The sequence below is a fragment of the Bubalus bubalis genome, chromosome 1 (genome assembly GCF_019923935.1).
Source record: "Bubalus bubalis isolate 160015118507 breed Murrah chromosome 1, NDDB_SH_1, whole genome shotgun sequence".
NCBI lineage: Eukaryota > Metazoa > Chordata > Mammalia > Artiodactyla > Bovidae > Bubalus > Bubalus bubalis.
Window position 1 is genome coordinate 28,623,766 of NC_059157.1, and position 288,358 is coordinate 28,912,123.

General features: G+C 39.6%; 3 long non-coding RNA genes across 5 annotated transcripts; 1 reads left to right on the forward strand and 2 right to left on the reverse strand.

Annotated features, from left to right (window-relative positions):
• Positions 1-16,956: 16,956 nt before the first annotated feature.
• LOC102390065 lies at positions 16,957-34,910 on the reverse strand. Of its 2 annotated transcripts, XR_006549080.2 has the most exons (4): positions 33,904-34,910; positions 32,075-32,225; positions 17,828-18,000; positions 16,957-17,463 (listed from the first exon to the last, which is right to left on the reverse strand). It is a non-coding gene; the product is annotated as an uncharacterized LOC102390065 (long non-coding RNA). The 2 variants fall into 2 exon arrangements; XR_006549081.2 differs by lacking the exons at positions 16,957-17,463; positions 17,828-18,000 and adding an exon at positions 26,626-26,987.
• Positions 34,911-36,373: 1,463 nt separating this feature from the next.
• Positions 36,374-167,410, reverse strand: LOC102390278. Of its 2 annotated transcripts, XR_326983.4 has the most exons (4): positions 167,280-167,407; positions 106,905-107,124; positions 61,423-61,555; positions 36,374-37,211 (listed from the first exon to the last, which is right to left on the reverse strand). It is a non-coding gene; the product is annotated as an uncharacterized LOC102390278 (long non-coding RNA). The 2 variants fall into 2 exon arrangements; XR_006549086.2 differs by lacking the exons at positions 36,374-37,211; positions 61,423-61,555; positions 106,905-107,124 and adding an exon at positions 135,057-135,464 and having other exon boundaries at positions 167,280-167,410.
• On the forward strand, positions 107,076-112,789 carry LOC123465480. Its single transcript, XR_006640706.1, has 3 exons — positions 107,076-107,207; positions 108,172-108,266; positions 111,998-112,789. It is a non-coding gene; the product is annotated as an uncharacterized LOC123465480 (long non-coding RNA).
• Positions 167,411-288,358: the final 120,948 nt, after the last annotated feature.

The following is a 288,358-nucleotide window of genomic DNA, read 5'->3' on the forward strand; positions in this document are numbered from 1 at the left end:
CAAACTACCATAGGAAAAGGCTAATGCTCATTGTTATACAAAGAAAGATAAACAGAATTTATGAAAGTAATAAGGAAGAGGAGAGGGACTAACTAGGTATCAATTATTAATACCTTTTAAAATTGTTTCCACTTTCTTTTCACTGTCTTCTGATTTCTTTGACATCTTCAGCTATATTGCCTGGGAGATTCCCTGGGAGATAAAAGAAAGAAAAAAAAAAAAGATGAGCAAGATAATTAAAAATAAAGTATGTTTAGGGGAGATATAAGTTGGTTACAGGGTGAATTTAAATCGATCGTATGTATGGGCTTCCCTGCTGGCTCAGTGGTAAAGAATTCGCCTACAACGCAGGAGACATGGGTTTGATCCCTGGGTCAGGAAGGTCTCCTGGAGAAGGAAATGGCTATACACTTCAGTATTCTTGTCTGGAGAATCCCATGGACAGAGGAGCCTGATAGGCTACAGTCTATGGGGTCGCAAAGAGTCAGACATGATTGAGCGAATGAACACACACACACCCCTTATGTGTACTGATATTTTATTGTATCTCCAGCATCATGCTATGCCCTAAAAAAAAAAAAAAAAGGCACTGATTTCAGCACATTAAATCCAATTATAGTGCAGTTTTATATGGTTTACCCTAAATAAGTTCTTGAATCAACTAGGGCATTACTTAATCCGACTCTATGAATAATTATATCATAAAAAGTATGTTACATTCAGTGCCACATCATCTTGCATTGAGCTTCCCTCATAGCTCAGTGGGTAAAGAATCCGCATGCAAAGACGACGACCCTGGTTTGATTCCTGGATCTGGAAGATCCACTGAAGAAGGCATAGGCTACCTACTGCAGTATTTTTGGACTTCCCAGGTGGCTCAGCTGGTAAAGAATCCGCCTGCAATGTGGGAGACCTGGGTTCAATCCCTGAGTTGGGAAGATTCCCTGGAGGAGGGAAAGGTTACCCACTCCAGTATTCTGGCCTGGAGAATTCCTGTATAGTCCATGGTGTTGCAAAGAGTCGGACAGGACTGAACGACTTTCACTTTCACTTTTCATCTTGTACAGATGTGGCACTAAATGTAATATAGACACATGTGTCCTGTATAGACACACGTCTTTATCATGTAATAATACTTCAATTAAAATTCAAAAAAGGGAGAAAGCTGCAATTAGCTGGATTCACCTTGACAAAGGAAACTAGATTTCATGTGGCCTTGATGGACTGTTCACATACACAGAAGAGAGTGGGGAGGATGGTCTTTGAGGTCTACAAAGAAACAGTCAAAAGTGAGCATCTCAGCTCAGAAGACAATTCGGTTTCTATTGGAGACGTGGGACTTCGCACATGCGCTGTATGGCTGTGGAAACCAGGTTACAAATATGAGACAGAGGTCCATATCAAGGAGCCAAATATGCCTTCCAAAGCGGGCAAAGCTTATTAAGATAAATGGCAGATTAGGCATTTGCATTTGCCCTCTGTTACACTAGGGCCTCAATGATATAAAAGTCCAGAAAAACAATAAGGAATAAACCTAAACTATGAAAAACAACAATGCAATTGGGCATCAGACATAAGAAGTGATCACAACAGACCTGAGAAAATTGTTGAGGGACAGGATGTGCACAGCCTACTCTGCTGCTGTGTGCTGAGAGGCTGAGACCAGGGGAAGAGTTGTCCACCCATGAGGCTCTGAAAGGTCCCAGGCTCGGGTCTGCAGGGACTACTGAGGGCTTAGGTCATGGGGTGCAGCCAAAGAGAGAGAAAGAGACGAATGGAATCAGCACTTACCTCCCTCCATCTTTATCCAATATGGGAAGCAGCTGAGAGCTGCTATTACCCAGTGTCAAACCCTAGCTCTTCTCTGGACAAATAGAAAGTGTCTGGGGAAAGCTACTGCTCCCAGCATGGATGCTGACATTCCAGAATAAATCTTTCTTTGTTCTCTTCCTGGGGGATTTGGAGTTTGACAGCTAGCTCCTTATCTATTCACTGCAAAGAGGGTTTACTAATCAGCATGACATCACCTCTGTTCATAGGTCCCCGGTCACGTTTTTCAGTCGGGTGGGAGACCAGGCTAGAAAAGAGCAGCAAGTGAAGTTCCCACCAGATTCCCACCTGCCGATTAGAATGCAAATTCAACAGCAGTTGTGTGAGCTGCTTGTGAGCATCTCAGAAGCGTGTCTGCTTCCCTTTATGCACAGGCAGGAAGCCTGGAAAGTGCATTTCCTAGACTGAGTCAGAGGCAGCACCTGCACAAGCTCTGGAAGGCAGAGGAGAAGACGACAGGCATGGCTTCTGCAGACGGCGGAAGTGAGCATCTGCCAACCTGGCTCACGGGTCCTCTTGCGAGTCACTCGGTGCTCTGGTCCCTAAACTTGCTGATTTTCTAAAGACCAGGACCAACTTCCTGGACCTAAAACACACCTCCAGTGCTTCCTATGGTTTTGTAAACTTCTAATTTCCTCTGTTCACTTACCTCCTGTCTCACTTTTCTCAATGAAATTTGTCCCATTCACAGAGATATATGAAGAGACTCATAGATTACTCTTACTTTTATACACAAAGGTAAAATAAATTAAAAAAAAACAACATGAAAAAGAATAGCTCACATTGGAGTAAAGAGACTTAATTTAGACAAGATGACACCAGAAAAAAATAAAAGTTGGATTCCTGTTCTTAGACAAATTTTAAAATATAATACATCCTTGAAACAAGATACTATAAAAATGGAGAATAAGAGATGTTTAAATACAATAGCTGAAGAGGACTCAACAGGATTTAAAAAACAAATGGAAGAAATTTAAACTAAAAAGCTTAAAGACAGCAAGATTCAGGGATACAAAGAAAACAGAAAAAAATTAAAGCAGTGAATTTATCAAAGAAATTATAAAACGAAAAGTCCGAAATCTAAAGAAGTACACTAGGAGATCTGGTGGGGGCGGGGGGTGGGTTTATGCTTGATCTTGATCACCTAAAGGTTATTTTTATTCTTTAAACAAGTAATCGCCTTCCCCCATTGTCAACACCCAGTGGTGGCTCAGACAATAAAGACTGCCGGCCATGCACCCTGGAGAAAGGAATTGCTACCCACTCCACTATTCTTGCCTGGAAAACCCCATGGACAGAGGAGATGGTGGGCTACAGTCCATGCGGTCGCAAACAGTTGGATACAACTGAATGACTAACATTTTCACTATTCCTAGTACATTTCTTTTTCAATTTTATTAAAAATTTAGCCTCTCAGCACCTCTGCTGTTTTATCCAGTCTCAATTCCCTATAATCAAATGACAGTAAACTTTTGCTTTTTAGTAATATTTTTACCTTTCTTGTTTCTCTTTCCTTTATACCATTCATTGGGACCAAACCACAGTCTTGGACCAACCCAAAAACCTTCCTTCTATTCCCACATCATGCTGGGGATGGAAGGCCATGCAAACAGATGCAGTGTAGTAATAGCACGAGGCAGATCATTCTTCTCCTGAACACTAGCGATTAAATTCCCAAAGAAAGGCAATGCCAAAGAATGTTCAAACAACCACACAACTGCACTCATCTCATAAGCTAGTAAAGTAATGCTCAAAATTGTCCAAGCCAGGCTTCAGCAATACGTGAACTGTGAACGTCCAGATATACAAGCTGGATTTAGAAAAGACAGAGGAATGAGAGATCAAATTGCCAACATCCACTGGATCATCGAAAAAGCAAGAGAGTTCCAGAATGACATCTATTTCTGCTTTATTGACTATGCCAAAGCCTTTGACTGTGTGGATCACAATAAACTGTGGAACATTCTGAAAGAAATGGGAATACCAGACTACCTGACCTGCCTCTTGAGAAATCTGTATGCAGATTAGGAAGCAACAGTTAAAACTGGACATGGAACAACTGGTTCCAAATAGGAAAAGGAGTACATCAAGGCTGTATATTGTCACCCTGCTTATTTAACTTACATGCAGAGTACAACATGAGGAACACTGGGCTGGATGAAGCACAAGCTGGAATCAAGATTGCTGGGAGAAATAACAATAACCTCAGATATGCAGATGACACCACCCTTATGGCGGAAAGTGAAGAAGAACTAAAGAGACTCTTGATGAAAGTGAAAGAGGAGAGTGAAAAAGTTGGCTTAAAGCTCAACATTCAGAAAACTAAGATCATGGCATCTGGTCCCATCACTTCGTGGAAGATAGATGAGGAAACAGTGGCTAACTTTATTTTTGGGGGCTCCAAAATCACTGCCTATGGTGACTGCAGCCATGAAATTAAAAGACACTTGCTCCTTGGAAGAAAAGCTATGACCAACCTAGACAGCATATTGAAAAGCAGAGACATTACTTTGTCAACAAAGGTCCATCTAGTCAAAGCTATGGTTTTTCCAGGAGTCATGTATGGAAGTTAGAATTGGACTATAAAGAAATCTGAGCGCCGAAGAATTGATGCTTTTGAACTGTGGTGTTGGAGAAGACTCTTGAGAGTCCCTTGGACTGCAAGGAGATCCAAGCAGTTCATCCTAGAGGAAATCAGTCCTGAGTGTTCATTGGAAGGACTGATGCTGAAGCTGAAACTCCAATACTTTGGCCACCTGATGTGAAGAACTGGCTCATTTGAAAAGACCTTGATGCTGGGAAAGATTGAGGGCAGGAGGAGAAGGGGACGACAGAGGATGAGATGGTTGGATGGCATCACTGACTCAATGGACATGAGTTTGGGTAGGCTCCAGGAGTTGGTGATGGACAGGGAAGCCTGGTGTGCTTCACTCCAAGGGGTTGCAAAGAGTCAGACACGACTGAGCGACTGAACCGAACTAAGGCAATATTCAGAAATTTTGCAAGTGAACTGTTAAACCATTGACATCACCCATGTCGGGATATTGACAAATACCACAAATCAAGACATTCATTTCTCCCCAAAGAGCCAATGTACCAGCATACCACTGCCACTTTTTTGCTCTCCATACCCACCTGGGCTCTCTTCTCCACTAGATAATCCTTTTTAGTTTCATCATCAACCTTCCACTCCATTCTCCATGAATTATTTTCCAAAATATCCATTCTCCTCAAACTTCTTACTCTAGTCCTTCCTTCACTCTGGTCACATTTCATAAAGAAAATAATTACATCATCTGCCAATTCTCTCACCACCCTGCCATATGTACCCTGTAATTTCCCCACATCCTTCCATTCTAATTTTTCCCTCTTCCTTCCTGGTACAAAATTTTCCCCTTTCACCTGGATCTCACCTTCTTCTGCCTCCTGAGAAACTTCTGTTCAATTATCTCTTTTTTTTTCCTGTGTTGATACTAGCTTCTCATTAGTTTGTAAATATTCTCAAATTTCTCCAATTAGAAAAAAGTATGTCTTAGCCCCTTGCATCCCTCCTACTATGATAGTCTTTCTGGAGCTTAGGACCATGCCAGGCTTTCTGAAGGGAACCTCCCACCGACAATAGAAGCTGCAATAGTAGCAGTAATAATAGTAGTGTCTGCAATAGTAGGTCTGGAGCCAGAGAGTTGGGGTTGAGGTTCGGGGTCTGTCTCTCACTATGTCTGCTACCTTAGACAAGTGACCCAACCCCTCTGTGTCTCTGCTTCCTCATCTGAAAGCTGGGGAATACAGTCCTACTTATCTTAATAAAGGGGTTGACACAGCTAAAGCACTTAGATAAGTGCCAGACATAGCAAACAGCAATTATCAGTTATGCACGATGAACTATTATTACTATTCACTTCACTGCCCTCCACTGCTCAGGTCATCAGCAGTCCTCAAGTTGCTAAATCTAATGTGCATATTTCAGGCTTGACATTTTCAAACTTTTCTGCAGCATTTGACTCTGCATCCTGGTAATTCCCCCTCCGCTTGAGTTCCCTGCCACACCATCCTCTTTTCTTTGTAACCTCACATACTGTGTTTCCTATTCTAAAAAGCCAGTGTATATACATACTATATACACTACCATGTGTAAAATAGCTAGCTAGTGGGAAGCCTCTGTGTAACACAGGCTGTATTCTGTGATGACCTAGAGAGCTGAGATGGAGGGTGCAGGGAGCAAGGTCCAAGAGAGCGGGGATATATGTATCCAGATAGCTGATGGATGTTGTTGTACAGCAGAAACTAATGTAACATTGTAGAGCAATTAAATTCCAATAAAAAACCAAAATAAACAAATAAAAACAAAACAAATAAACAAATGTCATTATCATGACATTATGATAATGATAATGTCATGTTCTTCCTTGACTCCAGGCTCCTTGAAAATGTCCTAAGTCAGCTGGCTCACAAAAAATATTCTGGGGTTCTTACTATTAATAACAATTATTGTCAATAGATAGAGTTAGGTGAGTGACAAATAACAGGTTCAAAACTATCCTTACTATGTGTTGTATAAGCTAATTCCCAGCTTCCTGTCCTGCTTGGTGTCACTATTCATGAAATGCTGTCAGGAAAGTGACTACTTAAAGGTCACTCTATGTTAGAGGTAAGAGCCAGTTCATATTAAAGTTCATATCCTATTAAATAATAGTCCAACACAGAACCATCAATGAGTCAGGCCACAAGCATTATCCCTAAAGGAACAGGTAAACAGGACTGAATCACAGCTACACTGTGTTCTTACAAGGGTGGGAATGTCTCCAGCACACTTCTGCTCACTCATTCCTTGAATACCAGTAATGTTACCCATGTAAGTTTCTAACACCCACTATGTTATCCTGCACATCTCAAATTTTACCAATGAAAACTCATTTCTAAGGTTAATTATACTCAATAATAGTGATTAACCATGAAATGAAAAGATGCTTGCTCCTTGGAAGAAAAGCTATGCCAAACCTAGACAGTGTATTGAAAAGCAGAGACATCACTTTGCCCACAAATGTCCATATAGTCTAAGCTGTGGTTTCCCTAGTAGTCATGTACAGATGTGAGAGTTGAACCATAAAGAAGGCTGAGTGCTGAAGAATTGATGCTTTCAAACTGTGGTGCTGGAGAAGACTCTTGAGAGTCCCATCCATGGACTGCAAGGAGATCAGCCCTGAATATTCACTGGAAGGGTGGATGCTGAAGTTCCAATACGTTGGCCACTTGATACGAAGAGCTGACTCACTGGAAAAGACCCTGATGCTGGGAAATATGGAGGGCAGGAGAAGGGGGCAGTAGAGAGTGAGATGGTTGGATGGCATCACCATCACTCAATGGACATCAATTTGAGCAAACTTCAAGAGACAGTGCATTACCGACTCAATGGACATGAGTTTGAGTAAACTCCAGGAATTGGTGATGAACAGGAAAGCCTGGCATGCTGCAGTCCATGGGGTTGCAAAGAGTCAGATGTGACCAAGGGACTGAACTGAACTCAGAAGGTAGTGGAGAACAGAGGAGCTTGGTGTGCTGAAGTTCTTGAGGTGGCAACAAGTCAGACATGACTTAGCGACTGAACAGCAACAACAAGCCCCTTAGCTGTTGATGGGAAATAACCAAGCTGAAACACTTGTAGGAGCTGCTTCTGAAGAATGATCTTCCCCATCAACTGGATACACCCTGAAGTGTGAGCTCCTCATTAAAGCAACTGGCCATTCCCATCTAACATGGATAGTACTTCACCAGCTCCAGAGAGGTTTTGTAAAGTTCATAAGCATCATAAAGGGTCTTGTCATATCCTTTTTCAAAGTGAACCATCCTTCTTCCTGCACCTCCTCCAGCCCCTCTGCTCCTGGAGAAATCCCATAAATATCCCAGATCAAGATTCAGATGTGGCTTCCTCAGGGCCGCCTCCTCAGCTCCAGGGAAGCCTAGTAAGCTCCAGGGAGCCTGTACTGTGAGCTCTGCTCCGCTCTGCAGCGGCACAGTTACATTTAATTGAAATTGTTTATATACTTATCTTTTTTTTTTTCTCTTTAAGACTGTATGTTCCTTAAGATCAGAGGCTGGGTCATTGATCATCTATTTATTCCCAGGGGACCTCCATACACCTGGTATCACGTAGGTGCCAAGTGAGTGATCTTGGAATCGACGAAAGGAAAGAAACCCAATAGCAGTTTACATTGGAAACTGCTCGTTTGTTCACAATGATCAAACCTTTGGAATGTCTATGATGCAAAAGGAAGTGAACTACGATCTGGAAATATAAAGAGGAATAAGTCAGGGGCCCTGATCTAATGAATTCACATTCAGTTAGATAGATAGACACACAAAATGGGCAATGGTCATAGAACACAGATCAAGATACACACCCCTACTTCCAGGGGAACTGACTGATGGGGTCAATCAGGGTAATACCATCACCTTGTTCTTAAAACTGATTCTGTTATCCAGGCTTAAGTCAAAAAGTTCTGACATTACCCTGATCAGACCTTGCTTTAGAAAAGGGCACAGGATATATTATAGGGCCAACAAGACACACGGGGAGTTTGGCTGGGATTTCTGAGACAGAAATCTTACTCTTTTAGAGCTTTCAAGAGAAATATTTCCTCTTCCAGTCTGTCTGTGATGTACAAAAAAAGCCTGGGACTTCAGCATTTTGCTGTCATGGAGGCAGCCAGTCTTACACAAGTCTAACATAATAGAAGGCAAAGAGGAGAGGTAGAAATAACCAGTTCCTTCATACACAGCAATGTGCTGCTGAATCAATATAGCTGTGTCTCATATAGGCTTTCTATTATAATTGAATTTTCCCTTATCCCAGTTTTCTCCCTACTTTTCACTATTTATATTTGAAAACCATTCATTATAAATGTGAAAATAGGGCACATAATCCAGATTTCAAGATTTATATCTCATATATTCCTCTGTATGCACTGGCTAATAAAGCTGCTGTTTTGACTGATATGGCTAGTCATTGAAATTAATTATAATAAGAACACTCAGACACTAGAGTGGTCTGGTGGAATTAACCAAACCACCCGTAGTTTTGGCATCAGGTAAACACTCAACCTGCTTTGAACTGCCAGGCATTCGCTTGAAAGATAATTAGTTGCATTAATAGAAGAAAAAAGAATCAGGGTGGGGAGAGAAAAATGGTGGCAAATGGAATAACCAACCCTCAATGGCAGAATGCTGCCTTCTGTAAAAAAGGAGTTTCTGTACAATTCATAGAGCAGAACAGAAAAAAAAAAATCAAGAATAACTATAAAATCACTGCAAGATGATTAGGAGCCAAACCTTTTTGAGGCAGGATTCAAACATATCTACTACAGAGTGACCTATCCGCCAGCGCACAAGGGTTAGCAGCATTCCTTATATGACTGGAAGTCAAATAAAATATATTTTTCAAGTGCTTTGAGAAGCTCTCCTCATGCTTGTTTGGAAAATTTAGCACAGCAAGAGCATTCAGAAGTAAATCCCCACCCTACAGCCTACATAGAAAGAAGGTGTAAACTGAATCTTATTATTTCTGCTGCTTCTGTTTCCTACCCAATCCAAGGTAACTGAAAAGAATTAATTTAACTCTTACAGAACATCTGTTTATTTCAATCAATTTCAGCAACATTTTGTATGTGATTATTTTAGAATACTCATGTTTAACAATTACTCCATCCATAAAAAAAAGCCTGAATCTACAGCCTCAGTTCAAAGTGCATTAGTCTTATGCACTAAATCTCACTGCCAACCACACCTGGCCTGTTACCCTAGCAAGGCTTGTAGGTGCAATGTGAAATAAGGCCAGTGCATGCCATAAAGAGCTGGTGAGCTATGGCAAAGAAAAAATGATGGGCCCACATTAAAAAGGAAGACTGAAAATAGTCTTAGAGCAGGGCTCCTCAAACTCTACACTATTAACACTTTGGGTCATGATTAACATCTTTCGCTGTGAGCCACTGTCCTATGCATTGTGGGATATTTAATAGCATCCTGGCCTTCACTCACTTGATACCAAATCCCCCAGTTATGACCATCAGAAACATCTCCAGGCACAGCCAAAAGGCCCCTGTCCTGGTTGAGAATCACTGGTTTAAGTAAAATAATTTCCAAATGAAATGATGACAAGTTGGTGTTTTATGAGCACTATCTAACTCTTACAGGGCCTTCAAAAGTAGATACTATTAGTTCATCTTAAAGGGAAATGCAGTTAGTGTGAGATGGAACAAACAATCGTCTAAGGCCCAACGACAGTCCTGGATTCAAAGGCTAAATGGTACTGTTCTAGGCCCTGGACATTGAACACGGACTGAGATAATAATTCTGTCCTCAAGAACTTCCTAGTACTTTGACTCCCAGCTAAGGGGGTGGAAAGAAGACAGAGAGCCTATGGAAGGGCACGGGAGACTCTGCATGCTGCCTTGGAGTTGGGAGGAGATGTGGTCAGAGGAGGGGTAAACTGGAGTTAAGCAGATTAATGGAGGGCAAGACGGGTTTTGGAGGCCAGAGCAGAGAGGAAGTGATTTCGATGAAGAGCAAAAAGGATTTACAAATACCAAGAATGAAAAGAGAAGGTGGCACAGATCAGCAGGACTGGAGAAGAGGATGGGGAAGAATTGACTGGCTTCTCAGTGTGTCTTTGAGCAAAGTGATGAGCTGGAAACAAGTGCAGTTATCTTCTAGGACCCTCGTTATCTGCTGGAAAAAGCTTACCTGTTCTTCCAAGGAAATCCATATCTACACATATGGAACAGCCATGGTGTCTGTTTGATAACAGAATCAGTGCTGTGTTCTTGACTACATTAAAAAACAAAAGCACTGGGATGGGACCATCTCAGCCTGTTAAGCATTAATATTATTTAATTTCATTTGTGTTCTTACCTCCATATAGCTTGGCACTTTTCTCTCCAGAATATTCTTACACACTCATCTAGTAAAAATATACATAATTTCATCAAACTGCTGCTGCTAAGTCGCTTCAGTTGTGTCTGACTCTATGTGACCCCATAGACGGCAGCCCACCAGGCTCCCCCGTCCCTGGGATTCTCCAGGCAAGAACACTGGAGTGGGTTGCCATTTCCTTTTCCCATCAAACTGCAGATGCTGTCTAAACTGTGCTGCTCATATTACTGAGCAAGATGCATGGTGGGGCACAGAGGTCTATTCAGAGCCAGAGGGTATCAGAATTCCAGAAGCTCTGACATCCAGAACTGGTTTGTTGTTGTTCAGTCACTCAGTCGTGTCCGACTTTGCAACCCCATGGACTGTAGCACGGCAGGCTTCCCTGTCCTTCACCACCTCCAGGAGTTTGCTTAAACTCATATCCAGCTAGTTGGTGATGCCATCCAACCATTTCATCCTCCATCATCCCCTTTTCCTCTTGCCTTCAATCTTTCCCAGCATCAGAGTTTTTTCCCGTGAGTTGACTCTTCACATCAGGTGGCCAAAGTATTGGACTTTCAGCTTCAGCATCAATCCTTCCAATGAATATTCAGTGCTGATTTCCTTTAGGTTGACTGGTTTCACCTCCTTGCTGTCTAGTGAACTCCATGAACAGAGCTGGTTTAGGGGAACTGTACTGAGAAGGCAGACCAGTGAAAAAAGGTTTAAGAGCAGACAGGTATTTACAGTGTTCTTCCATTCACGTAAAAGACATTGCAAGTGGACTTTATAAGCATACTTTGTATATTATATTTAATTTCCTTTCCATGACTGTAAAGAAAACATCTGACCGGGCCTCAAGATGTAAGAGAGCCAAACCTTGCCCTTGGTGTATTTTCACTGTCTTCAACCCTTTTTTAAAGCTATGAACTCCATCATTACACCTAGTGGATTTAGGAGACTGGGAGATGTAGCGTGATATTAAAAATGCACTGGCACCATACTCAAGAGATCTGGGTCTCTTGATATTTTCTACATAGCATGATGGCAGAAATCGAAGAAGAGCTAAAGACCCTCTTGATGAAAGTAAAAGAGGAGAGTGAAAACGTTTGTTTAAAACTCAACATTTAGAAAACTAAGATCATGGCATCCAGTCCCATCACTTCATGGCAAATAGATGGGGAAACAATGAAAACAGTGGCAGACTTTATTTTGGGGGGCTCCAAAATCACTGCAGATGGTGACTGCAGCCATGAAATTAAAAGACGCTTGCTCCTTAGAAGGAAAGCTATGACCAACCTAGACAGCATATTAAAAAGTAGAGACATTACTTCACCAGCAAAGGTTCATCTAGTCAAAGCTATGGTTTTTCCAGTAGTCATGTATGGATGTGAGAGTTGGACTATAAAGAAAGCTGAGCGCCGAAGAATTGATGCTTTTGAACTGTGGTGTTGGAGAAGGCTTTTGAGAGTCCCTTGGACTGCAAGGAGATCCAACCAGTCCATCCTAAAGGAAATCAGTCCTGAATATTCACTGGAAGGACTGCTGCTGAAACTGAAACTCCAATACTTTGGCCACCTGATGCAAAGAACTGACTCATTTGAAAAGACCCTGATGCTGGGAAAGATTGAGGGCAGGAGGAGAAGGGGACAACAGAAGATGAGATGGTTGGATGGCATCACTGACTCAATGGACATGAGTTTGGGTAAGCTCCGGGGATTGGTGATGGACAGGGAAGCCTGGTGTGTTGCAGTCCATGGGGTCACAAAGAGTCAGACACAACAGAGCAACTGAACTGAACTGAATTAGCATGACTGACACTGTGTTTCCATAGATAAAGCACGGGAATTGATTGACGTATGTTCTGACAACCTCACCAGCTTGTCATGGGGATAAAAATAATGAAACCATATAAAAGTGCTTTAAAAACTTAGACCTTCTAGAACTTCAAGACCTTCTAGAACTAACACCCCCAAAAGATGTCCTTTTAATTATAGGGGACTGGAATGCAAAAATAGGAAGTCAAGACATACCTGGTTCAGCTCAGTTCAGTTGCTCAGTCATGTCCGAATCTTTGTGACCCCATGTACTTCAGCACGCCAGGCTTCCCTGTCCATCACCAACTCCCAAAGCCTACTCAAACTCATGTCCATCAAGTCATCCAACCATCCATCCAACCATCTCATCCTCTGTCATCCCCTTCTCCTCCTGCTTTCAATCTTTCCCAGCACCAGGGTCTTTTCCAATGAGTCGGCTCTTCGCATCAGGTGGCCAAAGTACTGGAGCTTCACCTTCAGCATCAGTCCTTCCAATGAATATTCAGAACTGATTTCCTTTAGGATTGACAGGTTTGATATCCTTGCAATCCAAGGGACTCTCAAGAGTCTTCTCTAACACCACAGTTCAAAAGCATCAATTCTTCAGCACTCAATTTTTTTTATGGTCCAATTCTCAAATCCATACATGACTACTGGAAAAACCATAGCTTTGACTAGGCAGACCTTTGTTGGTAAGGTTTTTAATATGCTGTCAAGGTTGGTCATAGCTTTTCTTCCAAGGAGAAGTGTCTTTTAATTTCATGGCTGCAGTCACCATCTGCAGTGATTTTGGAGTTCCCCAAAATAAAATATCTCACTGTGTCCATTTTTACCCCATCTATTTGCCATGAAATGATGGGACCAGATACCATGATCTTCATTTTTTAAATGTTGAGTTTTAAGCCAGATTTTTCACTCTCCTCTTTCACCTTCAGCAAGAGGCTCTTCAGTTCCTCTTCACTTCTGCCATAAGGGTGATGTCATTTGCATATAGGAGGTCTTTTATATTTCTGCTGGAAGTCTTGATTCCAGCTTGTGCTTCATCCAGCCCAGCATTTTGCATTATGTACTCTTCATATAAGTTAAATAAGCAGGGTGACAATATACGGCCTTGACGTACTCCTTACCCAATCTGGAACCAGTCCATTGCTCCATGTCAGGTTCTAACTGTTGCTTTTTAACCCTCATACAGATTTATCAGGAGGCCGGTCAGGTGGTCTAGTATTCCCATCTCTTTAAGAATTTTCCACAGTCTGTTGTGATCCACACAGTCAAAAACTTTGGCATAGTCAATAAAACAGAAGTAGATGTTTTTCTGGAACTCTCTTGCTTTCTCTATGATCCAACAGATGTTGGCAATTTGATCTCTGGTTCCTCTGCCTTTTCTAAAACCAGTTTGAACATCTGGAAGTTCACGGTTCACGTACTGTTGAAGCCTGGCTTGGAGAATTTTGAGCATTACTTTACTAGTGTGTGAGATGAGTGCAATTGTGCAGCAGTTTGAGCATTCTTTGGCATTGCTTTTCTTTGGGATTGGAATGAAAACTTATCTTTTCTAGTCCTGTGGCCACTGCTGAGTTTTCCAAATTTGCTGGCATATTGAGTACAGCACTTTCACAGCATCATCTTTTAGGATTTGAAATAGCTCGACTGGAATTCTATCACCTCCACTAGCTTTGTTTGTAGTGATGCTTACTAAGACCCACTTGACATCGCATTCCAGGACCTCTGGCTCTAGGGGAGTGATCACACCACTGTTGTTATCTGGGTCATGAAGATCTTTTTTGTACAGTTCTTCTGTATATTCTTGCCACCTCTTCTTAATGTCTTCTGCTTCTGTTAGGTCCATACTGTTTCTGTCCTTTATTGTGCCCATTTTTGCATGAAATGTTCCCTTGGTATCTCTAATTTTCTTAAAGAGATCTCTAGTCTTTCGCATTCTATCATTTCCCTCTATTTCTTTGCACTGATCACTGAGGAAGGCTTTCTTATCTCTCCTTGCTATTCTTTGGAACTCTGCATTCAGATGGGTATATCTTTCCTTTTCTCCATTGCCTTTTGCTTCTCTTCCTTTCTCAGCTATTTGTAAGGCCTCCTCAGACAATCATTTTGCCTTTTCGCATTTCTTTTTCTTGGGGATGGTCTTGATCACTGCCTCCTATACAGTGTCACAAACCTCCATCCATAGTTCATTAGGCACTTTATCAGATCTAATCCCTTGAATCTTCCACAGTTGAATTTGTCACTTCCACTGTATAATTATAAGGGATTTGATATAGGTCATACCTGAATGGTCTAGTAATTTTCCCTACTGTCTTCAGTTTAAGTCTGAATTTTGCAATAAGGAGTTCATGATTTGAGCCAGGGTCATCTCCCAGTCTTGTTTTTGCTGACTGTGTAGAGCTTCTGCATCTTTGGCTGCAAAGAAAATAATCAATCTGATTTTGGTGTTGACCATCTGGTGATGTCCATGTGTAGAGTCTTTTCTTGTGTTGTTGGAAGAGGGTGTTTGCTATGACTGGTGTGTTCTCTTTGCAAAACTCTTTTAGCCTTTGCCCTGTTTCATTCTGCACTCCAAGGCCAAAGTTGCCTGTTACTCCAGGTATCTCTTGACTTCCTAGTTTTGCATTCCAGTCCCCTATGATGAAAAGGACATCTTTTTTTTGTTGTTTTGTGTGTGTGTGTGTGTTCATTCATCAGTGTATATCTCTCAGTCACCCACTGATGAACTGTGCTCCCCACTCTATTCCGAAACTAGTGGGTGAAGAAACCATATTTGTTATACTCATTCTTAAATTCCCCATGTCTAGCAGAGTTCTTGCCACATAGTAGGCATTCCATAAAAATGGATTAACTGAAATAATTAAGGGACTGAGTGTAGAAATGAATGGATGGTAAAATTTCCACAGATTGTAGGACAGCAACATCAATCCTAAAGGAAATCAACCCTGATATTCATTGGAAGGACTGATACTGAAGCTGAAGCTCCAATGCTTTGGCTACCTGATGCAAAGAGCCTACTCACTGGAAGAGACCCTGATGCTGGGAAAGACTGAGGACAGGAGGAGAAGAGGGTGATAGACAATACGATGGCTGGATGGCATCACCAACTCCATGGACGTGAATCTGAGCAAAATCCAGGGGATAGCAAAGGACGGGGATTTCTGACATGGCGCAGTCACAAAGAGCTGGACACAACCTAGTAACTGAACAACAGCAGCCAGTGTTTTCTCTATTTCTCTGATTATAAAAACAATGCTGCTGCTGCTGCTGCTGCTAAATCACTTCAGTCGTGTCCGACTCTGTGCGACCCCATAGACGGCAGCCCACCAGGTTCCCCCGTCCCTGGGATTCTCCAGGCAAGAACACTGGAGTGGGTTGCCATTTCCTTCTCCAATGCATGAAAGCGAAAAGTGAAAGTGAAGTCTTTCAGTCATGTCCGACTCTTAGAGACCCCATGGACTGCAGCCTACCAGGCTCCTCCGTCCATGGGATTTTCCAGGCAAGAGTACTGGAGTGGGATGCCATAATCCCTCAACTTATTCAGGTCTCTATATATTACCTTTGGAGAAGGTCTTCATTGACTGCCTATGCTAAAATGTAGCCTTTCCCATTATCTGCTCTCCCCTTTGGCCCTGCTTTATTTTTTGTAAAACTTACCTCTATCTGACTTAATTGTGTGTAACTTAATTGTGTGTTTATTTCTTTCTCCCCAGACTAATAAAATGGGTAAGAGGGAAGTGGTGGTGGCAGCAGTATGCTCCAGGAAGAAAGAGTCACTGAAATTGTTCAGAATTGAGTGATATTAAAAATGATTGACTTTCGGTGGTTTGTTTGTTTGTTTTTTAATTCTCTACAGACAGTGCACCCTTTATTACCTGCATTCAGGATGAACGATCCCTCTGCTTCACCCTTAGTGCATCAATGCAAACCCCACTAGAACAGAGATAGCTTTTGGTTTTTTTCATGGCTTTCCCCTACATTAGGTAAATTTAAGGGCAGTATAAGCATTGGAAAATAAATATTGACATTTAAAAATAGCCATTCATAATCCCTTCACCCAAAAGTTAAATGGTTTTTTAAAAACATTTTAACATGTTTTTTTCCACCCTTTTCTGTGTATTTTTTTTTAACACAAATAAGAGCATGAAATGTAACTCCTATGCCTGCAGTTTGTTTTTCCTTAATAGTTTCTAAGTAGTTAAATGAATACAATCTGAAAGCAGACAGCCACAGTTCCAATCCCTGATCTGCCACTTACTGAAATGTGAGCTCTTAAGTCACATACTTAACATCTTTGAGCCTCAGCTTCCTGATTTTAAAAATAGGCTAATCACATAACTGCCTCGTTGGGCTGTTAAAAAGATTAAGCGAGATAATCTATGTGCTTGGCTGATGGTATGTGAATGTTAGTTTGGGGCGTGGACAGCCTCTAAAATGGTCTGCAGTGATCCTAGCCTCTGGGTATTTGCATCCTGTGTAATCTCCTACCTTTGAGTGTGGACCATGACTCACTGCCAGAGAAAAGAATATAGCAAAAAGTAATCAGGATGCTACTTCCGAGAACTGGTTACAAAGAGACTGTGGCTTCTGTGTGGGACCACTCTCTTGCTCTCTCCTTAAACTTTGAGCCAAGCCAGCTGCCTGCCACATGTGAGCTGTTAGGTGAGGTTCCTTGTGGCAAGGAGCTGAGGGAGACCTCTTGCCAACAGCCAACAAGATACTGAATTCTGATGACAACATGAATGAGCTTGAAAATGAATTCTCACCTGTTGAACCATCACATAAGACCGCAGATGCAGTTCAAATGGATTGCAACCTTTTGAGAGACTTTGTCGCATTGGCATTCAGATTAACTGTGCCTGGATTCCTCATCCACAGGGATTCTCTGGTAGCTCAGATGGTAGTTTGCCTGCAATGCAGGAGATCTTGGTTCAATCCCTGGGTTGGGAAGATCCCCTGGAGAAGGAAATGGCAACCCACTCCAGTATTCTTGCCTGGAAAATCCCATGGCCAGCGGAACCTGCTGGGCTACAGTCACGAAGAGTTGGACATGACTGAGCTACTTCACTTTCACTTTAAATTTCCTCATCCACAGAAACCATGACATTAAAAAGTGTTTGTGATTTAAAATAATTTCTACATTTTGATGGAAGTCGTTATGAAATTTCAATATAGGAGAGTGTAGAGAGTCCCCTGGAAGGTAACATTTTTCTTCCCCACAAAGTTTTTGAAAAAGATAGGAAACAGGACTGGGAGATAGGAAATCAACGTACCTTTTTATTAATAAAAGCTGAGCTTTGGTATGTGGCTTGGTATGATAGCCGCATAATCTTTCGACTGAGTCACAGAGGTAGGCAGACTGAGAATCCTGTCTTGGACAGTACTGGATAAAACAGGCTTTTTCATGTGGCTGGAAAGAACAGGACTCTGGAGAAAGATTCTGTTACTGGGAAGAAACAAGAAAACAGAAGTCTTCCAGCAGCCAGATACCCGAAGGGAAAAAGGATTGAGTAGATCATGCTCAGTTTTATGACTCAAAGTTACTAGTTAACTAGGAGCAGCATGGATAATGAACAGGGCAAGTAAACCCAGGAGCCAACAACCATGGAGTCCCCTGCACCTAGAGGGAACTTAATCAGTATTGATTATGTAGCACTCCTAGTCTAATTCCAGCCTTTACAAACTACTTATGAAAATCATCACAATCACTGTACCATATCCATCATGTGGTTGTACTCCAACTTATTAAACTAATCACATCTTGTTAGAAATTTAGATTATTTCAAGTTTTTAGTGTTGTAAGTATTGCTGGTGTGAATATCTTTCTTATTTCCTTAGCATAAGTCCCCAAAAAGAGCACTGTTAATTCACAGGTTAAAGTGAAGTTGATCAGTCGTGTCTGACTCTTTGCGACCCCGTAGACTGTAGCCTACCAGGCTTCTCTGTCCATGGAATTTTTCAGGCAAGAGTGCTGGAGTGGGTTGCCATTTCCTTCTCCAGGGGATCTTCCCGACCCAGGGATTGAACCCAGGTCTCCCACATTGCAAGCAGACACTTTACCCTCTGAGCCACCAGAGAAGTCATTCACAAGTTATGAGCATTTAAATGTTTCCTCTATTCCTAGGGTTAGTTGCTCAGTCCTGTCCAACTCCATGCAACCCCATGGGCTGTAGCCAGCCAGGCTCCTCTGTCCCTGGAATCAGGCAAGAATACTGGAGTGGGTCATCATTCCTTTCTCCAGGGAATCTTCCCAACACAGGGATCGAACCCAGGTCTCCTTCATTGCAGGTGGATTCTTTACCATATGAGCCACCAGAAAGCCTATTTAGCAGTATATTGCTAAATAGGTCTCAAAGGGCTGATTAACTTTTTCTCTCATCAATGGAGTATAAAAATATGCTTCTGACCCTTGAAACCTTGGATTTTAGATGTTATTTGATAATCTTTGCTAATTTGATAAGTGGATCATATCTTGTCCTTATTTTAATTTGCAGTTCCTTGGTTATTGTTAAGGTTGAAGACTTTTCATTGTTAATTGGCCATTTGTATTTCCTTTCCCCTAAGTTATCTGCACGTTTCTGGTGTTCATGGATCCATTGGCATTATCCATCCTCATCCTTAGGGCAAACACTCAATTGCCCTCTCTTCTGGAGCTGTGTGATCCCACAGAGAAGAGGGACTGAGAAAATGCCACAGAATGTTTTCAAGTATTCATAATATTTCTGGAATAACCTTTTTTTGGATTTAATTTTTCAAGAGTGTTTCATACTCTATTGTTGTTGTTTAGTCACTAAGTTGTGTCTGACTCTTTTGCAGCCCCATGGATTGTAGCCCACCTGGATCCTCTGTCCATGGGATTTCCCAAGCAAGAGTACTAGAATAGGTTGCCATTCTCTTCTCCAGTGGGTCTTCCTGACCAGGAATTGAACTTGTGTTTCTTGCATTGCATTGAAGAAGGAAATGGCAACCCACTCCAGTATTCTTGCCTTGAAAATCCCATGGATGGAAGAGCCTGGTAGCTACAGTCCATGGGATCACAAAGAGTCGGACATGACTGAGCGACTTTCTTTCTTTCTTTCTTTTCTTGAATTGTAGGTGGATTCTTTACCACTGCACCACCAAGAAGCCTCATACTCTATTATGGCTCATCAGTTCAGTTCAGTCGCTTAGTCATGTCCGACTCTTTGCGAACCCATGAACTGCAGCACGCCAGGCTTCCCTGTCCATCACCAACTCCCGGAGTTCACCCAAACCCATGTCCATCGAGTCAGTGATGCCATCCAACCATCTCATCCTCTGTCATCCCCTTCTCCTCCTGCCCTCAATCTTTCCCAGCATCAGGGTCTTAATGACATTGAATATAGCATGATACAATGTCAGGTTTTGTTCTATGGGCTTTGCATAGATTAATGCACTGAATCCTCACACCGACTCTACCACGTAGCTACTATTTTTATAACCATTTACAGAAGAGGAAGCTAAGGAGAAAAAGCACTGAGTATCTGTTTTGCCCCAGGTAAAACAGATAACAGGTGGCAGAGCTTGAGAGTTTCCATGCCAGGGTGTGAGAGTTTATCCACTGATCTACCCAGTACAACACTGTGGTTAACCCTAGAGGATAATGGACTTAATTTTCCCTAACAAGTCATCCTCAATGAATAATGTGTCTCCACATTAAAAGGATAAGTGTTCTACATCACTCTGATAAGTTTTAATAAAATGATTGTTTTCAAAACTGAAGAAGTTTTTTTCTGATTATAAACGGTCTGTTTATTTTTATGTTTAAAATGTTCAGAGAGTTCATAAAAAGCAAAAAAATGATGCAAGTTCATCCTCCAGAAGTAGAAAAAGAGCAGTATAAAAAAATTCGAGCAATCTGAAATTCTACTTTCATATTATGGCAACAAAATCTGATGGGATGAGGGAGGGGATTAAAAGCATAAATCTTACTTGCTCTAAAAGACTTTCACACCACCCATTGACTCTATATATATATATATATATATAAAACACTAACATTTAGATGTTACTAAAGGAACATACAAACTGGGGGAAACTTAATTATTTAGGTACAAGATTTTTAAATTCAATTATAGAAACGAGATTTCACTTAAACAGAAGAAAAAAAGCATTTAAAAACAGCCCAGATAACCTTGGATATTTGGGTTGCTTCCTCTAATTCTATTTCCCCTTCTACTTAGAACACTAATTTGTTGCCTTTACTTTAACAAAAAAAATGTACCACACACTTAAGTTAATCAAACTTACATAGTAAATCATGGGTGAATACAATTTAGATGTACACTGCAGACCTGGAACCATGCTACTGAAAACTGATGACTTCCATTTTATGAAGTCATGAAATGACTGGCTGCTCTAAAAACTATGCCAAATATTTAAAATCAACTGAGATTGATTTTTGGTTATTGGGGCTATTCAAAAATCATATAATCCTAAAACTACAAGCATACACACACTGTTCACATTTAATTTTAAAAATTTAAACAATAATTTTTAAAGCCTAAAATAGTCTTTACTCGAAAATCCTTTAAAACTAAACATTGATTATTCTTCTAAAATCATTAATTATCTCATGCCTTAATTGTCAGTGTTACCAAGTGAGAATTGATCCCAAATATATATTTTCTGGTGTTAATACCTATTTCACCTGTTTCAAAATACTGTGAAAAATTATACTTCACAATGTAGGGACATGATATGCTCAAGTAAAGGCAAGCACCATATGTTCATCCTCTTGTTAACAATATACCTGGTTCATAGTAGACATGAAGCCAATAATTGTTGCCCATATTTTCTATCTAAAGGTAAATATATTAGATCTTGAATGTTTTCTATTTTCATGCCAGTATATCACTAAACTTCTCTTTCACTGGGTGTTTAAAATGCACAGGCTTAAGAAGAATAAAAAAATAGGATCAGTTACTTTGGCAGCAATCCAGTGAATGTCTGTTCTTGACCTCTTTTGAATCTCTTTGATTAAAAATCAAATATTTGATTGGATTTAAACTGTAGGGTTTTTCCCCCCTTTCTCTGTTTTTACTTTATCTTCCACCCAATGTGGTAAGTACTGGCCTATACGGAGTTGCACAATACAGAAAAAAGGGCAGAACCAAGGTATATCCTAACTTTGCTTCTTACTGATTTGTAACTCTGAGCAAATTTCCCATTTGCAAAATAATAGGATCTAATATTGTTCCCTCCTAACATCACCTAACAAAATCATAATACTACCCATCATCATAATATTTAACAAGTGCCACAATCCTTGCCTATTCTTAGGTACACTGTAATTTCTTTTCAATGTTATTTTTATTTCTAATTATCCAAGGTAATCAAAGATGTGCTTTTTTCAAAAATAGACATCCACCAAAAAATATAAAAATTCTAAAAATGTGGATGGGAAAAACCCAAAAAAGATAAACATTTGGAAAATCTGACAAAGAGTTGAAATGTTCTAAAATAGATGACACAATGATGACATACTATGTGACAGTGAGTAAGTCCTGTCTTTTCTATTTCTGGTTTTGTTCAGAGCCAGCCAGGGGACAGGAGGGAGTCGACAGCTCACGTGATTATACATTCCCTAGCTCTGTTGCTGGGCCTGAAGGTGCTTGGTGTGTCTCTCATTTCTAAGAGAAATGAGATGCGCCTTAGTCAGTGTGAGGCTAGCCTATAAGATGGTATGGGCTCATCCTGGCACTGGGGTGCTCTGGATTGTCCCATCAGTCCAGCAGCCATGAGGACTTGTCCGTCACTAGATGGGGGAGCAACCCTAAGTACCGTATTTCCATGCAATAGTGCACAAAGGTACCCAGCAGGTGACACCATAGAAGAGTCTCCTCGCCCCCTTCTATCTTTGCAGGGAGGCCCTAGAAGTCTTCCTGTTTTATCTCATTGTCCAGTGGAGGTTATGCCTACTTCTTGAACATACCTCTGTGCCCTAAGATCAAAGTAACCTGAACCAAATCAGGGTTCTGGTGGGAAAGAAGGGGGTCAGAGGTAGGATATTTTAGATAGGCAATATAGTGTACCTAATTTAGATGAACATATTTAATACAACAAGGTAGGGGAAGATTTTAACTTTTTTAACGACAGCAACAAAAACCCTGAGGTTCAAATACAATAAGTAACTTGTCATAGACCACAAGACTACATAGGAATGGAGCAGGATTGAAATTCAAGTTTCTCTCGCTAGAAATAGTTTTATTCTTAATATCAAGTTCATGTATTAACTCCCTTTTGACTGTTAAATAATTTAACTGAAATGAGTATGTTTGTTTTAGCTTTGTATGTGTACAAATTTATGGGATAAATAAAAATAATTCCCTCAATTCTATTTGGTAAGATATTAATTTCCATAAAGATATTGAAAGGCTTAAGTAGAATTTACAAAAGAAAGAGGCTAGAACATCAGGAAATAGTAGAGTTGAACACCGAGTAGATAGAGAGCCATGGGGCTTACTTTGTTTTAAAAGACAAAACCAGCTACTAGTTATAAGGCAAGAAAATTATTACCATTAATAATGAATGACAGTAATACACCAGCAGTAACTGAGATTCCTACAGTCTTTTATGTTAGTTTAATGATGTAGGAAACAAGATACTATTTATTCTAGTTTTGCTATTGACTTCTACATTTTACTGGTGATATATTTTAACAGATTTCAGTATCACTTGTGATCATCTAAATGGTGATAAGAGACACCACCATCTACTGGAGACAGTGGGTGACCTACAGACCTTTCACAGTAGAATGTTTTTGAGGCAGACTTGTTTTACTTATGCTAATGATAAAGCGAGTTTCCTTTTTTAAAGCACATTTCAGCTGGTCTAAATACAGCAGAGTCCCTGAAGGAAGCCATATTTAAATTAACTCTCCTTTGTATGGCTTTAAATTCTCACACTGACTGTTTGATTTTGCAATTTTTCTTACTGCCTGGCAAGGGCAAGTAATTCTGTATGCTAAAATACTATGTTCAAAATTGGCACAGTTATTAGTAACTGCAAGGATTTACCCAACAATTATTTGTGCAATTATTTATATTTCAAAAAATACCTTTCTGTTGAATGAGTACTTACAATATAGATTTCCATCATTAGAATTAATTAGGCATAAAAAATATCAGTGTGCATTCACAAAGATGCAGTGTCGGATTGCCTTCCATAAAGTCTCATGTTCAAAGCAAGGATTTATGTAGAATTTCATGTAGAAATGTATCTATAATCACTGTGTTTCTACCTTCAAACTGAGCATAAGGCTTAGGGCGGCAATATCTTACACCTACACACTGCAGCTGCGTTAGTTCTCTCATCTTTTTTATTCTCTTCTTACCTTTAATTAAAATGCATTAAAGAAAGAAAAAAGACACAGATGGTTGTAGAAAGCAGCATTTAAATGGAAACGATTGCTCTAAATGCTGCTGTTTAGGAAATATATGGCATGGTGTGCAGCTTTGCAAGGTGTCAACAAGTACACACGAGATAACGTTAAGGATTATCGATTATGATGCTGGTTGGAGTAAAAGGACTATTCCTGGGATCTGACTTCCAGATGGAACTTTTCAGTCTATAAGCCAAGGCAACTCCTGAATCTTTCACTTTTTGAAATCATGTGTGTTTTCATAAAATTTACAAATGCATATAGCATTGAGTTACTTTTCCATTGCTGCTATAGAAAGTTACCACAAGCTTGGTGGTTCACAGCATACAACTATTGTATTAAGAGTTCTGGAGGTCAGAAGTCTGAAATGGTTTTTCTGGGCTAGAGACAAAGTGTTGGAAGGATTTCGCTCCTCTCTGGAGGGTCTGGAGGAGAATCCGTCTCCTTGCCTTTTCCAGCTTCTGCAAGCTGTCCTTATGGCTTGGCTCCCCTCCATCTACAAAGCAAGCAATGGCCAGTCCACTCATAACCTATTCCTCTGACACTGACTCTTCTGCCTTCCTCTATATTATGGACCTTGGTGATTACACTGACCCCAAATGGACAATCCAGGATAATCTATCTCAAAACCAGCAGATTAGCAAATATGACTTCATCTGCTACCTTAATTCCCATTTCAGTTCAGTTCAGTCGCTCAGTCATGACTGACTCTTTGCGACCCCATGAACCGCAGCACGCCAGGCCTCCCTGTCCATCACCAACTTGCAGAGTCCACCCAAACCCATGTCCATCAAGTCAGTGATGCCATCTAGCCATCTCATTCTCTGTCGTCCCCTTATCCTCCTGCCCTCAATCTTTCCCAGCATCAGGGTCTTTTCCAATGAGTCAACTCTTTGCATCAGGTGGCTGAAGTATTGGAGTTTCAGCTTCAACATCAGTCCTTCCAATGAACACCCAGGACTGATCTCCTTTAGGATGGACTGGTTGGATCTCCTTGCAGTCCAAGGGACTCTCAAGAGTCTTCTCCAACACCACAGTTCAAAACCATCAATTCTTCGGCACTCAGCTTTCTTTACAGTCCAACTCTCACATCCGTACATGACCACTGGAAAAACCACAGCCTTGACTAGATGGACCTTTGATGACAAAGTAATGTGTCTGCTTTTTAATATGCTGTCTAGGTTGGTCATAACTTTCCTTAAGGAGTAAGATGCTTAAGGAGTAAGCATCTTCTAATTTCATGGCTGCAATCACCATCTGCAGTGATTCTGGAGCCCAAAAAAATAAAGTCAGTCACTGTTTCCCCACCTATTTGCCATGGAGTGATGGGACCAGATGCCATGATCCTAGTTTTCCAAATGTTGAGCTTTAAGCCAACTTTTTCACTCTCCTCTTTCACCAAGTAATTTAACATATGCAAAGGTTGCAAGTATTAAGTCAGGGCATTTTTCTAAGAGGCCATTGTTCTGCCAACCACAGACAGACACAGATATACCCCACTCTAATACAATTAGAAGTATAAATATTTAGTATTCCAGTATTTTCACTCAAAGATTTGACATATTTAAATATGTATAAACCACGCATATTTGAGCACTATATAACCTATGTATGCAAGTAATTACCACTTTGTATAATAAATGTACAGGCAAATTCATAAACACTCCTAAACAAAACAAGTCATGTGTTAAATGCACAAAATTAAGTCTAAGCTCTTCTGCTTCACTTCCCTGGTTTTTACCTTGGCTGCTGTGTCATACTTTATCCACCTACTTGTTCTAATAAGGTGTTCACCACACACCTCTGTTTCAAAAAACAAAGGCATATAATCACATATGTACACATACAAACCCACTTATGAGCACACATCCATACACCTAATCAGGTTTCTGAATCAGTCTCTCTAAGGGAAGGAAAGCTTTTTCATCCTGATTTCCAAGGATTCACCTTGCAGTTGCTGTTGCAAAATCCACTCCCATGATGTTTCCAGGACTGAAGCCACTCTAATCCCATGATTTCTAATTCTAAGAAGGCTCTGGTTACACCTGCATTCAAAGTCTGAGTCCCCCATCTCCTTGCAATGTAGGCATACACCATACATCCTGGTTTACCTCTAAGTGTAGACTCACATTCTGAGGAATTGTATTTTGATTTCTAGGAGGATCCTAGAATCCTGACTGCATGTTGACGGCATTAGGTTTAGATTGTAAGATCTTGCACACTCAAATTAATTTCTGGCATGGCTACCAGGAGGAAAATCATATTTATTACACAATGAGTTTTGTTCTATTGAAAATGGAAGAGGAGTTACACTGGCAGAATTCACTCTGTCTTAAGTAACATGCTCAACCTAAAACAGCTTATTAGGCAACTAAATTCCCTAAAAATTTTATTCTTCTAAGACATTAAATCATTGCAATAAATATTTACTAAACACCTATTAAGAGCCAGGCTCAGCTCTAGGTACATGGGATACACGAGCATACAAAAGAGAAAAATGACCCACGTCTAACATGTGTCATGTCACAGAGCAGAGCAGTACACTCAGGCCACCTCAGATAAGGGGCTTCCCTGGTGGCTCAGACAGTAAAGAATCCACCTGCAACGTGGGAGACCTGGGTTCGATCCCTGGGTTGAGAAATACAGGACTTTGTCATAAGAAGCCACAACTCAGGAAGGAAACAATGGCAGACTGCCTTTCTCATGGTCTTGTTCTTCCCTAGACCTGCTTCTCCTTCCATTCCTATTGTACCTCGTAATTTACCTTTTGGTGTATTCTTTTACATACTCACTCATCACTAGAACGTAAGCTTCAAGACAGCAGTCAGGGGATCTCCTTGATGTTGATCATAGCAGAATCTTCATGGCTCAGAACAGTGTCTGGCAGATAGTAGATTCTCAAGAATTTATTTGTTGAATGAATGAATAAATAAATAAGTGAACTTTGCCTCTTGGTCCATTCCTGATTACTCTCTTCCTTGGCTCCCATGTCATATTTTATCCAGTCTATGATCTGTCTTTATTGGCATATACTGAAAAAAGAAAAGTACTAGCATTTTGTAACTGTAGCTCTCATAGTTTTCATTTCTTCATCTGTAAATTGAGAGTAATAAAGGTTTTACTGGCTATCTACTGCTGTATAATAAATGGCCCCCCAATTTAGTGGCATATAACCATAAAAAACAATAAAAGTGTATTATTTCATATAATTTTTAGGTGCCAGGAATCTGGAATTAGCTTCACTGGGTTCGTAGCACCAGGGTCTACTAGCCAAAGGCTCTCATGAGGTTGCACTTAGGAAACTGGCTAGAGCTGCATTCATCGGAGGCTTAACTAGGGCTGAAGCTTTATTTCTGGGCTTATTTCTGCATTGTGGGCAAATAATGCAGGTTGTTGATCGGAAGCCTCAGTTCCTCAGTTTGTGGTCCTTTTCACAGAACTGCCTGGAGTGTCCTAATGACATGGAGCTGGCTTCCTTCAGAGCGACCCAAGAGTGGGCAAGGCAGAAGCCACGTGGTTTGTGTCACCTAGCCTCGAAAGCCACACACCATCCTTTCTGCAGTATCCTACCAGTTACACAGGTCAGCCCTGTTCACTGTAAGACAAGACTGCACAGAGACACCAATACCGGGAGGTGAGGATCACGGGGGAATCATCTTCAAGTCTGGCCACCAGAAGATATTTACCAGGATGGTGGCTGGTGTTTAAATAAATCAGACATGTCAAGTACCTGGCATGGTGCCAAGTACATAGTTATTAGGAAATATCAGCTCTGTTTGGTTGCTCAGGTTTCGCTGAGCTTTTTTTTTTTTTTTAATATGTATTTAGTGATAGAAGATTCTCTCAGTGCTTTCTGTAGACATCTGCCTTTATCTGCGGAATTCACTGTCTTTCTTATCCATTCATTCAACAAGTCTGCCTTCCTCAAATCCTGTAGAATGTGTCAACCTTATGCACCTAAAATAAACATTCTTGACACCAACCACAAGGTGAAGTAATGACCCTCGATGGTATGAGAATGCACTATTTCTTGGCATCTGTGCAATGATATTATCTCCTGGATTTCCAGGGTACACCTGAGGTCTGGTGGCCGTAAGTAAGTTGGCCACCTTCTCTAGCTCACCCTGATCACTTTGACCCTTTCAACATTACGTTCTCTGCTTCCAGCCTCTCTGCACACAGAGAGAAGTCTATCATGGCCTCAGTCTGGATGTCATGAAAGCAGATCTCTGTGGCCTCAGTAATACAGAGCTGTGCAAAAATGAAAGGGATAAGGAAGTGGATGAGTACAAGACTTTGACAGAGGACTGAAGACCAAGCTGGGAGCAAAGGAAAAAAAAAAATATCCTTCTAAAACAAACTTTTCATCAAATCTGAGATCAAATCATAGGAAAAGGAGAAATTTTGAAAACCTCATTCTCCTTGATTTTGTTTTGAATGATAAGCTGTTGATGAGTGCTCTCCTATATGCATTATTTTTGCACATTTGAAGAAACTAATCATAAGCCTGCCCTGAAGCTGGCACCTGTTTAATTCTGTACTTCCAGCAATGGTGCCACAGGAGCAGAGGCCTCACTTCGGGTAGTTAGCCCAAGATTAAACTTCAGCTGGAACACTGGGAGAAGCTGGTATGCTGAGTCAATACCAAGTACCAGGTTTAATTTGATGTTTTCCATGCACGATCAAAACTGTGGTTTTTTCTAACTGTGGAGCCATTGCCTCCTCTGCTTTCTTTTATGGGTTCCCCGTCGAGTGTGTGTTATGTTCTGATATTTGATATTGATCGTGCAGGTTCTATTTCAAGGGTGATAATAAACCTGGTACCAAAGCTGTGTTAGTGAAGGTGACTATTAACCTTTCTTCTAATATGGTCAATTGATTTTGCCTTGTGGCACAAACTGATTTCCACTATGATCTGCTGATGACTTCAATTTAAATATCACATACAGATGAAGAATTAGAAATGGAAGAGAAATCCTTGTCTGGATTTTTGCACAGAGCGCTGAAAAGAGTTATCCCTCCTTACATCCAGACTATTATTATAAATGTTGCCATTAAGGAATTCATAGACAAATTAAAGCCTTTTATTATCTGCTATGTGGGGATGAACATGTACAGAATATCAGATTTTTCCATTTACTTAGGAAGGTAAAGATCAACATGCCAAAAATCTTGAAGCAATTTTAAGATCAAAATGATCCTTGCCATTGTGTGGTGAAACAAAGTTAAGTTTTAGAATTAGATAAAACAGACTTACTGTCCTCAGTTTCTTTATCTGCCAAGAAAACAAAGAATTCCTGCTCGTTAGTTCTGTGAAGGTTAAATTATTTAACATCTGCAACACCTAGAAGAATACTAGGTGAATGTTGAGTAAAATGTGAGTTCTCTTCTTTCTTGGAATGGTTTTTACAATACATGTACAATTGTTGTTATTGTTTCTTCATTTCTGGGTCTAAAGAATCTCAGGTATTATTCTCATTTGCTACAACAGATTTCCTTCATATCCCATATTGGCTGGGTTACAGATGAGTTACCCAGTGACTGATTGAGAAATAGATCTCTGAACATTTTATTGTCATCTTAAAACGTGAATATAGGTTGGATCAGAACTGGTTTGGCATTAATCAAAATATATGCAACACTTACAGTTGTTCTTTATATGGCAGTTTTCACTGGTGCCTTGTGACCTGTTCACTATCGTGGGTGAAAGTCCAGTAAATTTCATTTTTGTAGTTTAAAAAGCTTTATTTCTAAATGATTAGTTGGCTAGAAAAATGATAAACATCCTAACTCAAGACTTGGGTGAGAAAGAGATCTGATAACTACTTGTAAATTCTCCACTGCAAACAAAATCAGCATTTATATGACGTAAGAAACAGGTCGACCCATTATCAGCCCTTGGCTTCCCTGGTGGCTCAGATGGTAAAGCGTCTGCCTGCAATGCGGAAGACCCGGGTTTGATCCCTGGGTCAGGAAGATCCCCTGGAGAAGGAAATAGCAACCCACTCCAGTATTCTTGCTTGAAAAATTCCATGGACTGAGAAGCCTGGTAGGCTACAATCCATGGGGTTGCAAAGAGTCAGACACGACTGGGAACGTCACTTCACTTCACACGTGATTTTAAGTTTCCAAAACTAGAATTAAAAAGATATCCAACAAGGACCAAATGGGAACATGATACATGTGTTTCTAGAGTTACTTAGAAATTACTTTGTAAAACGAACTTTGATATTCATGGATTGAGAAATAAAGATGCCTCTAGATAGCTTAAAGCAGCATTATGAAGGTGGACACATGCTGTATTAGCATAGCATTTACTCCTGTTCGAGTAGAAGCCAAACTTCTATTTCTTTATATTATGCCTTCTGGAGACCAGGAGGAGAAAACCAATTTACTTAAGAATTAAAACAATAACTTTGAAAACAAAGCCCCAGGAAGCTCAGGACATGGTAATAATTGTACCTCCAGAATGAGGCAGCAAAATCTGTATCTTTTATTGAAAAAGACTGGGGTGGACAACAGCTGTAAAAATAATTTGGAGATTTTAGTGACTTAAAAATGGGAAGACAAATGCTATGAGGTTTTTACTGAAAACCTTGTGCTAAAGAAATTAATACATATCCAAAGCTATGGCATATGCATATTGTGTTTGGAAATATCCTGATGTGTTTAATGCAAATTCTTAAACACATGAGGATAAGTTTGGTCACTAGGTCATGTCCAGCTCTTTTACAACCCCCATGGACTGTAGCCCACCAGGCTCCTCTGTCCATGGGATATCCGAAGCAAGAATAATGGAAGGGGTTGCCATTTCCTTCTCCAAGGAATCTTCCTGATCCAGGGATCAAACCAGGTCTCCTGCTTGGCAGGCAGATTCTTTACCATTCTTTACCACCATATATTACCTCAAGTAATACATTCAAGGCACTGTATGCATCTCATCCATGGTTTAAATTTGGATTAAGAGGCAAAACAGAGTTTGTTTATTATATGAAAGATAATTTAATAATCAGTGAGTTAAAACTGCTAATTGACTCAACTCAATAAAATGTCTTTTTACACTAACTCTCAGTAGTCAGTTTCCCTGAATTTGTTATGCCTGTGACTGCTGGAAAACCATGGCCTTCCTTGGTATGATAGCTGACATGGGTTTGACTTCTCGCTGTATTTGCTTGCTCAGTTGATTTGGTAATATTCATTTCTCCTTAGATTTTCTGTATTCCTGTTCTGAAACACTTTTTCTCTCTACATATGGAATTTTATTACCAAAAGGTAAGTGGGCTTCCCTGGTAGCTCAGACAGTAAGGAATCTGCCTGCAATGCAAGAGACCTGGGTTCGATCCCTGGTTTGGGAAGATTCCCTGAGAAGAAAATGGCCAACCACTCCAGTATTCTTGCCTGGAGAATTCCATGGACTAACGAGCCTGGTAGGCTACAGTTCATGGGGTTGCAAAGAGTCTGACACAACTGAGCAACCAACACAAGAACGACGTTAAAGTACAAAGACAGTATGTTTGTTGAAGGAATTATCTGAGGGGCTGCAGATAGCAAAATGCTTGTGTAAACTAAAAAATGCTTTCTTATAAGAAACTCGTTCAGCAACTTAAATCTGTGTGTCTGTAGGCAGATTTTATAAACTCAGGGCTGGGACTACTTGAGAGACCAATTTTGTTGCTTTGGCCTTAGTTCTAGAAAGAATTACTTAGATTTTTTTTTTTTTTAATTGCTTGAAACTTTCACAGTCCTCTAGGAGTTAAGAACATAGGCTCATTGACTTTATATGAGCCACACCTGACTCTCTTGATCTGGCCACATTTTTTATTTTTTAGCCATACCACACAGCATGTGAGATCTTAGATCTCTGACCAGAGATGGAACCCAGGTCTGGGTTCCATCTGCAGTGGAAGTGTGGAGTCTTAACCACTGAACCACCAGGGGAGTCCCTCTGTCACTTCTGGAGTGACCTCTGCCTCCTTCCCTCTTTAAGCCCCAGTTTCCTCATCTGGAGAAATCACGCCTAGTAGTACCTAGTCTTCATGTTGTAAGGATCAGATTGGGTTTCCTTGTAACAGTACAAAGCACAAGTGATTGGTGCATTTAAGTTTGCAAAACTTTTTACCTTTATTCTCTGTAGATGTTGGTTGGATTCATTCTTTCCTGAAGAGTTCTGAGCAGTCTTCTTGCCTTCTCATCAACGTCTTCACTCTGTGGAAACTGCTCTTCCAGGTAAACACAGCAAAGGAGATCTTTGACTCTCCAGAGCTCCTTCTCTAGTGGGGGTAAATATGCACAGAAGCAGCTCAGAACAACAGTGTGGATGATAACTGTTAGAGCAGAAACATAGCGTTGTTAAATTAACTTCAGGAGTTCAGGAAGAAGGCTGGTTGTTTAACTTTCAAGTCCAGAGCAGAATGAGAACGCAGAGGCCCTAGTTCAAATTTCAAGAGCAGAGTATGAAGCTGGCACTGGTCACTTCTGAGCTTGGGGCCATGTGTGACTGTGCGTGTCCCACACCTAAGAGGTGGATCCAGACTGGATGGGCACATTCATTTCAGGCAAGAAAATTACAGATCTATTTGTTGAGAGAGCTAGCAGATCAACTAGACCTTGGAGGATGGAAAGAACTTTGAAGAATGGATAGAACGGTCTGGACAAAAGAAAAAAATTGTGTTGCACCTCCCCTGCCCCACTCCATGGAATTAAAAATAGGTTTTTTTTTTTTAATGAGACTTACTAGGGAAAAGACATTTTGACAATAGAAAGGGAAGGGAGATGAGATAACAGAACTAAATTTGAATTTTCTAATAAGAAAAAAGCAACCCAAAGGATTTTGAGAATTGATGCAGGATCAGATCAATTTAGGAAGATGTCTCTGGTGGCAGCAAAACAGAACTGACTTGATGAAGGAGGCACAGGCAGCCGGAACTCTGCAGGTGCGAGTGACGTGTTCCTTAACTGGGGAGTGGCAAAGTTCTCCGTTTCTATTCTCCGCAATGTGATGTGTGCTTTTTCCTTCCCCCACACAAAGCAACGATCTGTTTCTGTTCTGAAGACATCTCCAATTATAGAGTGCCGGCCAGAGAAAAACATAATGGAATTTTAACCAGATTTCTTTATCTCTGTAGACAGCTTTTCAGGAACATCTCCATTTGGGTTATAGAAGGAGAGCCTGAGAACACCCAAATGTGCCTTGAAAACCTATCATCTTTTCTTGGCCTTTCAGATAGAATTGCATTCCAGAAACACCAGGTCACTCTGTATTCCAGGTCATGCCTTGAAGACAGCACGGGTAAGCCCTCACCCTCTCCGTCGTCAAAGAGAAGAGCAAGTCGCTACATGTTGCTGTGTCTGCCTCTCATCCTGACAAACTGTCTTTCTTCAACACTGGGAAATGCAAACCTTCTTCTTTCCTTTTCTGTTTTTCTTATAATAACTCAGCTTTGAGTCAGAGGTACAGGTTCAGCCTCCCCCAAGTGCTGCTGTCAAATAGAAGGAGTTCCTTTTGTCCCCTAATTTACCATGTCTTGCTGCTGCTAAGTCGTTTAGTCGTGTCCAGCTCTGTGTGACCCCATAGACGGCAGCCCACCAGGCTCCACCATCCCTGGGATGCTCCAGGCAAGAACACTGGAGTGGTAAGGAAAGCTAAAAAGCTCAGGACTACAAGGATAGGATCAGCTATCCCTGAGAACGGAGAATGCACACAGGGAGCTGTATTTCAGCACCTAGGAGATACAGGGAATGGAATCTTCTCCTGTGTCACATATCAAAGAACCGGAAGAAAAAGACAAATATAAGTTAATGTCAATGGAGTATTAAAACTAATAAATGATGTTAAGGAAGAACTCTCCTTAAGGTAATTTCAGAGCTTTTTTTCTTTTCTTTTGCTCCTCCATTAAACTTTTACTATTGCTGTTAAACTTAAGTCTTTTCAAGCCTCAGATTCCTTACCTGGGAAAGGAACAGATACTTGCTAAGATCCCTTCAGCATAAGAACATGGCCTTGACATTCTCTGGCTTGATGAATCTCTGTCTCGGGTGCCTGTGTAGGGGGTGAGAGAAAAGGGTTCACATTCCTGCCTAAATACTTGCCTGCAAAACGCCCATTCCCTTGACTGCAGCACTCACCTCCATAAATGTATTTCTTAAACACGGGTAGTTACCTTGTTATTTTCTCCAGGATAATGTGTAGATTACAGGCAATAATTAACATTCCTCCCACCACGTGCAGCCAGTTGAGGACTGAGTCAGCAGCTGCCTGTCCAGCTCAGAGTGTGGGGTGCAGGTAGGGGGCAGAGCAGATGTATTCAGAGGAATCAGAAAACACGTGCATTTCCAGGGCTCTAAGAATCGAGGCTCAGCAGCCCCTTGAAATAGAATTTCCTCTGCAGGTCTCTTTCATAATTCCAACCAGACTTTAATAACTTGTTTTCATTTTAGTTGCTCTTTTAAAAACTCTGACCATTCACTTTTTGCATTTCTAAGATGCTATACACACATAGAAAGATGTCTGATATTTGCACAGAGATAATTTTGCTATTTGGAATATGCACAGCAATAAGAGCTAAGAGAAATGGCCCTTGGGAAATCTCTATTTTCTGGAATCTGGATTGTAGAAAAAAGCTACATCAGAATGCCATAGTATGCCAAAGAGTGAAGTGAATAATGGGGCAGGGATCTACCATGGTCCAGGAAGCAAAGTCTTCCCAAGGGACCACAAAGGTAGTAAGTGTGGTTGGGAGATTGTGAGTATGAGAAAGCTGTAGGCATTTACTGCTCCCCTAGAAAAGGCTTATGGGGTGAGGATGGGCAGTTTCTTAGAGCATTTTTCACTCACTGGCTCAGTTGTGTCTGACTCTTTGTGATCCCATGGACTACAGCACACCAAGCTTCCCTATCCTTCACTATCTCTTGAAGTTTGCTCAAACTCATGTCCATTGAATCAGTGATGCCATCCAACCATCTCATCATCTGTCATCCCCTTCTCCTCCCGCTTTCAATCTTTCCCAGCATCAGGGTCTTTTCAAACGAGTAAGCTCTTCACATCAGGTGGCCAAAGTATTGGAGTTTCAGCTTCAACATCACTCCCTCCAATGAACACCCAGGACTGATCTTTAGGATGGACTGGTTGGATCTCCTTGCAGTCCAAGGGACTCTCAAGAGTCTTCTCCAAAACCACAGTTCAAAAGCATCAATTCTTCAGTGCTGAGCCTTTATGGTCCAGCTCTCATATCTGTACATAACTCCTGGAAAAACCATAGCTTTGACTAGATGGACCTTTGTCAGCAATGTGATATCTCTGCTTTTTAATACTCAGAAATACTTCCAAGAAGGTGCCAGGAATAATTCTGAACTTCTGTCATTGAGCTGCAGAAATAGAGCAAGAAATTGCGATGTTAGGGGGCAAGAATACTATAGCTAGTTGTCTAAAAATACTAACAACCATGATGCCAGTGCTTCAATGTCTTTAGATTTTTTAGTCACTGGGATATGGAGTGCAGATATCTATTGATGGACAATAATATTAGAACCACACACCAGTAACCTGCCTCCCAGTCTGTGTACTCGCACGTGTAATATTTCCCGCCTTTTTAATTTATATTGAAAACAAGGTTCAAAGAAGTTTATTTGTATACATAGAGCTGATTCACTTTGCCAGGCAGTTGAAACTAACACAACATTGTAAGACAACTATACTGCAGTAAAAACTAATTTTAAAAAGATTTTAGTGACTTTGCCCCCACGTCACTTGGAAAAGGGCAGAGTTTATAGATCCCAAGGTGTAGACAGTTTTTTATTTTTATAACTGGAAATGCAAATCAAACCTACAATGAGGTATTATGTCACACTGGTCAGAATGGTTATCGTCAAAAAACCTACAGACAATAAATGCTGGAGAGGGTGTGGAGAAAACACCACCCTCCTACCCTGTTGGTGGGAATGTAAGTTGGTGTAGCGGCCATATACTGAGTGAAAACTATAATTCAAAAACACACTGCACCCAAATATTCACTGCAGCAGTATTTACAATGCATGGGAAATCTTGTTGATTGCCTGCATTATAACAGCTTTACTTCTCAAGTGAGGATGGTTTTACTTGAGCACAAGTCTTTTCATTTTCTTTAAACCACTCACCACGTTGTTTCCGTCTCATTCTTCTTTAAAATAGTTTGTCAGTTTTAATTTGTTTCAATTAGAATATTATGCACAGATATGACGAAGAAGGCAATGGCACCCCACTCCAGCACTCTTGCCTGGAAAATCCCATGGACGGAGGAGTCTGGTAGGCTGCAGTCCATGAGGTCGCTAAGAGTCAGACACGACTGAGCGACTTCACTTTGACTTTTCACTTTCATGCATTGGAGGAGAAAATGGCAACCCACTCCAGTGTTCTTGCCTGGAGAATCCCAGGGACGGGGGAGCCTGGTGGGCTGCCGTCTATGGGGTCGCACAGAGTCGGACACGACTGAAGCAACTTAGCAGCAGCAGCAGCACAGATATGAACACAATGAGGAGGAATTTCTCTTTTGCTTCTACGTTTTGAAATTCCGTTTGATGACGATATTAGTACCTTTGAATTTGTGATTATTTTTGTTTTCTTTCATTTTTGCCTCTATTTCTGGTATGCCTACATAGAATCAAAATGCAAGAATTTGCAGCAGAAGGGACAGAATGGTTCAATCCAAACAGTCACTGATATTTGGTGAACTTGGCAAAATGCACAAAACATAAGTCATGAGTTTTAATTTCTGCTCCATTACCAATTCAGTTATATTTTTTTTTACTAGAGTCAGTGGGTGAATTTGAATTAAATACCAAAGTTTACGTTGGATTTGAAAGAAAGTTTGCATTCCTTTGAAAGCCATGAGCTGCCTAGAGTACTTCTCTCCTTTTACCTTTACCATCTTGCTGTAGAAGGTCATGCATCTCACAGTATGTATCTCTCTGTTACAATTTGCTTCCAGCTGAGCAGAAAGGCTGAACCAAGTTCAATGTGTCTAACACACCTCTCATGGGCACAGGAGGCTGCAGATGCTGGCAGAGTCAGAGAAGCACTGGATCCCTCTTTATTGGCATGTTGCAGCCAATTGATGCTCCGTGGATTCCTTGCTCCATGTCCGATACAGCCCTTTATAATCCTTCCAATTTCGTTGAGCTGCTGAAGCTCACTGTCTCTGCTGGACCTCAGAGACACACAGGTCAGTGGTCAAGGAGAAAGTCTTAAAGAGCTCTGAGTCAATTTGCTTCTTTCCTGGTCACTGTGGCAATGTTACAATGAAAAGAAAGAAAGGACAGTTGTATTCATCAACAAATTCTAAACATGGACTAAGTAAAATATGTCAAAGCCAAAGAGCATGTGATTTCACTATATGTGGAAATGTAAACAAAACAAATGAACAAATGTAACAAAATGGAAACAGTGTCAGAGAACAAACAAGTGTTGCCAGAGGGGGACAGGGGGTTGGAGAGAAGGTAAAGAAGTGGGCGGAGGTAGGGATGGGGAGATGGAGGAAGGCCATCAAAAGGTACCAACTTCCAGTTATAAGACAAATAAGCTCTAGGGATGTAATGTACAACATGATGAATATACTTTATCTTTAATAAAGATAAATATAAATCATTTCAAATCTTTAAATGTATTATTTAACAACACTGCTGTATGTTATGTTATTGTCCAGTTGCTAAGTTGTGTCCAACTCTGCGATCCCATGAACTGCAGCTCACCAGGCTTCCCTATCCTTCACTATCTCCTGGAATTTGCTCAAACTCATGTCCATTGAGTAACTTTCATATATTACATATATGCTGTAGGTTATATATAAAAGTTAAAGGAGTAAACCCTAAGAGTTCTCATCATGAGGGATTTTTTTTTTTCTTTTTCCTCTCTTTTGTATCTATATGAGATGAGAGATGTTCACCAAACTCACTGTGGTCATCGTTCAAGATGTAGATAAGTCATATCATTATGCTGTATTCCTTAAACTTATACAGTGATGTATGGCTATTAAATCTCAATAAAACTGTAAGGAAAAAATGTTTGTAATAAAATAAAAAATAAATTCCAAACATACAAAAGAGTTTCAGAGATATGAAGAGAACTACCTCAGCCCTGGGCCTACTCTTTACTAAGACTATTAACCAGGACCAAAGGCTAAAACCTCTGTGAGACGTAACTTTCTCTTATATAAAATGGAAACTGACAAGAATTCCCCAGCAAGACAATATATAATAATTACATAAATGGAGGGACATATTAAAGTATTGGAATTTTACTGAAGCATCAGAATATCCTTGGGCTTTTTAAAAAGTGGTCACATTAGGGAATTCAAAACTTTTATTTAAATATGACAGCTTTAACATAACCTGAACAGTTTCAAAATAATGTTATAAGAAGCCACATGTGCCACAAATATAAAGTTAAGGGTAGGTTGTATATATATAGCATTTCTTTCCTTCTTGGACTATTTCTTTTCTCTGTTGCTTTTTTACTTTCTTGATAATTTATTTATTCTTTTGATGACATACATGGAACCAAGTTTATTTTTCTTTGTTTAGCTTAAAACATACAAAACCAATGTGCCACACGTATGCATTTTTCTATCAGTCAGGTGTATATTTTTTAAAAAGTCTTAATTTTTTGATTCCCGCCCTTACCAGAAAACTCAGTAACAGAATTATAGCCCCAGGGGTAGATATTCATGTTGATATATTTGTAGAGCTCCGATTAGTGATCTGAAGTATATAAACTATGTATTAAAAGGTTTTCCTATCCTCCACTCACCCCTTCATGACCTTTGCTCAACCAGGGTGCACCAGCTGACTGCCTGAGGGCTCGGCAGTCACGCTACTAAAGGCAGCATTTTTTGAAAAGGGTAAAGCAAGGTGTTGAACTCAGCCTCTTGGTAACCTGCAACCTTCCTCCAAGACCGCAGGACTCGAGAGGCACATAAAGTGCATTCCTCTTCCTCGCCTCTTAACTCCGCAGGCACCGGTGATAAGAACCTAACAAGAACTGCCTTTTCACCACTAGAAAATGCTAGAGTGGATCCAGAGAAATTGGAAGTTAGAGAGTCAAGCTGCACACGGGAATGTTTCCTTTCATTACAGGAATTATTCTGTATGTTTTGACCCAGAGTTGGCTGTGTTTCAGTTTTCGTGTTGATGGCATCTGAGGGAAGGCAAACGGGGCAGTCAGATGAAGCAAACCAAAGGTTCATTTTATTGTGGTGGCCTGTTACTGATTGGTGCAAAAGAACGTTTGAAACTATCATCCTGATGTGCAAGGGAAAAAAAAAAAAAAAACCTCAATCAGAAAGCCCAGCAAATAGGCTGAACTCTATAAAGCCATTTTCTACACACACACACACACACACCTGAACAGAATTAATTAGCACTCTTCATTTTCACATGTTTTAAAGGCTCAGCCTTAGCTCTGTCTAACCCTTAGAAGTTCCATTTATTTCCCAAGCATAACATTAGAAAATGTGAATTCTTTATACAGACATGAGAGCTTGCTTTCTACTCCTGTGAACATTAAAATAAACAGAAGATAAAGGGGAAAAGAGAAGAGGAGGGAGGAAGGGAAGAAAGGAGCCAGGGAAGAAGGAAAGGGAGGAAGGAAAAAAAGAGGAAAGGTATTCTTGGAACAAAATGAAAACCTTAATGTCAATTTCCTCTCCTTTGGGTATGTTTCACGTTGACGGAAGATGGGAATTAGAAAGAAACAAAGGAAAAAGCCAAGCTACAAGGATGTTAGACCGTAACTTTTCAATCAAAATATAATATTTGAAAGTAAAAATATGTTATCATATGACATCACAGTCAAAATCTTTGTAGAACTCTCCATATATCTCCATCTAAAAACTCATGAAACTTTACTATGCAGAGAAAAATAGGGTAGAAAAAGGAAGATGATTCCTCAAAACTGTCTTTCTTATTAAAACCTCACTTTTGGAGAGATCGACATGACCGCAAATAAGCACCTGGAATTTGTCAATTGAATATTTCTTATTTCAATCCAAATACACGGCATTTGTACAGTTACCTAAAAGTATATTTTGAGAAAAACTCTGCAGCACAAAAACCATGCTTCCTCTTCAGAAAATATGTTATCTCATAGTTTACTTTTAGAGACCCAGGCTACAGAACTGGTTTAACATCATTACGTGGTCATAAGAGACAGTCTTGCTACTACTGTAAATATACAGAGCACAAAGTCGAGACTATACCCAAGACTACTAAGATTCTCCCAGCATTGCAGAACTAGAAAGTGGAGAGACCCTATCACTGAGTATATTCAGAAGCATGGCCATGACAGCTCTTCCGGTTGGGTAGTTACATCCAAGATGTCTGGTGAAGCCCCAGAGAGCAGCAAAGCAGAGTAAAACACCCCCACCCAGGGCATGGGGTTCTTTCAGGGGTTCTAAACGCTATATGCATCTTCCTAAGTGTCTCATCTACTACTGAAGAATGATTTGACTTCTGGAAGTAATTTAGTTAGTAAATAAGAGATGATGATCAGGATAAAGATGGTCTGTAATTTGGGGTTAGACGCCATGACCCAACATAGCAATTTCCCCGTAGTTTATAATTTTTGCTTCCAATCTTGAACTGGATAGAGTACAAGTGTAAGAAAACAAATGACTGTTTTTCCTTCCAACATTCTAAATACTTGATTTGGATTTGGGTACATGTTTGAATCTTTAGTGTGTTAGAAAAGATATTATCTGAAATCATTTTTCTCTCTGTGCCTACTCATCAGATGGGCACCAAAAATCTTCATATTTTTAATATTGTTTTGTAAGTTTATCATATGTATACATACAAATGCATACACATGAATTACTTATATTTATTTATCAGTCATATCAGTTGTAATACAACATTTGAAGCTTAAAAACTTTATATTTGGGCAAATATTACATTAAGTAAAAGTATACTTTAAATGAATAGTGTTTTAGTTTTTGCAAAAGAAAATTGGAGAAAGTCAAGTGAATCTTTGATAGGCACTATAGTGTTTTACTTATGAACACCAAAGGACCTCATAAAATCAGCAGAGGTTCAGAGAGCAACTTGTTGTGTTAACGCTATTTATATTCTTATCTAACTTACTGAAAATGTTTTATCATATTATGTACCCAAATAGTTGTTAAGCAGCAACTCTTCAGAAAATGCTAAGTTGCCCAATAATAATAACCCAAGAAATTATGTATCAATTGAGGTTTGGGACTGAAATAAAGTACACAATTTGTAATAACCACCTGCAAATTTGCAAAGCCACCACACAATCCTACCATGTGATCAACTATCTGAAAAAAAAGGGATTTCAAAGATGAAAGGAAAATTAAGGTAGGTATATTCTTTTCCAAGAAAACAAAGATAAAACAGAAGTGTGTGTTTTGTATATTTTTATTACAGAAACAAACTGACCTCTTATTTTTGAAACAGTAAAAATTATTTGTAGAAGTTAGTGACTGTCATCCTTTTGTGCCTTCTTCTCCCCCTTCCCTCAAACACACACACACACACAGTTTTTTCTTCGGAAATGTATGGGGCTATGAGGATTTTTCTTAATTGAGGTAAAGAGGCTAAAACATCTAGACACCATAGTCTCTTTCCATTTATGTACAAACCTTTACATTTTGTGAAGCTAGCAGTTTAGTTGATCGAGTAATGAGTATAATGAAACAGTTGGTTTATTGAGCATTTCGGGTAATGGTGTCATCATTAACTCTACTAGGAACGGAATACATAGGTTACAAGCTCCCATCACTGTATGTATTGGAGAAAAACAGGTTTTTTAAGTTATAGTTTTTATGGTAAATGTAGTAATCAAATATAATCATAGAAGAATTAACGTGGCATAGTATTTTGAAAGGCAACACACAGCATTACATATAAGTAATGCTGTTTATTTCAGAAAGAACTCTGTCTAATCGAGATAATTCCTACACGTCTTTAATGAAGGAAGCTTAGCATTTCCCCTGGTAATTATTCCTACAGTCTGATAATAGCTCTATTCAAGAGCTTTTGTTATATATAATAAAATAGTTGCTCCAATTTTACCAGTTCCTCCCTGAAGAGAAATAATTGATTCCCATTCTTTGAAAGCCTTAAAAGGCTTTCAGATGAATGTTTCTATCTTCTGACAAGCAAGGAGATCTCTGGGACCATGGCCTGGTCTCCATGCAGTTCAAATGCATCGTGTCTATAAGTCTGCTGCAGTAGAAAAAGGGGAAGAATCTATATAAATTGCAAATTATGATCAAATCAGTCACAAGTAACATGAAACAATTTGAAAAATGAAAAGTAGAATGTGTCTAGTTGTTCTGATTATGCAATTATATCATTGTGCGTAGATCTATAACCGAGAATCATTTTCTTATTTCCTATTGATTGAGGAGCATATATGGCTATAGAGATTCTTTTAAGGGCAATAAGATACGATTTTGTCCAGAGTTTCAAAGGACACTTGAGTCTTGTCATGACCCAGCCATCCCTTCTCCAATGGGGTATCTAAGTGGCAGATATAAAAAGGAAGTCAAAAGGTTATTTAGTTATTAACTAGGCTAAACTAGAAAACCCAGTTATTATTTGGTAAAGTGAACTGAGCAGATGGTTCAAACTAGACCCAAGTGGAATCTATTTGCCTCCCAAGAATGACTCTTACCACCAGATGGCCACAAAAAACTAAAGCAACCAGTGTTTACATACAAAGAAAAGAAGAGACAGACTTCCCTGATGATCCAGTGGTTAAGACTCTGTGCTCCTCGTGCGGGGGCCTGGGGTTCCATCCCTGATCGGGGGCTGGATCCCATATGCCCCAAGTGGGAGTTCACATGCCACAACTAAAGGTCCCATGTGCTGCAAGAAAGATTGAAGACCTTGTGTGCCACAACTAAGAGCTGGCACAGTCAAATAAATAAATAATAATAAAACATTAAAAAAAGAGAAAAGATATTAATATCTGCTGGCTTTCTTATCCAGCCAACTCTAAGAAATAGGAAGCTAATAAATCAGCCTTCCCTAGTGGCTCAGACAGTAAAGAATCTGCCTGCAGTGCAGGAGACCTGAGTTTGATCCCTGGGTTGGGAAGATCCCTTGCAGTAGAAAATGGCAACCCACTCCAATATTCTTGCCTGGAGAATTAACCAGGGACAGAGAAGCCTGTTCAGCTTCTGTTCAGTCCACGGGGTCACAAAGATAGCACACAACTGAATGACTAACACTTCCACTTTTCAAAGCAAATAATAAATAAATGTGGCCAATCAGATTTGTATTTAATCCACTTGACAAAAAACAACAAAGGGTGATGGGTAGAGGGGCAAGAACCTTAACTCCTCTCTTGCAGGACTTAGAGTGTTGAATTCAGGCCTATTCTCTTCCCTGTAAGTAGGATACAATCCTCTCTCAATATCTGCAAGGAATTGGTTCCAGGACTCCAGGGAATACCAAAATCTGAGCTACTCAAGTCCCTTATATAAAATGGCATATATTTGCATATAACCTATACACGTTCTTTGAATCATCTGTAGATTACTTATAATACCTAATACAATGCAAATGGTATGTAAAGAGTTGCTGTTATTGTTGCTTAGTCCCTAAGTCCTGTCTGACTCTTTTGGGACCCCACGGGCTGTAGCCCACCAGGCTCCTCTGTCCATGGGATTTGCCAGGCAAGAATACTGGAGTGGGTTGCCATTTCCTCCTCCAGGGGATCTTTCTTACCCAAGGACTGAACCCATGTCTCTTGCAGTGCATGCAGATTTTTTACAACTGAGCCACCTGGGAAGCCACAAATAGTTGCTAGCATGTAGCAAATTCAAGTTTCCCTCTTTGGAATTTTCTGGAATTTTTTTCAAACATTTTTGATCTGCAGTTAACTGAATGTAGAACCCTCAGATATGGAGAGCTGACCGTACTCTGCAAAACCACATAGAAATATCAACTCCCCTCCAGGATATCCTGCCATAGCCCAAGTTTCACAGGCCTTCTCCACAACAACTAAACCGGGAATCAGGAAACTCCAGGCAGAACTCCCAATCAACTGGGTAAGCTGCCCCAAAAAAGAAATTTCAGGCCAATGATCTAAGGTTGGAATCCTTTACTTGGTAGGCAAACGTTCTACTAAGCAGAACAACTTCAACCTTCTTCCCTAGTGCTGTCTACCGGACTGCATGTTCTTTTCAATTATACAATACCAAGTTATCAGCTACAGTCACCATGTGTCCATGAACAGATAAACAGACAAAACATGTGGTATATACATACAGCAGGCTATTACTCAGCCATGAGAATGGAAGGAAATCCTGATATTTGTGACAACATGGATGGGCCTTGAGGCCATTATCCTAAGTGAAATTAGCCAGATAAAGACAAATACCGCATGGGATCACTCATATGTAGAATCTAAGGAAAAATGTCAAACGTAAAACACGACAATAGAAAACTGGTTGTCCTGGGAAGCGGGTGTAGGGAAAATAGGAGAAGGTTGGAAAAGGGTAGAAACTTTCATCTATAAGATGAATAAGGCCTGAGGATTTAATGCCTAACAAGGAAGGTCTGTTCTTCCTGATATGTGTATGCCTGGCTAAAAATGTTTGATGAATGAATGGAGTAATGAGATATATAATTAATTTGGAGGCAAAGAGTCATTTGAAGAAAGATATGCAACCAAATACATTAAATGTAACAATTATTCATTCTTGTTTGTAGGCTGAAAGATAATGATATAAACTATTTGCATATTTTATTAAGTACACATACATGGCTGTTATTATTCAGCTCCAAGTCATGAAGTAATATGAGAAGATACAAAAGAGCATCATCAAGACTTCCAAGGGGACATGAATATTACTAAGACTGTCTTAAAGTTTCAAGCTATAGAATATGTCTAAATAATTAGAGGAATAATTTTAAGAGGAGATAGGAGGCTTCTATCCTTAACATGGATGCTGCGGATATTCATCCAGCCATTCAACAAAATGTCAGGAGCACTATGTCCCAGGGATTCCATTAGACATCAAGGGATCAGAGATAAAGAAGGAATAACTCTCCGTCTCATGGAAATTCCATTTTACCCAGGTATGCAGCATGAGAAAGCATAGTCTACAGATATTTGAGAATGTGGGAAATGAAGTATCAATTGAGCAATTTGGGGGATATTTTTATGAGATTTGAAGCTTGATTGGGATATTTCTTCATGTGAACTTTGGGTGGGAAAAAATGGGTAATAGACAAAGCTAGGGTAAGTAGAGCTTCCTTCATGGCTCAGATGATAAAGAATCCACCTGCAGTGCTGGAAACCTGGGTTCAATCCCTGGGTTGGGAAGATCCCCTGGAGGAGGGCAGGCAACTCACTGCAGTATTCTTGCCTGGAGAATCCCCATGGACAGAGGAGCCTGGAGAGTTACAGTCCATGGGGTCGCAAAGAGTCAGACATGACTGAGCAACTAAGCACAGCACACAGGACAAGTAGAAATAGGGGTGGGGGCAGTTAGTAGAAACAAGGAGAAGAATACAGCATAATGAAGGCATGATATTTTCTGGAGTCTGAGTTCTCTGGTGGTTAAAGCAGATTGTGAAGATAAGGAAAGGGGTGAAATTTTTCAGAAGACAGAGTGGTGAAAAGTGATACTGGAAGGTAGACCCGGGACAGCTTGTAAAGGTTCTTGGATCCACGTTGAGGAGTTTGGATGGCTATCCCCTTGATGCTGCTCTCTGATTAACTTCTACCTCCAGATCAGACTCCTCTGCCGTTCCACCTAGAGACGTTCATCTCAGTTCTTTACCTCTTCCCTGGGATCATGCTTAATGAACTGACTCCTTCGGCATCAATCTCTCCTTTTTCTTGTATTTTCTCTTTAGTGTTTGAACAGCCTCATGTATTTTGCATAACTAAAAAAATAAAACATCTGAATGATCTTCACCAGCCACCAAGCTCTCTTTCCTACTCTTTACTTCTGAAGATTGATCCGTATAATTGCTTTACTCCCAATAGCACTGTAACTGGGATTCTGCTCCACCAGTGAACACCTCCTGTGTCAAGACAAACATCATTGCTGACCCTGTTGTTGTCAACTCTAGGGGACATTTTAAAATTACCTCAGTGAGGTCTTCTGCTGCATTTGTTAATCTCATACATGTACTCTATGCTTTTTAGTATCTTGGCATCACCTGAGTTCTTTTTTTTTAACCATTCATTCTCTATCGTAGGATATTTCTCTGTCTACCATTTAATGTTGATATTCTTCAGGATTCAGCCTTTATTCTATTTTCTTCTCATTCTTCACACTGTTCATGAGTAATTTCACATTCACGCATGGTTTGAAATGATAAATATCCATCCGATAAGGACTCTGAAATTGGTCTCTCTGGCTTGGTCTTCCTTTGTTTTAGATTTCTTTATTTAGCCAACTTTCACTTGGCCATCCTACAGTATATCAGACTCTAAAAATCCAATAAATAATGGAAGGATCGCCTCCAAACCTTCCCTATTGTTTGTGTTCTCCAGTATCAGCTCATAATCACCATATCATGCTAGACTACTTCATCTCTACTATTATACCCTCCCTTACAATATTCTGGGGATTTTATTCCTACGTATATCTTAAAGTTTTTCTTTCCTGTATACAAATACCAGCCTCATCATCTGTGGCTTTCATGACTACAATATCCTTCCAGTCAAGATCTTTTCCCTCCATCATTTTTCACATTTATTCCACTCTTTATCCAACACTAAAATGACTCAGCTTTAACAGGACTATAAGTTTTCCTAATTAGAACCTACTATCAGTTACCCATTACTCAAGAAATGCAGCCAAACTCCAACTCATGCTATATTCTTGCTTGTTTTAGACCATCTAAAGGTTTCCCATTAAACTTAAAATAAAAATCATATAATTCACCAAGACACAGAGGGCTTTGCCAAGGAGGTCCCTCCCTATCTCGTCAATCTCATTTTTAGCCACCGGGCCACCCTTGCTTGCTATAACCATGGTGGTCTTCTTTTAAGTTCTTCAAAGAAGCCAAGCTCTTTCCTACTTCAGGTCCTTTGCAATGAGACTCTTTCCTCCAACTTTGTAAGCGTCAGTTCCTTTTCATATTTAAGTGGGACCTGATCAGAAAGTCTGAATATGTCTGCTCTCTCACTTTTTTCTATCAGCCATTTGTGTTTCCCTTCAGAGCACCCATCAGAACGTACACTTGCTTTTGTATTTTTTTTTTTTTGACTCCTAATGTGTACAATGTGAGCTCCAAGAGAGCTGAGACAGCTTTTCTCAGATTTACTCTGTATCCACAGAGTGCCTGGTGGTCAGAAAGGCACTCAATCAATGTTCTTGAATGGTTATAAGTTGTATACTCATGACACCTCTTTCTTATCTTCTTTTCCACCCTTCTGAACCTCTATTTCCTACCTCGCAGTTATTGAGAAGTGCCATGTCACACCCTATTAGAGGGTATGTAGAAGCAGAAAAGGGCAACAGAGAATGAGATGGTTGGATGGCATCACCAATGCAGTGGACATGAACTTGGATAAACTCCAGGAGATGGCGAGGGATAGGAAGCCTGGCATGCTACAGTCCATGGGGTTGTGAAGAATCAGACACAACTTGGTGATTGAACAACAAAAACCCTTCGATACATTTTCTCCTGCTCCTATATCTGTCTGGATAATCACCTATGCTTCCCTTCCCTCTAAGCCTGCATGATCTATTAAGCCTCAACTCAGGGATAATCCCACCAGGAAACTTCCCTGAAAACTTAGGCTATGTTAAGTCTTCCTCCCTTGAGCCCCATGACACTCTGGGTTCCCTCTATAACACGTTCCATGTTATATTGAAATGATCTGCTTTTGGCTGACTTTCTACCTCCCCAATCATATATCCATATTCATATTCCTTTAGGGGAAGGCTCCCATCTTATTCTACTTTGTATTCCATCTCCAAGTAGGGTGCCTAACAGATACTTTCGAGCAACCTTATTTTTAAACTTTATGTTTTAAATAATAGGAATTCAGGACACTTAATAGGAATTAACTGTGACATAGTCAGTTCTGTGCTTTTAAATAATCTCTCTGCTATATGGAGGCTGGATTGTAACAGACAGAGCCTATTAAGCCTAATAAGAGGATGAGACAGTGATGGAGCAAGAGATACTGAACAAGAGCAGTGACCAGTTAAGAACCACTAGAGGATGAGGGAAATACAGACCTGTTGGTTAAAGGCTACAAACTTTCATTTATAAGATGAAAAAGATCTAAGAGTCAGACACGACTGAGCCACTGAACTGAACTGAAGGACCTAATATATAAAATATGAGGATTTCAGCTGGTAACACTCTATTTCATAATTGAAATTTGCTAAAAGGGTGGAGATGAAATGTTCTCAGCAAAAATGGGGAAAGAGGGTAAGCAAACAAATGAGGTGATGACTGTGTTAATGGGGGGAATCCTTTCACAATGTATAAGTATATAAAACCATCACATAGTACACTTAAATACCTTAAATATTGTCAGTTATATCTCAATAAAGCTGAAAAAAGCAATGTATTAGACAAAAGTAAGTTGAAATGGTAATGACGGGGAAAGTGAACTGAAAAGAGGAAAGAATCTAAGATGAGTAAATTTTCTGATTTAATTAATGGAATAGTGTAACCATCTATAAAAAAGCAAAATGATATATGAGGAGGCTGCTAATGTGCAATTCAGCATTCATAACCTTTGGATTCAGTCAATCTTTCCTATAAGTCAAAGAATAGTTGAGTTTGTTCATTCTCATTTCTGCATTTGCGAATGTGAAGTTTGACTATGCATTCTGAAATACCAACAGTGTGAAATGAGAACATATCTTTCTTTTTTTCTACCCATTAGTCCATTAGCCTTTCATGTCCATTCTGTGTAATTCAAAATGCAACCAATATAGGAGAGGATAATTTTTTTATATTTTACTTTCATAAAAGATGGTTCACTCTCTTGGTAATCAGTTTTACACCTTTACTTTAATTGTATCAATTTCCGAGTGTTATGAACCTTTCCCTTGACATCTATATAATTCTACATAATTTTCAATTGCTTTCAATTTCATCACTTAGCTGAGCTTCATTCCAGTTACTAAAAAATAAGTTTTTAGAAAACCAGAACAAAAATAAAATTCAAAGCATTATGCTAATGTAATGTGTTTTTTCCCCTATGTGGAAACTTGGATATACACCAAAGAAAGAAAATGCCGAAATATTTTATTTACAGGAGAAAAAAAATCATCAAAACAATTGTAATGTTAGTCCATATCAGATCTATTCTATTTGCCATTAGAGTAAAATTTTGAAAGGAGTATTTCATGAAGATGAAACTTCATGGAATAATCCATGAAGATTTCCTGAGGGTGCTGATCTACTGATAAGTAAGAGCACAGGACCTGAAGTGAGAGAGGCTTCCTCAAAGTTTTTCTTTCTGGCAAATTTCTTAATTTCTCTCTGAGCTATATCACATTGTAAAATGAGAAAAATAATTGACTTAGTTAAGATTTCATAGGATGCAAGCTTTAGAAATGCAATTCAAGTTAGTTTCAGTGCAGAAAGGAATTTATTATGGCAGGTTACCCAGAGTGTTAAGATGCTAAGTGCTAACTTACTTGAGCCGTGTCCATTAGCTCAAATAATGGTTCTTTCTCTCTCTCTCCACTGCTAGTGACTGTTTTCTTCATGTTGGCTTCATTCCCAGCCAGGAGCTAGTGCCTATATACATGGTGGGAAAGTTGCTGGCTCATTCTTTCTGTTTTGTCTTTTTTTTGTACCATGAGTTGAGAGGACTTATGTAATTCTGGAACTGACAGAGAAACAAAAAAATAGCAACTTTCCCAGAGCAGTGCAATTAGTCATGCTTGGGTCATGTGACCAGCCCTGAACCAATTGTGGTTTCAAGAAGAAAAGTAATTATGATCGTCCAGGCCATGGGTTCAGCCAGCATTTGGTCCTGGGGAGCAGATCAATTCCACCCAATCACAAGATTTCTGCGGAGTAACTGCAGAATAAGGAAAGGCTGCTCCCATGAGGAGGAGATGACAGAAAGGAAAACAACATTATAAAAAACATTATTATAATACACATTCCAAGGTGGCTGGCAGGTTAAATTGGATGATACACCAAAGCACATCAGAAAACTCAAAATGGGTTTATTATTAATTACTGGCATACAATATTAATATAATCATAGGCTATTCTTATCTTCTGCCTATAGAGGACATATCAGTCTTTCCCTGACCAATTCCTGGGACTTCATTGTTCAGGCTAACAGCATAATAAGAAACACAGGGTTGAAGAATTGAAGAGATAAGGCATCATATATTGAATAAATATTTACTGAGTCTCTACATTGTGCTGAGAGTTCTAGGTGCTAGGATACAGTGCTGAAACTAAACAGGTGCCCCCTCTTGTGTACTTGTGTAAACAAAATAATTTCAAGTATGATCAAAGATTTCTAGGAAAACAAGACAAGGTAATAATGCTTTAAAAAGTGCCCAGGAATGAATTACTTTAGACTGCGTGTCATGAAGAGGCCTTGGCAAGAATGTGATCAGACAATGGTATAAGACAGTCAGTACCTGTTGGCTAGAATGCAGTGAATGAGAAGGAGCAAAACAGAGATGAAGATGGGGAGAAAACAGGTGCCTTGCAGGTTATGGTGAAGGATTTTAATTTGATTCATTTGAACCTGCTGGTAATAGAAGTCACTGAAAGATTTTTGATCAGGAATAAAATGTGATTTGCTGGTTACTGAAAAATCATGCTGTCTTACTTGTTAAAAATTATTAATTGGGGCAAAAGTAGAAACCAGAACACCAATTAGAAGGTCTTTGCATTCCATACTGTAATGATGGTGATGAGAAACACAAAGATCTCAGTAAAGGTGAAAAGTGGATCAATACCAGATAATTGTGGAGATAAAATTTACAAAACTCTGTGCTGGATTGAGTGTGGAAACTGAGGGCAAAAGAAATACCAAGAATAATTTATAGGCTTCAGTCTTGAGCAACTGTGTGGATGAAAAGATAGGAGAAGAAATAAACTTGGGGATAAAAGAATCAGTGAGTTTGCCCATGCTAGATTTGAGCTCGCTCTTAGACATCGAGATGGCAATGTCAAATAGCAGGTGGTCACGTGAACCTGGAGTGCAGTCCAAATCTGTTAGCCCAGCCAACCCTCTCCACGCTCACTGCCCCCAACTCTCCTTCCAGCTCGTGGGGTCCGCTTTATCCACAGCTACTGGGGTCTGCTTTCTGTCCCTCCAATGCAACAAGTGCCTTTCTGCCCTCTGCCACAGGCCACAGAACACTCTGCCCTAAATCTTCAAGTGGCTGGCTCGTCTCACCATCCAAGCTTCAATCTCCATGTTTCCCAAAGATCAGCTCTGTGGCACTGCACATCACAACACAGAGCACTTAGGACTATCATACTTGTTTGTTTCTCTACTTTCTGCTTCTCTCCACGAGAATGTACGTCCTCTCGGGATGGGACCTATATTTAATTTTTTGTTCCCTACTTGTAATCCTCAATACATCTTCCCTTGTGGCTCAGCTGGTAAAGAATCTGCCTGCAATGCAGGAGACCTGCGTTCAATCCCTGGGTTGGGAATATCCCCGGAGAAGGGAACGGCTACCCACTCCAGTATTCTGGCCTGGAGAATTCCATGGACTGTACAGTCCATGGGGTCGCAAAGAGTCGGACATGACTGAGCATCTTTCACTTCACTGTAAGCCTAAGAGTCTAGAGCCTGGCACAGAGGAGGTGGTTGTGAATACTGGTTAAATAAATGAAAGCAAAAGACATATTTTTGCAATACTGCTCTGAGGTGCACCCTCTACGCAGTCTCATGTGGTGACCACCCTTAGCGCCTTCTATTTAGTGCACAGATTCCAGAACCACACTGCCCCTTGCCAGATGTGTGATCTTTGATAAACTACTTAACCTCTATTTCAGTCTCTCCATTTAGAAAATCTGGAAAAGATAGCCATCCCAAAGTGTTATGGGGATTGAAAAAAATTATGCATTTTAAGGGCCTCAAAGAGTGTATGGCTTGTGGCAAGCCATGAACAAGTGATGGCTATTTTTAACATCACCATCATCACCATCATCATCATCCCTAGACCAACTGACTACCATCAGGGGAGCATTGTCACATAAGAACACAAAAGCTTCTGCCACATTAAACTCCAGATATTAGGCTGGAGAGGAAAATGTTCAGAGAAGACAGATAGTGTGTGATCATCATTTTCAGTCTTATATGAGTGCGAAAAAGAATGAATTAGCAGAAAGTTAACAACCTTACTTAGAGTATATTTCAACTATGTGGGGATTTGGGTGTGCCATTTTACTTGTTTCGATCTTAATTCTCTCATGTGTAAAACAGATTATTCCTAAGATCTTTCCAGCTCTAAAAGTTTATGACTGTTTCATAACCACAAATCCACATGTAATACAAAGGGGGGAAACTTAAAATTAATTTCCTACTTAGTTTTCAACAAAGTCTAACTTTGTAAGGTATAAGACATGCACCAGTTTTTATTTTCATCCTGATTTCTAATATTTCTGGATCTCACAAAATTCTATGCCGTAAATAAAGCATTATTGTTGTTTAGTCACTCAGAAGTGTCTGACACTTTTGAGACGCCCATGGGATTTTCTGGGCAAGATTACTGGAGTGGTTTGCCATTTCCTCCTACAGGGGATCTTCCAGACCCAGGGATCAAACCCAGGTCTCTTGCATCTCCTGCATAAGCAGGAGGATTTTTTATCACTGTGCCACCTGGGAAGCCATGATTGCAGTCTATTTCATGAGTAGGTGAAAGCACGCTAAATGACTTTTTCCAAGGTCTTTCTAAAAATATTTTAGAAGACCTGAGATTAAAATAAAATTATTTATTCCAAGTTTCTTATCACTTGGCTGAATTAGCTCTCATTTTCTTTCTGGCACAGTTAACTTGGTAACATTCTCCTGTTAAGAGGGTAATCTTGGATGAAATAACCATACATCACTCCAAAGAGATTTCAAAGTATTAAGAATGCTTTCTGGATTATAAATTCCTGGGCAACTTTACTTCATGTAGACCATAAAATACATTCAAATTAGCCAGTGATGAGTCAAAAATTACTTTGCTCTAGGAATTAGACAGGTGTCAAAGGGAAATTATAAAATGTAACCACTGCAGAAACCTCCTACTTCACATTCAGTGGCTTCTGCTCCTTTCTGTCCAATTCCTCACATAGATAATGATTTCAGTGGCTGTAAATACTTGTCTTAACATCGCTATTCTCAATTTTGGGGGGTTTATTTTCTCATTTAGATCTCATTGAAACAACGGACATTTAAAAACAGCCATTAAAGATGATATTCATGCAAAAAATCATGTATATGAATGTAGTATTTGTCAAATATATTTATGCTGCATTAAAAACTGCATTTAAGTAAACAAAACAAAAATCCTATTTGTTGACCTTTTTCCAATCATTAACAAAAGGATTAACAGGGTTTCTGTGGTGGTTCAGTGGTGAAGAATCTGCCTGCCAGTGCAGGAGACACGGGGTCAATCCCTGTTAAGGGACCCATACTACAGGGCAACTAAGCCTGTGTGCCATGACCACTGAGCCTGTGCCCTACAACCTGGGAGCTGCAACTGCTGAGTCCACGTGCCGCAACTACAGAAGCCCACGCACCCCAAAGCCTGTGCTCCACACCAAGAGAAGCGACCGTAACGAGCAGCCTACATACCACATCTAGGGAGTATCCCACACTTGCAACTAGAGAAAGCCTACGCAAAGCACAAAGACCAAGCACAGCCAGAAATAAATAAATAAACAAATAAAATTTAATTTAAAACACCACTCATCCTACATAAAAACACAAAAGGACTAAGACTAACAGAGAGAAATATATCTATGATTATACAAAGATAGATAAATCGGCCTCACAAAATAGCTAAGTGAAGATGATGAAGATGTAAGGAACATCAATATGTGGATTATTTTCATGAGCTTTATTCATCTTTAAGAAAAACAAGAATCTTAAGACAGTGAAGTTTATTATCACCACTTCCTGGTAATTTTTGTCCTTCTGAAGCTTGGAGCAAACGAAAGAGTAAACCCTCCTTGGAATCTACATATCACTGAAGTGTCAGACATGCCAATAATATTAAGGGCCTGATGATTTACAGGAACATCCACACTTCGCCTGACAACTTTCTATCCCCACAAGAATCTATGGATCATTTCTCTTTAGGGAAACCAAATCAAAACAAAAACAAGACAAGCCACACTTTCCAATTTTGCAGCCAGAACATATCAAAGCGGTGTTTTCTTGGAAGGAAAAAAAAAAACCAGGAGGCATGTATTCTGCAGTATGTGAATCACAAAACCCTGAATTTCGGTTTTCTATCATCACTCAATGTCCTGCAGGTGATACTTGTCGTCGTCACAATTATTAGACTCTTCAAATAGAGACATGTTCCAGAATCCTCCAGGAGATGGATTTCAATAGCACTTTGGGCAATTTACACAACCGGCTTCCCCACTCAGCTGGAAAAAAGCCATCATCTCTTTGAGGGTTGCTAAAGAGAAGGGGGATCTTTAGGTAACCTAATTGGCTGGCATCTGGTCCCATCACTTCATGGCCAATAGAAGGCGAGAAGGTGGAAACAGTGACAGACTTTATTTTCTTGGGCTCCAAAATCACTGAAGATGGTGACTGCAGCCGTGAAGTTAAAAGACATTAGCTCATTGGAAGAAAAGTTATGACAAACTGAGACAGCATATTAAAAAGCAGAGGCATCTGCTTTGCTGACAAAGGTCCGTATAGTCAAAGCTATGGCTTTCCCAGTAGTCATGTACAGACATAAGAGCTCATTATAAAGACGGCTGAGAACCAAAGAATCAATGCTTTTGAATTGTGGTGCTGGAGAAGACTCCAGAGTCCTTTGGACTGCAAGGAGATCAAACCAGTCCATCCTAAAGGAAATCAATCCTGAATATTCATTGGAAGGACTGATGCTGAAGCTCCAATACTTTGGCCACCTGATGGGAAGAGCTGACTCATCAGAAAAGACTCTGATGCTGGGAAAAATTGAAGGTAAAAAGAGAAGGGGACGGCAGAGGATGAGATGGTTGGATGGCAGCACCGACTCAATGGACATGAGTTTGAGCAAACTCTGGGAGATGGTGAAGGACAGTGAAGCCTGGCGTGCTGCAGTCCATGAGGGTGCATCGAGTTGGACACGATTAAGAGATAGAATAGTGACAAAAAGTGGCTTCACTCGGAGAAGGCGATGGCACCCCACTCCAGTTCTCTTGCCTGGAAAATCCCATGGGTGGAGGAGTCTGGTAGGCTGCAGTCCATGGGGTTGCAAAAAGTCGGACATGAGAGAGACTTCAGTTTCACTTTTCTCTTTCATGCATTGGAGAAGGAAATGGCAACCCACTCCAGTGTTCTTGCCTGGAGAATCCCAGGGATGGGGGAGCCTGGTGGGCTGCCATCTATGGCGTCACACAGAGTCGGACACGACTGAAGCGACTTAGCAGCAGCAGCAGCAGCTGCCCCACCCCAGATTAGATAACATCCTCACAAATGGCCTGATCTGTTTTCATTCCACTCTCTTCTGTCCCTTTCCTTTCCATTTTTGAGTTTCCTTGTTTCCTACATGTATCTCTCTGTCTATATCCTCGTAGCAAAAAATAAGAGGATGTGATTTAGAAGTGGCGAATATGAATTGACAAAGAAATACTATTCAAATGCCTTTCTTTCTTCCAGTTTGTGACTGTACCATCTCTTTGTGAAGGGCAAAATACACAGCCAACAAGGGTTGTATGGGTGAAACAGGGTATTAATAGGAATGTTCTTCTCCAATAACATTTACATCATGGTTTAGAGAATGTATAAAATAAGAGACTTATCTACTGTTTGTAACTTTGCTAGAAAAACGTTTGGGTGACCTAACAGGGTAAGAGTAGGACAAAACATACCAAATTATAGCTGACTAACTTTATATGAACTGATTTATGGGGGTGAAAGTTTGGATTAGGCTCCATGATGCAATGTAGAATTCCAGGATTTTTACAGTTTTTACAACCCATTACAAGGGCAGAAGGAATATATTTTATCTTACAACTCGTACTTTCTACTTTTGTGCATGCATTATGAAAAGTAAAAGTGTTAGTTGCTCAGTCATGTCCAACTCTTTGTGACTCCATGGACTGGAGCCCACCAGGTTCTTCTGTCCATGGAATTCTCCAGCAAGAATCCTGGAGTACGTTGTCATTCTCTTCTCCAAGGGATCTTCCCAACCCAGGGATCAGACCCAAGTCTTCTGTATTGCAGGCAGATTCTTTACTGTCTGAACCACCAGGGAAACTAATATGTATTATGTAAATGTATAATGTGTAAATATATATATATACATAGGCATTAGGCAATTGAAGTTTTAGAAGACCTCTAGATAACAGTATCTTCTGTACCTAAAATACTATTTTTTCAGTTCAGTTCAGTTCAGTTCGTCACTCATGTCTGACTCTTTGTGACCCCATGGACTGCAGCACGCCAGGCCTCCCTGTCCATCACCAACTCCCAGAGTTTACCCAAACTTATCTCCATTGAGTTAGTGATACCTTCCAACCATCTCATCCTCTGTCGTCCCCTTCTCCTCCCACCTTCAATCTTTCCCATTTTTACCCATGTCAAATAAGACCTCTTATAATGTTCTCTTTTCAAGATTTTTGAATGGTAATTTTCAGTTTGGCTTAAGTTTTGGCTATTTACAGACTTGTCATAGTTAATACATGGGCTTAATCAAGGTCTTTTTTGAAAGCTATAGATAGATCCCCATATCTGATTATTGATCATAGTGATGTTAATAATGTAACCACGCAGCAGATGGCATTTTCATTTGTTTTAATCTGAATTCATCATTCTCAGAGTCAGTTATGCATGTGCGTAGCACCACAATGTGCTAATAAGTGGGATTTGTGGAAGACACAGCCCTACCTGTAAAGCATTTTCTGAACAATACTTGTCTTGGCATCCACAGGTAACTCTCTCAAGGTACACAGTGGGAACCAACAGGGAAAGGCAGATTATAATGCATAAGGCTCTGTTCTCGCCTCATGTGAAAAGCAGGAGTGAGATCTTTAATTTCTCAATGAGATGTTTGGTGAAGAATTGTGTATTTTCAAAATCCTCTTTGTATAAGTAATTACTACTGATTTCAAAATCATTTCAGCAGTCACCACGATAACTCTTGGTAAAACAAAACTCAAATGCGATAAACGTAATACCAAGGGCAGGTTTTTAGAAGAAAACTAATAGGGAAATATATAATGTTAACCGGGGGTGGGCAAGTTTTAAAATATTAGTTTAACACAGCTGCTTACTAGCTGTAAGACTTTGGGTGAATCTCTTAACCACGACATAGCATATTGCCTCTCATTTGAAAAACTTGGATAATCATAACCTACTTAGCAATGTTTCTGTGTGGATGAAAGCCTAGACTATATTTCACAATCAGTAAAGCATTATTGCAGTTACTGTTGGTATTATTAATATCACATTGGCAATGGAGAAATTGACCAAAATGACAAGTCTTTATCTAGCTTGGTGGTATATTTTGGATTGTAGACACATGCTGTGCCTAGTCGTTCAATAGTGTCTGACTCTTTGCAACCCCATGGATTACAGCCTGCCAGGCTCCTCTATCCATGGGATTCTCCAGGCAAGAATACTGGAATGGGTTGCCATTCCCTCTTCCAGGGGATCTTCCCAACTCAGGCACTGAATCCAGGTTTCCCACACTGCAGGCATATTTTTACCATCCAAGCCACCAGGGAAGCACAGCAGGGTTAATTGTAGCTCAAATTTCCGATGTTTGTACTTGGGTTGAAAATGCCCATTGATATTAACATAAGAATTTTGTTTACCACAGAATTAGCTTACATAATATTCACAAAGTTTAGGGAAAATAGAGGCACATACACTTGAACATCTCTGATCTTCCATGACAAAGTAAAGGTTGGAAAAATTCTAAGTGTCACTTGCCGAGTAGTAAAACGGAAGAGAAATGCTGATGAGATGGCCAAATCTAAGCCAATGCAGGGTAAATGAAAGAACATGCTGCTTTGTCACAACTGTGGGCTTTACAACCAGACCTAAGTTTGATCTCAGTTTACCCACCTACACATAGGATGCTCCAACGAGTCTATTTCCTCCTTAAAAAGCACACTCCCTTATAGCTATTTCTGAAGTGCTTCCCGGAGGATCAAATGAGACAATATCATTGAAGATGCCCATTTCCTTCTCCAGGGGATCTGCCTGACCCAGGGATCGAACCCGAGTCTCCCACATTGCAGGCAGACTCTTTACCCTCTGAGCATCAGGGAAGCCCGGAAGATGCCCAGGAGAAGGCTCAAAACTCTCAGATGCTATTTAATATTGTGAAGCTTTTTTTTTCTGTTTTTCCATAGAAATGCTTGTGGACTATTGTGCCAGTTTATAAATAACACATCTCAAAAGAGTAAGGTGAAAAGATAGAGTGCAAGTAACCAAGGTGCCTGAGGGGTATGCCCATTAAGCAAAAGAGTCCTTGATAATTAGGGAGGGCATTAAAATTCCATATTTAGCTAACAAATATTAAAGATAGATAAAGGCAGTGCTGAGCAGCCCTCAGAATGTGTTGTCTTTTCCTAACTTCCTACTCAGCTGATTACTAAGGACAACAGAGCCGTTTCGTTAATTCATAGCAATGATGAGAAGCCCCACAGCAAATAATTGAATATCACAGAGTCATCACTAAATAAATAAGTCCCACTTTAAAAAAGAAATGTAACAGTGCTGAGATATAGGAGGTAATATGTTCATTCTATAATTGCAGCTGAATTTTAATTATTTTGGATAATAATCTATTCCACATATATGGATGCTCTAATGCATTTGAGGTATTATCAGATGGCTCCACCATTTCCATATCTGAATAATTATCTAAGTACTGAATGAGTTCATTAAGAAATTTGGATGGCTGATTTACATTAACATATGCCACATTCCTATTTTAAAATGGTTTTCATTATCATCTCAGTTTCCAAGTTTTAATCACGCCTCAAACTTGGGCAAGCCACAATTACCAATGAGTAAAGTCATGTGAGTTCAACCAAGAAGCAGGCATAACAGGATTAACTGCTTCTTGTAGTCTATCTTCACAATCAATAATGATCACAATCACTGAGCCAATATGTGATCATCTGCTGTGTCTGTTAAAATGGCAGTAATAAGTGATTCAGCTGTCCTCTGATCATTCAGTTTTACATAAAAAGTATACTGACTCTCCAGCAGACCAAGGGTGTTCAAAGGAGATAGAAACAAAAGCCATGTTTACACATGAAAGAAAGCAAGCCATTATTCCAGAACCCCGAAGCACTCTAACCCACCTTACAAGGTTATTTATCATAGAAAACCTTACCCATATCCGATCCACTAACATCAACTTATTTGATAGTAAATAGTGTATTCTTGAAGAGAGGGCCCCAAATTCAATTTATACCTCACGGTCGAAGTAAATAAGAAAAGACTGACAAATCTCCCTGCATACATCCCCACAATTTCATGTTCCTTTTGATCAAATCGGGGGAAAGACAGAGCAGAAAATGAGATTTTTGCTCGGTTAGAAGGCTGCATAAGTGGAAAGTGTGTTTTTAAAGGTCTCCAGGAGAACAATTATATCAAGGATATAAATATGACAGAAATAATATTTGTAGAAAATTAAAGGGGATTAAAAGGAAAAAGAATCAAGTCAATAAAACTTAATCAAAAAAATTATGACCTAGTCATTAATAACACGTGGAATACAGGATCCTGTTTGTTTGAAACGGCATAGATTGTCCTTCTGAGAGAATACATGCTACCAGTGAGCAAAGGAAAACAGATGCTCTTCATTTCTGGACACCTTGTAGAGTTATTTCCTAGCTCAGGATAAAGTGAGCAGGTGCACAGAGAGGAACTTAGTACACTGAGACTCTGAGGACCAGAAGGCTCTGGTCACCATCCATGGGCTGTTTCACAGACAAGCTTATGCCTTGTAACTGGTCGTTGACTTTGGCCTGAACAGCTGCTGGAGGAGGAGACGACTTGTCTTACCCTCACTTTTAACAACTTCTTTCTAATGTAGCTTGACTACATTTTACTACAAAAGTTTTAACCATTGTACTTAATTTTATTAAAAGGACCTTGATTCTACCCTCTACCCTATTGATTTTTAAAAATTTTTTGGATCTTTTAAAATTGCAACACGACATGGATGGATCTAGTGATGATCATACTAAGCAAAGTAAGTCAGAAAGAGAAAGATAAATACCATGTGATGTCACTTATATGTGGAATCTGAAATATGACACAAAAGAACTTATCTAAGAAACAGTAACAGAATCACAGGCATAGAGACTTGTGGTTGCTGGTGGCAGACAGGTGAGGGCAGGAGGGATTGGGAGTTTGGAGTTATCGGATACAAATTATTATACACTGGACAGATAAACAACAAGGTCCTACTGTAGAGCACAGGGAACTATACTCAATATCCTGTAATAAATCATAATGAAAAAAAAAGAAAAAAATATATATATGAAGCTGAATCACTTTGCCGTACACCAGAAACTAACACAACACTGTCAATCAACCATACTTCAATAAAATAAATTTTTAAAAAACCATTAAAATTGCAAGACAAAATATCTTTACTTTTGGTTCTTGCTTTGATTACAACCTTAAAGCTTACACTCTCCAATTCTTAGTAAGAAAAGAGCTAGAATTCATACATATATCTGCATATTCTAAATTTTCTAAGATCAACCCTGACCATCAAAATAATATGTATTTTACACTATTTTTGTTGCCTCTTAGAAAAATACTCACAAACAAAGCTTCAGCACTCTGCCATTGACATACACTTAGAGATGTTATCTACTGAGAGTAAATCTATGGATCACTATTTATTCATTGTAGTGATGATATTAAAGATATCACCAGGGATCACCTAAAAAGGACTAATGGGAAATATTTCTTCTGACTTCAACATGTAGGAGAGCAATGATTCTTATAAACAATTGAGTCATATTTATTGTCTGGATATTATTTCTTGTAAATAGTGGTATCCCTCTCTGCTTTGGCTCTCCATTAACTTACACAATACAATATACGTACTGATGTCTTAATTTTATTTCTGAATGTATTAGTTTCTTATTGCTGCATAATTAATTATCTAATTAAGCCCTATCATTAGGGCTTAGAAAGCAATAAACATTTATTACCTGGTAGTTTCTGTGGGTGCAGCTTAGCTGAGTGTCTCTGTTCCAAGGTCTCATACATGTCTGTGATCAAATTTTGGCCAGGGCTGTCTTCTCCACTAAGGGCTTAAGGAAAGGAGCATCTGCTTTCTTGGAATCACTTACCTGGTTGCTGATAGGATGTGACTTTTCACAGGATGTTGGACTGAAGTCCTTAGTTTCTCATCGTTGGTCAGAGGACTCACTCAGTTCCTTGCTGAAGTGCCTTGATCACAGGTCAGCTCACATTCATGGCAGACTGAGAAAGCAACAGAGAAGATGTAAATTACTGTCTTTTTGGAACCTAATCTCAGAAGTGATCACTTCTGGTACATTCTATTCAATTAAAAGGAAGCCACCAGGTCCAGCTTACATTCGAAGGGACGGAATTGCACAAAAGCGTGGAGACAAAGAGGTGAGGTCCTTGGGGGCCAATGCAGAGGCTATTTTTTTTTATACAGATTTCCCCTTTGCCTTAGTCCTCATTATTTTTATTCTTTGTACTATGCATACTCGATAACCTTTCTTAAAAGGCAAACACATATCATATGAAAATGTGGTATGTCTTCAATAAATGTCTATTGTGTTAGATTGAACAGCCTCAGTCATTCACTTTAACAACTGCAATAATTATTAACCCATCCATTAGATGTAGATCTGTTTTGAGAACTAGGCACACCATCATATTTAAAAAGGAAGAAAAAAGTCCTGCCTTCCAGAGTGGGTGTGGGGAGTCAGTATGGAAAGTAAAAATTCTAGTTATCATCCATTCAGTCCTTTAAAAGTCATCAGCCAGTGCCCACTATTTTTCAGGTACCCTTCCGGCCATAAGGCATTTTGATTCTCTAAGATAGAGTATCACTCAGGGAGAAGTTGGAGCTTAGGTTCTAGTTGAGAATCAGAGATTGGAGGAGCCTGTATGTTTCACACAAAATTTGATAATGCTTTGTAGTGAAAAGTTTAGTGGTTTTCTATTTTTCATCATGACATCTGCATAAATATCATGTACTCCATGCAAAAAATGCAATGTCTGAATAATCCTCAAATGAACATGCCCATGTCGGGGCAAGCATGATGGAATGACCACATCAAAATGCCACATGCTCAGAAGGGAGGGCCTTGTGGTTCCTCATGGGCTTTTGATTATGGAAGTTAGAGGCTTCAATTCTTGAAACTTTTTTTTATTAGACAATGGGTACCACACAATTTATCAAAAGTGATAGAAGAAATTTTAGTTGGTGAGTTTTATTAAAGTATCACAAATACAAAATGTGCATGAATTGTTCAGAGTTAAAAATATATATTTTTCTAATCTAGAGAGCTCAAAACTCTAGGGAGGTGAAATAAATGATAAAGATTATAATTTTGTATTTTAGAAAGATGGGATGCAAACAAGTCAAAGAGTCCTTAGCTCATTTAGTAATGAAAGGGTCACAGTTTCCTTCCTCATGCCTCTTGCCCCAAGTCACTTCTAATGCATCACACCATGATGTTCTAAAAGAAAAATTACATATATAGAATCTATCTGGAGAGACTCAAACATTTTTTATATATTTACAGCTTAAATATTCCGTAACAAATGCTTAAGTAATTCTTCATGTCCTGAATATTCATTGGAAGGACTGATGCTGAAGCTGAAGTTCCAATACTTTGGCCACCTGATGCAAAGAGCTGACTCATTGGAAAAGACCCTAATTAATGCTGGGAAAGATTGAGGGCAAGAGGAGAAGGGGACGGCAGAGGATGAGATGATTGGAGAGCATCACTGACTCAAAATGGACATGAGTTTAAGCAAACACAGGGAGATAGTGAAGGACAGTGAAGCGTGGCATGCTGCAGTTCATAGGGTCGCTAAGAGTCAGACACGACTTAGGGAACGAACAAGGAGAACGATAATTAAGTGTTCAAGGAAAATCTGAAAAAAATCCTAGTTGAACAAATTTAAATAGGTTTTTCTATGAAAAGATTTCTCTGAGCCTCTAATATGTTAAAGCTCAATGTTAATTTTATTTACCATCTAAATGTTTATTAATGGGAATTATATTTTTTTAATATAAATCCTCTTTGCTGGCTGTAAATAAACCCAGTCTCGTCTGGGTACATTTTCTTTTTTAATACACATTGGATTTGATTTTCTAGTGTTTGAATATAAATTATTTTTAGAATTTTTACACCTATATTATAAAGTAAAATTGATCTGCACATTTTCCTTTTACATGGCTTTTTTGGTTTTTGATATAAAATGAGTTGGATATTCCCTCTTTTTCTGATGATTAAGAAGAGTTTGTTAAATTAAAAATTAAATTAAGGATACTCTACATTTTGAACATTTGGTAGAAATCACCTATATAATCACCTGATTCTGCAGCTTTAATTGAAGATTTTTATTACTTTTCTGTTTTTTGAAGACTAATTTAATTATTTTAATACTTACAGAATTCTTCAAGCTTTTAATTCTCTTTAGATCTCTTCTACACATTTTCTCAGGAATTTGGCCATTTCAACTCAGATTTCAGAATCATAAGAATATAGTTGTTGATAGTGTTGCTATTATCTTTTTAATTTCTCTTTAGAGGAGGGACCTCTTTTCACTCATAGTGTTATTTATGTGTCTCTTCCTTCTCCTGATCTCCTTTGCGGGATTTTTATTTTCATGTATTCCAATTCTGGATTCTTGGATCCCTCATCTGACTTTCATGTTTCTACAATATATTCCACAATTCTAGTCTCTCCTCTGGATTATGAACACCAGTATCCTGCATGGTCCTCCATCTCTCTTTCTCCTTGGGCTGGGATTTCCCTGATTCATTTTAGAACAGACACTTCCCACTACTGCAGGAATATCCTCTAAGCCAATCCCATCTCAGTCAGAAAACACACTCAGGATGGAACCAAGCAAGTCTCTGAGTCTCGGGAGCTACTTTCCATCTTCTCCCGACTTGTCTGCCCCTCACGCGGTAGCCTGGCCTCTGGAGCTTTGAATTCTCCACGATGCTATCACCTGTGCCTGGCCAAGCTCAGACCCTCCCGTGCTTCCTTCTGGACTTCATTTACTTAGCTATCATCCAGGTTTGGCCACCCCTGACACCCTCAACCTTGAAAATAGCCCACTCCATTCTCTTCCTCTATTTTGCCCCCCAACTTTTTGTGTTTGTAAGGGGATGTGAGCCACTGAGACAGAGACAAGATGAGTCCAGAGGGAAAAAGGGAAATGGACAGGCACTGGGAATGGGTGCTTGAAAAGTGTTCTCCTGACACTGAAAATAAAAGCCTGAGCCTGAGACTTGGGATCGACTGTCCTCTCATGTCAGTCTTCTCATGGAACATTAGCAGCTATCATGTCTCCACTGGGCCTCCCAGGTGGCTCAGTGGTAAAGAACCCTGCCGATGCCAGAGACATGGGTTCCATTCCTGGGTCAGGAAGATCCCCTGGAGAAGGATCCATGGGGCTGCAAAAAAGTCAGACACGACTGAGCATCTGAGCATGGTATGTCTCTACTTAAAAGTAGGTTGAATCATTTTAATACAAAAATGAAAATTTTGAATGAAACAATCTTTTGAAATTTTCTGACATATTTTAAGCGGATTTTTCATTCTGCATCATGTACTTTCTACCTAATCTCTGACATGCCACTCACTCACATCTAAGAAATATGAGATACTGTACTGCCTGGTGACTGGATAAGCCTCTCTGGCTGTCTGTGTGCCCAAAGTTCCCTTACGATTTTCTAATGCCTGCACTTCATCTTGATATGGCTTAGTACCCACGTGACAACAAAAGTTAGGCTGTTTATTTCCTTGCCCTTGACATCATTTTGTCAAATGCTGATAGCAGATGTAAAGATGAAAACGCCCAAACTAAAGTGACTGTGATAGTTATTCTGTAATTTTTCCCCATTTTTCTCTGTTCATAAGTTGGCAAAGGATCTCATCAGTCAAAGCCTCAGAAAGAAAATTCTCCAATTCTTTTAAACTGTTTAACACAGGCTATGTCATTTTTAATCTCCTATGCGGGGATCAATGCTAAACGGAATAAACAGATACTCTCACTGAAGAAAATTGATGTTAAATGCACCTAAAAATTCATCCCTGGTTTGGTATCAATCATTTGCTTAATTATCACCATCTTCAGGGCTTTCTGAATTAGAGACAAGACCATAGTGCGACAGAGAATATAGAAGGCGCCCTCTGTTCCCTGAGTTAAGGGCTGTTCCGCAGTCTCTCTCCCTCTTATTTGTTATATCTAACAATCGGGAGGTGAACGTGCTTAATAGGCGTTGTCTGTGAAAAGCTTCATTTCTTTTTTCTGAAGGAAGCTATAGCTTTGGACTTGTCCCCTCATGCACTCCACCTTTTGAGAGCACTGAGCCTTCATTTAAGAAAGAAGTTTAATTAATGCCCTTGGATATACTGTTAACCTTTGAAATGGTTTCCTGATGCATGGAGGGCCTTTCTCTCCTGCCAGGAATTGATTTTAGAAATGGCCCTGCCTCCTTATGCTATGAGATTCAGAGCAAGGAAGAGACCATGCGAAGTGTAGCAAGGCTGGTATAAGAGCCCCATGAAGTACAGAGATGAAGTGTTTGCATCCGTATCTGGAAAATACAGATCACTGAAAATGTGGGAAATCTGCTACAAAGAGAGATGATGGTCTTATGAAGAGGTTATAATATCTTCCCACTGAAACAGAACCACAGCACAGAAAATACAAGGCAAGTTTCAAAGAAACTAAAGAAAGGCCCTCAAATTTCTAGTAAGATAATAAAGTTTTTTGGGTTTTTTTTTTAATGGCATAGACAATGGAGACACAGAGTAGGGAAGGAAGGACACAACTATTAGGCTAGGAAATTTTATTGTATTTTCCTGGCATGGCTCCCAGAGTCCTTCGCAAAGAAAAGGATGCCAAAGAGTTATTCTTCAGAGGCTTTTTTCTGTTAATGTAGTTTTTATTCAATCTACAGTTGTTTAATGGGACAGATGTTATTTAATTAACTGCTATTGTAGAAAAGTGATTTTTTTCCCCAAAGCGGAAACAGTGTTTGGGGGCAAAGGGTGTGGTGAGAAGTACTGCAGAAGGTTCTTCGTGTCTGTGCTTGCTTACTCCAATAGTAACTCTTGGTATAATTAAACTACTCTGGCCCTCAATTTGATCCGTGCATCAGGAAGATTCCCTGGAGGAGGAAATGGCAAACCACTCCAGTATGCTTGCCTGGGAAATCCCATGGACAGAGAAGCCTGGTGGGCTATAGCCCATGGGGTCACAAAGAGTCAGACGTGACTTAGTGACTAAACACCCACCCACCCACCCACACACACACACACACACACACACACACATGTTTCCATGGTAGCACAGTCAATGGAGACACCACAATTTTGTCATCTCAATTACCACCTTCAGAAGAAGACCATATTGGTTTGTTTGCATGGAAGTTACCAAAAACACAATCTGCCGTTGATAAAAAATAAATGAAACTCTGTTCTCAGTTATATTATTATCACTTCAGTTTTTTTGAACTTCACTTATGGAACCTATTTGTCTTCTATATTAATGATACAGGTTGCTTATTGAATTAATAAGGACCAAGCAATAAAGATCTGAGGAGAATTTGGAGCCCACTGGACTACAAAACAATCCCATTTTCTCAATCAAATTGCTAAGTGTTATACTATTACCTAATGAGAAATACCACTACACCGTGTTTCCCTTCTAAAACCAAATTAGGAAACAGGGGTATGCTTGAGGCTATGTTATGTACCCTCACAGGTTTAGCTGACATGGCACATTGTGAGGAAAATGTTGAAAACCAGCAAGCAGTGGCTAGGCCAGTGCCTCCAGCCCCATCACTCCTCACTAACTGGGAGCCACAGTGGAGCCCTTCTGGTAACCAGGTCTCTCCTCTGCTGGTGAGGACCACTCAGCCAAGTGCTGCTCTGGCGTGCGTTCGCTTGGCAAGGTCTGTTCAGAGGAGTGCAGCCCAAGAGATGTGGCCTGGCCAAAGGCTGTTCACATGTGGTTCTAAGAACATGTGAAAGCCAAGTGAGTTACACCCAATATCTTATTTCTCTGGTTATGGGTACGGAACAATAGTGTCCTGGAACATAAAACTTTTGGCTCTCAGTAAAAACAAGATTTTATTCTTCCCCAAGTGTTCCCAGATTTTATTCTAGTAGGTACTAGAGGGGACTGCCCAGGCGGCATTAGTGGTAAAGAATCCACCTGCCAACGCAAGAGACGCTAAAGACACAGGTTTGACCCCTGGGTTGGGAAGATTCCCTGGAGTAGGAAACGGCACCCCATGCTAGTATTCTTGCCTGGAAAATTCCATGGGCAGAGGAGCCTTCCAGGCGACAGTCCATGGGGCGGCAAAGAGTCGGATGTGACTGAGAACACACGCACAAGTACTAGAGAGTAGGCGTTTAACACAGGTAGACTGAAACTTCAGGCTTTGTCCTTTCCGCTGAGTCAGCAAATACTTTGGGCTCATCCATCTGCGAAGGTATGTGACGCTGAACAGGAAATGGAGCTGTCCCGGGGGCTCTCGCGAAGGAAGGGAGTTTTTCATTGTGGCCTATCATTTGTTCATAGTACAGGCTCGCTTCAATATGAACAAAGTGTTCATTAGGCAAATTGAAAAATGAGTGACTTACAAGACACTGTGGATATAAATATTATGCCCTTTTTAACTGACAAGTGAAATGAAGGCAGGAAAGATGAAGTACAGTCCCACAGGCCACACGGTCAGTGACAGAAGCATACTTCAAAAGTTTTGCTTTTGAGTCCCCGTCAGCATTCACCTTCTACATCAGGGGCAGCATTTCCTTCTCTTGGCTTCAACGTTGACTAATTGGGGTCCTGTGAGAAGGAATTTCTTTAAAGATAGGAGAATTGGAGAGTCCTCAGGAAACATTCTCTTTTATAAATCTTGATTTAAAATTAAGAGAAGCTGCTATGAAAGCCAGAAAGAAAATGAAATGTGGTTAATTAAGCATGTAAACTAACCACAGAGACGTGTAGCCATGTTAATAGTATATTAGCCATCATGGCCGATTTGTGAAACTTTAAAATTTATATGACAGAGTTACAAATGAGGCAACAAGAATTACCTCTTTTGCAGTGATGATGGTGTATGAAAGGCAGGTACACTCCAAAGACACTGGAATGTAATTTAGATTTCTAGCTAACATCCTTCATACTCAGAAAATCTACAAAAATGCTTTCAAATGAATGATTTAAACAGACAGGGAGAGTGAACACTTTCTCTAAAAATACGTCTCTATGTTCTAAGCATATTTCCACAGCCTTAGTATTGGAATGCTATTCAGATGACAAGTTTATGTATGCACATATAACAAAAGATTCATTGTTGAAATGCACCAAAATTAGAGACGGAACTGAATCTCAACAAAAATTAGCCACTTTTCTATATAAAACTGGCATTTCGAGGGATAGGTTCACATTTGTGATATATCTGATACCATCTAACAAAATTCTGACTCATTGGAAAAGACTCTGATGCTGGGAGGGATTGGGGGCAGGAGGAGAAGGGGACGACAGAGGATGAGATGGCTGGATGGCATCACTGACTCAATGGACATGAGTCTGGGTGAACTCCGGGAGTTGGTGATGGACAGGGAGGCCTGGTGTGCTGCGATTCACGGGGTCACAAAGAGTCGGACACGACTGAGTAACTGAACTGAACTGAACAAAATTCTAAGAGGAAATGGCAACCTACTCCAGTATTCTTGCCTAGGAAATCCCATGAACAGAGGAGCCTGGTGGGCTACAATCCATGGGGTCTCAAAGACTCAGACACGACTTAGTGACTAAATAACAACAACAAAATTCTACCTATCGGATTAGCCCTTCACACCCAAACTCCCAACCCACCAAGATACTACAGCAATGGTCTTTATCTCTACAACTAATTCTACATTTCTTTTTACAGTCCTTTGCTTAAATATTGTATAGAATAAGAAACTACTGACAAAAATAAACAAAAATCAAGTATTTTAGGGTCAGGTGAGGAAGAGTGGAATTGAATTTTTATGATCTACTTTACCTAAAAACCATTTAGGAGCCACTTAATAATGTTTGTTCAGCTTTCAATTCATAAGCTGTGTTAGAAATATCTCATAGAAAGAGGAGGCTTGAAGGTCTGGATAACAGGGGTCAAGTGAAGTCATATTTTCCTCCATTGCTGGGGAAATGACAACAGTGACTGTAAGATCCAGGTTGTCAACAAACCAGTGCTTTTAGACACCTGCATAAGAAAGACAGTTCAGTTCAGTCGCTCAGTCGTGGCCGACTCTTTGCGACCCCATGAATCGCAGCACGCCAGGCCTCCCTGTCCATCACCAACTCCCGGAGTTCACTCAGACTCACGTCCATCGAGTCAGTGATGCCATCCAGCCATCTCATCCTCTGTCGTCCCCTTCTCCTCCTGCCCCCAATCCCTCCCAGCATCAGAGTCTTTTCCAATGAGTCAACGCTTCGCATGAGGTGGCCAAAGTACTGGAGTTTCAGCTTTAGTATCATTCCTTCCAAAGAAATCCCAGGGCTGATCTCCTTTAGGATGGACTGGTTGAATCTCCTTTCAATCCAAGGGTCTTCTCAACACCGCAGTTCACAGGTACACAAAAGCCATACATAGACCATCCCTCGGAAGAGTTGCCCTCTTGGTCCAGAGGACCCAAGTTTGGTCAGACCTGAGAAATACCACAAGAGCTCCTAAAAACAGAACTTCAGAATGTCCCTGAAACATGTCTATAAAGACTATGATTCGAACTTCCCTGGTGGTCCAGTGGTTAAGAATTCGCCTGCCAGTGCAGGGGACACAGGGTCAATACCTGGTCTGGGAAGACTCCAGATACTGCGGAGCACCTAAGCCCACAAGCCGCAGCTACTTAAACCTGTGCACAGCCTAGAGAACATGCTAGCAACGGGAGAAGCCACCACAATGAAAAGCCCGCACATCGCAACTAGAGAGAAGCCACTGCTTGCCGCGACTAGAGAAAGCCCATGCGCAGCAATGAAGACCGAGCACAGCCAAAAATAAATTTAAAAATTTAAAAAGAGTATGATTCCACTTTCCTATAGTTTACACTAGGATCCTACTTGCTCTAATGTCCATTCTTATGCTTCACTTCCTTCTCTGTGTTCCTCATGCCAACCTGAGATATACAATTATCTTTGAGAGTCCCCGGTTCTAGAGTATTTCCTTGGGGGAATGAAAGGAATGAAAAATGGAAAGTGACAAAGGACAAAGATATGTCAATATGCAGCAGACATATTGTACTATGCACCACCCAGTGTTATTGACACTGAAACACAGCCGCACAGCATCTCATCCACAGCAACTGCAAACCCCCTGTTGCATATGCTCTGTGAGTACAGTCATCTTGGTCTTCAAAAATCTGTGTGTGCTGTTTAGTTCCTGTGGGCTCGTTCTATCTAAAATCTCTTAATTTTACACATGAAACTGATAACATGCATTACTGTATTCTATAAAATGCTTGTTGTTTAGTAGAAGCCAAGTTCTGTGAATATCTTATGTTCTTAATTCTCCTTCTTGTTGTTCGGTCACTAGCTCAGGTCTCACTCTTTGTGACCCCATAAACTGCAGCATGCCAGGCTTCCCTATCCTTTACTATCCCCCAGAGTTTGCTCAAACTCATGTTCATTGAGTCAGTGATACTATGCAACCATTTCATCCTCTGCCGCCCCCTTCTTCTTTTGCCCTCAATCTTTCCCAGCATCAGGGTTTTTTTTTCCCAATGAGTTGGCTCTTTGCATCAGATGGCCAAAGCACTGGAGCTTCTGCTTCAGCATCAGTCCTTTCAATAAATATTCAGGGTTGATTCCTTTAGGATTGACTGGTTTGATTTCCTTGCTGTCCAGGGGGACTCTCAAGAGTCTTCTCCAGCACCACAATTCAAAGGCATCAGTTCTTTGGCACTCAGCCTTCTTTATGGTCCAACTCTCATGTCTGTACATGACTACTGGAAAAACCATAGCTTTGATTGTAGGGACCTTTGTCAGCAAAGTGATGTCTGTGCTTTTTAATACACTGTCTGGGTTGGTCATAGCTTTTCTTCCAAGGAGCAAGCATCTTTTAATTTCATGGCTACATCACCATCTGCAGTGATTTTGGAGCCCAAGAAAATAAAATTGGTCAGTTTCTACTATTTCCTCTTCTATTTACCATGAAGTGATGGGACTGGATGCCATGATATTAATTTTGTGAATGTTGAGTTCCAAGCCAGCTTTTTCACTTTCTTTCAGCCTCACCAAGAAGCTCTTTAGTTCCTCTTTGCTTTCTGCCATTGGAGTGGTATCATCTGCATATCTGAGGTTATTAATATTTCCCCCAGCAATCTTGATTCCAGCTTGAGATTTATCCAGCCCAGCATTTCACATGATGTACTCTACATAGCAGTTAAATAAACAAGAGTGATAATGTACAACCTTGCTGTACTCCTGTCTCAGTTTTGAACCAGTCAGTTGTTCCATGTAAGGTTCTAACTGTTGCTTCTTGATCTGCATACAGGTTTCTCAGGAGACAAGTAAGGTGGTCTTGTATTTCCATCTCTTTAAGAATTTTCCAGTTTGTTGTGATCCACACCATGAAAGGCTTTAGCATACTCAGTGAAGCAGAAGTAGTCATTTTCTGAAATTTCCTTGCTTTCTTTATGGTCCAATGGATGTTGGCAATTTGATCTCTGTTTCCTGTGCTTTTTCTGAATTCAGCTTGTACATCTGGAAATTCTAGGTTCATGTCCTGCTGAGGCCTAATTCTTCTTGCCCCATAACAAATAAGTGTCTATTTCCTTGAATGCTCTAGCTTTGAGCACTTGAATTCTATTTATCTTCTACCATAGAGGGCTGACCTACTCTCCTTTCCTGAATTAGGTTTTAATATGTATATATTATGCTCATAATTCCAACTCTAAGTGCTAAGCAAAGGAAATTCTGTATGAATGTACACTTTGAAACCAAGCCTCGTAGTATTACAATGTCTCCAGGGATTTATTTGTGTATAACAGCTAACTACAAAGTAGGGTTAGAAAGGTAAGATAGATTATTGGAAGAAGAAAGATTTATTATTTTATCACTTTAGCTATATATTTTTAAGCATCCAAATGACATTAGTCTCATGATTTTAAAAATCAGCAAGTGGTAAATAATATATTAGGAGCATTTGAGAAATTAAAAAGATTCTAGTAGATAATAACTCTTTAAAAGCGCAATAAAATGCCTCCAGAGCACTTACTGTTGGATTAATCAGACAATTTTAATCAGTATATTCAATATACATTATTAACACATATTTCTTCAGGATTAACGTCCATATTTTGCAATTAACACACACAACAACAGCATTTACAATCTGTCTGGTACCCCACTGTTAATATTATGTGTAACCTTTACTGAAAAGCTCTTGTCTCAGGCTTCCCCTGCGGTTCAGTGGTAAAGAATCCACCTGCCAGTGCAGGAGTCATGGGTTCGATCCCTGATCCGGGAAGATCCCACGTGCCGTGGAGCAACTCAGCCCATGTGCGGCCACTATTAAGCCTGTGCTCTAGACCCGGGAGTTGCAACCACTGAGCCCATGTGCCCACAACTACTGAAGCGCTCATGCCCTGGAGTTCATTTTCCACAAGAGACGCCACCACAGTGAGAAGCCAGTGCACTGCAACGAGAGAGTAGCCCCCGCTCGCCACAGGTAGGGTAAGGCCCACACGTCAGTGAAGATCCAACATGCTGCTGCTGCTGCTGCTAAGTCGCTTCAGTCGATTCCGACTCTGTGTGACCCCATAGATGGGAGCCCACCAGGTTCCCCGTCCCTGGGATTCTCCAGGCAAGAGGACTGGAGTGGGGTGCCATTGCCTTCTCCAGAAGATCTAACATAGACAAAAATAAACAAATAAAAAAAGTTGTCTCATGTCAAATGCTCTGTTTTTATTAGAAAGTATGCAGGAATTAGAAATTAAAAAGAAAGAGGTAATAATGTGTATCTTTACCAGAGCTCTTGACGTATTTCACTGAAATTATAAATTCATATCCTAGGCATTATAAAAGTTTAAATCACAAATTTCCATGTCTCTTTTTTCACAGCTCTTTAGATGATATGATAAGCTCCTCAAAGACAGCGAGTCTATTTTATCTGATATAGAAACTGGGACTACGTCTGGCGCAGAGTATGAAAGCAATAATGTTCTTGCTAAACTAACTTAAACCAGTGGGTAAGAGGTTAATTATCATAAGTAGAAGTGGTAAAATATATCACTATAAAGAAGGCTGAGTGCCAAAGAATTGATGCTTTTGAACTGTGATGCTGGAGAAGACTCATGAGAGTCCCTTGGACTGCAAGGAGATCAAACCAGTCAATCCTAAAGGAAATTAACCCTGAATATTTATTAGAAGGACTGATGCTGAAGCTCCAATACTTTGCCCACATGGTGTGAAGAGCTGACTCACTGGAAAAGACCCTGATGCTGGGATTGAGGGCAAGAGGAAAAGGGGTCGATAATGGATGAGATGGTTGGATGGCATCACTGAGTCGATGGAAATGAGTTTAAGCAAACTCCAGGAGATGGTGAAGGACAGGGAAACCTGACGTGCTGCAGTCCATGGGGTCGCAAAGAGTCAGACACAATTTAGCGACTGAACAACAATATATCAGTACATTCTGGATGAATGGATGGATGAGTGAATGAAAGAATAAACTCCAGAAGAAATTTTACTTTTGTTTCCAACTGTCCCATTAAACCTAGCTGGTACTTACAGTCCACCCTCTGCCCTTGGCAGAACAACAAGGACATTTGTACAACTCGTATGGTGATGTAGAGAATAGAAAGGCCTGTGAAAACTTTAAGTAATGAGTACAATCTCAAGGAATGTAAATTTCCTTTCCTAGGTAATATTGAAAAATTCTGAGCTGATTCAAGTTAAATTTCAGTGCCTCCCTCAACTGCAGCCTATAGCTAGCAGTGGAAGTGAAATTCCTTTCCTGTTTTTACCAGACAGGTTGGAGAAGGTTGGATATAAAAGTGACAGGAATACTCATGCTCTTTACATGACCACTGCTGTCTCAGGCCTGCCTCATGCTTTTCAGCCCTTGCGCATATTTTAAGGCTGACTTCCTTGTGCAAGTGCTTGTGTGTGTTCGCTGATGATTCCTCTGCTGGGCCCCTTCACTTGCCACTCCCGTGACATGGGCAGCGTCTTTCCTCGAGTCTTCAGCTTTGAAAATCACACATCAGCTTCTGTCCGTGGGGTACACCTTTCAGCCACTTGGGTCCCTGGTACGAAAAGCCCTCGGGCAAGATTTGTTTTGAAATGGCATCATCATGACATCCTCTGGCCAAGTAGCCACATCTCTGTTGACTTGCACTGATGGGGATTCATTTTCTTCCCAGATACAGTTCTTTTCCACACAAACCTCTTTGACTTTCTCGAGCATGATTGTGGTGCTATGGCCTTTTAACCACAAACTCGTCAAGTTGTCCCTGAAAATATCCCTTAATAACCTTGAACGAAGGGAATGTGACTCCTTAAGCGGACTGTGGTTCCTGATGCCTTCTCAACACAGAAATTTTCCCAATCATTACTTGACAAAATCCTGTCCCAATCTTATTCAACCTTTCAATATTTTATCTTGGCGAAGAGTCGCTGGAAAGAGACTCAAAATCATGTAACTGGTTAGCAAATAAAAAGTTTGAACTTTATTTAATCATTTTCATCTTCCAATTTAATAGTCTGCCTGGTCATTAACATAGAGCCAGGGATGGCAAATCAATTTCAACTCCCCTGCCGGCTCTGATCCAGTAATGGAGCACTGAATAGAGGAGATCTAGGCTCTAGGATGTGGAGGAGGAAATGGCAACCCACTCCAGTGTTCTTGCCTGGAGAATCCCAGGGACGGGGGAGCGTGGTGGGCTGCTGGCTATGGGGTCGCACAGAGTCAGACACAACTGAAGCGATTTAGCAGCAGCAGCAGCAGCAGCAGACTCTAGGATAAGAATGTCTTTATTGATTAGTGATGCCTGCAAAGGGAGCAGGAGTAGACGATAGGGACATACCTGTGCCAGGCAGCATCTATGAGGGCAGATACCCTCATGCTTGTCCTGTTCAGGCTATATTTCCTGTCCTAACAACATGCCTGGAATCAAGTAAGTTCCTGTTAAATGTGTTGAATACATGAATAAGAGTGTGTATATGTAAATGAGTGGCTATATACAGATATAGTTAGATCAATTAAATATATAATATTTATGTTATACATATATGATGAATATTTAATAAGATAAATATTGTTTAATATACCATAGTACAAGTTCAATTACTTTTTCTTTTTTGGCTGTGCTGCTCAGTATGTGAGATCTTAGTTCCCCAACCAGGCATTGAACCTGTGCCCCTGCATTGGGAACACGGAGTCTTCAACACTGAACCACCAGGGAAATCCCATCAATTACTTTCAACTAACTGTTTCTTATCTTTATAAGAGTAAATTATAAAACCGTAAGGCAATAAAAGTCCCTGAGGCATAATTAAAAATATAAACTTAACTTCAACTCAAATGATAATTATGACAATTTCAATATCTCTTTCAAAGAAAATTGAAAGGCCAATTACTGTCTATGTTATCATATAAAATATGATTTTAAATAAAGTTAATTTGGGTTTTCAGAGTATGTTAGTACACTATCATCTAAAAAGAAAATGATAGAGATAAAAGTTAGTAAATTTTCATGACTTGAGGTATATATTGTTTGATAATGATTGGTAATTATTGCCAGGTGGGGCCTTAGTTAAAGCTAGACAAACACTCCTGTAATAAACCATAATGAAAAAGGATATGAAAAAGAACGTGTGTGTGTGTGTGTGTGTGTACACATGACTAAAACACTTTGCTGTGCACCTGAAACTTACACAAGTTTGTAAATCAACTATACTTCAATTTTTAAAATATAGATTTAAGACCAAAAAAACCTGGAACACCCTAAAGCTTGGGTGATAGCATTCCCCTCGCAGCCTCCTTACCCCTGTCTAGTGACTTCCTACTTCCCCATCCTAGACAACAGATCGGGGACCTCTGGACTAGAAACCCAATGCTGCCTATCATCAGAGTCACCACTGTTCCTCAGAAACTGTTAAATATTACACCAGCCTTCCCCGTGTACCACACGGGGTACCCACAAGGGGTACCCACTAGCCTGATTCTATTTTATTTTTCCTCTCCATCTCTGTGAAGGTCCCTGCATGTCTCACAACTGAAAAGAAACAATACAACGAAACAGAATGTAGAGCAAACATTTTATGATACTTGATCAAGTAAATGCAATTGAAGACTAATTCATACAGTTCAGTTGCTCAGTCGTGTCCGACTCTTTGTGACCCCATGAACCACAGCATGCCAGGCCTCCCTGTCCATCACCAACTCCCTGAGTCCACCAAAACCCATGTCCATTGAGTCGGTGATGCCATCCAGCCATCTCATCCTCTGTTGTCCCCTTCTCCTACTACCTTCAATCTTTCCCAGAATCAGGGTCTTTTCCAATGAGTCAGCTCTTCACATAAGGTGGCCAAAGTATTGGAGTTTTAGCTTCAACATCAGTCCTTTCAATGAACACGTAGGACTGATCTCCTTTAGGATGGACTGGTTGGATCTCCTTGCAGTCCAAAGGACTCTCAAGAGTCTTCTCCAACACCACAGTTCAAAAGCATCAATTCTTTGGCGCTCAGCTTTCTTCACAGTCCAACTCTCACATCCATACATGACCACAGGAAAAACCATAGCCTTGACTAGACGGACCTTTGTTGGCAAAGTAATGTCTCTGCTTTTCAATATGCTATCTAGGTTGGTCATAACTTTCTTTCCAAGGAGTAAGCATCTTTTAATTTCATGGCTGCAATTGCCATCTGCAGTGATTTTGGAGCCCAGAAAAATAAAGTCTGACACTGTTTCCACTGTTTCCCCATCTATCTGCCATGAAGTGATGGGACCAGATGCCATGATCTTCGTTTCCTGAACGTTGAAATTTAAGCCAACCTTTTCACTCTCCTCTTTCACTTTCATCAAGAGGCTTTTTAGTTCTTCTTCACTTTCTACTATAAGGGTGGTGTCATCTGCATATCTGAGGTTATTGATATTTCTCCCAGCAATATTGATTCCAGCTTGTGCTTCTTCCAGCCCAGCGTTTCTCATGATGTACACTGCATATAAGTTAAATAAACAGGGTGACAATATACAGCCTTGATTACTCTTTTTCCTATTTGGAACCAGTCTGCTGTTCCATGTCCAGTTCTAACTGTTGCTTCCTGACCTGCATACAGGTTTCTCAAGAGGCAGATCAGGTGGTCTGGTATGCCCATCTCTTTCAGAATTTTCCACAGTTTATTATTATTATTCATACAGTACAGCCCTCAAATGTCAAAGGAGAACATCAAATGGAACATATTTAATTTCATCAGTATTTACAATTGCCAGGACATGAAAACATCCTGCTGTCTATTAATGGATGAGTGGATAATGGATTATTATTCCATCATAAAAGGAGGAAATCTTGCTATTTGTGACAACATGGAGGGACCTGCAGAGTATTATGCTAAGTGAAGTAAGTTAGACAGAGAAAGGCAAATACTGTATGATTACATTTGCATGTGGAATTTAAAAAAAAACAAAACAGATTCATAGACAAAGAGATCAGATTGGTGGTTACCACAGGCAAGAAATAGTAAGTGGTAGAAATGGGTAGAGGTGGTCAAAAGGTGCACACTTCTAGGTATAAAATAAATAAGTATTGAGATGTGCAGCATGATGGCCATAGTAACGCTGTTTTATGGTGTACTTGAAAGTTGTTAAGACAGCAAATCCTAAAAGTTCTCATCACAAGGGGAAAAAAAAGCATTTTTGTGTATTTATACAAAATGACAGATGTCTACTAAACTTATTGCAGTAATCATTTCAGACGATACATAAGTCATTATGCTGAATGCAATCTTCTACAGTGCTGTATGTCAATTATATCACAACAAAACTGAAAAAAGTAAAAGTATAAAGAGAGGAAAAGTAAAAAAAAAAAAAAAAAAAGAGGTATAAATTGTACACAAAACATAAAAATGTTCTTAATGTAGGGAATCTGTTATTCCAAGAGAATTTACAGAAATACTATTAAAAATAATATCAGATACCAGGAAAAGGAACATATTACATGTAAGTAATTGCATAACTTCTCTATCTACACTAGCCACTGTGGACCATTCCCGATTGCAATGATGCACAATGACTCCTCATCCATGGCATGTGTAAAATGATGTTACTTCTGAGATGGAACTTCTTTGGATTCCCATTTAAATAATTAAATTACCATTTAAATAATTTAGATTCTGGAAAATATTCACACTATAATTCCTCTCAAAGTACAAAAATACCTTCCACTAGACTTGATGATGAACATACTAAAGCTTTTAAAAACACCTAAAAGTAACATTATTCAAAACTCAGATTGAGGTTATTTACGGGAAGCACTTCAGAATGGCTCTTTTAAGTTTGCAGCTGCCACTTGGTTGAAATGTGAATGAACTCACAGACGTGTGGCTATTATTCAACTGAAGAGTTTCCCAGAAAGCTAGATTAACAAAGCACATCCCATTAGGTTTTGCTTCGAAGGTTGAATCTTCACAGTGAAAAGAAACAAACTTCAGAGGTATAAAATGTAAGACTACTTTACCCCAAATTGCAGAATCCAAAGATTACCATTACTTTCAGTAAAAAGACTAGCCTCTTTCCCCCTATGCTGTCTCTGTTTTCTTCTACTGTTTTAGAGAATTCACTGGAGAAGGAAATGGCAACCCCCTCCAGTACTCTTGCCTAGAAAATTCCATGGATGGAGGAGCCTGGTGGGCTACAGTCCATGGGGTCACAAGAAGTCGGACACGACTGAGTGACTTCACAACAACTTAGAGAATTATTCTAAAGGCGTTACTATTCATAACTGTCTTTCCAAAATATCTTTGTCTAAGCAGGTCACTGTACCTTTTTTTTTTTTGAAATTTAAACCTTTTCATGATTGTGGTCCTGAATATCTTCTGAAATACTTCTATTCCCCTAAATTCAAAATGTCTCATCTACTCTCAAGTTGATCTAGTGTTTTTCTTCTGACACATTATTCCCCTAAGAGCATCTTGGATGAGAACTTGAGAAAATTTGCTCAATAACACTTTCATCATATTTTAAGCTCAGTCCTACTAATCAAGAATTGGATGGTAAGTGCTTCCCTTTAGATACATGTATTAAAACATTTAATATTTTTAAAGACCCAAGTTGCAGCATAGTGGAGTTGATTACTCTGAAAGTCTTCAAAATCAATGTCTGGACAAACCATTTATAATCACATAGAATCGTTAAGACAGGACAAATCACATTAATTAGGGCTGTGGAAGTAATCAAATCAGCAAAGCTTCAATTTGACTAATTCACTAATACTCATGCAACTGTAATTTGGGCTCTTTGGGAAATTTTCATTCCAAACTAAAGATAAAAGTGCAGAGAGAAAAATAAATAAATACAAACAGTCTAACATCCACACTGAGTTCAATGCTGTTATCGGAAGCAGTATAGAGGAGAGGTAAGGCAGGGAAAGTGCTGGGCAAATGGGCGACTTTGATTCCTAGACTCGACTCGCTACTGTGTGACCTTAAGCAAGTTATTTAAACTGTGCCTCTTCTGTGCTATGAGCAGGGAGAGAGTGATGACCTTGCTCAGTGCAGGCCATCTCTTACCTGTGGAGGTATGTGCCTAGGGCTACTCTTCAGAATCACGGGACACTTTTCACCCGTGTATCTCATCTTTGGGGTCTCAGACACAAAATGAGATAATTCAACATCCTGTTTCAATGGACTCGCTGTTGTAATTATTTTGAATGTACTTATCTTGCATTCCTGTAGCACTGTATCACACATTATTTATTCTATTTTAATCTGAAAAAATTCAAACTTTAAGTTGTAAAAGCCATAAAGAAATAACCCATATACCACTTTCACCAACTGTAAACATTTTGCTACATTCTCTCTCTTTCACACATATATATGTATATATACATGGTATGTGTATGTATATGTGTGTGTGTTTGCTGAATCATTTGAGATTAAGTTGTGCATTTCATGACCCAAAATACTTTAACATATCTCCTAAGAATAAGAATATTCTTAAAAACCACAATACAGTTACCACATTCTATAAGTTTGATACTCATTCAATACATTTTCCCAACCATGCTCATTACAACAACTTTTTTCCTGATTCACTATCCAATCCAGGATCTGGCTTTACATTTGGTGATATTTTATTTATTGTAACATTGCTTTACTAATTTTATCACTACTCTCCCAGTATTAAGCTAGATTATAAACTCTTGATGACATACTGTATTTTAATATTTATTTTCATCTTTGTACTTTCGGCATAAGCACAGTTCTCCCACACAAAGAGACTTGGTAACTATTTTATGAAAAACTTGTTGGAAGCTACTTGTCAGTTTTTCCCATATTAAGTACTAAGCCAAAAATTTGATAGTGATATTTTTTGTTTAGAAAGTGGGACTCAGAAGTTATTTCATCCAAGCCCTTATTTCTTTGATGAGATCGCAAAGAGTCACTTACTAACATTACGCGACTGGGAGGGCCAGAGCAGAACTAGAGCTGAGTTTCGAACTCTCTAGAGCATCATGCACTCTGTCATGCCATGCTAGCTTTCTCAGGCACTCGCAGAATCAAGCATGGATATGTAAAATGTTGTTTCCTTGCTCAGCATCTATTAATCTTGGGCAACTTCACCAATGAGAAGAATAAGCATAGTTTAATATCTTGAACTACCCTTCTCTAATCTGAGCCATTCTCATTTAGAAAAGCAATCAGGGTACAGAAACCACCTTTCACGACTGTGATAGATGTGGACCAGCTATCACTGTGCATCAAACAACAGCTATTTTCCATCATCATGTGGGACATTGTTCACTGTTCGACTGGAGTGTCGGAACATGAATATCACAATCAATTTAGCAATTAGCATTTTCCAAGACAATAGACACATTATTGGTTGGAACAGTAGTACACACTTTAAACAGAGAGCCATTGAAGCACTACTTAATGCCTGCTTCAGTCTCTTTTATGTAGGCTTAATGAACAAGGATGAACATTAGGGGAAAATTTATTTGGAAATTCATTAAAAACATATTTTATTCAAACCATATCACTTTCCACATCTCTTCCAAAACTACACATAAAGAAAATAATATGGATTTTTAAGGATGAACTCTCTTACTGATTTTCACTGGCATACATATAAAATTCTCCAACATTATAGTATAATATCATAATATAACAATAGTATACAAATTAATATGTGCTATCATTTTACCTGCTCAAAACATGGTTTAGCTCCTTAAGAAAAACCTCATTCATGCTGTATTTCACAGTTTCACCCTAATAAAGTTATCCATTCTATACATAAATTGTTAAATTGCAGTTTTCTCTGTGATAGGAAAGGGAAAGTCAAGTTTCTCTGAGATTTAAAAATCAAAGCGATAACTTCCATTTTATCCCTGGAGTCATTAGGTGGATAAAGTCTCTGGAATACTGCTCACTTGACCAAGGTATTTCCTTTCTCTGATAAAATTTGCAGCCATCAATGAAAGAAAGGGCACATGTCACCTCGCCTATAGAGAAATCAGATAAAGGGGAAGCAGTGTCTCGGGGGAGGGGAGAGAGGAAGGAATCCCTCAAGACATCAAGATCAAGAGGCTAATTCAGCTCTGACCATCAGAATCCGGAGAAACACAAAGAAGTTTCAGCAGAGGGCTGTGTGTGTGTGTTGTCTGAGTTTCTTGTCTACTAGACTGTAAACAACCTGAGAACAGAAACGATCTTTTTTTGCCTGTTCTCCGCAGTGTCTCACTCAGCGCCTTGAATGTGAGAAATGCTTAATAAATGTTTGCTAGAGAAAGAAACGGAGAAGGCAATGGCACCCCACTCCAGTACTCTTGCCTGGAAAATCCCATGGACGGAGGAGCCTGGTAGGTTGCAGTCCATGGGGTCGCTAAGAGTCGGACATGACTGAGTGACTTCACTTTCACTTTTCACTTTCATGCATTGGAGAAGGAAATGGCAACCCACACCAGTGTTCTTGCCTGGAGAATCCCAGGGACGGGGGTGGGGGGGGGGGGGCCTGGTGGGCTGCCATCTATGGGGTCGCACAGAGTTGGACACGACTGAAGCGACTTAGCAGCAGCAGTAGCAGCAGAGAAAGAAAGCAAAGAAGGAAGAGGGGGGAGGAAGAAAGAGAGGGAGGGAAGAGAAAGAGAAAGGAATCAAGAAACCTCCCAATGAAAAATAAAAGCTTGTCTCTACCAGTTGTGCAACTTCCTTCAAATCCTGTTTGCAGGCTTCTCCTTTCTCCGACGTCCTCACCCTCTGCCTGGCCTCACAGAGACGCTCACCTCTCACCAAACACAGCCAGTGTTTCTTCTTCTAGACCTTCTGACCCCTTATCCCATTCTCATCTAACCCCTAACTGCAGTGCTCTTGAACTAGAGAAACTTAAGCATTGGATCTATAGGGAATTTAAGATAAGCGAGTCCAACTCCTTCATTTAAGAGATAAAGAAATGGAAACATAAGGGGATGAAGTGCTTTGTTCTCCTGCAAAGACTCAGGTCACTGCACAGCCTGCTCCAGAAAACAGATAGTTTCAGATTCCTGATGTTTTTTTCCTTTTTTTTTTCCCTTTCTAAATGGTTTCAAATTTCAACAGTTTTGCTGCCTTGATGCCCTGTTACCCTCAATTACTGTAGAGTGTGTTTCCTACAAGTAATATCTTTTCCTACAAGTAGTATCTTTTCCTACAAATCTCTGATACAGTAATTAAAATAGATAATTTAGTGTTAATATATTTCAGCCATCTATGTGCTATGCCTAGTCGCTCAGTCGTGTCTGACTCTGCGACCCCATGGACTGTAGCCCGCCAGGCTCCTCTGTCCATGGGGATTCTCCAGGCAAGAATACTGGAGTGGGTTGCCATGCCCTCCTCTGGGGGATTTTCCCAACCCAGGGATTGAACCCAGGTCTCCCACATTGCAGGCAGATTCTTTCCCAGCTGAGCTACTGGGGAAGCCCTCAACCATCTCATCCATGTTCAAATTTCTCCAGTTGGCCAGAATTTGTGTTTCAGCAAAAGGTTCCAATCTAAAACTCTATTTGATGACCATGTCTTTTAATGTCCTTCAATCTCAAACAGTTACTCAAGGTTTCCCTGGCTATCATGACATTGAGACATTGGAAGATTATAGACCAGTTATTTAGAAGATGTTCTTCACTCTGGCTGTTCGATGCTTCCTCAGGATTATTTATCAGACCCTTTGCAACCCCATGGACTGTAGCCCACCAGGCTCCTCTGTCCATGGAATTCTCCAGGCAAGAATAATGGAGTGGGTTGCCATGCCCTCCTCCAGGGGATCTTCCTGACCCAGGGATTGAACCCACGTCTCCTACATTATAGGCAGATTCTTTACCATTTGAGCCACCAAGAAAGCCCTATATATTTTGGTGGGAATTTCAAATGAGATGCTGTGTTCTCAGTGCAGCCTATCAGTGCTTTATCATTTTGCTTTGTCTTATTCAGTAATGTTCACCTTAACCCCTTGACTAAGTTGTAGTCCGCCAGGCTTCTTCACTATAAAATCTCTCTTTGTCCCTCTGTGAAGGTACTTTAAGACAATAATCCATTCCTCATCAAAGTTTCTACCACTAATGAGTAGCCACGGGTGTTTCTGGCCTGTGTTGTTACTATGATGGCTGCCAAATGACGCTCTTCTTTTTTAAACAGTCATCAGTCAATAGTCTACTGTTAGGAGAAGGTCAACTATCATTTTTTTATTCTGATGCTAAAATTGTCCCTTATTTGGCTGCCTGGCTTCTATGTCCTTTTGAAATGTCCTGATTGTTCTTTCAGTATTTTCTTATTTTCCAGTATAATGAGATGCCTTACATTTATTTTAAAACTTCCCTAATCCCACCCTACATCAGCCATTTCTCTGAGGAATCCTGGTTCTTTGACTGGAGCATGGACTTTACATGGCAACATCAGGACGGCACTGGTGTGTTACTGTTCTCAAGTCCTCTCATTGGACAGAGCTAGTTAATATATGCATGTATGTGCATGCACATACTATACATTATATTATTTGTTGTTGTTCAGTCACCCAGTCGTGTCCCACTTTGTGACCCCGTGGACTGCAGCACGCCAGGCCTCCCTGTCCCTCACCATCTCCTAGAGTTCGCCCAAGTTCATGTTCATTACATTGGTGATGCCGTCCAGCCATCTCATCCCCTGATCCCCTCTTCTCCTTCTGCTCTCAATCTTTCCCAGCATCAGGGACTTTTCCAATGAGTCATCTGTTCACATCAGAGGACCAAAATACTGGAGCGTCAGCTTCATACACACATGCATATCTATCTAATATCTATACATTGAAAACCATGAGTTCAAACCCATACCTCAATTCCAAACTAACAACGCAAGCTTATTCCGGTGTTCTCTTTTTCCTTATTTCCTACAACGAGAAACCTGTTTTTATCTTTACTATACTTATTTATTCACTCAGTCCCCCAGAAGGTAACCCAGTTCCTCATCAAACCATCCCTATCACCAATCTTCCTGCCAATGTCCTATTCCCCACCCCGTCCCTGGCCGCAGTACCTGCACAGGTGCCCCACACACACAGCTTGGGCTCCAACACTTATGCATGGATGTTGCTGTCATTACCTCTATCTCCCACCAGGATGCTCTCATCACCTTGATCTCAGCCTTCATGACCCATGGTGGGTTTCATCGCCAACACCCACACAGAGGCAATCTCCTCCTCTCTTTTGGGCTCTGATGCTTCTTGTCAGACTATCCACACGCCCTTTGGACCCTCTGAAGCACCACCTCTCCCCCAAAAGTAGGAGGACTTTCACATCTCAATTTTAAAGCTTACGATAAAGCCACAGTAATCAAAGCAGTGTGACAAGCATAAAGATTGACATATAGATCAATGGAACAGAATAGAAAGTTCAGAAATAAACCTTTATATTGATATGTATATAGTCAATTTACTTTTGAAAAAGAGCCAAAGAAATTTAGTGAGGAGAGGATAATTCTTTTCAACAAATGGTGCTGGAAAAAACGGATATCCATGCAAAAACTCACGATAGTAGTCATCATCTTAGCTCTTTATAACACACAAAAAAACAACTCAAGATGGATCATGACCTGAATGTAAGATAGAAAACTATAAATATTCTAATGTAAACATGAGAGAAAATATTTTTGAAACTGGGTTAGGCAAAAGACTTTTTTTTAGATGGAACACTAAAGCTGTGATCTATAACAGAAAAATGGATAAAAAGGACTTTGGCTCCCCCACACTCCTCACATGGACTTTCTCCTTTTCCTCCAGTCGGCCTTTTACACCCATCACTGCCAAAACCTCTGCGTCCTTTCAAGGAGACCTTCTTCACTTGCTCTAACTCCAGCACCCCTCACTGGGTTTTCCACAAGCTCCCACCTACCGCTTCCTGTGCAGAAACCCACTCAGCCAACTGGGTTTTAAAATGTCACCTCCAAGGGCACAGATACCATCTGCAACTTGCTCAAGCAATAACCTCTTTACTGCATCACAGCCCCTCCCCCCTTACAGGCGCACGCCTTGATCAGCGCTGTCTAAAAGCTTCTGGACAGAGAAGGAAAGAAAAAAGGAAGAACAGACTTTGAACTGAAACAGACAGTGTTCTCCTTGATTACTGTTTGTATCATTAAGTGTCTGTCCGGAACACACATCAGCGTATCTTCATTAAAAATCTAAGACAAGTATCCTATCTATTCACCAGATCATATTTATTCCTGGAAAAAGATACCAAATGCACAGCACAGAATAATGCATCTTATGGGGTTCTCAACAAATATTCATTGGCTAAAAATACATATATTTCCTTTGCCAAACACATAATAGTTCAATTGAAATCGAATTTCACATCATAGATTGTGAGAGCTATAAATTATATATTGTGAATGACAATTAATGAATTAAATACATAGAAGGAATTAGGTTAATAAATTTAACTGGAGACTATCCCAGAAATTGTTCACTGCATCATTTTGTTTTCTAGCCATGAGCACCAAAAACAATTCTTTTCTCTTTATAGAAATTTTTAATAAAAAATCTATACTGAGTATGTTGTTTTATTTTGAACTAAATCATTTCACTAGGCAGGGTGACACAAGTGTGGCTAAAATCTATGACATTGACTTGACAATAAAATGTCTATTTTTTAAAAAATGATTTGATTTGAAATAGCCGTAACCTTCTGTTCTAATACTGGCCCCTTAAAATGATTTTCTTATGTCTCAGCATTTGCCAAACTGAAGGAAAATCTATTCTTATAATAAGCCCATACTGAAAATAAAAATTTAAAATAGTCGATGCCAGGTATTAGAAGACCAAGTCAATATAAACTATACCATTTTTTATTTAATTTATAATTAAATACCTTCTAAAAACTTCAGTTATGATTTGTTTTAATAGTGAACCTTTGTTATGGTTTCTGCTGGTTTATGGTTATCTAAATATTAAGAAAGCCTCATAAACAATGCACCATATATACATATAGAAAATACTGGAGACAGATGGCCTAGTATAGCATTCAGTTTTTGAGGTGATTGGAATCTTTACAAACCAGAAAATGGGGAAGAGGGAGGGCTGGAAACTGGTGGAAAGAAAATGCACAGTTTCCATCTATCTACATCCATAAACTAAAGTTAGTTCTACACAAAGTGAGACCAAGAAACAGAACACTGGACAGGACGCGCATGATAATATAATGGTATGATTTGTACTGCACTGAATTGAACAAAACTGCATTTTTCCCAAACCACAATATACTTGGATACCTTTTTCTAAATGTCTCAAATGGACACTGCCTTCATTGTGTAGGTTTGGATAAAGCAAAGCACAGGCAGCTCATAACCCTTCTACTCTACAGACTGCATAAATTTGAAATTTTGAGAGGCTCGGCCTCTACTGGCTAAAATCTTGCTCAGCTAGTGAAAGCGCTGAACTTAACACTTAGCTCCTTTTATTGCAGTTGGTCCTGTATTTTACAGCCCTCCTTCTAGAAAGAAGGCTTTTTATCAATTCAACAATATCTCATGATTTTCAGGCTGTTTTTCAGGCATATTCCTTCAAACATTCTGGCAATCCAACAGCAGCTGCGGGTTTAGTTATCATTTGCAACTACCCTCTTCTTTCAGGGGTGCTCCTCGGTGGCTCAGCAGTAAAGAATCTGCCTGCAATACAGGAGACACTGGTTTGATACATGGGTCGGTAAGATCCCCTGGGGAAGGGCATGGCAACCCACTCTAGTATTCTTGCCCAGAGAATCCCATGGACAGAGGAACATGGCAGGCTACAGTCCACAGAGTTGCAAAGAGTCGGACTTAACTGAAGCAACTGAACACACACACACACTCTACTTTCAAACAGATCCCTGCATCTTTCCAGTCTTAGTCTGGTGATTCTCTATTATCAAGTATCCTATAACAATATTGTGATGCTAATCAGATTAGCATGCTTTAATCACTATATTTCTGTGGCTTATTTTCTACTAATTAGAGCTAGTAAAATGTGCTGTTAATTTAATTAATGAAGGAACTCATCTTTGACAGAGATCATCTTTCTTGCTTCATCCACAATTTAAACAGAGCCTGAAGTCCGTAGGTGATTTAATCGATCACCACTGTAGACAGCAGGAACAATGCTTATCTCTGACCAAGGGCACACCTCCATTTCTTCATCAGCTCGGTTCAGTTCAGTCGCTCAATCGTGTCCGACTCTTTGTGACCCCATGAACTGCAGTACGCCAGGACTCCCTGTCCATCACCATCTCCCGGAGCCTACACAAACTCATGTCCATTGAGTCAGTGATGCCATCCGACCATCTCATCCTCTGTCGTTCCCTTCTCCTCCTACCTTCAATCTTTCCCAGATTCAGGGTCTTTTCAAATGAGTTAGCTCTTCGCATCAGGTGGCCGAAGTATTGGAATTTCAGCTCCAAATCAGTCCTTCCAATGAACACCCAGGACTGAGCTCCTTTAGGATGGACTAGTTGGATCTCCTTTCAGTCCAAGGGACTCTCAAGAGTCTTCTCCAACACCACAGTTCAAAAGCATTGATTTTTCAGCACTCAGCTTTCTTTATAGTCCAACTTTCACATCCATACATGACAACTGGAAAAACCATTTAATATGCTATCTAGGTTGGTCATAACTTTCCTTCCAAGGACTAAGCGTCTTTTCATTTCATGGCTGCAGTCACCATCTGCAGTGATTTTGGAGCCAAAAAAATAAATAAATAAATAAAGTCAGCCACTGTTTGACCATCTATTTGCCATGAAGTGATGGGACCAGATCCCATGAACTTCTTTTTCTGAATGTTGAGCTTTAAGCCAACTTTTTCACTCTCCTCTTTCACTTTCATCAAGAGGCTCTTTAGTTCTTCTTCACTTTCTGCCATAAGGGTGGTGTCATCTGCATATCTGAGGTTATTGATATTTCTCCCAGCAATCTTGATTCCAGCTTGTGCTTCATCCAGCCCAACATTTCTCATGATGTACTCTGCATAGAAGTTAAATAAGCACGGTGACAATATACAGCCTTGATGTACTCCTTTTCCTATTTGGAACCAGTCTGTTGTTAAATGTCCAGTTGTAGCTATTGCTTCCTGACCTGTATACAGGTTTCTCAAGAGGCAGGTCAGGTGGTCTGGTATTCCCATCTCTTAATTTTCCACAGTTTATTGTGATCCATACAAAGGCTTTGGCATAGTCAAGAAAGCAGAAATAGATGTTTTTCTGGAACTCTCTTGCTTTTTCGACGATCCAGTGGATGTTGGCAATTTGATCTCTGGTTCCTCTGCCTTTTCTAAAACCAGCTTGAACATCTGGAAGTTCACAGTTCATGTATTGCTGAAGCCTGGCTTGGAGAATTTTGAGCATTACTTTGCTAGTGAGTGAGATGAGTTCAATTGTGCAGTAGTTTGAGTATTCTTTGGCATTGCCTTTCTTTGGGATTGGAATGAAAACTGACTTTTTCCAGTCCTGTGGCCACTGCTGAGTTTTCCAAATTTGCTGGCATATTGAGTGCAGCACTTCCACAGCATCATCTTTTAGGATTTTAAATAGCTCAACTGGGACTTCATCACCTCCAATAGCTTTGTTCATAAGGCCCACTTGACTTCACATTCCAGGTTGTCTGGCTGTAGGTGAGTGATCACACCTTCGTGATTATCTGGGTCATGAAGATCTTTTTTGTACAGTTCTTCTGTATATTCTTGCCACCTCTTCTTAATATTGTCTGTTTCTGTCAGGTCCATACCATTTCTGTTCTTTATTGAGCCCATCTTTGCATAAAATGTTCCTTTGGTATCTCTAATTTTCTTGAAGAGATATCTAGTCTTTTCCACTCTATTGTTTTCCTCTATTTCTTTGCATTGACCCCTAAGGAAGGCTTTTTTATCTCTCTTGCTATTCTTTGGAACTCTGCATTCAAATGGATATATCTTTCCTTTTCTCCTTTGCTTTTCACTTTTCTTCTTTTCACAGCTGTTTGTAAGACCTCCTCAGACAGCCATTTGCTTTTTTGCATTTCTTTATCTTGGGGATGGTCTTGATCCCTGTCTCCTGTACAATGTCTATAGTTCATCAGGCACTCTATCAGATCTAGTCCCTTAAATCTGTCACTTCCACTATATAATCATAAGGGATTTGATTTAGGTCATACCTGAATGGTCTAATGGTTTTCCCCACTTTCTTCAATTTATGTCTGAATTTGGCAATAAGGAGTTCATGATCTGAGCCACAGTCAGCTCCTGGTCTTGTTTTTGCTGACTGTATAGTGCTTCTCCATCTTTGGCGGCAAAGAATATAATCAATTTGATTTCAGTGTTGGCCATCCGGTGATGTCCATGTGTAGAGTCTTCTCTTGTGTTGTTGGAAGAGGGTGTTTGCTATGACCAGTGCATTTTCTTGGCAAAACTCTGTTAACATTGCACCAAGGCCAAATTTGCCTGTTACTCCAGGTGTTTCTTGACTTCCTACTTTTGCAGTCCAGTCACCTATTATAAAAAGGACATCTTTTTTAGGTGTTAGTTCTAAAAGGTCTTGTGGGTCTTCATAGAACTGTTCAACTTCAGCATCTTCAGTGTTACTGGCCGGGGCGTAGACTTGGATTACCATGATATTGAATGGTTTGCCTTGGAAATGAACAGAGATCATTCTGTCGTTTTTGAGATTGCATCCAAGTACTGCATTTCGGACTCTTCTGTTGACCATGATGGCTACTCCATTTCTTCTAAGGGATTCCTGCCCACAGTAGTAGGTCTAATGGTCATCTGAATTAAATTCACCCATTCCAGTCCATTTTAGTTCGCTGATTCCTAGAATGTCGACATTCACTCTTGCCATCTCCTGTTTGACCACTTCCAATTTGCCTTGATTCATGGACCTAACATTCCAGGTTCCTATGCAATATTGCTCTTTACAGCATTGGACCTTCCTTCCATCAGCAGTACCAGTCACAACTGGGTGTTATTTTTGCTTTGGCCCCATCCCTTCATTCTTTCTGGAGTTATTTCTCCACTGATCTCCAGTAGCATATTGGGCACCTACGGACCTGGGGAGTTCATCTTTCAGTGTCCTATCTTTTTGCCTTTTCATACTGTTCATGGGGTTCTCAAGGCAAGAATACTGAAGTGGTTTGCCATTCCCTTCTCCAGTGGACCACATGTCTTCATAAAGTCCTTTAAATAATGATAGCCATGACCATCAACACTAAGAAACTAGTCTCTAAGCACCTCGAGTGATGTAACCTTATAATAGCTTAAACATTTTGGTCCAATTCCATATTCAAAATCCCAACATAATACACTTAAGTAATCATTTTAATCAACAAACTTGTCAGATAAAAATGAAATCAAGGAGCTGTGTTTGAATTGCCCATGTAAAATTGAAATAATTGGTTAGATTAGCTAAAAAGTCTATCCAACTTCTCATATAAATCCAGCTGTTATCTATATATTCTGAAATAAACATACCTCAGGCTGACCTTAATTTACAAATGGATCAGTTTTGTAAAACAATTTGCTCAATTATTTTTTTCCAATATAAACGCCATTGCTAGTTGGTTTTCCTGGTTGGCTCAAAGAGTGTATTTCATCCATAACTACTGTTCCTAACATAATAAAACTACTCACTGAAGCCACACAGCTCTACTTGATGGGCTACGTCCAGACTACTCAGTTTCCTTCCTCTCATCTGCTTTCAAACCTCCCCTTTGCTAAAACATTTCAAGTCTTTTCATAAAAGCAGTGTCAGCAGAAATACCAAAGCCAATGGTCGATCCACACAGCATATAAAGAAAAAACAATACTGAATTAATTTAGACTAATGTGAATTTGGAAATAAAGCTCTGTCTTCCCACCAAAATACTGGTAGCTGCTTGTAATTGTTTCCCAGAAAAGTACAGGTAAATATTGTATGACTTGGTTATTTATGCAAAAGTAGTGGATCCTAATGTCAGGATGTCTATCTTGTTGATGGAGCTGTAAGGTACAACCTTCGAATTTGGGTTTATATGACCACTAGGCCCCCGATGCAAAGAGCGGACTCATTGGAAAAAACCCTGATGCTGGGAAAGATTGAAGGCAGGAGAAGGGGACGACAGAGGATGGGATGGTTGGATGGCATCACCCACTCAATGGACATGAATCTAAGCAAACTGCAGGAGGTAGCTAAGGACAGCGGAGCTTGGCGTGCTGCAGTCCATGGGGTCTCAAAGAGTCAGATGTGACTTAGCAGCTGAACAACAATGACCATTGTGCTGTGCCTAGTCACTCAGTCATGTTTGACTCTTTGCGGCCCTGTGGACTGTAGCATGCCAGGCTCCTCTGTCCATGGAATTCGCCAGGCAAGAATACTGGAGTAAGTTGCCACATCCTCCTTCAGGGGATCTTCCCAACCCAGGGATCAAATCCAGGTCTCCCACATTGCAGCAGATTCTTTACTGTCAGAGCCACAAGGGAAGCATCAGCAATGACCACTAGGATCTCTTGACGGAGAAGGCAATGGCAGCCCACTCCAGTACTCTCGCCTGGAAAATCCCATGGAGGAAGGAGCCTGGTAGGCTGCAGTCCATGGGGTCGCAAAGAGTCGGACAGGACTGAGCGACTTCACTTTCACTTTTCACTTTCATGCATTGGAGAAGGAAATGGCAACCCACTCCAGTGTTCTTGCCTGGAGAATCCCACGCACGGGGGAGCCTGGTGGGCTGCCTTCTATGAGGTCACACAGAGTCAGACACAACTGAAGCAACTTAGCAGCAGCAGCAGCAGCAGCAGCAGGATCTCTTGAAACTACATAGCTCTAAAAGTAAATCATACAAAGTTAAGAAAGAATGGAATTGGAAATCCCTAATTGTTCTTATTCAGGAAATATTTTTGTTTCTTTGGGTTTCCTCAAAGCTTTGTGATCTGAAGGAAAATTATAAGGAATCATTTTATTTTTCTGTATTCTTCTCTAGGATTAGTTACCAGATGATACGTGGGTCTCAATGGATTAGGAATCGGTGTTAGAGTCAGTTCCAATGACAAAAAATGGTTGCTTTGAAATAACTGGTTTGGCATATCCAGAAACATGATTCTCTTCACATTCAAAGCATTTTTTTCCTCCAGGTTGCTAAAAACTGTGGCTGGACCCCAGTAATGCCTTCAACTAGTTCCTATATAATCTTCTATTCTCCTTTGGTAGATCCCTCACAGAGGATGCTGGTCTTGGCTTTGTCACTTGCTTAACTAATGAGACATTAGCAAAAGTGATGTGAACAGAGATTTCAGAAGTCTTTCCTCTCGCTGTTGTGGGTACCCTGCTGCCATGGGAACAAGCTCAGTCTAGGCAGAAGTATGATGAGAAACACATGGCCCAGTTAACCACACTGCCCCAGCTGCCACCCAGTTAGCCTCCAGAAGCAGAACAGTCACGGTGACTGGCAGCTGACCACAGACACATGACCGAGACCAGGGGGAAAACTGTTCTGTTAAGCACATCTCAGATTGCTGACTCAAAATTGTAAGCCAAACAAACGGTTGTTTTTTAAGCCACTAGTTTTGAGATGGCTTGTTATGCTGCAAAGACCAATTTACATGAAAGTACTTTTTCATGATTTTTTATAATTCTTTTAGGACTAGAAATGAAACTATTTCCTGTGGTGGAAGGAGTATTACTAAGATAAGATTTGGATCCACTTAGAAAAAAAGAGCAAAGTAGGAGGACTTTATTCAATCTCAAAACTTCCTATAAAGCTACAATAATCAAGGCAGTGTGATTAGCGTAAGGACTGACACATAGATCAATGGAACAGAATAGAAAGTTAAGAAATAAATCCTTATGTTTATGGTCAACTGATTTTTGACAAAGAGCCAAAGAAATTTAAGGGGAAAGGATACTTTTTTTTCAACAAATGGTGCTGAAATTATTGGATAACCATATGTAAAAAAATAGCAATAGTAATCATTATCTTAGCTCTTTACGAGATGCCAACAAAAATCAACTTAAAATGGATCATAGACCTAGATGTAAAAGAAAAATTTTTAAGAATTCTAATTAAAACATGAGAGAAAAGCATATTTGAAATAGGTTAGGCAAAGATTTATTAGCTATGACACTAAAATTATTATATATAAAAGGAAAATTGATGAATTGGACTTCATCAAAATTTCAAAACTTTTGTTTTCTAAATTTTAAAATTAAATACAAGTCACAGATTGACAGAAAATATTGCAAATCATATATCTCAGAAAGGACTTGTTACCCGAATCTATAAAGAGTTTCTGCTGCTGCTGCTGCTAAGTCGCTTCAGTCGTGTCCAACTCTGTGTGACCCCATAGACGGCAGCCCAGCAGGCTCCCCCGTCCCTGGGATTCTCCAGGCAAGAACACTGGAGTGGGTTGCCATTTCCTTCTCCAATGCATGAAAGTGAAAAGTGAAAGTGAAGTCGCTCAGTCATGTTGGACTCTTAGCGACCCCATGGACTGCAGTCTTCCAGGCTCCTCCATCCATGGGATTGTCCAGGTGAGAGTGCTGGAGTGGGGTGCCATTGCCTTCTCCAATAAAGAGCTTCTACAGCTCAATAATAAAAACCTCCAGTTAAAAAATAAGGAAAAGATCTAAATAGACATTTGTCCAAAAAATAAATCTAAATGACCAACAAGCATTTGAAAAGATGCTCAACATCATAAATCACTAGATAAATGCAAATGAAAATCACAGATACCACTTCACACACCCTAGGATGGCCATAATCAAAATTCAGACAATAAAAAGTACTGCTGATGAAAATCTGGATCCCCCTGCCCATTGCTGAAGCAAATGAAAAATAATGCTTCACTTTGGAAAACTATTTTTCTATCTTAAAAAAAGTTAAACCCAAACTTATGACACAAAAATTCCTGTACTGTTTATCCATCTGATGAATATTGGCCATTCGTCCAAATGAAAACTGACATTATACAAAGATTTGTATCTGTAATGCTCACAGCAGCACATTCACAATAGTCCCAAATTGTGAACAATCTGAATGTCTATCAACTGGTAAACTGATTGAAAAAAAAAATGTAGTATACCCATACACTGGAATAGTATTCACCAATAATAATAATTAAAAAACACAAGCTACTGGTACAACACTACAGGTAAACCTCAAAAATAATATGCAAAGTAGAAGAAGCATTTCAAAAATCGTATTGTATTCTCTTCAGTTCAGTCACTCAGTCGTGTCCGACTCTTTGCGACTCCATGAATCGTAGCACACCAGGCCTCCCTGTCCATCACCAACTCCCAGAGTTCACCCAAACTCATGTCCACCGAGTTGGTGATACCATCCAGCCATCTCATCCTCTGTTGTCCCCTTCTCCTCCTGCCCCCATTCCCTCCCAGCATCAGAGTCTTTTCCAATGAGTCAGCCCTTTGCATGAGGTGGCCAAAGTATTGGAGCTTCAGCTTCAACATCAGTCCTTCCAAAGAAATCCCAGGGCTGATCTCCTTCAGAATGGACTGGTTGGGTCTCCTTGCAGTCCAAGGGACTCTCAAGAGTCTTCTCCAACACCACAGTTCAAAAGCATCGATTCTTCAGTGCTTAGTTTTCTTCACAGTCCAACTCTCACTTCCATACATGATCACTGGAAAAACCATATCCTTGACTAGATGGACCTTTGTTGGCAAAATAATGTCTCTGCTTTTGAATATGCTATCTAGGTTGGTCATAACTTTCCTTCCAAGGAGTAAGCGTCTTTTAATTTCATGACTGCAATCACCATCTGCAGTGATTTTGGAGCCCAAAAAAATAGTCTGACACTGTTTCCACTGTTTCTCCATCTATTTCCCATAAAGTGATGGGATCAGATGCCATGATCTTAGTTATCTTACGATATCTATAAATTTCTTTTTTGTTGTTTTTCAGTCACTCAGTCATGTCTGACTCTTTGCAGCCCCATGGATTGCAGCATGCCAGGCTTTCCTGTCCTTCACCATCTCCCAGAGCTGGCTCAAACTCATGTCCATTGAGTCAGTGATGCCACCCAACCACCTCAACCTCTGCCACCCCTTTCTTCTTTTCCCTTCAATCTTTCCCATCATCAGGATCTTTTTCAGTTAGTCAACTCTTCACATCAGATGGCCAAAGTATTGGAGCTTCATCATCAGTCCTTCCAATGAATATTCAGGGTTGATATCCTTTAGGACTGACTGGTTTGATCTCTTGCAGTCTAAGGGACTCTTCAAGGAATTTCTCTAGCAACACAATTCAAAAGCATCTTTTCTTTTGTACTTAGCCTTCTCTATGATCCAATTCTCACATCCGTACATGACTACTGGAAAAACCATAGCTTTGACTGTACGGACCGATACCACCCACAAAGTGATGACTCTGTGTTTTAATACAGCCTAGGATGTCACAGCCTTTCTTCCAACGAGCAAGTGTCTTTTTAATTTTCAGCAGTGATTTTGGAGCCCAAGAAAATTAAATCTGTCACTGTTTCCACTTTTTCCCCTTCTATTTGCCATGAAGTGAGGGGACAAGATGCCAGGATCTTAGTTTTTTTAATGCTGAGTTTTAAGCCAGCTTTTTCACTCTCCTCTTTCACCCTTATCAAGAGGAAAAGTGAGGTTACTGAAGAAAGCAAAAGGGAAATCAAAGAATTTCTAGAAACAAATGACAATGAAAACACAATTCAAAACCTATGGGATGCAGCAAAAGCAGTTCTAAGGGGGAAGTTTATAGCAATACAATCCTACCTCAAGAAACAAGAAAAACATCAAATAGACAAGCTAACTTTACTCCTAAAACAACTAGATAAAGAAGAACAAACAAACAAAAAAACCCAAAATTAGTAGAAGGGAAGAAATCATAAAGATCTGAGCAGAAATAAATGAAAAAGAAATGAAAGAAACAATAGCAAAGATTAATAAAACTAAAAGCTGGTTCTTTGAGAATATAAACAGAATTGACAAACCTTTAGCCAGACTCATCAAGAAAAAAAGAGAGAGAATACTCAAATTAATAAAATAAGAAATGAAAAAGGAGAGGTTACAACAGAAAATGCACAAATACAAAGGATTATGAGACTATTATGAACAACTCTATGGCAATAAAATAGATAACCTGGAAGGAATGGACAGATTCTTAGAAAAGTTCAATCTTCCAAGACTGAAACAGGAATAGAAATTATAAACAATCCAATCACAAGCACTGAAATTGAGGCTGTAATCAAAAAAAAAACAAAAGCCCAGGACCAGATGGCTTCACAAGAGAATTTTATCAAACATTAGAGAAGAGCTAATGCCTGTCCTTCTAAAACTCTTTCAAAAAATTGCAGAGGAAGGAATACTTCCAAACTCATTCTATGAGGCCACCATCACCCTGATATCAAAACCAGATAAAGACAACACAAAAAAAAAACTACAGGCCAATATCACCAATGAACAGAGATGCAAAAATCCTCAACAAAATTTTAGCAAACAGAATTCAACAACACATCAAAATGTTCATACACCATGATCAAGTTGGGTTTATTCCAGGGATGCAAGGATTCTTCAATATATGCAAATCAATCAATGTGATACACCATATTAACAAATTGAAAGATAAAAACCACATGATCATCTCAATAGATGCAGAAAAAGCCTTTGACAAAACTCAGCACTCAATTATGATTAAAACTCGTCAAAAAATGGGTATAGAAGGAACCTACCTCAACATAGTAAAGGCCATATATGATAAGCCTATGGCAAACATTATTCTCAATGGTGAAAATCTTAAAGCATTCCCCCTAAGATCAAGAACAAGACAAAGGTGTCCACTTTCACCACTATCAATATAGTTCTGGAAGTCCTAGCTACAGCAATCAGAAGAGAAAAAGAAATAAAAGGAATCCAGATTGGAAAAGAAGAAGTAAAACTCTCACTGTTTGCAGATGACATGATACCATACATAGAAAACCTTAAAGATAGTATCATAAAATTACTAGAGCTAATCAGTGGATTTAGAAAAGTTGCAGGATACAAAATGAATACACAGAAATCACTTGCATTTCTATATACCAACAATGAAAAATCAGAAAGAGAAATGAATCAGCTTCACCATTGCAACAGAAAGAATTAAATATCTAGGAATAAACTTACCTAAGGAGACAAAAGAACTGTACACAGAAAATTTTAAGACACTAATGAAAGAAATCAAAGACAACATAAACAGAGAGATATTCCCCGTTCCTGAGTAGGAAAAATCAATATTGTGAAAATGACTATATTACCAAACACAATCTACAGATTCAATGTGATCCCTATCAAATTGCCAATGACATTTTTCACAGAACTAGAACGAAAATTTTCACAATTCATATGGAAACACAAAAGACCCCGAATAGCCAAAGCAGTCTTGAGAAAGAAGAATGGAGCTGGAGGAATCAATCTTCCTGACTTCAGATTATACTACAAAGCTACTATCATTGAAACAGTACAGTACTGGCACAAAAACAGAAATATAGACCAATGGGACAAGATACAAAGCCCAGAAATAAACCCATGCACCTATGGGTACTTGATTTTTGACAAAGGAGGCAAGAATATACAATGGGGCAAGGACAGCCTCTTCAATAAATGGTGCTGGGAAAACTGGACAGCCACATGTAAACAAATGAAATTAGAACACTTCCTAACACCACACACAAAGATAAACTCAAAATGGATTAAAGGCCTCCATATAAGACCAGAAACCATAAAACTCTTAAAGGAAATCACCACACACAAAGATAAACTCAAAATGGATTAAAGGCCTCCATATAAGACCAGAAACCATAAAACTCTTAAAGGAAATCATAGGCAGAACACTCGATGACATAAATCAAAGCAAGATTCTCTATGACCCACCTCCTAGAGTAACGGAAATAAAAATGAAAGTAAACAAGTGGGACCTGATTAAACTTAAAAGCTTTTGCCAGCAAAGGATACTATAAGCAAGGTGAAAAGACAACCCTCAGAATGGGAGAAAATAATAGCAAATGAAACAACTGACAAAGGATTAATTTCCAAAATATATAAGCAGCTCATACAACTCAATACCAGAAAAACAAACAACCAAATACCAGAAAAACTCAACTCAATACCAGAAAAACAAACAAAAAGTGGGGCAAAGACCTAAGACATTTCTCCAAAGAAGACATACAGATGGCTAACAAACACAAGAAAAGATGCTCAACATCGCTTATTACTAGAGAAATGCAAATCAAAACTACAATGAGATATCACTTCACATCAGTCAGAATCAGTTCAGTCGCTCAGTTGTGTCTGACTCTTTGCAACCCCATGGACTGCAACATGCCAGGCCTCCCGGTCAGAATGGCCATCATCAAAAAGTCTACAAACAATAAATGCTGGGAGAAAAGGGAATGCTGCTGCACTGTTGGTGGGAATACAAATTGATACAGCCGCTATGGAAGACAGTATGGAGATTCCTTAAAAAACTAGGAATAAAACCACCACATGACCCAGCAATCCCACTCCTAGGCATATACCTTGAAAAAACCAAAATTGAAAAAGACACATGTATCCCATTGTTCACTGAAGCACTATTTACAGTAACTAGAATATGGAAGCAACCTAGATATTCATCAACAGATGAATGGATAAAGAAGTTGTGGTGCATATACACAATGGAATATTACTCAGCCATAAAAAGGAACACATTTGAGTAAGTTCTAATGAGGTGGATGAACGTAGAACCTATTATACAGAGTGAAGTCAGTCAGAAAGAGAAAGACAAATATCTTATTCTAATGCATATATACGGAATCTAGAAAAATGGTACTGAAGAATTTATTTACAGGGCAGCAGTGGAGAAAAAGACACAGAGAACAGACTTATGGATATGGAGAGAGGGGAGGAGAGGGTGAGATGCATGGAGAGAGTAACATGGAAACTTACTTTACCATATATAAAATAGATAGCCAACGGGAATTTGCTGCATGGCTCAGGAAACTCAAACAGCGGCTCTGTATCAACCTAGAGGGATGGGGTGGGAAGGGAGAAGGGAGGAGGTTCAAAAGGGAGGGGATATATGTATACATATGGCTGATTCATGTTGAGGTTTGACAGAAAACAACAAAATTTTGTAAAGCAATTATCCTTCAATAAAAAATAAGTTTAAAAAAAAGAGGGAAAGTGAATCTATGAGGCAGAAAGTAATCAGTGCTTGCCTTGGGCTAGAGGTGGGAGATAAGATTGACAGCAAATGGGCACAGGGAACTTACTGGAGTGATGGAAACATTTTTAAACTGGGATGTAGTGATAATTACACTGTTCTATAAATCCACTAAAAAAAAAAAAATCAATTTGCACGCATGCCTGCATTTTCACATAATGTAACTAATACCTTAAAAAAGCTTGGCTGTTAAAAAAAACAGACTAACTTTGGACTTCCTCTTGAAAGAGAGGAAAAAAGGGAACTGGTAAATATGAGAATAAATGTGATTTGGAATTTGCCCGTAGACAAAATATAGTTTTTAAAAATTGACCAACTGTCATCTTCTGTGTATGCGTGTGTATGTGAGTTAATGATCAACATACTGAAATGATAATATTATTCTTTTCTTTTGGAGTTATGCTAAAGTGAAAAAATTCATAGCATAATCATTCCCAGCAGGGGAGATTGGACAGCAGGGAACTTGTGGCTGCCCGCAACGTGTCTAGGAGGCCAGCAGGAGGACAGATGACGTAAGCATAACAGGTTGTAACCGTATCTGTGAAATCGCTTTCTCTGGCCCTCACCCAGTACCCACCCTGTCAGCGCCCATCAGCACACCTGAGCACGGTCAGGCCCCTCTGTCTGTCCAGACACCCAGCGTCAGATTCAAGTGAGGAACATGAAGGTGGTCTTGATGGAGCATATGGTTCCATTTTGCTGATTTGGTCCAGTTGTTTGAAAACACATTGTCATAAGTAGCATGCTATTTATCATATTTCACTATCTTTCAGGAGAGGTTTGAAGAGGAAAAAAAAAATCATACTTTTCCCTGATGTAATATTACTTTCCCAAATTTGAGAAATAAGCTGTTTCATTACTTTACAATGGAAAAGAAGATTGCACCCCATTTTTGTTTTACAGCATTTATAAGCACATGTGTTGTTGTGATAAATTAAACCTGGCAAGGATTAAGGGAAAATTCTCCACCTAAGTGATCATGCAGCTCCAGGCAACATCCATAGGTCAGCTCAACTATCCCGCTGCCAAAGACACACTGTGCTTAAAAAAACCACACCCAGACAAATGAAAGTTTATTCTATTTTTAAAGATTTCCTGGGGAGAGGATCATAGGAATTTTTGCCCCTTAAGGCATTTAGTCTGTCTGAGAAATTCATTTTACATAGAAACATGACAGAAACAAAAAGAATATGATTGTCTGGCTGCAAAATGCAAGGACCTTTATTATTATCATCATCATTCTGAAATACAGAGGACAAAGTGGAAGACAAAATTCATGCACTATGTCTGCTGTTCTTCTGATTAATGAAACAGACCCTTCTATTTTGTTAAGGTTAAGTAAGCGAGCCGAGCCAAGCAGCTTAGTTTTGCATTTTAATTTTGGGGACTCTCGACAATAATAAGGCTGCTGAACATAAGAACGTAAGCCAAGAAATCTTTTCTCTAGATTTCTACTATGTTTTTCCCCAGCTATTATACTGAAGAAATTGTGGTTTAGCTAGTAAGAGATAGGTTCATAAATTTAAAGTATTTATGGGTCATTCTCAATTATTATTCTGAGATATCGAACATCCTCCAGCATAAATGGAAAAGTCAGCTCACAAGTGGTTTAAAATGAGAAAAAGTGAATAACCAAAAAGTCATTTGAATATATACAAAATACAAATAAGCTTCTGGGCACATTTTAATTTAAAAGAAATCAATGTTTTGCTAAAATAATTTTCATTGCCTGTTGTCATTATGAGCTTCATTCTTTTCCTAATTAAGGGTGATCATTTGCTCAAATTGTCCTCCTCTCGGTGGGTAATGGGTAAAAACTGACCTTGTGAAAAGAACTCACTTCCAAAAAAAAAGGAATCTGTCTCTACATTTCAGTTCGTGCTTAAAAAAGACAACCAACCAAATGGGGGAAGGGCAGAGGGGTGGTGTGGAGGTTGAACCAGCTTGCTAAACGCCCAGGGCACCAGAGAAAAAGCTTACTCTGTGCATACCTAATGGAAGGGCAAGAGCAGAGAACCAGCCAGGATACAGCCTGTCTGAATGAAGACCTAGGCTGCTGCCCAGCTCTGCCCAGCTCTACCCAGCTCTGGGTCACGGGCACCTGCAGGAGCCAGACCTGCAGGAGTTCCTGCTTCGCTCTCTTCATCACCACTCCCTCACTTACTTTCCCTCACCTCCGCCTGCCCATTATACATCAGAGTATGAAAACTCCAAAGTCGAGTGCTGTCTAGGGTAAATATTTAACCCTTATCTCACTCATATTTGCCATCACACTCAAAAGCTATTCCCATACATATTAATCATTTTACTTCCTGGTAAGTCATGTATATGGTGTTTTTAAGAGGAGGAGGAGTATGCTGGGAATGGCAGACATCAGTGGGTCTGTGGAGCTAAGCTGGTTGGCAAGGGCCTGCCCAGAGCTTTGAGACGAAGCCGATGGCTTCTGCTTTGTAACACTTAAATCAGGAAGAAACCCAGATGAACCCACCTCTAAGAGGGAATGAGGAAACCAGAGGATGGGGTCCTGACAGGAAAAGGTGGCCCCAGTGAGGAGGCAGTGACCACACCACTTACTGCCCAAGAGCGAAGAGAGAGCAGGTGCCATCTGCTGGCTTGGAATGCCAGGGGCTGAGGATCTGCCCAGGACTGGGTGGAGGTTCGCATGAAATGAGAAGCATGTGCCATCGAGGATCTGGGTGCTCATATGCCCTTTCAGTTCAGTTCAGTGGCTCAGTAATGTCCGACTCTTTGTGACCCCATGGACTACAGCACACCAGGCCTCTCTGTCCATCACCAACTCCCGGAGCTTGCTCAGACTCATGCCCATGGAGTCGGTGATACCATCCAACCATATGCCCTCTGCGTGGCACAAAAACTATGTACTCAGGCCAGTCTAAAGATGCCACACAGGAAATTTTAGAGTTCTAAACCACTGTGGGTATAAACTTGCTTGGAAACCTTTGATTACCTTAGAAGTAGCACAACATTCAAAGCTGAGGAAAGCCTGAGATAAACATTAGTTTTCATGGGTTTCATGATAAGGCTCCCCCCACCACCCCCCTGCCCACTACTTTACAGAGAACCTATTGAACAGAGATGAAAATATTCTCTTTGAAGTTTGGTTAACTCACTGAGGATCTGAATAAATTTTCATAACTTTAGGTTAAGGAAAATATGCAACAAGCTAGAACATTGATATAAAACATGGATAGCCATAAGCAGAAGGGGAGAGAAACTGCTGCAGAAGATTCTGGGTCTGTTGTAAAGAAGAGGTTTCTACAACAAAAGTTGCGAAACTTTATCTTAAGATGATGACTATTAAGCCCATCCTACAAAGTCCTTTTAAAAATATTTAGTTAATTAATTAATTTGGCTGTGTCAGTTCTTAGTTGTGGCACACAGGATCTCAGGTGAAGCATGTTGGATCTAGTTCCCTGACCAGGGATTGAACCAGGCTCCCTGCGTTGGGAGCACAGAGTCTCAGCCATTGGACCACCAGGGAAGTCCTCCCACAAAGTCTTTACACAGAGAATAAATAGTACATTCAGGCAGAGAATAAACAGTACAGTCGACATGACTGAGCAACTGAACTGACTGAAATGGTACATTCAAGCCTAGAATTAGAAAATCTTAATTAAAAATCCCATGTGCCTTCAATATGTCAGGAACTGTATACTTTGCATGAGCTTCCTGTTTTAAACATCACAAGAATTATTTCAAATGGTCTTTAGTAGTAGTAGTAGTATGCTCAGCCATGTCCAACTCTTTGCCACCCCATGGACTGTAACCTGCCAGACTTCTCTGTCCATGGGATTCTTCAGGCAAGCATACTGGAGTGGAGTGCTATTTCCTCCTCCAGGGAATCTTCCTGAACCAGGGATCAAACCTACATTTCTTAACATCTGCATTCGCAGGCAGATTCTTTACCATTAGTACCACCTGGGAAGCCCATTATTATTATGATCATCAGCACCACCATCTAACAAATACCCTGAAACTTAGAATGGTGAAATAAATAACCTAGAATTATTGACCTCAGGATTACAAGAGTAAAGATTTGAGCTCAAGTTTACTTGATGTTAAGAATTTTGCTTTTTTATTTCCCTATTGTGATTTCCAAAGATGGATTTTTATGAATGCCTGAAGACTCTCAGCTCAGGACATTCCCTGTAGTAATGATTACAGTCTCTCAGCCCGTGAAAGGCTGGGACTTGGATCATAGCTGATGTCAGAGCTTTCCCACTGGAGCCTGGGAGAATTCAAGGACCCAGATGAACATGAGCCTACAGAACTAATTGTCATGTGTCTATAAGGTACTGACTTCATTCCCTTTCTCCCACGTTTATTCCCTACATCCACCGTGAAGTCTCAATAGGTATGTAGGTTTGAGTTTCTACCTGTCTTAGGTGAGGTTCTCTGGGAAACCTATCTGAGATGGAGATTTGCACTCAGAGAGTTTATGGGACCAATACCCCAGGGAGAATTGAAGGAAGTAGGATTGAGTGGGTGAAAGAGTTCAACTGTGATGCAGTTCTAACAACTGCTTGCAAACCCTTCAGTTGCCAACACTCCCAGAAGTTGGTAGAATAAATGCTTCTGTTCGTGGGTAGTGTAGTGAAGTGAAGTCACTCAGTTGCGTCCGACTCTTTGCGACCCCATGGACTGTAGCCCACCAGACTCCTTGGTCCATGGAATTTTCCAAGCATGAATACTGGAGTGGGTTGCCATTTCCTTCTCCAGGGGATCTTCCCAACCCAGGGATCGAACCCAGGTCTCCCACGTTGTAGGCAGATGCTTTACCATCTGAGCCACCAGGGAAGCCCAAGAAAGTGAAAGTCGCTCAGTCATGTCTAACTCTTTGCCACCCCATGAACTAGACAGCCCGTGGAGTTCTCCAGACCAGAATATTGGAGTGGATAGCCTTTCCCTTCTCCAGCAGATCTTCCCAACCCAGGAATTGAATTGGGGTCTCCTGCATTGCAGGCAGATTCTTTACCAACTGAGATATCAGGGAAGTCTCGTGGGTACGCAGCACTCAACTGCCACATACGCAGGCCTTCAGTGCATCGGCTGACACCAGCTTGACTCAGCAGACATGGCTAATCCAGCAAGTAGTAGACTCCCTCTGGGAGGTCAGCCTACTGGCAGTGGCAGGAGCAATCCTAACTCACCTGGACTCACTAGCTCCAAGAAGCAGAGCTGCACATGAAGTGCTGTATTTATTAAAGAGCCAGACATGCAAACAGAGAAAATCACCAGCAAGGATTTAATGGTATAGGTTGGTGGACCTGATGAAGGTTATGGTCTCTGCTCAAAATATAGATTCTCTGTGGAAGTGGAACACTGTGCCCAGCCCTCCTTTTGGCCCTGAACATCTGAGAAGGGGAGAAATGGAGGGAAATGGTTTGATATCACACCCAGAGTGAGCCAATACAGCACATCCAGACACAACCTGCTGGGATAGCTCTTCATGGATTAGGAAGCTAATTTCGGGGTTAAATACATTCTTACATGTCACGCTAAATTTATTCTATTAAAGAGTGTTGCTGGAACACTTTCACTAAGTGTTTTCCAAAGATCAAATGTTAAATCCAATTACACCCTAAGGTTCTCTGTCTACAAGTGAAGAGCATGGCCTAGAGAGCTTTCATTCAATCAATAAAAAATTTAATACACACCTACTATGTACCAAGTTGGGTTTCCCAGGTGGCGCTAAAGGTAAAGAACTCATCTACCAAAGCAGGAGATGTAAGGGTTCCATCCCTTGGTCAGGAAGATCCTAGAGGGCATGGCAACCCACTCCAGCATTCTTGCCTGGAGAATCCCATGGACAGAGGAGCCTGGTGGGCTTCAGTCCATAGAGTCACAAACAGTCAGACATGACTGATGTGACTTAGTATACATGCATGTACCAAGCATTAGTCCAGTCCCTGGAAACAAAAAATTTTGCTGAAATAGTGCTGTCTGATAAAAAAAAAAAAAAATCATGTGTACAGAAGACACATAGCTGTCTGATAAAAAAAAATCATGTGTACGGAAGACACATAAACAGCTAGTTAAATAGTGATTTGATAGTATTACATACAATAGTGTTACACACAAATTGCTATGAGAGTCCAAAGGAAGAAGTAATCAGAGAGACATGACAATAACACCCTTGGAAATAATGGCAGGTGTTGAACTGAATGTCGGAAGCATAGTTTGCACTCCCAGGACCCCGTAGTCTAGCAGCCCTTAAGCTAACACCATTGCTGTTTTTAATGTCATCCTTGCAGGGGTGGCAGGAGTAACAGTAACAGAAAAAGCAGAGGGAGAGAAATACTTCAAGTAAGCTAGGTTTTCTGAAAGTTTTCTCTACAAAATCTAAACAGAACTTGACATTTGCCTTCAAAGAATGCAGTTATAGAAAAGAACGTAAGCACAATTAAACCACTCAATCCTCTACACATTTTTTTTTTCTTTTGTAGTAATCTCAGCCTTTCTGGTTTACACATACTTTATCATCAAAGAAAACTGACCTTGGTTTCAAAACCACAATTTAATGACTCACTCAGACGTACCCCCACTCCACTCCCCCCACCCCAAAAAATGGCTTCCTTTTAAAAAAAAAAACTATTTCTTGCTTTAAGGTTTCATGCATGTATCAACAGCTTAATTTTTGTTTCGAGTTTTCTAGATGGCAGTTAGGAAGCAGGAAAGGACTCACCTCTCTGAAAAGCAACGTAACGTCTGGCTAGGTGTTCATTCCTCTGCCTGCTAAAATGATTTCAGATGGTTTGTCATGGATCGCCCAGACTTCCTCAGCTCCCTCCCGCTCTGGTGAAAATTCCTTTCCTGGGGTGGTAAGTTGAGAGGAGAGCTGTGTAACTTTAGACGACAAGCACCTGTCCTCCAGAGCTTCCAGTGGATTCTTCATCACGAGCAGCCTAGAAGCGAGAGTTTAGAGTCACATTTTCTTTCCGTGCAGGATGTGGTAAAATTTGGAAATTTTTAAATGAAAAAAAAAAAGGTATGTAAATATTTTAATCTCAGATAAAACTTGACAGGGAGGGGAAAGGAATCAGGAGAGACAGAGAAACATTTCTCCTAGTTCAGGACTTTGTGTGAGGCTTGGAGAGTCATGCACTCTAAATAGCTGGGGACAACCTTCCGATAGAGTTCTAAATGCACTGTTAATGTTGGAAAGAATTAAATAAGTAATATTTTTATAAGAAAACCTTTTTTGCATTCTATGCTCTTCTATTATTTGATTCTTATGAGACAAACTTTTCAAAAGAATGAGCATTTGCCAAAAGAATGATAAATAGAAATACATGAAAATGTTCTCACAGAGAACACCCACTCTGTAAAGTCTCATCTAGCTGGGGGGGTGCATCCCTCCCATGATACTTATGCCCTGTGTTTCCAGCAAGCACCGGTCTCCTTTTGGCCTACTGAGATTAGGATGACCTTGGCTACAGGGCAAAGGCAGAAAAGAGATCAAGGCATGCACAGAAACGATAATCGGGGGAGACAAACTTGAATTCCACAGCAGTTTGGCAGGGACAGCAGGATGGCTCGGTGCACTGTCTGCCTCGGCACGCACTTCAACTGTCTGCTCTGATAGAAGCCTCCCCACAGCAGCCTCTGAACTACAGACACACGCTGCTGTTGCTCAGCCACACCCCAGAGCAAACACTCTTCCATGTGAGCTGATAAACCTATGAGAAAATTACTGTTGGCAAATGAGTTTATTAGAGTCCTTTGAGAATCATAATCATGCTAATATGAATACTTCCATTTGCTGGGATTCTAGGACATGTCAAGCATTGGAATGGGCGCTTGAAAAACATTACCTCTAATTACAATTCTGTAAAATAAGTTACCCATTCCTTTGAAAATTAAATGCCTCAAGGTTAAATGACTAAACTGCGTTCATGTAATTACCAGGTTGCAGAGGTTACATCCGCACCTAATATTTCTGATTCCCTTAGGTTTTCACATCATCGCTGTGGACCCCGTAAATAATAATGGTGTCAGGTGTCATTTATTGAGCACCTATTGTGTACCTGGTGTTCCACAATGAACTGTATGTATTTCATTGTATTTAATCCCCAACATAATCTTTGATATCAAGGAATGTTATTTCCATTTATAAAAATCTCTTATCAAGGTAAAATGTTTGTCTAAGTAAGGTTTGGGGATAGTTATTACCGGTATTACTGCAGGCATAATGGATCTTTGTTTCCTACTTTTGTTCAGGAAATAGATTGAATGTCATGTTGTCTACATGTAGATAATTCTATAAGGCTCTCTCAAAATATCAGCTAACATGGTGCTGCATGTACATCTTTTACTCACAGAGAAGAATGGCTGCATGAATCTAATGACAATGATTGAGAGAACAAGCTTTGGAATCATTCCAAACTGGTTTAGAATCCAGGCTGGGTCATTTCTGAGCTCCATGATGATCATGTAGCTACTATTTAATCTTTCGAAGTTTCCATTTTCTTAGTTGTAAATTATAGATAATAATACCCAACTCATAAGTATTTGTATTGGACAAATAAATCAGGCAATGTCCATAAAACCTTTAGCACAATGTTTGGCATCTACTAAGTGCAAAATAATTGCTAGCTGTAGCTATTTTAAATCAACAATAATCACATTTTATTGACTGCATCAGTTAGAATTTGATATAGCTGCTTTAAGAGGAAAACGATTAGCAGTGCCTAACAAAGATAGATAAAACTTCTGTCGCATGTAAAAAAGCACAGAACAGAGACCAGGACATGTATGGTGACTCCATGGTGTCATTAAGGAGACCCAGGATGTGATCTTTGTTCCATTAGCTAGACAACGGCTTCCATTCTCAAGATTACCTAGTGGTCTAAGATGATTTCTGAAGTTTAAGCCAGCTCATCTGAGTCTTGTGTCTAAAGGAGAAGACCAAAAAAAAAAGAGACCCCTTGAAGCCAGGTTAACTCCCTTAAATCTACCTTCCCATGGTCTCATGCAACTCATCTGATTCTACTGCACTTACTATTATAGTCCTTAGTTGCATAGCCACATGGCACCACCGGGAAACGCAGACATATAGCTTTTTATTCTAGGAAAAATTATGCCAGCTAAATGATTAGGATTTGTTTCTGAGGTGGAAGAGGAAGACAGATGGTGGGAAAGGTAACTGATGGTCTCTGCCACACTGGACAAGAATGATATTACCCTGATTGGAGCAGGTCAGGGCTGATGGAATATTATCAATATCTTAGATCCATCTTTTTACTTAAAAGATGGTAAATGCTTATCCAGGGAGATAATAGGATGTATGAAGGATTGCCTGATGAATCAGAGGCAGCCCCCAGACAGAACTCATATCTCCTCACTGCTGGTCCAATACACTGTCCATCAACTTTGCTATCTTTCTAATAAATGACATTTTTGTTCTTAAAAAAAAATCTTCTAGAGGGATATGACTTAGACCTTTAAGGCTTCTAGTTCTTGTTTCATCCTTCACATTGGTGAACAGTGGTCAATATTCAATTTGCCATTGTAAACTCTGTTTATAATCACAAACAGCCATTTTACCAAGGCAATAAATGCAATTCTGTTATTTGCTCTACAGATATTATTGTCTAAGCCTTTAATTATTCTGTTATTCTCCTCTGAACTCATTTTATTATTCTTACAGTCTAACATTTATCCTATGAAGATGCATTTTGCCCTTCCTGAGGTTATAGCAAGGGAAATATTATAGAGTCTGTAATTTTCAAGCTTGTGTTTTTATTAAAGGAAATTTGGTTTGCAAGTTTCTATCTCATTTAAACTAAAATGTGAAATACTAATGTGCTGTTTGATATCTATGCAATCCTGAGGGCCTTTTAAATAGGCTTTGGAAAAAAACTTTTATTTTTAGGAGAGGAAGATATGTAATGCTAAAATCACCCTAGTAAATGGACACAAGCAGTGAAAGATTAGAATTAAGTGCAGGCCAGTAAATTTTAAATGAATCCTAAATTAGAGTGATTTCTCTAGTTCCTAATTAAAGAGGTTTTAATCACAGACTGAGAATAAAAGCATAAAAGAACATGCGGCAAGAAAGAAATCATAATTATTTAGTTGGAAGAAAGACATGTTAGAAAAAAAATCTGTGCCATCATCTTGTCATACCTTCCAGGCATGCTTTCAAAGGAAAACAAGAATTTCTTTCTGCTCTCTAGAAACTTGGATTTACCTCAGTCACAGATTCTTTTGCAAATGAATTAATAGGGAATTCCAAATTTTAACAAGATGTCTTCTCATAGAAAGACGTTAATCCTAAATTGGTAAATCAAAGGAAAAAAGACAAAAAGCTATATATAGAACCTGGAAAAAATCTCTTTTAAAAAATAATATATATAAGCACGGATATTTTAAAAGTTATAGAAGGATACACACCCAGAGATTAATAGTGGCAGAATAGTGAAGAATCTCCCCCTTTTCAGTCTATGCTTTTTTTATAAAGAGAAAAATTTTGTTTGTGTTTTAATTATAAATGACACAATTACCTGATGACAAACCACTGAATTTGAAAGTTAATAGGTGAACTCTCAAATGCACATTTTAATGAAAGAACAAAACACATCTGTTAGGTAGTTAGAATAGGAAAAAGAAAAATATTCAGATCCTACAGGATCTCAAAGAATGAGCTGGAGAGTTCTCTGGGTGGCTACAATCTCTCTTCCGGGGATCCTTCTCCTGGCAAAGGGGAATTTGGAGTTGGCTACTGTTGCTGCTGGCTCGCTTCAGTTGTGTCCGACCCTGTGTGACCCCATAGACGGCAGCCCACCAGGCTCCACCATCCCTGGGATTCTCCAGGCAAGAACACTGGAGTGGGTTGCCATTTCCTTCTCCAATGCATGAAAATGAAAAGTGAAAGTGAAGTCGCTCAGTCATGTCCAACTCTTAGTGACCCCATGGACTGCAGCCCACCAGGCTTCTCTGTCCATGGGATTTTCCAGGCAAGAGTACTGGAGTGGGGTGCCATTGCCTTCTCCGTTGGAGTTGGCTAATGCCCCTACTAATCCCTGTCATCACCATATTGATGCTGCTTACAAAGATCATGGCATCCGGTCCCATCACTTCATGGGAAGCAGATGGGGAAACAGTGGAAACGGTGTCAGACTTTATTTTTGGGGGCTCCAAAATCACTACAGATGGTGACTGCAGCCATGAAATTAAAAGACGCTTACTCCTTGGAAGGAAAGTTATGACCAACCTGGACAGCATATTCAAAAGCAGAGACATTACTTTGCCAACAAAGGTTCGTCTAGTCAAGGCTATGGTTTTTCCAATGGTCATGTATGGATGTGAGAGTTGGACTGTGAAGAAGGCTGAGCGCTGAAGAATTGATGCTTTTGAACTGTGGTGTTGGAGAAGACTCTTGAGAGTCCCTTGGACTGCAAGGAGATCCAACCAGTCCATTCTTTAGGAGATCAGTCCTGGGATTTCTTTGGAAGGACTGATGCTAAGGCTGAAACTCCAGTACTTTGGCCACCTCATGCGAAGAGTTGACTCATTGGAAAAGACTCTGATGCTGGGAGGGATTGGGGGCAGGAGGAGAAGGGGACAACAGAGGATGAGATGGCTGGATGGCATCACTGACTCGATGGACGTGAGTCTGAGTGAATTCCGGGAATTGGTGATGCAGGGAGGCCTGGCGTGCTGCGATTCATGGGGTTGCAAAGAGTTGGACATGACTGAGCGACTCAACTGAGCTGAACTGAACTGATAATTGTTCCATGTATTATCAATTGTCTAACCCGTTTTGTCTCTTCCCAGGTCAACAAGCTACAACATGCAGTGCCAGTTCAACAAGGACATATAAAACTACACCCAACCACAGGAAATATCACTCACCCTTAGATGGACACTGCTATAAGGACTCTGAGGCTTGAGACTAGCAAGAGGGGGAGGCCTAATGCCCCTCAACACCCCAGCTCAGCAGGAAGTAGCCAGAGAGACCTCAACGACCCTACTCCCAAAGAACTGGGCCTCCCATCTCTTAAGGGGGGAATGTTAGGTAGTTAGAATAGGAAAAAGGAGTCCAAAATGGCGGTACCTAAAAGACAAAGAAAGGGAAAGCCCAGGAAAACAGAACAAAAGAAAACCCACAGACCAGAGTGAGAATTTCGGGTGAAACAAACACACCCCCTTCTTGGCTAGCCCAATTTGCATAGGGCAGGCTCAGTAGGGAGGAGACAAATGAACGAAAGAAGGAAGCCAAGATGGATTGAGGCCCCACCTTTGGGGTTGCCAGCCCTCACGCCTCGAGGGTGTACTAACCTTTGCTTGCCAAATAAAACTCTGAGCTGTAACCAAACTGTAACACTGGTCCATCATTTCAAATCTTTGCTGTGGCAAGACAGAACTGAGGAAATTACACACTCCCCAAACATCTCCAATGACAAGTTGATATTGTGTGGACAGAATATCTACTGTATTGGGGGAAGTTATGGCTCTGTTTATCCAAGAAAACACTTGGTCCTTTGAAGGCATCAGAATTTGTCTACTCATGGCTGCAGTCACCATCTGCAGTGATTTTGGATCCCCCAAAAATAAAGTCTGACACTGTTTCCACTGTTTCCCCATCTATTTGCCATGAAGTGATGGAACCAGATGCCATGATCTTTGTTTTCTGAATATTGAGGTTTAAGCCAACTTTTTCAGTCTCCTCTTTTACTTTCATCAAGAGGCTCTTTAGTTCTTCTTCACTTTCTGCCATAAGGGTGGTGTCATCTGCATATCTGAGGTTATTGATATTTCTCCCAGCAATCTTGATTCCAGCTTGTGCTTCATTCACCCCAGCGTTTCTCATGATGTACTCTGCATAGAAGTTAAATAAGCATGGTGACAATATACAGCCTTGATGTACTCCTTTTCCTATTTGGAACCAGTCTATTGTTCCATGTCCAGTTCTAACTGTTGCTTCCTGACCTGCATACAGGTTTCTCAAGAGGCAGGTGAGGTGGTCTGGTATTCCCATCTCTTTCAGAATTTTCCACAGTTTATTGTGATCCACACAGTCAAAGGCTTTGCAATAGTCATGTATTCATGTATGGATGTGAGAGTTGGACTCTAAAGAAAGCTGAGCACTGAAGAATTGATGCTTTTGAACTGTGGTGTTGGAGAAGACTCTTGAGAATCCCTTGGCCTGCAAGGAGATCCAACCAGTCCATCCTAAAGGAAATCAGTTCTGAATGTTTATTGGAAGGACTGATGTTGAAGCTGAAACTCCAATATTTTGGCCACCTAATGTGAAGAGCTGACTCATTTGAAAAGCCACTGATGCTGGGAAAGATTGAAGGCAGGAGAAGAAGGGGATGACAGAGGATGAGATGGTTGGATGGCATCACCAACTCAATGCACATGAGTTTGAGTAAACTCTGGGAGTTGGTGATGTACAGGGAGGCCTGGCATGCTGCAGTCCATGGGATCACAAAGAGTCAGACACGACTGAGCAACTGAACTGAACTGATTTTTATAAAATTTGGAGAAAAAAAGAAATCTTTGTTTTCCAGATGTCCACGTAATGGTACTTTTATTTTACTATGGTAAACTGGGGAATAAATGAAGAATAAAAAAGTAATAGTTCATGTAAACGTACTAGCATTTAAAAGTTAATTTATATTCTGTTATATTTGAAACGTAGCACCTGTAAATGGCAAACATTATTTATTCAGTCTATGAACAATGGCAATATTCATGGCACGTATCAATTGATAACCACTGGCAATAATTCCAAATGTCTCAGGGAGCTGAGGATGGGAATGTCTGGTGAACCACTTGGGTTGCTGCCCTCACCACTGAGTGCACAATCTGAGTTATCTACACATTAGTTGGTAACAGGAAATTCTCCCAGAGGTCAGCCTTATCCGCACATTCTCATTCCCCTTCTTCCTGTGCTTTCTCTCACCTGCCTGTCCCCTCCGATACCAAGGAGCAAGAGACAGTGACAGGAGACAGAGATGCAGAAAGAGTCAAAATCAGGGCATTGAGTAAAAAGCCAGTACAGATCAAATAGAGGTGTTGACCTTCTCCTTCAAAGCTCTCCTCCCAGGTGTTCCACAGGACCTCATGCTCTCCAGCTGCCCTGTCACAGGTGAAACCCAGTGCTCACTGCAGACACTGCAGCCTCAGATCCTTTCTATGACCTACTCTTCTTCCACATGTCATCAGAATCTAGCCCAAGCACAGACTATGTCCCCTCCATGTCTATTTCTGATCAAACCTGATAAAGTAATAGCAGAGCCCAATAGAAGTCTATAGCCATTCAGCTGATAATCTTCTGGGGAAATAAATCAATTATGCAGGATTCAAATACTCTATCTCAACCATAGAAGATGCCCAGAACTGCCTTTCTGACGCTTATTTCAATCTCCTTCTAAGGAGACTTCCAAGAAAGAACTTATTCTACAACTTATAAGCTGACTGACCACAATTCTTAGGAGATTCAAAATGAGTAATCATTGACTATTGTAATCGTTAGGTTTGCTCCTAGTCTGTGTTCAAAGGAAAACAGAGACCTGTGAGTCCAAGGTAAAAACTCTGTATCCTGAAATCTCTGCAAGTCAGAGCAACACAGAAAAGTCACTACAAGAGGCTATGTCAGGCTTCCCTGGTGGCTTAGTGATAAAGAATCTGGCTGCCAATGCAGGAGACATGGGTTTGATCCCTGATCCAGGAAGATCCTACATGCCATAGAGCAACTAAGCCCGTATGCCACAACTACCGAGCCCATGAGTCACAACTGCTGAAGCCTGCACACCCTAGAGCCTGTGCTCTGCAACAAGAGAAGCCACCACAATGAGAAGCCCATGCTCCACAATGGGAGAGTAGCCCCTACTCACTGCAACTAAAGAAAAGCCCACGCAGCAACCAAGACCCAGCACAGCCAAAAATAATAAATACATAAATGAAAAAAAAATTTTTTAAGAGGCTATGTCATCTCAAGTAGATTGTGACTCAAAGAAGGGCAAGGCAGAGCAGATGAGTCAAGCAAAGGACAGGGCTCCCAGAGGTAAACAGATTATTATCCAGAAGTATAGACTCTGTGCTTTGCAATTTAGATTTTTTAGCTGATCAAGCAACTAACAAGTCTTAAGCCAGCAAAAAAGAAGAGAGAGTTGGTATTTCCTCGCTGACATGTCTGCCTCATTGTGGCCAGCCCACCTGCCAGCAGGGATGTGGTCAGCATTCTCTTGTCAGTTCTGACTTGAGAAAAGCCTAGGGATGCCGCCCAGGGGGAATAAAGCATACATTCCCAAGCTTTAGGTGTTAGACTTTTTTTTTTTACCTCTAGTCTGTTAAAAATGAACCAAAGAACTTACTCTTAAATTACGCTAAATTTGTTCCCTGGACAATTTCTGGATTTCATCATTTTAGATGTCTCTCTTTTGATCATATGATTCTAGAAATTTACTGCACTTTGTAGGGATATTTCACAGAGAATACGGCTTGCTCTCGTGGTTTGTCCATCATCAGCTTGTGTATACAGATGTGTGAGTGGGCAGGGGACCAAGTGCCAAGATTCAGGCTGTCTCATTCCCTCCTAAGGACTGACCACTGACCACTGTGTACTGAGAGGAACATTGTGTTAAGTGTGCACAGGCAAACTTGTCTGGAGCCCAACCAGACCCATAGATCCTTAACTGCCTTTCCCTGGAACCATTCCAGAAGCTTTGAGTAAGACTTTCATCAAGCCCCGGGACTCACACCTGGCCCTATCCACATGACTTTCTGTAAAGAATGACCTCTCAAAATTATGGGGATGGGATGTCCAGAAGCAAATGCATCTTGTGAAATGCCTGAGAGACACAGAGTAGAGGAAGTTTATCAGGAGAAAAGAAAACTAAGTCCAGAATAGTTTTCATCACTTATTATTTCCTATTACTATTGTAATAGGAATTACTTTCCTATTATTTCCTATTTTCCTACAATTTTTTTCCCTATTACTATTGTAACAAATTGACACAAACTCAATAGCTTCAAACAAAACAAGTTTATTCTCTTACAGTTCTGGAAGTCAAAAGTCCAAAATCAGTCTCACTGGACTGAAGGCAGGCTGAAGGCAGGGCTGGTTCCTTCTAGAGACTCAAGGGGGAAATCCATTTCCTTGCCTTTCGCCTCTTCTAGAGGCCAGCTACATTCCTTGGCAGGCGGGCCTTCCTCCATCATCAAAACCAGCGCCTGTGTCTGGCTTCTGTCATCACACTAGCATCTTCTCCTGTAATCAAATCTCCCTCCCTCTCTCTCCTATATAGAACCTTGTGATTACATTTAGGGACTACCAGGATAATCTCCCCATATGGAGACACTTAAATTTATCATTCTGGCAAAGTCTCCTTCCTGATAAGGTCACTGACAGGCTTCTAGGATTAAAATGTGAATATTGGTGGAAGGATCATCATTCCATCCAGCACAACTAGAAAATAAGGATGTTAATGGTTATACGAGACAGGGTTCTCTAAGAAACATAGCCAACAGAATATAGATATAGATATAATTTTATACATAATACCATTTAAAATACATTAATGCTGCTGCTAAGTCACTCCAGTCGTGTCCAACTCTGTGCGACCCCATAGACGGCAGCCCACCAGGCTCCCCCGTCCGTGGGATTCTCCAGGCAAAATACATTAATACCTTATATTAAAGCTCTTTCTAGATATATATTACATATGTATTAGATATCATAATCATATGATATACAAATATACTAATATAAAATTTTATAAATTATACATCTATTTTTATAAATATGTAATATTTATATTATATACTTAATATATGTATTGATATTTTGAATACATTATAAACATACACCTAGAAAGAGGATCTTTTTTTTTTCAAATTGGAGTATCTGCTCCAGTATTCCGGCCTGTATAATCCCATGGACAGAGGAGCCTGGCAGGATACAGTCCATGGGGTCTCAAGGAGTCGGACCGGACTGAGCGACTCTCACTACAGATGCTTCACAGAGCTGTGTTAGTGTCTGCGGCACAACAAAGTATATCAACGATTTGTATACCTAGCTCCACTTCTGTGGATTTCTCTCCTATTTAGGTCCCCCACAGAGCAATGAGGAGAGTTCCCTGTGTTGGTGTTAGTCTCTCAGTCGTGTCTGACTCTTTGCTCCTCTGTCCATAGAATTCTCTAGGCAAGAATGCTGGAGTGGGTAGCCATTCCCTCCTCCAGAGGATCTTCCCACTCCAGGGACTGAACCTGGGTCTTCTGCACTACAGGCAGATTTTTATCACCTGAGCTGCCAGGGAAGCCTCTCTTTTTTGGATTTCATTCCTGTTTAGGTCACCACCGAACAAGGAGGAGAGTTCTCCTTGCTATACAGTAGGTTTTCATTAGTCATCTATTTTATACTTAGCAGCGTGTATTTGGCTGTGATTATGCTGCTTACATAGGCTCCCCTGGTGGCACAGAGGTTAAAGCGTCTGCCTACAATGCGGGAGACCAGAGTTCGATCCCTGGGTCGGGAAGATCCTCTGGAGAAGGCAATGGCACCCCACTCCGGTACTCTTGCCTGGAAAATCCCATGGACGGAGGAGCCTGGTAGGCTGCAGTCCATGGGGTCGTAAAGAGTCAGACATGACTGAGCAACTTCTCTTTCACTTTCATGCTACTTATAGGCTGTGTACTTATGACAAAGTTTGATTTCTCTGAACCTCAGTTTCCTTATATATAAATTGTGAATTATTTTGCCATAACTATATGAAATATTGTATGCCAAGTGATTTGTGAATTGCTACAGAAAATAAAGATGTTATTTTGAAGGGCCCACACCATGCACTCTTGCCTACTTACAAATAAATGCATTGTTAAATTTTATATATTTTGGTACTTTAAAGTAGTTTAGGTGTCTATAAAGTTAAAGGTTAAAATAGCAAAACTCTTTTGGAGCCCCAGAGGAATTCTCTACACTTTCCATGTTGGTAAAGTCACTATTAGTACTTCATACAAAGAAATTCCAACTTCTAGAAATAAAATTAGCTTCAGAACAAGGAAGATGATTATAATGCCAAAGTGGCTAAGATAAAGGATACCAAAGTTGGCTATTTTGTTATGTATAAAAGGGATCTGAAGAGTACTAACAGTATTAAAGATATTTATATTTAATACATACATAGTGCTTTAATATGTATTTTGTGAGCAGACTATCCAATGGCATTTTCTAAAATAAGAAAAATTAACAACAACGAGAATTTGAACATTGACCCTGAAAAATAGGGCTGTTATTTCTCTAGGCAAGATGTAGGTATTTCTCAAGGATGCAGAGATTTCTCAAGGATGTAACCCACTGAGCATCCTCAGGCCTCTGCCCTGCAATCCCCAAGCTCTGTTGTTTTTCAGTCACTCAGTCATATCTGACACTTTGTGACCCCCTGGACTGTAGCCCTGCCAGGCTCCTCTGTCCATGGGATTTCCTAGGCAAGAATACTAGAGTGGATTGCCATTTCCTTCTCCAGGGGATCTTCCCAGGGGTCGAACTCGTGTCTTCTGCATTGGCAGGTGGATTCCTTTATCACTGAGCCACCAGGGAAGCCCAATCCCCTAGTTGACTAACAATCTCGTCCCTTCTGATTTGTCCACACCTGTGCTGTCCCACGTGTGTCATAAAACACCACTTCTGCTAACAGGAGGACCACCTCCTGTCCCCAGTCTATATCCAGAGGTCTGCCTTCCCGACCATGGGCCAAACCTGATACCTAAATATACACACCTTTTCCAATTTTCGGTGAATCTGGCATTTCTCTTCATTATTATTCTAGTGAGGCATTATACATAGTAGCCATTCAGTAAATATTTGATGTTAAATTATTCCAGTATGAGATGAGAAAGAAAAGTAGGAACTATCACAGTTTCCTATAAATTATACATACAAATACTACTTTGGGAAAGTAAAAGGCTTATTAAAATGTTTTAGACATTATAATATCATGAGCAAATATTTTTCTCTCATAGAAACATATGGCTTATAAACTGATAAAATATTATAGAAATTGATAACATTAATTAAGGAGGAGGAAACAGATTCTCCTAAATTGATAATGTGAAGAAAGAGTTGTACGAAATTTTGTGGACAGCAATTTGACACTGCAAGGCAAGAGTAGTTAACAGCCCTCCCCCCCGTTTATCCAAATGTCTGCTGCTAGGAATTTTGCATGAGAGACAATGTTATGCTTAAATTTTGTATAATTACAAAAAGACCAGGATTTAAGAACACAAATGTTCAAAGAATCACTCATAATAGCAACAAAGAGAAATTACACAAGTGCCCAATTATAGAAAGAGAAATAAATTATATTGCTTACATATAATTAATACTTCACACATTATATATTTCCATTTAATGCATTGTATAAAAATATTAAATTATGCAACAATATGTACTGTTTAATTTTATAATGATACAAAATTTTAAATAAGATTAAATTTAAAAATTATAAAAAATGAAAAAATATAAAAATAAATATGTATTTATACATTTCATTGTAAAAGATTGAGACCGAAATAGAAATAGTGGTCATTTTTCTGAATCAAGATAATTTTTTAAATTATTCCCCATTTCTTTTGCATTTTTCTAACTTTCTACAGTGAACATGTATTAATTTCTTAAGCAAAACAAAAAACTATAAAATTGAAATAACACACCAAGGGAAATAAATATCCAATGTAGAAAAATGAATCCCATTTTACTCTAATAAACTGTTAGTCAATGCTTCATTGTGTACTAGGCTCTGCGAATTGGACAAGGTCGTTACCTACGTGACATTCATCAAAATGAATGTTTAAAGTATCTTTCAATTTAATACTGTCTCAAAAGGATTTGGCAAAATGCCTGCTTGAATGCATTATTAAATATGTCCAGGAGGACGCTGGTTTGATTTTATAAGTCAGCTTCAGAAGACTATGAACACAGGCACCACAACATTCTCAAGTGAATTATAACCAATTTGCTTCTAGTCAATGGTACCTTGATGGCCCTTAAACAAACTGTGTCAATACAATCCCTTTGGTAGATCTCCATTATCTGAATTTGACTCATGGGAAGAATACTGAATAAATATTTTCAATTCTTATGACCATTTTGTTTGTTTAGATGAAGATTTTCAACACCTGTGAGAAGAGCTCTTGCCATCCTTGGTGCTCAGTGACCACCAACACCTTTATCACCAAGGTCTTAATTAATTAGAAAAAGTTTGTGTGCTAGCTTCAGTTAAATTAGCTCCACAATATAACCTTTCTCAGAGAAGATACCTTGAGAAAAAATACACTTAGTAACTAAGTGTTGGGAGGTACAGAGTTCCAGGAATTTACTAGGCACAGTCTCTGCTGGAGATGAACTCACACATAAATGTTTATGTCAGATCTAGTGGGAACGGCAATACAACAGAGGCTCTTAGGAAGGGCAAAGAATTGGAAATCACTGGGGAGTCGTGAAGATCCAAGGCTGGTTTAACATGATACAAGAGAAACAAGGCAATCAGTAGGAAGTACATTTGAACATTCTGATTTGAGTTTTCAGAAACTTAAATGTTACTGCATTTATCCAAAAAAACATTAAGTTAAATTTCTTATCTTTGAGCCCCTCCTCCTCAGCCATTCAAGATACTCATTCAGGCTTCAACTAATTTTATCAGTGCTCTAAGAATCCCACTACTTTAGAAATTGCTTTATCTACCTAATTTCATTTTATTGCAAAATATTCCCATCTGAGAAAGAATTTCTGTGGAATTCTTTACTAAAATGTGAATTCTTTTTTAGATGTTTCAGTCATTTCATGGATGGAGTATAAAATGCACCTGGGATCGTTATAAATCAAGGAAGAGAATTACCACCGGATACACCAGTGCAATGGTTAAACGGAATAGAAACGAGATGCTCAAATAAACTGTCTCTGCAAGGAATAGTACCTTATTTGATTGTATGTCTTCTTTTTATAGAAGAATATTGAAAACTTCTGAATTGGGTATAAAATGACAAATTGTTATATGATTGCTTTTATCTATAAGACAAGAGAGTTGAAAAAAAATTATTTCTAAGTTCCCTTCCATTTTTAAAATACTATGATTCTACCTTTTTCACTCACAACATGACAGTAATGGCTACCCAATGCTAGAGCATCAACCTAAGAATGTTTTTTAATGACCGTTGACTGCCAACTATCATTTTCCATGTCAATGGCCCAGAAAAAGACTTGAGATCCATTTGGACCTCATAGAAAGTAAGGCACTAGATGTACAGATTAAAATGAAGTTATCCTTTGTGAAGTTGCTCCAGAGATGGGTTTTTAGTTGAATAATTGAGAAAATATTTCTTAATGGAGGCTCAATATTTTGGCCAAACCACACAAATCTTCATCATCCTTACAAGAAGTGATTAATTAGAGTAATGATGATCCATCATTCGTGCCAGTTCTCAGAGAGTAAAATGTATCTCAAAATCTTCTTAAAATGTTATCTTGGCTGGATGAAGATGAACATAAATGTTTTTCAAAAGTGACATGAACAGCACTCTGGAAGTTTCCTTTTGCCTTATATTATTAATATTTTCTGGAAAAGGAAGAGACTTTGGCAGGCTAGGGGAGAGTATAGAGAAGAAGTAGAAAAATGGATGATGCCTGAGTACTGAAGCTCAAGGATTCAGTAGCAGTGTATGAATATGTTCTGGGGCTCTGCAGTTCTGCACTGGACACCTGTGCTGTGCTCAGTCACTCAGCTGTGTCCGACTCTTCGCAACCCCATGGACTGTAGCCCACCAAGCTACTCCGTCCATGGAATTCTCCAGGCAAGAATACAGGAGTGGGCGGCCATACCCTCCTCCAGGGGATCTTCCCAACCCAGGTCTCCCACATTGCAGGCTTTACTGTCTGAGCCACATTCTTTACTGTCTGAGCCTTCAGGGAAGACCATGAATACTGGAGTGGGCAGCCTATCCCTTCTCCAGGGTTCAATTCCTGGGATCTTCCTGACCCAGGTATCAAACCAGGGTCTCCTGCATTGCAGGCAGATTCTTTACCAGTGCACTGGACACCAAGTAGCCACAAATCATCTCCCTGATTCTGCACCAAGCACAACAGCAGCATCTTAAAGCAGAGGCTTAGGACCTAGGGAGAGCAGACCATCAAGAATCTGAATCTGGAAGAAAATTTTAAGAGCTGTACTACTGAGTGAGTCATGTTCCCTCAGAAATCCTGAGATCACTTGGAAAGGGACTAGCCCTGAGGTCCTGCTTGGGCAGATCAGGATTTGGAGCTAACTAGATTGGGGTGTAGATGTTAAACTGATCGCATTTTTACTTGCAATATAATGAAGTTCAGAATATTTATACTGAGTAGCAAATGACTTTCAAAAGCAATGCAGATTACTCTACATAATAATGCAGATATCCTCTGTACTGGTAAATAAAAAGATGAAATTTCGGGCCAGACCAAAATCCTTTTTTTCTCCCAGTGAGTTACATTGAAATTTTAAAGTAGAGGCATCAAAAGATCATTATTTATATGCAAATATTATTTTACTTTAAGGAAGTGTTATTCTGACCATTAACTATGGAAACTGAATAACTCAGTTCAACTCTCTGGCCTCAGTTTTTTATTACAAAAATAGAGGGATAAACAACATAACAGTTAAATCTTCTATTAATTCTAATATTTCAAATATTCCATGATTCTGTCAACCACTTCTAAGATTATATATATTCAAAGATACATATGCATTCAGATATATATGATTCTATATACAAATATATATGATTACATATATATATATAATCAAAGACAGGATTTGTAATTTGGGAGTAAATCCTTTGATGGCTTAGTTACTTTTACTTTTGATGTTTTATATCAACAGTACATTTAGTGATATCCCTGGAGAACTAGTGAACTCCTATTACAGCTTGACTTCTTGATCTGAAAAGGAGATGAATCAACATCCCTAGCTACCGACATTATAAAAATCAATACATTCACATCTTGATCTTAGTCTTTAATTTTAAACATCACCCCCATATAGACCCATAGAAGAATGAGAAGTTTCCTGCTTTTTTAATCTCTTTTAACTTCTCAGTCACGTCTTCTGTAGCACAGTCACAAATTAAGACTGAAAAATGCCTTCTCCTTCTCTATACAGCCTGTCAACCAGAAAAGACAAAAGGATCCTAATCACCTGGCTCCTGCAAGAGGAATACACCCTCGAGTGGACTCAGGATATTCCGTCTAGTCACTCATTCAACACAAATCATTTCAATAGACCTATTGTCTCTAGCCTACGCTAATTTACTCATATAGCATTCAAGCATACGGAGTCTCCCTGAAAATGAAATCTTAATTTGCTTCTCTAATGGAACTCATTTTACTTCTTTTAAGCTCTGCCTTTGATTATTACTTTGTGACACTGAAAAACCAGCGATAAAGCATTTTAATGACGACACCTCATGATATTTGTTACACCTGCTATAAAGTAATTAGTTATTTAACTATAATAATTGCTTATTAAAATGAAATGCAATAAATGCTAGAAAATCTGTAAGCCAATTTAGCCACTTAGAAAAAGCTATGGTCTGTTAAGCTACCAAGAACAAGGACTTATTTGTGTATATGTGCGATCTGCACTGTATTCCCATGCTTTTTTTTGCTTTTTAATACCCTGTGTTTTGATACCCTCAGTGTAGTTATTAGCAAACAGGTGTCCTTATTTGAATAAGCTTCCCTGGAGGCTCAGATGGTAAAGAATCCACTTGCTAATGCAGATGAGGGTTCGGTCCCTGGGTAGGGAAGATGCCCTGGAGAAGGAAACCCACTCCGATATTCTTGCCTGAGAAATCCCATGGACAGAGGAGCCTGGGGGGGCTAGAGTCCATGGGGGTCACAAAACAGTTGGACATGGGGTCACAAAAGAGTCAGACACGACTTAGCGACTAAACAACAAGTCCTTATACATAAGGTGTTATTATATATATTATATATGGTGTCCTTATTATATATATAATATATGTAATAACCATAAAGTACTCCCTTGGTAGCTGAGAAACCAGAGATTCAATTCTCAAGAAGTGCTTTCTTGTGGAGATTATCCTTCAGTTCCAGGCTGAGTAGGCTAGGTCTGCTCTGCTGTATGTAAAGCCTACCAGGGGAAAAGATGCTATTTGGAGACTTTTATAAGCATTGAAGGTACATTTTGTCTACCAAGAAGAGTGCTAATTTTCACATAAGAAGCATTCTCTGGCTGCCTGTACTGATCTTAATTTGCTGGCTGAAGGCAAGGACTACAATAAACACCGAAGATAATCCTGGACCTAGCTACAAGAAGAGGGAAAACAATGGATTTTAACAAACAAACTACATAACAAACATTTCATCTCTGTGTTTCAAAGGAAATTGACCTCTAAAGAGGGAAAGCCTACTTTTAAACTTCTCTTTGACAGTCTAGAAGGGGATCACAATCACATCAAAAGAAAGCACAAAGGATTGGAGAAAACAGATTTGCTTTCCTTTCTTCATTTTCTGAAGTCACATGACCTGCCCAGCTCACTTATTCTCTGGATCTCATACTTTCTAGTTTCCTTATATTTTAAATTTTAAGCTACTAATTGCCTCACAAGTATTAATTGCCTCACAAGTGATAAATTCTACTAAGAGAACTTGATTACCTTGGAAAAGAGATTTCACACACATATACACACTTCACAGCTTTAATCTTCATAGCTTAGGTGTCATTTATACTTTAACAAAATCTATACATACAGGCCATTTAAACATGTAGTAGGCGCATTATGTATTAACTTAGACATTCAATTGCAGCCCATCTGTTACTCTGTAAACATTCTGAGGTTAATTTTTAAAATTTGTCTTTGCAGAATATACTAGGTAGACTAACTTACATAGACCAGCCTCCTATATTTCTACTCTGAAATTTTTTATGAAAAGACTCAGTGTGAGAGAATTGCTGGGTCAGATGAATGTGAGCCCACTTATAACCCAGATATAAGCCCTTTTGTTTTATTTCCTTCACTAAAAAAGCCTCTTCGGCACACATTACAGAAGATGAATTTATGAGGAGCCTTATTTAATTTACTTTGGTCAGAGGATAGACATCTAACTTACTCCTCAGCTTAAAAATAAGAGGTACCAAGACCTAAAGTAAATAACTGAGATTATAAATGTACCCTTTTAAAATAAACTTGACTTTCTAGAAATGATAAGCATAAATTCATGACTTTTTACCTCATACTAATACTGTAAGAAAGTTGAGGTTTTCATACCTGTAATATTTTTTAACAATTAACTTGATGTTCTTTAGAGCAGATGTCCTTAACCATCCCTTTATGCTACTTCCCCATCCTAACCACCACCATGCTTGCTCCTTGGAAGAAAAGCTATGACAAACCTAGACAGCATATTAAAAAGCAGAGACATTACTTTGCTGGCAAAGTTCCATGTAGTCAAAGCTATGGTTTTTCCAGTAGTCATGTACAGATGTGAGAGTTGGACCATAAAGAAAGCTGAACGCTGAAGAATTGATGCTTTCGAATTATGGTGCTGGAGAAGACTCTTGAGAGTACCTTGGACTCCAAGGAGATCAAACCAGTCAATCCTAAAGGAGATCAGTCCTGAATATTCATTGGAAGGACTGATGCTGAAGTTCCAATGCTTTGGCCACCTGATGCAAAGAGGCAACCCTTTGGAAAAGACCCTGATGCTAGGAAAGACTGAGGGCCAGAGGAGAAGGGGTTGACAGAAGATGAGATGGTTGAATGGCATCACTGACTCAATGGACATGAGTTTGAGCAAACTCTGGGAGATAGTGAAGGACTTGGAAGTCTGGCGTGCTGCAGTCCATGGTCACAAAGAGTCAGACATGACTTAGCGACTGCACAACAACCCGCAGCACCAACCACCAATTCCCCCAAAATACCAAGCCACTAGATTGAGAGGCAGAGACTCTAATGTTGGGAGGGACTGGGGGCAGGAGGAGAAGGGGACGACAGAGGATGAGATGGCTGGATGGCATCACTGACTCGATGGACCTGAGTCTGAGTGAACTCCAGGAGATGGTGATGGACAGGGTGATTCATGGGGTCGCAAAGAGTCGGACACGACTGAGCAACTGAACTGATCTGTGGATGGACTTAGGGACTCATTATAATAAAATACTGAAACTATTTTCTTACTCTTACGTGTATTAGGGCTCTTGTTTACAAACAACAGAAACCCATTCTGGTGACGTTAAACAGAAAGTGAATTTACTAGAAGGATATTGGCTAGTTTGACAAATTTACTGGAAAGATACTGTAGAACTTAGAAATCAGTTATGAAACCAAAGGAAGCTAGGCAATAATAGTGAAAATCACACAAGAGACTGGTTAGGACCCCACTGCTAGCAGACATAGTACTTCACTGCTGGAAACACAGCTCTTGCTGGTCTGAGCATTGAACCCACTTGTGCCTCCAGAATACATACATAGGGATCACTGTTTCTTTGTAGCATTAGATCTAGACTCAAAGTCCCAGGAGTAGACAGGATGATTCAGTTGGCAAGAGCTCAGGCCATGTGCCAGCCTTCTATCTGCCATCTCAGAGACTGCAATGGGCTTCTGCAGATTCTGGGGTCCATACTACTGGGGGGGCTTGGTTGTTATGAAAACCTGCATAATGGCTGCGTACCTAACAGCGAACTCTGGGCAATTTAAGAAAAAAGAAAACTATATACATATACACACACATATACATAAACACATACATATATGTATATACATGTATTTCATGAAAAAAGTGTTAGCTGCTCAGTCGTATCTGACCGTTTGCAACCCCATGGACTGTAGCCCACCGGGCTCCTCTGTCCATGGGACTCTCCAGGCAAGAATACTGGAGTGGGTTGCCATGCCCTTCTCCAGGGGAGCTTCCCAACCCAGGGATCAAATCTGGGTCTCCTGCATTGCAGGCAGATTCTTTACCATCTGAGCCACCAAGGAAGCCATATAAATATAATTATGTACATATACAGTTAACCCTTGAGCAATGCAGGAGTTAGGGGCATGGGGCAGCAACCCCCATGCAGTCCAACATTCATCTATAAATTTACTGTTGTCTCTCTGTTTTTGAAGTCCTTCCGTATCTAAGTGCAAATTGTGTAGTACTGCAATGCCTGTTTAATGGAAAAAGTCTATGTCTAAAGGGACCCATGCAGTTCAAACCCATAGTGTTCTAGGGTCAACTGTACGTATCTTTCAGGAATCTGTACTTTTTACTGGGGAGACAATTTATAGCGTCTATCAGAGTTTTACAAATATTGATCACCCAACCAAACTGAGAATCATTTTTGCATAGAATCACAGAATTTTATCTCCAGAAGGAACCAGAGACCCCAAAGATGAAGGGATCACACTTGACATCCATTAGTTAAATCAACACAAGGGCTAGAATAGAGGAACCCAAAAAAGGGAAGCTGTTTTCACTCAAACAAACCTAATCACATTTAAAGCCCTTTAATTGGAAGTTTATATCTTCCCATAACTTTTCAGTTTATGAAAACTGTCAAGTTTCTTCATTGGTCACCAGATTAAAAAAGAAAAAACCGGTTGGCAGACACACAAAAGATCTTCATCCCAGGGGAAGAAAACAAGGGTTTAAAAACTGGAGGCTGTTACTTGGCTGCAAATTACTCTTTCGTTCAAGACCACATTTAAAAAGACATAATACTGTATCCACTTGCTTCCAAAATTAAGGATGCAATTAGATTTATGACTCAGATATGGTTCCATTACAAAATATTCCATCTTTAAATCAAAGTTTGAATTAAATGAATTGCGTAAAAACTTGCTAGGAAATTTTCTGTCATTTACTTTATAACATTTCATGTTTTCTTTCCTTCCTTTTCTTGTTTTCTTTATTTTTTCTTTATTCCCTCTTTTTTTCTTCATTTAAGAAGTGCACATAAATACCTGTGTGGGAGGGAATTACACAGCATGTCTTGCTTTGTTTTATCCATCTACACAACAACAGCCACTGGTCACAGTTTGAACTTTAAGAACTGTTTTAAAGGCTAAGAAAAAGTAAACTTTTCAAAAATAGCTTGCTATCAATAACAGTAATATACAGAAAAATAGAACTGACTGCCAAGCATAAAGATATATAACTTTATTAATCTTAATTCAAGAAGCTTTTCATAATGTTTTAATTAACCTATAAAATCTCATAAAGACCTATGAAGAGAAAATATAATGTTCCTCATTTTGTCAGAAAACCAAGGCCAAGAAAATACTTTCTTAGGTATGAATTGTTAAGCAATAATCAGGGTCTACAGAGTAATTAACATCATCATCATAATACAAGTCAGGCCAGTAGACCATGAACAAGGCAAATGTTAGGTAGTATGGTTGTTTCATTTAGGTATTAAATGGAGTTAATAGATTAATACCCAGAAAATCAAGGTGAGATGGGGCTTGAAGAACAAGTTGGAATAAAAAGGCAAAGAGAAGGGTAGCGGTGGTGGGACTGAGGAGTTAACACAGTGCCCTGTTGTCTTCAGGAGATAACAGGGCTGGTGAGAGCTGAGAATTTTTAGGAAAAGTGAAGATCAGAAAACATATATTTGAACAAGTATAAGGTGGTTCTAAAGCATCACACCAAAGAGTTTTACTTTGGGCAAATAGTTACTAAGTATTTTACAGAGATGTCTGATATTTCTGTGAGTAGATGAGCTAGGGCACTCATAGGAAGAATAAAAAGTAATAAAAATGCATTGTAAAAGTATTAAGGCACCACATGTAATACTGGTAATGCTATTCACACTTCAAGGACTTACATAAATTTGAAAGAAGCTGCCTGCCCAAACTTAAGTGTTGTAGCTTCAAATTATGGACTCCTTCTACCTCTGTATTGTGTTATAAACACACCATGGTAAAAGGGAAGATAAACTTGAATTCACACTTGAGTCTGAGTGTAAACTGAGAGCAGAACATCAGCAGAGTATCATTTATTTAGTAACAGGGATAAAACTCAGAAAAAACTAAAACCTACAGATATAGATTTCAGGACAAGTTAGGAAAACAGAGTTTCCAGAGATCTTATTAGTCTCTACAGTGAAGTATGGTAACACATTACTTATTTAGAGAGGGAGACAGAGCTACTGGGCCCAATCAGTTCACATAGTTCTGGAAAGTTCTCAAGCCTTTCAAGCCTGGTATAACAACAAAGAGGATTGATGGGGAGGGGAAGTGGGATATTACTTAATTGACTCAGTAAACTAGGGCTCACCAGTGGGGAGAGGGAAGCCGGGAGAGGCCTTGGAGGGGTAGGGGGAAGAAGAAAGTTATTTTGCAAAGAAAAGGGTTATTATGGGATTATATGGAATCATGTACTTTTGAAAACTGGAAAGACCAAAGAATTTAAAGAGTCTTTCATTCAATAAAAAAAAGTTTTTAATGTAAATGCTACAACTGCTGGTTGATGTTAAATTATATCTATCAAATAAAGCAATTACTAGTGAGCCCCCCAAAAAAAACAATTGACGAAAAGTTAAGAGAAAAAAGCAGTCTATGGTGTTGGTGAGAACTACTCTGATTAAAGAATCAAAGCCTGGGAGAGAAGCTCTAAGGAGCCCAGTGGGTTGAGGTAAATGGAAAGAGGGAAGCGTGGTTGTAGAACAGTTAGAGTGCAAAGAGCAGGCAGGTCATGACACCCAGACACATTAACACCCCACCAAGTAGCAATCCTAAAGGAAATCAACCCTTTATATTCATTGGAAGGACTGATGCTGAAGATGAAGTTCTAATACTTTGGCTACCTGATCCAAAGAGCCGACTCACTGGAAGATACTAATGCTGGGAAAGACAGAGAGCAGGAGGAGAAGGGGGCAACAGAGGACGGGATGGCTGAATGGCCTCACCGACTCAATGGACATGAGTTTGAGCAGACTCCAGGAGATGGTGAAGGACAGGGAAGCCTGGCGTGCTGCAGTCCATGGGGTCTCAAAGAGTTGGACATGACTGAGCGACTGAACAACAAGCTACTGTGAACACAGGGAGGCTGGGCTAAATGGTGAGGTCTCTGATGAATGGCTTAGCCAAATGCTCAAGGGGCCTAAATGGGCTTCATGCTACTAGAACTGTATCTATAGCATCACTTGACCCTGAAAGAGGAATTCTCTGGCAGCATCACTGAGTTTCAGGGAACACTGTCATATTCCCAGCCATCTAGTGCTACCGCCTTTGTGCTCTCTGGCGCCAACAGATGGTCCCTGACATAACTCTGAAAGATGTGCTTCCTGGCTCTGAGTAGCCTAAAGCCTTAGGTGGATCTCTACCCAGAAAAAATTCTGAGAGTCCAAAGCTTCAAATAATTTTAAATCAAAAGTTTAGCCTCAGGGGGCAAAAGGTTAACTGAAAGTCAAGTTTACAAAGTCCATAAAACAGAATGAATAAAATACAGAAGCGTGAATATAGCAGTCACTGGAAAGAGAATTGATGCTCTCTAATATACACAATCTAGACACTTAGAGAGGAAAAACAATGAAAGACCTGACCCCAAAAAAATGTTTGTGAAGAAAGATTTTTAAGAGATTATTTTAAGTGCATACTACTCTTTTATCTATAAAGGGTATTATCAGATGTGCCATGAAAAATGGCTATTAATTTGGCCAGGATTACCCTCTTCTCTTTTATTGGTGACTGATATACTCGTAAAAGACACTAAGAAAAATATAAGTCTGTTTTGAAGCAAGTACATAAAACAAGACTTGGAATTTAGTAGCCATAGTCCTTGGTTCTGGTTTCAAGTGTTGCAACCTTGAAGAAAAGCAAACATTTTTTTCAGTGAAGGAAAAAGTATGTGAAAACACAAAATAGCATTTATAATGTGATTGTTAAAGCCCCGCGGAGGTGATGAACTTTAAAAAGGAAAGAAAGGAAAGAACGAACTCACATTCGCCAAGAATATATTTGGGAGTTCTCTCAGCAACAGTCATTTGAAATATGAGCTGAGAGAGTTAAAGCAATGCATGGAAGTTACTACTGAGACTTTACACTGTGCCTGTCCAATTAACTTAATATTTCCTTTCATTATGCCCACACCATTAAAAGGCATTGGTTTTATGGACTGTAGGATGATAAAAAGGATTATTATTTTGCTCATATCTGTAATGTTGATGGGAGAACCGTGCCGCTTAAGTTTCTCACACACACAGTTCATAAATTCAAGAACAAACTCTCTCCTCCACTCCCCAATCTTTCAACCCTGAGGCCTTCATCAAGGAAATATTTCAACTGGACAGAAAGGCAGGTCTCCTGCTGGAAGGGCAGCAGGAATCCAGGGATGCTGTCTCTTCTCTGCAGAGCAGAGAGAATGTGCTGGAAGGCACCTGGACAACCTTACTCACCTTTTCACTTCTATGAAACAGATGTAAATTAAGCCACTGTCAGGGTTGTGCAGTGAACTCGGTCTGATCAAGGAAGAAGGCTTTTCCTTTCTGATAAACTACATGTGTACACACACACACACACACACACACACCAAGCTTTCCTTTTTTCCAATACAAAAGAAGAAATACATATAAAGAAAAATGGGCCTGTCTTCAGGGACACAAGCTTGAATGAAAGAGCAAGTCAGCAAATGGCTAAAAACTGGCGGGGGAGGACAGTGGATAAGTTGATGGCTGTTATAGAACGAAGCAAACTATATAGTAAAGGTTTGGTGTTTATTTGTTATTTCCTAATTTCATTAACCAATACTTACTGATCTTAATGGACATACAGTCGTCTGGGGATATAATCACAAACAAGACAGTTTCTCTCCTTTAGCTTATATCTGAGAACTATGCTCAAGTTAAATTGCTGGTTCTCACAAACCCAGTAAAAGTTATTTTATTCTATTTTCTCTGCAAATAAATGAGTAGTAGGATAGTATTGACTAGGTTCAGCCTGATTGCCTGCTAATGAGTTTCTTAAGATCTGCTAATCATCAAAGACAAGATTCGGTCGCCAAAATGAATTGGCAGTGTGGTCTGGAAATAACATATAATATGCAGGGTGATACATGTCCACAGAAATAGGTGGCCCATACGGAGGCAAAGCAGCAAAAGACAAATTCTGTCAGCAGGGGCATCAGGTTAGGTCTGCCTCCGGCTTCCCTGGTGGCTCAGTCAGTAAAGAATTTGCTGGCAATGCGGGAGACCTGGGTTTGATCCCCAAGTTGGGAAGATCCCTTGGAGGAGGGAATAGCAACCCACTCCAGTATTCTTGTATTCTTCCCTGGAGAATCCCCAGAGACAGAGAGGCCTGGGGGCTGCAATCCATGGGGTTGCAAAGAGTTGGACATGACTCAGCAGCTAAGCACAGCACAGGACAGACTGAGATACTGGAGCTGGTCGTGTGATGGCATGAGAGAATGAGCGAGTCCAGGCAAGGGAAGAATGTTTGCACAGGGCAGTTCTGTAGTGGGTTCAAATGTAGTCCTTTCGAAAGCTGTTTTCATCTAGAGAGTAGATGTTGGAAATAAAAGATACATGTATCTTTTATTTCCATACCACTGATAAAAGAAACTTCAGAATGTGTAAAGTTACATACCCTAGAGCAAATCATTACCACTTATTTTAGTTCTAGACAATATCAGTCCTCATTGTGATATATGGTAAAAGAAAAAGATTTGCTTCCATTCCAGTTCCATTTTCAAAAGAAAATGCAGCTGAATTTCCTCCATAAAGGAAGACATGAGAAGTTAAATTTTCATTTGCTGACTGAAAAGCAACAGTGCTATGAACACACAGAGACAGCTGTGTCAATTTTTTTCCTGTGACAAAAATATAGTGAAAACTAGACTAAGACCATGTTCCCATTCATTAGGTTCCAAAGAAGAAACACATTATGTATGTCATACTCATATATTTTTAAAATCTATAGTTCAGTGTTATGTAATTTAATCAGCATTCAGTAAAAATTCAAGACTGTCAGTTGAGCAGTGTCCGAAAGTTTGTCTTATTTCAAACATAACAAAACTAATTACTTTGTATGGAACATCACGTCAAACCAACTCACTGTATAATATTTTCTAGGTTTTTAGCAAACTCCAGAATTGTAGAAATATATCTGGTGTGCTTAAGTATAGCCCTATTTCTCATCATCTTTTCCAGACCAATGTAAAAGTGAAGAATGGTAATCACTTTATGTAGAATTACTTTGACTATAAGTTTAATATCTCCATATGACAATTATAGATGTATGGAAAAAGTTTATAGTTTCAGAGAGATATTAATTTCCCTTTCCCCAGAACCACCTATCTGCTTCTTTGATTCAGGTTGTTCTGTCATATAAATATTTGCTTTTCCTGAACTCAACTGAACCATGAAATATAGCTATGTTCAAGATGCTTTTAGAATTGGAAACAAATAGTAAGACCATAAGCCTATGTTTGTGTCCAAAACATTGAATTTTTTAAAACCATGCCCAAATTACACTCTTTTGAACAACTGTTTTCCTTCCTCTATCTCACAGGAGGGATAAGTTTTTTGATTATCTTGCAAATGAGTAGTGCCTCAAAGTCAATGGATGTCCAACAAATGTTATCAACTCATCGGCCAAACAGTATGTGTTTTGTGATTGAAGCCTGTATCAGGTAGTTAGTGGGGAGGCAAGACATTTGTCACAAGTATAATAAAAGGATTATTTATAAAGGGAGGCCAGGATTATTGAAAACTGTGAGGGTAAGAGCAGTATTCTGGAGATAGGAATGATGGAGAAGGAGGTGAGCTTTGTAGAGAAAACACAACCAGCTTAGCCTATTCCTTCCAGTCTGCCTATAGAGAGGACCCAACACAAACCCTGAGGACAAGAGTTTCACTATGTAAAGCCTGTGGGTCAACTCTAAAGCTGGGAGTATACAACCTACTCTGGTCAGCGGTGGTGTTGACCCTACCCTCAGTTTGAAGCTCAGTCTTTAGTCAGTCTCTTTCTGGGCTTTCCTGGTAACTCGGTGTTAACGAATATGACTGCCAGTGCAGGAGACATGGGTTTGATCCCTGGATCAGGAAGATCCCCTGGAGAAGGAAATGGCAACCCACTCTAGTATTCTTGCCTGGGAAATCCTATGGAAGAAGAGCCTGGCGGGCTATAGTTCATGGGGTCATGAAGAGTCACACATGACTTAGCGACTAAACAACAAAGCCCAGAGTAGGGTGGAGAAGGGTGGAGAGTGCATCTAGAGGGCAAAGGCAGATAAGCCACACCACCACAGACCTACACTTTAGGGCCTGACATTTCACCTCTTGCATCTGAGTATGACCACAATGGATTTTGAACTCAAACTTTCCAAGCTTTGATCTGATCACAAGCTAATCCTTTCAAAAACACATTTTTTTTTCTTCTTAGTGCTGGAAAGCATTGCTCTAGTAGAGTGGAAAATGGTAACCAGACTGAACAAGATGCAAATATCCAAGCACCTCAATTACATCTGAAGAGTAATTTTGGCAATAAGAAGAAAATATGGTTCTTGAGTAACATACATCCATGTGCTCCTCTTTTGAAGTATCGGATCTGTCAGTCACTGGCCAATCAAGTGTTTGTATATATACCATAAAGAGAGAGAAGATTTATTGATTCATACAATCTACAGTCAAACCTTTACTGAGAATGTATCAGGCTCGTTATCATTCTCCCTTAGACTGACTGAATGCAAAAAGCATTATATTAAGCAGGATTGATGCTTTGAGAATTAGCTATGTATTTCATTCTATATTTATCATATTTCTTCTAAAACCACCTTTTAGATATTTGCAAAAGGTTGTGTATGCCTTTTCTCTATATAGCAAAAAAAAAAAAAATCTTTATACACAGAAAGTTTGGTGAATAATCAAGTTTATTTAGGTACAGTCTATGTATGAGAGAAGTTGAGATGTTTCTAATTTATTCTTCATTATAGTCCAGTCTTTTAGGGACTTCCCTGGTGGTCCCAGTGGTTAGGACTCTGCACCTCCACTGCAGGGAGCACAGGTTTTACCCTTGGTCAGGGCATAAAGATCCCACAGCTGCAAAAACTAGCCAAAAATAAGCTTTTCAAACTTGATTTGTAAAATATTTTTTTCTACTGGATTGGGTTCTATTGTTAAGATATCCTCATTTACTACTTTGACAGTTACATATATATTTCCCACCCAAACAGTGAATTTCAGCTGCTTTTCCTTTCCTTGTCTGCCCAGCAGGAACATCTCAAAGTCAGGGGCTCTTCTTGGCTCTGAGGCAATGGAAGCTGGAAGCAATGGGAGTGGATGCTGTGTGTCAGTACGTCTCAAAACACAGTGTCTCTCACAAAGCACCAAATCCCCCATTACTTGTCTTTAGAATGAGTTTCTCTAGTCAGATCCTACACAGCATTAGTAAATTGTGCCCGTCACAGCAAGCACGTATCCCTCAGGACAAGCTACTTAAAAGGGGAAATCCAGCTGGAATCAACTATTTTTATCCAAAAAAAAAAAAAGTCTTTCATCCAGTCTTGCTTACCTGCCACAGGACTTGAGATCATGAACAACTCTGTAGTGGAGTGAAATAAAACCCATTATCCTAAGGACTCACATGTTTCCTGTCACTGTTAGGAGTTAACAAAGTTCTAAGTTTTTATTCCCAGGGCCCGGCGTGCATTTACAAACATAGCTTTTAAAGTTCACAAGGATAGTTAATGTGGTCGATTTTCAGAATCAAATCATGTCCCAAGGTACTGCAGCTCTCAGAACGTTGGCTGGATCTTGGTAGATATCTCGGTAAATTCCTTACCATGTCTATGGCCCCTCATTTGCACGTATCATAAGCTTAATTTGTTATATCATTAGCAACCTATATTAACTTCTAGGTTATCTGATTGTACAAGCAGGTGCATTTTTATATAAACGCGAAAGTCTAGCACACTGCTTTGTATCTAATAAGACCTCATTAAACCTCTCTCAACTGAATCAGCATCTTTAGTGTTAATAATTTGGCCACAGGCTCTGATTCTATGAAGTGCTTATAATCTTCAAAAACTCTTTCTATAAAACAGTATTTTTTCCATTAAAAAAGTCAAGTCTTTCCTCTGAGATGAAAATATAAAATTAATAATGTTTAAAATTTTCAGACACATCAGTTCAGGTTCAGTTCAGATCAGTTCATCACATCCTGGATGATCTATTCCCAATGCTTCTGTATCAGTTTCAAAACTGTGGCATGAACAATACTATCATCTCTAAGAAACCTTTTTTTGAACACATCTTTCTCTGAAATCTTGTCCCATTTAGAGTTAGAATGCTGGGATAATATTTTATAAAGATAGCCTATTTCATATGATACGGTGTCTTAATATTTAGTAACATATTCATGTATGTAACTATTTTCTTGACAGCAAAACCATAAATTCCCACAGGGTAGGTAATATGCCAGATTCTTCTAGGAGGTACATCCATATCAATGAAAATTGAGAGCAAAAAGAAGTGACTATTTCTTTTCCAATTAAACTATTTTATATCTTGAGCTGGGTCATGGGATAATGCCAGCAAAAAAAGTTCTGGTCCACTGTTTGCAAGACAGCCTACCTCTCACTTTAGCATATGGTTGTACTGCTGCTGCTGCTAAGTCACTTCAGTCATATCCGACTCTGTGTGACCCCATAGACAGCAGCCCATCGGGCTCCGCCGTCCCTGGGATTCTCCAGGCAAGAACACTGGAGTGCGTTGCCATTTCCTTCTCCAATGCATGAAAGGGAAAAGTGAAAGTGAAGGCGCTCAGTCGTGTCCGAGTCTTAGCGACCCCATGGACTGAAGCCTACCAGGCTCCTCCTTCCATGGGATTTTCCAGGCGAGAGTACTGGCATGGGTTGCCATTGGTTGTACTAGACATTCATAATTTTCTTTGAAGTTTCTCCTGTATCTCTTACATGAGGGATTTGTTTTGCTTTCTTTCAGTAGGCTTCACTTTTGCTTTTTCTGTGTTCTTATTGAAATATATTTGACATATAACACAAATTTAAGGTGTACATGTTAATTCGATACATTATATATTGTAATATGATTACCACTGTAGCGATCACATCTTTCACATTACATAATGATCCTTTCTTTCTAGTGGTGGGAAACATTAAATTTTAGTCTCTTAGCAAGTTTGATAATTATAATACAATATCATTGTCTATTGCACATTAAATCTCTAGGATGTGTTTACTGCTTGTTGCAAATTTGTCCCTTCAAACACGTTTCCTATCTCCCTATCCCCCATTCTGCAGTAGCCACCATTTGGCTTTCTGTTTTTATGAGTTTGGCTTTTTTAGATTTCACATATAAGTGCTATCACAAAGTACTTGTCTTTTTCTGTCTGACTTATCTCAGCATAATGTGTTCCAGGTCTACTGAGTGAGTCAAGGTGACTATTTAACACAATCTTGAAACACACAAAAAAACAATTTTTCTCAACTCCAAAGGTTGAAAGACTTTAAAAGATAAAATGTACATAATTGTCTAAAGTCGCCTTTTGGCTTTTTGAGTAGCTTTTTCCCTCTTTACTATCATGAGCCAGATACATCAGGAAACCTTGGAGTGGTTAGAAGGGCAATAGAATGGAACAATTCCATTCTATTGGAATTCTCATTTCAGAATTATAATAAGTTCAATGTTATGGAACATCCCAGCTCAGATTCAATTAGGACAATGGCCAAGAAAATGCTTTGTTGAACCACAGAGAAAGTGGCAGAATTAAGTATTTACTCTACCCTCCCTTCCAAATTATGAAGTACATTTAAAATTTAACTAGGCGTTATATGCATGTATAATTGATATTTTAAAATCTTCAATATTTCAATTCTCATAACCTCGCAACTGAAAAAAGATGTGTCATTTTAACCACAGCTGCTCTATTGGAGGCAGTAGGGATTGAAACTTAAAAATACCTAAGCAAATTTGTTTGATATAATACTATCAATATAGTGAAACTAACCACTTATACTTTTGTCTGAAGATGTCAAAGAATGTTGAAAACATCAGTTCAGTAACCTTCACAAAAACTCTGCAAGTTAGATTAAGATAAATCTATTCCAAAGTAAACCTCCTTTCCATGTTGCACATTTTCCCTCATAATAGAAAAGAGTCTGACATGTGCCCCCAGGTTGCACATAACAGCCTAGACCTTTCAGTTGTTTACAGGATAATATATATGTTGTTGTTGTTCAGTAGCTAAGTCATGTCTGACTCTTGAGAGCCCATGGACTGTAGCCCACCAGGCTCCTCTGCCCACGGAAGAGTTGGACATGACTAAGCAACTGAACATGCATGTGTTAACTCTATCTCAGTAAAGCTGGGGGAAAAAACAAAACCAAAAAAAAAACTGAGATAAAATCAGCGGAACCACTATTATTATCCAATGAATAATTTACTGAGAGTTGACTCTTATGACTCCACGGGCTGCAACTCCCAGGCTCCTCTGTCCACGGAATTCTCCAGGCAAGAATACTAGAGTAGGTTGCCATTTCCTCCTCCAGGGAATCTTCCCAACCCAGGGATCGAATCTGGGTCTTCTGCATTACAGGCAGATTCTTTACCATCTGAGACACCAGGGAAGCATATATGATATACATATGCACAAATATATTCACATATTACAAATTATGAAGAATCTGAAACAATTAGCATTTAAAGTCTTAATTTCTTTTTTTAATGTTTTTTTAAAAGCTTCCTTCTAAACCCTTGGATAGGAGCAGGCTGGAAAATGATTTTGCTCAGGTTTACATTCATTTCATTTTTTGTTCTATTTAATTTGGCAGCATTTGTTGCCCTTCCGTGTATTTCATCCTGCTCTCACCCTAGGGTAATTGAATGACTGACAGCTTTGTGTACCAGCCAATCCCTTCCTTACACTGGGCTTTGAAGCATTGCTGCAGTGAATACTCAAAGCATGTATACTTTTTCTAAATATTCAGACTCCATAACCAATGATTTGCCAATAGCTCAAGACTCTTTTTCTTTCTAATAGCAATGCCAAGATCCCTTCAACTGCTGGAAGCACAGGGGATAGTTTTCTCTGATACTGTCCACAAAACATCTTCCCTACCTGTAGGATATTTCAATATCTTAGACTTTGGAAGAAAGAGAAGACCCTCAGATGGAGGGTTAAGTGAAAGAATTTCCCCTGCTACTTAAAAAGTTTTACATCTGCAGTAGTGCTTAATAAATCCTCTTCAACCACCAACCAAAGTTAACTAGATCTACCTTCAGCATCCCTGATAAATGTCTATTTCATATCACTTCTGTGGAACATATATCTGTCACGCGATTTACCTTCCTATGCTTTGCCTTCCATTGGAACAGTCACTTTGCAAAACAAATTTAAGTGTGCACATCAATTTATTTAAAAATTCATGGTTAAGATGTACTATTTATTTCATATACATAAATACTGGCCATTGTTTATGTATGTTGATGTAACATTGAATTTTGTATTTATGCTCTATCAAAAAATTTTGAGTGTCTTCTCTAGTGCCAGCTTTGTTCAATGCAAAACAAAGAAAACAATATAGGAAAAAAACAATTATTTTATCTTACTGATGTGGAATTAACATTTTACATCTGCATATCTTTCTATTTGTTGTGTTTCTAAATTTTATTTTTACTGAAAGTTGCCACTTTTTTAACAATAGAAAAAAATCAACAAATTGATCTTAAATAATATAAAACTTTTTATGTGAGAGGTTCATATACTCCAGGCAAGGAATTAGAAGAGACTTTTTCTGAGGAGTCTTAGAAAAGAGATCTAAGAATAAGATGTTAGGGGTTTCCAGAGAAGGAGTCTAGCCAGATTACCTCAGTGTTTTGCTCACCTGGATGGAAAAAAGTGTAGAATCCATGCAACAAGAAAATATGCTAAGAAAAGGAATAGTGGGAGATTGTGGGAATAAATAAATCAGGGGAAAAAAGCAGACAATCACTAGTTTCAGTGGCTTAAAAAATGTGCAGGAATTTTTTTTTTAATTTTGTATATTACACAGCTCAAATGTTAAGTGTGTTTATATGATCCTAATCCTGTTAGTCTGAGTATTGATATTGATCTAACCAAAATCATCTAATATTATTTTCCATTGGGTTGAAAGGGCAGGAATTAGGAGAGAAAGATGGGGAAGAGATTACAAAGAGCTAAATTCTCAGCTCCCATTTTGAGAAATCAGTAGTTAATACCTAAAACAAACAGACAAAAAGTGCCCAAGAAGTAGCAAAAACACTGTTGAATATCAAGATTTAGCAATATACAGCTATTCATTAGAGACACGTCAGTAAATAACAAAAAAAAGTGTCAGTTAAGAGTTGAAAAGTAGTTGTTTCTAGGGAAAGAAAAATGAAAACGAGGGTGATCAGGGACTGATGACTTTTCTAACAAGTTTTAAAGAGTTAAGAGTGTGTTCATAGATAAATTATACAAAGTAAAACCAAGTTAGGACCTGTTAAGTGTATAATGATAGGCCCAAGAATTGTTCCTCACAAGGCAGAGAGCACAGATAGGAAGCCAGCTCTCTAGTGTTTTTTCTTATAAAGATACTAATCCTATTCAGGAGTGCCCACCCTCATTATCTTATTAACTCTCCAAAGCTTTACTTCCTAGTACCATATCAAAGGGGGTTGAGATTTCAACAAACAAATTTGGGGAAGACACACATTCAGTTCTTCAAATGCACCCACTGCCATTTTGCTGAGGGAATGGCTTTCCCATGGACTCTTGCCACTCTGATCTGGCTCTTTCACTTTGATCTTCCACAGCACAATAGATGAGGGGCTGTTATTTATAAAGAGGCCTGCAGAAGTTTCCACAATCATGGGGCAAGTAACCCACAGGAGAGCTCACGAAGACTGCACAGAGCCATAGCACCATTTCCCTTTCTCTCTCTGCACAGCTCCTGGACCACCTCCAGGTATCTCCATGGATGTACAGCCCTTCCTTGGCTCCAACCTCCAGGGAATAATGGTTTACAGCATTACTTAGAGAACCCCCACACAGACTTCTAAGAACAAGCAATAATGAAAATACATTGGCAGTCTAAATCTAGAGTTTGAAAACAAACAGTTCTCAAAAGGAAGCAAGTTCTGCAGAGAAAGCCTTAACAAGAAAATTCAGAGCAATTTAGCTCTTTGGAGCCATAACTTCAAACTTCAAGAGAGTAGTGGATATGCTCTCCCAAAGCAAACTCCGGGAGATGGTGGAGCACAGGAAAGCCTTGGCATGCTGCCGTCCACGGGATCGCAGAGAGTTGGACACAACTTAGCAACTGGAAAACAACAAACAATGCTCTTTAAAATGCAAGACTCCTTACTCTTCCTCACTTAGGTTGTTTTTTTTTTTTCCTAAAGCTTCTATTTCCTTCTTCATAGTTACATATACTTAAAGTTTCAACTAAGTCTAGACTCACCACAAAGAAATTATAAAATTCCTGCTCATCTCATCCTATATCTCCTTGTGTTAGTTTCATCATTTTATATTTATTTCTTTTTTTCTACATTAGATTTTATGCTCCTTGAGAGTGCAGATCATGTGTTATACTTAGAAAACATCTGAGTATAGATAGTGCCTGTGTGTGTGTGTGTAGGTGCTAATTAATTCCAACTACATTTATAGCAATTCAGGTAGAGAAAAAAATTCATGTGCTGTAATAATACCACTCAATGGCTTACTTCTTAGAAGATTTAATGTAAGTTGTTATATCATGTTATCCACAAATCTAGTCTTAAACCCATGTCATAACATTTCGGACCTAGAAGGGACTTCAGAGACACATTAGACCAACTCCTTAATTGAAAAAAAACTTTAGCCTAGGAAAGTTAAGATTACAGATCAAATGGTCATAGTTTGTAGCATGACCCTAAACTTTCAGAATTGGAAGACTACATTCTTCCCAGCTCATGCTGCTTCTTTTCTATAAGATTATACATCCAGTAAGTATTCTTTGAACGCTTGCTGTATATGTGCCATGCATTCAAAATAATATGTGAATTCAGCCTATAAGCAGCTTAAAATCCAGGGGTTGACATATGTTACTACCAGGTATACCTTGAGATGAATGCTCAGAAGATGTCTAGAGCTGCTCTAACAATAGAAAGCTATGTAAAACATTAAGAGTCGATCCTTGTAATACACACTTTTTATCTTGAGAAAAACTGTTATGATTCACCCAGAATCTATCTATACATTTTTTTCCTCTGAAAAGTCTACCAATAACCCAAACATTATACCAATTCAGAGTGTTTACATTTCTGAAGTTTCAAGCAGGCAAATAACACTTTTTGTAAGGTATACTTATTTCAAGAGGTAGTGAAATTATCAATTTCCTGCCTCTTGAGATTGGTCTATGGGCATCCATCTCTTTAGTGCTTACGGGAACCACCTAAACATTAATCTCATTTCTGCTCACTCAAAAACAAATTGACATTCAACTCTATTATTCTCTTCACTATTCATCATTACTCAAAAACTTGAAAGACATTACACTCCATGTGTCTTTCCGAATACATTATCTGATCTACACTTTCTGGAACTAAAATTTATGATGATCGTGATGTCAATATTGATATCTAGGAGATTTACATGTGACATATAAGTCATGGCTTAATCTTTTCAAATCTAATTAATATCTAGATAATTGTATATCTGAATAACCAACTATTACATATAACCAACTTTTACATATTCATATAGATATGTATATATTACATATATATAATATTACCTTGACATCTCAGAAAAATGATGAGTCTAAAAGAGAACCCAGCAGCATAACAATAAGATTATAAGTCATGATTAAGTGGAATTTATCCTGTGAATGCAAGGGTGGTTCAACATACAAAAAGAAATGAATCGAATGCATCACACTAATACAACACGGGGGTGGAAGGCTAATAATCACCTGATGGCCTAAAGTGATGCAGTAGCAACATCCAAAACACAAAAACAGGGAATAGAAGGAAATTTCCCCAACCTGATAAAGGACATTTGTGAAAATGATCTCATACATATTCAGTGATGAAAAGCTGAAAACGTACTCTTATGATCGGTAACAAGACCACTTCTCTAATGATTTTGTACACTAATTTTACCATCTAAAGTACAAGCTATTTAAGTGAAAGCAAAAGTACCTTTTACTTCTGTGCAGTTCACTTATGTCGTGCTGGAAACAGAGTTAATGTTTTAAAAACCACCTCGGTTTCTTCTACTTTGAAAACAACTGAATTTAAATTAGAATCTTTTACATCAATGGAAAATTCTTGGAAATGCTTTTGCATTTCTGTTCAGAAAAGTAAAGAATAGGGATTGATACATTACAGTGTCCTGAACTGAGCAGCATTCTTACTTAGACAAAGGAAATTTTTAAGGTCATTTGTTACATACAGTATTACTAAAGGAAAATTATTGACTTAGATATTTAATCTTTAAAATACTATCCTTTCAGAAGTTCTGAATCACGAAGCAAAACTACGAATAGTTTTGATGCAATCAGCACATTTATTTACACACCCGCTGTCTTAGTTCTTAAGCATGTCTTTGAAACACTAAACTTGACAGTTTTTGAAAAGGTGCCTTGTTTCAACAAAAAACTATGAGAACACCCATAATGTGGCTGTTTCCTTTCAAAAGAAGGAATGCAGCGGAATTTTTTTTCTGTTTAAACAAATGCTATTGTTTTATTGCCAATTTTCCTTTAAAAGTACCCATTAATGAATCCTGCAACCTTATTAGGTATTTTTAATCAGTTAACAACACTGTTAGAACTTGTTATAAATTCCTACATACCATAAGAAAGTTCCACAGTCTTTAGTCATTCTTTGAACCTATAACTACCTACCTGACAATTTGTTTCCAAAATGCTGATTTAACGCTGTATAGTTCATTATGTTATCATTGGATTTCCATAAAACAGAATGAAAATTACTTTCTTCAGTTTTATTTCATGAAATTGATGATAAATTTATGTTTACGTTGTCTCAGTATTTTTCCAACTTCTAAATCTCTACAAGCTTGTTAAATAGCACATTGAATATGCATTCCATTCAGTTTTATCCACTTAGAAACACCAGCAAATGCTCCTTCCAGCCTGCACAGAAAAGGGTCTTCTCCCCAGAAGTTAAATATTTCACTCATTTATGTCAATCTTATGGAAATTCTAGTTTATTTGCACTACTGTGCTTTCAAAAGCCTAACATTTTACTGCTTAGAATTCTGTATTATCCAAAAAGTTTTTATATTTTAAATGCTCAACTGATTTGTTATTGTAAGAAACATAAAATTAAAATATAACCTGAAAACAAACTATAAAAAAACTCAAAGTGCTAGATTAGCAAACTAGAGCTTAATGGAACTATTTTTTGCAACATTTATCCCATCAAAATATAGTCTATTACTTCAAGCTACATGCATGTATTTTCTATTTTTCCCTATTTTGATTCACAATCATTTCTCTGTCATCTACGGCATAACCAAGGAATAACCAAAGACAGACAACTTACAAAGCTAAATCCAGCATCTGAAAGTCATATTTTTAACCCAATGTTTAATGCCTTTTCTCATTTTCTCAAAAGAGAAAGATAAATGAGATGGATAAAGTAGATCTTAGGTCACTCATTATCACAAACTTAGCCACAAAGTTTGTTGTAGGTGTTGTGTTCTCACTAAAGTGAAGTGAAAGTCACTCAGTCGTGCCCAACTCTTTGCAACCCCAGAGACTACACAGTCCCTGGAACTCTCCCTGCCAGAATACTGGAGTGGGTAGCCTTTCCCTTCTCCAGGGGATCTTCCCAACCCAGGGATCGAACCCGGATCTGCCACATTGCAGGTGGACTCTTTTACCAGCTGAGCCACAAAGGAAGCTGTGTTCTCACTGTGTAACCAATATTATATTAAGTAATCTGGGGAACATAAATGAAATAAGATTCAACCTCTATCTGTGCAGTGCAAACCCCAATTTATATTTGCCCCTATACAAACACTAGGTAGATATTGATGTGCAACGATACTGCCAAAATAGAAATAGGAAAGGAGTAATCTGGTTCTTAAATACAAGTTTTTCAATGGGTATTTTCAGCAAGAAGACTGTTAAAAGCCCGTCAGCACAAATCCCGCTCCTAAAAAAACTGAGGGCAATTAAAAGATGAAAATCCATTCACTTACTCATCAGAAGGGTATGAAAATTACCCCACAAGTAGATCTTGGCTGCAAAACATATGAAGTAGAAGGAACTCTCCACATTGCATATTGCTCCAAGTGTTTTACCTTGAATATTATAACTAGTAGCTCTTCAATGTCTGGTAAGTAACATATCATCAATCAACACCAGCAATGAAAGTCAAGTATGAAAAGGCACTGAAACATGCTGCATTTATAAGAAGCCGAGCAGCCATCCATCATGTGTCTCTGACTCTTGGAGGAGCAGCAACTACAACAAACTGGGGTTCAGCAGGAGGGGAAACAGGAAGAAATATTGAAAGAAACAATACCTATACCCACAGGCTACTGGAAGAACACGGATTTTCTTAAAAAACATTCACTAAAAAAAATGGCCGTGCCTCGACTTTAAAATCACCTAATCTTTACATAGTAGAGTTTGTTTACGAAAGATTATTTAAGACAAAATAATGTAAAATATGCTAAAGGCAGTGTCTTTCTAAAACTTTTTAAGCTAATCATCAATATGAAACATGCATTATTTCTAATACAGCATAATGTACAACAATTCCCATAAAGACATACTGTTTGAGTTACAAAAGTTTCTCTTCTCAGAAATCTCATTCTAACCCTGGCCAACACCTGTAATTTACATGTTACTATACAAACCACAGGTAGGAGCCTGACCTATTATAGGTAAAACTTGTATCATCGATGTACACTTAAATTAATACAGAAAATGTAATGGTCTGTAATCTAGTTTTATACCATTTCTGAATTGTGAACTAGAAAAGTGCTACAAAACACATTCTACTTAGAGATTGAGGGGGCAAATATTTCATCATCAACATTTTAAGCTGCAAATCTGTGTTTAAAAGACATTTCAAAGCAATGAAATAGACCATGACTTCATTTGTATTTACTGAGTTCACTTTTCAAATTCACTGAAAACATGACTAAGAAATGTCCCGTAATTTCTACCGGGAAAAAAAAATGCAACCACCATTCAGTTCTCAGTGAGTATAGTAGAACATATCCATGCTTTATCCATTACCCCAAAACCCTTACAATATGCAATCCATAGTACACCAGAGAAGTTGAAGATGAACTTCTTTAAGAATAGAATCAAAGGAATTTATGGGGCCAGTTCTACATCTGGTGAGACTATTTGGCATAAGACCAGACACCCAGAGTTCTTACTTGCAACAACAGTATACAATCACAGAAGTAGATGCTAGAGGAGATGTTTGAACTTGGGCCAGGAGAGATAATAGAGACAGAGAACAAAAGAGAAACATTTAAATTAAAAGGTCTATTGCCAATTTGTCTTTCACTATAAAAGAGGGATAGTTCGTGTGTAAAAACATTCATGAACCAGAAAATCAAAAGGTAATTTTGCTCCCAGATTTGGGGATAGAACAGAGTGAAGACAAAAGATTTTTGATAGAGAAAAAGAAAAAACAACAAGAACTGCTTCCTATTCAAAGAATCTGAAAATTCCTTTAGACAAATAGAAAACAGGCAGTAAGGCCTATCACTGTTTCAGAATGAGTTAAAGAAAAAAAAAAATATATATATATATATATATGGTTGCAACCAAGATTCCCACAAACACGTATAAGAAATGAAAAGCCCGTGATTTTCATGATGAACACAGAGCACTCAGCATGAGCCATTCAAGGTCAAAGGCAAAAGCTTATTATTTAACTGATTTTTCTTAATGCTTTCTTCTTTGAAAATTAACTGTATCATAATACTTCAAAGTATTAATTTTTATTTAAACCAGAATAGAAAGATCGCTAATGCAGTTATTTCCTAAACTACCCATAAGCACAATGGTTTTCTACTAAAAGGTGTGAATGTCCTCAGCGCTGAGAATGGCCCCATAAAATTGTGCAAATGAAAACCATTGCCCTTTTGACATTTTATCCAGTGCTGTATCTTAAATAAAAAGATGGGGATTGGAAATAAAGAGCCACAGCCTGGAATGCAAACTGTTGTGTGGTAATATAGCATACATTTATAAAAGAAAAATTACAGACATTAGAACATTCAGTGAGAAATTTTAAGGACAATTTGATTTGTCCATCAGTTATAACATCTTTCTCATTAGAATCTATGCAATTATATATTAGCTTTTAAAGATAAATATAAGAATCTTTTGGAACTAAACAGGAAGGTATGTTATTTTCATTGTATGACAAATTACTTATAAAATTTTATGAAAAAAATGAAAAAGCTGCAGAATTACTTTGCTCTTACCTTAGATTTGAAAACATTATGGAATATCAGAGTGAGAGGTTTTTTTTCCCCTCTACTTAGTTCTGGAATTTTTTCCAGAAGTACTTAGGAAAAAACAATAGTTCTTAAACTTTGTAGTCTCAGGACCTCTCCTTTAATTATTAAAAAGTATTGAGAAAGAGGAAAGCTTTTCTTTATATGGGTTAGGTATACCTATGTTTACTGTGTTAGAAATTAATGCTGAGAAAATTTAAAATATTTGTTATGTAAATCTAACCATAAGAACTTATTACATATTAAGATATATATTTAAAAAACAGAGTGAAAAGAGTGACATTGTTTTGCAGTTTGCAAATCTCTTTTGTGTCTGACTTAACAGAAAAGCCAAAAAATTGTTTTGGTTAAAGTATATCAGCAAAATCATTCTCACACAGATATGTGAGAGGAAAAGGAAGAGTATTTTAATAATCTTTTCAGATAATTGTGGGCAGTATTCTTTACTAGTAGTCCAAAACTTGATAATTAGTAGTTTTTAAATGATAGATGCCAAATAGAATCTGAAACCATAGCAATGAAAGCTATATGCTCTGCTATATTAAAATCTCTTGCACTATCTTAAACTTAAATGGATTTTTTTAGCCTAAGTATGGTTTTGTAATATCAGGCATTGCCATGTGGAAAATACTGATTTACTGGAGATCTGCCAAATATTACCACATTCCACTATTCAATATTTTGAAAATTATATTGAGTATGTTTAATACTTCTGATCTTATCAGAAAAGTCTTTGAATATCAGGAAGCAGCTAAGTTCATGGGAGCAGGTAAGTTTTTCCCAATTCTAATTTTCACTGGCAATAAACACTATTAGTCCTTTTCCTCAAGATGACAATTCAATCATTTATTAAAAAACTACCCAATACTCAAGTTTGAATAACCATAGTTTATCTGTCAGTTAGGCTCTCAGATAAACAGTGTTCCTGAAGAAAGTGGCTAGTTCATCCAGAAATTCAAACAAGTGCTCAAGGACTCTTCCCCAGGACAACTGTTATAATTCAGTAAGCGGCAGAAAAGCTTTATGTATATTTTCCACTTCTTCCTATTCAATTCAGTCATCATTCATGTCTGACTCTTTGCGACGGCATGGACTCAGCACACCAGGCTGTGCACACTCAGCACACCTGTCCATCACCAACTCCTGGAGTTTGCTCAAACTCATGTCCATCGAGTCGGTGATGCCATCCAACCATCTCATCCTCTGTTGTCCCCTTCTTCTCCCACCTTCAATCTTTTCCAGCATCAGGGTCTTTTCCAATAAGTTAGTCTTTGCATCAGGTGGGCGAAGTATTGGAGTTTCAACTTTAGCATCAGTCCTTCCAATGAATATTCAGGACTGATTTCCTTTAGGATGGACTGGTTTGAGTTCCTTGCAGTCCAAGGGACTCTCAAGAGTTTTCTCCAACACCACAGTTCAAAAGCATCAATTCTTTGGGGCTCAGCTTTCCTTATAGTCCAACTCTCACACCATACATGACTACTGGAAAAACCATAGCTTCGACTAGATGGACCTTTGTTGGCAAAGTAATGTCTCTGCTTTTTAATATTCTGCCTAGATTGATTAAAGCTTTTCTTCCAAGGAGCAAACATCTTTTAATTTCATAGCTGCACCATCTGCAGTAATTTTGGAGCCCAAGAAAATAAAATAGCCCACTGTTTTCATTGTTTTCCCATCTATTTGCCATGAAATGATGGGACCAGATGCCATGATCTTTGTTTTTTGAATGTTGAATTTTAAGCCACTTTTTCACTCTGTTTTACTTTCATCAAGAGGCTCTTTAGATCCTCTTCACTTTCTGCCATTATGGGTGGTATTATCTGCATATCTGAGGTTATTGATATTTCTCCCGGCAATCTTGATTCCAGCTTGTGCTTCATCCAGCCCAGCATTTCTCATGATGTACTCTGCATATAAGTTAAATAAACAGTGTGACAATACATAGCCTTGACATACTCCTTTCCCAATTTGGAACCAGTCTGTTGTTCCATGTCCAGTTCTAACTGTTGCTTCTTGACCTGCATACAGATTTTTCAGGAGGCAGTTAAGGTGGTCTAGTAGAATATTTAAGAATTTTCCACAGTTTGTTGTGATCCACACAGTCAAAGGCTTTGGTGTAATCAATAAAGCAAAGTAGATGTTTTACTGGAATTCTCTTGCTTCTTCTATGATCCAACGAATGTTGGGAATTTGATCTCTGGTTCCTCTGCCTTTTCTAAATCCAGCTTCAACATCTGAAAGTTCACAGTTCATGTACTGTTGAAGCCTGGCTGGGAGAATTTTGAGCATTTCCTTGTTAGTGTGTGAGATGAGTACAATTGTGTGGTAGTTTGAGAATTCTTTGGCATTGCCTTTCTTTGGGTTTGGGATGAACACTGCCCTTTTCCAGTCCTGTGGCCACTGCTGAGTTTTCCAAATTTGCTGGCATATTGAGTGCAGCACTTTCACAGCATCATCTTTCAGGATTTGAAATAGCTCAACTGGGATTCCATCACCTCCACTAGCTTTGTTCGTAGTGATGCTTCCTAAGGCCCACTTGACTTCACATATTGAAAAGGTATGTGCTCAGAGATTGAGATGGACAGAACTAGTTTTTACTGCTTCCTCAAGAATATTAAGTGAAACATGTGTGTGTGTGTGTTTAATGTGGGTGTATGGCAATGAAGAATACAATAAATACCACCACACATTGGTGCCATGACCTCGATCACTGCTAAGATGACAGCAGTTTTACTATTGTCTTTGCGTAATTAGTATTAATATAAATAGTGGGAAAGGCAAGTAATGTTTTAATATTACCATGAAAACTGTTTTGACTCACAGATCCCCTGAAAGCTACCCTCAAACAACCCTCTAAGGATCACAATTTTAGAACCACTGAGACAGATAAACAAACCTTCAGTCACATTCTTCTAGGATCCTCAATGTGGTCTCCATATTGACTTTCTAGGTCAGGGACACTCCAACAAGAACCTCAACCACAAGGAAAATGCAAGTTTAGTAACAGTTTTATCTCAGTCAGACCCTCAAAATAACCAAAAAAACTCCTTCAAAATCTCAAGGAGCTCCTGCTTTTTTGTGTTTTCCTCTCCATCTCAAATCTGTTTATGGAAAACTGGTTTCAAATGGTGCAAATCAAGGCACTGGATGGGAAGAGAGAGGACGAGAAACAGGGAATGTAGAGGGAATACACAGAGGTGATGGAGATGCTGCCCTTAGGAGTTATTGTACAAGGCTATTTAATATCTCAAATATTTTATTAAGTAAAAAAGTCAATCAAATTACTTTGGTGGTCACCTTACAGTCTACTAATCTCTGATTAGAATAGGTGGAAACATTCTTTGTATCCAGTTCATATGCAATCACTTTCTAGTTAATGGAGTCCATTATGGTTAAATTTGGAGTGCCTAAGAAGCTGAATATGGGAAAGTCATTTTGTATACTTGTAATCAAGCACAGCATGTATTACAGCTATCTTTAGAAAACAGAAGAAGCTCTAAGGAAATTTCTTCATATCATATTTAGGAACAATTAATCCCCACTAGACTATTTGATACTATATACTGCTAATACCATCATTCCAGAGATTCACATTAAACATTTACTATATGTGGAGAGGGGAAAACTGTCTATATGGAATTTCTCTTTACTCTGTTGAAATATTGTGAATGTCTATTTGACCCAGTCTGAAGCCTGGCTATACCCAAACAGGTCTTTGGGTTGATTTTCATGCCAAATCCACCCACTGTATAGTATTTCAGTTATCTTTGCTTCATTGCACGCTGGAAAAAATGTGTGCAGAATCTTGAGCAAACTGCTATAACAGGATTTGTAACATTTGATGTGGATTACATTTTAAAGCGGTTTCACAGGTAAAGTATACAGGAGAATGAGTGTGAAATCAAATGATGAGAAACACTCATGATTCTACAAGTAAATTCTATGGAAAATTAAATTGATGAATACTAAATTATAAAAATAATATTCCAAATTGTTTCCTAATTATATAGAGAAAATATTATAATATCTGCAAGGAAGAATATTTTGCATATCTAAGTTTAAGCAGAAGTCTTGAAAGCTAAGGGTTATGCTTTCTGATATTAAACAACTTTTGTGACATAAATAGCAACTTACCAAAGAACTTAAGAGAAAAACTTCCTTTATAAATGATATTAAATATAATCAACTTTTTTATTCCCAGAATTCTTTATGTTTATCTAACTGACAGATCAGAAAAAGTTCTCCATGTCACTTCAAGATTTTTTTTTTTTTTACCCTCTAGCCTTTTTACAGGAGAAGGCAATGGCACCCCACTCCAGTACTTTTGCCTGGAAAATCCCATGGATGGAGTAGCCTGGTAGGCTCAGTCCACGCGGTCGCTGAGGTCAGACACGAATGAGCAACTTCACTTTCACTTTTCACTTTCATGCATTGGAGAAGGAAATGGCAACCCACTCCAGTGTTCTTGCCTGGAGAATCCCAGGAACCGGGGAGCCTGGTAGGCTGCCGTCTATGGGGTCACACAGAGTCGGACACAACTGAAGTGACTCAGTAGCAGCAGCCTTTTTACATATGTCAGGAAAAGTAGAGGGAATAATATCACTTTTCAATCAACTTAAAGTTTTTCTTAAAGTAGTTATCCATTTCAAAACAATTTGAAACTTTAGAATTATTTCTCATTTTTCCTTTCAATTTGTAAATGAAAATGAAGTCTAGGTGTCTTTTTTCCTACTCTACAATATAATTTGACAATGAAACTACTTAAAGCACTTCAAATATATTTAGCATACTGAGCAACATCTCATATTATATATATATATATATACATAAAAACATATTAAGCACAGTTTCACTTTTTTCTTTATACTTGACACTTATTCTAATTAGATATAAACTGCTTCACAGGAATCTTTAGATATCTGGGTCTTCGTCTCTTCTCTTCGTGGCATTGAATCGTTATTCTAACAGATCATTTCTTCAACTGTTCTCTAAAGGGCTCACATTGAAATGTATTCAACAAGGACTGCCACAAGGTTGTAGATGGTTGATCGGGAAGATTCCCCTGCATGAGGAAATGGCAAGCCCCTTCAGTATCATTGCCGGGAGAATCCCATGGACAGAGGAGCCTGGCAGGCTACAGACCATGGGTCACAGGAGTCAGACACGACTGAGCACATAACCACAAGCACAATAACCTCTAGAGTCTTTCTCAAAAGGATTCTACAGATAGTTCCCCAATAATGGCATAATCAGAAACTTAGACTAGTGGAAGTATAGTGTGCAAGGAGTAATCTGAAGCAGAGTCAGAGTCATGATAAACCAAATTAAGAAGACTAAGTTTTAGCATGAGGATAATGGAAACTATCAAAGGATTATAAGTATTGTTACATAATACTTTAAAATATTTCACTGTTATCAGTGATAACTATCACTCAGTTGGACTTTATAGGAATTATATAAAAGTTATAATCCCTCTTGCCCAAGAAATATATTATTGAATACCTTCATATTCCTACTGTTAAAGATTGGGTTATCCTAGAGCAGCCAATGGTAACCTACTCCAGTATTCTTGCCTGGAGAATCCCATGGACAGGGAGCCTGGCAGGCTACAGTCCACAGGGTGTCAAAGAGTCGGACACAGCTGAGCGACTGAGCAACAACACAGCAGCCATAGGAGAGGGGTCTGCTCTATTATATATATTATACACTAGATGTATATGTATTATATAATAGAGATATATTAGAACCACCTATATCTAACGTGTTAAAATGTATGCACACATATGTTAGAACCAATTCTAGGCTTAACATCTGCTGAAGATAACTCTAGACTCCACAGTCAATTAGATTCATACGAAGCTCTACTTAAAATTTTGCAGCCAAGACCCCCAGATCAGTCAACAATGAACAACGTCCAAACAATAAATATTTATGGAAAGTCTGCTGAACACGGGATTAGTCCTCTCCAAGGATTTGCAATGAACAATCACAAACCAGACATGGAATCTTGGAACTGAGTCAAAACTAGCAAGAGACTTAAGGAGTCAAGAAATGAGGCTGAGCTAACAAGAACTTTGGCCTTTTTACTATCAGTGGCTATCTTCAGGATTAAATTTTCTATATATAATCAATTTTCTTCCATTTGCCAATCAGTTGAGAAATAATGAAGGATTTGTTGTGTGTCAGGCATATATTTGCTAGGTGAAAGGAACACAGAGGAAAAAATTAGACCCAATTCCTGCCCACTGAAGCTCAAAAACTAATGGGGAAGGCAGACAATAGAGAAATTGTAAATGTGATTAGCACAATGGAGTATTGAGGGAATGTACATCAATAGTACCTAATCATTCGGGAAAAGAAAGAATCCTGGTTTTAATCAAACTAATCAAATTCTCCAAAACACTGAATAATATTAACACAAATAATGATCACATCACAGTTAGTTCATTGTGTATAATTCTCTGAAACTGGCTGTTTCCAATTTTCCTCTAAATTTCATTATTTTGCATAAAAATGCTTGAGGGTGAGAATTGCTTTGAACTGTCTCTTATGCTCTCCTGTTCAAAAATGCAAGACTGAGAATTCCTAGCATGCCATTTTGACCACCCAGTCCTGCAAATCTCTCTCCTTGACTGATTAGAGTTCAGATCTGACACCAAAAATCTTCCAGACCATCTGCCTTCCTCGGTTCTAAAGAAAAACCATTAGACCAAATTCTTGGTTTTCTCTCTTTCCAACTCTTCACATTTGCGAATTTGCTTTACTCATGAATAATGCAGACTCGGTCAAGTATTATATCTTCTCTGGTAAGAACTTTCCTAACTCTTCATCACAAACAGGATTATTCCCGGATGACAATTACAACAGTAAGTTATTACTCAGAACATCATGTGAACTCAGTTAAACGAGGTGATGTAAACTACACAAAGTACATTGAAATTAACAAAAAGGAAGGGAAAATGTCTTGAGGAAATGAAACTAAAAGGACAAGTAATTTGCCAAAGACACTAAACTGTATAACTCTTCAAAGGTATTGGTTATAAGTTGAGCACCAGTTTCTAAATTATTTAACCTAATTGTACTAAAAGAAAGAAGAAAAAAAAAGCCTGTCTGGGTATCCAATCAATAGGGGAATTTTAAAATCATCTAATGAAGTTGCCTGAAGCAGAGTGGAGAAGAAAGTTACTTCTTTACTTTCCCTACCTCAGCAGTACACTTGGAGCCAAATCATTCCAACATGTGTACCAGAGTCTCATTTTAGATTTTTTTTTTTTTGGATGCATACTATTTTTAAAGTCTTTCTTGAATTTGTTACAATATCACTTCTGTTTTATGCTTTGGATTTTGGGCCACAAGGCATGTGGGATCTTATCTCCCCTACCAGGGATCAAACCTGCATCCCTTGCATTGGAACACAAAGTCTCAACCACTCAACTACCAGGGAAGTTCCCTAGATTCTTCTTATATGCATACAATATAATAAAATCTTTGTCATTCTTTGGCTATTTCATTTAATTATCTGACAATCAATCATTTTTCATGTTGTTCTTAAGCATTTTGTTTTCCCCATTCTTATATCCTCTCTCATTTAATAAAATATTCTTGGGAGGGGGTGAGGAAGTAAGCTAGAAATCATTTTGGAACATAGTAAGTATTAAGTTTTGTCCACATTTCATTTCTTTAAATTTTTATTTAATCTTATTGCTAAATTCAGACAGACAGGAGAATTCTGTTCCAAAAGAAAGGAACATTTCCTCTTTCCAAGATATTAGAGCCAAAAATGGTGACTAGAGATGATAACTGGTCCAGAACCAGCACTGACCTCTATTGTCCCTTCACAACAAGAGGACTCTCCCCACCAGGCTGTCCTAGATGGAAGTTTAGGCCGTGGTTGTCATCAGTCACCCCCCTTGTTGTTGTTCGGCCGCTAAGTTGTGTCTGACTCTTCGTAGCACGCCAGGCTTCCCTGTCCTTCACTATGTCCTGGAGTTTGCTCAAATTCATGTCCACTGAGTCACCTCTCTTAGTGCCTGCCTATTTCCCAAGTCTGATTCTTCAGCTATTCTGACAATTCTGTGAATTAACCAACATCCTTTCAGTAAAATTCTTTCTGCTTTAAACCAGCCAGAGTTGGTTTCTATTTCTAGCCACAAAGTGCCCTGAATAAAGCAAGGAGATTTATTGGACTCTCGGACCATTACATTAGTGTACTATTTCCTGGATGGTGCCCTAAATTTATAACTTACACATATTTCTCAGGAACCAAATGTAACCGGTAAAATAGAATTGGACTCATTATACTGGATAGATGGCTCTCATTCTAACACCAGACTTCAGGTCATCATAGGAATTCCACTTAATAACCCTGAAGTTTAAAAAAAAAGTAATGAAAGAGGTATTTTTTTGAGCTATTGGTCTTCCCTGGTGGCTCAGATGGTAAAGAATCCGTCTGCAATGCAGGAGACCTGGGTTTGACCCCTGGGTTGGGAAGATCCCCTGGAGAAGGGAAAGGCTACCCACTCCAGGATCCTTGCCTGAAGAATCTCATGGACAGAGGAGCCTGGTGGGCTACAGTTCATGGGGTCACAAAGCATCAGACACGACTGAGTGACTAACACTTTCACTTTCTTTCAAACTATTATATACCTGGGTTGAATTAGACACTTTCCCGGAATTGGAAACAGTTCAGTCCAAATTCACTGGCTCTTCCATAAGTAAGCTGATACCAAAAGAAGACTTAGGTCTTTAGTACTCTGATTAATTTTCCTCATTTCATCTATTATTTAGTAATATAACCTGAGAGAATTTATTCCTCCACCAAAGAATCCAATTTTAAATTAGCTTTACATACCCTGGGGCTTCCCTGGTGACTGAGATGGTAAAGAATCTGTCTGTAATGCAGGAGATGTGGGTTCAATCCCAGGATCAGGAAAATCGCCTGGAGAAGGGAATGGCAACCCACTCCAGTATTCTTGCCTGGAGAATCCCATGGACAGAGGAGCCTGGAGGGCTACAGTGCATGGGGTTGCAAAGAACAGGACACAACTGAGCGACTAACACTTTCACTTCACTTTACATAACCTAGGAAATCTTGATACAAAATACTAAAATTATTGTCCTATTTCAGTTAGAAATACACTCAGCTGTGAATAGCAGAAAATCCTATCATGAGGTTTGACTAAGAAACAGTGTATTTGATATATTAACAAGGAATCTAGACTAGCCCTTCTCCTCAACAATGCCATCAGCAACTCAGAAACCTTCCAGCTCTCTGCACCTCCATTTCTAGCATGCGGTTTTTCCTCCTGATGGTAACTGTTGCAAGATGTCTTGGACATCTAAATGTCACTTTTATGTTCAAAGCAGAAAGAACAAACAGGGGATAAGGCGAATCCTTCTTCTAGGAAAAAATTAGTTTTTTCATCTGAAAAAATGAAACTCTCTTCTGAGGAACTTCTGACTTCCTATTATTGCACAGAGCTAAGCTCATGATCTAGAAAACTTGGAAATTCAATAGTTGCTTTCCAGCTCCTTGGTACAAGAAGGTAAAGGATGAAGTAGTTCAAATGAGGACTAAATGAATCAGCACAAATTTACAGTATCAGCCATGTCTCTAGTTTTGATTGAGCAGATTCAGTGATTCTAAGGCCTTCATGGAAATATGATGAAATCTTTGGTTTGTGTTATTACTTAGTCCACAAGAATATTAAGTAGAGATTCGTCCTCATTTTAAAGTACACATCATTCACGTTTCTCTTTAGCTAATAGTCTATTTTATTTGGGCAACTGTCTGCATTACTTATCTAGTGCTGAATAACACATAACAGCAAAAGGTAGCAGCTCACAACAGCAAACACGTATTGTCTCACTGTTTCTGTGAGTCAGGAATCTGAGTGTGGCTTCACAGGGTATCTTTTCTGCAAGGCCTCTCAAAAGGCCACAGTCAATGTTTGTCAGCAGGGGATGCAGTCTCATCTAAAGCAAAGGTGGTCCCCAACCTTTTTGGCACAGGGGCCAATTTTGTAGAAGACAATTTTTCCACGGACCAGAGGTGGGAAGGGTGGTTTCAGGATGATTCAAGTGCATTCCATTCATTGTGCACTTTATTTCTAATCTGATGCTGCCGCTGATCTGACCAGAGATACCAATCCATGGACTGGAGGTTGGGGACCCCTGCTCTAATGGATCAACGAGGGGAAGTTGGCTTTAAGTTCATTCATGGCATTTTTGATCAAATCAGTTTCTCTCTGGTTACAGCAAAGACCTCCTTTGGTTCCTTGCCACATGGCCTTTCCTTAAAGTGTCACTGACAGCAGGTATCTAGCTTCTCTAAGAGGAAGGTAGAAAGAAAAGGAGAGCAAGACAGAAACCACAGCTTCTTCACAACCTCATCTCAGCTGTGATATCTCATATCCTTTCCCACATTCTGTGTACTGGAAGATGGGCACCAGATCCAACCCACATTCAAGGTAAGAGAATTACACAAAGGCATGACACCAGGAGAGCTGGAGATGACCGAGTGACTAAGCACACACACACATATGAAACCAGGAGGCAGGATTCATTGAAGAGGCAGTTTAGAGGTTACCAACATTACATACATCGTCTATGTAAATAGGCAACTGATTGGATGTTATTATGAGACTTGTTCTCTAATCTGAGTAACTCATATAACTTGATTATATCTTGGAAACACTGAGAAGAATTTGGTATTACAGTTGGAAACTAGTTTAAGGAAAATATTTTCTTAAATTCTAAGCGTAGTTAAATTTCGATTAAATAATTCTTTGGAAAGCTACTAACCAGATTCACCTTAGACCCTCTTCTAATTCCTAAACTACATAAAAGATTGGATTCTTTATTATGTTAATTTGTAAATTCATTTAGAAATGTTATTACTATCAATAGTGTCTTATATTTTATATTTTCAAGTTTGGTATTAAAAAGTGCTATTGATTTGAGATGTCTGCGCTGCTGTGGTACTTAGTTGCTTGTGGAGGCTGACTCTTTATCACTCCAGGGATTATAGCCCACCAGGCTCCTCTGGCCATGGGATTGTCCAGACAAGAATACTGGAGTGGGTTGCCATTTCTTTCTCCAGGGCATCTTCTGGATCCAGGAATCAAACCCACAGCTCTTATGTCTCCTGCATTGATAGTCTCTTTACCACTAGCACCACCTGTATTAAATAACTTTGCTCAGTTTTATAAATTCTAAGTTTCCCCATTGATTTTGTTTGTTTGTTTTTAAAGGTCCCATCATCTGTAAATAAATGAGACTTGTTGCTCCCCTTTGATTCTTCTGCACCCAATTTATTTTTCTTATTCTCTTGCATTAACTAAGATTTTCAGTATTATGTCAAACATTTGTAGCAATTGGGAAAATTACTTTTCTTTTCTCCATTTTTAAAGGTTATATAACTACAGCTTTTTCAATGGTTATGACTATTTCTGGAGGTTATGTACTTTAATAGAACATCTGGTATTGAAATATCATTTTCTTTGGGAAAAAATATATTCAATTGTTATGTATGTTTTAAATGTTATTAGAGGTAATTGAGTTTGGAAGCTTTTTGTTATGTAAGATAGAAATTACCTGTTCCTTGAATTAAGTAGAATGCATACTTAAAACAAGTTGGTACTGGAGCTATTTGGGGCAAATTGGTATTTGATTATATTTTAATTTCTTCCCTGATAAATATCATATCCAAGTTTTTTTTTATCTAATTCTGTAACAATTTTGTATTATATATGGCTCCAAAAGTTCATTAATTTAATCTCAGTTTTCAAATTTTTAGCCATTCTGTTGTTCATGATTAACTCATAATACTTTGATCTCTATATTACATGAGGTAATCTGCAGGTCTTTTAAAACTATCTTTTTGTTATTGATCTCTAATTTTATGATTTTGCATTTATAAAATTTGAGTCTTCATTTATAAATATTCATGTACATGCAAAAAGAATGTGTATCCTATGCTTCAGAGTATAAAATTCTGTTTACATCTACCAATTTAGTTTACTAATCCTAAGGTTTTTTCCCTCAAATATTCTAAATCCTTCCTTTTTTCATTTTTGTCTTCTTGATCAGTTTTTCTTCTCAGACATCTGTTAACAACACTAATTACAGTTGTTGATCTACCTACTTTACACTCATAACATCTTTTTTCATAATACAAGTATTCATGCAAGTATTCATTCATAAGTATTTTTCCATCATTTACATTTTAATCTTTATTTTCCTAATATAAATAACATTTATATCTTTTACTTATATTATTTAACAGCTTAAATTGCATTTTATCTGTTACAGAAATTGATCAGTTTTCCATATTTTTAACTATTTATTTTCAATTTTTCTGTTTCTTTTCATCTTAAATTTATCCTAGACAATGTATTGTGGCATTGTATTTCCACTGAGTGTCTCACTGATTGGGTGTGCATGTTTAATTTCTTTACATTTACTTTAATTACTGTCATGATTTACTTCTATTTCATTTTTTCATGTAATTATCCTTTATTCTTATTTAATTTTTTCCTCACCTTCTGCCTTTCATTGACTAGATCAATTTTTTCTATCTGGCCTGAGAATTAAAATTCAACCTCTATATTTTTGTTGCTAATGTATTAAACTTTATACTTTATTTTCTTAGAGCCCATTAATATCTGTTTCTTCCCCTTGAACAAAAGGACCTCGGTTTTCCATCAAAATCTTCTGATTTCTCCTTGTTCCTCACTTCTCACCATATATTAGTATGATCTACAACTTTTACTTAGATTATTATAAAGCTATACCATACAATGTAGTAACCCACAAACCACAGATGATGATTCAAATATAAATTCCTTAAAATTAAATACAATTTAAAGCTCAGGTGTTTTTTTTTTGCCACATTAGCCACACTTTACATAATAATATCCATATATGGCTAAGGATTATTAGATTGGACAGCAAAAATAGAATATTTCCATCAAAAATAAAGTTCTACTGGATAGCTCTGTTATAGATATATACAAATAATTATACACACCTTTTGCCATTATTTATTTCTTCTGAAACCATGTGTTTTCTCTGCATAGGACCTTCTGTAGAATGTTTTCTATAATGTTTTATATGACTTGTACATATATCTCAGAATGCTTTTAATCAATCTCATGTTTAAACGATAATTTACTTGTATATGAAAGTTTGAATGAGATTATTTTCCTTCAGTATTTTAAAAATATTACTTTAACATTCTACAGTTGCCATTGAGATTTTTGATGTTAATTAATTTATAGAAAGATGTTTTTTCTAGACACTTTTAGAATTTTGTCTTTGATGTTTTAAATGAAACACCTTGTGTCAAGATTTGGGGTTTTCCTTATCGATGTTGGCTCTTGCTGTATGGGCCCTTTTGATCTGATTCGTCTATCTTTAATTCTTAGCCATTATTTCAACAACAAAAATGCTGGGCTCCATTCAGTTTATCTAATAGATCAAAGTTGACCTTTCTATCTTCTTTCTATATTTTACTTATTCTTCGATATTTTCCATCTCTCTATTCCTTTATTGCAACTTCTAGGAAAATTCTGTAGCTAGGTCCTTGATCTCACTGATTCATCCTTTGGCTACATCAATTCTTCTGTTATGTAGTTTATTCCTGTCTTTATTTGATTCTTCTTCACTGATTTCCCTGATCCATATTTGTAGTATTTTGCCCTTCTTGCTGAAGATAGCCATTGATTTAAATTCTTGCTTTATTTGGGCCATTAATTCAGCTTGCTTTGATAAGGGTCTTCAGTACCTATTTTTCTTTTCAGAGGTAATACACCTCAAAAAAAGAATTAGTACACCTCCTCAATTACATTTAAAAAAAAACAAAAACTTTCTTTCCTCTTCCTATGAACTTAAACTCTGCTAGGACTACTGATTACCTTATCTGGGAGCACTTAATTGGAGCAGAGAGTAAAACTTAGACCTAGCACATATTCCTGTCCTGGTACCTTTGGGAGGTTATGGAAATGACTTAGAGAGAACAGCCTCTATTATTGCAAATTTGGAAGCCTCTGTATCTACTCCAGAGCTTCCCTGGTGGCTCAGTGGTGGAGAATCCACCTGCCAAAGCAGAAGACTCTTGTTCAATCCCTGGGTCAGGAAGATCCCCTGGAGAAGGAAATGGCAACTGCTCCAGTATACTTGCCTGGGAAATCCCATGGACAGAGGAGCCTGGTGGGCTACTGTCCATGGGGTCGCAAGAGGTGGACACCACTTAGTGACTAAATAACAACAGCACATCTACTCCAAGCCTCAATCCTGCCTTTCACTGAACTCCCATTTCTTTTGCCCTGACACTGCTGTTCCTAGAGTCCAATTCCCTCTGTTGTAATTATCTTGTCCATTAAACAAGGAAAGGGTACCAGCCTTCCCACCTGAGATGGTAAGGACCAGGGTTCCCGCCCCACCCTTTCACTGTTATCTGGCTCATCCACCGGTGCTGGCACGGGGCTGCGGCGTCCCTCACTACAGCGCAATGGAGAACACAATGATGCAGCCAGGGCGACGCTGGCAGAAGAGACAAGGTTAGAAAGCTCCTGCTCACAGCAGCCCCTAGCTCGCAGCATCTGGTTCTCTTCAGGTCAGGACAGCTGCTCACCTCCCGGAGAACGACCCTGACGCCCTTGGTGATCACTAGAGCTCACTGCGGTTGCTATCGCCCTCCGTGTTGCTTGTGTAGCGTTTCCAGGTTGAGCTTACGCAAGCCGGTCTCCCGTGCTAGTTTGCCGTCTTGTCCACAGGTCTGTTTCTTGATCAAAGTTTATACTCTGACCTGATTCAGACATGGCCATAGGACCAAATAAACAAAGAACAAGTGATTCCTTCATGTGAAAACTTTCCAGGAACACTTGGCAGAAAAATTCTATATCCCATTTCTATTGAAAACTGGACCAGGGAAAAACCTCACTTGGGGGGAGAAAAAGAAAAGCCTAAAATGGCTTATCCATTCCTAGCTTCTGTTACTTCAGATTTTGAAAGCAAAATTATTTATATTTTTTCTAAAAATATAAATCTAGAATATTGTTGCTGCTGCTCAGTTCCTCAAAATAATCTTATACTCTTACAATCAAAATGGTAGAAATAAATAATTGTTGATGAAAGACATAATAATCACTAAATTATCAGCAACATTTTATACTTTTATTAATCAGTTTCAACTGGTTTTTTGGGGGGCTTTCCTAGTGGTTCAGACAGTAAAGAATCTGCCTGCAGTGTAGGAGACCCGGGTTCAATCTCTGGGTCAGGAAGATCCCCTGGAGAAGGGAATGGCAACCCACTTCCCTTGGACAGACGAGCCTGGCAGGCCACAGTCCATGAGGTTACAGAGAGTCAGACACTACTGAGTGACTAACACTTTTGTTTTTTCACTTTTCAACTGTTTTTTATGTGCCAGGCATTTCCAAGTTTATTATCTTCTCTGTTTTTGGTAGTCACCTTGAAAAGCATCCTTAAAGAAAGTTGAAAAGAAGTGGCGACTGGTCCCCAGGTAGTAAATGTTGGAACTGAGGTTGAAATCCAGGTGGAATTCTGTTTTTAACTACCAAACTTGGCATTTATGTTGTTTAAATGACATTAAAGCTACACATCAGAAGATAAGCATAATTACTCAGGAAATATTTACATCTGTCAAAAAGCTGTCTTGGATGTACACCTGGAAACCATGTACTTTGGTTTGATGTTTTATTCATTTTCTTTCCTTAAAGTTTTTTTATTTACATATTATTTCAGAAACATATTGCTGGCCTCTCTGGGGGTAAACATGTGGTAGTTTCAGGATGAAGTCATACAAATGGAGCACCTGGGCTCTGCAGTTCCCCCCATGTGGGCATTATTTAGAGAGTCTTCCCTTAAGCAATAAGAGACTTTTCTACAGCTTAGGGTTTGGAACAGGGGCTAGGAAACACCTATAGGGAGTAGCTTTTAAATGAATTATTTAAGCAAAATTTAACTGAATTTAGATTGCATTTTTTCTTAAACCAGTTTCCAGATACCATATTAGATTCTTCTCTGTATTATCAAGTATAAGTGAAAGTCACTCAGTCGTGTCTGACTCTTTGTGACCCCATAGAGTATACAGTCCATGGAATTCTCTAGGCTAGAATACTGGAGTGGGTAGCCTTTCCCTTCTCCAGGGAATCTTCCCAACCCAGGGATCGAACCCAGGTCTCCTGGATTGCAGGCAGACTGTTTACCAGCTGAGCCACCAGGGAAGCTCAAGAATACTGGAGTGGGTATCCTATCCCTTCTCCAGCAGATCTTCCCAACCCAGGAATCGAACCGGGGTCACCTGCATTGCAGATGGATTCTTTACCAACTGAGCTATCAGGTAAGCAAAGCCAAGTGTAAGTCTCATAACACTGAATGATCCAAATCAGAAAAATTCACAGTTACATGCTTTGTATGGTCAGATATTTAGGTCAGAGATTTTTTTCCCCCTTCAATAAATTATACCTTAAAAAGAGGGGGTCACCTTAAAGAATCAGTCACCTTAGAGGATGCCATTACAATTACTTTATTATGAACAAAAAATACAGTTTATGGCAAAAAGTTCTACTGTAATGACCTCTATCACTGCTAGTTTGGGATGCTTACAAAAGCCATCTTCAGAACCTGTAAAATATTCTGAACATACATAATCATTATTCTTACAGATATATGACCAGTTACAAGTGAACATTGTAAATATACATTTAAAAGATGAATGAAAAGAATAATTCAATGTTATATGAACAAGCACCTACAGTGTAGAATAAAAATTTCTAATGGCAACATCATATATAATTCAAAAGTTGTGTTTAGTCGCTAAGTCCTATCCAACTCTTTGTACCCCATGGACTATAGGCCACCAGACTCCTCTCTCCATGGAATTTCCCAGGAAAGAAAACTGGAGAGTTACTATTTCCTTCTCCAGGAGATCTTCCCCACCCAGGGGTCAAACCCACGTCTCCTGCATTGCAGGTGGATTCTCTACCACTGAGCCACCTGAGAAGCCCAATTCAAAAGTAGTGCTTCTCAAAAATATATGGAATATGACAGGGAAAATGAGATCCAAATGAGCCTAACAAGTTGCTCTGGTGATGATAAAGATCCACCTGTTTGAAGATACATGTGACAAATTGAGCAAAATTGTTTTACAAAAAAATTAGCAGTGGAAAGAATCTTGCTCAGTTACTGTGTAATAATGGTAGTTTAAATGTGTAGATAGTACCAAATTTAAGAAATGTCATTGTTTTTGTTCAGCGGCCCAGTTGCATCCAACTGTTTGCGACCCAATGGACAGAAGCACTCCAGGCCTCTCTGTCCCTCACCATTTCCCGAAGTTTGCCCAAATTCATGTCCACAATCCAGAAGACTTAAATACTTTTAGTTACTTAGTTGATTATTTTACCTATATCCCCAAATATTCATATGTTCAAGAATGGGAAAAGATTTAAGAATCTTCTAACAATGCTTTCTATTCAAGGGCAACTAATTTTTGGGCATCTGCATTAGACCTCCAAATATCTGCCATCTACCAAGTTGTGGAGCTCAGCCCAGCAACACGAACCACCACACCATCTAGAAGCAGCCATGACTCTGAAAGATCATGAAGAAAGTGTAAACACAGCCAGGTGTAGGACATTTCTGCAGGTTTCAAGTACACTCTTCTGCTTGATTCACTCTCCTGAACAAATGATATTAATAATGGAGCTATAAATAGAAATTATTGGATTTAAATAAATTAAAGGAAACTAAATATTCAAGCAATGACCATCCAAAATATGTTGTCGATTCTCGATGAGTAAATAATTTCCTCAGGAGCAAAAAAAAGACCAGTAGACAAGGAGAATCTTCCCACTTGCTCAAAATAAGAAAATATAGATTAGAGGCTTAGTAGGAAATCTCCCTTCTACCTCAAAGTCAGCAATGAACTGAGCAAAGATGAAATTCAAATCGTTGTGACCTACAACATTCCTCAAGTCCCGTGCATTGTGGACATGAACTTGGGCAAATTTGGGGAAATGGTGAGGGACAGAGAGACCTGGAGGGCTTCAATCCATGGGGTCACAAAGAGTCAGACACGACTGGGTGACTGAACAACAGCATTTCTCAAAAACAAGAGTGATGATCTGAGTTATACAAAGAAGCTTCATGTCAAAGGCATCAAAATGGCCTGCTACTTCCCCGGTGGCTCAGTGGTAAAGAATCTGCCTGCCAAGCAGGAGACATGGGTTTGATCCCTGATCCAGAAGATCCAACATGCCATGGGACAAACCCATGCATCACAACTACTTAGCCTGTGCTCTAGAACTCAGAGCTGCAACTACTGGGCCCATGTGCTGCGATTACTGAGCCCCAGCATCCCAGATCCCGTGTTCCACAAGAGAAGCCACAGCAATGAGAAGCCCGAGGACTGCAACTAGAGAAAAGCCCCCACTTGTGACAATTAGAGAAAGCCCGTTTGCAGCAATGAAGATCCGGCACAGCCAAAAATAAATAAATAAAAAAATTTTTTAAAGGAAAACTGCCTGATAATAATGGTCAGTGAAGGAAAGCCAAAAACCAGCCTTATGAAATTAGGTCTGCCAACACAACTTCATCCAACCCCACCGAACCTTTCCAAGATTTTCTCTGCAAAAAAGCTGATCTTAACAGACCAGGGATTCTTAACCTTAGCAGTATTGACATTTGGGACCCAGTGCCCTGTCCCATGCACTATAAAATATTTTACCTGCATCACTTGCCCCTACTTGTTACATACCACTAGCATCTCCTCCCTAGTTGTAACAACCCAGAACAGCTCCAGATACTGCCAGCCATTCGCCTGCAAGGACATCTCCCCCAGCTGAAGACAACTGACCGAGGCATTGTATGCTCGGTATTAGAATGTCAGTAATGGCTGCTACTATGTTTTCTGGATAATTCATTGTAAATAAGCAAAGTATGTAGGAGATGAGGGAGGAAAAGCTTGGCATTAATAACATCCGGGGCAAAATGAAGGTGAGAGAGGCAACTATAGATTCCTTTCACTTGTCCTTTCTCCTCTACGGTCTTTTAAATCCTGCAGCAGAAAGAGAACCGGAGTCAGCTTTAGTTCTAAGCAGCAAACTAGTTCACCCCCAACTTTGTGTACATCTGGACCCTGGCAAGTTTCCTGCATCTGGCCTCTTGATGTTTCTGGATGGCTGCATCCTAAATGTGACCCAAGAGTGCTAGAGCCCACTGTGGAAGCAGGCTTGGGCTGCCCTTCCGTCCATCTGTTCTGCTAACCATGAATTCGTGTTCCCTCCCTCAAAGGTGTTCTGTCAAACATCCCTAAATAGCAAATATCACAGCTACATCCACCCTCTCTTCGGATACACGCCAAGGTGATTAAAGCCGCCTTCTATGACTTTGTGCTTCTCAAACACTTCACACTTAGCCCCAGTCGTATGAACACTACCCCGCTTAGGAAGGGAAACTGAGACGGGTCCTGGGGTTAGGGCTCAGAGACTTCCTCTCTGGGCGTTATAAAGACAGTCGATGTCATATGAACTTAACCAGCTCCGCTTGCCTTTTCTTTTCCAGGTTCACAAAACAGAAAGCTGTTTAATTAACTTACTGTGTTTGAGGTCTCCTTTCCCTACGGCGTAGTTCCTCTTGCTTTTGGTCTCTGCTCCCCAGTTGGGTGAGGTTGATCCAGTGGCTTCTGTAGGCTTCATGCTGGGAGGGACTTGTGCCTGCTTTCTGGCGAGGGGAGAGGAGTTTCTCCCCTCTGACGGGCAGGGACGTCTGAGGTGGTTTTTTTGGGGTGTCCACGAGAAGCCTGTCTGCTGATGACTGGGTTTGTATTCTTGTCCTGCTTGTTGTTTGGGTGAGACATCCTGCGCTGGGTGCTGCAGGCAGTTAGGTGGTGCCAGGATATAGCTGGAGACCTTGGTGGGAGTTCTTGCTGATTAATATTCCCTGAAGTCTGGAGCTCTCTGGCGGTCTAGCGTCCTGGACTTAGCACTCCCACCCCAGAGGCTCAGGCCAGACTCGAGTTTTGCGTGCATCCAAGTATTTCCTTTCGGGTGGTCAGAGACTCCTGCCAGCTCTCAGCTGGCGCTCTGGAAGACCCTCTGCCTCTGAAGATGTACTCCTGCTGTGTCCATAGATAGGGACATACTCCACGTCCACCTACTCCTCTGCCATCTTGTTTCCCCCTGCAGAAGGCTGTTTAATTAAAATCAAGTGGTCTGAGTTAACCTCCCACTTCTCTCTCCATCTGTGGAGTATCTGTTTCCAGATATGCTCAGGCCGTTCCAATTTTTCTGGGCTGACATTGGTCTGGTTCACCCTGCAGCGGTATCAAACACACAGAAGCAGACGCATTTCCAAAGATGGTTATCTCTTTGCTGGGAGAGGCCTGACCTCTCCCCAGAGCTCCATTTTCAGAGGATTTCTGTTCTATGCCTTTTGTCTCTTTCACGAGTAAAAACATACTTAAGAAAGTACCAGGTCCTTTACGTATGCTCCCTAACTTTTCCTGAAAAATCACTGATGTTAAGTTTGCAAATTACAGACTTGCGGGCTAGCTAGGGTGAAGGCTTATTTTAGCTCTGACAACAGGTGTGACTTCTTTCCCCTCTTGCCTCTCTTCCCTTTTTAAGCAGAGAACATGTCTGATTGCAAGCTCCTTGAAGCAAGCTCCTTGTCTCTCTCTCTGCAAAGTCCAGTTCACTGTCATGAACGCAATAGGAATGCGGTATGAATTTCTTGGGTTGAACTGAATTTTGTTTCTAAAGGGAAGTTGGCTGTGTCCCAGAGATGCCTTCCTGCAATTGACTCAGATGCTGACTACTCAGTCACTGATTACCATTGTGCTGAGGGCTGCTGAGTAGGTTGGTAGCTTTCTGGAGTGGACACCTGTCTCCCAAAGGCAGGGCTGACTCACCATATAATTTCACAGACTGAGCGGGCCCTGAGATATCCACTCAGAGCCACGACCAACCTGAGCAGGATTCTTTCTGGAAATTTAGTAGCAAAGAGGGTAAGTTCCAAGATTTTCTTCCTAGTGTTCCAATGCCCCTTGGTCTTCCAGGGTTCTCCAGCCCCTTCTGTGATTCCTTGAAGGTTTATTAGGCTTCCTGCTGAAAAATGTTGCATCATTTTTCAGATGGTTAGAAAGCGACAGGAACAGCAAGAGCTGCCTTTCCCAGTGAACTTAATCTGCAACGACTACAGAGATTGGCTGAAGATCCAGCACCTGCTACACTAGGCAGACACAGCTGCTCTGCGTCCAGTCTCACCCTAAATAATTACATCTCTGAAATTCTGCTGTACTTAAAAGCATTTAAAGATTTCTTGTGTTTATGTCTTCTCTTGTTAACTTGGCCTCTGAGCATCCCTCCACTTCTGTTTTGATGTATCAACCTCATTGCTTGTATGAAAATTACGTATGCTTTCAGCCATTAAACCCATTATTACAAATCCACATAGAGATCCTACACGATAGGAATTATGCCTATTTCAAGCAGAAACAACACATACAGGCTTTCAAATGATTTTTAAAATATGCAAGCCAGATAGAAAAGTAATTCAGGGGCTAGAATTCTACAATCAAGTGAACATGAATATGCTAAACCTCCAAGTGCCAACACTCTGCAAGACATTTCCATTATTTTTTAAAAAATAGATACACCAAACTCTTTGCCTGAAGATCTCTAATGCTGATTCTGTACAGCTCCCATAATGGTGCTTTGATTCAACTCTCCTATCATTTCCCAAATTGGCCAGCAAGAGATGTGTCCATTCATCAGATGCCAAAAGCAGCAAGTGTTATGGGACTTACAGCCACAGGTCTTACACACTGCTGTGGGAGCATAAACTATACAAAGCCCTTGGGGAGAAAAAATTACCATTACCTAATAAACTGATGATGCACACCCTCTGTGACTCCAACCTTCTACTTCTGGGTATATTTCTTTGAGAAAGTTCCCCGTGTGCACCAGGACACATATCCAAAATGTTCACAGCAGTTTTATTTTTAACAGCAAAACCCAGAAAACAACACAAACAGCCATTGACAGGGAAAAGATAATCCCTGTATATCGTGTTTTCTTCGTGTTTTCAAAGAAATCTCTGTCCAGTCCTGTACTTGTGCCAACAGATTTGACCGCTGCCTGACCCAAAGGCCTGCTTGAGCCTTCTATGACTCATCCTAGATCTTGCAGGGAACTGGACCAGGTTTTACACCCACTCAAAAGCCATCAGGCCACGATAATGCTCCACACCAAGAGATGCTGCTGCATTCCCTGCTGTATTCAATAAAAAAATGCCTTTCAGAATCCTATGTTGTTTGGAATGAGCTCTCAGAAAGACTAACTAAATTGATGCCAGAATAATGCTGCTCTAAAAATTAAATTCAGACTCAACATACATTATTCTTCATCCTGGATTGTTCTTCAACATCTGTTATATTTATTTAATTGAGGATTACATAGCAGCATAAGTAAGTACACTATAGAATCTATACTGATAGAACTTATCTTACAAATATAATACTATGTTGCTTAAGGACACACACATATATATATACAGATATGAATATACATATATTTTTGTATTCCCTGAGTATTCCCAATCCCTTTGCTGGATCCCTCAGGTTGGGAAGTCTGAGGTGGGGCTAAAGATTTTATTTTATTGGGCTCCAAAATCACTGCAGATGGTGACTGCAGCCATGAAATGAAAAGATGCCTGTTCCTTGGGATAAAAGCTACGACAAACCTAGACTGTGTATTAAAAAGCAGAGACATCACTTTGTCAACAAAGGTCCATATAGTCAAAGCTATGGTTTTTCCAGTAGTCATGTATGGATGTGAGAGTTAGACCATAAAGAAGGCTGAGCACAAAAGAATTGATGCTTTCAAACTGTGGTGCTGGAGAAGACTCTTGAGAGTCCCTTGGACAGTAAGGGCAGCAAACCAGTCCATCCTAAAGGAAATCAACCCTGAATATTCAGTGGAAGGACTGATGCTGAAGCTTCAATACTTTGGCCACCTGATGCAAAGAACTGACTCATCAGCAAAGATCCTGATGCTGGGAAAGATTGAGGGCAGGAGGAGAAGTGGATGACAAAGAATGAGACAGTTGGATGGCATCACCAACTCAATGGACATGATTTTGAGCAAATTCCAGGGGATAGTGAAGGACAGGGAAGCCTGGCATGTTGCAGTCCGTGGAGTCACAGAGTCGGACACAACTTAGCAACAACAACATCTGTGTATGTGTATACAAAAGATATATTTGTATGAGCATTTTTGTGTGTCTGTGTGTATATATATACAAAAGAATGATTGACACAAAATAAAGAGTGAGCCCGCAGCTTTTCCACTCATCTCAGCCCAGCGACCAGACATGTGAGTGAACGGGCTATCTAGACTATTCCAGTTTCATATTTCTCCATATAAAACCAGGATGCTAATTACTGTAACATTACTATTAAGATAAAATAACATGTGTACAGTTCCTAGCATAATGCTTTGAACACATAGCTACTTGAGAAGCGATAGGCAAACAGCAGCATGAGAGGCCAAAGACTGAGATGGCTACAGGGCATTTCATACACAAGGACTTGGTTTTCAAACTGTGGTCAGTCTGATTACCTGGATCAAAAACACCTGCAATGCCTTTAACAATACACGTGTGGACCTCATTGCAAACCTATAGAATTATCACCTCTATAGTTGGAGCCAAGCACTCTGCATTTTAACAAATTTTCCAGGTGATTCCTCAGTAGTAAAAGATTAAGAACCACAAGTTTAGAGATTCAAATTCAGTTGTGGGGGATTTCCCTGGCGATCCAGTGGTTAAGAGTCCACGTTTCTAACGCATAGGGCATGGGTTTAATCCCCAGTCGGGGAACTAAGATCCTCCATGTCCTGCAGTGCAGCCAAAAATCTTAAACAAAAAAATAAATTCAGTGGTTGATGAGGTATCCTGAGGGAGGATATAAAAAGATTAGGAACGAGGGCAATGCAAGCTGCCTCTTTAATGATGACCAGGAGTACATAAAATATGAGTATCTGAGATTTTAATTGGTAATAATTAATTATACATACCACTTATTAATCAAGGTGGTAGATATAATATACACATTATATTATTTCCAATAAAATTTCTGAGTGGTGTTACTACTCCTGTTCTTACAGAGAGGGGCAATGAGGCTCACAGCTGTTGACTGTCCAAGGACCAATATCTTAGAAGTGGCAGGATCTCAAACCAGGGCTGACCTACTCTTTCTATAAAGGTATAAGCCATCAGATCATACTGTTGCTGTGAGGAATGAAACAAGGTTATATCTACAGTTATGTATGTCCTAAGGGCCCAAAGCACTATTAATACATTCTGGACAAGAGGTGCCAGCAGGGAATATTTCCTTGCTAGACCTGTCCTTCTTTAGAAGTATAATCATTGAATAAAGCCACACTTGATTTTCTATAGGCTACAACTACAGGGGACTAAAACTAATCGGATGTTTACATGAAAATTGAAACTCATATTTAATAACTCCCGGTGTGTTCTCCCCACAGATCAAGATCATCCCCAAGAAAAAGAAATGCAAAAAGAGAAAATGGCTGTCTGAGAAGGCCTTACAAATAGCTGAGAAAAGAAAGGAAGCTAAAGGCAAAGGAGAAAAGGAAAGATATGCCCATTTGAATGCAGAGTTCCAAAGAATAGCAAGGAGAGATAAGAAAGCCTTCCTCAGTGATCAGTGCAAAGAAATAGAGAAAAATAGAATGGGAAAGACTAGAGCTCTCTTCAAGAAAATTAGAGATACCAAGGGAACATTTCATGCAAAGATGAGCACAGTAAAGGACAGAAATGGTATGGACCTAACAGAAGCAGAAGATATTAAGAAGAGGTGACAAGAATACACAGAAGAACTGTACAAAAAAGATCTTCATGACCCAGATAATCGCAATGGTGTGATCACTCACCTAGAGCCAGACATCCTGGAATGTGAAGTCAAGTGGGCCTTAGGAAGCATCACTACGAACAAAGCTAGTGGAGGTGATACAATTCCAGCTGAGCTATTTTAAGTCCTAAAAGATGATGCTGTGAAAGTGCTGCACTCAACATGCAAGCAAATTTGGAAAACTCAGCAGTGGCCACAGGACTGGAAAAGTCAGTTTTCATTCCAATCCCAAAGAAAGGCAATGCCAAAAATGTTCAAACTACCACACAATTGCACTCGTCTCACACGCTAGCAAAGTAATGCTCAAAATTCTCCAAGTGAGGCTTCAACAGTACATAAACCAAGAACTTCCAGATGTTCAAGCTGGATTTAAAAAAGAGGAATCAGAGATCAAATTGCCAACATCTGCTGGATCATCGAAAAAGCAAGAATAAAGCTCCAGAAAAATATTTACTTCTGCTTTATTGTCTATGCCAAAGTATTTGTGTGAATTACAACAAACTGTGGAAAATTCTTAAAGAGATGGGAACACCAGACCACCTTGCCTGCCTCCTGAGAAATTTGTATGCAGGTCAAGAAGCAACAGTTAGAACCGGACATGGAACAACAGACTGGTTCCAAATTGGGAAAGGAGTATATCAAGGCTGTATATTGTCACCCTGCTTATTTAACTTATATGTAGAGTACATCATGCAAAATGCCAGGCTGGATGAAGCACAAGCTAGAATCAAGATTGCTGGGAGAAATATCAATAATCTCAGACATGCAGATAACCACCCTTATGGCAGAAAGCGAAAAAGAATTGAAGAGCCTCTAGAGGAAAGTGAAAGAGGAGAGTGAAAAAGGTGGCTTAAAGCTCAATATTCAGAAAACGAAGATTATGGCATCCAGTCCCATCACTTCATGGCAAATAGAAGGGGAAACAATGGAAATAGGGACAAACTTTATTGGGGGGGCTCCAAAATCACTGCAGATGGTGACTGCAGCCATGAAATTAAAAGACACTTGCTCCTTGAAAGAAAAGCTATGACCAACCTAGACAGCGTATTAAAAAGCAGGGACATTACTTTGCTGACAAAGGTGTGTCTAGTCAAAGTTGTTGTTTTCCCAGTAGTCATGTATGGATGTAAGAGTTGGACTATAAGGAAAGCTGAGTTCTGAAGAACTGATACTTTTGAACCGTGGTGTTGGAGAAAACTCTTGAGAGTTCCTTGGACTGCAAGGAGATCCAACCAGTCCATCCTAAAGGAAATCAGTGCTGAATATTCATTGGAAGAACTGATATTGAAGCTGAAACTCCAATACTTTGGCCACCTGATTCGAAGAGCTGATAGATTGGAAATGACCGATGCTGGGAAAGATTGAAGTTCGGAGGAGAAGGGGACAACAGAGGATGAGATGGTTGGATGGCATCACCAACTCAATGGACATGAGTGTGAGCAATCTCCAGAAGTTGGTGAAGGACAGGGAGGCCTGGCGTGCTGCAGTCCATGGGGTCACAAAGAGTCGGACACAACTGGGCGACTGAACTGAACTGTTTGTTGAGTCATGTCTGACTCTTATGACCCCATGGACTGTAGCCCACCAGGCTCCTCTGTCCATGCGATTTTCCAGGCAAGAGTACTGGAGTGGGTTGCCATTTCCTCCCCCAGGGTACCTTCGCAATCCAGGGATCAAACCTACAGCACCTGTGTCTCCTGCATTGCAGGCAGATTCTTTATCACTGAGTCACCTGGGAAGTCCCAGTACACTCCCTCTTTCTCCCCAGAATTACGTCAAATGCAATTTTTGATTTTCTGGTTAGCAGAGCAGAGGTCTTCCAGTGCTAGAGCTCACGGGCTGTCTGATTCTGTTGTCCCCACACCAGCAGCAGTAATATTTTAGACCCATTCAGGGCCCTGTGCTAAGAGCCAGAGGCAGTCTCAATGCCTACTACAGGTCCTGTCTGCTGAGGTCAAGAGTGTGAGGAAGGAAGTGAATGTGCATCCTGATGGAGACACCTGAGACTGAAGAAACCAGCGCTGATCCTCGCCCACCCCATCTTGTCTCACTTAGTGCTGGGCTCCGCTGCCCACCTGTGGTCTGAGAAGGGAGGACAGGGAGGTGAGCGCCGGCCCCTCCCTGCTGTAAGTGCTCACACACGGCTCCAGGCCTGACCTCTATCTCTGTCTCTGGGGGTGGGGGGCGGGTGCTTTATGGACACCAGAGGAAAGGGTGATGTCAGTGTGAAGGGGGAGGGCTGCAGAAACTTGGCCACAGCCGCATGTCCCCTAAGAGCAATTAGCCTTAAAATAATTTCCAAGTGGGCACGTCCCATTCTGGGATAGGCAAGGGCTTAATGGGAGATCAGAAAAGGAGAAAGTATGTTCTGAAGTCTTTCCAACTGCTTGAATCCCCCACCAGACACAACCACTTGATTAACACTGATTCCCGCAGCTGTTGGTTTTCTCACTGTCCCCCACCTCCCCAAGCCTCACGCAGTCAGGCCCCACCGCCAGGCATCTGAAAGTCTAATGAAGTTTCTAATTTGATTTCTCCACTAATGCAGCCCTGACTTTGTCTCTACTGCCACTGACATACTGGATTTCTTTCCGGGTGTTTACTGTACAAACACGCTTTCACCATCTGTAAGCATTCCCGAAATAAGCGCCTCTGGGGAAGAATGAGAGTCCAGTCTGATGTCCCATCCCAGTCCCTGGTGTACTTTGAAATTTTCTTATCACAGAAAGCGAACCAAGGGCTCTCATTTTCCCATGCTCACGAGGTCTTCTGAGTGACTTCACATTCTATGAGCTATTTTTAGTGGTTAAATACTTGCTTCTGAAGAGCAAAGCTTCTCCTGTTCATTTGTGATCTGGGAATAAAAAGAATCTCAACATTATTGACGAAGGGTTCGGCCCTATTTTATTGATCTTCTCTGGCCAGAAACCACCTAAATATTTCATCAGAGTAGAAAATACTTCTGGCACCCTAAAATATTGGTGCAACAGGTTTTTTTTAAGGCATATTAAAATCAGTTAATGGTCAAAAAAATCTTAAAATGATCAATGATTATTATTTTTAAAATAATAAAAACTCTAAAATTTAAGTATTAAAGCCAAACGTGTTCTCAAGGCCAATTAAACTATGGACCAATTCTGTATTTAGTTTTGGGTTTTTTTTTAAGGATGGAGGAAGTAGAGAAGGATAAAATTATACCCAGGATAGAATCAGTTCTGGAGCTGTATTACAATGACACGTATCAGCAGAACAATATATTTTAAACTTGTATAGGTTTTTTTTTTTTCACCATAATATACTTCCTCTGATTCTCTCATCTCAAATGTAAAAACTTTACAAGACAATGCAATTTGTCTTTCTTTAATTTGACATATCTGTTTTTACCAGAGGAAAAATGCCAAATTCTGTTTTAGAAAAGGAAAATGCTGTATAGACAAGATTATCTGTCAACCAAATTACAACAGGATATCAGTCACATCTGAGATTTTTCTTAGCCACTTCCTAAAACATTCATTTGGACTCTTATTGCTGAAGCAAGACTTTCACAGACATCCTCGCAGAACTGTCTTCACTACAAAGCAGCAAATTTCCAATAAAAAATCTCCTCTCCTTTGCTCTCCCCCTTCACTGACCTAATATGGACATTTGGGTCCTGTTTTCAAGAGAAGCATCCACTGATCTGACTTGAATATAATACTCCTTTCCCTTAATTCAACTTCAGTTTTGCCTCTGGAAAAATACAGAAGCAGACTGAATGCTTTTCTATGACAGTAGCTATTTATCTGTGATTTAAAAATCATGCACTTTAATGAGTGGGGATCAGCAGGCTGAGCGCTTGGGAATACAGCCCAGCAGGGAGGCAGTGGCAGCTGGTTCCCTGCTGAAGACCCAGAGTGATGGGGAAACTCAGGCTGAATTCAGGCCTGGTTCAGGTCAAGGTCAGGGTCCAGTAAGTTCTTATTAGGTGACAGGAGGCAAATGATCTTCAAGTCTAGAAAGGAAGAGAGGAAAATCCACTGAGGATTTAGATTCTAAGGGATATGGGTCAGATGAAGCTGGGGAGCACCTGCAGGAGGCTGAGATTCAGAGTGGCCAAGACTCACCCCACAGCCATATTGCACCCCAGATCCAGGGCTGCAAACTCCGCTTAGCAGGTCATCAGGGCATGGGTCCATCAGGACTGACTAGAGTTAGATCTGCAGTGACTTCAGCTGGGAGGGGTAGATAAACATTCTAGAAAATTACTTATTTGCATGTATGATTCTTCCAGATTCTTCAAATTATCTTACTTAGCCATTAAATCACTTTGGTTAGACAGTAATTGGATTCTCTCATTAGCGAAGTGGGAGGTTTGCCCTTTTACATTTCGTAAGCCTGGGAAGAATGCAATTCTTAAATGCTCCTGGATAGTTAAGTCATTAAACTTCAGAGTTAAAGAAGCCTATGGTTTGAAAAGAATCCCAGACTTGCAATGTTGTATAGTGTTCAATGGATCCTTAACAGACTTTCATGGACAGCAAGTCTGCTTCTGACCTGGCCCTGTGGATACCTGCTCACCCCTGTAGATACCCCTCTGCCCTCTGACTCCTCAAACCAGTCATGGGCCAGCCCATCAGTCTGTTCCTTGGATTTCAGCATGCTCTGTGATGGAGTCCACCATGGCCCTTGACATGTCTATATTCAAGTCTTAGGTTCAGTGACTTCACTGCATCATCTGACACTTTTTTTTTTTAACTGTACAAATTTTTTCTCTTACCACTGCTCTCCTGGCTCTTCATTCTTATGAAATGAATGAAAAGTCACTCATTCCCAAACTTTTTCTCAGTTTATTTTTCGGTCTGTCCCTTGAATACTGCTGCTTTTCTTAGTTCAGCTTTAGATTTCTTATATTCCTTATTCAATCAACACTATTACCATATTGAAAGTGGCAATCACTTTCACTACCACTGGTTCAACTACTTTCTGTAACTGGAAGCCCAAAACGTTCCTTGGAACTTATAATTCTATGGGAATGTCTTACACTTTCCTCAATGTCTCTGAAACTAATCTCTTTTTATCTTTGTTTTTTCACTTACAAATCTAGCTGCTCCTGAAGTCCTTACCATGACTACAAATTTGCTATTCACACAGGCTAACTCATCACCAACAAAGGTTCGTATAGACAAAGCTACGGCTTTTCCAGTAGTCATGTATGGAAGTGAGAGTTCGACTCGAAAGAAAGCTGAGGGATGAAGAATTGATGCTTTTGAACTGTGGTGTTGGAGAAGACTCTGGAGAGTCCCTTGGACTGCAAGAAGATCCAACCAGTCAGTGCTAAAGGAAGTCAGTCCTGAGTATTCACTGGAAGCACTGATGCTGAAGCTGAAACTCCAATACTTTGGCCACCTGATGTGAAAGACTGACTCATTTGAGAAGACCCTGATGCTGGGAAAGATTGAGGGCAGGAAGAGAAGGGGATGACAGAAGATGAGATGGTTGGATGGCATCACCAACTCGATAGACATGAGTCTGAGCAGACTCCAGGAGTTGGTGAAGGACAGGGATGCCTGACATGCTGCAGTCCATGGGGTCGCAAAGAATTGGACACGACTGAGTGACTGAACTGAACTGAGCTGAATTCATCACCCATTCTGTATCCTTGATCCTCGACAAGAGTCATTCCCTGAGTCCTTTTATTAGGACTTTCGAAATATCTCTTAGCTCTATATTCTCTTCCTGGTGTGCTCTCCTTAGTTTAGGGATTCCGCAGATACTGCCCAGATCATTCCCGTGGCTCCCTAGCATTTTTCCTGTCCTTCTGATATCTTTTGTCCTTCTGTCCTGCTGATCCTCTCTGAATCATTCTCCACACTGCAGCCAAGTTATTTTATGAAAATTGAACAAATCTAATTGTCTTATCCCTTGCTACTACTTCTCATGTTTTCTCCATATTGACGATAAAAGTCCAAACTCTTTAGAGTGGCATGCGTCTTCGTGTTGTTTGTTTGCAAAGAACATAAGTTGACTCCCCCCCTAAAATAAAGAGTATTTATTAAAAGTTACCAGATGGTAACACATGGCACACAGAGGCAGGAAGCATACCTGAAAACCTTTTTCACAAGCCAGGTGCTATCATGTCTCTGCTTCTCTCTGAACACATGTTCTATAATCTTGTTTCTCTCTGCAGACCTGTGAGCTGCACTTCAGGAAGCACATGGTGGAGAAGAGCTGCCAAAGCCCAGCCTTTGGTGGTGTCCGCTCAGGTAGCCACCACACACCCGTATGATCCCTAGTTGAACAGTTGTCATTTGATGCCTCAGCCTACTCTATGGTTTAGCTCCTCTGGAGCCATGCAATCACCTTTTACTCAAGTGTTGTGGCCAGTGACAGCCAGGGACAAAAGGGTTACCCTGACTCATACCTTCAGCAAGGTTGTGAATAATGAACAGGTCCCATAGAAAGGCACGAACTGGACAGGTTTCCCCAAATGTAAATAAACTCAACAGAGAAAACCTTTTCTTACTGCCCCATGCCTGCCTATTAAGCCTCACTCCTGCTTCTAGCTCTTCTTTCCTACACAAGACTTCTGTAATGTCTCGAATTTCTTACACATTTTCACCCCTTTTTGCACCCTGGTGGTACGTATCTGCCTGGTATACCTTTCCCTTCTCCAAACTGACCTGCAAACCCCTGGAACCATGCAATTGGCAAACTATTCATTGTCCTTCAAAATCCTGCTTAAGTGCCACCTCCTCTTTGAATGTTCCCTAAAATTTCTCCCTTGGAATTAGATATTTCATCTTCAGATCCCATCATAACTTGAACATATCTCCCATTAACACTAAAGTGCACTGTATTGTCATCTTCAGCTGCAGCTCCAATACTTTGGCCACATGATGCAAAGAGCCAACTCATTGAAAAGACCCTGATGCTGGGAAAGATTGAGGGCAGGAGAAGAGGGTGGCAGAAGATGAGATGGTTAGATGGCATCACCAACTCTATAGGACATGGATTTGAGCAAACTCTGGGAGATAGTGGAGGACACAGAAGCCTGCCGAGGTATAGCCCATGGGGTTGCAAACAGACATGAGTGAATGACCAACAATAATTGTCGTCTTTGGTTCCTATCTCTCTTCTTAACAAAGAATGACCTTCTTAATGGTAAAGTCTAGGTTTGTAACTGTTTTGGTAGCAAGCATGTTCCTGAAATACGATGAGCCTCAACCCTTTGGGGGAAATAAGGGATGAGAAGAGAAATGGAGAGGATTAAGGGAAGGAGTAGTAAAGCTATACTCTTCCCCCTTATTTTCAGGAGCAAGCCCTAACCATGCTTGCATCCACAGTGTGCCCTCTTTGGAGGGAAGGCTTGTCTGTCAAAAGCCAACTAGTGAGTGAATGATGACCTGCATTTCTGGGCTGGCATTGCTATTGGTCCTGCCCTCTCTACTCTAGCCACATCAGCCCACTGTCCTTGTCCCTCTATGTCCTCCTTGCTCGCTTATGCAAGGCCCTGACATGTCACATGATTGATGTCTGCATCTTTCTTTCAAGATCTCTATAGTAAAACTTCTGCTGCTTTCTTTTCCAGCATTTTGTCCTATCTTGTTTGGGATCTTGAAGCACCAGGGTTACCTTCAGGGTCTGTGAATTCCCTGGTTTCTGGCAAATTTTCATCAGACTTTATAAGCTTGAGGACAGAGACTAAATTCTCCTTGGCTAAATTCTCCACATCCTGGCATGAAGCCTGGCCAGTAGCAATCAATCGATAAATGGTATCGGTTTTGTTATTTCTTGCCCAATTGTATCCAGACCTTCAGGTTCTGAACCTTCTTCCTGCTCTCCTAGCTATGGCTTCCTATCATAATAGAGCATTTTTTCACTGCCCGGGTGTCCAACAGGCACATGTGTTCAAGGAAAGATAATTGTATGACCCAAAGGCCTTCCAACCTAAGAAAAAGGTGACATAGTGATAACTGCTTGAGATAGATACAGCGTGACACCAGCAGTCAGGGGTCCTCCTGGTTCAAAAGGCCACGTGTGATTTTTGCGCTCCCAGGATAGTCTCTCACAATAACTGCTACTGCTGCTGCTGCTAAGTCGCTTCAGTCGTGTCCGACTCTGTGCAACCCCATAGACGGCAGCCCACCAGGCTCCTCTGTCCCTGGGATTCTCCAGGCAAGAACACTGGAGTGGGTTGCCATTGCCTTCTCCAATGCATGAAAGTGAAAAGTGAAAGTGAAGTCGCTCAGTCATGCCCGACTCTTAGCGACCCCATGGACCGCAGCCCACCAGGCCCCTCCGTCCATCCTTTCCCTGCAATTCACTGAACTGGGATGACATTTGAATTAGGTTTGTTCTTTCCCAAAGCTTTTCCTCTGCTTGTAATTCTACTATTTCAGCTCCCTCTGCTGATACTCCCCAGTCCTTACCCTGGCGTGGTCAGCCCAGCAGAAAGCTTTTCTGATGTTTGTCAGCATGTCTGAATGCCCTGTGCTCTTTCCAAGCAATTGCTATGCTTTTTAAAAGAGACCAGGAACACTGTTCAAGTAGCCTTCAGTTTTGTTGAGGAGGGTCTCACCTCTCACTTTTACGTCACTGTCGCCATTTGCTTGGGGGTGTCCAGTACTCCAGGCTCAGAACATGATTGTTGATTTAGTTTCGTTCAAAGTCCAGTTTCATTTTAAGGAAGGGATGCTAAATCAATTATGTATCTTCTTAACGTTCTCATAGTGTCTGGTAACTTGATGAAAGACTCCGATGGTTTGGAATGTAGCAGTTGTCAATGTAGCCTAAGAGAATAAAGGAAGAACTGAGTGGGGAGAATACATGTACCACTATGCATCTGGGATCCGGATCTGGGCCCCAGCGCTCCTTCCGATGATCTCCCCATAGAGTTAGTCCAGACAGTATGTGAAAGTGAAAGTGTTAGTTGCTAAGTCATGTCCGACTCTTTGCCACCCCATGGACTGTAGCCCACCAGGCTCCTCTGTCCATTGAATTCTCCAGGCAAGAATACTGGAGTGGGTTTCCATTTCTTTCTCCAGGGGATCTTCCCGTCCCAGGGATCAAACCTGGGTCTCCGGCATTGCAGGCACATTCTTTTACCATCTGAGCCACCAGGGAAAGCCTAAGAGTGGTCTAGATGATAAAGATCTCCACCTGGAAAGTGAAATCTTCTAACATTAAGTATGAGTTTTTCCACAGAGCTAACATTGTATTAATTCCTCTAAAGTCATTTCATTGTCATTCTAGTAGCAATTCTCTGACTCTGGAAGGGGTTAAATGCCCAGTGGTAAAAATTGGTATTCAAAAAATATATATGAAGGGGTAAAAAGAGAGAATAAGAAGACAGTAGATGGAAAAGCCAGAGAAGGCAATGGCACCCCACTCCAGTGCTCTTGCCTGGAAAATCCCATGGACGGAGGAGCCTGGTAGGCTGCAGTCCATGGGGTCGCTAGAGTCGGACACGACTGAGCGACTTCACTTTCACTTTTCACTTTCATGCATTGGAGAAGGAAATGGCAACCCACTCCAGTGTTCTTGCCTGGAGAGTCCCAGGGACGGGAAGCCTGGTGGGCTGCCGTCTCTGGGGTCACACAGAGTCGGCCATGACTAAAGCAACGCAGCAGCAGCAGCAGCAAATAGAAAAGCAAAGGAAGTGAATGTTAATAAGGAACATACACTAATAAGGAAGTAAATGTTTACCAAAGTAAAATGACATGAAAATAATACTATGTCTAGACAGCCAGTATTTAGGAGGGAGTTAAGACATCACAGGAGAAACAAGAAAGTATGTTGAAGGCTGGAAAAGAAGTGGATATTGGTATGTGTATTTGTCCCATTTATTTCTTTCCTTATTCTCTTTGGCTATATTGACTAACGCTATGTTCCAAACCACTTGTGTATTTCATCAAGTTACCAGACACAACTGGAACATTAAGAAGATAAATAATTGATTTAGTGTCCCTTCCTTGAAATGAAATTGTATTCTTTGAACTAAAGTAAATCAATGAAAAGAAATGCAAATATAAATCTAAGAGAAAACAACAAGAAACTTAATGAATATTTATGTTCTGAGCCTGAAGTAAGAAAGTGAACATTCTGAATTCTGTTTCATGTCCTGCCTTCACTCCTACGAGTCTGATCTTCATTCACACACTTATTTACCTGTGATTCAGAATTAACAATCTTCCCCCATCATGATCTACTGAATTAAATTAAATATACAGTAGGATATATATATTTGTTTATAGATAAAACATATTTGGTGTCTTTAAAGTTATTATTAATAGAAAAATATAAAACCTACATGATGATTAACACGGATGGTACTCAAACTTCACCAATTGCATGCATCCCATGGACACTCTGATAATTTCCTCTCTTGCTTTGAACTGGTCCCTGGGTTCTATTACACCCAGGACTGCATCAGACTCATATCATGCCATGCTTTATTCAAAAGGTAAATTCACATCAAGTCCTGATGTGCCCTCCCCATACCCTGGGCTGGAACAAATCCCTTGGAGCCTGGATATGCCCTGTCCCTAACTGACTCTAGCTGCCCTATATGCAGTACTGGGAATAAGATGAGCTGGAGTTCGGTAATAAAGCCAGGGCCACCTGCACAGGGCCATTCTAGGGAGGTCATTGGTGGTCACTGCAAGATAAGCCCACCAATATCCTGGTGACTGTGATTTCCCTGAAGACTCAAGCTGCTAAATACTGAAATCAGTGTTCTAAATAGATAACAGCTTCTATTATAACACTCATACTTATCGCCTGCTTAACTGTATACAGTGAATTTATTTATTCCTTCTTCAATACAGCACAGCTTCAAATGCATTTACCAATTATCCCATATTTTCTACTAATGCATTCTATGGAAATCCTACCATGGTGATAACTGATGTACTTCTAACTGCAGTTTAAACTTTTATTTTAAAAATCCCAGTACATCACCCAGACTCCAGTATGAATCCTAATAAGAGAGCCTTATTTGTGCTTACATTGCCTACATGAAAAATGTGTTGCTATTAAATCTGACATATAAATAAACACACCATAAATTTAAAATTTTTTAAATATTTTTAAACAACTGTGTGCTGAAGGTTACTATGAAATATTTTTTCGGGGTAGAAATTCATTTGGATTTTATTTTGATCATTTCTTGCACAATGAAGTAATATTTCAAAATTAGTTGAGAGACAATTCCCCACAGGACTCCTGCATTTCTACAAATCCTGTAAACAGAAGCACTGGCTGTCTTTGCTCTGGACTATGTTTTCAAAGATGCTTTGTGTAAGAAATGGTACTAGAAGATAGAAATAGCATCTTTCACTGGAGCAAAGGATAAGCTTGCTTACAGCCTTGGAAAATACAGATGATATTTCCTCCCATGACATGGGGCAATCATTGTACTGTATAATAAATATGATATTTCCCTCTTAAAAAGAATAAGCATGCCTACTGCCCATTATAAAAGAGTCAAGTCCCCTAAGGTCAGACTTCTCTCCTCTAATGCAACCCACTGTGTGCTCAGATGTCACGTGGCCTTCTCACTGGAGCTGAGGGCCGAGCTAACCAGCCCAGGAGAATGCAGGTATTCTGGATGAGAAAGTCCTTTTCTGTGACACTGGAGTCTCCTGACTTCCATCAGCATCCATGAAACTGTGACAAGCTAACTCTTTAGCTTGCAATCTCAGTAAACCTCAGACCCTTCATGGTTCCTGATATCATTTTTAATAAAATCACATACAATGAAAAATTATATATGAAGGCACAAATGATATATGCATTTCAAAAATAGTTTACTAAAACAAAAATGGAAATTTCTATTTGAATGAAGTCTGTATCACGCTGCATCCCCTAACATCAGCTGTATTTCAGAATTCCAGAGTGGTTTGCTGCTGCTGCTGCTGCTGCTAAGTTGCTTCAGTCGTGTCTGACTCTGTGCGACCCCATAGACGGCAGCCTACCAGGCTCCCCTGTCCTTGGGATTCTCCAGGCAAGAACACTGGAGTGGGTTGCCATTTCCTTCTCCAATGCATGAAAGTGAAAAAATAAAGTGAAGTCGCTCAGTCGTGTCCGACCCTCAGCGACCCCATGGACTGCAGCCTACCAGGCTCCTCCATCCATGGGACTTTCCAGGCAAGAGTACTGGAGTGGGGTGCCATTGCCTTCTCCAGAGTGGTTTAGCCTATAGTAAAAGAAAAAAGGAATTACTCTGATTCACAGAAACGCCTTCACGACTACTTCTCCTTTAAGAGATGAGCTGGTTGCAGTCTATGTTGAGTGAAATCATTCAACCTGAACTACTTCAAATTCCCCCTTCACTTCAAACTGTTCTTTATCTTGGCTAATCCTCTCTTTTTCTTTTGTCTTAGAAGCAGTGTGGTAAATTATTATAATCGGTCCCCAGGTCTCGTGCATCTCTGTATTTTTGCCCTTGTCCCATCCTTTCCCACCTGGACTCTCAGCTGCTCTGTGACCTACAGAGCACTTTCCTTTGACCTAAAGAACAGGACCGCAGTGATGCTGGGTGGATGTCAGTGCCTAGGCTTTTAGAGGTCTTGCAGCTTTCTCTTCCCTGAGTCATCATATTAAAAAAAAAAAGAAAGAAAGAAAAACTCCAGGTTACCTTACTGGAGAGACAAAATGAAAGAGAGGGCCCGGAAGATAAAAGAGAGCCCTTAGCATTTCTGCCAAACAGGCTAAGGAGTGAGAGGAACAAGCCTAACATTTTGGTCATTCTGGTGCAAACTGTGGCAACTTCGGGTGGGCCCAGCTAAAATGACACGGAGCGGAGAAGAGCCATCTCAGGTGGGAAATAATACAGTGAGGTTGCTTTATGCCACTAAGTTTGGAGGTGGTTTGGTGAACACAGCAATGAATAACTGAAATAGATATAAACGTCTCTCTTCTTCACTGAGCCTTGCTTCTGTCCTGTTGAGATCTCTATCTTCCTTAGTAGTCATCTCCATGTTTCTCTACTGGCTCCTTCACTTGCTTATAATGTTCTGCAGTCTTACCCCGCCCCCCTCCCCCAAAAAGCCCCTTTTTGAACAGCAATACTCTCGAGAAACTATGTGCATGCTTCCATACAACAATTAATTATCAAAAATTATATTTATAATATACACCCAGTTTTGTTTCCTCTTTACCTTCTATTCAAGTCTATCACTCAGATAACACCTATCCATGTTTTTATCTTTTTATGGAAAGCACCATCTTAAAATTTTTTAATCCCCAGTCCTGACCTTGATCCTCATTCTTTTGGAACCATTTTGCATTTGACTCTAGAACTGCCTTATTTTTTCAAGCTCCTCCATGATTATAAATACCCCATGTTTTCTTAAGATGTCTCTGGCTATTCCTTCCAAATCCTCTTGCTGGCTCGTGTTCCCCACCTGACACTCTTGTTTGGGCACATTTTCTGTCCCCCTTCCACTTCTCTTTTTATTCCATCCTCTGTAATGTCAGTGCCTCTGATCCCATGACTTTAATTAAGACCTCTATTAAAATGGCCTCTAAATCACTCTAACTTCTCTCCCAGCCTCTAGGGTTTTGCTACATAAACCCATCATCAGAACTGATATTTGCTGGAAGCTGGGGTAGGGGAAATAGGAATTTTAGACTTCACCTACTGAGTCAGTATCTGCATTTTAACAAGCACCCCCATCATCTGTATGTCCATGAAAACCTGAGAAGCCCTGCTGTAAATATGTATTTCCATCTACCTTGGCCAAAGCAAAAACAATCACTTCACCTGTTCTTCCTCACAAGTACTGCAGAACACTCTTTTTTTTTTTTTTTTTTCTAGTGAGCCATTCATTAGTCTATTCTGATTTTACCATCAACTGTATCACAAAAGCCAAAGTCTTTGGCATCATCCTCATCATGTACTTCTGCCTCACCTGCCCTCCACTACCAGTCCATCAGTTACCCATCTGGTCCATTTGACTGCCAGCATCTCTCCTTCTGCTCTGGCTTTGTCCTCCTGCTTATAATAGCATTGAGTTTCCCTTCCTGGAGACTATTATGATCACATCTAAACTGGACACGCTCCCTCCAGCCTCTCTTTCTTCTAACAACTTACTACTTACGGCTTATCATCCTCACACAAACAAAAAATTAAATCAAAATGGCAAAAAAACAAAACAACAAAAATTTTAAAAAGAAAACAAAACAAATAGCAGTCAAAAATAAGACCAAAATAACAAAAGTATGTCACGTTCTTGTTTAAAATCATTGTGAAATTTTCTTCCTACAGAAAGTAAAGTATATAAACTCTTATCACGTAGCATTCAAGAGCATGCATATTGCAGCCCCAGCTTGCCTTTTTTTGGCCCACTCCCTACATTCTCAAGTCAAAATGGAAAACCAACATTTACTCATCTGCTCACCTAGTCTGGAATTTTCTCCATTTCCCTATAGCCCAATGATTAGGTTAAATCTTACCTCTCCTTAAAAGCTCATCCTCTCTTGCATACACACCTCAATACCCTAGTCTAGAGAGAGGCACTTGTCATTCCTTTGAGCTCATTTGACCTTAATGTAACGTATTCCAGACTTTAAGACACATTGCCTCAGATCTTGCTATCCATGCATAATCCACTCTACAGGAATCCGTTCCTCAAGCTGAAGATGACATTCTATTTCTCTCTGCAGTCCCCACAATGTCTAACATAATAAGCACTTGATATATGTTTATTCAACCTCTTAGTGAGTAGACTCAGATTGTTCATTAGTTCAACTATATTGCTAACTTATACTCATTTTTAAAGACTAGATTTAAAATATGTTTCAACAAAAAAATAGAAATTCCCACATCAGTTTGTCTCAGTTTGTGTGGTGATGGCTGGTAGATTTCCTCCCACAGAACAGATTTCTTAGGAAATCTTGATAAACCCTGGACCATATCACCACCAGTGGACATAATTACAATAACAATTTGGATGTGCTTTGCACACCCAGACAAGCCAAAGTCCATGTTTATTCTTCAGTTTACTTATAAATAAAACTACCGTTGCTATGGATGTGTCATCCAAAATATGCTTCCAGGAAGTAGGAGTGCAACCGTAAAAAATCCAACACAGTAAAAAATTAGCAACTCCATTCTTGAAGTATATAATCATGTTTAAAAGAAGACTTCCTGCAGGAATGTGGAATGGATCCTAAAGTTAAATTATAATGATAGTTAAGACAAGTTTGTTGAGGGAAAAAACAAAATAGGACTTTAGAAGATATCAAGCCCTTATACTATAGAATTCTACTGTGGACGAGTACTTGAGCACATGAGAGACTGTATAAATATTTTTAATTAGAATGATCGAACTTCCATGGGAAGCTTTTCATGACTTCAAGGGGCAGGAAGGAAGGAAAGACACTGTCAGCTTTTGAAATTCCATGTAAACAAAAATGGGAAAATCTCTTAGAGGCCATGGTATACGGCCTTTGTTTTTCCTCTTTAAAAGGCATGTATGTTGTTTTCCTTACTTTGATGGTTGAAGAAACGTATTTACGACTGATTACGTTGAAGGGATTTTACTCAGTGATCGCTACGTGTTACAAGGCAGCACGGAGCAGCTAGAAACAGAGAAACATAAACAACAAAGGAAAAATAACTTGCTACCTAGCTTTGCTCCCAGAGAAGAATTTGAAGTCTGCATCAGAATTAGAGGGTGGGGCCTTCTCAGTCCTTCCAGGATGTCCGATGACTGTGGCCACAAGGACAACAATTCAGACATTCCAGACTCATAGGAACAACCAAAAATTATTGGGTCTTGGCCAACTTTAGACGTCAAACATGTGTATGACATTATTCCTCCCATTGCTCGGAGTACCAAGGGGGCTAATCATGGGGTTTTTCAGGCTCATCTTCCCCTAATTTTTAATTCTGGCTGTTTACCTATTTGACCAGTTCCTATTTATTAGCCTTTTCATCAGAAAAAGTCAACCGCTAAAGCAAAAGAAGAAGAAAATAAAACAATTAATTTTGTAACTCAGAACTGTAAGATATTTTCTTTGGCAAGATCTTAAGTTCCGTGAGGTCAGGGATGACTTTTACATTGTTGTCCCCCTAGCACCTAGAATAGTTCTGGACATATAATACTCAGTAGATGTTTCTCAAATTAAGGGAGAAAATGAGTAAAATTAGACATAAGAAATCCAAAATTTGTAAATTACCTAAGATATCCTGTCTTTTATTTCTATGAATAACTGAGATCTGGCCCTGTAAAAAGCCACATGACATGCACTAATTTGTGCCAAGCAATGTTCTAGTTTGGCTGCTTGGTGTTACAAGGTGGTTGGGATTCCTTGATCAACATCCAAACCCCAGGTTGCTTTAGAGTTTCTAAGAAAGCAGCAGCATTCAAAGTGTTTTTACTGCAACCCAGAGTTAAGAAAGAAATTTTATATTAAGACCCAACACACACATCACACCACTCCACACACACACAGGTAAAATTTAATAAAGAAAACAAAAGTTTCATGGAACAATATTTACTCTTACTATGCAAAATATACTGTGCTATTCATTTCATGACCAATTAGTGGGTTAGGACTTGTAGTTTAAAAAAATCCTAAGCTAAGCATGAGGGTGGTGAAATGTTCAAGGAGATAAACTCAGACTTGCGGTCACTTCCCTTAGGCAGTGGATCTCTGAGGGTGCAGTGTTTCAAGCTACTCTCAGGCATTGACTGGACTCTAGACTGAAAATTTCTGGATAAAAATTCACATAATGGCTCTGAAGTCAGGCAAAATACACAGTTCTTTGCAGTAGGGCATCGGCTGAGCTGTAAGCCATGTCTTAGACATATGCCTCAGTCACTCACAGTCAGTGACTTGCAATTTTCCTAGCGCACATGAAGTTGGGTTTTGAGGGTTGTATACAAGTTTCTCAGCAAGTCCCACACTCATGAAGATGTTGTGAAGGTATTATTAAGTTGAAGAGGAAAGACTCTTTGACATTGGCATTTAATAGGGTTGATAACTAAACATCATGAGTCACTCTGAAGACTGGAGAATCACTCAAAGGAACTGAAGCAATTACCCAAATAGACTCCAAGAACTTGGGGTTTTCATTTCATTGACTTAGTGCCTGGCATAGAAGAGGAAACAAGGAAAACCTCTGTCCTGGCCAAGCTGCTTTGAAATCTGGTCTATGATATTCAACGTATAACATGGGCAATACAATATGGACTCTTTGTCCTATTGATCACTGTTGAATATCTTTCAAAGAGAAAGATAAAACTTACCTGTACATGTAAACTACTTCCCAGACACTCAAATTTGCTAGATGTGACTCCTAGGAGGACTGAACTATGGAGTCTAGAGTCTACCAGGGTAAAAACGGAAGTGATAAGACCATCCACCTTACCTTTCTGTTATCTCTCTAGATACCTTTCATTCCCCCACCCAGTCTCCGTTGAATCTCACCGTATTCAAGGTGCTGTGTTAGGTATGCATCCAGAGATGTAAGATGCGGTCCCCACCGCCACCATGCTCATCAGGGAGGGTAGAGAGAAACATACAAGTGATTCCCAGCACAACAGGCTGAGTGCGACAGTGGAATAATCTGAGTGAGGTACAGCCAAAGCAGGAAAAAAACACCTAAAGCAGCATAAAGGAGTCCTCAGCTTATACACGGGACATGATGCTTGAGCACTGAAGGATGACGAGCGATTTGCCAGACAGGTAAGAAGTGAGGGCATTAAAGCTGGAGGGAGCACCGTGTCCAGTTGCAGCATCTGAAGAGAACATTCAAGTTGGAGAAAAGGCCCAAAGTTCAGCAAGAGAAGCTGAAGATTAGGCTGATGACAGCCTTGTTCTGAAAGGGGCCAAGAGGAAGGACAATGATTTTAGAAGCCACAATACACCACTGTCACTTAAAGCCATGACATAGATGCGAATTTTTAGGAAGATTAAAGCAAATGAGGGCTTCGCAGGTGGTGCTAGTGGTAAAGAACCTACCTACCGATGCAGGAGACATAAGAGATGCAGGTTCAATCCCTGGGTCGGGTAGATCCCCTGAAGGAGGAAATGGCAACCCACTCCATATCTTTTCTGGAGAATCTCACAGACAGAGGAGCCTGTACAGTCCATGGTGTCACAGAGTCGGACATGACTGAAGTGACTCAGCACACACAAAGCAAATGAGGAGCTCAGTACTCTCAGTGTGTGACTTATACCTGAGCAACTGCTTCCTCTTTTTTCTTTATTTAAAATTTTTTTTCACTGCTTCCTCCTTATACCTCTTCCTTGGTTCTATACAACATCCTCCTCCTCTTCATCATCATCATCAATAACCTCATCACAGTTTATGGAGCATCTACCATATGCTTCACCTTTGTCATCTTTAATCCTCACAACAGCCCAATGAGATAGGCTCTATTATCCCCCCTTTCCCAGAATCACAGATGCAGTGATGGATGGCGTCAGGTTTTGAACTTGGCTGTCTGACTCCAGAGCCCCGAGGCACGAAGCCACTATGCCATCCAATATATCTGTAAGGATGTAGTCTGCACCATATCCCCGGGCTCTGTAGCTTGGATCATAAACACTGTCTACAGCGCACTGAGTTACAACACCTTCTAAAGAAGAGATATGGCATTCTTTCCAAGCTCTCTTCACAACAATGTTAATTACTGAAACTCTCCTGTTTCTAGAATTATTTCTTTCTATCCTTCTCTAGGTTACCTTTGAGATTACTTTAAAGCATTCACCATGTAGATCAGCTGTTGCTATTTGGCATGTTCACTGTTGCATAATTTGCAAGTTGCAGAATTAGTGCTCAGCAGGATGATTCCAAAGCCTACTGGACAGTATCACTCCAAAAGCAGTAGGCAGTAGGAACTACCATGGCAGTCCTGTGCTCGCTTGGGCTATAAATTTCTTGAGAAAGGGAAGCTAGTTTATACTTACAACAACTGTTGACTATAAATCAAAGGAGAACTTTTGAAGCCAGATGCTTCATTTGTTATTCTAATGTGTATTTTCTTTTCTAAAGGATGGCAGGGTCCATGTTATCTTCTTTACTCAGAAACTGAGTGCTTGAAATAAGCTCTGTCTTTGTGGGTAGACAACTTTGTGGTCCATCAATGCTCACTTGTCCTGTGAACTTGAACTCTTGGGTGATTTTACTGGTGACTGGATTTAAGAGTTCTATCTAGCAAGCTTTGTGAGAGTGACAATTTAAGTAGCTCTCACAAAAGTCACAAAAACACCAGGCCGATTGGGTAATAAAGTAGTTCCTTTAAAGTTAAATGAGTCATAATTTAGCATGAAGTAGATTGATTAGAGAAACACTTGTGAGTTGGCAGGCAGTTAGGATCCTGGAGTCATCTCGGTAATTAGGACCGTTATGATGGCTATTGGCACTGCATACACAGCAAAGATGGGTCATGTCAAGAATCCATTCAAACACTTGTGGGTTCAGAGACTCAAACCCGAGTTGAACCTTTTGGCGTTTGAGTTTGTTAACTGTTGGCTAAATGCCACTTCCTGTTCCTAAGAAAAGAGGCTTGAAAAAGTCTCATAAAAAATGACTTAAAAGGCTTCCTTGACTTCAAAGGGCTCTTACAAAACAACATTTTGATGAGTTAAGTGTAAAGGAATCAGAAACATACGGATTAAATTTCCCTTAATAGAGTCATGTGTCTTAAAAAACCAGGGAGGGAAAAGTAGCAAGTTCATTTGCTTAACATGTTTCCAAAAAGTCTAGGGTAGCCATTGATTCCCAAAGTGATGAAATTCTTCCATTCCAATATAATATTAGCATAAAAGGCATGTCAAAGGTTCCAAAGGAATAAAGACCTGCATTTCTGTAGGTCAGGTTACATCAGGTCATCCTCTCTACAGTCCATTATGCCAACCTCCACTTGAAAGGAAACAGCAGAATGTTACAGACAGAGCCACAAAGAACAAAGAGAATTTCTAACCAGACCTCTCACTCAGGTCACGCAATTGTCATCAAGTCACCGCACTGATGCATTAAGCTGACTTTACAGTTTGAATAAAGAAAATAAAAACAAGCACTCTTCAGCCATGGAGTGTCACCAAAAGGCAGCATTACTTGTTGCACATGTTTGAGTTCCACATCTTTAATCATAATTTTATGGGTTTCTCACCCTTGAAAATAAACTAATGATTATTTCCCAAGGGTTAGGGTCTTTGACAGAGAAGGCAATGGCACCCCACTCCAGTCTCTTGCCTGGAGAATCCCATGGACAGAGGAGCCTGGTAGGCTGCAGTCCATGGGGTCGCTAACAGTCGGACACGACTGAGCGACTTCACTTTCTCTTTTCACTTTCATGCATTGGAGAAGGAAATGGCAACCCACTCCAGTGTTCTTGCCTGGAGAATCCCAGGGACGGGAAAGCCTGGTGGGCTGCCGTCTATGGGGTCACACAGACGGACACGACTGAAGTGACTTAGCATAGCATAGGGTCTTTGAATAAGAACATAACTGCAGAACATAGAAAGAAAGAAAAATCAATTGAACTGGTCTTGAACAACTGCAAATTCTGGTCAAGAATTACTCCTCATCAGGTTTGCCATGAATTTAACTGAGTGACAGCTAATCCCTGATTTATTCTGTGTCTGAAAGTCTTAAAGAACAAAGCATTTTACTTTTGAGGGCAAATAAAAACAAGACCACACATGTTTAACAATGCAGCATTAGATGTCAATGGATATAAGTTTGACCATTAGCTCTCAATATAACCTAAGTTAATTTTTTCTATTTGGCCAAATATAATAGTATGAATTTTTAAGTAATAATGCACTAGATGGATCCCCTATAATGATCGCAGTTTCAGATCATAAAAGAAAAATTTCTGCAAGTGGACATTACTTATTTTAATTTGCTGTGACTTGAACTGCTATAGTAACATAAATTAGCTTCCTTCTTAAAACAAAATTAGTGAGAGAAAAAGGTCCTAATTAATTGAATATATAAGTAACTTTTCAAAATAGTTTTATTTATGTCAACGTACTTCATAGAAGAGGAATGAATAAGAACTTTAAGTATTGGCTTATGGAGTCTAGTGACATTAACAGGTAATTCCAATTAATATAGATCAATAAATGCACTTAGAGTAAATAAACATTACTTTTTATCCAGCATATCTTCAAATTTGATTCTAGGAGACATGAACTATGTTAGGAAATATCAAGCAATCATAGAAACAACTGCAGGGTTTTTTTTGTTTCTTTATATGTCCCAAATCACCAAGCCTTTAACCATGTCCCATGACCCAAAGACCCCAGAGGACAAAGGAATGACATGGCCATCCTAGGGTACAGAAATACCCCAGAAAAGTTTACAACTTCTGAGGGATGGTGCCAATGATTTCAACCTCACTTAGCATTAGTTACCAGAACAGGATTTTGGATGTTATTAAGCAGAATTTTCAGTGCTGCTGAAACAAGCACTGAAAAATAAAATGATGTTAAGAGGACAAATAAGCCCTAATATTTCAGAAGTGTTCAAAGAAGTGGCTTCACTTAATTATAAACCCTGAGGCATGCTAATAATCATTGACTATAGGCATAGGGCATGCACACAACTGTCCATCCTTTCAAGAAAAAGGATTCGCAATTTTCTGTTCCCCATGCTTCTCTAAATCTTGAGATTATCTACCCAATTTCCTTTCCAAATATCCTGAACATTTTTGGGGGCATCTTTACACATAGTAAGTAGTTATGTTCTAATATGATATAATTACCGGTCAAGAAGCATTTAGTCCAGCAAATACCTCTCCTTCCAAGAATGCAGCTCTCGCAATTCTGCTATTGAAGAACCACAGACTTAAGTTAAATATTACTCCCTGAGGTTCTCCTTACAAAATTTATATCCTTCTAGACAGGTGGTAATTAAGCCACTAAAGCCTCTGTGTTAATTAACCCATCAAGAAGATCTCTGTATAAGTTTTGGAATACATGATATCAGCAAGTATGAGGAAAAGGAGAAACAGCAGAAAGAAAAAAGTGGGCAAGGACAAGTTTCACCAAATTTACCAATTTGTCTAAAACAAGCCCCACTTCCTACCCTACAGACTGTGACCTCTACCACCAAAATATTTTTCTTCCATAGTTTAGAATGATTTTATGGGCATCTTTCAAAGTTGTGTTACCTGATCATCAAATTCAAATAATGTAACTTTAGCGAGAAATACCCTGAAAAATGACCACCACAGCAGTGCCTCTCTCCAGGGTTAAATAACCCTTCCCTAACAGCCGAGACTGTGTTTCGTTGCTGTGTTTTCTTCACTGAAAAACTTTTTTCTTATCTCTCAAAATGCTGACTGGAAGGGGAGAAGACTAGCAAATAAAATCTCAGGGAGTTAATATTAAGACGAGTTTTAATCCCAGATCCTACCTTGTTATTAAAAAGATTTTGGATGCCTTAAAAAAAAAATACAAGCTTTAAGAATGTTTGCAACAAATACAGCAGGTAAAATATGTTTGCATTGCATAGAGCAACCCTTCTCAAGATTTTTTTCAATGAGTGATGGTCAAATGATGTTTTTTTCACAAAATCCAGTTCTGCTTACAAAACTAAAAAATTATCTGAGTACCCACTGGCTATCCCAGTAGGTGTTGGTATAACTTTGCTAAACCACTTTTGTTTCAACGTGTTGGGCAGTGTCTTTGGTGATTTAGTTGCCAAGTCGTGTCCGACTCTTGCAACCCCATGGATTATAGCCCGCCAGGCTCCTCTGTCCATGGGATTCTTCAGGCAAGAATATTAGAGTAGGTTGCCATTTCCTTCTCCAGGGGATCTTCCTGACCCAGGGATTGAAGCAGCATCTCTTACATCTAAGAAGCTATAACAAAATGCCATTGACTATAGTTTATGAACCACAGAGATTCATCACTCACCATTTTGGTGGATGGGAAGGCTGAGATCAGGATGACACTGTGGTCAGGTGAGTGTTCTCCTCTAGGTCACATATTTCTCACACTCACAGGGTGGAAGGGGTTAAGGACCTCTCTGCACCTCTTAAAAGGGCACTAATCCCATTCATGGGGGTCCCTTCCCAAGATTTCACCTCCTAAAACCATCACAGTGGGGGTTCAGATTTCAACACATGAATTTGGGGTGCTGACTAACATTCAGATCAGTTCAGTTCAGTTCAGTCTCTCAGTCATGTCTGACTCTTTGTGACCCCATGAATTGCAGCATGCCAGGCCTCCCTGTCCATCACCAACTCCCAGAGTTCACTCAGACTCATGCCCATCGAGTTGGTGATGCCATCCAGCCATCTCATCCTCTGTCGTCCCCTTCTCCTCCTAATCCCTAATCCCTCCCAGCATCAGAGTCTTTTCCAATGAGTCAACTCTTTGCATGAGGTGGCCAAAATATTGGACTTTCAGCTTTAGCATCTGTCCTTCCAAAGAACATTCAGGACTGATCTCCTTTAGAATGGACTGGTTGGATCTCCTTGAAGATGTTCAGTTCAGTTCAGTTCAGTCGCTCAGTCGTGTCCGACGACTCTTTGCGACCCCATGAATTGCAGCATGCCAGGCCTCCCTGTCCATCACCAACTCCCGGAGTTCACTCAGACTCACGTCCATCGAGTCAGTGATGCCATCCAGCCATCTCATCCTCTGTTGTCCCCTTCTCCTCCTGCCCCCAACCCCTCCCAGCATCAGAGTTTTTTCCAATGAGACAACTCTTCAAAGAAGGGAGTAAAATATAAACCTTTACATGTTCTCTTTAGAGTAGATCTGGCCTAGTAATCTGGATCTCTACTATGCTTACAACAATGATATGTTCGTTTAAGTAAAACCTAAAAAGGAGAATGGAAAAGTAAATAAATTTGATTTATTAAGAAAATGGGATGCTGGGAGATATTTTTTCAAGCTCTAATGTTTACAATTTTATGTGTAGAGTGTTGTTTGTTAAGAAGAATCTTAACAGGAAAATCACTTTTTTAAAGACTTGTATTCATTACCAAGGACTGCTGCAACTTTTGAACCATTCTAGGAAGAGATGTGGAGAAGGCAATGGCAACCCAATCCAGTACTCGCGCCTGGACAATCCCATGGATGGAGGAGCCTGGTAGGCTGTAGATTATGGGGTCACTAAGAGTCGGGCACGACTGAGCGACTTCACTTTCACTTTTCACTTTCATGCATTGGAGAAGGAAATGGGAACCCACTCCAGTGTTCTTGCCTGGAGAATCCCAGGGACGGGGGAGCCTGATGGGCTGCCGTCTATGGGGTTGCACAGAGTCGGACACGACTGAAGCGACTTAGCAGCAGGAGCAGCAACAGGAAGAGATGACTCAACTATTCCACAAGCTTTTTGTATCTGGGTCAAAGTACCCTCAGTGTTCAGCTAACATCCTATGGTTATCACCTGTGCCTATAAAACAGCTATCTAAAACCCAAATAGGAGATACTGAGGCTCAGCCCACAGCTCCAAAAAACCAGGTAGGGTTTACATAGGACAGACTGAGAAATAACACAGACACAGCTACCCCAGAGAAGTCACAAATGGGAAACTCCATGAGACAGAGAGAGGAAATACCAGAGCCAGCAGCAAAACAGCCTTGCAATGATTTCTTTTGGTCAAATGCTAATTGAATGTCCTCAGTTCTGTGAACCAAAATGAGGCCAGAACCTGAGTTGGGCTAAACCTCCAGGTCTAGCTTGTTGTTCAGTCACTAACTCATGTCTGGGTCTTTTCGAGCCCATGGACTGCAGCACACCAGGCTTGCCTGTCCTTCACCATGTGTTTACTCAAACACATGTTCATTGAGTCAGTGATATCCAGCCATCTCATCCTCTGTGGCCCCCTTGTCCTACTGCCCTCAGTCTTTCCCAGCATCGGGGTCTTTCCCAATGAGTTGGCTCTTCACATCAGGTGGCCAAAGAACTGGAGCTTCAGCGTCAGTCCTTCCAATGAATATACAGGACTGATTTTCTTTAGGACTGACTGGTTGGATCTCCTTGCAGTCCAAGGGATTCTCAAGTCTTCTCCAGCACCACAGTTCAAAAGCATCAATTCTTCGGTGCTCAGCTTTCTTTATAGTCCAACTCTCACATCCATACATGACTACTGGAAAAACCATAGCTTTGACTCGACAGATCTTGTTGTCAAAGTAATGTCTCTGCTTTTTAATAAGCTACCTAGGTTGGTCATAACTTTCCTTCCAAGGAGCAAGCGTCTTTTGATTTTGTGGCTACAGTCATCATCTGCAGTGATTTTTGGAGCCCAAGAAAATATCTGCCCCTGTTTCCACTTTTTCCCCATCTATTTGCTCTGAAGTAATGGGATCAGATACCATGATCTCAATTTTTTGAATGTTGAGTTTTAAGCCATCTTTTTCACTCTCCTCTTTCACCCTCACCAAGAGACCAAGTCCAGCTAGGGAGCTTGGAAATTGGGTGTGGGTCAGACAAGCCAGGGTCCTTCCCTCCTACCCCAGGTTAATTCTATGTCCTTCTCCTCCTTTCTCAGAGTGGAGGTAAAAGAGTGTGCTTCCACCTCCAACACTTTGACTAGGATGTTCTATCCCTCTCTTTGAATGCTGCTATTTTTTTTTTTTTTACTCTATCTCAAAGGCCCCAAACCACTTCCATTTACTGCACAAAGAAATTCAAAGCCTTCTAGCCAAAGTCACTGTCCCTTCTCCAGGTATTCCATTCACAGTGATAACTGGAAAAAAATGGTTATTTATATTAACCACACTAATAATAATAGCACAGATTCGAATTAACTCTGAAAAAACTGAAAATAATAACTGGGTTTTTGACAACTTTAAATTTCATTCTCTTTTTTTAAAAGGGGGACTCATGTCTGATGTGAGATGTGATGCCTTGAAGCTATGCCATTCTCTCACTTTTGGGCAGCTGGTCACCCTGGCAGGGACACTATTAAGGGGCAAGACTACCTTCCAAACTTATAGACAGCTTTGCCTTATGTATCTGCCTCTATAACCATTGGTCTTTGACACATTCTTGACTTTAGCTCTAAACCACCCTGTTGACTCATTTTATTCTTCCTATTGATTCTTTCCTGTTTCAGAGCATTGTAATCTTTGACCTCATGAATCCTCTCTCTCTCTAGCTTTTCCATCAAGCCTTGGAGCTGCTTTAAACTTGGGTTTCCCTTCTCAACCAGGATTCTTCTCACTAACTGTACAACAATTAAGCAAAGAAACCCTCTGTCCACACAGGCTCTCAGGACACACACACCCGCACAGCCTCAGACTGTGGCAACTTCTCCAGGTAGAATCAAAGCTAAGTAATCCTATTTAGGAGATGTCCAGTTCTACCAGATGTAATCTAACTCATGAAAAATAATAACAACAACAATAGTAATAATTCTGACACCTCTGAAGAGAGTACTATGAAAAATATAAAACTTGAAATGGGATAAAATACTTTAAAATACATAATAAAAGGGAAGCTTTTGTATTGTCTTTAGATTTTATTCTTAATAGTCAAGCTTTATTTTCATAAAATTGGATAATACTATTTTAACTAAAAAGTTTTTTGGTTTTGTTCTGTTTTGTTTGTTAATCTTACTCAATTCCTGGTAAGTTTCTCTTAAACGCCACTTTGTTCATTCCTTCCTCTAATAAGTAAATAACTTCTTGTGAAGAATTGTGAAGGAAATTCAATCATAATAAGAGTTCACTGACTGAAATCAATTGCCTTTAATGTACTAAAATGCTATTAAATAAAACCTCTTTTAACTACCTAATATGGAAAGAATTAAACTAACTTCAAAACCAATTTTATTATGCCAGACATGGTCTTCCTCTAAAATTAAAACCTTAGTGTGGTGACTCTCCACAGCAATGAGAAAGAACAGAGACCTATTTTATGTTTTGAAATAAACATAATTCATAGATGCATGAGTTGGTGTATACTATAACAGACTATTGAAGACAAACAGTTAAATCTATTATTATTCAAAAATAATGGCACTCTGCTGGCTGTTTTGCCATATATTATATGCTAAAGCAATCCTAAAAAACAGATAAAAATTGCATAACCTATAGGATGTTATTATATCAAACTTGAAAATCCCATCTTCATAACACCAGTATCTAACCTCCAAAGAAATTATTGTCCTTGGAAAACAAAATTAAATAAAAAATTCCTAGAGTCTATTATACGGTGTCATGAAGTGTAGAAATACAATTTAGGGTAAAAATTATTAAGCAATTGATTCTTAAAACTTTTTTCATTCTGAAGTCCAGCATTTCCCTAGCAGGAAGTAATAGGACATCATTTTCAAACATGTGACTTCCTTTATTACACACTTGAGATTTCAGACTTTAAATGGAATTATATGCTTTCTTCTGGTGAATCATGTTCCGGCATTTAACGGGCTGCTAACATTTGAAATCAGAAAGGAATTTTCCCTTAGAACACTTTCGAAAAGACATGGATAGTTTCCCGCCCCCTGCTCTTGGGAACAGTGAGTGGAGATTAACATTAGTGAGGAATAGAATAAAATAAATGTGAAAGGATGGACGTTTTGATTTGTCCTTTCATCTCCAGCTTTGTATTTCACCCTAAGACTTGGCATATGGAATATCATTTCATCTTGAAGCTCCTCGGTGGTTGAATGACTTTTGACTGAGTTATACCCTCCTCAGTACAGGAAAATTGATTGTGTCCTGGGCTCATAGAAACTGGTAGTTATGCCAGGAGACTTGTAATGCTTGCTGGGCTGTGTAAAAACTGTGAAATGTGGCAACAGGAAAGACAGTAAAAGGAACTGGACATTTCTTTACGGCTTGCAACTTCTATCCTAGTCCAAATTGAATTGTGAAGTATTTTTGAACATTAAACTCCTTGGGGGAAAAAAACTATCATAGTAAAAATAAGACTTAGGGTCTTTAAAAGATTATCTAGAAAATAATTTTGTGAAAATGAAAAATTAATAATCTGACTTGAAATCATTATGATACTAAAGCGTGAGCAAATACACAAGAAAAGTTCCTATTGATCAGAAACTCCCAGAATCTTCTACTGCTTTTCTGTTCTCAGAAGTACTAGCAGAAAAAGCAAATTTGCCCATAAATTTGTTTGCAAGTGTATAAAAATCTGGCAAGATACAATTTTCACATTAATGGTTAGTCTGTGTGCCTATAAATACATCTTGGAAGCAAAACATACATACTCTTTCACCAATATTTTTTAACAATCAAAGGTTCAAAATGAAAGCAACATTTATTTTTGAAAGAAAGTTACTTATTCTATTTATGCCCCAAATGTGTCTCTTGCTGGAAATATTAAAGATGCATCTCATTTTCCTTGATTTTATAATAAAAGAAAGGAAAACTTATTATTAATCTTTCTTAATAGATTAATCTTCATGTGTACATCAACTTGGCATTTTATGATTTCTTCCATTTGCAGGAATGCCATGGCTTGAGAAGCTTGATGGTGTCTTATCAAATTCCTAGCAGCAGTAAGACTTAACCTCTTTGATTTCTGCACATGTTGCACATAGGTGAATATTTTGAACCGATAAACCAAAGCCAATTAGCCTTCTAAAAATGGATTAAGACCAATTTGTGTGATCTAAATTATGTACGTTTACCTGAATTCATCTGGGACACACACACACACACACACACACACAAACTCAATGGCTTATGTAACACAGCTCATCTTGTTTCCTGTTCATTGCTCATAGTCTGAAATCCCCAGTGATCCACATGGGAGCCCATAACAAAAAAGCAATTGCTGGATTGATTGATATCTCAACAAATTGAGTTTTATGAAGGAGAGTTATATAGAACAATAAAAAGGGATATATTATTTTGTCTATCCTATTATTTTCTATTCAAAATGTAAATAATCCCTATGACTGCTTGATGAGATGAACTATATCAACATAAATCTGGATTAATTTTACCATCAGCTTTCTAATATATCTCAAAAGTATTTAAATCTTTTTTTAAGGTTTTAAAACCTTCCAATGAACATCTATTTGAAATCTGTTTTCAAAGACCCACAAATCATGCCTTCCTTCCTTTATTTTGCATCTCATTGTGAAGAGCAATATAATTTTAGCAGTCACTACATCTTGGTCCAAATGAAACCAGAGCTGCTTTATAGGATCTCATGATGGCTCTTTCTGTTTGAATTGTAAAAGGAAAAGCCCTTTGCCCGGGCATGTCCTCTGGGTACTCTTCCTTCACTTAGATCATTTAATTATTAAACAGTCATGAGTCTACATTTTCTCAGTAATACATAGTACCTTATTATTGTTATTATTTTTAATTTTCAGGTGTTTTTTTTTCCCCTCTGAGGATATAATTTTTCATTATTTTAGTCATGGTTCTGTTTTGAGCTCCTTCAGTACTTAATCAGACCTAGTTCCTTAAAATTAACTGAGAGAATAGATTCTAAAAAGACAAACTTACTAAACTGAGAGAGAAATGAACTACATTCCATTTCAGATTGTGACAGGTAGTGTGGAAGGAATTCTCCCCTGACAAATGTATATTTTCCTTATCTGTTCTGCACTTGTTCAGCCCACTAATACTAACAAATAGAAAGCACATGGTTATAAATCTGTTATCCCCAGTATATTTTTATTGTGGGTGAATCTTTAATGTAACCAAAATGTCAGAGTCTAGTTGACAGTATATACAGAATGTGGTTGTTAGGAAACTTTAAACGTTTCTGAGTATTTTTTAAAGTAAATCTATTCGAATTCTTGGGAATATAGTTATGTTTTTAAAGACTGAGAAAAATAACTTTTGAGGATTTCTTTCTGAAATAACAGTAAAAGAAGGGTGTCATTAAGGTCCTAGCTGGCTAACTGTCCCTCTCTGAGCCATTTCTGATCCCTTCTCTGGTTTGTTTCCATTTGAACTGTGATGAAAAGTGACTTTCACATTTGATGTCCTGGTGTGCTTCCTCCTTATAAAAAGTAAAAACTGTGTAACTTGTTGTTTAACCTTTTGGTTTGGACCACCAGGAATCTGAGAGAGCATCATAGTTCATCTTTAACAATGTTTAAGATTACCATGGTGGGCATATCTGTAGTATTACACTGTATGCCCTGCTTGACTGTACTCTTGCTGTATTACATTCTTCATGGGATCTGAGCTTTGTCATTTCTGTTTTCAAATCCCTCTCTTCTTCCTCTCCAACATCTTCATGATCCCTTGTCAGATGCCTAAAGACTTACGATTTCTCTGTATGGTATTGAGAAATGGAGTATTTCCTGCCGTATCAGTAAACAAAGATTGTCATGTGAATTTCTGAGCCCTAAAGGCATTCCGGAAAGAGAAAAATACCTCTGATCTAGCTGCCATTAGGCTGAACCACTCCCTACGGTGAGTTCTGAGGAACTCAAGATGTGAAAAACACAGGTTACTGGCCCCAGAGAGCTGAGATAGGAAAAGAATGATTTCAGTGAGTCCCCACTCGTGCATCTTCCCGTAAGAGAAAAGCACTAAATTCCTTACCTTGAGATATCTGGTTTTCTTTAATTCACAAAAATCCTTCTGATGTTCAGACCACCTGCCCTTTTGTTGCAAACGTCTATATAACCTGACCCCTACCCACTGTCTCCTCATCCCTCAGGGCTACTTGAGATGCTGCCTCTCAGACTTAAATGCGAAAAATTTCTGCTGAATAAACCGTAACTCTCAACTTTTAGATCGTGACTATCTTTTAAGTTGATGGTATCTTTTTGGAGAGAGAGTATTCATTTGTGATTCATGACCAACATCCATGTGCTGCCTGTCCCTCCCTCACCTCAATCCACCCTGAGCTAAGTGCAGTAATGGGATGGAGCCAGGCAGAGCGGTCCCCACTGTCACATCCGCTCACTGACAAAACGGGGATTCTGAACCTCTAAAACTTCATAGCATGTGCCCACAAGGACTGATGGACTTCCGTGCACTCTGCCCTGTGGCTAAGCAACACCCCAAACCTGCATTTTGAATTGGCCTTCCTGACTGATGTGAGATGCAAGTAATATTCTGCCTAAACTGACAGGAAATGAATGTCTTTTGAACTAAGGAAACACATTCTAATTCCTAAGGCAAGGGAGAGAGAGCCTCCCAAGGTTTCCAGTCTTCTGGCTACCTCTCTGTTCTCTTCAGTAGAGAAGCAGCCACTCACCTCTGATTAATTCCCTGGACATCTTCATCACCCAGGAGTACATACATAGTAACATAGTTACTGCCCTACATATAGTTCCCCATAGCATTCTATAACCCTACAGACCTTGGAAGTGTGACTGAAGCAATATGTTCTTAGTACATACTGCTTACCAAGGAAAAATAAACAAAAGATGGCCCTGAAAGAGAATAAACAAAGAGCTCCAGGCACGACTGAAAGAATAAACAGTTTTTAGAATAAAATTGGTAAAAGGTAAAAAAGAGACTGCTGCTGCTAAGTCGCTTCAGTCGTGTCCGACTCTGTGCGACCCCATAGGTGGCAGCTCACCAGGCTCCCCTGTCCCTGGGATTCTCCAGGCAAGAACACTGGAGTGTTCCCAAAAGATGACAATGCATGGACTGTGCATACATTTTCATTTATTCCCTCCAATTCTGATCATAAATCATAATCAATAGCACGATCAACTATAGAACAATTTTCCGTTAAGCATCCATCACGATAAAATTCTTATGCTTCTTTTCATCTCTGACCAAAACCTTAAGGGTAGAACAACTTATTTTATTTTGACTTCATTCTATCACCTTATAACTACTTCAACCAGCTCAATTTGAACAATCATGGCCAAACTCTTGCTATGGAAGGTTTATTGTTGATATTGTTCGTTTCCTTTGTTTTGTAGTGTATTTGTTCTGTATATCAAGCTTTGCCCCCTCTATATTATCTGTAGCTACAGAAATTCTGAGTCTGCCACTTATAAGATCATCTAAGTTAAACATGTGAGTAGGAGAAGCAGTCTCTATTGTGGTTAAAGCTTCAGGACTCTGAGATGAGAAAGACTGAATTAAAATCCTGCATCTGCCTCTTCATAAATATATAAACTTGGGCAAGCTGCTTAATCTCCCTGTTCCACAAATGTCTTTTCATAAAAAGGAATAATAATGCCTTTAACTGAGTGGTACTTATTAAAAGGCAATGAGAATACCACATAGCAAGTATTCAACAAATCTTAGTCACTACTACTATTTGATAATAAAAGGTTTTTGTTTCCACTGTATTTATTAGTCACCTTTGTTTTCTAGGTATCTATATAGGTCAAAACTTATAGTTGATTGAAATAAAGTATTTCACTCCTTCTAAAAATCTTCATCTCCTCCTCTTCCCCCTGAATTAGTCAAAGAATGCATTCTATGCCTCCATACTTGTTCTTGTCTTTCCTCTTGGTCTCCTCTCTTTCTTGTAGATAAAAAGACAAAACAACTACTGTGCCATTTTGAGTTCCACGGTCATATCATGGAACACACATGGTTTTTCATATACTTTGGCCTCTACTTGGAGGGAATTCACCATGATCGCTGCTGTTTGCTAAATTCTTATTTATCCTAGAAAACTAGGTCAAATGCAGTATCCACTATCAAGCCTCCCCTAGTTTCCCAAGGCACAGTGAGAAGTAGTACCCTTGTGCCTCTATAATACTGTAACCAAAGCTCTGAGTTGCCATGTAAATGTCCTATGTAATGGATTGATATATTGATCTTCCTATCTCTCTCACAATACACTGAGTTCCTTGAAGGCAGGGGCTATCAAGTCTGGATCCTTTACTTGATGTCTCTAGCCTCTAATATGTGGATCCCATACAGGAGATACAAGATAAATATGTTTTGAATGGATGAGAGTCTTCTGTCTTCTATAGAAAGAGGTTAAATTATTCACAAGTGTATCTAAAATACAGCACTTACAGACTTAAAAAAAAAAATCCATAGAAAAGTTGAAAAAAGAAAAGCAAAGTAAACAATCCAGAAAAGTACACTACACAGAGGAACTTTGCAACTTTTCTGTGTTAGCTGATTTATTTTGACAAAAAATGCTAGAGCCAGAATTCCATAAAAGCCTTCCCTTTGAGTGCTACTATGTTTTATCAACAAACATAACTTGTTATGACATAAAGTTACTTTCTTCTTCCCAAGCAACTCTTCACCATCACTTAGAATCTTAATCATTGGCAAGATTAAGAGTCTAAGATTAAAATTTAGAAAACTATATTCCAACCAAATCATGAGTGTCTACTATAACATGGTTCTCAAATTTGTTGTATCAACAAAGCTTTTAAGAATTCCACCATAACATAAAGTAAAAGACCACTTTTCTTATATAGTACATATGTTTTCATAGACATCTGAGTATTTTATTTACTGTAAAATATAAGGGCATAAAAATTGTCACACATTAAAACAACTATAAGTTGTTCAGCATTGTTTAAAAATTCTCATGCAATTGATTACATTAAAATCATGCTATTAGGCATAGATTACTTCTGGGTTAACTTAAAATACAAGATAACAGTAAAACTTACAGTATTAGTAATGAGAGAGTCTGATAGCTATGATTAAATTGCAGGCAGGCTAACTCTAGCTTTGCTATCAGCAGTTATTACATTATGATATAAAGCCACAGGTGGGTATCTCTGATCATCAGCTATTTCAGGAGGTGAGAAGATCCTGGACAGGCTTCTTCCCAGCTCACAGTTGCTAGGAAATGGGTCTTATTCTGAGGTCGGATATTCAATTTATCCCCAAATGTCTGAGTTTAATCCTCTAAATCCCTCCCCCAAAGCATATGAACTACCTTCTCATTCTTTCATCATCATGGAAGTCTTTATTTTAAGAAAGTAAATTTATATCACAGAGATGATTCGATGCAGTAAAGATATGACATATAGACATATACAAGAGAGAATTCCAAAGGTCCGGCTATATTAAGATCGCAAAATTAGATAAGGGATAGAAGGATCCCCTTAAACAACTAGCTTATTCCTATCTTGACACAAGCAAGGCTTCTCAAACTTCAGCAGTGTGCTGGAAATTTTTAAAGGAAAAATTTCTCAGGATTAACTTATATTTTCTTTTAATAAATATAAGGAAAACCATGGAATTATTGAAATCTGCATGAAATGTGAAGGCAATCCAATTATTGTTCGAATTTATTTAAAACAAAAACAATCTGAAAATTAGTTTTCAATTTTCACAGACATTGAAAAGAAATTCCAGTTTCAACATAAACTTCACCACCAAACCAGTGATAGAAACAAATAAATCTTATGAATTATTCATCCATTTCAATACCAAGATCATTTGAGCATAAGACAAGTTTTTTTAACATTGCTTATGCTTTGTCTTCAATTTGGAAAACCTCATTTAATACCATCTTTTATATTTTGGTCAACTTCTATTTTCTTGTTAGCCCATTAAGAATTAAAGTACTTCTAGTTGCCAATTTTAATCCCAATGGGAAATTACTTTTGCCTCTTCAACTGAAAAAAGAATTCCCCATAAACACAATGGTCATTGTCATTTTGTTCCACTGGCATGCAGCCCCACAAAACAAAAGTTAGATGCTTTTGGTTTAGGTACCAGATCTGGTTCTAAACACAAGCCCAGAAGCACATATAGAGATTGGATTCAGTTATAAAGTGGCCATGTGGATAACGCAGACTATACTTCTGTTAATTTTTTTACGCTATTATCAAAACCAAAAAACTATTTTAAAATGCTTATAGGGAACTCACCCATCTCAAATAACACATCCATAAAAGATCCAAAAATTCCCCTTTGAGAAACACTGAATCCAATTCCTACAGACTTGCTTATTATGGATTTAACTGTGTTCCTCCAAAATTTATACTTTGGAGTCCTAACCCCTGCTGCCTCAGAATGTGACCTTATTTGGGGATAGGGTCTCTAGAGAGGTCATCAAGTTGACATAGAATTACTCAGGTGGGCCCTAGTCCAATATGCCTGATGCCCTGATTAAAACTGAAAGTTCAGACATGGAGACAGACACTTCTAGAAGGAAGATGATTCAAACAGACTCAGGGAGAAGATATTTGTCTACAAGCCAGAGAGATCTGGAGCAGATCCTTCCCTCATAGCCCAGAGAAGAAGCCAACACCTTGATTTTGGACTTTAACCCTCTAGAACCATAAGATGAAAAAAGTCTGTTATTTAAGCCACCCAGGCTGCAGTTCTTTGTTGTAATAGCCCTAATAAACTAACAAATCCATAAGCAAGCATGGAAATAAAATTCAGTTATAATGAGGTCATCAAGATTATGCAGAACATGCTGTAGTTTATTGATTTTAATGTTATTGTAAAAATTAAAAAAAAAAACTATTTAAAAATGCTTGTGGAGAACTCACAGATCCCAAAGAATACATCTAAGAAAGATCCAAAAATCCCATGTTAAGAACCTCTGAATTAAAAGAGTGGACACTGTTTCTCCAGTTCCTACAGATCTCCTTAAATCACTCTTGGACACTCTTGAAATCAAGAGGCAGATGTTCTCAACAGGGTCATTGCCATAACTACATGAACTAAATAAAAAATGCCAGATTTTCCTGACTGCGTATAGCAAGCAAGACAGATCAAAGTCATCTGGAACAAAAGGTCATGTAACAATGAAGTTCAAATGGCGTTTACTGACGATGACCAGAGATGTGAGCACAGAGCAGAAACACACCGAGTAATTCCTGTCTGGTAAGGTCCAACACAAAGACTCTCCGAGTGGTCAATAAGATAAATCAAACGCCAGTTTCTACCAGCAGAATTAAAAGGCAGCAGAGGGATAATCTATGGCAGGTAAGCTCAGCATTTGCAAGAGCATTTGCAATCCTAGTAAACATGTCCCACCCACCAAGAGAACCTCAGATCTGTCTCAGACTGGCAGCGTGAATATAATTCATTGCTAAGTACTACTCTTTCCATCTCCCCAAATTAGGTGTCATTTCTCAACAACTTCCAAATACTTCTAATGTCAGGGAAATATGCCTGAAATGCCAATGTAGTGTAAGTTAGAGGGCTTAATAATTAGAAATTGTTATTTTTAAAATAGCTGTCATTTAGGAAGTATAAACTATCACCTGCTTTATTAGGTGTTTCTGTCTTGTATCCCATTAATTTCTTGCCATGATACTGTGTAGTCACTGTTGCTACTCCCAGTTTGTGGATGGATAAATTGAGACGTTAAATCTTAGGGAGATTCAGTCAACCATATCAGTTTCCACTACAGATACTAGTGGAGACTTAACTATTATGACATATGCATGGTACACTATCCATTAGAGAACAGACACCTTCTTAATTTATAAACACAGTTCCATCTTGTGCCCATTAAATTCGAACCCTTTAGATCAACCCTTCAGCCACTTCCTTAGCGTTTGATACATCATAGATGTAAACTAAAACGTCTGAACCTAATGTTCAGAACCTGTGTACTGAACCTCCTACTTTTATCTTTATGTTTCTGTACTCATGTGTTTCACAGCAAAGGAAAAGCACTGCTGTGCTTCCAGTTTATGAAAACAACTGCCAACATATTTAGGGTCCAAATTAGAAGAAAAATAACAAAAATATTTGAAGGAAACAATTTATCAGCATTTTCACAAAAGATGAAAATGGACTTCTTAGGAAGCACATGCAGTAAGACAGGACTGTTGTTCAAACAATGTCACCCGATGAAAGCAGTAATCAAGAAAAAACAGTGAAAAAGTAGCAATATGACATGTGAGGGTCATTCTGTGGCCATAACATATAGTTCACATGAAACACCCAAACCATTCCTTTTCATATGATGTTCTTCGCATAAAGTCTTATGCAGAGCACACGAACTTGAAAACTGATGACATGTTCTAGGATTTTCTTTGAAACAAAATACTTTGCCTTATGAATATTTCAGCTAAAGACTGGTTTTGAGGTCTGAATTGCAGATATTTGTTCTCCCATCCTTTTTCCATAAACACAAATAATTTTTTTAAATTTTATTTTATTTTTAAACTTTACAATATTGTATTGGTTTTAAACACAAATAATTTTATCATTATTTTTCTTAAATTTAGAAGAAAACATCAGATGAGCAATTTGGTGATATTTTGATTGAGATGTTTTGTTTGGTTAAACCCAGCTGATAGAAACTTAATACCCCACGTCCTGCAGTACATGAAATCATTTTGTGAAATAAACTTATATCTTGTCCTTGATTGCCTTACATAGATAAGGATTCCACAGGCATTTTGTAGCATTGCTATTTCTAACTCTCCTTAGGTATCTGTTCCTAAAGTCATATACCATTTAAGATAAAAGCACTGAATAATTCATTTCAAAGAGTTTCATGTGCCTTTTTCAGGCTTGGGTATTATACAGAAAATCACTTGTAAATTGCTTTTAGTCTCATTAACTATGCTATAAACTATGCAGAAATCTGAATGGCAAAATAGACCATTGAGGCCATACTTCTGGTTTTATTTACTAGCTAAAGAGAAAAGTCTTTAACATTTTCATTCTTATATTGAATGTATTTATTGTCTACAAACCTCTTACTAATGTGAAAATGCTATTTTACCAGCTACAATAAATCAGTTGTCATGAAATTGAATAAAGACAGTAAAGAAACACCACTGAATTTTTTTCAGCACAGTGTTTTTACAACTTTGTACATTTCCCTTTAAACTCACTAATCATCAGGATCTTGGCAGTAAACACTTTCGTACTCACACATCAAGAAGAAAATACCTACAGCATTGCTTTCCTTTCTGCCTACCTCCCACATTTATTAGCCCAAGTTACCACCCATGTCAATGAGTCATGTCTTTCTGGACATATATTTTATAATCATTCACCTGAGGATATAATCAGCTTAGATAAGGCCAAAAGTTCTTTAGAAATATCAGCCACTACCCATTGTCAGTGGCCAAGTAAAAATATTGTGTCATAAAATTTTTAAAAAAGCATAAAATATAAAATGAATAAAACAGTAAAATATTCTATGCATTTTACAGGCATGGCTTGACCAATAAAAAAACAAAGTGGGTTAAGTTGTAATACAGGAAAAAATAATCATATACCTAAGTATAGAGTTTCCTTCTCTTCAATACTATCTTACCTAATTCTTAATGGAAATATTTAGATAATAATCACACACTTAATAAACATTTAATGAGTAAAAAGATGAACAGACATCTTACATTGCTTTCCTAAGTTAAAAAATTATTTTGGCTTTTTATTTATTATTTATTTGATATTCATTTGAAAAATAATGTTCAGCTCCTATTAGTCAAGAATCTGCCTACAACGTAGAAGATCTGGGTTCAATCTCTGGGTCGGGAAGATCCACTGGAGAAGGAAATGGCAACCCACTCCAGTATTTTTGCCTGGAGAATCCCATGGACAGAGGAGCCTAGAGGGCTACAGTCTATGAGGTCGCAGAGTCGGACGCCACTGAGTCACTAAGGAGCAGCAGCAGTCATAAATGCAGTGCTGGACCCTACAAATGTAAGAGTGGAACAAACAGGCAGACACAGACACAAATGTATGGGCTACACAGAAGAGAAAAGAGGCAATTACAGCATCCTGCAATAGAGCTCATTTGGAGGGAGCAGGTAGGAAGCCATGCAAGCCTGATATGAAGTACCAAGGAACACTTTCCAGAGATACGAACCTATAACCGTAACCTGAATGATGACTAGCAGCTAAACCAGTGAGAGAATGGAGGGTTCATGGGTGGGCTAGGCAGAGAAGAGTGTTGCAGAAAATAGGAGAGGGAGGGAAGGGAGGGAGGGAGGGAGGAATAGAAAGGAAAGGAAAGAGGAGGGAGGGGTGGGGGGAGGAGGGGTGGGTAGGGGGAGGAGAGACCCTCCCACCACTCTGGGACCACTTAGCTATAAAGCAGTAAAACAGAGTCTGTATTTCACTGCTTTGTTTTCTGGCAACTACATATTTGTATCAGTTCCATGAAGTCCTTGGAATCTACATAGGCTTGGAATGTCTTGGTATTCTAATTTATTCTTGTTTATTTGATCAAGGTTTTCTTATAATATTTATTACCTTTGCAAAGACGAAGTTTGATCTTTGAAATCCTCAAACTTTTTTTTTAAGTGTTAAAATATCTAACACAGAAAACTTTTAAATTTTAGTTCTTTAATTATTTTGCTGAAATAATTATAAGATGAGCTACCCATCAAAATAAACTTGGGAAAGCTTTACCTTATGTTAGAATAATTTTTAAATTAATACTCTTTGTTTTGTTTAAACTTAATACTCTTTGTTGTTAATATCTTTTTACATAATCATTGCATAATCTGTAGAGAATTAGAAACAAACTTTATTTTTTAACACTGAATCAGTCTTCTAATAAAATTGATTGTATTATAGGTATTATTTAGATTTATCGTATAAGCTACATGTATGGATTTGGATACATTTTAAAGGTCTGTCTTGTTAAAATAGGGTGTCCCTGGCAGCTCAGTGGTAAAGAATTAGCCTGCTAAAGCAGGAGACTTGAGTTCCATCCCTGGTTCATGAAGATCCTCTGGAGGAGGACATGACCACTGGCTCCAGTATTCTTGCCTAGAAAATCCCATGGACCGAGGAGCCTGGCAGGCTATAGTCTGTGACGTCACAAAAGAGTCAACCATGACTGAGCAACTGAACAGCAACATTGTTAAAATATTTTCTAACAATGAATGGCAATACTGTTTACTATCAGTATTACTAGTGAACCTCAAAGGATACTCATCTGTTTTCTATATATAACAACATTATACTGAGTATGTTGTGCTAACAGTGCCTGCATAAGTTTTACAGGAAAAAAATGCAAAAATATTCATTTTAAAAAACAATAACATTACATAAAACTTGAAAAATATGGGAGAGGAATCACTCCAAATTCGTCCATGTTACTGGAACAGCTATTGGCATTTTACCTCTTCTGAGGTATTCACAAGCTGGGTGGAAATGAGGTATGTGGTATAATCAGGCAAATGCATTGCCCACTGTCTTCTTCCTGCCTCTAAAACTGACACCTTAATCTCTTTTTTGAAACCCTCTCTCTGGCTTCCATCCAGGGCAAGATGCCAGGACAGGCAAATTTCTACATGGAACAATTTACAAAGTAAGTCTCCGAGTCCCTCACAAGCCTCTCATCTGTAGGATGTGGCATCCTCACACTGCGGGCATCTGGATTAAGGGTCCTTGGACACATTATAATTGCACACATTATAACACATTATAATTGCATCATAATCACACACATTATTAACAGCCTCCCCTCACCAGCACCACCAGCACCACCAAATAAAAAAACAAAGAAGAAGAGTAAAATCTGCCCCTGGGAAAATACAACATTGAATGACTCAGTTTTCCCTCCCCTTTCCCACATCACTGCTTGACTTGCAGGATCTTAGTTCCCCTGACTAGGGATTGATCCTGCATCAGTCAATTCCAGAAAAAAAAAAGACCCAATCAAAAAGTGGGCCAAAGAACTAAACAGACATTTCTCCAAAGAAGACATACAGATGGCTAACAAACACATGAAAAGATGCTCAACATCACTCATTATCAGAGAAATGCAAATCAAAACCACAGTGAGGTACCATTTCACGCCAGTCAGAATGGCTGTGATCCAAAAGTCTACAAGCAATAAATGCTGGAGAGGATGTGGAGAAAAGGGAACCCTCTTACACTGTTGGTGGGAATGCAAACTAGTTCAGCCACTATGGAGAACAGTGTGGAGATTCCTTAAAAAACTGGAAATAAAACTGCCATACGACCCAGCAGTCTCACTGCTGGGCATACACACTGAGGAAACCAGAATTGAAAGAGACACATGTACCCCAATGTTCATCACAGCACTGTTTAAAATAGCCAGTACATGGAAGCAACCTAGATATCCATCAGCAGATGAATGGATAAGAAAGCTGTGGTACATATACACAATGGAGTATTACTCAGCCATTAAAAAGAACACATTTGAATCAGTTCTAATGAGGTGGATGACACTGGAGCCTATTATACAGAGTGAAGTAAGCCAGAAAGAAAAACACCAATACAGTATCAGTTCAGTTCAGTTGCTCAGTATACTAATGCATATATATGGAATTTAGAAAGATGGTAACGATAACCCTGTATGCTAGACAGCAAAAAGAGACACAAATGTATAGAACAGTCTTTTGGACTCTGTGAGAGAGGATGAGGTGGGATGATTTGGGAGAATGTCATTGAAACATGTATAATTTCATATATGAAATGAACACCAGTCCAAGTTCGATGCATGACACAGGATGCTTGGGGCTGGTGCACTGGGATGACCCAGAGGGATGGTATGGGGAGGGAGGTGGGAGGGGAGTTCAGGATGGGGAACACGTGTACACCCGTGGTGGATTTATGTTGATGTATGGCAAAACCAATACAATGTTGTAAAGTAATTAGCCTCCAATTAAAATAAATAAATTTATATTAAAAAAAATAAAGTTGAGCTTCAGGTTCAGCAGAGGCAGAAGGACCAGCTGGGCTAAGAGAACAGCCCAAAGGGAAGGCCTGAAGGTTTAAAGTATTTCAGCACTGAGGGGAGTTCTGATGGGTGGGGGTGGAGAGACAGTGGAGCACAGGGTGGGGAGAACAGCCTGCAGTGGGAATGTGGCAAAACCAATGCAATATTGTAAAGTAAAATAAAGTAATTAATTTTAAAAAAAAGTACCAAAAAAAAAAAAAAGCACTATGAACCAAGTCAGCAATAAAAGAGGAAAAAATGTATTTTTTTCTGTCACTTTTAGTTTACCCTCAGTCCCAATGCCATCTTTTCTTTTTTATACAAGCTTCAGAAAAAAACAACCTTCAACCCACCTCCTTCTCAGCTCTGTTCCTGGTCTTTACATCTTCCAGACCCCCTTTTGCATCCTTCTGTCCCCTAAAAATTTCCAGGACATTGAAGAGCTAAATGAGCTTCTGCTACTTAAAAAAAATTTCAAAAAAGTTCTAGATTAAAAAACAGATAAATATTCTATGAGACTATAAGCATGTCACAAAATCCAGAAACACCAAGATGTTAGTATTTTTTTCTCAGGTGAGAGATCAGAGGACTTTACATTTATTTGTTACATATTTCAATGTTGTCTAATTTTTAACAACAATTATCATGAAGTAAGCAATAACTTTTTTAAAAAGTCTACTCAAAGAGTTAAATAAATGTATCCTATATGGTGCTTTTGAACTGTGGTGTTGGAGAAGACTCTTGAGAGTCCCTTGGACTGCAAGGAGATCCAACCAGTCCATCCTAAAGGAGATCAGTCCTGAGTATTCATTGGAAGGACTGATGTTGAAGCTGAAACTCCAATACTTTGGCCACCTGATGCGAAGAACTGACTTATTGAAAAAAAAAACCCTGATGCAGGGAAAAATTGAAGGCAGGAGGAGAAGGGGACGACAGAGGATGAGATGGCTGGATGGCATCACCGACTCAACAGACATGAGTTTGGGTAAACTCTGGGAGTTGGTGATGGACAGAGAGGCCTGGCATGCTGTGATTCATGGGGTCGCAAAGAGTCAGACACAACTGAGCGACTGAACTGAACTGAACTGAACTGAACTGACTGATACGGTGTGTGATTGTAAAGATGCAGAGGATCACAAGCCTAACTGAGATATGGAAGCCGAGTTGCTTCATTTCTTTAGTTAAGTAATTCACCTCTGCCTACCAACCTTACAGCCTTTAAAAATCCAAATTCTTAACTCCCACAAACTTTTCAAGGGATAATTTGTCAATACTAATAAGGAAAAAAAAAACCAAAACCTTTTGAAAGCACATAAATGTATGTGTTTATTTAAGGAGGCAATATACTTGTATTTGAAAAGAAAATTCCTCGAAGAATACACATGAAACCATTAGATTTGGTAAAGGTGAAGTCAAGGGGGATTGAAAAATGGAATCGTTCAGGGAACTTTTATTTTTCAAGAACTTATAAAATTTTTATAATTGGAAAAGTTCTGCTTCAGCAAAATTACAAATGTTTACAAGTCATGTCCTATCCCACTATTCATAAATAGGAAAAACTAAGTGTCTGTTGTGCCCATTAAAGAGCTCCTAACCATTATATATCAAAGAAATAAGACCATATGTGTACCCTCTGGGAATTTACAATTTTGTTGGGAAGACAAAGCTTGAAAATAAATCAGTTTAGGGGGGAAAAACCTGAGACAGACTACTGTTAAGTTCTAAATTAACTGCAACCAAGTGCATATGGTCAAAATGCAAAAAGTGATGGTTGCAAGTGTTTGAAAGGAAGGATCAATATTTGGGGAGCAGTAAGCGACATGATATGGAGAAGGCAATGGCAACCCACTCCAGTACTCTTGCCTGGAAAATCCCATGGACGGAGGGGCCTGGTGGGCTGCAGTCCATGGGGTCGCTAGGAGTCGGACACGACTGAGCGACTTCACTTTCACTTTTCACTTTCATGCATTGGAGAAGGAAATGGCAACCCACTCCAGTGTTCTTGCCTGGAGAATCCCAGGGACGGCGGAGCCTGGTGGGCTGCCGTCTATGGGGTCGCACAGAGTCGGACACGACTGAAGCGACTTAGCAGCAGCAGCAAGAGCAGCAGCAGCAAGTGATATGATAATGCATGACTTACAGGTCCAAAGAAGAGAGAAGGGTGCTCTAAAGGTAGGGTTCAAAAGAGTTGCCACCTAGAAGTGGGAGGCACCATGGTGCACATGAAGGAACGGGTCGTGGATGAAGATAGTTGGCAGGAACACAGAACGTGGACCTTCAGGAATGAGTCTTAAACATATTTCTAGACAAGATCTTCCTTGCAGTAGGTTTCAGAGGGTAGCTTCATGATTCGAAAATGACTGATAATTCCTACAGAAACTTGTTCATGATAATTAAATAAAGCTTTACGAAGAAAATATAACAGTGATAATAAGAGTGATGACAGATTTAGAAATGTTTGGCTTGAAAGAAAGGTAAAGCATGAGGAGAAGGCAACAACAGAGGATCAGATGGTTGGATGGCATCACAGATTCAATGGACGGGAGTTTGAGCAAATTCTGAGAGATTGTGAAGGACAGGGAAGCCTGGCATGCTGCAGTCCATAGGGTCACAAAGAGTCAAACACAACTGAGCAACTGAACAACAAAAGTTTAAGGAGGGGAGAGAGTATGATATACCTTTGGGTTGGAAGCATGGTGAAGAGAAAGTGCCCTAGACTGAGATTCCAAACTCCTTCTGCCAGCTCTGACCTGTCTGCATGACTACTCACTTGGCCATGTTGATGCATAGTGTAACATCTAGAAAGTGTCATATTTAAGAACACAATTTTTAGGCTCCACTCCATCCCTAGATCATATGAATTTGTTTATGGGTTTTCCGTGCAAAATTATATAGGTATATTCTGTACAACTTTGATGAAATAGTTCATATATTTAGGTGACCAAAATCTAGAAAGAGATTTTCACATTATGTGAGTATATTAGGGTTCTTGACTGTAAACAACACAAAATAACTCTGGTAATGGACATGGCAAAAGTGATGTATTTAAAGGGATAGCTTGCAGCATCCACGGGAAGACCAGAGAGCCAAGCTTGGGGAAATGGAAAAAAGACCCAGAAAAAAGTCCCTGTCATAGGCAGAATTCACTGCCATTGGACTTGGACAAAGACCATACTGAAAATGTGCAAACAGCAGCCACAAATAGTCTCTAACTTTGAACTTGGCTATAGACCTCCAAGAGTCCCAGGCCCAGTGGTGGTATCTAATTGGCTCAGCTTATGTCATGTGTTCATGCTGTAGAGGATTTAACAATAGAGAAACATCCCATTTCATCTTAAGAGTAGGAGTCAAAGTCTTACTTCTCATCTGTTGAGGAATTACATCCAAATAGTAAGGATGTATTCAATTCAATTCAGTTCAGTCACTCAGTCATGTCTGACTCTGCGACCCCATGAACTGCAGCACACCAGGCCTCCCTGTCCATCACCAACTCCCGGAGCCTACCCAAACTCATGTCATTGAGTCGGTGATGCCATCCAACCATCTCATCCTCTGTCATCACCTTCTCCTCCTGCCCTCAATCTTTCACAGAATCAGGGTCAGAGTTTCAGCCTCAACATCAGTCCTTCCCAATGAATATTCAGGACTGATCTCCTTTATGATGGACTGGTTGGATCTCCTTGCAGTCCAAGGGACTCAAGAGTCTTCTCCAACACCACAGTTCAAAAGCATCAATTCTTCGGCACTCAGCTTTCTTCACAGTCCAACTCTCACATCCATATATGACCACTGGAAAAACCATAGCCTTGACTAGATGGACCTTTGTCGGCAAAGTAATGTTTCTGCTTTTTAATATGCTGTCTAGGTTGGCCATAACTTTCCTTCCAAGGAGTAAGCGTCTCTTAATTTCATGGCTTGCAATCACCATCTGCAGTGATTTTGGAGCCAAAAAAATAAAGTCAGCCACTGTTTCCACTGATTCCCCATCTATTTCCCATGAAGTGATGGGACCAGATGCCATGATCTGCGTTTTCTGAATGTTGAGCTTTAAGCCAACTTTTTCACTCTCCTCTTTCACTTTCATCAAGAGACTTTTTAGTTCCTCTTCACTTTCTGCCATAAGGGTGGGGTCACCTGCATATCTGAGGTTATTGATATTTCTCCCGGCAATCTTGATTCCAGCTTGTGCTTCCTCCAGCCCAGCATTTCTCATGATGTACTCTGCATAGAAGTTAAATAAGCAGGGTGACAGTATACAGCCTTGACGTACTCCTTTTCCTATTTGGAACCAGTCTGTTGTTCCATGTCCAATTCTAACTGTTGCTTCCTGACCTGCATATAGGTTTCTCAAGAGGCAGGTCAGGTGGTCTGGTATTCCCATCTCTTTCAGAATTTTTCACAGTTTATTGCATTTGTATAATTTGTTATTAGCTCTAGGAAACTAGACAGAGGCAGTGAACCGCCCCCCCCCCCATTGTTATAAGTGTTTAACAGGTCAAGTTCTGTTTCTGAGATCAGTATTTTGTAGGCAATTCTTGCTCAAAGTAGGAAGCTGCATTTACTGATATCTCAGTATTCTTTTCAGCTCTAGGGTTCTGCTTTTCTGCAATTAGGCTTAATGACCAGAATATTAATATTTGGCTATTGGTAGAATTTTGGAGATTTTATCTCTGAAGTTGTTTATGTACAAATTTTGATCTATTACATCCACCCTCTCTTGTTTTTCCTTGTATCTCTTTTTTTTGATACAAAAGATTGAATCAACTAACATGAAAAAATTAACTGTTCAGATTATGCAGCTGTCATTTTTCATGCTCATTGGGAATATTTGCTGGAAAAAATAAATGGAGTTGGGCTGCTACATTTGTTATCAAATCACTGGAAATTCCCTTATTACACTTTGAATCATCCTGAGACACACTTATTTTTAGCCGCTTTCTTGATGTTGTCATAAATCAGGATTCATCTCTACTTCCTTGTGACTCATGTTTCATCGGCATAAATAAATATTGAGAAGTAGTGAGTACAAATTTCTCTTGTGTTTTAACAGAGGAACTTAAGCAGGTGACAAGTTATTCTGCACATCTGGAAGCTAAAGTCCATTGTACTAAATTTGACCTGACTTTATGTTCTTCCATTCTTTTTCTAAACATGCAAAGTTACGATTGCATAGAATTCTTTGGAGGATTTTCTGGGTATTTTTAATGAATCTAACTTTTTATATCTCGATTTAGGATCATATCTGATGATATTTCATGGACGTACTCTATTTATAGCCGAGCATTACACATTTACACTCATCATGAAACATTTGCTTGCAGATGCTGTCTGTTGTTGTTTAATTGCTAAGTCCTGTCTGACTCTTTTGCAACCCCGTGAACTGTAGCCCGCCAGGCTCCTCTGTCTGTGAGATTTCCCAAGCAAGAATATTGGAGGGGCTTGCCATTTCCTTCTCCAGGGAATCTTCCCAATCCAGGGATCAAACTTGCATCTCCTATACTGGCAGGCAAACTCCCTACCACTTGGAGATGTAAGCTCATTTAAGTTTTATAAGTATTGGATTTTATATGTAAAATGGGCTTCCCTGGTGGCTTAGACAATAAAGAATCTGCCTGCAATGCAGTAGGCCCGGGTTTGATCCCTGGGTCAGGAAGATTCCCTGGAGAAGGCAATGGCAACCCACTCCAGTATTCTTGCCTGGAAAATTCCGTGGACAGGGAAGCCTGGTGGGCTACAGTCCATGGGGTCACAAAGAGTTGGACACGACTGAGTGATTAACACTTACCTAGGTAAAACGAGTTGTAATCACCACTAGCTACCAAAGTGGTGGTATGTGAGAGATCTCTTTGTTTTACTGTAATCTTGCCCACTCACACTCTTGATCCAGTCATATTCCCATTTATCCTCTGATAATATCCTTCTCTCTCTGACCTTTTCAAAGAGCTCACAGTACAGAGGGAGTAACAGAGATATGTACAAAAAAGTATAACATAGAAAGTGCTGTAGTGAAGTTATTAACATGTTAAATAGGAGAACAGGGAAGAGAGAGGCTCATTACATGTTGAGAGATAAGGGAAGTCCTCTGGGAAGACACTAGAGTGGCAAAAGTCTATGCCATGGGCAGGACTTCCAAACAAACCATGTCATGGGAAAGTGAGTTTTCTAAATCAGAAGTAGAAGCAAAGAAAGACCCAGCCAAGAGAGTGTGTTGAGACGAGCTCTCACGATACCAGGACAAGGAAGTGATAGGTAATGGGGCTATCAGAGGCTGGATCAGACTTCGATTTTATTTTCCAAATTAAGAAGAGTCATTGAAGGCTGTTAAGTACAGAAAAGCTTTGCTCTCTAGAAAGCTCAGATGATGTGGATGTTAAATTTGGAGGGAAAAATGCTGAACCCAAGTCATTCTTCTTTCCGTGCAGCAAATTTGGAAATGGTATTCTGGCATGGTGATGGTGAAGGAGAAATTTTGAGAGTCAGCACGAGGACAGCCAACGGGCTTTTATCAAACCTGAAAGGTGGGGAAGGGGGACAGCAGGTAAGGTCAACAGATGTCACTTCACAGTCTTGACTGCTTCATAATTTCAGACATAATCATTCCAAGGAACTGAAGAGCTGCCTATCGTGATGCTGAAATAATGAGGGAAAGGCCAGTAATACACCCTCAAATGCATCACACAACTTGAAATACCATTTGAATTCAATCCAAGTTGTTCAAAACCAAACTCCTAAAATCAAATGACAGCTTTGCCGCCTTTGCTGTGGTTGGTAAGCAGGATAAGCAAACTTACCACCATCTGTTGTTTTCCTAGATCGCTAGAGCAAAATCTAGAACTTTCCTGCTCTGAAATCACATGTTGGTTTGTTACTCTTTCAGTTCAGTTCAGTTCAGTCGCTCAGTCATGTCGGACTCTTTGCGACCCCATGAATGGCAGCACGCCAGGCCTCCCTGTCCATCACCTACTCCCGGAGTTCACTCAGACTCACATCCATCGAGTCTGTGATGCCATCCAGCCATCTCATCCTCTGTCGTCCCCTTTTCCTCCTGACCCCAATCCCCCCCAGCATCAGAGTCTTTTCCAATGAGTCAACTCTTCGCATGAGGTGGCCAAAGTACTGGAGTTTCAGCTTTAGCATCAGTCCTTCCAAAGAAATCCCAGGACTGATCTCCTTCAGAATGGACTGGTTGGATCTCCTTGCAGTCCAAGGGACTCTCAAGAGTCTTCTCCAACACCACAGCTCAAAAGCATCAATTCTTCGGCGCTCAGCTTTCTTCATAGTCCAACTCTCACATCCATACATGACCACAGGAAAAACCACAGCCTTGACTAAACGGACCTTTGTTGGCAAAGTAATGTCTCTGCTTTTGAATATGCTATCTAGGTTGGTCATAACTTTTCTTCCAAGGAGTAAGCGTCTTTTAATTTCATGGCTGCAGTCACCATCTGCAGTGATTTTGGAGCCCAAAAAGATAAAGTCTGACACTGTTTCCACTGTTTCCCCATCTATTTAGCTCAAAGTAAAGACATTTTGCCTTTCCGGTTGGCACAGTTGTTCAAGAATTCACCCGCAATGCAGGAGGTGCCTGAGACACAAGTTTGATCCCTGGGAAGATCCCCTGGAGAAGGAAACAGCAACCCACTCCAGTATTCTTGTCTGGAAAATTTCACGGACAGAGGAGCCTGGTGGGCTTCGGTACATGGAGTCGCAAAGAGTCAGAGATGACTGAGCGCACACGCACGCATGGTAAATAAAGACTTTTTATATTGTGTATCTACATGCGCGCGCACGCATGTGTGTGTGTACTGGGGGTGGAGAGAAGTGTTCAGTGCGAAGTACGCGTTCTGCTTTTTCCGGTAATGACATAAAATGCAGCTGTGTCTTTCAGCCGAGCCCAGCCCACACTCCCTATTCACCCTCGAGCTTTTATTTGTGCCACTTGACCAAGCCAATCCTGAGTGCCTTTTATCGCAGGCTGAATGCAGTCTGACCGCTTGGCTTTCCCGTGTCTACTTCCCTTCTGCCTTCTCCTTTGACAAGGGTGTGCTTTTCCCAGCATATTTTTCTGCAGTTATGTACCTCCTGCTTCCAGAGAAACATGGAGGCTGCCTATAATCCGTAATCATATTTACCGCTCCCACCATTGGGTTCAGAAATGTTTGAATGAGGTTTGGGGTTTGGTTTAATGTTTCTCTTGTAGCCAGAACATTTGTGATTCAGTATTTTTCCTTATTCGTGACAGCATTTGAAAGAGGAAAGAGAAGTACGGCTGGCACACTTGGAAAGTTCTAGGCCTACTCCTTGCCAAAAAGAACATCCAAGCCCAAGATGCTTCCTCTGGGAGCGAGACTACAGTGCGGGTAAATTATGCCCATAATGCAAAGTACTCCTTTCTTTCCCGCAAGGAATGTGTGCCTTCCAGAACAATAATGCCACATCCATGCTGAGCTATGTCAGCTCTCGGAATCATGGTTTATATTTTCTGTCACCTGGTGGCAAACGGTGATTTGCAGCCTAGAGGTTACTTAGTTGGCAGGGAGGACCACTCAGCTAATTCTCAAACTGCGTTTGGACAAACAGAGCTACAGATTCCTTTAAAGGTGGATTTACCCCTTCTTTGAAGGCCTCCCTAGACTCAAAGGTATAATGGAAAATAAGAATTATTTCAGATTCTTCTCTAGCCCCTGCTCTCATAAGACAGGGTCCTACTTTGAAGAAATTTGGGCTTCCCTGGTGGCTCAGTCAGAAAAGAATCCTCCTGCCAATGCAGGAGAACTGGGTTCAATCCCTGGGTCGGGAAGATCCCCTGCTGGAGGGCAGTGGCAACCCACTCCAGTATTCTTGCCTGGAGAATCCCATGGACAGAGGAGCCTGATGGGCTACAGTTCATAGGGTCACAAAGAGTCAGACACAACTGAGCAACTTTCACTCACTCACTCACTCACTTGGAGAAATAATTCTCTGAAGCTTCCACCAGTTGGTCAGTGTCCTGGAAGCCTTTTGGAAATAGAGTAAGGGTAGGAGACGCAGGACAGTTTTCTCAATAGAATGATGCTGTTGGGTGGTTTTAGAGCTGCTTGGTCTTAAGTGTCAGGCTAAGGAATCCTCCAGAGTCTTCAGAGCGGAAGACGTGTTTTTGAGAGCAGATCAGGAAAGAAGCACAAGGAGCAGGAAAAGGGCTTTACCAGTAGCAGGAGAGAGAAGTCCCGGGCGGACTCCGTCACTAACTAGCTCCAGGACTCAGGTTCAGTTCCAGCCCTATCCTAAAAACAAGGAGACACCCAAAAGGATAATTTGGAATAATCCTTTGTGATGATCTATGTGAACTTCTAGATTCCTTTTTCTCCCCCCTCACACCCACACAGCCATCTCTCTTCACATATTCATAAAAGAACTGTAAAGTCAAAAAGGGCTCCCTTTGAAAACAGAACATCCATTTAAAAAGCCAAACGGGGAACTATTTCTTGAATAAACACTGAGAGTCTGTCTTTTGTCAAGCACTTGACTAGGCATTAAGAATACAAAGTCAAGTAATAAATAGTCTTGACTCTGAAGATGTATATGTTTTAGTAGAAGAAACTGCAAGATTCCAGCCACAGGATAAGTGTCATCAGAGGGTACTATGGAAGCATTTAGGAGACACTTCTAAATTAGATGAGGGACTTCCCTGGTGGTCCAGTGGTTAAGAATTAGGCTAGCAATGCAGGGACCCTGGTTTGATCCCTGGTGCAGGAAGATCCCACATGTTGCAAGCAACTAAGCTCCGAAGCCACAACTACTGAAGCCAGCATGCCAGAGAACCTGTGCTCTGCAGCAAGAGGAGCCACTGCGACGAGAAACCCCCACACTGCAACTAGAGAAAGCCCAGGGCAGCAACAGAGACTCAGAGCAGCCAATAAATACATCAATAATAAAGTGAGAAAGAAATAAATTAGATGAGCACACAAAGGAGAGCGTCTCAGAAGAAGTTATGCCCTTACTTTTGAAGCATGTGTAGAAATTAGACACGAAAGAGACAAGAATGAAGGTGGTTTTAAAGAAAAGAAACAGCATGAGCCATTTTTCCATACTAAATAGACACGGGAAAACTAGAACAAATAAAGTTAGGGAAAGAAGCCAGACACTTCTGAAAGACGCATGAAGCTTTGAGTCCTAGGCTAAGGAATCTGAACTTTATTCTTCAAGCTATGCAGAGATGTGGAAGGATTCCTGAATGAGTTAATGACATGATTGGACAAGTATTTTATAGCAACTGTTCTGACAGCATTCTGAATAATAGTTTTAAAGAGAGGCAAGAATTTTAATTAGGTGGTTAATGCAATAATTCAGGTAAAAAGGTGAAATCCTAACCCAAAGGGATGATGCTAGGGTAGAAATAAAGCAGCTAAATGAAAATGTCTGAAAAGGTAGAACTCAAATGATTCTATGACTCATTAAGTATAAGAGGTGAAGGAGAGAGACAAGAAGAGGATGTCACACAGGTGTCTGGCTTTATCAATGGCTGAGTAGTGATGGTACTCATTGAGATAAGAAATTAAAAGTAACCAATTTTCTGAAAAATTGGTTACTAATTCTATTTTAAAATGTTAGATTTGAGGTTTCTGTACATATAGTCTCAAGACAATTGGACATAGAGATGTGGAGCTTTTCAGAAAATCAGAATTTGCAATTCTGTATGAATATGGATTACATACTCAGAAAAAAGTTGGGAAGAAAATACATCCTAAATTTAATGAGACTTATCTCTGGTATAGATTTAAAGATGGAGTTTCCTTTCTATAGACATACATTTTATCTTTCAAATTTACATAGCGACTATGCATTAATTTTATTGTGGATAAACTTCCTTTTAACACTAAAATAAAAACTAGTAAGAAAAAGAGAAATGTCAATGTGGCCTAGAGCACCATCGAGCAATAGAGGAAATGCTGAGGAAAGTGTCTTCTGGTTTGACAATATGGAAATCATTTGGGAATTTTACTGGAAGTCCCTTTCCATGGATAGAGTTGTAAACAGGCTCAGAGGAAGTCGAGATGGCAAGCACAGGCGATGCTTTCAAAAAGTTTGACTACAAAAGGAAGCAGAAATATGAGCGGCAGCCTGGAAAAGAGGTGACTGAGCACAAGTAAGATATTAGTTCAAAGGAACATCTACAGTTGGAATTATCTCAGTGTGTTTCAAGGCAACAGGAAAAAGCCAATACAGAAGCAGAAGTACAAGCAGGGAAGGGATGAGTGCTGCAGCGCCTCTAAAGAGGCAGGAGGACATTGAATCTGAATGTCAAGTGAAGGAAGAAGAGGAAAGGAGGAAACTAGAGACATAGAGAAATAAAGAGACAAAAATTAAACACATGCATTAGCCTCAGCTCTTTCCCGAATCTCATGCAGATAACAGTCAAGCTATTAATATACGAAAGTACAAAAATCCAAAAGGAATGAAAACATCAGTGATATAATTTCAAAAGCTGAAAAGCAGATGGATGTGTAGTAGCTGATTTAGCAGATCTGAGAAAGTTAGGAGTGGAAAAAAGCTAAAGAGCAACCCGATGCACATCTCTCCATCTGCAGGAGACTCGGGGATGGGGGGACATCTCTCGCAGAATGCTGGCAGCGTGGGGTACCCCACTAGGCAAGAGTTAGGAAGGGCCTTCATAGGGGAATCTGTGCCCCCTACCAGGAAAAAAAGCAAAGATACTGACATTGGAGATTCTGCAAGAAAATAGCCAGCCAACCCACTCTACTCTACCATGAAGCTCATCATCAAATCCCACCAACAGCATAGAGTTACCCAGAAAAGACTACTGTGAAACAGTCTTGAAATTTAAAATATATTAATAAAAATGAAAGCCCAATAGAAAAGCTGCAAGTTAAGGTGAAGAAATCTAGAAATCAGAAAAACATCTAGAAAATCGAGAAAATAGGGAATAAAAGTAAAAAAGAAAGAAAGAAAATTAGAGGACTATTCAAGCAAGCCAACATCCATATAGTTAAGAGTTCCAGAATGAGAGAATAAGAAAGGAAAATGGATTTTAAAAAATCACCAAATAAGACATGAGAATTTCCCCAGAGCTGAAGGATATGAGTTTCCAGGTCAGAAAAATCCACCAAGTGCCAAATTCAATGAATGGAAACAGAACCACACCAGTAAATTTTGCTGGTAAATTAAAAGAAGTGGCGGAGGGGAGGAGGGTAGAGGGGAGGGAGGAGCAATTTTTATTTTTTTCTTTCCCCACAGAGCAAAGGAAAAACAAGTTGCATATGAAAGATTAGGGATTAAAATGATTTTGCACTTCTCAACAGCAATGTTGGAAACAAAACAATGTGGAAAATGGGTTCAAAATTCTGAGGAAAAATCATTTGCAGCCAAGAATGCTAAACCTGGCCAGGCAATCAAGTAAGTGAGAGAATAACATTTTCAGACACGCGAGATCTCTAAAAAGGGACAGCTGCAGGGCAGGCACGGTCATCAACAAGCCAGCCCGCAGCAGGTCAGAGGCTCCAAGATAGCCAGTTCCAAGAAGAGGAAATTAACGTTAAGGGTTGCAGGGATCGAGAGGAGATTTACACAACTGGGAAGAGGATAAGGGAAAACCAAGCAGATTATTATTAATCCAACACACACACACACACACACACACACACACACAATGTGTATTTTAACTGCCTCCTCTTCATGCCTTTGGTGAGGGGGGAATTCCCAGCCTAGGGCTATGGGCTTGCTGAACACACAAGTCCTAACACTGGGCAGATGGGATCTCAGCAGTTTATTAATAACAAATTCAACCTCGGGAGGAGGACACCACGGCAGGACCACACAGAGGTTGCTCTCAGGAACAGAGGGAACCAGCAGGGGCTTGGGGAGGCAGGCTTTGTAGCATCAAGGGATTGAGGTGACCCCTGGGTCCTGCGCAAGGATGTGGCTGGCTTGTGTACGTAATGCCACGTGCTAGCAGGGGACGGAAATTCATTACTCAGAGACAGGCAGGAAGGCCTGTCCAAGGTCCCCTTGGAAAGGAGGGCCACTTGGCTGGGGGGTGTAATCCAAGGGAGGAGTCGGGAGAGGAAATTTGGTAGGTAGGTTAATGAGGGTCTCCTGGTTTCTCCAGGTATCAAGGACGCACATCATATTGGGTCTTAATTTTAGGCCTTACTACACAGTGTCCAGGAAAGAAAAAGTAATTATAACACACCTATGGCTTGGCTGTGAATAGCATCTACATTTTATAATAAATAAATGTAACCTGCAGGAAATGGGGAAAGAAAATGTGGTGCATACATTGAGAAGGAGGAGGTCTTGCTGCGTAACCTAGCTAATCCTCACCCTGCATGGTAGGAAGTCAACAGAAAGTTGATAAAATGGACAGATAAGTAAATAGCAACATACACACCATATTTAGAAATATGACTGTAAGGACCCAGAGTCTGCTAAAACGGTTGCTTCTGGAAAAGACAAATGGATACGAAGTCAGGGACTGCTGTTTCTTCAAACCTATTTGTCTCTTTGAATTATGTGCATGAATAACTCTGAAAAAAATGTTAAAGCTAATTTTTTAAAAACAAATGAAGATGTTTGTTGTTGACAGGAAAGAAACCTGAAGAATTTATTGATGCTGAAATGTTGGCTCTAGAGATAATGCATGGAGGTTTGGAGCATGCCTGTCATCTCCCTGCTGAGACCTCCTGGGTGGATTACCCAACCTCTCTTAACCTCTGGTGCTTCTGCTCTAAAATGGTGCAATAATAACCGTAGCCAGTTTATGAAGCGCTGGTGAAGATTAGCTGAGGTGATGCAAATCAAGGACTTAGCACGATGTCTGGCATATAGTAAGCACTCAATTGATGACATTTTCTCAGAAGAGTAAAAAGCAGTCTTTTGCTGAAAGGGATGGGTGAGATGGTGAGGCTGGGAGTTTCAGGAATGAGATGAAAACTGTGAAGAGTCGCTGAGGGAATGGGACTAACACTGCAAACAACTGCTGTGGGAAAGGGAGGACCCAGCTGAGGTGAGACGGAGAACGTGTGGCGACTGGAGACGCACCACTCCTCTGAGGCAAGTAGGCGCAGAGAGATCAAGGGCTTGGGTGGAGTGGAGTCCGGAGCTTTGCTGAGCCAAGAGGGCGAGAGACTCAAAAAAAATACTGCCAAGAGAGTGATTGAAATGATGGACGGCAGAGTGTAGGCTGGAAATGAAACCCGGCAAAGGTAGAAGATACCTGATTGATGGCTCCTGGAGGGTTTCCTGCAGCCAAAGAGGATGACGGGGAGTGAAAAGGTAGTGTGAGCTAGAGGGAAAGGCAGTCTCCTACAAAATCAGAAGGGAGGTCATGGCGGTTTTCTGTTTCATAGCTCCATGGTATGGAAAATAACACAAAACTTGGAAAAAAGAAGTTTATCTTATTATATCCTCGCAATAAGCTTAGAAAGGATGAAGGGAGGACAAAGGAGATAGCTGATATCTATTGACTACGTAACAGGTATCTGGATTGTGGTAGGCCTGCTACATAATAATTTTGTCTTTCACAACAGTCTTATGAGGCAAATAGTGATATTCCCATTTTATAAGTGAGTAAACTATAGTTCGGAAAAACTGAATAATTGGTTTCAAAGTCAATATAACCTTCACAGCACCCAGCTGCGAAGACAGGCTATTAGTAAGACAACTAGCAGTGGGAACTAGGGAAAAATGTTTCTTTTTCCTCAAAATGACCAGGTTGGGCAAGAAATTCTTTAATACACTTCCAGAAATAAGACTCTAAATAACTAAGCCTGTGAACATCATTTTTCTCATTCATCTAGTAGAGGTAACAAAATTGACCTTTACCCACCTCAGAGAGTTGTTAGGAAGATCAAATGAGACCAAGTATGTGAAATGATTTATATATTAAGACATACTGTATGATTGACAGTTTAAAATATTGAGAAATACAGGGGGAACAAATCAAAGTCATGAAGACGAAAAATAGGGAGACAGATTCAAATAATATCCAGTGAACACTGACCCTCCCACTTATGAGCCCAAGACCTTGGTATGATTATCTCATTTCGCTGTCCCTCAATTTTCTTATCTAGAAAACAGGGATTAAAAATTGGACTACCTCATAGAGTTATAAGAGGTACATGCATTGATTTATAAAAAGCATTTTTGAGAAATCCCTAGTGCCACAAAAGTGATAAAATATTAACTCATCAGCATTATTACTACTACTATTTTCCAGATGTGGCATTTTTGTATAACAATATATACTATACGTGTGTGTGTGTGTGTGTGCGCGCTCAATTGCTCAGTCGTGTCTGACTCTGCAACCCTATGGACTGTAGTCTGCTAGGCTCCTCTGTCCGTGGGATTTCCCAAGCAAGAATACTAGAGTGGGTTGCCATTTCCTCCTCAAGGGGATCTTTCCAAACCAGGGATCAAAAATCTCTTGTGTTGCAGGTAGATTCTTTACTGTCTGAGCCACCAGAAAAGCCCCATATTATACATACAATGTATTTATAATATATACTAAGAAATATAAATATGTATTATTTACATATATAGGCAAAATGCCACTCCTGAAAAATATATAATACACATAAATTATACAATGTATAGTTTATATAATACCATAAAATTATATATTAACATTTCTTTATATATATAGTATATATAAAAAAGAGAAAGAAACTTCCCAAGGATCAGGAAAAAATTCAAAGGGGAAGAATCAAGACTCTAAAATGGGAATAAAAACTGAGATTAGAAAAATAATATGTGAAATAAAGACACTTGGTTGGCTGCCAGCCAGACTAACAAGTAGAAATAATGGACAGTGCCCTGTACGTGTGATCCGTGCTGCTCCATGGAGTCTGTCTGCTCCATTGCCTGCAGTACATCAGTCCTCTAGAGATACTACTGTGTTCATTCATCCTGGACCTAACCATGTGCTAGAGCACCATTGTGTTAAGTGCTGGAGAATAAGAGATAATTAAGCCTGGTCCTTGCCCTTAGCACTTACGAGTGAAAAAAAGTCACCTATTTCAGCAAATTGTTCCAGTAAAATGTGGAAGCCACAATTTTTTGCAAGGGAGAGAGAAATAATTGCAAAAATTTAATGAACACTTACTATGGGCCAGGTACTATGCAAGTGCTATATGTATATTATCTTATTTACTCTTCCAGGAAAGCCAGGACTCCAGGTACGGAACTGCTGTTGTTAATCACTCTGCCTTGACTAAGAGTACAGAATCAGGAGGTGGTTGCCATAATCCAACTGGGAAGGGCCTGAACTAGGGGAGTGGTGGCAGAAATGAGGAGAAGGAGACGGATTCAAGTTATATTCATGGAATTAAAATTTAGAGATCTTGGAGATGCATTAGGTGCAGTGGACGAGGAGATATTAGAATCAAAGAAAACTTCCGGAAAACTCTGGAGGGGCTTTGTCCAGTGACATGATTCTAGAGGGAACAAACATTTAAACTTCTTTAAGCTCAAGCGTATTTTCAAAATTCCTCATATGTCAGAGACTGCTAGTTTCCTACTTACTAGCTATTAAGCCATCTTCTTAACTAAGAGAACCTGTCCATTAGTTAGTTAAGCGAAAAATTTCTGCAGCCTCCCTTCCTGGTAGGGATAGCTAACAAGATGCCAGCAGAACGCATGGGGTGAGGTTGTAGGTAAGTTCCTGTGTTCGTCTCCCTTCTTTCCTAAATGAAATGTGGGTCCAAGAGCTTGAGCATCAGCAGCCTTTTCTGTGGCCCTTGAGGATGAGCACTAAAAGCTAAGGATGGAGGAATTAAAAATAGAACAGCCTGGGGCATTAAAGTCATCATGTTACCACCATACCAATCCTGGGCCACATATATTTGGCTCTGCCTGGAGAGAAAGTGAACTTCTTTCTTGTCTAAGCTATTGTTATTTCAGATGTCTTTACTAGCAACTAACTACTATTCTTTTTTAAATTATGAAAGTATGATAACACATTTACAGGAGACTTGGAAAAGTCAGAACAAAGTTACATTTCTAACTGCTATTCTTAACTGATATACCTCCCACACCACAAACATGAAACTCCCTTGCTTTCTACCACTGCAGGTCTCTATAGTCATTTTATTTTATTATTTTTTTTTATTTTATTTTATTTTTAAACTTTACATAACTGTATTAGTTTTGCCAAATATCAAAATGAATCCGCCACAGGTATACATGTGTTCCCCATCCTGAACCCTCCTCCCTCCTCCCTCCCCATACCCTCCCTCTGGGTCGTCCCAGTGCACTAGCCCCAAGCATCCAGTATCGTGCATCAAACCTGGACTGGCAACTCGTTTCATACATGATATTTTACATGTTTCAATGCCATTCTCCCAAATCTTCCCACCCTCTCCCTCTCCCACAGAGTCCATAAGGCTGTTCTATACATCAGTGTCTCTTTTGCTGTCTCGTACACAGGGTTATTGTTACCATCTTTCTAAATTCCATATATATGTGTTAGTATACTGTATTGGTGTTTTTCCTTCTGGCTTACTTCACTCTGTATAATAGGCTCCAGTTTCATCCACCTCATTAGAACTGATTCAAATCTATTCTTTTTAATGGCTGAGTAATACTCCATTGTGTATATGTACCACTGCTTTCTTATCCATTCATCTGCTGATGGACATCTAGGTTGCTTCCATGTCCTGGCTATTATAAACAGTGCTGCGATGAACATTGGGGTACACGTGTCTCTTTCCCTTCTGGTTTCCTCAGTGTGTATGCCCAGCAGTGGGATTGCTGGATCATAAGGCTGTTCTATTTCCACTTTTTTAAGGAATCTCCACACTGTTCTCCATAGTGGCTGTACTAGTTTGCATTCCCACCAACAGTGTAAGAGGGTTCCCTTTTCTCCACACCCTCTCCAGCATTTATTGCTTGTAGACTTTTGGATCACAGCCATTCTGACTGGCGTGAAATGGTACCTCATAGTGGTTTTGATTTGCATTTCTCTGATAATGAGTGATGTTGAGCATCTTTTCATGTGTTTGTTAGCCATCTGTATGTCTTCTTTGGAGAAATGTCTATTTAGTTCTTTGGCCCATTTTTTGATTGGGTCATTTATTTTTCTGGAGTTGAGCTGTAGGAGTTGCTTGTATATTTTTGAGATTAGTTGTTTGTCAGTTGCTTCATTTGCTATTATTTTCTCCCATTCTGAGGGTTGTCTTTTCACCTTGCTAATAGTTTCCTTTGATGTGCAGAAGCTTTTAAGGTTAATTAGGTCCCATGTGTTTATTTTTGCTTTTATTTCCAATATTCTGGGAGGTGGGTCATAGAGGATCCTGCTGTGATGTATGTCAGAGAGTGTTTTGCCTATGTTCTCCTCTAGGAGTTTTATAGTTTCTGGTCTTACGTTTAGATCTTTAATCCATTTTGAGTTTATTTTTGTGTATGGTGTTAGAAAGTGTTCTAGTTTCATTCTTTTACAAGTGGTTGACCAGATTTCCCAGCACCACTTGTTAAAGAGATTGTCTTTAATCCATTGTATATTCTTGCCTCCTTTGTCAAAGATAAGGTGTCCATATGTGCGTGGATTTATCTCTGGGCTTTCTATTTTGTTCCATTGATCTATATTTCTGTCTTTGTGCCAGTACCATACTGTCTTGATTACTGTGGCTTTGTAGTAGAGCCTGAAGTCAGGTAGGTTGATTCCTCCAGTTCCATTCTTCTTTCTCAAGATCGCTTTGGCTATTCGAGGTTTTTTGTATTTCCATACAAATTGTGAAATTATTTGTTCTAGCTCTGTGAAGAATACCGTTGGTAGCTTGATAGGGATTGCATTGAATCTATAAATTGCTTTGGGTAGTATACTCGTTTTCACTATATTGATCCTTCCAATCCATGAACATGGTATATTTCTCCATCTATTACTGTCCTCTTTGATTTCTTTCACCAGTGTTTTATAGTTTTCTATATATAGATCTTTAGTTTCTTTAGGTAGATATATTCCTAAGTATTTTATTCTTTCCGTTGCAATGGTGAATGGAATTGTTTCCTTAATTTCTCTTTCTGTTTTCTCATTATTAGTGTATAGGAATGCAAGGGATTTCTGTGTGTTGATTTTATATCCTGCAACTTTACTATAGTCATTGATTAGTTCTAGTAATTTTCTGGTGGAGTCTTTAGGGTTTTCTATGTAGAGGATCATGTCATCTGCAAATAGTGAGAGCTTTACTTCTTCTTTTCCAATTTGGATTCCTTTTATTTCTTTTTCTGCTCTGATTGCTGTGGCCAAAACTTCCAAAACTATGTTGAATAGTAATGGTGAAAGTGGGCACCCTTGTCATGACAACGTGGAAGAAATGGACAAATTCTTAGAAAAGTACAACTTTCCAAAACTCGACCAGGAAGAAATAGAAAATCTTAACAGACCCATCACAAGCACGGAAATTGAAACTGTAATCAAAAATCTTCCAGCAAACAAAAGCCCAGGTCCAGATGGCTTCACAGCTGAATTCTACCAAAAATTTAGAGAAGAGCTAACACCTATCCTGCTCAAACTCTTCCAGAAAATTGCAGAGGAAGGTAAACTTCCAAAGTCATTCTATGAGGCCACCATCACCCTAATACCAAAACCTGACAAAGATCCCACAAAAAAAGAAAACTACAGGCCAATATCACTGATGAACATAGATGCAAAAATCCTTAACAAAATTCTAGCAATCAGAATCCAACAACACATTAAAAAGATCATATACCAGGACCAAGTGGGCTTTATCCCAGGAATGCAAGGATTCTTCAATATCCACAAATCAATCAATGTAATACACCACATTAACAAATTGAAAAATAAAAACCATATGATTATCTCAATAGATGCAGAGAAAGCCTTTGACAAAATTCAACATCCATTTATGATAAAAACTCTCCAGAAAGCAGGAATAGAAGGAACATATCTCAACATAATAAAAGCTATATATGACAAACCCACAGCAAACATTATCCTCAATGGTGAAAAATTGAAAGCATTTCCTCTATAGTCATTTTAGAGAGCTGCTCAGACTGAGAATCATCCTCCACAACTTTGAAGCAGAAACTGAAACCAGAAACCCAAAACTCCAAGAGTTCTCCCCCTGTGCTCCTCCCATGTCTGGCTTTGGCCAAGAGCCCTGGCTCATCTGAAAGTCAAATTGAAACCCAATTCTCAATCAGTTTTTTTTTTTTTCTTTCATGTGACCATGTAAGTAAGTAAAGTTACTCAGTAGTGTCCAACTCTTTGTGACCCCATGGACTGCAGCCTACCAGGCTTCTCCGTCCATGGGATTTTCCAGGCAAGAATACTGGAGTGGGTTCTGGGAAGTCCAAAATCAAGATGCTGACTGGTCCGGTGTCTGGTGAGAACCCATTTCCTGTTCACAGGTGGGGCCTGTTCACTGTAACCTCACGTGGCAGAAGGGAGGGGATCTCTACAGAGCACCTTTAGGCCCTAACCACCTTCCAAAGGCCCCACCTCCTAGTATCACCTTGGGAATTAGGATTCCAGCATCTGAATTTGAAGGGGATGAAAACATCCAGTCCACTGCATGAAGACTGTCAGAATGGAGTTAGATATGAATGTGAAGCCCAGGAGAAAGATGGGGGGTGAGGATTTGGAACCACAAATGTGGATGGGGTCCCTAGGGAGAGTGTTGAAAGGAGAAGAACAGTAGGGGGTGAAAGAACCCCAGCAGCACCAGCCTATAACATGTGGGCAGAGGAGTCCTAAAAGGTGACAGAAAGAGCCCAATGTAGTTGACAAACGAGAACCAGGGGAAAAACGTATTTATGAAGAGCTATGGGGAGTAAGAGTAAGCTCTCTCAAGACAGAGCGATCCCCTTAGTGAAGCCTTCCTTAGCTATTTCCCACCTACAATCTTATTTATTTACTTATTTATTTATTAGACGGGGTCTGTGCCACAGTGGGCTTTCTCTAGTTGCGGCGTGTGGGCTTAACTGCCCGTAGCAGATGGGGTCTTAGTTCCCTGACCAGAGATGGAATCCATGTCCCGCTTGTTAGAAAGTGGATTCTTAGCCACTGGACCACCAGGAAGTCCCTACAATCTTATTTAAATGCAGGCTGTCTTCCCTGAGGGCTGATGTGTGATTCTAACTAGCTTGTTTTGACTGGAGGCTTTCCTCAAGCAGAGGGCAGGGAAGGGAGGTGGGGAGCAGTAGAAATCTAGAGACAGGGTATCGGAGAAGGAGTGACAGAGGGGTGAGGAGGTAGCAGTTGGTAAGAAACCCTCTCGACCGCCAACTTCCCACGTAATTCTGCCAGGCAACATGAGCCTCGCGCTCTGTCTCAGCACCTGGGCCCCGTTTGCCACTGTCCAGCAGTGTGTCGTGTCAACCAGAAAGCCTGCAGTCCTTGCTGCTCTAAAGCCAAGGGTTCATTCATCACAGTTACAGTGAAAAAGGGTGAGAAAAGCAGGTGATAACACAAGACAGTCTCTGAAGCCATAGCTGGTCGTTTAAAAAGTCATGTATATCTGGTTCTTAAATTTGAAACAGAATGGATAATTCGCATGAAGGGATATTTGTCCAAGATTATACATTTTGATACAACTATGACCTGTCAGTCCCATAATTCAGTTTTAGAAGTCTATGTCAAGATGAAACTTGAACTATTTAAAAACATATCCTTTACATTAGCTAAGACTATCTCCATATCTTTTACTAAAACCACTTTAATAATTACAGAAGAAGCGTAACCATGATATGTAAAAAACGTGACTTTACCTGTTTTTCTTATATCATACGCCCTATAAACACTAAATCTGTCAGGTGCTTGCTGTTTAATGCAGTATTAACCTGTTCTGTTGATGATTATTTTAATGGCTGACATCCTTTGTTTTGAACCAGATGGAATATTTTTTTTTATTGCTGCAGAGTCTCATTGGTTTATATTTCCTTTTCCTAAGAGAACTATAGCTATTTCTGCGAGATGCTCAATGCCGAATGAGGCTAAGATAAGACATCAGATAAAGGATTCATCTGATCACAGAGGTCCATGTGTTGCATTGGGCTTTTTAAATATATAGTACCATGTGCAAGAAGGTCATGTAAATCCTACTGCCTCCAAGATGAATGGAATATTTATTGAAAGTCTTGCAATTATGTTCTAACAATTGTGCCTAGTTTTAAAGATTCATTTTCCAACACTCAGATCCTGGATCACTCTAATTGCATTCCATATCTCCAGAGTGCCAGATTCATAACAGAACAGGGGAAGGGTGTCTAGAGGCATACTCTAAAACAACAATGGAAGAAAGCCCAGAAACAATGTCCCTGCTCTGTAATCAGCTGCACCACAGACTTATGAGAGGAACTGAAGAGGTCATGAAGGAAGGTTGGCTTGTCAAATGGGATTTTCCTTTTCCATCTAGAGAACATTTATAATTCCTCCTTGACCAGATTACACAAAGGCCCTCTACTCTTCTTCCTACATACAGTCTCCATTTAGAAGAAAATTACTTCACCCTTTAGAATTTCACCCTTGATGCTGTAAATCACAGTGACTAAAGAGGAGTCTTGATCCTCTTTGCAAGCTGGGACTAGACTGTATCAGGAAATGTTTCATCACATTCTTTTCCTGTCATTAGAGTCAATTATCATGTATATTTATGCATTCCTTTGTATGAAAGTGCAGTCTGGGTCTGAAAAGAGCCTGTACAAAAGGGCATTTTTAATTAGGCAGCCTATGTGTCTCCTGACTCAAAAAAAGGGAATAAAATGATATGTACCTATACTGGACAAGCTCACAGAAGCGAGTTTCACTGCTCAGCAGTCCTTATTTAATAGAGCTGATGAGTAGTCTGCTGCATTCTCACGACCTCACACATCACCCGCCAAATATCCAGCTGAGCTCAGACCCCACAGATTATTATTGGTAATGATGTTTGAAGCAAAAATGGTTTGAGCATAGCACCCGGAGCTTCTAATTTGTCAGTTAGAGCAGTCTTGTTGTGACTTGTAAACTTTGCACTTAATTTGTGGGGTATTTAATACATAAATTAGGTGTAGAGCTGAAAGCCATGGTGCAGATTTAATGCCTTAAATTGTGTCCAGTCTATGATCCAAAATGAGCATTCCTAAATTTCCAACCAAAAGAAAAAAAATAATAATAATGCTCCTCTCCTAAATCCAGGTAAAGTATTCTTTGGCAGATTTCAAAGCCTATGGAATGTTAAGGGAGCGTTGTTTTATTTTCATAGGCAAAAATAAATAAACTCCCTTCCTTTAAGAAAGATCCAGAACCTTCTGAGAGAGAGCTCAAGTGCTAATATCAAAACTGAAAATGTCCAGCTCTTGCCTGCCCAGCTCTCGCCCTGACAGCTGGGGTCAAGGCACACAGTAGTCCATCCACACAGCGAGGAGCTCCCCCAATTAAACAGATCCACTTCCTTTGAACCTTCAGCTGATGACAAGAAGGGGCAGGAGCCATATTGAAGTGGATGCAGTGGTAAGAGGGCCAGCGGTTGCTGCAGCAACATCTGTTTTCAAAGGCAGCAGTTTTGAACAGGGTTCTGTGATGGAGACACCAATACCGCAAGCCACAGTATATGAACCGCGGTGGCAGTTGTGGGTTTTCATTGCTGGGCAGAAAAACTTCTCTACCAGTTTAGGTCCAACTAGGGGGACTTGTCAGTTAAGTGAGAACAGCGAGATTAACAGGAAAAAAAAAAAATTATCACCCATGCATGTAGAGTACCCTTTAGAGAGAGAGTAAGTAACTCTGGAAACAGCTGGGGATAAAGGTTATATATAGACTTAATAAAGGGGGAAGGGGCCCCTAGGACATCAAGTATAAATTTCATACACAGTTTGGACTATCTAGAATAGTAGGGGAAGTGTCTCTGTTGACTCACAGTAATGCCAAATTTTACATAATTTTATGAGTAAACACATTAAGCCTGTTACCTAGCTTCTCTCTCATAGATCGCTTGACAATTCTTTCTCCCAAGTTCTTATTATCACACACCCCAGCGGTTCATCTGCTATTATTTCTCTGCATTTCACAAGCTATACTCATCGATGCTGCATGGGAATGTATTTAATTTCCTGCCCAAGTATCAACCTGCTGGTCCAGACCTGCTTAGAAAATTTTCTTTCATCTTTCCTCTTACTTTCCAGACCAAGAGAGGGAAACCACAGGAATCCGATTTCGATATTGACGACTCACCCCAGTCTCCTGCTACTGCTAAGTCACTTCAGTCATGGATCTCATTATTGGTTAGCTTGTCTTTCTATTTTATCGTGAGAATGGCTTGTTGGTCATATTAATACAATGCTTTTTAAAAAAATTTTTGGACCCTCATTTGTACTGGCTTTGACTTCTTATTGTCGGTTTTAGGTCAGATATTTGTAGAGTGTTTGGTAGACTTAGCTGCAAGTTGACTGATTGTATTGCTATTCAGTGTCTGAGAGAACCTTGATAGTTCTGCTCAATTGTTACTATTATAAATATAATAGTATTTATATTAAATATATAAATAGTATTTATACTAAAAGTATAAATCTTTTAGTGGACTATTTTTGAGTTCATTGTTTGGCAGCAAAATTGAGACAAGTGTATTAACAACAAAAATCATCATCGTGGTTCTCCTACTGTGATCTTCATGCCTCAGTACTGTGTCAACTCCACAAAATGGCACCATCTCTCCTGAGTAGTTTTCTAAAAGTGTTTCCATGGTGTCCAAATGTGGCCCACGCTGCCATCTGAATGACTGTGTTGAGAAGGGTCTGAGAATGCCATCTTGTGTGAGAAGAGCTTCTTATAGGGGTGGTGGGAAAACAGTCCAAAGTCAGCTACCAGGTTTCTAATTGCATCCTTGCATAATGTTGGCTGAAGAGACTGGAAAAGCTTTCAGTGTGTTTTTAAAAATACCTAAAACATCACTAAAGTTCAGACCTGCAGGATTTGTGCTCCGTCTTGCCTCCAGTCTCTCTCTGTTGTGTGGAGTTTTGGAATTGGTCCAAGAGCACCCCTTCAGGCCTTCCGAGTAGTCTCCTTTCCTCTGCATGCAGGGAGGGCAGCAGTCAGGCTGATTACATCTGAGCTATCATGCCTTCAGCCTGGTGACCAAATCAAGCCAACTGCCTAGAATTTCAGCAGAAACTGGAAATGTGCATCTAACAGGAATTAGCTGAGCAAAGAGACTGCTTGGTAAAATGCCTGGAATTGTTGGTGCCATGATATTTGCCTTTTTTGTTGAAAGCAGATGTTCACCACCGCTCCCTTCATAGTGAGCCGCCAAAGCCAGCCTGCCTGCGACACTATTTTATAGCATAATCTTTGCGGTTTCACTGTCTTGGTGTATCAGTCCTGATTTCTATAACAAATACCTTTCCCCGTCTACTCATTATTATTCCTTTGTCTCTTCCTGGGAAATGCATTTATCTTTTTTATTTTCCAAGTCGGATGTATTCTTTCCTCACACACCTTCCCTTAGTCACATAAACTATGCAATTGATCGTGATAATTACTGTTAGCCTAATTTATACTCCTCAAGCAATTCATATTTTCTTGCACTATCTACTATAATTTAAAAGGGTTACTTCTTATAGGAAAAAATAAGATTCTTCAATGTCTTCTTTGATTTATAGTTGAATATGTCCTACACTATGATATTTCAGAAATCAGAAAGGCTAGTTTTTTGTAAAATATTTTAGGCAACTCTAGATTTACATTCAGTTCTGTTCAGTTCAGTTGCTCAGTCGTGTCTGACTCTTTGCGACCCCATGAACCGCAGCACACCAGGCCTCCCTGTCCATCATCAATTCCCGGAATTTACTCAAACTCATGTGCATCGAGTCGGTGATGCCATCCAATCATCTCATCCTCTGTCATCCCCTTCTCCTCCTGCCCCCAATCCCTCCCAGCATCAGGGTATTTTCCAATGAGTCAACTCTTCGCATGAGGTGGCCAAAGTATTGGAGTTTCAGCCTCAGCATCAGTCCTTCCAATGAACACCCAGGACTGGTCTCCTTTAGGATGGACTGGTTGGATCTCCTTGATTTACATTAACTCTGTACAAATACCAGAGTGTCTTCTTTAAGAATTCATAAAATAATAGACTCTTAGAGCTAGAGTTTATAAATTCTCTAAATAATGATTTTCAGATTAACATACAGGAATTCTACAGAGGTTTCACTGGAAAAAAAGGAAAAAGGACACTCCCCAAAACATGCATACACACACCACACACACACACAAATCACTCACATAAACAAACACTCCCATTTCAAATACAGCAGTTCTGGTATATTAGACTTCTCCCTATAACACCTATAGAAAAGGGTCATCTGCTACATAAATATCAGTGGAAAAGTTCTGATTACTGGGGTACAATCTCCTCATTGTTCTAAAAAGATAATAAAGGTCCAAATGGCTTAAGTAGTTTAACCAAGGCATTGGCTTCTTATCTTCTTGTCAAGTCCCTTCTCTACTCACTTTCTTTTTAAATTCTTATTTGTTTATAAAATATATGTTTAACGTCTTTTAAATTATGGTTATTTTGATTTTTATATTTAACTTTTATATTTAAGTGGTATATTTAAGTATTTAGTTTACAATTATCAATATAAATGGAGGCAGTTTGGGTTTTATGACATAACCAGAAGGCTCTTTTTCACTTCCCTTGAGCACCAAAAGCTATCACTGTGAACTGTGCTCAAAAGGCATATTTATGTATCTTAGTGCTGGCCTCACCAAGATTACAATGTATTTTTCTTATTTTATATACAGATCAGAGAACTATAAAATCCAGGACAAAGAAAAATGATACCCAAATATAGCATGAGTTTCATTCTGCTTTTCAAAACAATTTACTACGCTTCTTTGGCGATTATGCAAAGTTTATCCAAATGCTGCTCAAGTCTGTTAATAAAATATATTTGACAGTCCTAAAAAAGTTTAAGAATTTCAGAAGTATTTATGGTATGTACTTAAAAAGGTTTTCTGGAGCTGTTAAGGATAGCACCAAAAAAGGATTAGAAACTCCACTATTTGATCTTAAAAAATAGGTTTACCTTACATAAATAATTTCAAAACCATTTTTTCCTTGATAATTTAGTGCAAAATACTTGCAGTTAGAAGTAAAGATGGCCTTGAAGTTTCCCAAGGATGTGATGTGATTAGGACCTTGAAATTTATCTGTTAAGCCAGGGAACTATTGTGACTGCAAGCTCTTCTCTTCTGTTTTCTTCATTTAGAAAGCAAGTTTAGCTAATCTCATAAGATTTCTATGAAAACCCATTATAAATGACAGTAGAAACCTTTATAAAATAAGATGCAAAGGAATCCTATTAACTATGAAATCTGAATCATGACCATTATAATGACAACTACATTCATGGGTGATTATGACCAAGAAAGAAAGAGATAGTATTTAGCTAAGAAAAAGCAAGGAAGAAACACACGTCCTCTATATTTTGAAAATGGATTTTCCAGACTAAGTAGTATGTATATGTATACATATGTGTATATGTATATACACATACATACATGTAGATGTAGGTACATGTGTATACATGAAAGTGAGAGTCATTCAGTCGTGTCCGACTCTTTGCAACCCATGGACTACACAATCCACGGAATTCCCCAGGCCAGAATACTGGAGTAGGCAGCCTTTCCCTTCTCCAGGGGATCTTCCCAACCCAAGAATCAAACCGGGGTCTCCTGCATTGCAGGCGGATTCTTTACCAACTGAGCTATCAGGGAAGCCCATGCTTATATATGCATACACATATACACACACATAAACTTTGCAACCAGACATGAGTTTCAAACTTAGTTCTATCACTTACAAGCTACAAGACCTTATTCAAGTTACTGAATCGATTTCAGCCTTATTTTGTTAAATGAAGTTTCTAAAAACCACTCAGTTGTTGCATGGGTGAGGTAAAACTGGATGAGAAACTTTATATAATGCACCTGACACATAGGAAACACCCTGCTTTCATAAACACACCCAAAAAATGTAACATCATACAGTTAGTAAGCTTTCCGATCTTGCAGAAGGCCTTGTTCTATAATGGCAACCAGCTCCTCTGCAGGTCTTATGCAAGCTTAGCCTTTAGAGACAGGGCAATATTTTGATACAAATCTTGACTTTTATATAATTGCTTTTCCACATGTGTTTTGCCTTAGTGCAGACTCATATAAATGCCTTGAATGAAAATCAGGGACAACAATTCACCTATGGGCAGATCTGGTCCAAGAAGATCATGTTTGCACAAGCTGCAATTCATAATACATACTTGTAAAATCATAAATAAATGAATCTGATGGCATGAATAGTTTCCCATGAACCAAAGTTGAAGAAACATCACAGTCTTTTCATCTTTTCCTGTTATCATTGTTATTATTGTCTCTTAAAATAGCACAGTCCTGCACATAAAAACCTTATACCCTCTACTGATCAATCCTCTGTCCAATCTTCCCTTGAAGGGTGGTCTCTCTTGTGAGGCAGTAACTTCTTTCTTCCCTTGTTGGATTCTGTTGCTCTTGTTTCTGTGGGTTTACATTATTTTAACATTAAAAATCAATACTTGTAAAAGGTCATGAAATCAACACATAGAACTTTGGAGGCATAGTAGAATGAATATATTTAATTGGGAATAATGAATCATTTTGTTTGATTTGAAAAAATATTTAGGATTTAGTATTTGGAACCTCTCTACCATTAAATCCTATATGCAGACCACATGGAAAAATGCTACCTAAAGCAAGGCTAACAGCCTAGGGAGTCTTATCTCTGTTCCCACCTTGTTTGTCTCCTTCACTATCAATACCACTGCTGACACCATCAAAGTGGCTCTGAGGAGCAATCTTCAAAATCTGTGAAAATGGTCTCGCTACAGTCTGTCTGGGAAAAGCATGACTTCTGCTTCTGGAAGCAAGAAGAATTCTGCCTGAGGGATTGCTGAGCTCACAATGAAGAGAGGTGAGCAGGGAATACACAAAAGAGAATATTTAAATAACTAATAAGAATACAAAAGATGTCAGGACTTCCCTGGTGGTCCAGTGGCTAAGACTCCAAGCACCCAATGCAGGGGCCATGGGTTCAATCACTGGTCAGGGAACTAGATCCCAAATGCCACAAATAAGAGTTCCCATGCCAAATCTAAGACTCAGCACAGCGAAATAAATAAATAGAAAGAACACAAAATATGTTCACTAATCTTCAGCTATTCAGTTCAGTTTAGTTCAGTAGCTCAGTCATGTCCGACTCTTTGTGACCCCATTAATCATAGCACACCAGGCCTCCCTGTTCTCACCAACTCCCGGAGTTCACTCAAACTCATGTCTGTTGAGTCAGTGATGCCATCCAGCCATCTCATCCTCTGTTGTCCCCTTCTCCTCCTGCCCCCAAACCCTCCCAGCATCAGGGTCTTTTCCAATGAGTCAACTCTTTGCATGAGGTGGCCAAAGTACTGGAGTTTCAGCTTTAGCATCAATCCTTCCAATGAACACCCAGAACTGATCTTTAGAATGGACTGGTTGGATCTCCTTGCAGTCCAAGGGACTCTCAAGAGTCTTCTCCAACACCACAGTTCAAAAATATCAGTTCTTCAGTGCTCAGCTTTCTTCACAGTCCAACTCTCACATCCATACATGACCACTGGAAAAATCATAGCCTTAACTAAACAGACCTTTGTTGGCAAAGTAATGTCTCTGCTTTTGAATATGCTGTCTAGGTTGGTCATAACTTTCCTTCCAAGGAGTAAGCGACTTTTAATTTCATGGTTAAAATCACCATCTGCAGTGATTTTGGAGCCAAAAAAAATAAAGTCTGACACTATTTCCACTGTTTCCCCATCTATTTCCCATGAAGTGATGGGACCAGATGCCATGATCTTAAGTTTTCTGAATGTTGAGCTTTAACCCAATTTTTTCACTCTCCTCTTTCACTTTCATCAAGAGACTTTTTAGTTCCTCTTCACTTTCTGCCATAAGGGTGGTGTCATCTGCATATCTGAGGTTATTGATATTTCTCCCGGCAATCTTGATTCCAGCTTGTGCTTCTTCCAGCCCAGCGTTTCTCATGATGTACTCTGCATAGAAGTTAAATAAGCAGGGTGACAAAATACAGCCTTGACGTACTCCTTTTCCTATTTGGAACCAGTCTGCTGTTCCATGTCCAGTTCTAACTGTTGCTTCCTGACCTGCATACAGATTTCTCAGGAGGCAGGTCAGGTGGTCTGGTATTCCCATCTCTTTCAGAATTTTCCACAGTTTATTGTGATCCACACAGTCAAAGGCTTTGACATTCAGCTATTAGAAGAATGCAAATTTTAAAACTATACTGGGATTTCACAACATCCATATCGGAAAGGTCAAAATAAAGTACGAGAAGCCTCCAAAAGGCTCCCCATGGGAAAAGGCAACCGAAGCAGCCAGAGGTGAACACAGAGAAAGGCTGTGGTGACCTGAGCAGGCCAGGAGGCTGAGCCCTGGTCTGCCGCAAGGCAGGAAAGCTGAGCACACAACTGATGAGACCACGGAACTCGACAGGGGTCTACACAGTATTGAACTGGAAGAGAGACAGAAATGTTTATCTTATATATTTTAAGACTGTTTCCTAGAAAATTCAAATGCACACTGCTTACTGAATCTTCCTTCCCTGGGGGCTTCCCTAGTGGCTCAGAAGGTAGAGAATGTACCTGCAATACTGGGGCCCCAGGTTTGATCCCTGGGTCAGGAAGATCCCCTGGAGGAGGAAATGGCAACCCACTCCAGTATTCTTGCCTGGAGAATTCCAAGGACAGAGGAGCCTGGCGGGCTACAGTCCATGGGGTTGCAAAGAGTCAGACATGACTGAAATTCACCAGTAAGATTCACTGATTCTTACCAAAAACAAATACAAATTCCTCCTGGAGAAAAGCCTCCTTTATATAAGCTCCCAGGTTACCCTGGGTTAAAATCAACCAATGTGAGTTTACAATCAAAGATCAACAAATATTGGGGAAAAAAAATCACCTTGAAGTAAGCAGATACAGCAAGTTTAAAGTCCTTAAGTAGTCAACTATTAGTCTCATTAGGACTATTAGAGGGAAATCTTTTATTATTTTGATAGGTAAGAATGAGCAAGACAGAAATTGCTTGACATATTGGAAAAGGATTCCGAAAGAAATTTTATAAATAAAATGTCAAATTAAAAGCTCAATTGACAGATAGAAAAGTAGATAGACGAATTGAGATCAGTGGACAAGCAGTGAAAAAAATGTTAGGGGTGAAAAAAAGATGTGTCATGCAACTGAGGAGGGGCACTGTTAGATTACACATATGTGAAGCCAGTTCATGGAATCGGCCACCACAGCTGTGGCTAGAATGAGACGGGAGACTGAGAGGATTTGCAATGATGGACAAGAAGCATCCAATATAGATATACACCATGTTCATGGACAGAAAGCCTCAATATTGTAAAAATGTCAATTCTTTCTACACTCAATTCCAATCAAATCTGAAATTTTGTATGGACTTTGCAAGCCCATACTAAAATTATGCAGAAGGGTAAAGGGTCAACAATAGCCTAGACATTTCTAAAGAAGAATAACATATGGATTACTGCCTCACCAGTTACCCAGTTTTATAAAGCTAATATTATAATGGGACACTAGCATACAAACAATTGACCAGTGGAAGAAAAAACAGTTGCTAGAAATATATCATACATGTGGACACATGTATGATGTAGATATTGCTGCTGCTAAGTCCTTTCAGTCGTGTCCGACTCTATGCAACCCCGTAGATGGCAGCCCACCAGGCTCCCCCGCCCCTGGGATTCTCCAGGCAAGAACACTGGAGTGGGTTGCCATTTCCTTCTCCAATCATGCAAGTGAAAAGTGAAAGTGAAGTCGCTCAGTCGAGCCCGACTCTTAGCGACCTCATGGACTGCAGCCTAGCAGGCTCCTCTGTCCATGGGATTTTCCAGTCAAAAGAGTACTGGAGTGGGGTGCCATTGCCTTCTCCATAGATATTGACAGATATCAAATATACTGTAGACTACTGGGAGGAAGGTGAATAAAGTATGTTTGGGTAATGGGTTATCTCCCTGAAAAAATAAATAAATAAAAAAAGAAATTGGACTTCTACATTAAGCCATTTACAAAAATCAGTTCTCATTGTATTCAAAACCTTAAATGCAAAAGACTAATTTCCAAATCTTTTAGTAGAAAATAAAGGGGAATACTGCTTGTATCAGGATCCAGAAGTTTCTTAAAACAATTAAAGCAAAGTGGTTAATAAAATCAACTAAATTAATGTTAAGGATGGTCATTAGTCAAAATATAACACAAACTGGGAAAAAAAATACACAAATACTTTCAGAGAATTTTTTAACATGTTAAAGCCATATTAATATTATACAGCCTTGAATGGAATTACAGCCAGGTACTGAAGCTCTACTCAGTTTTAAAGGAAATCGATCCTGAATATTCATTGGAAAGATTGAATACTTTCCAAAGTTCCAATACTTCGGCCACCTGAAGAGAAGAACTGACTCATTAGAAAAGACCCTGATGCTGGGGAAGTTTGAAGACAGGAGCAGGGGATGACAGAGAATGAGATGGTTGGATGGCATCACCGACTCAATGGACATGAGTTTGAGCAAGCTCCAGGAGATAGTGATGGACAGGGAACCCGGTGATGCAGTTCATGGGGTCGCAAAGAATCGGACACGACTAAGTGACTGAACTGAACTGACTGAACTGAAGCTCCAATACTTTAGGCACCTGATTCAAACAGCCAACTCATTGGAAAAGACTCTGATGCTGAGAAGGATCGAAAGCAGGAGGAGAAGAGGAGGATAGAGGATGAAATGGTTGGATGGCATCATCGACTCAACTGACATGAGTTTGAGCAAATTCCGAGAGATAGTGGAGGACAGGGAAGCCTGGAGTGCTGCAGTCCATGGGGTCACAAAGTCAGACATGACTGAGAGACTGAACAACAACAATTAATCCAAAGGCAGTAAAAAAACAACTCATTACCCAAGAGCAGAAGCAGCTATGTGCTCTGTGTTTCCCAACACAGGCACCACTGGCATTTGGCACTGGACTTGCTGTATAAGATTATACCTCGTGTTGCTGGAGGTTCATCACACTGACTTTCACCTCCTAAATGCTAGTCACCACTATCAGTTACCATGACAACAAAAATGTATCAACACGTTTTAAGTATTCTCAGGAATTGGGCAGTGCCTACGCTGGTTGAAAATCAATTTGATTCTACCTAGAAAATACTTCTTTAAAAACAAACAAACAAACAGAATAAGAAAGAGAACTGAACCATATTTGAGAGCTAAACTTCAAGTGTTGGGGCAAATCATGTGTCTTTGCAAAGAGTGAAGGAGTTTCCCACAGCTCACAGGCCTCTGAAGCCTCAGGAAGAAATTCAGGGGGAGGCTCAATGCGGTATTTCTTTTCTTTCCTAGGACCTCAGAGTGCAACCTGGAGCTCTCCACCCAGAGAAAAGGCTAAGAAACAGCATTTGGGGAAATGCTCCCATTGAATGATTTCCCCAGGTAAAAAACAAGAAAACTTCCAAACCATCTAAGAAAGACAGTACAGTTTTAGAAGACTAGGTTTCTTGATGTATTATTGGGCATCAAGAAAGAGGTTACTGAGGGGAAAAATATTCCACTTCACAGTCAATCAGGGCAGAAAGAGATAGAGGAGGAAATAATAAGGTGCTGACTCTCAAAGATAAAATTGTGGCAAATCCTTGAGGCTTGAGAAGAATGAAAAGGGCATATAAAATTATAATTTCATATTATAATTTTATAATTGTATAAAATTATAGAGCAGGCAAATGTCTGTCTGAAATAATGGACACAGGGATATCCCTTAATGTGCCCAGACTCCATCCTACTTATCTAAGATTTATAGATTAAGTTTTATAATTATTGCTTGTTGTACAATACTGGGTTCACATAAATTCAGTTTTCAAAGGCTAACTCAGGTAAGATGATTATATATTCACTTAAGAATAAAGGAAACATGAATTATTATAAAAGCATTTATCTATAAAGATTAATTTTACAGGAACACTGGAGAGGGCTTTGCTCACACACAAAAAAAAGCCTGTATAGTACACATAAAATAAAATAAAATTATATTTATCATGTATTATAACATAATAAATTATTATATATTATAATAACATACATATGCTATGTTATGATAATGTGAAAAAATAATATATAGTTCATATAGTAAATATAAACAAGATGAAAATGACTTGTGTAAGCTAATAGCTTACATGGGGTCACAAAGAGTCGGACACAACTGAGCTACTGAACTGAACTGAAAGCTAATAGCGTTGGTATTTAGCTATTCGGCTTTTTAAACTACTAATGATTATCCATGGTTCTAAGAGTAAAGGTCATCATCAGTCTTCTACATCACATAACTAGATTTTTTTCAGAGACCCATTTGCCTGCCTAAAGCCATGCCTATTCATTCATGCATTTATTCATTCAATAAACACTAGCTCTGTTCCTACCATTTACCAAGCACTAAAGAAGCACTTAGGAATCTCAGCCCCAGAAAAGATCACAGCTTATTAGGGAAAGCAGAGAACCAAAACAAACACTGTAGTTAAAGATCAATTTTTTCATAGGGAACACTGCACAGCTAAATAATAATATATGTATGATGGGGGCCATGGAGGCAGTACAGAAGGCAGTTTCAAAGTTCTTCCTAAGGTGATACCGACACTGATTTGGATTTTGAAAGATAAACAGTGGTTAACCAGGGGGAGGCATTTATCCACCCTCCCCCATGATGCCTGCCATCATTGCCCTGCATCTCGCTCTCATTTTGCTGCTTCAGCCCTCAGATCCAAAGAGAAATATTTCTCATTTCTTTCTGTCTCCGATTCTGGGTTCCAGCTACACTTTGTATATAACAATCAGCCAAATTTGTATGTTAAGGGGAACTAAAGAAATTTAGAAAAGGCAGATCCTTCTCAGCAAAAACAATTGCCTCGCTGAGCACTCAAGAAATGCAGCCTGTGACTAAAGTTGATCAGTCCCGCCTTTGTTCCAGGGAGAACGGTCGCTGTCCTCGTATTCGGTGGAGCACCAGCCAAACAGGTCAGAGGCTGGAAGGGGACATGATATTAAAGGGGAAATTAAAGTGCGTTGGTTTAATATCTTCAAAATGCTATCAACAGATACGTGCCTAAAAACCTTCCTTAGGATTATAACCAAGAGAAGTCAACTCCTACTACTCCCTTCTCCCTAACACTGTTCTTCCTCTTAGTTTGGGAATTTAATCCTGTATTTGGTCACAGACATGCCTGCTATAATTTTATTATAGAAGTTTTTAATTTTTGCAGCCAGAGTGGGAGAGACTCAAGCTCATCAACATATTGCATCTTGAGAAAAAAGATTATTGTAACAAGGTTCTTTTATTTAGGACCACAGCTGAGTTGGATATCTAATGAGTCATACACAAATGAGAAATTTAATACAGAAGCAAGTATTTTCGTTACATAAAGAAGACATATTCTCCTTACAGGAGTTCAGCTTCCAGATTTAGAGAGTAATAAGAGAACTACTGGTACTATTTACATCAGCAACACAGATATTCCAGCTTTAAAAGGTGGCATTGATAATTATTATAAGCCTGACTTCTCTATCTGCTTTAATGAATGCTTACATGAATTATATGTATCTGCATGCAGTAAGCCATTAACCAACACATCTTACTTATTGCTGGTTCTTTTAATGTAAGTCAGAAAATCATCTATAAGCTCATGCAAATTAACAAGTGAAGCAATAAGACTCTAACAGATGAGCATCAGACATTTCAAATAAGAGAAAAAAATTAATAAATATGCAGGGAAATAGCTTTTTCATACTGAAGAAGAGCAAGCAAGGTCAGTAACATATGATCAGTGATCATTCAATTAAGAAAAATATAAAGGGATAAGACCCAATTATTATAAAGTTGAATGAAAGTGAAAGTGAAGTCGCTCAGTTATGTCCTACTCTTTGCGACCCTGTGGACTGTAGCCTACCAGGCTTCTCCGTCCATGGGATTCTCCAGGCAAGAATACTGGAGTGGGTTACCATTTCGGGTCTATATATATATATATATATATATATATATATGAATGAAAGAAGGGTCCATATATACATGCATATATATATACACACACACATATATATAGTTGGCAGCATTATAAGTCAATGTAACAGTTTTAGAAAACAATTTGGAAAGACTCTCTGAGATTATATTATAGTCACACACTTGCACCAAGTAATCCCAAGCTTGGGAATTTCTCTTAATGAAATGATCCAAAATAAGAAAAACAATTTGGGTTCTACAATAATTTGGAGTTGGCAAACTTTTTCTGTAAAGGTCCAGATAATGAATACTGATGCTTTTGAACTGTGGTGCTGGATAAGACCCTTGAGAGTCCCTTGGACAGCAAGGAGATCAAACCAGTCAATGCTAAAAGAAATCAGTCGTGAACATTCATTGGAAGGACTGATGCTGAAGCTGCAGCTCCAGTGCTTTGGCCACCTGATGCGATGAGCCAACTCACTGGAAAAGACCCTGGTACTAGGAAAGATGGAGGGCAGGAGGAGGAGGGGGTGACAGAGAATGAGGCGGTTGGATGGCATCACTGACTGGACAGACATGAGTTTGAGCAAACTCCAGGAGATAGTGAAGGACAGGGAACCCCGGCATGCTGCAGCCCATGGAGCTGCAAAGAGTCAGACATTACGTAGTGACTGAACAAAAACAATAAATATTTTAGGCTTTGTAGACCATAGTGTTTCTGTCTCAACTACTCAACTCTGCCTTTATAGTGAATAAACAGCCATAGATGATATGTAAATGAGTATGTCTAGCTACGTTCCAAAGAAACTTTACTTACAAAAATAAGTAGTGGACAGGATTTGGCTTTTGGCCTAAACCCAGCTTCATAGTGTTGTTTACTAGTGGCAAATGAGTGGAAAAATCTAAACAATCTTAACAATTAGAACATAGTTTCATAAAATATGATAATCCACTTAACAGTTGATTGTGTAGCCATTAAGATAACAACAGTTATACAAATTGTAGCAGGATGGGAAATGTTAAGGAAGAAACAGGATCCATACTGTTTGGATACAGAAAAACTCTATCCATACAAGGAGAAAGATTGAAAGGGAATACATAGAAATTGAAAATAACTGTTGGCTGTGATGGGTAAGATTTGGAGTTCATTATTTTCATCATCGGTATTAAAAATTGACTTGAGAGGTAACACAGACTGTAATCACTCAGAGTGACACCGCTCTGCCGTCATCACACGGCCTCTGCCTGTTGGTTAGAAACAGTGCTAGGAAAACAAGGCCGAGGCTGGTGGCGCTTTGGTAGCTCTAGGGTGATCATAACCACAGATTCCTATCTCTGGTCCATCATCTTGCAAATTGGCTACAGCAGCCACAAATAATCAGATGAAAAATATTCATGGCTTAAGTCCCTTAGCACTACTGGGGCCCCCTCAAAGGGTCTATCAAGCTCTTGGTCAATTAACAGCATGTTCATTATAGGGGATGGGAGCCTGTACATTTTAGATCTTATCCTTGTAGCAGCACACCAGAGGCCCTCCTTAAATAAAATCCCATATATCAGCAATTGAGCATAGCTTCAAGCCTTGGTCATAAAATCTCTATACTGTTGTATACTGCTTAATGCGTTTATGTTATCTCCTTTGGTCTATGGCACTCACTGTAAAAGGATATTGGAAAATTTTAATAGAATTCTTCATTTCTTAGAACACATTAAAAACATGCATAACCACTCTGTAGTTTGCTAGTTAAGAGCAAGATCTGGATCCAGATAGCCTAGATTCAAATTCCAATTTCTTAACTTCCTAGATGTTACAGATGAATTTAGTTAAGCTGGTTAACTTCCCTATGCCTCATTTTCTCATCTATAAAAAACAGATACATTAGCAAAACCTACCTTCTATGGTTATTCTAAAGATTAAAGAAATTACTGATGCAAATTATTTATAATATAGTTTGGCATACTTGGTTATAGTGAAGATACACTGTTTCTTAATATTCAGTAACTGTCTATTGTTACCTTTAAAAACTATATTCCACTAATATTTTATTTCAAATCACTATTGTTCATGGAAACTTTGTCTCACTACTGTATTCGTATTATTTTCTCCTCAGGCAGCACATAAAAGAATTATATCAATTTCCTAAACAGACAATGGCTCATATACCACGTCTCATAAATCTATAGCATTGTAAAAAGTGCAATGGAAAAAAAATATCCGATTTACTCTGGTAATCATCTTAATTTCACTGTTCCTCCACAAACACAGCTTTCTATCTATGAGCAATACCGACAGTCACTTTCCCCGCCTGCAGTCAGTCTCCAAGAAGCACTGCGAATAAGGCAACAAAAGTCATCTTAGACTTTCAGTGAGAGTTACATGGGAAATGGTGGGTCCTCTCCAGGATGTTTCTAGGAAACTGGTAAAAAATTTGTCCTGGGATTTGTGCTGTCAGACAAAAGCAAGGATCTAACTCAGCAACATAGTGAATGCTGTATTTTTTATTGTAAGTCATAATCAGCATTCATAGGATTTTCAGTACTTGCTGTCAACACCCTACATTTACGCTCCAAGTGTCGCTGATTGAGCAACACTTAAGGTATCAATCAAACTCTGAAAACACAGAAGAGTTGAAAAGTAAATAACATAGATAAGTGGGTAATAGCATGCTTTATTTGATGCCATTTGCTATAATAAATATATTTGTATTTTCCTGCTTATACTAACATCACCATTTTTACACTTGCCAATAGTCCTTTTCTAATGTATCTAGCACAAAGATGCTTTTCCAACTTTGCTCATCAGTCTTCTACAGATTTTCCCACTTGCCCATTAAGTTTAGCCAGCCCTCACAATCCTTATAACCTCACAATCCTTCTAAGAGTTGATGACCAGAGTATCTATAATCTCAACTGGAAGGTCAATATAAAAAATTTTTATAGAAATTATTTCTATGGAGAAGGAAATGGCAACCCACTCCAGCTTTCTCACCTGGGAAATCCCGTGGACAAAGGAGCCTGGTGGGCTACAGACGATAGGGTCACAGACTGAACAACAAAGTCAGAAGTGCTGTTCCCTTGTTAATTAAAATCTAAAACTTTAGCTACATTTTAGTAGCATATACACATATCTTACTAACTAAAACTGAACAGAACCCTTACAATTAGTCTTGCTGCATTTTTGCATGAAATAATAAGTTGGCACTTGAGTTGAAAAAAAATGGCCTTCTGGTGTTTTGCTTGAAAAAAAAACTGCCTTTGTTTTGAATATGTTTGTGTATGTTTCCATGCATGTATCAGATATGCACTGAACTAAAGTGATGAGAATCAGTTTGCATTTACTTTGCAGGAGGTATCATGTAAATATGCATACGTTGAACGTAATATGGATCATGTCCAAGTGAGTGTTTGGTGGATACAGTTTATAAATATGTCAATTATATACCTTTGTGTACTTGTCTGATTTTGAACTTGTAAAGTGAGGACTCCTTTTTACACATTTAGTAAAGAAAATGTCTAAAAGTAAAATATTTCCAAATACAGTCCAAGAAGGAGATATAGTTAAAAAAAAGAAAAGTTTGGAATGTTTGTCAGCCAAACCACATTGTGGCTTACATAACAATGTATGCATTGTATGCTTTATTATGCAAGACATGTTTCAAGGAAACATATTCAAGATGCAAATTCCCGAGCCCCACCCTCACAGACTCTGATTCAGCAAATCCAGGATGGAGCCCAGCAATCTGCATTCTTCCTGGGTATCCCAGTGTCTCTTAGAGAGTATATCTCAGACCACACACTGATAAAGACTATGCTAGACAATCTGGCCACCTCATGCGAAGAGTTGACTCATTGGAAAAGACCCTGATGCTGGGAGGGATTGGGGGCAGGAGGAGAAGGGGACGACAGAGGATGAGATGGCTGGATGGTATCACCGACTCGATGGACGTGAGTTTGAGTAAACTCCGGGAGTTGGTGATGGACAGGGAGGCCTGGCGTGCTGCGATTCATGGGGTTGAAAAGAGTCAGACATGACTGAGCAACTGAACTGAACTGAGACAGTCAATGTGGATGGTGACTGCAGCCATGAAATTACAAGATGTTCGCTCCTTGGAAAAAAACCTAGACAGCATATTAAAAAGTAGAGACATCACTTTGCCAACAAAGGTCCACCTAGTCAAAGCTATGGTTTTTCCAGTAGTCATGTATAGATGTGAAAGTTGGATCATAGAGAAGGCAGAGCACTGAAGAATTGATGCTTTCAAACTGTGGTGTTGGAGAAGACTCTTGAGAGTCCCTTGGACTGCAAGGAGATCCAACCAGTCAATCCTAAAGGAAACCAGTCCTGAATATTCATTGGAAGGACTGATGCTGAAGCTGAAGCTCCAATACTTTGGCCACCTGATGCAAAGAACTTACTCATTAGAAAAGACCTTGATGCTGGGGAAGATTGAAGACAGGAGAAGGGGACGACAGAGGATGAGATGGTTGGATGGCATCACCGATTCAATGGACATGAATTTGAGCAAACTCCAGGAGATGGTGAAGGACAGGGAAGCCTGGCGTACTGCAGTCCACGGGGTTGCAAAGAGTCAGGTACATCTTACCAATTGACTGAACACCACCACGACCACAATCACTGTGTTTCCACACCTCTATCATCACAGAATATTGAGAGTAGGAATCCATATAATAGTCTGTAGACCTCTGTTGACACACTAAATGATTGTGAATCATGTTGTAGATGAGGCTTTCCTGCTGCTGTGACCACCAGGCCAGGATTCTTGGAGTCTTTCACTCTTTATCATCACAGTTTGCTGGTTACTTCCTAGCATCTCTTACCGGAGATGAAAACTCCAGCAATACAACTGGTGTGGGACTTGATCCTGCCTTTAGCTCTAGGTTTGGAAGTTGCTTGCCTTAAGCCATTCAGCAAATCTGATCCCACTAATCACAGAGATTATTTCCAAAGGAGTGACACGTGACTCAAGTCAGGCCAATCAGGACCAGGAAAACCCACTTTGGGGGATTTTGTTTGAAATTTCGGGAAGAGAGACTCTGTTTCCTGGTGGAAGTGTCAGGAAGCATGTGGTTAGGAGCTGCTAGCCCCTGACTAGATTCCCCAACCCGGGAAAATAAGACCGAGAAATAGAGCCTGGAAGCTGGACCTAAATTTGGGGTCTGAATAAAGTCTCTTCTGTCACTTGGAACATTGAGTTCTGTGGGTCCCCAGATTCTAATTTTCGCTTTAGGTTGTCTGAGTCAGGTTTGCATTACACACAACCCAAAGTATCCTGACTGATGTACTTGTGAAATGAGAATGTTTTGCTAGATTTCTTCCTTTACAAAATAGCTATGATCTTTAAAATTCTTTTCAACTTAAGATTAGGTTGATTACATCACCCAGTAATATCCAGACAATGGTCTGCACACAAATGGAATAGAGACCTTATCTTCTATTAACTTGGAAACTGACTGGGAAATTTCCCAATTGACTAATCTTTGGCAAATATTTTGGGAGTTGCTCTTAATTGGCTTCCCTGGTGGCTCAGAAGTTAAAGCGTCTGCCTGCAATGCGGGAGACCTGGGTTCAATCCCTGGGTGGGGAAGATCCCCTGGAGAAGGAAATGGCAACCCACTCCAGTATTCTTGCCTGGAGAATCCTGTGGACAGAGGAGCCTGGTGGGCTACAGTCCATGGGGTCGCAAAGAGTCGGACACCACTGAGCGACTTCATTCACTTAATTGGCTCAGTACTAAAACAACATGAAATGGGGTATAATTTACTATCCTGTGTGCTACAGGACACACTAACAGCTACCAACAATTGAATTCTTATATCGATCTTAACCAGAGGAAAAGTGTGATCTAAGTGATGAGTAATTTGGGTAAAAGGAGAAGAGGAAGAACGTTAGCAGAGATTAGTCCACTGAACCCAGACATCACGATGGATCTGATGGTATTAAAAATGGTCATTTTACAGGAAGAAAAAGAGTTATTAGCAATGTATCAAAGAGTTCTTCCCAGAAAGGTAAAACTATATTTCCCAATTCCCCAAACTATATTTCAATTCAATTCAACTGAATTCACTGTCATCCCAGATACACAACATTTAGGAATTCTTTTGCTATATTCTAAATCCGCAGATCATGTTCCACATAATATAGGTTTAACACACTGTATTGGGGAATAATTATATATATTAAAAATAACATTCATATTACCACATTGCTTTCCAAGTTAATACTACATGTGGTATAATACATTCTGTCCATCTCTTTTGAATTAATTGGGATCACAAGCCCTCAGTTTTAGACTTATCATTACAAAAGAATCTGTCAGATAATATGAAGAGACGGGGCCAGGCATGCAGCTAGGTCTTACCGAGCTTGCATTTTTCACCTCTGTAAGTCATAATTTCAGTGTTTGCAACATTTTGAGTTCAGACACCACAGGCAGTAATAACTGGCTTAAATGCCTTCACGGTACAGCTGTTTGCAACAATGCCTCCATTCATAACTCTCAAAACACAAAATGACGGCTACAAGTGCCTTGAAAGAATATATGCTCCTCTTTACATTGTCCCACAGGTTAACCCCCAGGATGCTCTCAGCTGCACACAACAGTAGCTGTAAATGAAAGCATTACGCCCCACGTTATTACACACAGCCATGGACAACTACATACATCGCCACGTTTTCTCACTGGGGAATCTATGTTTGAATTGCACTGTGAAATCACTCTTTGTGTTCAGGCGAATTTGTTCATATTACCATAAAAACTTCAGAATATCTTATCTGGTTGTTAGGCAGGCTAAAGGAGAAAAGAAAGTGAGAGAAAGAGAGCTTAAGCAGAATTACACTCAAGTCTTGACAAAAGAGCCGCAGTAGAGACAGTATTAGCAGAGAGCCTTCTTTGGTTGGACATTCACAAAACCCAACTCAAACTGGCTTCTGGAAAGGGGGAGTGTAGTGACTCTGCAGTTAGAAATTGGAAATGGATTTATCTTTGCAAGAGATGGATCTGGAGGTTTAAAAATGTGCTTGGAAAGCTCTGCCTCTCTCCTTCCCCATATTTCAGCGATGCTTATCTCTCCTTGTCATATCATAGGCAGGCTCTCCTTGTGTGTGTGTGGTGTGTACGAGGCAAGGTGAAGTCCCTCTGCCCTTCATACACACGCGCCCTGCTTAGCAATCACAGTGGAATCGGACGTCCTCCACCCATCAAAGCCCTATGTCGATCTCAGAAAAGACACTGATTTATCTTCCTTGAGTCACATGCACATTTCTGAATGAAGCCTCGGCACTTCCAGTAGCTAGGTTTGTCCACAAGCTTACCCAGGAAGTGGGGACAGGCCATTCTGATTGACATCACAAGCTGGATCACTAATAATGGGGAAGGAAGAGACAGAGGAGGGTGGGAAATGATGCTGGGCAGACAAAATCTACAGCTTCCACCGGTCCCTGCAAACCTTCTGTCCTCCTGACAAAACTGCAAGCTCTAGAGAAAAGATTTTCACAATATGAGAAAGACCATCCCAATAAAGGGGATTCTATAGGTTTTTCATAACTGTTCATTTGTGAAAACTTTTAAACCAATCAGCAGAGAGATCATTTATACTTGAACCAATGCATGAAAGGTCACTTGTGCATAATATTTCCTATGTGGATGGCGAACATTCAACATCTGAAAATTCTAAAGGCAAGTGAATAATGTGAAGTCATGAATCTGGAGAATATAATGGGTAAATAGAAAATAAATCAGGTGAATGCCTTACACCCAAAGTTTGAGGGAGGTGGGAATCAGATTATAATGTGGGAAACAAATTACTACCCAATGAAATTTTATCACTTGCATTTAAATTCAAAATGAAGAATCTCACATTATTTTCTTCATCAATTTAAAATAATCATTGGACTTCACTGTGAAACTTACAAAAGCTGGCTTTTCAGTATCAATAGCCACACCTATTTCACCTCTGAAATTAGCATAAACACTTATGTTCAAAACTAAAAGCCATCCCTACCCTTAAAGTGGGTGATCATTCTCATATCCTGGGTTTCCCTCATAGCTCAGTTGGTAAAGAATCCACCTTCAATACAGGAGACCCCAGTTCGACTCCTGGGTCAGAAAGATCCATTAGAGAAGGGATAGGCTACCTGCTCCAGTATTCTTGGCCTTTCCTGGTGGCTCAGCTGGTAAAGAATCTGCCGGTAATGCCAGAGACCTGGGTTCAATCCCCAGGTTGGGAAGATCCACTGGAGAAGGGAAAGGCTACCCACTTCAGTATTCTGGCCTGGAAAATTCCATGGACCGTATAGTCCATGGGGTCACAAAGAGTTGGACACGACTAAGCAACTTTCCCTTTCACATTCTCATATCCTAGTTTAAAGCTTCTTTGGATAAACAATTCTTTCTTAATGTGCCTTAAACTAGTGAGATATTATTGAGACTAATTCAGTTCCAACTAAATGAATGGAGTTAAAAAGGGAAATGGTTATTCTTCAAGTGCTTTCTCTAAATTTTGGCAAAATTGTAGACTTAAGAATTTACTCACAGGTTTGAAGATTCACATTGAAAGAGTTCAGTGTGATCAGAGTGTGATCTGATCCTTAGGATCAGAGCTCTTCTATCTGGCAAAACAGGTTCTTATTTTTGAGGGGGAAAAAAAAATAAAATCCTGAACCTAAGCACAATAATTCCCTGCTAACAAATCAAAGGTTAGATCTGTACACTCTGCCTACTGTGTAGCCTTTATGTCATTATGGCAAAGTTGTCTGCTACTGCTAAGTCGCTTCAGTCGTGTCCGACTCTGCGTGACCCCATAGACGGCAGCCCACCAGGCTCCCCTGTCCCTGGGATTCTCTAGGCAAGAACACTGGAGTGGGTTGCCATTTCCCTCTCCAGTGCATGAAAGTGAAAAGTGAAAGTGAAGTCGCTCAGTCGTGTCCGACTCAGCGACCCCACGGACTACAGCCTACCAGGCTCCTCTGTCCATGGGATTTTCCAGGCAAGAGCACTGGAGTGGGTTGCCATTGCCTTCTCCGGCAAAGTTGTCTAGGAGGTGGAAAATGGTTAGACATCAGAAAAATAATGATAGAAACTGTAAAACAAACAAACAAAACAGACAACTATAAATTTAAAGATGCTATTACTATGCATGGGCTTCTCCGGTGGCTCAGTGGTAAAGAATCCACCTGCAATTCAGGAAATGTGGATTCAATCTCTGGGTCAAGAACATCCCCTGGAGAAGGAAATGGCCACCCACTCCAGTATTCTTGCCTGAGAAATCCCACAATCGGGGATGGGCGACAGTCCACAGAGTTGCAAGAGTCAGACATGACTTAGGGATTTAACACACATACACATTGCTTTGCATGCCTATACAAAAGAGAAAACAATAGCTAGGTTAAAAATTAAGACAAAAAGTATAATTCGGTAAGTTTGCTGATCCCAACAGTTTCAGAGACAGGTGAGAGTTTTTGCTAAACTCACAGTGTGGCCAGAATCATCTATCTGGCTATTTCTTTAGCAGGGATTTCAATCAATCAGATATGATTTACTGCACAATCTTTCAAATTCACTTCATGAAATCTTTACAGTACTTTTAATTATCTCTAAGATATAATAGAAAACTCTCTCAAAGAACATGAATTCTGTTTCACTATGCATATGAGATAAGGGGACTCACACAATTTCTTTCACACTTTTGTTTCTTTACTAAAATCCAACCGAAGTTACAAGTCATTTCTCTTTTAACTGAAGTTATCCCCAACTCATAAATCCCTTCTTGGTCATTGGTATTATTAATTCACTGAACTTTTCTTACTTTATAACAAAATTTGACTTTCTCTCAATTCTCCCAGGTATAGAGGCTTTAAATAACCATGTTTCTCATGCTGTTCTCAGAATGAGATTCACCGAGCATTTCTTTGTAGATTTTTTACTTAATATTTCCACATATTTTAATTTAAGTTGAAGCAAATCTAGGACCCCATTTGCCATATAATCGATTCACTATTCTAGAAAACAAGCTAGAAGCCAAGTATCATTCCAAACTCTCAATTTTTTAATAGAATTAATTATCGTTCACTTAAAAGATAAGTTTAAGTTCTTATCGATCTAACCAAGTAAGCATTATTTCAGTTTATATATATTGTCTGCCAGCAAACTAAATTAAAATATAACTAGAACAAGGTATAAAATTTGTAATGGTTAACAATTACAAAAGGTATTCTTTAATTAGGAAACATTTTGATCTTTGATTTCAGCTTATCTAGAGACATTTTCGAGTGGTTAAACCAGGCCATATAAAGGGTTATAAGGTGCTATGACTCAGTTTTACTACATGAGAGTGGACCCACTCCACCTTTGTCATTTAGAGGGCAACTCTGCAATTGCCTCAGTAAAAAAAAAAAAAAAAAATTCCTTCCATGCCTGGACTCCAATCTGCCTGAGCATGTCTAAGAAACTGACATTATAGGCATGATGATTCAGAAACCTCTTGGGATAGCTCCATCACTTTGGGCCCTATCTTATGGAACATAACACAAAGTATAAAGAGTACTTTGTCTTCCTGGATCCTCTTCGCTACCAAACACCACCCAGCACTCTAAAGGATGTCAGTTCTGAAGCCTGATGGAACAGCTGCCTGGACCTACCCTGCCATCCAAGCGACAGGAAAGACTATGGTGCCTGCTGGAAGGGCTGCTGAGAGAAATCCTGTCTGGTCTCAAGGCCAAAAACTGTTGTATCTCTCCAGAGGAACTGAGAATCATTTTCTTCCTGGCCTCTGTGACCATATAATTGATTAGATTTCCCTCTTCTTGTTGGCTGCGAGAAAACTTAGAGCCAACTTCCATTTCTGGCACTATTAAAGACTGGATATCCTGCAAGACCTTGCCAAAAAAGATGACTAAAATGTTGAATTAAGGAAAAAAATAGGTCTTTAATTGCCCTGCGGAGATGGCACGAAAGAGCACCGCAGAGGCCAAAATTAAAGTGAAAGCAGAAACCCAGAAGTTAGACAAGTACCAGGGCCAGCTTTCCCTCTGACTGCTTGTGATGAGCCCTGAAGACCTTGAGTTTCCACCATGGCAGCTGCATAGAGTGTGAGGTGCAGGAAATAAATACATGCCCAAGTGGGAAAGTAAATAGGGAGAAGGGTCCACATAGTGCTGAGATATCAAAGAGTTACACACACTCAGCCTTAGGACAAATGAAAAATAAACCCACCTCAAAAAAAAACAGACAACATAGCAATTTGCTCAATCTTAGAGCAAAGTAGAAGAGGGAAAAAAAAAGATATCTTGAAATTTATACCATTGAAGTTCAAATTCATCTACCTATATGATTCAGAACACTTGGCAGAGAATTTTATTTGAAGTGGTAAAATACTTTGGCCATCTGATGAGAAGAACTAACTCATTGGAAAAGACCCTGATGTTGGGAAAGACTGAAGGCAGGAGGAGAAGGGGACAAGACAGGATGAGATGGCTGGATGGCATCACCGACTCGATGGATATCAGATCAGATCAGATCAGATCAGTCGCTCAGTCGTGTCCGACTCTTTGCAACCCCATGAACCGCAGCACACCAGGCCTCCCTGTCCATCACCAACTCCTGGAGTTCACTCAGACTCACATCCATCGAGTCAGTGATGCCATCCAGCCATCTCATCTTCTGTCGTCCCCTTCTCCTCTTGCCCCCAATCCCTCCCAGCATCAGAGTCTTCTCCAATGAGTCAACTCTTCGCATGAGGTGGCCAAAGTACTGGAGTTTCAGCTTTAGCATCATTCCTTCCGAAGAAATCCCAGGGCTGATCTCCTTCAGAATGGACTGGTTGGATCTCCTTGCAGTCCAAGGGACTCTCAAGAGTCTTCTCCAACACCACAGCTCAAAAGCATCAATTCTTCGGTGCTCAGCCTTCTTCACAGTCCAACTGTCACATCCATACATGACCACAGGAAAAACCATAGCCTTGACTAGATGAACGAGTCTGAGTAAACTCCAGGAGATGGTGATGGACAGGGAGGCCTGGAGTGCTGCAGTCCACGGGTCACAAAGAGTCAGACATGACTGAGCGATTGAACTGAACTGAACTGAAGAGTATGTGTGCCTAAGATGACTGAAAAAGCAAATTCCAACTCTCTTTGGAAGAACATTCCTTCAAGCCAGACATTAATGAATTCCCATAGTTAAAAAGAATACGAGCTCCCAATAAAGTCACAAACAATAAAGGAAATAGTAAAACAAGATAAACTTAAGCAAGAACAACAGAAGATAACCAAAAAGACTTCAAATATTGGAACTGTTAGATCTATAATATTACATAGTTATGTTTGCAATCATAAAAAGGTTAAACAAAATAATAACTTGAAAAATAGAACCCAGGAACATAAGACTATAAAAAAAAGAGGCTATTTTTAAAAGAATCAAATAGCAGTTTTAGAAATTAAAAATTCAATCAACAGGACAAAGAGAATAAATGCAACTACAGAGAGAATTGATAAACTAGAAGATAAATCCAAAAAGTTATCCTGAAGGTAATAGAGTGAAAAAGAAAAATATCAAAAAGAGTTTAAGAGATGTGAAGAATTAAAGCAAGAAGGTTTATCGTCCATATTTTCAACCAGAGTTACAAAAAGAGAGAGAGACTATTGAAGAGACAATATAAAGGAGATAAGGACAGAGCACCTTGTCAATAGTGAAGCCCATGAGCAGAGTACATGTGGCACTTTAGCCCTTGAAACCTTCAGATAGCAACCACATGATAAAGGCCAGACTAATTAGAAGTGGCCTATGATAAAGTGGGAGTGGATACTTAATCAGTGGCTGGACTGGCCTCAGAGGACCTCATAAGCTGGACGTGTAGATGCCATGAGGCAGAAAAGGTTAAGCCTAGTGGCTTCAGAGGGGATGAAATAAAATTATCACAGGAGGGTTCTGAGTATTGCTCCTTAAACTCAAATGCTGCCTATTACATTTGGAAACTCCACAAAGGCAGAAAGGTAGCAAACCAAAGTGACACTAGCTGAGTTAATGCTTTATGGATTATCACCTTTACTAATGGAGAGGAAGAAATCTTCTATTTTTGTGAAAATAGAGTAATATAAAACAATCCAAAAATCCCTTGATTGTAACTTCCAAGAGGTCTGAAAAATGGAAAGTGAAGAAACGCTTAACATCCGCTCTCACTTCTTTGCCTTCTCTTTGTGTTCCCTGGATCTAAAACTCTCCTTGGCGTTTTCTCTAGTAACCACTCCTTTCCAAATGCCCTTCTATTTGTTCCCAGAGCTTTGCATGCCTATCACAGCACTTACTTTATTCTACAGAATTTTAATCTCTTCATAAGCTGTTAAACAGTTTGCTCCCTACATGCCAAACTACATTCCTACAAAATCAGACCTCATATTATTAGTGTTTGCATTCTTAGAGTCTGTTCAGATCTAGCTCAATGCCTTGCATGTAGTTCCGTATGTTCAACTACAGAATTACATACATGTATTTCTAGTCATCACACCATAATGTGTCAAAAATGATGAACCATTTCTCTTTGGATCACAAATCAAATGCAAAGAACTACATTTAATAAGAGAAAGGGTTAAAGAATAGCATAACACACTGCAGCCAAAAAAATTAAATGTATTTAACATTTCCTTATACTCCTTCTTACAGTCTGAATTCAGTGATTTTGCTAAATTATTTTGTTTCCAAAATTGTTGAAAAGTGATTAGCATTCCTTATTTTCCAGACTGTATAAGTTTTATAAAACTTTTTTCTTTTCAAACTTTTCTCCCCCCAGGGCCTTCCAGGCCTCCACAGCTGGATATATTTTGCCTGCATGAAATCAAACAGCATTAATGCCTCCCCGTCAGCTGGTGCTATCATTCAACACACACTTTATTCAAAATTAACACTGCACCAGATTCCTCATTAATTGTAGCAGAAGGTTTTGGAAAAGCTGGTGCTCTCCTGGTATGCAATGTGGACCCCAAGAACAGAATTACAAAAATAGAATAATAGGAGCATAAAAATTACTATTTCCCCCAACAGTAAATTATGCCCTAAGAAAGATGCATAATAAGATAAGGGATATATTTTTTATTTTTAGTAAGTTTTCATTTTGATGTAATTTCAAACTTTCAAAAGTTGCATAAAATTTATAAAGTCCAGTATATACTTTATACAGTTTTACTGTAAATTGCCCTCTCTCTCTCTCATATATATGCATATACACATACTTTCTCTCATATAATTTGGAAAAATGTATATAAAACGAAGATCATGGCATCCGGTCCCATCACTTCATGGGAAATAGATGGGGAAACAGTGGAAACAGTGTCAGACTTTATTTTTCTGGGCTCCAAAATCACTACAGATGGTGACTGCAGCCAGGAAATTAAAAGACGCTTACTCCTTGGAAGGGAAGTTATGACCAACCTAGATAGCATATTCAAAAGCAGAGACATTACTTTGCCAACAAAGGTTCGTCTAGTCAAGGCTATGGTTTTTCCTGTGGTCATGTATGGATGTGAGAGTTGGACTGTGAAGAAGGCTGAGCACCGAAGAATTGATGCTTTTGAGCTGTGGTGTTGGAGAAGACTCCTGAGAGTCCCTTGGACTGCAAGGAGATCCAACCAGTCCATTCTGAAGGAGATCAGCCCTGGGATTTCTTTGGAGGGAATGATGCTAAAGCTGAAACTCCAGTACTTTGGCCACCTCATGCAAAGAGCTGACTCATTGGAAAAGACTCTGATGCTGGGAGGGATTGGGGGCAGGAGGAGAAGGGGACGACAGAGGATGAGATGGCTGGATGGCATTGCTGACTCGATGGACATGAGTCTGAGTGAACTCCGGGAGTTGGTGATGGACAGGGAGGCCTGGTGTGCTGCGATTCATGGGGTTGCAAAGAGTCGGACACGACTGAGTGACTGATCTGATCTGATCTGATATAGTATATAATTTTACTTACAAAGAAGAATTTATAAAAATTATTTATATATGATTTTTTCTAAATCATGAGAGGAAGTTACAGACATCATGTCCCTTTACCCTTGAATATGTCACTGTGCATTTCTTAACAACATAGACCAAACAGAGACCACATGCAATTTTTAAAATTAGAAAATCTAACTGACATTACGATCTAATCTATGATCCATGGTAAAATTTTGCCAACTGTCCCCATAATATCCTTTATAGCTTTCCCCCCACCCCCAAATCCAGCATCCAAGCCGGGATCACTCATTGCATGTGATGGTCATGTCACTTCGGTTCTTTTAGTCTGGAATAGTTATTTGGCCTTTTTGTGTGTTTCTTTTTAAGCCTATAAGCCAGTTATTTTGTAAAATGTCCTTCAAATTGGGTTTGTTTGATATTTCTTCAGGCTTAAATTCAAGATATGCACTTTTGGCAGAAAGACATAAAAGGGAAATACATTGGATCAGGAGGCATCTGATAATTTGGTCCATAATTGGCAATATTAACTCTGAAAAGTGTATTTTAACTACATCAGTAAATCAAGAAGTAATACAAACATAGATTCTCATGAAAGCTTACCCCAAAATGAACCAAATATTAAAAATGTGTGACATTCAGAGAGCTAGTATGTACTCACACTAGCTACCTTTGATAAATGGGCAGGAAAATAAGTGAGGTGTTAAAAACAGAACAAAAGAGAAATTGTTGTGGGAAATTTTGAGAAACAAGGATATCTGCATATTAAGCCAATCAAGTTGCTAATAGTTTCAGGGTATATGTAGTAAATTGGGAGTCATTTTTAAAAACTAATTTGAATTCCCCTAGATTCCCTTTCCAAGACATGACTGGTAATTATGTTTATAAATCATAACTGGCTTATGACAATGGAATATTTGGTATGTGTCTGGCAAAAAAAAAAAAAAAGTCATTTCTTTTTAAGTTCCCTTTAGTTCAAAAGCACTTAATTTTAAACAGGTTGTAAGAATATGTCCTGTGACACAGTCTTTCAGTTCAGTTCAGTTCAGTTCAGTCGCTCAGTTGTGTCCGACTCTTTGAGACCCCATGAATTGCAGCATGCCAGGCCTCCCTGTCCATCACCAACTCCCAGAGTTCACCCAGACTCACGTCCATCGAGTCAGTGATGCCATCCAGTCATCTCATCCTCTGTCATCCCCTTCTCCTCCTGCCCCCAATCCCTCCCAGCATCAGAGTCTTTTCCAATGAGTCAGCTCTTCGCATGAGGTGGCCAAAGTACTGGAGTTTCAGCTTTAGCATCATTCCTTCCAAAGAACACCCAGGGCTGATCTCCTTCAGAATGGACTGGTTGGATCTCCTTGCAGTCCAAGGGACTCTCAAGAGTCTTCTCTAACAGCACAGTTCAAAAGCATCAATTCTTCAGTGCTCAGCCTTCTTCACAGTCCAACTCTCACATCCATACATGACCACAGGAAAAACCATAGCCTTGACTAGATGCAGTCTTTAGCAAAATTATAAAAATGTAGATAAATATAAAATGCACAGATTTATGTGTATATATACAATATGCATGTACATATTGCTTATATGTACATATTTACAAAAACAGGAAATGTGTTTCCTACTATTAGTAAAGGTCAGAGTCCACAAAGCACTCTACTAATGTCACCTTGTTTTGCTGCTTTCCCCTCTGATGCAGTTTTCATGTGTAACCAGCTGTATTTGGGTTTAAGAGTAATACTCAGAAATCTCCCGTGGTAATTTTATTCTATCCCCACAATTGGATATAGTACAATGCTATTTAGAGTAAAGTAGAAGAGAATTTCAATGCATTACAATGTGCAAACTATAATTTCAGTTCCAATTTTCAGAAATTGTTCTGTTAGAAAAAATAATTTCACTGGAAGCTTCAGCCCTGTACTATTTTTATGCAACTCTCTAGGCATGTAAACTTAAAGACTCAGATTGCACAAAGAAGCTATTTTTCCTTTGTTTTGTTAAGAACTCCATTCACTTAGCACTCAAGTGAAGAGTGAGAGATCCTTTTTTTTTTTTTAGATGATGCTATATGATGGCAAGAAGCGGGGCAAGCAGTTAGACTTTTTGCTTTTAGTCCTTATCATTCTCCAAGACTTAAAGACATTCATTTTAATGAGGCTAAACCATGTGCAAGGCATCCTTTTAAACTATATACAGAGTTTTACGAAAAGGACACCCCATCACTTGAACTGGTTATCATCAAAGGGTTGTAAAATACATCAAATACAAATAATTTTTGGATAATGTTGTCATGCAATATAATAATAATTCACAAATGACTCTGAGAGAGAAGGCATCTAGAAAAGACTTGTAAAAACAGCAGGGAAACCTGGCGTGCTGCAGTCCATGGGGTTACAAAGAGTCAGGCATGACTTATAGACTGAACAATGACAACAAAAACAGCAAGGGCGAGAAGCTGGAGTGAGGTAGATTGGACTGAGCTTTGTGTGTGTCCCTAGTTGAGAATCTGCTTAGACTTTAATCCCTAGGGAAAGGGATTTAAAAAAAAAAAAAAAAACAAGTTTCCTTCTTAGACATCACTGAACAATCTTCCTATTCATTTAAACTTCTGCCATAAGAACCTAAGACAAGAAGTTGTTCAAAGGTAAGGAAAGTTCATGGCCACATGAAGAAAACTTCTTATGTACGCCTCTTCTTTGCTAACAGGTCTTTTTGTGTTAACTCTCTTTTGCCCCGTTCACTCTGCTGCCGACACAATTAGGCACTTTCTCTTTCGGTCACCTTTCAACAGCTGAGCTCTCATAAGTGTTTCAAAGGATATATGGAGAAACAGTTGAAAGCAGGCTTGCTCATGGCCCTGTCTTTATTGCTTCTGGCTCCAGAGAAGATAAGAAAACCCTGCCACTTCTCCTTCATGTCAAATAACTTTATCAGAAGGAAGAAATGAGTGAATTATTCAAAGTCGCTTAGTGAATCATTGGCAGAGGAAGCAATAACTGACTTTTGGACCCTGCGGATCCTCTTCCTATGCCCCTTCACTTCACATCCACGAGACAGCCGCATATGGAATGCACAGCAAAATGATTAACTAGGATCCAATGATTCCAGTACGGGTTCCTCACAATCTACAGCTACTGGCAGATGGTTCTGTGGTAGCCCTTAAAAATAATCTTGTTTATACTTGAGCCCTTACAAGAGAGTTGGTCATTTTTACTCTTTTATTTTTATCTCAATGGAAAAATCGGGAAGCTGTTTATACAGGGATGCTGCTGGTTGTCATGGATGAAATGCAGTGACTCTGAGGAAAGGATATTAAATTTTTAAGGAATAAGAACACATATAAAAATATTTTTAAAAGGGGGCAATGTGAAGCAGTTTTCTCATTTTGTTTTTAAATCTTTTGCAATGCCTATGGGTGAGAAGCAAGACTTTTTTTCCTTTTTTAAAAGCAGTCACTTCTTTTTTAAAAACTCCCTCCAGTTATGAACATTGACTGTTTTCATAGAAGTAGCAGAGGCTAATTTGAAAGAAAACTAACTTCTATGCTGCATGAAGGGAGATGAAGTAGATAAGTCCTTATCGTTTAAGAATGGAAAAGTACTACCCTTGGGGCCAGTTGTGTTCTGGCAAAGTATAAATCATTATGTAATATTTTCCCTGGGACAGCCCCCTCTTTGGGGTCATGAAAAATAACATTTACCTTAAGTGATCAATTTGATCCTCACCATTCAATAGCAACGCTGTGTGGTTTTGAACCACACACTCTTTCTACCACAGGTGTACAGGAGATATACGAACCTCACTTTCCTCATCCAAAATGAAAGCCGACATAGAAAAGCGACACAGGATGTCAACTGACTGAACTCACCCAGAGGGAGAAAAGAAAAAAAACTTACACCATGAGGGGTTGTCTTTGAAGTGGTTGTTTCTTTATTAACCTAAGGGACACCCGGAATCTCTAGCATATCTCAACTAATCCAGGTTCTTGAAAAAAAAGTTCTGGATATAATTCAGAAACAGCAAGACCCCTGAGTGTAACATTTCCACAGCTGACTTGATTTGCTGGCTTGTGAGCCAGACATTAAAAACGTCTCCTGGATAAGCTCCACTGTGGCCTCGTACAAAAAACAGTCGCTCTTCTTTCCTCCACCCACGCTCCTGGGTGATACAGTCGGGAGTGAACTGGGGATTTGTAAAAAAGAGGCTGCTTCAAACTCCCCTTGTGAATTTAACCTCTAAATCAGATTTTGAGAAAAACTAAAGTGAGGCAGAAACAAAAGTGCCAGGGCAGAATTCAGCCCTCTGCAGTTTCTCCTTCAGTAACCCCTTCCTAGCACGTTTGTTTACAACCAAGGAACAGCAGAGACAACACAACAAAAAATTATCTACCTTTGAGAGCTGTTTAAAAATGATAGAACGAGCCCATTGACAACAGTTGGCCAGTTAACAATAAGAGGTAAGGTATATGCGTATCAAGGACTTCCCTGGTAGCTCAGATGGTAAAAAAAAAATCCACCTGCAATGAGGGAGACCTGGGTTCAATCCCTAGGTTGGGAAGATGCCCTGGAGAAGGGAATGGCTGTGCCCTCCAGTATTCTGGTCTGGAGAATTCCATGGACAGAGGAGCCTGGCAGGCTACAGCCCATCGGGTTGCAAAGAGGTGGACATGACTGAGCGACTTTCACTTTCTTATGCATATCAGTGTGGAAAAATAACCAAGACACTGTTAAGTGGAAAAGGCAAGTTGCAGATTAGAGAGGAATTATTGAGTCCATTTGTGGGGAAAAAAAATTCATATCAATGTTTAACTTTCTGAAAGAATATGCATACACAGCTAATTGCCGTCACTCTCATCCAGGACACCACCACAGAAGCACTGAGGACTCTGTGTGCCGGATGATTCTTTGTTATGGAGGCTGTCCTATGCCTTGCAGAACGTTTTACAGCAATTCTGGACCCTCTGACCTCTGCCCTAGCTGTGACAACCAATGTTTCCCACTGGCAACTGTCCCCTGGGAGGCAAAACTGTCCCTAGTGGAGGATCACCGCTCTGAGGAATGAAGATGAGGAGAGATTTGACTTCTCATCTCTCCTCTTCTGAACCATTTATTTTTATTTTTTGTTTGCTTGTTTGATTTTTCCATGAACATATACTACTTCTGTAAGAAAAAAAAAAGTTGATTTTTGTTTTGTTTTGTTTTATTGGAACAAGGGAAGAAGTTTACAAATTCACCTCATAGCTCATATAGAACCTGGAAGAAAAAATGAACTATATAACTAATAAAAATGCTCCATAAAGCTGTGTTGCCACTTTGATTGATTTAGTAGCTTCATGTAGTACATTTACTCTGAAGAGCTTAAGGCTCTGTTTAAAAAAAATTTTTTTTCAAGAAACACATTCTAAAATTTTTATAGTCAAAAAAAAAAAGACAGTAACAGAAACAGTTACAGAAAGTGGCAGCCAAAATCAAGCTATTTAATGAATGCAATCAGCATGCGTATGCAAGGTTAGGGATTTTTTTTTCCACAGCCTAGAGCCAGCCCTCAGCAAAACTGCGAGAAATGGGCAAGGTCTTCAATACCCTTCCATCCTCTCCTGCCACTGCCCTCAATTATCAATTCATTTATTTATGCAAATATGCAGGAGGACTATATTAGACTCTTAATTCTTTGGGATTTGAGAAGCACCGACTGCTTGGGGATAAATTAAATTATGGTCTTATCCTTCCCGGTGACCTATGCACTTGAATATACTACTCAGAGACAGGAACGTTCTCCTGGGGCAACTTCAGAGACCAGTGTCTCCTGGCAGGAGTTCCAGGAGGAAGAGAGCTGCCTGCCAAGTTGTACTACAAAGGCAGCCGCCTTGGTGAGATCAGGGCATGGCCAGGCTGCTCCCAGGAAGGGATGAGGGAAACCCAGGAGGAGAGGGCGGCCATGTTGTTGACTCAGCAAAGAGAAACTGTGGAGGAAGATAGGGAACCTAAAAACTTTAAAAAAAGAAAAATGAAAGTGTCTAGTCCAAAATGAGGGGAAACCCAAGCAACACACCAAACAAGGTGAGGGCGGGGACGGGAAGGGAGGAGAGGGAAGAAGGCAACCGACAATATGGAAGACGGAAGACTGCAGTATGAGGGGGAAGGGTCTCAGAAAAATGAAGATGGAAAGGGAAAGTGCCTCCCTGGTAGTGGAGCAGCGGACAGGAAGTTCAGAAAGTGGACTTGGTTAGACCTGGCACACTCCTTAAGACAAAGGCTGTTCCCTTGAAACACAGAGCCAGTGGTGATTGTAAGGGTGGGGTAGATGAGGTACCATTCCTGAAAGTCAGAGACATGGATAAGCAGGTTCTACTTTGAAAAAAAGAAAGAAAGAAAAAAAAAAAACACCACAAAAACTAGTATTCGTCTTCTTCAAGTCACCATATTTTAACTTCACGGTGCTTATGCATTATTCAGCCGTTCCTTTCACCAGTCTGCAGCCAAGACTTGAACTGCCATTTCCTGGTTCCGTGGGTGGTTAGGATAATGAGGGGTATTCTACAGCTTCTCCTCATTTCTGGCCTCCCTCCCTTTTTGAGGGTGTGGACTTTCTTTGCTCTGCTCCATAAAAGATACTGTCACACAGAAGGCTGTCTGTGTGTGGCCCTGGAGCCCCTCCAGCCTGCGCCTTAATAATAACAGCAGCAGCCAGAAAAGGCAGAAAATGGATTATAAACCTCAATGTTAACGTTAGGACCAGCAGTGGCCGTGGTGCTGGCACTCTTTGCTTCTGAAACAGAAACAGAAAGAACGAATGCTCAGGACTTGATATGAAATCATTATTTGCAAGAAGTTTTCTTCCTTGTACCTCAAGTCGGTCACAGTGTGGACTTATGAAAATATCAGGGTTCTTAATATTTGAAAAATCATAAAATCAAGAACTCTCCATTAAAAAGAGTCAATAAGACTTTTTACTCCTCCCTCATAATGTGATTTATGGCAGTGTTTAAACGGTTTACCTAAAATTGAAGCATCAAGAATTATGAATTTACAAACTGGAAGCTTTTATATAAACCACTTATAACAGTGGTGTCTGAGCTGAAAGAAATGGAGTTCCTGAAGGCATGTTTAATATTTCTAAGAGTTAAACAGAAATTGCAAGTTCACTTTCAATGAAGTTGCATGGGCTAATTGAAGTGTCAGGCACCTTTGATTCAGTGTGGAATTATATTAATGTAATGTGGCAACACTGGTTATCTCTTGCTGATCAGAATTTCTGTTACAGAGACAAGGAGAGAGAAAGGAGAAAACAGGAAGGGAGGGAGAAGGGAGAGAGACAAGAGGAACAGAGCAGAATTTCGTTCTAGACTTGCATCAGTCCTTGTTAAATTAGGTGATGTGTAATCTCACCAGCCCTCAGTTTGCTTGTCTGTAAATACGGCATAATTCTATATCATGCCCCTATTAGTGTTGGGAATAATCCATGTAAGCATTCAGATTACTTAGACTGGAATCACCAGTCTTTCTTGGGCGCTTACTACATCCTTGACAGAATTCTAGGTGTTTTCCCTTTATTCAACACAACATTATGAAGTTACCACAATTATTATCCCCCTTTTCAGATGGGGACTTGAGACACAGAACAGTTTTTAAAAACTTAACTCCTAGAGGAGAACATAGGCAAAACACTCTCGGACATACATCACAGCAGGATCCTCTATGACCCACCTCCCAGAATATTGGAAATAAAAGCAAAAATAAACAAATGGGACCTAATTAACCTTAAAAGCTTCTGCACAACAAAGGAAACTATTAGCAAGGTGAAAGACAGCCTTCAGAATGGGAGAAAATAATAGCAAATGAAGCAACTGACAAACAACTAATCTCAAAAATATACAAGCAACTCCTACAGCTCAACTCCAGAAAAATAAATGACCCAATCAAAAAATGGGCCAAAGAACTAAATAGACATTTCTCCAAAGAAGACATACAGATGGCTAACAAACACATGAAAAGATGCTCAACATCACTCATTATCAGAGAAATGCAAATCAAAACCACTATGAGGTACCATTTCACACCAGTCAGAATGGCTGCGATCCAAAGTCTACAAGTAATAAATGCTGGAGAGGGTGTGGAGAAAAGGGAACCCTCTTACACTGTTGGTGGGAATGCAAACTAGTACAGCCACTATGGAGAACAGTGTGGAGATTCCTTAAAAAACTGGAACTAAGAACTGCCTTATGATCCAGCAATCCCACTGCTGGGCATACACACTGAGGAAACCAGAAGGGAAAGAGACATGTGTACCCCAATGTTCATCGCAGCACTGTTTATAATAGCCAGGACATGGAAGCAACCTAGATGTCCATCAGCAGATGAATGGATAAGAAAGCAGTGGTACATATACACAATGGAGTATTACTCAGCCATTAAAAAGAATAGATTTGAATCAGTTCTAATGAGGTGGATGAAACTAGAGCCTATTATACAGAGTGAAGTAAGCCAGAAAGAAAAACACCAATACAGTATACTAACACATATATATGGAATTTAGAAAGATGGTGACAATTACCCTGTGTACGAGACAGCAAAAGAGACACTGATGTATAGAACAGTCTTATGGACTCTGTGGGAGAGGGAGAGGGTGGGAAGAGTTGGGAGAATGGCATTGAAACATGTAAAATATCATGTATGAAATGAGTTGCCAGTCCAGGTTCGATGCATGATACTGGATGCTTGGGGCTAGTGCACTGGGACGACCCAGAGGGATGGTATGGGGAGGGAGGAGGGAGGCGGGTTCAGGATGGGGCACACATGTATACCTGTGGCGGATTCATTTTGATATTTGGCAAAACTAATACAATTATGTAAAGTTTAAAAAAAAAATTAAATACTTATCTAAGACCACACAGCTAATGAACTGGGGTCTTAAACAAAGCAATCTGGTTAAGAGTCCATGGCTCTTCATTACAAATCCACACTATTAACCACTTTGCTTCATACCCTTTATATGTATTTAAACCTAACGTGCAATGATTTCTAGCACCATTATTCTATGTCCTTGTTATTAAAAATGAGAAAAAGATATTGCTATCAAAAAAGTAGTGTTTAGTAGACAGCATTCTTCAGAGCTCAAGATCTGTGTTGGTTAAAATGATTAGTAATCATTGCTCCATAATGAGGAGCTTGACATTTTATGGTCAGTCATTAATTTAGTCACTAGAATGACTTTGATATAGAGTGACCCTCCCATCATTCACTGTTTTTTCCAGGCATTCATTCATTCACCAACCACATGTGAGGCACTCTACAATATGCTGCTATTTTAACAGATTCAAATATAGTATTATTTTGGTGTACCTATAATCCGTGTTTTTATGCTCATTAAATATAAAATATACTTTTAGATTAGTAAGCGGATGCTCTGAAATCACAAACCCTTTTCTTGATCCACTTTCCTCTTTGTATTACTTAATTTTTAATTTATTTATGTACAACTACCTATAAAAATGTATATTGTCACCCTGCTCCTTTAACTTATATGCAGAGTACATCATGCAAAATGCCAGGCTGGATGAAGCACAAGCTGGAATCAAGATTGCCAGAAGAAATATCAATAACTTCCGATATGCATATGGCATCACCCTTATGGCAGAAAGAAAAGAGAAACTAAAAAGCCTCTTGATGAAAATGAAAGAGGAGAGTGAAAAAGCTGGCTTAAAACTCAACATTCAAAAAACAAAGATTATGGCATCCGATCCCATCACTTCATGGCAAATAGATGAGGAAACAATGGAAACCGTGGCAAACTATTTTCTTGGACTCCATAATCACTGCAGATGGTGACTGAAGCCATGAAATTAAAAGATACTTGCTCCTTGGGAAAAAAAGCTATGACAAACCTAGACAGCATGTTGAAAATCAGACATTATTTTGCCAACAAAGGTCCATCTAGTCAAAGCTATGGTTTTTCCAGTAGTCATGTATGCATGTGACAGTTGGACCATAAAGAAGGCTGAGTTCCAGTGAATTGATGCTTTGAACTATGGTATTAGAGAAGACTCTTGAGAGTCCTGTGGACTGCAAGGAAATCAAACCAGTCCATCCTAAAAGAAATCAATCCTGAATATTCATTGGAAGGACTGATGCTGAAGCTGAAGTTCCAATACTTTGGCCACTTGATGTGATGAACTGACTCATAAGAAAAGACCCTGAGGCTGGGAAAGATTGAAGGCAGGAGGAGAAGAGGACAAAAGAGAACGAGATGGCTGGATGGCATCACCGACTCAATGGACATGCGTTTGAGCAAACTCCAGGAGCTGGTGAAGGACAGGGAAGCCTGGCATGCTGCAGTCCATGGGGTCGCCAAGAGTCAGACACGACTAAGTGCTGAACTGAACTGAACATGCAAAAAATGCATTTCTCAAATATATACAAGGTCACATGATTCTTCAGAGAAAATGTAATCTGAATTGAATAAGTGTAATATAAATAAAAAGAAGGAAAAATAACCCCCAAATAATCCTTACATACTATGGATCTTAGCACAAAAAATATATACGGCACATGATAATCCATCTCCCTTGTCCTGATATGCAGTCCTTACAAAACCAATTTGTAAAAAGTTTAAAAATAAAAAGCTTCTTCTAACTACAACCAATTAGAATGCAATTAGCTACAGTGAATGGTCTATTCCTGACTGTCCAAAAGCAGGTTATTCAGTGTATGGATTAACCATCCTCGTTTTTCTACCATTTTCTCATTTTATGCTTCCCTGCTTCTCTTCTTTAGCTTTGTACCTGTTCGTTAACATGTGAAGATAAGAGGCTCAAAGAAGAGTTTGGAGGTAGAACACAATGAAGCACTTGGATCCCTCATTAGTAGCTCTCACGGGGCTTTAATGAGAGAAGAGAGACAGTACAATGAGCTACATTAGGTCTCATGTATCAAAATAAATTATCCTCCTTTCAATAGTTCGACATCTTTACCTAGAAACGTTCTCCAGTTCAGTTCAGTTGTGTCCGACTCTTTGTAACCCCATGGACTGCAGCACGTCAGGCCTCCCTGTTCATCACCAACTCCTGGAGTTTACTCAAACTCATGTCCATTGAGTCGGTGATGCAATCCAACCATCTCATCCTCTGTCGTCCCCTTCTCCTCCTGCCCCCAATCCCTCCCAGCATCAGGGTCTTTTCCAATGAGTCAGCTCTTGGCATCAGGTGGCCAAAGTATTGGAGTTTCAGCTTCAACATCAGTCCTTCCAATGAACACCCAGGACTGATCTCCTTTAGGATGGACTGGTTGGATCTCCTTGCAGTCCAAGGGACTCTCAAGAGTCTTCTCCAACACCACAGTCCAAAAGCATCAATTCTTTGGCCTCGGCTTTCTTTGAGATCAAGGATTCCTACCTCCAAACTTAACAGGTGATATTATAAAACTAGAGCTAAGAGAAGGTAGGTGACCTGCTCCAGGCCACCCAGTTAGACAACATCACAGTCAAGATGAGAAACTAGGATTTGTCAATGCCTCAACCTTCTCAATCCTCTCTTCTAATTTTCATCCAAACTCATGTCTTCCCAGTATATTATTCTGCTTCAGCATTTCACAGTAGTAAGGAATTGAGTGAATTCAACTTAAAAAATTCCATTAATAATTACAATAAAATTAGCTTATTTGAGAACAGTTTTGATTCTTTCTTTCCCATTGGTGGGCTAAAACAGTGTTTATCAATCTGTTGTACATCAGGTCCTTCCAAATCATTTAAACAAAGAATATAGATTGAACAGAATGGATGCCAAAAGTTCACTTTCTCCAAGAGCATTTAGTTTAGAGGTAAACACTTGAATGTTTTTGAGATGGCATAGGAAATAGAAAAAGGAAGATAGGAAAGAAAAAAGGGTAAAAGAGGAGCTGGAGATGGTAATGTTTTTACTTCAAGGACATGATAGTTTAATAGCATCATTGAGGGGCTTCTGTGGTAGCTCAGAGGTGAAGAATCCACCTGCCAATGCAGGAGACATGGGTTCCTTCCCTGATCCAGAAAGATCCCATATGCCTCAGAGCAACTAGCCCATGCACCGTAACTATTGAGCCTGTGCCCTAGAGCCCAGGAGCCACAAATACTACTGAGTCCACGTGCAGCAACTACTGAAGCCTACGTGCCCTAAAGCCCTTCCTCCGCAACAAGAGAAGCCACCACAGTGAGAAGCCCAAGCACCACAACTAAAGAGTAGCCCCCAGGCCACAGCGAGAGAAAAGCCCATGCTACAGTGAAGACCCAGCACAGCATAAACAAATAAATAATTCTAAAAAATAACAGTATCATTGAAAATGATTTTTCCTGTAGACTCTTAGTGATTGTTAGACTATCTTATGATAGATACCTATGGCCTCTGCTTGTAATTATCTAAAATATATTTGTAATAGATTGCAAGAGCAAATACCCTAAAATTGATACATTCATAAACTACTATTTACGTGAACAATCAGCTCCAAAATGAAATTTCTTTCCCAGAGTTTGCCCATTGATGGATTTCTGCTTTAAGGAGTATAGTGTAAATAATTCAGTATTTTAAAAATTGCCTGCAAAATTCAAGGCAGGTAAATGATTATTGTAATTTAATGCAATTAGTGTTTGGAACTATACAATAAAATACATACCATATTCATGTATTATCTAAGATTTTGATGGTAATACTTTCTTAAACATTTTGTTCCTTTTATCATCAAACTGCATTTGTTTGTTCATTTTAAAATTATATTATTCAATTCACTAAATTTTTACTTATAAAATCTCTAAACTTGTCTTCAGTTGTCAATTTAATTGACAAACATTCCTTCAAACATTGCACCACTAAGAATTAAAAGCAACTCTTTTTATATATCTTAAAAATATGAATAAAAAATGGAACAAAAGATATGCTTCATTTCATATGGATAATGTTAAATTAATTGTATTTTCTAAAATTAAATTTTAATATCTCGTAAGAAGCCAAGGACATTTAGGGTACTTTTTAAAATTTTCTTCTTTTAAATATTTTTGTACCATTGCTTTTAAAGATGCACCATTCTGTTTGTTAAGTACATTTGTTTTTCTTCATTTATTAGGCTATCCAAAAACATGCATATAAGCTAACTAGTCATTTTCAATAAAAGAAAAATAAGTGGAGAAATGATTATGATAACACTATAAGTGTTATAATTTTTTTTAAGTAAAGTAAGTGTCTAAATATTTGAATTTTAGTCTCAGACAAAATTTCAAAGAGTAATATTTACATAGTTTATTAAGTTATATTTCTGGGGACATTCATGTTGTCATTATTATTATTATTGCATTTTGACTATGGCATGCCTTTATAGGGAGCAACAACAACCAAGAAAAGTTAAAATAAGTACTTAACCAATTCCCAACCACTCTACTGAGGGCTTTTTACTTATTTTCACAGTTCTATGAGGTAGCTGTTTTTATTATCCTCATGTTACAGAAGAATAAAAGGTTTACAAGTTAAACAACTTGCCCCACAGCTCATATTTAATAAGTGGCTGAGCTGAAATTTGAAGCAAGTTCTGGCTCTGAGCTCCTTCCGCAGATAACAGGCACTTTGTCACTTGGCAACACAATATATAAGTTTACTTACAGAGTAACTTTATAAAATCTATCTAAAGGTCAAAATTCTTCAGACTTGTGTACCCCTGCAAGAAAACAGAAAAGGTCATTCTCTGGATAACTGAAGAAAAAGCTTCTTTTAACCTAAATTGACTAGCTTACTTGATAAGAATTTCCATATTATTAATTCAGTTGCCCTCTTTGCAACATAATCTTTGAAATGAAGAAATGGAATAGCATTTTCTGTGCATGAGGCTTAGAAAAATGGATTGAATTGGTTGAGTCAATGAAATAATTTTTTAGTTAATTACATTTAATATTTGGAGTTTAAGTGGTCAACAATAAATTTATAATCAGTATTTTTCTGATTCTCATAAGTAGCCTTCAACCCCACACACATAGTAATTCTGGGTATCTTTCACTTTCACAATCTTCATCTTTACCAAACCTCAAAAATCTCTCCCTCTCTCTCAAAATCTCCAACCTTCTTTTGCATTTCTCTATATTTTTTTATAATCACTGTTTGTAAGTTAGGGGAAATAACCAATTCTCTATCAATGCTTTACATATTAAATAACCCAACTGTTCTGCATTACAATAACTAGAAGTCAGAGATGTAAGAAGGAGAGAGAAAGGTCACACACGATGCGGACACAGACCAGATAAAATTAACTTGTCCTTTAAGACCAACGAAGACCTTCCAAGCGAATGCATACCACAGAATTTTTACTGCTTCATTGCTGTGGCAGGATTCCCAAACTTCAGTAAAAGTCAGGGATATACGAAATCAGAGATGGTACAAAAATGGAAATCCAAAGGATATCTACAAAATCTGAGGAATAGCCTTGCCCTTTCTATTTCCTCTGGGAACAAAGAACACAGTAAATAAACTTTATCTAGATGCTAAGGCAGGGAAGGCAATGGCACCCCACTCCAGTACTCTTGCATGAACAATCCCATGGATGGAGGAGCCTGGGAGGCTGCAGTCCATGGGGTCGCTGAGGGTCGGACACGACTGAGCGACTTCACTTTCACTTTTCACTTTCATGCATTGGAGAAGGAAATGGCAACCCACTCCAGTGTTCTTGCCTGGAGAATCCCAGGGACTGGGGAGCCTGATGGGCTGCCGTCTCTGGGGTCGCACAGAGTCGGACACGACTGAAGCGACTTAGCAGCAGCAGCAGCAGCAGATGCTAAGGGGTGAGATGTTCCCAAGAGCATGCTGGAGCTACCATCTCTTTCGAGAGTAATCCATCCTAAAATAAATGAGTTACTGAGTCTTTAAAAAAAAAGCAAAATAAAACACTACGTTTGAGAAGCAAAGATGGTCAATTAATAACAAAAAGGCAAAAACAGTTATACTAAATATATGTGTCACTGGCAAAGCTCATTAACAATTTCCAAGAAATAAAAATAGAACCTGGGTAATAAAATAAAGTCTAAACTTTGTTGTCCTCTATGTTTAGTGTCAGTTACTCACAGGGGGATATGTGCAGAGGTCTCACACCCAGCCTTTCAGATGAGCATTCCTGGCGTGAAACAGCGGCGCCAGTACCTCAGGGAGTGGCCGTGTACTTGCTCTGAGAATGGATCCTCCGTTCAAGATGGCGTTGGCGAGTGGCTCCTGGAGTCGAGATGGAGTCGGCGTCCACATGCCCAGCAGACACCACACCATGTGCAGAGATGCCGTGCCTCCCACTGCAATCTGGAGCATAAGAAGTGCAGCTGCACTGAGGGGGTTACTCCGCCCCCTCACCCCTCCTCCAGGCTGGCTGCAGACAATTGGGTAAAGAATTCACCTGTCCACGTATGCTCTGGAGCAGGTGTCCCCTGTCTCTGGGCCACAGAGCAATACCTCCTGTCAGATTAGCAGCAGCATTGGATTAGAAGCAAAGTCCACAGTAATTGTAACGTCCTTGACTCATCCCCAAACCATCCTCCCTACTCCTGGTTCTTGGAAAAACTGTCTTCCGTGAAACTGGTCCCTGTGCCATAAAGGTTGGGGACCGCTGCTCTAGAGCGAGCTCACACCTCTCCATTCTCTGATCAGAGAAGAGAACTTTGCTTCTGAGCCAGACTGCATCTTGTTCTATTGGCTCCAATGACACACGGGCAGAAGGACCTTTGTATGCCGTGTCACGCTGAACCCTTAACAAGAAAAAATAATTACTAAGAGCATTACAGCTTTAGAAAACCACTTCAGGCTATTTCTTCCTGCTAACTGTTTGGACAAACATTTTTTTCTTTTTTATTTAATACATTTCAAAGTAAAGATTGTTCATCGCAAAATGGAGCAGGACGCTATGGTCCTTGCCCCTCCGTGTCCTTGCCTGCCCTTTGTCTGTGGAAAACTTCAGTCAAAGGAAAAGTGTACTCAGAGAAATGAGAACATGCAAAAACAAAGGAAAACAGCCCCAAGCAGACCAAATAATAATAATGTAGTCATTAAGTATAGTCAAGGACCTTTAGTTTCTTCTCAAGGGCCGTAGATAATATTCTGAGCCATCTCTTGTGAGCTGCCTTAAAGATACTGAAATCCCCACCAGGTGGAAGAAATTAACTACATGATGACCAGACTGCAGCCGTGACTTAAAATGCCACAATTTCGAGAACTGGCTTCAAAGAAATGGAACCAAACTGACCCTAGAACTGAAGATTCAGTTCAGTTCAGTCACTCAGTCATGTCCGACTCTTTGCAACCCCATGGACTGCAGCACGCCAGGCCTCCCTGTCCGTCACCAACTCCAGGAGTTTACTCAAACTCATGTCCATTGAGTAGGTGATGCCATCCAGCCATCTCATCCTCTGTCGTCCCATTCTCCTCCTGCCCTCAATCTTTCCCAGCTTCAGGGTCTTTTCAAATGAGTCAGTTCTTCACATCAGGTGGCCAAAGTATTGGAGTTTCAGCTTTAATATCAGTCCTTCCAATGAATATTCAGGACTGATTTCCTTCAGGATGGACTGGTTGGATCTCCTTGCAGTCCAAGAGTCTTCTCCAACACCACAGTTCAAAAGCATCAATTCTTCAGCGCTCAGCTTCCTTTATAGTCCAACTCTACCACCAGGGAAATCCATAGAGAAGATTAACTGAATCTAAAACAACCAAGATGATGCTAGTCAGATCACTGATGACCAGCCTGAGGATGACTGTCAGAGATGATTGTGCTGTTTCTGCATGTAGCCCCCTCAGCCTGCCCCATGATTGTCAGTAGCGGGAGTCAGTCTTTGGACAGACATCCCGCCCTCCCAACTACCCACCACCACCAGTCCCAGCATCTGAAATAAAGCAAACTTTCATTTCCCACAACCTGGCCTCTTTAATGGCTTTTGAGCAGCAAGCAACTGGACCTCCACCTTTTGGTAACAATAGAACCTAGTTTTTAAATTTTGAGTTTTTCATGTAAGTCAGGAAACTTGAGGCTTGCGGGGGAATATTCTTCTCTTTGCTTTATCTTCACAGCCATTTACGGGCCATCCTCCTATCACAAACACACATATCTGTTCATTTTTCATCACAAACTACTTCAGAGAGCAAAGTGTAGCTGAGACCAGGAGCTGTTAGATTCTCTCTGCATGAAGCCGGTTGCTGTGCTAATGAGTTGAGTGACCTGTGGGCCAAGAGGATGTGAAGTGGGGCACAAGAAGGGTCCATACAACCCACCCCCTGCGTCACTCAGATCCACTCGGACTTTCCATTGAAACGGGCCTGTCAAAGAACCTTTAAGGTGTGACCTGACTACAGTCCCTCCCACAGACCTAGCACAGTAAAGACACAGGAGGGAGAGGGAAGCAAGTTTCAGTAGCCACTACTCCACACCTGACCCCTCCTCCAGCACTCATCCCAAACTGCCATCACTCTTGGCTTCCCTTTGGTAGGTCTCGATCGCTTGCCTGGTGGAGCAGCCCTTCATCCCTAAAAGGACCTTCATCCCTAAAAGAATCTAGTACGGAGTTGCTTCATCCTTGTCGGGTATTTATAATTATTGCTGGTCATGCAGGCATCCAGACATCTCAATGAGTTTCCTGGGCTCCAGGCACACTTCTTCCTGCCTCTACCGAGGAGCAGTAACTGCAACTCCTCATGGTAATGAATATGTAACTGCTTCCTTTGGCTTATGAAATATCCAAAATGACCAGGCAGTGGCCACAGTTTCAAATTCTGGGCTGTGCTTGTTGTACCATCTGGGATAAGCGCTCCTGGGTACTAAGACCTCTGATCCAATAGAGCCACAAATTGGCAAGGACAGGAAACAGTAATTCTGCAAATGGGTCACTGGGAAGGATTCCTGAGCCTGTGAATTCTGTTGGAGATGAAGAAACACATACCTCAACCCAAGGACAGCACCCCAATACTGTACAATGCGTTCTCAAATTGTTGTCTTAGATGATTCTTCGGTGAGTCATTTTTTCCCTCTATTAGGCCGACTGCTCCCAGATCATGTTTGTACATGATCCAGGGGGTCCCAAGTTCATTCACCCAGTGTTGCATTTCCTTGCCAAAAACAAAAGGGGGTTCTTTGATCTGAAGCACTGCTGTGAAAAACCAGTGCTGGCAAGTTAAGCAATCTGAAAGCCCTCGGATGGTAAATCTGGAAGAGGCACTTCAGACATGCAAGGCAAATCCAAGTCCAGCATTGACATCAGTTCTAGTAAAGAAGAAATATTGTCCCTGCCAAAGTGGAGGGTTCAAAGTCATCAAAGTGCAACCAAGTGGCCGGCTGGCCTCTTCACAGCGGTTCCAGCCTCAGTCTCTGCTGTCGACAGGCTGGACCGTGAGGGGCTGGGCACTGAGTAACTAGCTCAGCCTGGGCTCATGAATAGCCCCCATACCAGCCACGAGGGCCCTGCTCTCCATAGGCCTCTTGAATGAGAACTCTGTAGCCAAGGACAGAGGCCATTTAACCTACACTGGCTAAGTCTTCATACCCAGCTGGTTATTCAAGACTCTTAGTGTTGATGCTCTCTGAGGGCATTACCTTAACACACAAAGACCCACACATTTTGTGCCCATCCCCAATTATCTAACAATGTGCTCTTCCCCCAGATGTCCTCATCTCCAATGTTCCACTTTTTCTCCTTCCAGACCCCTGACCGACTAGCCAAGCTATTCACCACAACCCAAGAGTACATATACATCCTATAGTTCCATAAAATATGAATAATCGAGGCCCTGCGTTTCTGTCCATTGGGAGGAGTTCCCTCCCTTACTGCACCTTGAGGCCACCCTGAAGCTGTAAGAGCACAGCTAGTCCATGGTTAGCACCAAGACACTGAGCCAGGAGACTCTCTTAGCTCAAGGTCACCTGTCTTCCTCATCACTGGGCTCCCTCCATGCCAAACCAGCAGGAAAACATGAAATCCTTCTCGGACGTGAGATTTCACCAGCTTCTTCTTCTGCCACATCTTTCCTGATTTCAGGTAGAGAAAATTCTCTCCTTTTAAGTGCTCATGTGATTAGAATGAGCCCACCTGGGTGGTCCAGCATAATCCTCCTGTTTGAAGGTCTGTAGCCTGAATTCCATCTGTAAAATCACATTTTGCCACATAACACAACATAGTCACAGGTTCTGGGGAATAGATATCTCCGGCAGGAGCATACAGTACCTGCCACAGGGACTACTCTAGCAGGTTTGGATAAGGAGCAGAGTAGGATATGAGTGTACTTAGAGATGGTAGGTGGAGCCACAGACGCTGGAAGCTCTGAAGTTTCCTGTGATGCCCCCTGTTTTCCCAACAGCTGGGAAACAAGGACAGGAGGTAAGGGTAGAGCTTAGGGTTGAAGGTGCTGGAGGTTTGAGAAGAAAGGAAGCATGAAATAAGAGTGGGGAAATGACTGTACTTCATGTGTCATTTCCAGGCAAAATGAAGGATTCAGCTGATGCTCATGGCCAAGAATTTAAAGAGAGACAAGTCAGCCCAGGAGTTGTTGAGCCTGAGAGCAGTAGAATTGAAAAGAAAACAAAAGAAAAAGAGAGATGATAAACTCGATGACTTAATGAAAATGTAGGGAAAGGGAAAGGAAGGAACCCTATTTAGGGAGTCAGTGTTCTTGCCTGGAGAATCCCAGGGACGGGGGAGCCTGGTGGGCTGCCGTCTATGGGGTCGCACAGAGTCGGACACGACTGAAGTGACTTAGCAGCAGCAGCAGCAGCAGCATTTGATTAAAAAAAAGACACATTTCAGAGAAATAAGGAAATCAGAGGTTCAGAAGAACTAATTTGGTGGGGATAAGGGGGGTTGGGCTTCCCAGGGGGCATGTAGTGGTAAAGAACCTGCCTGCCAATGCGAAGAGAAACAGGTTTGATCCCTGGGTTGGGAAGATCCCCTGGAGAAGGAAACGGCAACCCACTCAAGTGTTCTTGCATGGAGAATCCCACAGACAGAGGAGACTGGCAAGCTTACAGTCCATAGGGTCGCAGAGTCAGACATGACTGAATTGACTTAGCACGTACGCGAGGGGAGTTTAATAAATTCTATATTTGACAGTTTGTGTTTGATCGAGTAGTGAGGGCACCTGTCAGCCAAGAAGAGATGTAGACTTGCAGACTGAGAGAGTGGCCAGCTCAGATACACAAAGTGGGGAATCTTTGAGGAGCTGAAAGCTGTAGCTGTGAGAAGAGCTACATTTTCTAATCATCTCATCATAGGGGTCGCACAGAGTCGTACACGACTAAAGCGACTTAGCAGCAGCAGCAGCATAAGATTGCTATAATGATTATAGATAATGTTCTATAGATAATAGATAAAGATAATGGATAATGCTCTATCCATAGCATCTTGCATACAGTAAGTATTCAGTAAGCATTAACTCAATGTTATTTTCATTATTATTATAAAATGGTAGTGCTAGAATGAAAACCCAGTTCTTTCTCACTCCAAATGCTATTTCTCACCTAAATGCTACATTTACATTAAGGATAAACAAGCTACAGAACTCATTTCACATGGATTATCCCTCTTTAATTTGTCTTTTATTTTACTTTTAACAAGATCTTTGTTTGAAGGGCAATAGACATGTAACTGATAATACCAAAGGGACTAATTAAAATTCTGTAAACCCAATCAATATTTATTTATGGATATATACATGTATATACATATAGATGTATGTAATGACGCATGCTAACAAGTTGAAATAATCAAATATCATTTCTAACCCCATTTTGTGCTTTCATGGCAGTCTTTGTTTGGCATGAAAATATTAGCAATGTCAATTTGACAAATTCAAGAGTCTCAGATCTCTGTTCCAAAAGCATTTGAATTTTTACTCAGAAACCACATGAAGTACATTCGTAGGCAATGCATCGACTGGAGGATTCATACAAATTGTGCTTTCTGTGGTCTTCTTATGAAATTTCATGAGCAGCAAAACATTTGTATTTTGAATGTCTCTGGCTAGGTACTAACCACTGGGCAATTATTCATAAAAGGCATGGAATTGCAAATTTGTGATGCCCAAGCCAGCTGTAACATCACAATTCAAAGCACCCTGAGCTGGCGTAGCTTTGGCTCCTTCCCCATGGGGCTCGCCATCTGGCTCCCATCAAGACAGCCAGCACCCTTCTTCAGGGCCTGCTGCCATTCCACTTGCTGGCTCTTCTCTACTTCTGCAGAGATGCCCACCAGTCCAGGACTTCCTAAACCCATCAGCTTCTGTACTCATGTGTCTCTTCCCCCCAGGCTTGCTAGAGGCAGATGCTTGCCTGATTCCCCCGACATACATCTTTTGGTTTAACACAGAGGTATTGTTTCAAACTTGCTAATGTGTGTGAAACACACGGAGTTCCACACGCTTGCCAAACGTTATGAATTGCTGCATCCTAGTAAATTTAAGGAGAAGGCAATGGCATCCCACTCCAGTACTCTTGCCTGGAAAATCCATGGATGGAGGAGCCTGGTAGGCTGCAGTCCATGGGGTCACTAAGAGTCGGACACGACTGAGCAACTTCACTTTCACTTTTCACTTTCATGCATTGGAGAAGGAAATGGCAACCCACTCCAGTGTTCTTGCCTGGAGAATCCCAGGGACGGGGGAGCCTGGTGGGCTGCCGTCTATGGGGTCGCACAGAGTCGGACACGACTGAAGCGACTTAGCAGCAGCAGCAGCAAGGCCTCTGAGGCAACTCCCTTCTTAAGTGAGTTCTAGAAGAGGCTGTCGTTCCTTCGTGCACATTCTGGAAACCTCATTCAATCAGGTCAAGAATTTATATCATTAACAAGGGAGTCCAGGGACTTCTCTGGCAGACCAGGGGTTAAGACTTTGCCTTCCAGTGTAGGGGATGCAGTTTTAATCTCCGAGGAGTTAAGATCCCGTGTGCCTCAGGGCCAAAAAAAGCAGAAGCAGTGTTGTAACAAATTCAATAAAGACTTTCAAAAAATGGTCCACATCAAAAAAAAAAAATCTTTTTTAAAAAAGGGAGTCTTTTTCATCGTTTTTAATCTATAAAGGATGATAAGGATATGATGATGGCAGTGAATAGAGAAAAGTGTCTAAATAAACAGCCCATCACTTCCACATTTTAAAATCTCACAATACTATTAGCTTTTTCTTTCCTAAGAAGTAATGTTTTCGTTTCCCTGGTGAATGTGTGGTGTGTGTACATGAGTGTGCGAGTGTGGTGTGTGTGTGCGAGTGTGGTGTGTGTGTGTGCAGGTGTGATCATGACCTAAACTCTTCCAATACTCTCACATATCTTTATCTCCCCACCCATACAAACCTAATTTCTAGAAAGAACTAAAGTCATAGGGATTAAAGTGAAAATGCAAGTTAAAATCCATAATATTTACAACATACATTTATAATGCTTTTAAAAGACAATAAAATATAGTATCCGGTTTATGCCTGACCACCATCCTGAGCAGGGCACTATCTTCATTTTTCAGCTGATAAAACTGAAGTTCGTGAGGATAATGAGCTTGCCCACTGTCACCTACACAGGATTAGGTAGAACAGTGAGCAAGTGACAATATTTAACCACTTTTGACCAAAAATTACAATTTTATTTAATTTAAACTAATAGGTAGGACTCTCATCCAAAGCTTTTCCTTGCATATCCCAATGCCTGGACTCTTAGTTTATGTGATTTTTTTTAGTACTATAACAGTGAAAATGGTTAGATCATTTCTGTAAAGCACTTGAAAATTGTATTGCTGGCCACTTGTTATGCCTTGGCCTTAAGATGAACTTGATTATGCAGTCATAAGTTAAGAAGCTTTACACACTCACCAGAATAAGCAGTAAGGAAAAAGCAGGTAAAATATCATACAAGTTCATAGGTTTCATTTGGAAATAGAAATTTCATGACTTACTGTTTCATAGGAATAACAACTAAACAAATAATGATATATAAGCCATTAGATCTATGAGTGGAATATATATAATGTTTAGGAGAGACAGTTGCAGAGTTTCTAAAAATTGGGTTTATTAATTCCTGTTATGTGGATCTTCCAATATCTACCATTTACACCTTTAGTAGTAAACACTAGGGGAAAAAATGTTATTTTTACTTAAATTCCTAAGATAGTCCATTGCTCTATAACAATATTACTGAGGTCATCGTTTATTTATGTATCAACTGGGAAAACAGGTACATACACAAACTGGAAAAAGGAAATAAAAATTTGTAAATGAGGAGAATAAATATGTTAAGGCACATATTTAGCCAATATAGCCTGGGTTATAGATGAAGAATTGATGCTTTTGAACGGTGGTGTTGGAGAAGACTCCTG